The sequence below is a fragment of the Oryctolagus cuniculus genome, chromosome 15 (genome assembly GCF_051225735.1).
Source record: "Oryctolagus cuniculus isolate XC-2025 breed Fujian yellow rabbit chromosome 15, ASM5122573v1, whole genome shotgun sequence".
Lineage (NCBI taxonomy): Eukaryota > Metazoa > Chordata > Mammalia > Lagomorpha > Leporidae > Oryctolagus > Oryctolagus cuniculus.
In genome coordinates, this window is record NC_142881.1 from 25,820,158 (window position 1) to 26,072,500 (window position 252,343).

The 252,343-nt window shown below is 47.2% G+C and overlaps 4 protein-coding genes, 2 long non-coding RNA genes and 1 pseudogene across 12 annotated transcripts; 5 read left to right on the top strand and 2 right to left on the bottom strand.

Annotated features, from left to right (window-relative positions):
* The first annotated feature begins 203 nt into the window (after window positions 1-203).
* On the top strand, window positions 204-49,443 carry COL17A1 (collagen type XVII alpha 1 chain). 3 transcript variants are annotated; one of them, XM_089314353.1, is made up of 57 exons: window positions 204-341; window positions 421-545; window positions 7,228-7,290; window positions 9,033-9,077; window positions 10,092-10,196; window positions 11,181-11,312; window positions 13,387-13,434; window positions 14,292-14,327; window positions 15,305-15,352; window positions 16,955-17,098; window positions 18,244-18,402; window positions 18,952-19,023; window positions 21,120-21,191; window positions 21,958-22,026; window positions 22,984-23,145; window positions 23,497-23,577; window positions 25,260-25,304; window positions 26,150-26,359; window positions 26,821-27,039; window positions 27,672-27,701; window positions 27,973-27,999; window positions 28,704-28,730; window positions 28,828-28,890; window positions 29,548-29,652; window positions 30,400-30,462; window positions 31,039-31,074; window positions 31,474-31,527; window positions 31,748-31,783; window positions 32,147-32,182; window positions 32,749-32,811; window positions 33,841-33,876; window positions 34,134-34,205; window positions 34,837-34,863; window positions 36,399-36,434; window positions 37,695-37,730; window positions 37,944-38,024; window positions 40,007-40,042; window positions 40,416-40,493; window positions 41,196-41,249; window positions 41,350-41,391; window positions 41,525-41,578; window positions 41,730-41,789; window positions 42,114-42,140; window positions 42,547-42,621; window positions 42,926-42,958; window positions 43,458-43,580; window positions 43,986-44,123; window positions 44,605-44,673; window positions 44,978-45,118; window positions 45,548-45,637; window positions 45,736-45,846; window positions 46,360-46,506; window positions 46,756-47,100; window positions 47,573-47,710; window positions 47,960-48,022; window positions 48,159-48,239; window positions 48,524-49,443. In XM_089314353.1, exons 2-57 carry the CDS (start codon window positions 488-490, stop codon window positions 48,574-48,576), a joined length of 4,554 nt encoding a protein of 1,517 aa, XP_089170479.1. In that variant the 5' UTR covers window positions 204-341; window positions 421-487; the 3' UTR covers window positions 48,577-49,443. The 3 variants fall into 3 exon arrangements, with proteins under 3 accessions (XP_089170479.1, XP_008268699.4, XP_069913372.2); XM_070057271.2 differs by lacking the exons at window positions 204-341; window positions 421-545 and adding exons at window positions 831-984; window positions 3,784-3,875; XM_008270477.5 differs by lacking the exons at window positions 204-341; window positions 421-545 and adding an exon at window positions 786-984.
* A 3,335-nt stretch (window positions 49,444-52,778) lies between these two features.
* SLK (STE20 like kinase) lies at window positions 52,779-138,349 on the bottom strand. Of its 2 annotated transcripts, XM_002718721.6 has the most exons (19): window positions 138,164-138,349; window positions 99,162-99,326; window positions 97,490-97,538; window positions 97,004-97,153; window positions 91,297-91,369; window positions 90,967-91,161; window positions 89,700-89,781; window positions 87,468-87,596; window positions 85,452-86,825; window positions 79,844-79,974; window positions 79,513-79,636; window positions 77,376-77,555; window positions 74,866-74,958; window positions 65,455-65,584; window positions 64,710-64,834; window positions 63,635-63,823; window positions 62,667-62,792; window positions 60,218-60,331; window positions 52,779-56,328 (listed from the first exon to the last, which is right to left on the bottom strand). In XM_002718721.6, exons 1-19 carry the CDS (start codon window positions 138,311-138,313, stop codon window positions 56,182-56,184), a joined length of 3,726 nt encoding a protein of 1,241 aa, XP_002718767.2. In that variant the 5' UTR covers window positions 138,314-138,349; the 3' UTR covers window positions 52,779-56,181. The 2 variants fall into 2 exon arrangements, with proteins under 2 accessions (XP_002718767.2, XP_002718768.2); XM_002718722.6 differs by lacking the exon at window positions 74,866-74,958.
* Window positions 119,502-120,717, top strand: LOC108178438 (small ribosomal subunit protein eS12 pseudogene; annotated as a pseudogene).
* On the top strand, window positions 121,725-123,765 carry LOC100348017 (large ribosomal subunit protein eL32). The gene has a single exon (XM_070057274.2). The coding sequence runs from the start codon at window positions 122,789-122,791 to the stop codon at window positions 123,194-123,196; it is 408 nt and encodes a 135-aa protein (XP_069913375.1). The 5' UTR covers window positions 121,725-122,788; the 3' UTR covers window positions 123,197-123,765.
* Window positions 138,350-182,020: 43,671 nt separating the features above from the next.
* LOC127484236 (uncharacterized) lies at window positions 182,021-188,911 on the bottom strand. Its single transcript, XR_007911103.3, has 5 exons — window positions 188,526-188,911; window positions 186,693-186,735; window positions 185,028-185,079; window positions 184,805-184,839; window positions 182,021-183,049 (listed from the first exon to the last, which is right to left on the bottom strand). It is a non-coding gene; the product is annotated as an uncharacterized LOC127484236 (long non-coding RNA).
* A 1,466-nt stretch (window positions 188,912-190,377) lies between these two features.
* On the top strand, window positions 190,378-239,621 carry STN1 (STN1 subunit of CST complex). 4 transcript variants are annotated; one of them, XM_008270474.5, is made up of 10 exons: window positions 190,378-190,515; window positions 191,089-191,279; window positions 199,819-199,914; window positions 208,826-208,894; window positions 218,134-218,301; window positions 218,946-219,069; window positions 221,922-222,093; window positions 227,224-227,343; window positions 231,515-231,587; window positions 238,131-239,621. In XM_008270474.5, the coding sequence occupies exons 2-10, from the start codon at window positions 191,129-191,131 to the stop codon at window positions 238,286-238,288; spliced, it is 1,131 nt and encodes a 376-aa protein (XP_008268696.3). In that variant the 5' UTR covers window positions 190,378-190,515; window positions 191,089-191,128; the 3' UTR covers window positions 238,289-239,621. The 4 variants fall into 4 exon arrangements, with proteins under 4 accessions (XP_008268696.3, XP_069913376.2, XP_008268695.3 ...); XM_008270473.5 differs by having other exon boundaries at window positions 190,506-190,814; XM_070057275.2 differs by lacking the exon at window positions 199,819-199,914 and having other exon boundaries at window positions 190,462-190,515.
* Window positions 239,622-242,559: 2,938 nt separating this feature from the next.
* On the top strand, window positions 242,560-247,519 carry LOC138845310 (uncharacterized). Its single transcript, XR_011382287.2, has 2 exons — window positions 242,560-244,917; window positions 247,171-247,519. It is a non-coding gene; the product is annotated as an uncharacterized LOC138845310 (long non-coding RNA).
* The last annotated feature ends 4,824 nt before the right edge of the window (window positions 247,520-252,343 follow it).

Here is a 252,343-nt window from a genome sequence, read left to right on the forward strand (position 1 = left end):
GACACCTGGTTTGAAGGACAAGAAGGTCCTCGCCCCTCCCTACAGCATCTCTCCATTACCAGGAGGCCAGACGCTGGCAGTCCTCTCATCAACAGGTCACTCCTTGGGGACAGCATCACTGCATCTGCTTACCTCTTTTTTTTAAAAATCAGCCCCTCCCCCACCAGGCGCTCCACAGTTCTCGGCACTGTTTCCTGCAGATGGGCTCGGCCTGGCTAGGGCAAGCATGGGGAAGGAGGACAAAGGCACGTGAAGGGGCTTCATCAAGTTCATGCGAAATGCACATGACGCGACGCGTGGACTTCAAAATAAACTTCGCTTTGACTGCTCTTCTACAAACGGTAAGTACCTTTGTAGACAGAGGAGACTCCGTCTTGAGTATAAACCCTGCCGATTCCATAGCTTTGCTTTGCTCTGGAGCTTCCGCTGCAGGCCCCCCATACGCCCAGATACCCTGAGTCACATAGCCCGGGACCTGAGGACCCCCATGGCTTGGAAGAAGAGGACTAACCGGTGTTGGTGTTGGCAGTTCACGGCCCTAGCAGGTGAGGAGCAGCAATCAAAGGAAATTCCCTGGGGACTGGCCTTTTGTTCTCTTTTGCTCCTGGGTCTGTAAATGGTTAATCTGCCTAAGCTGGTAGGAGAAGCTCTCTGGGCTCCTGTGAAGTTTGATTCCTGGAGGCAGATTTTTTTTTTTTTTTTTTTTTTTTTTGAATACAGCAAGTGTCAGATAATTGGAAGGGTGGAGTAACTCTATAAACCAAGACACGCCTTTGTCAGGACTTGTTGGGAAGCAAAGAGCTGAAAGAAACAAGGGGAAGAGAAAAAGTGAACATTTTTGAAAGATCACTCAGCTTTAACACACCTTGGCTGGATCTGAATAAAAAAGTGGGCGCTGCAAATTGCCCGAAGAAAACATCAGGGGAAGCAAGCGAGAGGGGATTTGTTCACAGGTGTTTGCGATTCCTTCCCGGGCTCAAGCTGGTGAGTAACAGGCGACTGACCTTCCTCCCTGTGCCTGAGCTTTGATTGAAGGTTTACATTTAGAAATTAAATGTTTATGGGAGAAAACAAAGTGAAGTTCTATCTATAGACTTTTTCTATCTTCCATGTTGTAAAATGGCTTGGGTTGCGCTGTGCTGTCTAGAAGATGATGCAGGCTTGTCGTGCATTTCCTCCCTATCTCAGTCTCTCTTGCTGTCTGGCTCTCCGGCTCCCTCGACAGCAGAGGACAGCTCCAAGATGAAGTTCAAGTGCGAGGAAGCGGGGGGCCTCCTCGCAGCAGTCCTGGTGCTGCTGTCAGGTTCAGATTAAACTGGGCAAACATTGCTGTTTATTGTGCGATAAAATCCCTGCTGTCCTGAATCCAGAGGAAAGTACACTCTTTCACATGGTGTGATTAAGTCCAGGAACTTCCTAGGGTCAAGCTGTTGGAGGAAGGCAAGATAAGAAAGTTTTTTCTGTGTGTGAACTCTTAGTGACCAACCTGCTCCCCCTCCAAACCTCTTTGGGGCTGGGGGGGAGGTTGACCCGTCTCGGTGTCCCACTGGACCAGATTAGCTGCTGACAACTAATGGCTCCTCTCCTGGAAGCAGAGACAAAAGCTATGGCACATCACTTCTTTGGAGAGGCGGTAAATCAGCTTGCTACGTCCATAACTCAGAAGGAGGTTTTAAAAAGCGTTCACTTGAAAAGCAAAATAGTTCCCACTCCCCTCTGTGTGTTCTGTCTCTCGGAGCTAAGGCACAGGTCTTGGGCAGAGGCCCAGCCCCTGATGTACGATGCCCTTTGGAGAATCCAGGGGGCTTGCTTTTCAGTCCTGGGCCCTGCACACCCCACGCGAATCTGATCGGAGTTTATGTGGGGACAGTTAAAGGGGACAGTCCTGCTGTGACCTTGCAGACAAGCTTCTTAGGAGGGTGAAACTGATTGGATCTGAGAAAAATTCTACTTCTCAAGAGAGGCCTGTGCTTTCCTGGGTTGGTTCATGTGCCGTCATGAAGGGCAGCAGGACACGACTGTGGAGGAGCCAGTGCCCGTCCTGCTCTCCCTGGCCGTGAACATCGAAGGTGCCACACGTCTCCAGTTGCAAAGCTGCCTCTGGGGTTGCAGAGACAAAAACCTCTGACTTGGCCGGCGCTGCAGCTCAATAGGCTAATCCTACACCTAGCGGCGCCGGCACACCGGGTTCTAGTCCCGGTGGGGGCTCCAGATTCTGTCCCGGTTGCCCCTCTTCCAGGCTAGCTCTCTGCTATGGCCCGGGAGTGCAGTGGAGGATGGCCCAAGTGCTTGGGCCCTGGCACCCGCATGGGAGACCAGGAGAAGTACCTGGCTCCTGCCATCGGATCAGTGCGGTGCGCCGGCCGCAGCGCGCCAACCGTGGTGGCCATTGGAGGGTGAACCAACTGCAAAAGGAAGACCTTTCTGTCTCTCTCTCACTATCCACTCTGCCTGTCAAAAAAAAAAGAAAGAAAAAAAAAGAAAGAAAGAAAAAAACCCTCTGACTTCCTGCCTGTCAAGCAGCTTTGACATTCTCACTGCAGTTTTGTTTTTAGATTTAAAGTGTAAGAATACCCGTGATTTCTCGGCAAACTACAGGACCCTAAATGTGTTCCTAAAATTAAAAAGAGAGAGGGGGAGACACTTAGCTTCTCCTCTTCTTCTTTGTGTCAAGAACAAAATGTCTCCTTGTCTTCAGAGTGGGAGAAAGTTGGTATGACGATTTGCTGTCTCTAACAGAAGTTGGTCCTTGTGTTTGTTAGATCACATCATCATTTGAATAGCATCAGGTGAATGTGACAGAGCAAAGTGGAAAGAGAAAGACCTTCTAGCAGTAGAAACCTGGTTTCAGATTGTGTCTTCTTGCACAAGAAAACACTGGGATGGCTTTTACATCCCAAACAGCGCGCTAGCTATGAAAGCGCAGCCAAGCGGCTCTGTGGCTCCGTGCCTGGGCATGTTCTGAGACTCGAGTGGAAGCTAAAACATTGCTTTCGTAGAGGGAGGGAGTAAAATAGTGGCCGCTAAAGACCAGGGAGGTAAGGGGGCAGGAAGGATGGAGGGAGGCAGGATAGGGGGCATAGAAATAGAGCTGGAGAGCAGGACTCAGACCCGGAGCCTGTCAGCACCACTGCACTGCTGATCATTTATTTCATGTTTTATAAAGAACTCGAAGGCAGGTCATAGGCCCCAAACGCTAGGCAATAATAAACATTGAGGGAGATGGAAACGCTAATGGCTCGGATTTATCAGTCCATAGTACTGACTTGGATGGAATTGCCACACTGTAGTCGGAGCACACACAACAGGCATGGGTCAGTTGATGACACACACACGCACACACACACACACACCCTTTTTTTTTTTTAAAGATCTATGGAGGGAAATCAGGATATGGACTTGAGAACTTGAATAGCCTGCTATCCTTAGTTCTAATGAAGTGGCCCAAATGTGCATAAAGTTTAAAGTGAGTCTGTTTTCCAAGCTCCCGTTAAGTAGCGCTCTGGGAAGATGAGGGTTCAGGTGGGCAGAGCCAGGCGTGGCAGGCTCGGGCACGTAGCTGGGCAGGAAACTCTCCTTAACATGGCTCTTTCAAAAACCATCCACACTTAGAATGTATAAAAGAGAAGAACCGTGAGGCTAGCAGAGGTTCCATGGGATGACCCTAGTCCAGGTTTGTGACTCAACCCATCCTTGTCCCATTCATAACTCACTGTGAGAAAGCTTCCTGTCACCTCTGGTTTAAAGGAGTCTGTCTCACAGCACATCCCTGCCCCTCCGCAGGTCGCCGTGACTGAGGAGTCTTGGGCCGTGGGGCACACAGCCAGTGAGTGGCTTCAGGCTGAGAAAGAGGCATTCTCCCGTACCCACCAGGGGTAGGTTTTCCCGCGGGTTCCCTCCACGGTGGAACTCCCAGCCCCTGCAGGAGGGCATCTGATTTCCTTCCTTCCTTCCCTCCTTCCCTCCCTCCCTCCCTCCCTCCCTCCCTCCCTTCCCCCCTTCCCTCCTTCCCTCCTTCCCTACTTCCCTCCCTTCCCTTCTTCCCTCCCTCCCTTCCCTTCCCTTCCCTTCCCTCCCTTCCCCTTCCTTCCTTCCTTCCTTCCTTCCTTCCTTCCTTCCTTCCTTCCTAGGATTATTTTATTTATTTGAAAGAGTTACAGAGAGGTAGAGACAGACAGAAAGAGAGTCTGCCATCCACTGGTTCACTTCCCAAATGACCACAACAGCTGGAACTGGACCAATCCAAAGCCAGGGACCAGGAGCTTCTTCAAGGTCACCCTCATGAGTGCAGGGGTCCAAGCACTTGGGCCATCCTCTGCTGCTTTCCCGGGCACATTAGCAGGGAGTTGGATCAGAAGTGGAGCATCTGGGACTCGAATCGGTACCCATATGCGATGCTGGCACTATAGGCCGGGGCTTTAACCCGCTGTGCCACAGCGCCACCCCCAAGGACATCTGATTTCTTAACAGGCTGCTTCCTCAACTTGCAGGGGATGTGTGTTGGCTTTTTGTTACAGATCTAGCCTTGAATATTGGGGTTTAGAGGAAAGATGGAGGGCAGAGAACTGCCTGTTGTTTTTCTGGATATAGAAAGAACAAGCACAACGTGCCAGGTTTAGGACGTGGAGACTGAACTCTTAGCAAACAGAGCTATCATTCATCTGCCTTCATTGCGACAAGTGGAAGAATCCTAGCCTGTCCCAGATTTATAGCCACTAGCCCCAACTTTCACTGAAGAATCAAAACAAGCCGTAACTCGTGGGAAGTAAGTGTTCCATGGATTGTTAAAAACGTCCCCTTCGGGATAATATTTTGTATCAATTCAGGTGCAATCCTAGAGAGCTAGTCACCTTTCCCTGAGCACCCAGGTACATTTACTCTCCCCAAATGCCTCCTGGTCCACAGCCAATGACCAATTGGGGAAAATAAAAGGCAGAGAGGAACTGCGGAGGCGCCCACGGCTATTAATGCTCAAACAAAGGCTTTCAAAGAAGGTGTCCCAAGCCCGCCTGGGGTGCATGACATAAGTCGGACAGGTTGTAGCTGGAATGCAGATGCAGTCACAGCCTTGGCCTTGTAAAGAGGCTGGACTCCTCTAGTGTTAAACTGCTAGGGAGCCCCTCCTCCTGGCGCCAGGAAACCTACTCATTCTGTGGCTTCTCAGATCCAGCTAGAATGTTTTCCACGATGCCTCATTCCATGCCTAGAGATGCATTTAAGAAACACGGATGAGCAAGAGACTGGCACAAGACGGTGCCTGTCTTGGTGAATTCCAGCAGACAGTTTTCAGCTGGTCTCATGAGGTCTTGGTTTTCAGCATGGAACCTACTTACAACCACATTATGACCATGTTGCTCCATTGAAAGAGAACTAGAGAAAGTGAAGAATACTATAAACTTATCTTTCACAACTACCTAATGAAGAATGTAACCTGGGATAGATTATGTTCATTATTCCTTCTGATTTTAAAGAAATTAAACCAAAGTGGTATGAGCCCAGGCACTGTATCTGCTGTACTTAATTGCTAAGCCATCCCCAAGGGCACCAAGCAGGAGAGCTCAAACAGCAAAGGACCCCTGGGCAGAAATGGCTTGAATCAGGATTCTAGAATCAAGTTCTAACTGCAACCAAAGGTAAATGAAGAGGAGCAGAAGGTGAGCAGAGGGGAGAGGTCCACAGAGAAAGCCAGAATTCCAGTCCTTCAAGAAGTTGGGCCCAGCCACTATTGCAAAACAGAGCCCAATAGGGCTGGGGATCCTTGCTGTACATTCCTATGTGTTTAAGCCTTGAACCCCATCCCTATCACCATCACCACCACGCCTTGAGGTCAGCCCCACCTCCTATCATCCATGCACAGGGACACAGCAGGTAAGATCTGAATTGGCTGTCCTTTCCAGAATCAGAGTAAGTGAGAAGAGAGAACATAGTTCCACGAGTGTATGTTTTTCTACATATCTGTGGATTTTAAGTTTATTTTCTTGATCAATTTTTTCCTACTTATGTCTACATATAGGCATATGAGAGCCAGTTTTTTATGAAGAGAAACTTCTATCCTTTGAAAGGTGTCAAGTTCCATGAAAGTTTGGCAATCATAATGAATTGTATTCTGATTTAAACCCTTCAAGCACTAGTCTCACATCCAAACTAAACAGCAAAGCATGGTAGTCTCACGTTCCTAGAGTTCCATGTGGGACGCTGAGCAAGAAGGGGATTGATTCATCAGGATGCCTCTGTGGCTAGCCTGGAGGGCCTCCACAGGCATCCTGCTGCTCCTTGTCCTGCAGGGGATGGGAGTTACACTCAGACGAAGGTCAGGGCCTCCGTCTGCTCTGTGAGCCCGTGGGTGCTCACCAGGAAGCAGGCCAGTCGATTAGCTTCTGAAAACTAGGATCCCAGGACAAAGGAATAGAATTCAAAGTGGAACTATGAAATGACTCTGGATTATAACTTACGGCAAGAAATGAGAATGACTCCTGTAAACAAATATGCACGTGGACGAGTTCCCCTACAGATTTCAACTGTAGGAATCAAGTTTTGGTTCACAACTTGAACAACCTACACTTACTAAAGGCCACGGTAAGGGGTGGGCATTTGATGCAGTGGTTAAGACTGCACATCCCATGTCAGAGTGCCTGGGCGCCTGTCCCAGCTCTCCTTCCAACCCAGCATCCTGCTATTGTACATCCTGAGAGGCACTGACGTAAAATAATATTAAAAATTTAAATAAAATAATAAAGACCTTGATTGAGTTCTAGGCTCTTGGCTCTGACCTGGTCCAGCCCTGGCTAGTATGGGCATTAAGGAAGTGAACCAGCAGATGGAATATCTCTCTCCTTTCAAATGCATTAATAAATAGAAAAAAATTTTTATTAGAGAGACAGAGAGAAAGGTCTTCCTTCCATTGGTTCACCCCCCCAAATGGCCACTAAGGCCAGCACTGCGCCGATCCGAAGCCAGGAGCCGGGTGCTTCCTCCTGGTCTCCCATGCGGGTGCAGGGCCCAGGCACCTGGGCCATCCTCCACTGCCTTCCTGGGCCACAGCAGAGAGCTGGACTGGAAGAGGAGCAACTGGGTCTAGAACCTGGCACCCATATGGGATGCTGTCACCACAGGTGAAGGATTAACCAAATGAGCTACAGCGCCAGCCCCATAAATAGAAATTATTAAAAATAGGTAAATAAAAACAAGAAACATGACCATTCCTGGTTTCTGACTTTTCCCACACAGGTGGCTATGGGATGGATGTAACCAAGAAAAACAAACGAGAAGGCACGGAAGTCACTGAAAGACGTAAGAGCACCCACTTTTTTTACATTTTTTTACATTTATAATTATTTCATAGGTAATGAAAGTGTTGGAAACAGAATAACGGAGTCGCTCATGAATCTACAGACAAGTTCCCAAGTGGACCTTATTCCTCCCCAGAAGATGACCCTGTTGACTCATAGTCTAACACACTTGTGATTAAAATGTGTCCTGCTTTCTCCTCGAAGGCAAAAATTGCCATTTCAATGTAGTTTTCCTAACCAGCATTTTTAATGAGTGCATAGTATTTTGTTGAATAAGTTCATCACAGTTTGTTTAATCATTTCTCTTTGTAGGTTGATGGGAAAACAAAAATCTGAACATGTACTATCCCAGTGACTGCAGGCCCAAAGATGAAATGACATTAGTGTCATAGTCAAAATCTACACTAAAAATTTAAAAGACACATTTATTTTGTGAAACTGCCCGAATGATAAATTCAGAGACATTTAAACTGTCCCCCTTGCAACTCTAAATTAAGGAACTTTTTCACTTACTCTGTGACTTTCATATATCTTCAATAAAATGTTCTGGCTCCACAGACTTGGAACTTTAGGTTAGGAAATAATTTATTTTTATGTGTCAAGAAATCCCAAAGGTCTATACAATGAGAGGTTTAGCGAAAGCTCAAGGACTGTTATTCAAATCAAGCTGACACTTCACTCTGAAAAACCATTCCTTTTTATGCATTGAATGCTGTTTCATTTATATTCGTGACCCCCAGGCTCCTGCTTGGACAACAAAACTAATTAGGAAACTGTAGTGTAAAGCAGGACAGGAAAGAGAGCAGTGTGGGGTGGGCGGGTGCCCACAGTGCAGCTCCACGTGGCACAGAATGATCCTGCCCTGGCTCCTTCCACTCTGCTCCCCCCTCGGCAGCCCTGCCCACACACGGGAAGTCTGCTTCAAAGATCAGCCATCCCAGCCGACAAGCCCAGGGGTAAAGGAGTTGGTGACACTTGTGGTCAGAGCACAGAACTGGCCCTGCTGTGGTCTGGGGACTCTGCCTCTCCTCCTTGCGCTGCCGCAGGGGAAGGGGCGACTCGGGAAGGCAGGAGCTCTTGCTTGTAACTGGCATCCTTGAGAACACCTGAAACTTTTATGGCCTCCATAGACTCCTGATCTCTCAAATCCTGAGAAACTCAGTTATGGGAGTGTGGAGGGAGGAGATGCAAAGGAGCTGGTTCTTCAAGTGTGCCTGGTACTGATTTTACCAAGCACCAAATGTGGGTCACCCAGACCCCTTCCTTCCCACGCCTCTCCACGCTCAAGGCTGACCCTAAGGATTTTGGAGTGAATCATGGTGTCCTGAAGCATTTCCAGATTCGTAGAGCAGTGCTCAGTGACATCAGCCAGGCTGCTGGTCCCAGCTGGACTGGGTAGACATCTGCATGGCCTTCCTTCAAAGTCAGACTCAGAGCCCAAACCAGACCTAATTGTCAAAGGTGCTACGTTAATGCCAAGACAACTCATTTTGAAATCAGTGGGTAACTTATTTTGGTTCCAAAGAAATAGAAAGTAGTTTTCCGATTACACTCAGCTTCATTGTTATTGCTCATATTTTCATGCCCTGTGAAGTGGATACCAAACCTGAAAGCACAAATGCACACAAATCTATGTTGAGCCAACTGTAATATGCCATGCCTCTGACAGCTGGGGGATCTTGCCAAAATACAGAGATGTTATTACACCCCACTCGACCTCATCTTTCCTTTGTCTCATTCCAGTTATCACTGAAACAGTGACTACAAGACTTACTTCTTTACCACCAAGTGAGTAGCTCCCTCCGTGGCTGCCTTCTCAGTAGCTCACATGTGAAGACCCCACCCCTGTCATCTTGTCCATGATAGCTCACGCTCCCACTGAACAAACCCAAATTACCTGACATTTTTTGGTACCAGCTGTCTAGATGTTAATTTGTGTGTCACAGAGCCTGCCAGGTTAAAGTGTGTAACTCAGTGGTGTACACTTAGTGTAACAGTGTTAGAGTAGTCACAGAGCTGTTGCTGGCGTCTGAGAACATTCCCATCTCTCTCCAAAAAGAAACCTCATGGCCTTAGCCATCATTCCCAGTCTCTCTGCAGGCTCTGGAAACTACAGCCTTTCTCTCTGGGGCTATAGATTTGCCTATTCTGGACAATGGAATCAGAAATCTTATCCAGCCTGAGAGAGGTAGCAGGAAAGGACTCCATCCAGTGAAGCTTCTGTTTGAGTTCACTTCTTCCCAGGCACTCCTGAGGGTTCGTGCGTTCTGCATTAGGCGTCTGAGCCCCAAAGCTACCCCTGCACCTCCCAGGAAAAGCCTGGCTGGCTGGGAATGTGCAGAACCTGCCCATCAGCTGACAAGGTTGGAGCTGCAATGGGCTGCCGATGAGATGCCAGCACCCCAAGCTGTCCCCTGTCCCTCCGACTTGTTTGGCGTGGCCATGTCTGGGCACTGGAGAGGCATTTGGAAAAAGCAAGCCCGACCCCAGTACTGGATGCAAGGAGCTGTGCCTCACTCAGCTGCCCTTTCTAGCTTGAAAATTTTCCAATGAGCATCTGGCTATGCCCTACCCAGAAGTCTTTCCTTCTAAATCCAGCCGAATACTTACCCTAGATATTTGCATCACAAACAATACACAGCAGGCAGCTCTCAGCAGCACCCCATAGCATAGGCAGAAAAGACACCCCAAGCCAAGTGAGTCCTGGTGACAAATGGGAAAGGCTTCCACAGGGCTGGGAGTGAGGGTACCTTCCGACTGGACTCGGCTCTAAAACTCTCACTTCCTTTTTGCTCCTGGCAGAAGGGGGCACCGGCAATGGCTATGCTAAAACAGGCTCTCTCGGTGGAGGGAGCCGGATGGAGAAGCAAAGCCTGATCCATGGCAGCAGCAGCTACATAAACTCAAGTAAGTGGCTCCTGGTACAAAGGTCCGGGAAGAGCAGATGGGCAGGGAGGCCCCACGGGCTGACACATCCCGGCTCAGTGCACGCCAGGGATGATCGCAGCTGCTTGTCACCCATTCCAGATGCCCAAAGAGCTATCTAAATGACACACAGTGCAGGGAGGGAGCAACTTTTAAATTACCAGCATTTGAAGACTCCTTAGAAAAGGATCAATTTTCATTAAGTTCCGAGTAGGAATAACTTTCATTAATTAAGAAAGCTTTCTGGGTAGGTGGCTTTTTACTCACTGAATCACTCCCTCTAAGACCTCTCTTAGAGACGGGTGTGCCAGTTTGAGGGTTTACGATTTGTATTAACAATGAAAGAAACAGAACGGTCGGGTTACTGGGCTAACAGCATCTGCAACCTCATGGCGCACGATTCCAACACAGGCCCAGCGTTCCCAGTGAAACATCCTGGCAAACTCACAACCTCGCAAAACAAGGCAAAACAAACTCAGAAATGAGAAGCACACACGCCTAATTCCTGAAGCCCCTTAGAAAACTGTGAAGGGAAACTGGCAAGTCAGACCCCAGGCCCCAGAAGGGCCAGGCTGATGACTAGGAACTAGGAAGGCGTCACACTTCTCAGTCGACTCGCCAGTCTGTCGAGGCAGGGGTCCAGGAGCAAACACCGGGGCCTCCAGCCAAGCCCCGCTAGCCCTTTCCATTCACGTTCACATGACCATGAACCTGAAGGGCGTCCCTGTCCCCCGGGGAATGCACGGGAGTGAGAAGCAATAGCCAACCCCCCCCCCACTTCCACTTCCTGGCAGCCCCAGGAATGCCAGGGCAGGCCCTTTCAGCTGCAGCCTCCTCTGCACCCTGGCCCCCAGGAGGGCCCCCTGTCAGTTAGGGGCTGCCTGAGTGTCCTTGGGAAGACCCCTGGGTCCCTGTGCCCTTCTGCCCGGTGCTGGCTCAAGGACTGATGCTTTTCCCTGCTCGCAGGTGGAAGCCTCCGAGGCAGCACCTCCACCTCCAGTTACAGGAGGGCCCACTCGCCTTCCTCCACTCTGCCCAACTCACCAGGCTCCACCTTCGAGAGGAAAAGTCACGGGACCCGCCATGGAGCCTACGAAGGTACCCGTCCCCCACGCGGCCTGAGAGAGCCGTTCTCTTCCCAGCATTTCACGCTGCCCTCCGATGTGGGCGTGGGCATGTTCTTTTCTCTTGCAGGTTCTTGCCTCACACAGAGATAGGAATTCCAGGTAGAGACTAGCGATGTGCAAATAGGAACAGGATTTATTTAACAGTGAGGGTACAAACATACATTCACGCATGAGCGAGGGGCCCTGTAGAGAGAGACACCCATCGTGAGTGGGCCACAGGGTTGCCTGTGAAAGAGAAAATGAGAGCAGTGCATCCAGCATGGTCCATGACAAACAGAAGCCTCACCCCTGTTCTAGGCCTCTTTTAGTGAGGTATGGGTGGTGCCTTAATCAGGCATAAAAATGCAGTGGGATCCTACCAAGCTCCTTGCTCTGGGATGAGACCAGGGCATCCTGGGAAGGTGGCATAGCAAGCCGACAGTTAGGGAGGGACACATTGCAAGACTGTGAGAATTCCAGCTCACCTAAACTTTGACTGGCTCCCTAGTGACACCATTTCACTCTGAAGGGCGACACATTGCCCATCTGGCTTCGCCTGCATCTGCCCCTCACCTTGTCCCCACCCCGCCTTTTTTTTTCACCCTTCTTTACGGACGCATTACTTGAAGATGTTACCATTCATTTACCACTTCATTCATTCAGTCATACATTTCATCACTTTTCCAACTAGACTTTTTTATTTTTTAAGATTTTATTATGTTTATTTTAAAGGCAGAGTTACAGAGAGAAGGAGAGAGAAAGATACAGAGAGAAAGTCTTCTATCCACTGATTCATTCCCCAAATGGCTGCCATTGCCAGGCTGGGGCCAGGCTGAAGCCAGGAGCAAGGAGCTTCTTTCTAGTCTCTCACATGGGTGCAGGAACCCAAGCACCTGTACCATCTTCCATTGCTTTCCCAGGCACACCAGCAGGGAGCTAGATCAGAAGTGGAGCAGCTGGTACTCAAACCACTGCCCACATGGTACAATGGCATCACAAGCCATGCTTAACGTGCCACTCCACAATGACGCCCCCTGCAACTAGTATTTTATTAAATGTCTTCCATGTGTTTAACACTGTGTCGAATGCGTTACATGAATCAGACATAGAACTGGTCTTTAAGGAGCCTGTAATCTAACAGACAAAGATGACAGATTAAAAAAAAATATTGCAGAGTAGGTTATCACTTTCAGCTAAGGAAATCAGGAAAGACTGGGCCTTCACAATGCATAAGAGACTGATACCTAGAGGTAGAGAGTTCCAGTCCAGGCTGGGCAAGCAGCAGCATACAGAGACAGGAAGGAGAACCCAGGGCTGGTACAGGAAGTGGCCTGGTACCCGTGTAGAGAGAGCTGGAGGGAGCCAGATTCAATATGATGCTGGAATAAGAAATTTGGACTCTATTCCAGACACATTGAGAAGGCAGGGATTTTTTTTTCTTTTTTTAGCAAAATAGTCCATCATATTTGAGGTCAGGGTAAGAACTCTGGGAGACACGTGCAGGAGGAACTGGTGAAAGAGAGACTAAACACCAGTACTGAGCTAGGAGGAGAATGCTTTTCCAGGCCTGGGCTGGTAACCTTGGGATAGGAGGGGCTGGCGGTGGAAGACAAATGGTGGGAGGTGGAACTGGCAGGAGTAGCCGTGGCTTAAAAGTCAGAAAGAAACTGAGTCAGCGGCTCCCAGTCAGGTGGGGTTCCTGGTGGTGCTGACAGCTACAGCAGGGACCCCAGGTGGAGGACCCCACATAGACGTTGGTTGTTTTGTCCTGAGATGAAGCTGTTCTCAGTGGCAGGCAGGCAAGCATGCAAGAAGCAAGGAGGGAGGAGAGGGAGGCAAACAGGGCCCCTGCTTTCCCTGGTCAGTACCCTGCGCCTCTGAAGCGATTCTGGACCACAGTGGTGCGTCCAGCTCTGCACCTGAGCCTGGAGCACCAGGAAAGTCCGCTGATGCCCTTCCAGAATCCCAGGGCTGTGGAGACTTGGGCGTGGCAGATACCCCACCCTCTGGGAAGCCCCAGGGGCCGGGCAGCCATCTGTACTCAGTGTTTTATTCCCTCTCTGCAGGGAGCTCCAGTGGCAACTCCTCCCCTGAGTACCCCCGGAAGGAATTCGGTACGTCCTCTCCTGGTTTTCTGCAGAATTGGTGCAAAGAGGCTCTGGGAGAATGCTCCAGTGGCAGGGTGGGAGGAGCGGGGGACTTCGTGGGTTAAATGGAGGCTCCCAAGAGCCTTGACCTCTGCTGACCCATTTTCCGTGTATTCTTTGTCCTCTGATGCATCCAAAGGTACCTTCTCAAAGCACTAATAAATGGCAAAGTATTTGGACAAGGTTCATGCTTGGAGAGATAAACCCCCAGGGCAAAGCTGTATTGTAGGGGTGCTCCCCTCCATCAGACACAGAGACCACTCAGCAAGGAGGAGCAGCAGTTAGAATGCACACGAGCCAAATACCCCAGCACCTTGGTCTAGCGCACTTCAAAGGGGCAGGCTGTAGGCTGAGTGAGACCTTGCTCTGAGCCTTCACTTGGCCCTGTGTCTTTGGTCCCTGTTCTTGGAAGCCCATTCTGCCTATGAACCAGCGACACAATGTCAATTACAGTAGCGATTGCAACTGTGTTTATTTGCTTATGGAGGGAGAACCAGGGTGGTCTCTAAACAAGCATAGAGCAAACTTGGCAGCCTTGGGACTCATTTGATCAGTGTACTCAGCCAGGCCGAGTGGACCACGCGTCGAGCAGGCACTTCAGCTAAGTGAACCCTCAGTGTGCCAGGGCACCACTGAGCATTCTCCGCCCTTTCTCTGCGGGGTCGCTGTTTATTAAAGCATCAGCCATACAGAGAAGCTCCATCCAGATTTAGACATACTATGAAAATAATACCCCCCCAAAATACATCTGCTTCTTTGAAAAAATATTGAACAGACCACCTCAAATACACGCCTAAAATTACTCTTTTTTGTTTGTTTCTCAGCATCTTCTTCAACCAGAGGACGGAGCCAAACACGAGGTGAGTGCTCACGCTGGGTTCAGCTCAACTCCTTCAACAAATGTTCTCTGAGAAACTGCCGCGTGCGCAGGGGGAACAGAATAAATACGGGTGGATGCTGCCCTCAAGGAGCTTAGAATATCCTGGGAAACTTTTGCTCGCTCTGTCGGGATGAGAAGGATAGCTTTGGCCATGATCTCTCAAGCAGGAAGCAGCAGGAGTGAAAACGCATGGTACCGAACCAGCGAAGCTGTCTGGCCTGGGTTCTCCATAGAGACAGCTACCCTGGGGGATTCCTTTCTAGGTTCTGGGTTGACTTGCATTGCCTTTCTGCAAAATCCCATGGGTTTCAAGTTCTTCCAGGGACAAAGGACCCTTTGTAATCTGCTCCCATGGCAGAGAGATGCCACCCTGGGAAAAGCTGCCCTGAAGGGGTCTGTGGGGCTGGGAGGGGCCAGGCTGAGGAAGGCAGACTCCTTCCCAGCTTGGTGATTCTCCACACCAGCCTAGACTTCCTGCAGGCCGTGTGGTCATCAAGAACTGGTGAGTTGGGAACACACCGTGATTTGAGGCTGACAGTTAAAAGAGACCGCTTTTCCATCTGAAGCCAACTAATAAGCTGCCCACTCCCTGCCCTTCCCATTTCTGGAGAGACAAGCACTGTAGGTTTTAGAATTCTAGCACGGCTGAGAAGCCACGGAGGCAGCAGAGAAGTGTGGATCTGGCGTTTAGGAACTGGACCACAGGAAGGGGTGGGTCTGTACTGAGAGTCATGGGCCACCTTGCCCAGCCTGGGACGTGTGCAGCTGGCAGGTGGGGTGCAGAAGAGGGGCCGTCCCTTTTTAAACAGCACCTTTCTTGGTTGTCCTTGGCTTCCTGTTGCCATAACCAGAAATCTCAGGGCGGCCCAAGGACTCCTCTGCCATGCAGAGTTGGGTGTCAGGGACTGGAGTGGCTGCCGCTCCATTCACAGCCTCTCCATCTCTTCCCTTGCACAGAGAGCGAAATTCGAGTTCGACTGCAGAGTGCATCCCCGTCTACCAGATGTAAGTGGTAACTACTTTGCTGAACAGAAAGGATCCAGGAATCCAGGCTAACCGTGTGTGTGTGTGTGTGTGTGTGTATGCACATGCGTGCATACACGTCTGCCCTCAATTACCAAACGTCTGAAAGACTTTCTATGAGTTGAAACCCTCGGCCGGTGCTGTTAGTTCCTGAGCAAGCCATGGCACCTGCTGCTTAGGGGTTCACAGACTCCTGGGAGCCGGCCAGTCAACAGCCCATCCCAGCTCAGTGTGCAGAGGAGCACAGAGGAGAGGCCCCTCGTCGGCCAGAGTGGAGTGCAGCTGCGGGGCACCCCCAGAGGCCTTCCTGGGTTAGGTGTTGCTTAAAGGGAGATGAAGAACAAATCAGAGTTAGGCTCAGAGGATGGAGCCAGCAGGAAACCCCCAAGGCACAGCTCAGTGCAGGGAGTCAGTGGGACAGTTAGGAACAGAGAAGGGCCAGATGTCAGAGTTCACCCCAGCCTCCAGCTATGGGAGTTGTTGGCCTCCTGAAATTCAAGTGGGAAGTTACTTGACCACTTTTTCAAATGAGCCCCACCTTTAGGGCAGGAGCCAAGTACAAGGAGTCAATGAAGGAAAAACTGGGCCAGGGACTCCAGATGCAGAGGCGCAGGGATGAGGAGTGGGTGTCCAGAGAGCTCAGCGCTGGGGGCATGGGATCCAACTTCAGGTCTGACACCCTCCCACCTGAGTCCTTCGAGCCAAGGAGTGCTGAGCCTGGAAAGGATGGTGCTTTCCAGGGGGTGGGGCTGGGAGCTCCCCCAGCACAGACGAGCTGTCTGCACATGTCTGCACGTCTGTCTGCCCTTACATACCAACCTTGCGGGATGTCAGCCTCCTCTCCTGTCTCCCACTTCAGGAGGGGTCAGGGGCTTGCTGTGCTCATTGTCCTAGCTGCAAACAGGACCAGCCAGCCAGACTTGGAAGTAAATGACATGTGAAAGCAGCCTAATGCTTAGGAGTTAGGGCTGCAGACTCCAGCTGATGCTCCTGGGCACACGAGGGTAGGGACCTGACCTCTAAGGCGCCCTGTGCAGGAGGCGCGAGTACTGCTGAACCACTCGTTCCAGGGGGCCTGGCTCTCTAACTGTCCCACACACAGATCTCCCCGCTGGTCCCAGAGGCTGGGCTCTTCCAGCTGCAGCGTCACCCGTGTGGTGTCTTGTGTGTATGTGGGCTAATTAGGAAACCACTCCCGAGGACTCTGACATCCTTTCGAGAAGCTCTGTTCTCCTGGGGATGTTAACATTACAAAGTGCCACATTGTAATTTGCAAAATGCAAATATTTTTAAAAGATTATTTGAAGGGCAGAGTTAGCAGGGAACTGGATCCGTAGTGGAGCAGCCAGGACTCAAACTCTTCCCTGATGTAGGATGCTGACATCACAGTTGGCGGCTTAACCCTCTGTGCCATAATACTGGCCCGGCGAAATGCAAATATTAAAGTGATCATCCCCAATGTTCCGTGTGTGAAGCAGATGCCATTGGCTCTAGTGTTCAGAACGTCTTCAGTGTTCTTCCCACTGCAGCTGGACTCAGGGAGGAATCCTGGGCCTAACCAAAAGGCTGGGGGACTTCCCACAGGGACAGAATTGGATGATGTTAAGCGATTGCTCAAGGGCAGCCGGTCCGCAAGCGCGAGCCCCACTCGGAATTCCTCCAACACACTCCCCATCCCCAAGAAAGGCACCGTGGAGACCAAGATGGTGACAGCCAGCTCCCAGTCAGGTAAGCCCCAGGACCCCACTGGCATGGGGGAGCTGGACAAAGAGGGCGGTTCTCCCCAGCCTGGGAACTCGGAGCACCCTGACAGACCTCCCAGGCTTCACTGGCCACCTCCCAAGCACAAGCACCTGCTCCCTGGGGCAGCATGAGACACGGGCTGTGTCCCACCCCCTCCCGCTGGGCACCCTGCAGCCAGCCGTAAGCCCTGGGGTCTTCACACAGGAGAGTCTTGACAGAGCAACGTGCTCAGGGCATCTTTAGCGTGAGCTTCCTCTGGGCTACACAGCAGGTCCTGGGGAAAGCAACATACAGACCATTGCGGGCACTGCCCTCTGGGGGTGAGGGGTCTGGGGCAGCAGCAAACTGGGAGGCCCCAGTCAAGAAGGATGGGGGTCACTACCCCCTCATCTGTCAAGAGCCTCCGAAGGGTGAGGCAGGGCTGTTTGTGGCAGGGAGGTAAATTAGCAGAGCCTCAGAGGGCTACAAGGGAAGAAGCCTGGTCTGCCATGATATCAAGTGGCTCTCTCAGTCACTCCTGGGGGGAAATCCTGATCTTGCGGCCTTTTCCTAGAAAACCCTTCCTGCCCTGTGTGGCCAGATCCCTCTTGTAGGGTAAACAGAACAGAACAGAACAGGAAAGCCCCTCTCTGCATCTGGCTGGCACCCAGCAGTGTTGAAGGAGGCTGTCGTGGTGCAGCGTGGCCTCTGTGACCCGAGGGCTCCCTCCGGACACACAGCCCGCCATGGCTGCACTTGGGGCTCACCCGCTGCTCCCCCGAGAGCGCTTCCAGGCGTCTCTGAAGGCACAGGAGTCAGCCAAAGGCGAGAGGAGACCACCAGAGGACAGCCCCCCAGGAGGCAGAGAGAGGGCCTTGGAAGGAGAAACGGGTGGGCCTCCAGGCAAACTGGACCTACCTTGAATTTCACCAAGGCCTGCCAAGAACTTCTCACCAGAGGGGCCAGGTCTTCCCCAGCCAGGAGAACTCAGCTGGGAGCAGGACCACCAGCTGCCCCAGGTCGCCCTGGACAGGGATGCAGCTGGGGCTGCAGCCTTCAGTGCTAGAACCGGGAAAGTGCCAGCAAACCCAGCGCCCTCGTGGGGACACCTGGCACCGTCTCTTACTGGGCCTGTGTGCGCCTGTCCCCAGTGTCGGGCGCCTACGACACTACCATCCTGGACACCAACCTCCCCTCCCACATGTGGTCCTCCACGCTGCCTGCGGGGTCCTCCATGGGGACGTATCACAACAACATGACCACGCAGAGCTCTTCCCTCCTCAACACCAACGCCTACTCAGCCGGATCAGGTAGGTAGCAGTGGCATACCCACCTCGCCGCACCTGCGCCGTGCAGCCGAAGGACCCCTTGGGCATTGGCCATCCCCAAGGCTTCCTGTGGGGTCCTTCTGTGCTCAAGCGCTCCTGGAGTTGTGCCAGAACCTCGGTTCAGCTCAGCTGAGAAGCTGCTTCTTCTGGGGTGTTAGAATAGAAACAAATGCATCTGCAGAACTAGTTCCTATCCCTGGAGCAAGTCCCTTCACTGTCTTAGCTTCAGGGTCCTCTCTGTAAAATGAGGTCAGTAACAAGAGAGCCTTTAGCTGGGCCCACTGTCCACTCTGAGTTTGATGGACCCAAGATCACCTGGAGCCCCAGGGATGGACGCCACAGACTAATGTTCAGCTCTCAGCTGCAAGGCAAGAGAACTGGCCATTAAGGTTTTTTTCTGGAAACAAAGAATGTAACAAAATAGAAAACCCTGATCCTGGCATGTCTTCCAGTCTCCCACAGTACCCGAGCCTGTGTCCCTGATCTGGGCTGGGTGTCCCTCTCAAAAGCCCTCCTCTTTCCCCCATGCAGTCTTTGGAGTCCCAAATAACATGGCATCCTGCTCGTCCACCCTGCACCCCGGACTCAGCACCTGCTCCTCAGGTGGGTGTCGCCGCCTTGAGTGGTCGTTTCTAGGCTCTCTGCTTAAAAACTTTAAGAATGCTCTCTCCTGGTGAGGGAAACAGCCCAGTTTGTACAGAAGAAAGCCTGCCTGCCAGGGGTGGCCCTGTGCACTCGGCCCCTCAGAGGCCAAGGCCAAGTGACTGTTTCGATTGTGGAAGGCACAGCACCTGGCCTCGGGACAGGGAAGCAGCAGCGGCTGGGCCTGAGCCCACACTGCCCTGCTGGCTCTCGGCTGGGCCCTTGATTGTCCGCCAGCGTTGAGGAGATGGAAGAAGTGGACTTAGGGTGTTTTCAGGGGGAAAGTTAATTTAGAAGAATCTTATTTCAGATCTTTTTATAAACATAGTAATTCACGGGCATAACTACATTGAGATAACAATGTTCCTGCTTAGCTTCCAATGCAAACATATTACAGAAACATTTATGTACTGTTTCTGCATATGTCATAATTGTACACATGCAAATGAGTTAGCAGCCACATCTTTTTTTTTTAAGATTTATTTATTTTGAAAGTTACACAGACAGTGAAGGAGAGGGAGAGAGAGAGAGAGAGAGAGAGGTCTTGCATCCTCTGGTTCATTCCCCAGATAGTTGCAACAGACAGAGCTGTGCCCATCTGAAGCCAGGAGCACATGGGTGCAGGGCCCAAGGACTCGGGCCATTTGCTACTGCCTTCCCAGGCCATAGCAGAGAGCTGGATCGGAAGTGGAGCAGCTGGGACTTGAACCAATGTCCATATGGGATGCCGGGGCACTGTAAGTGGCAGCTTTACCTGCTATACCACAGCGCTGGCCCAACCTTCCCCCCCCCCCCCCGCAAGAAATCAGTCTTCTTCCTGTAATATTGAGACTAGTATATGATATGGGTCATTTTTTAAAAAGATTTATTTTATTTATTTGAAAGGCAAAGTTACAGAGAGAGAGAGAGCTTCCATTCTCTAGTTCAGTCCCCCAAGTGACCACAATGGCCAGGGCTGAACCAGGCCAAAGCCAGGATCCAAGAACTTCATCCAGGTCTCCCATGTGCGTGGCAGGGATACAAACACTTGGACCATCTTCTGCTACTCTGCAGAAGACATTAGCAGGGAGCTGGATTGGAAGTAGAGAGGAAGTAGAGATGCCCATATGGGATGCCAGTGTCTCAGGCCATGGCTTTGCCTGCTGTGTCACAGTGCCAGCCGATACAGATATTTTCAATTTACTTCACTGGCATAACTGCAAGGACACATTTAGCATGGAAATTTCCAATACCCCCAGCTGCCCAGGATTCCACCAAACACAGAGGACCCCACTCCGGGCCCTGTTTGGCTATGAAGCACATGGGGATACCCAGGGATGTCTCCTGGCGGGCAAAAACCCCAGCTGCCCAGGATTCCACCAAACACAGAGGACCCCAGCTCCGGGCCCTGTTTGGCTATGAAGCACATGGGGATACCCAGGGATGTCTCCTGGCGGGCAGATGCTGCCACCTTTGCTAAGTCCTGGCTGAGTGAGGCCCCAGTGAAAGGTGTCCTGATGTCGAATCCGTGACTTGTGCTCCCAATGTGAGATGGGATGGAGTAGCCAGTGAGGAGTGAACGCCCCCACATTCTTCAGAAACAGTGAACTTGGAAATCATAGAGGGGTGGGGGGAGATCTGTGAGTTTGTGTTTACATCAAAAGGGAGTTAGAAGGGAAGCCAGCCTCTGCAGTCCCAATGTGTCCACATCTCTGACCCACAGTTCCTCCACTGTGTGTCATGGCACCCACGGACCCCCTGGGATGGCTTAGGATTCAGGGAATTCATGACCACCTGGCAGATCCCATGGGAAGCACTGTTGTTAGGTGTATGGGTCCAACTACTTGATAAGTGGAACTATCAGGAATATTTGGCCCAGGGTAAGGAGGTGGGATCATAAGGGGAAAAAAAAAGATTTACTGTGTCACTAAGAGTGTGAGAACCAAGAAAGTCTGGGAATCTCTGTTACCTGTGTGATCATTTATCGTGAATGTGGTGCGGGGACTCCAGGAGGCTGCCCTGGGTGGGGGCCATCCTCTGCGTGCCCCGTGCTCACCTGTCCCCAATCCCTCTCACAGTGTTCGGCATGCAGAACAACCTGGCCCCCAGCTCGTCCACCCTGTCCCACGGCACGGCCACCACCTCCACAGGTCAGTAGCCTGGGGTTGCAGCTCAGGGGCTGGGAAGCACCAGCTACAAGCAGCATGTGCAGTACCTGCAGCGGAAGGAGCAGAATGCCCCCAGTGAAGCTTTCCCACCGACGAAACAGCTCCCTCCGCAGCTAGAGATGCCAACCTTGACCTCTTCCTGGCTCTGCCTTGAGGAAACACACAGCAGGGCTGTCCTGTTAGCAGCATCTGCCCGCCAGGAGACATCCCCTGGGTATCCCCATGTGCTTCATAGCCAAACTGGTCAGGGTGGTGCTCTCGTCTGCTGTGCTGTCCTGGACAGCCCACTGTCACTCAGAATGGATCATCTGGTTGACTTTATGGCGCACACCCCAGGTCATACCTCTCTCTGTGCCAACAAGCGTCAGGGGAGGTGGGTGGGGGTCAGAAGAGATGTGAGCCTCAGCCTTAGTGCTCAACTCCCCTGCCGTTTAGCCAGAGTAGAAAGTCAAACACCCATAACACAACGAGGGGACCCTACAAGACAGTTGAGTGATACATTGTGCACAGCAGGAATTTAGAAGGGAGGGAGGTATGTGAGGGTCTGGTGGGACTCCCAGGAGGAAGTAGCCTTTGGAATATTAGGAGGTTATACACAAGAATGGGCCGTAAACCTTCATTGTTCCCCTGTGGCTGCAGCTGTCTCGTCTGTCTCCCCTGGACATGCTGCCTCTCCCAGGCTCCCCCTAAGCCACATGACCCACCCTCCCATGCTGATCCCACTCACTCAGTGGTTCCTCTCTTGCAGCATATGCTGTGAAGAAAAACCTGCCCCAGAGCCCTGCCGTTGCAAGCACTGCTGTGTCAACCTCAGCAGGTGAGTGCTGCTCCCAGGGGCCAGGGGTCAGGCTGGTGCCTGGAGAGGATTGCTCTGCTGTGCTCTGCAGTGTGTAGGAAGAGAGGCTGCAATCCACAAGTGGCCCGAGGTCCACAGACACAGCTCACTCCAGTAGTCTCTTGGATGTTTCTTGGGGTGAGCAGACATGAGCATCCCCTTGAACTTAACCTTGGCCTTGCTGTCCAAGGCCTGGCCCTTACACGCCAACCACCACCCTTGTCAGAAGGCCCTTAGCTCCTGTTACACGTAACCCATCATGAGGACCAGGCCCCCCTACTTCCTACAGACCCTTCATCAACTTTAGCTATTTCTTCCACTGCTCTGATCGTGGTATGCTTCCTTCCATTTGAGAATTCACTCATCTAGCAATTCTGTAATGAGACCATCCTTTGCATTAGACAGACAATGTTCTAAGTGCTGGAGGACAGCAGTGAACAAGGCAGGACGGACCCCTGCCCTCACCACACTGACAAGGCCAGTGGAGGAGGCAGATGACAAACACAAAGACAAGGTACACAGGATAGTTCCAGAAAATGACACAGAGCTTAGACCCAGCAAATAGTGATGGGATAGACAGGAGTATGTGTGCAGGATTTGCCTCCTTACAAGGTAATGCTTGAGATCTGAAGGATACAAATGAACCCCCAGAGCAGTTAAAGAAGGACTTGCTGGGAAGGGGGAATTTTACCTGCATGATTAAAAACCTGAACTCTCCAGGTAGGGAGGCAGCCCCATAATCAGCAGCCCAGAGCTTCTGACCTTGACCCAACCTCCTGGCAGCCAGGCCCAGCCAGGCAGGGAGAGTGTCCTTGGTCCCAGGATGCTTCATGGTGACCGCTGTCAGTCTGAACCAGGAGAAACACCCTCCAATCTCTCTCTTTCTCCTTCCTCTTCACTCAAACATGTTCCCTTCCTCTTCACCCCCTTCCTCTCCAGCCTGCACCACAAGGGTCCAGAGTGATGAGCAGTTGCACAAGGATTGCAAGTTCCTGATCCTGGAGAAGGACAACGTGCCTGCCAAGAAGGAGATGGAGCTGCTGATCATGACCAAGGACAGCGGCAAGGTCTTCACCGCCTCCCCCGCCAGCGTCGCTGCAAGTACGGCAGAGCCCGGGGCCTGTGGGACTCAGGTTTCAGGAGAAAGGCAAAAAGCATAGGCAGCCAAATGTCCTAGCAAGGTGGTTTGAGACATTTAAATCATGAAACCACGGCGGTCCCATTCTGATGAAAAATGCCAGCCCACTAGGATGTCACAGGGTCTGCCTTGAATGCAGATGAATTGGGGAAAATCAGGGAAGAGCTCCCTGCAGGCCAGGATGGGGGTGGGGTGGGAGTGTGGGGATGGGGTGGAGGTGAGGGTGGCTGGGCTGTCATCTTTTCAGGCTGACCTTGACCTCCCCCAGCCTGTGGGAAGAGAATATTCTGGGTTGTCATGGGTTCTGGGCACAGCTTCCTTTTCAGATGACACCCTGAAAAAAGAAAAGCAGGCTGCCTACGCTGCTGACGCCTCCCTGAAGGCTGAAGCTAACGGTAAGGATGAACCTGACCTTTGTCTGCTTCAGCTTCAGCCCAGCTGCACTTCATTGCTTTGTCTTCTCACTAAGCGGGGTGTGGGTCCTGGCTCAGCAGCACCCGGGAGTGTGTTGGAATGACGGGATCCTGGGCAGGTGAAGCAGCCACTGCTTGGGATGTCTGCGTCCCTGGTCAGAGTGCCTAGGAAAGGGGTCCCAGCTGCTCCACTTCCTATCCAGTTTCCTGCTAATGTGCCTGGGAGGCAGCAGGTAATAACCCAAGCACTTGGGTGTCTGCCGTGCACAGGGGAAACGTAGATTGAGTTCTGGGCTCCTGACTTTAGCCTGACCCGCCCTAGCTGTTGGGCCCCACCCTCCCCACTCCCTCTCTCCCCCTCTCCGTCACTCTTTCAAATAAATAAGTAATGCTTTAAAAAAACATACTAGCCCACACCTGCTGAGTTAAGCTGTATCTTAATGAGCTCCCCAGGTGACATGTATGAGAGTGGAGCAGGGGCTCCCACTGGCAGGTCTTACTAGGCCTCCTAGAATGCTCCAAACTAGCAGAAGAGTGCTTCCCAAAGCATGGTTCCAAAAGCATTAGCTTTTCCCCCAGATGTGTGGATTCTTCCTCGGAAAACCACATATCCTCACAAGGCCCTGTAGAATTTCTCCAAATCGCTGTTTCCGGTGAGGTCAGTAGAAGAAGGAGACTTTTTTTTTTTTTTTTTTTTTTTTGGACAGGCAGAGTGGACAGTGAGAGAGAGAGACAGAGAGAAAGGTCTTCCTTTTGCCGTTGGTTCACCCTCCAATGGCCGCCGCGGCCGGCGCGGTGCGCCCGGCGCACCGCGCTGATCCGATGACAGGAGCTAGGAGCCAGGTACTTATCCTGGTCTCCCATGGGGTACAGGACCCAAGCACCTGGGCCATCCTCCACTGCACTCCCAGGCCACAGCAGAGAGCTGGCCTGGAAGAGGGGCAACCGGGACAGAATCCGGAGCCCCGACCGGGACTAGAACCCGGTGTGCCGGCACTGCTAGGCAGAGGATTAGCCTAGTGAGCCGCGGCGCCGGCCTAAGAAGGAGACATTTTTAAATAAATGAAAATTAAGTCAGTGAGCCTCTGGACAAGGGAGGCAACTGGAACCTGACTTGAAGTCTCCAAAAGTTGGAGCCTGGCAGTGAAGCCAAGACCCTTTTCAGAGTCTGGAGAAGGCTGAGCACCAACAGCCCAGGAGATTCCAAGTTGCCCACAAACACTCCACGTTGAAATAGCGTCAGGGACTCAGGGGAAACCCTCGCCGAGTCCATTCTCGCCCCGCATCCCCAGTTCCGTCCACCCCAGGTCAGGAGTATGTGTTCCAAGTCCCTTCATGCAGAAGTCGGTCATTTCCCACGACACGTTCACCATTTGAATGCAAGTGTTCCCCGGCACGGCCTTCCCCCGTGTCCCGGGCGCTAAGTGTTTACAGCCGTGCAGGGCCACAGCGCTCTGCTTTGTCCCACCCTTGCTGGCAGAGCCGCATCGTCACGTCCCAGAGCTCAGGGAGAAATGTTCCTGATACTTCTGCATGTTGCTGTCCTGCAACACCTTTTCCTAAAGCCCTGCCTGCCCTGCATCCCACACCAGGGACAGTTGTGTGGGCCCCTCCATTTCCAAAGCGCAGGCCCAGACCCACATACTCGCTGTCTCTCTCTCCAGGAGACCTCAAGTCCATGTCCGCCAAGGGCAAGGCCGGCTCCGCAGGTAAGAACTGAGGGCCCTGCAGTGGGAGGCAGTGGGACAGGCAGTGGTCCCCTTGTCTGAAGCCAGAGCACACAGGCTCAGCTCAGGGCTGGTGCTTCTTGGGCCCAGGCGCCCCTACTTGCCTCCCACCTTGGGCTCTCGCTCCAGCATGTCCCAGCAGGGCAGGAGCATCATGGCAGGACTCCCCTGTGTCCCTGTGGGACCTCCCAGCCCTGGCTCCTGGGGACGCGGAGCCCTGCTCGCCTCCTGCCCTTTCCATTCTCTGTGCTCCTTCTTGGGCGGCAGTGGGTCCAGGCCTCCCCGTCATTTTACAGAACCTCAAAGCTTTCTTTGTAAGAAGATTTTCTGAGCTTCCTGGGTGCCCTTCACATGCTATGTGTGATTCTGGGTGCTGTGAGTATTACAGAGGAAGAGCTGGGTGAACCCTGACCTGACCTGAATGCTTTAGGGCTAGGCCTGAGCAGGTGGAAGAGGTGGGGCAGGTCATTGTAACTTCACAATGACAGAACTGCTTCAGCTGCCTGCTGGGGCTGCAGACTGCAGATGCCTTGTTTCATTGACCAGCCCTCTTAGGAAGTAACCTAGCCCCCATTTTATACGCAAGGAAACAGAAGGTTAAGTGACCCCCTCCTGGTCACACAGCTCATGTTCTCATGCTCAGGATTGTTGGACTCCTGCCCTCTCCCACAAGGCCCTGTGTTCCTTCCAGGAGCCAACCTCCCCCTCCCCAGGGCTGCACACACTCACCCAAGCCCACAGGAAGTCACTAACAGCCAGACCATCTGGAGGGAGAAGGGCAGGGGCCACTCACCTGCGTTGTCTCACGGCTCCTGTCTCTTCCACAGAAATCCACGGCTACGACCACGGCGGTGGTGGCGGCGGTGGCCGAGGTGGTGGCGGTGGCGGCGGCGGCGGCGGCGGCGGTGGGGGCCCGTGGGGCGCGGCACCGGCTTGGTGCCCGTGTGGCTCCTGCTGCAGCTGGTGGAAATGGCTGCTGGGCCTGCTGCTCACCTGGCTGCTGCTCCTGGGGCTGCTCTTCGGCCTCATTGCTCTGGGTACGTGAGCAAGGTAGCAGGGCAGCTGGCGAGGTGGCAGGAGCCCACAGGCCTGGCTGCACATTCAGGGGTCAGTGAATGGTCCCCGTTGCCTGAGATCGGCAGGCAGTCGCCTTGAGGCCCCAGGAGGCGTGGGGCAGCTGGGATTCTGCTGCGGCTCCTGATTCCATTCCAGCCCTCTGCCCCTGTGGTCACCTGCAGCAGGCACATGCCTGCCCGTTTTGTTTCTTGGTGGCTTCTCACACCACGGCCCAGGGGAGCGAGGGCAGCTTTATCACCCATCTCAGATGGGAGAGCGACGCCCATTTCTGTAAGACTGGGGGAGGGTGTGGAGGAGCTGATCCTGCTGGTGCCCACGGCAGGTCATCCCCGCATCACTAGTTCAGCAGCACCAGGAAGCTGTACCTGGCCAGGAGCCCGTGGGGGTGTCACTGACACGGCCTCTGCCCTTCCACTCCAAGGTGAGGAGGTGAGGAAGCTGAGAGCCCGCGTGGATGAGCTGGAGAGGATGCGGGGCGGCGTGATGTACCGTGAGGACACCCTGGGGAAGAGCAGCAAGGACCGCCTGCAGGCGGCGCCCGGCGTAGGGGCAGGAGTGGGCAAGGCCGGGCTGGATGGCCACAGCCAGGAGGCGCTTTGGCTGTTCGTGCGGGAGAGGCTGATGACAGAGCAGGAGAACGGTGAGAGCCTCCGGGGCCCAGCCTGCACCGCGTGTCTGCTGTACGTGGGATGATGCGTATGTGTGTCCTGGGCCACCACCACCTGCCCTCAGCCCCTCTTCCCGTGCCCACCTGAGCCAGGGATCAGGACCAGGGCTGGGACCCCATTTTTGTTTTGTTTTACTAATGTGGGAGGCAGAGAGGAAAAAAAGAGAGAATGCGCTCCTATTCACTGGTTCATTCCCCAAATGTCTACAAAAGCTGAGGCAGGGCCAAGCCAAAGCCAGGAGTTGGAAACTCAATCCTGGCCTCCCACATGGGTGGTTCAACTACTTGAGCCATCACTGCTGCCTCCCAGGGTGTGCATTATCAGGGAGCAGGAAGCTGGCATTGGGAGCAGGAAGCAGGTGTGCGATACAGGATGCCTGGGATGAGTGTGTTAGCCACTGTGACAAACACCTGCTCCTGTGTTCCCATTTCACTGCTGGGAAAACTGAGTCCTGAAGCTAATTGCCCAAGAGCCCTCCACTAGCCCGGTTTAGAACCTTTTCCTAGTGCTAACCAGTTTCTTCTGGCCATCCCGTGATCTTCTTGTGTATGTGTGAGGGACATGGAGGATGTGGCACTAACTCGGGATTTACTCTCTCTTGTAGGAAACCTCCGGGGAAACCCTGGCCCTAAAGGTATTGTGGGGATGGAGCCCTTTGGGGCCCTCTTCCTGCACATGGCATTTCCGGGGTGGGCTGACGAGGAGCTGAAGGTTCTGATGCTGTCTTAGAGGAGGCTTGGGAACTGGCTGTCGAGGGAGAACCTCTTAGCTGGTGGAGGGGGCTCAGGGGCAGATCAGGGGAGCCCAGCCATGTGCCCAGGTGACACAGACAGGGACTGGGAGGGGCCCAGGCCACCAGTGGCTCCCACCCCTGTCTCAGAGTTTTCATGTCTTTCTGATTCCAGGTGACACGGGAAGTCAAGGCCCTAAAGGTAATACACAAGTGTGTTCTCACCGTGACCATCAGTGAGGGCTGACAGTTTAAAGTGGTCAACAGTGTCAGAAAGCCCAGCTCTGATCTAACAGTCGGGGGCACAGGTGTGCAGGGAGGAAGAGGTGTCCCATGGCCCAGCCGACTGGGGCTGGCAAACCACAGGGATCACCGGCAGCTCCTGGGCCCCGGAGCCTCTGATTCGGCAGGTGTGGGCGGGCCGGAACCCGTCCATCTTAATCTCCCCAGGCGGCTCTGCAGCCAGGCATACATGGTCCACCCGGAGCACCACCACACAATATGACAGGGGTCCCTCCTTCCTGAAAGACCCCCCACCGAGGGATCTGCTGCCCCTCCTGGCTCCCGCCAGCCTCTCCCACCCAGCCCCTGGGTCCTGCCAGGGCCCAGGACTCATGCCTCGGGAGCCCCTGGACCTGGTTGTCAGGTAGCACACAGCACGCCCGCTTCCGCTGGAACCACAGATCAACCACCAAGATCTTTGCACTGCGTGAGGCCGTTGTGCAGACGCTCCACAGCACGTGGGCACACTGCACTCGGCTTGGCCATCTGCAAGTCCGGTGGAACTGAGTGTCCATGATTTCGGTGGCTAAATGTGGCCATCCTGCACAAATCCTACCCATGGCTCCATTAGGCAACTTGCCACGTCCTCTGGCTGACTTCTCGCTTTGTCCTTTGTTTCTGCAGGAGACCGTGGGCTCCCTGGGACTCCAGGTGTGTAACGCTGGCGACCTCTGACCCCATGGGGATGCTCAGTCCCAGCTGCTGTTTCTTGGGGGACTCAAGGCTGATGTTGTCTCTGTATCTGCAGGCATCCCCGGACCCCTGGGCCTCCGTGGCCCGGAAGGACCAAAGGGGCAAAAAGGCAGCGTGGGTAAGAAACGCTTTTTCCACTCATTTACTCGCTCGTCTGTTCAGTCAACAGCGTTTGTTAGGTGCCAGCTCTGTGCTGGGGCCCCTTGTAGAAGACATGGTGGGGCTGAGATTTGAGTGGCAGGGGAGAGAGTAAGGACAATCAAGGCGTGAAGGATGGCACAGGTGAGGGGGCAGGACATGGATGTACATGACAGAGCCTGGGGGGACCTTGGGGGTGAGGGCTGAGGGCGCTGATCTGACAGAGGGCTCAGAGAAGGCCTCCCTGCAAGGCCACCAATGGAGCAAAGACTGGAAAGGAGCTGGGATCTGGGGGAAACGTTCCCAAGGGAGCAGCCAAGGCCAAGGCCAAGGGCAAGTTCAGGGAGCGGCAAGAAGAGGCTAGGTGCTGGCAAGGCCAAAGCAGACAGCCCAGGGAGGGCTTGAGGCCAGCACGGGGACATCTGCTGTGCTCGCAGAGGTCTAAGGGACATTCGCAGGGTTAGGGCCTATGGGACCTGCTTTCTGACTCCTGGGTGGAGCCAGGGCTCCGGGGGCTGGGGAGAACCATGGAGGCTGGGGAGGAGACTCCAGGCGCGAATGCGGCCACAGGCTGCCTGTGGGGCCCACAGCCATCGCTCAGGATCCTGACTCTGGGGCGGGCCGTTCCCTTCTCCAGGAGATCCTGGCATGGAAGGACCCATGGGCCAGAGAGGGCGAGAAGGCCCCATGGGACCTCGTGGTGAACCAGGGCCACCTGGGTTCGGAGAGAAAGGGGAGAGAGGTAAGAGCCAACCCCTCTACCAGGAGCGTCAGTTGCGCCTGCCCATCCTCTGCTCCAACTTCCCCCTCCCTTCTTTCAGTAGCGTTTCTCGAGCACCTGCCTTGAGCCAGGGTCTGTGCTGGGCCCTACAGAAACAGTGGCCTGGCCTTGGGGCATGGGCCAGGCTGCAGGGCAGGCCTAAGGCTGAGGATCTGTCTTGGATGCTCAGAATCCACAGGGAAAGTAGCCCCGGGAGCCTTGGCCTTCCCAGAGCGGGGAAGTGAGGCACGTGTGGCATCAGGCAGGGGGAAAACAGAGGGAGGACTGGGCGTGGCAGGAGGCAGCATGGGGTACAGGCCTTGGAGCCCCTCGGGGCTGGAAGGAGGCAGGGGAAACCCAGGCCCAGGCGGCACTGGAAGGGCAGAGAAGGTTTAGCAGTTCAGTCTGTAACCTCGGGACTGCTGTATCTGGGAAACTGAGGCACACTCCAGAAATCCTCCAGGCCAGTACTCCAGCAAGGAGCCTCCTACCGGTTTCCCTCTCTTGTAATATCACTGACTGCAACAACAGGTGATTGGGAGAAACCCCTGGGGGCCAGACGTCATGGAGTTCATGCAGCAGGGACTTTGCTGACCTGTGGCCTCCTGCAGGCACCATGTGGCTCTGAGACCACAGCAGGATGGAAGCGTCTCCTCCAAATGGCACGTGGGCAGGGGGGCAGCCAAGCTGGGGCTCCCTCTGAGTACCCACTCTTCCACCTTTCCCCAGGCGCTGCTGGTGAACCAGGTCCTCACGGGCCCCCCGGTGTCCCGGGTTCTGTGGGTCCCAAAGGTAAGCAGGTGCCCAAAACACTTGCAGGGAGGGGCCCCAGAGGCCAGCGCCGCCCGCTGCCCCAGGCCTGTGTGGGGACTCCCCTACCCCAAGGAGCCCGCAGGGCTCAGGACCGGGGCTGTAGTTATGGCCCCAGAGCAGGACGGGAGCGACATTTCTTCTCTCTTGAACTCTCCTTTATGTGGCCCCTCCTGGAGGTCAGATTCTAGAGAAAATCAGGAGCTGGAGAGTTTGCTCCACTGACTGGGGCCCAGATGCACACACAGACAGCCACGTGTGTGGGTGACATGGAATCGGGCCCTTCTCACAGTGTGGTGCCTGTGCTCACGCCTCCTCCCCAGCCCTGGCCCAGGCCAGTGTCTTGCTCTGACCTCCCCACCACCACCCCGGCAGCCATCTCCCTAAGAAAGATAGAACGTTGGGGTCTTTCCTGGACCCCCTGATGCGACAGGCCCCCCCCCCAGCCCCATGCAGGCAGTACACACCTCCAGCGCCCACCCCCTACCCTTCACCCTGGGGTCCCATGTCCCTGGCCTGTACCTGGCCCTCTGCTGATTGTGGTCTCCTCCTCCTCAGGTTCCAGTGGCTCTCCTGGCCCTCAGGGGCCCCCAGGTCAGTAGGAAAAAGGCACCTGGGCGGTGCCCGTGAAGTACCTGTGTGTGTGCACGGCTGTGGTGCGTGGATGCATGCAGACGTGGTAACCGTGTGTGTGCCTGTGTGTGCGTACAGGTGTGGCACCCACGTGTGTGCCTTGTGGTACCTGTGTGGGTGCCTGTGTGAATCTCTGTGTGTATGCAGGTGTGGCACCCATGTATGTGCCTTGTGGTGCTTGTGTGAGTGTGTGTGTGCAGGTGTGGCACCCACTTATGTGCCTTGTGGTCCCTATGTCTGTGTGTGTATAGCCATGGTGCCGGTGTCCACTTATGTGTCTGTGCGGTGCCTGTGAGTGCATGTCTGTCCCTCCCAAAGCCGAGGCTCTTATCCACCTGCATGGCTTCCTCTGCTGAGCAGGTGCCATAGGTCTCCAAGGGCTCCGAGGTGAAGTGGGACTCCCTGGTGTCAAAGGTGAGCTGGGGGAAGGGGCTGTCACCCTGAGGATGCCTCTCGCTCGAGAAGGGGGAGGGGCAGAGGTCTGCTGGACATGACCCCCAGGCTGTGCAGCCCACGGGCAGGAGGCGGGAGGTGGGAGACAGGGGCGGGGGAGCTCAGATGGCTGGAAGCAGCTGCCCTTCCTTGCTCATCTCTCACAGCTCTCTCTACAGCCAGGTGTCTGTTTCCCTTCCAGGTGACAGAGGCTCCATGGGACCTCCAGGCCCCAAAGGTGAGTTGCTGCCACCACTGCTCCGTCATCACTGTGCCCTGCCCACTCCTGGATGCCCGGATGTGGCCCCTGCGCTGGGATCTGAGAATGCCTGTGGTGCTAGCTGCTGGGCCCTCAGCCAGACATGGAGCTGAGAGTTCTCTCTAGCCTAGCCTCTCAGAGAGGGAAACTAAGGCACAAGGCGGGGAGTAAAGTAACCCAGTCACGTGGCCGGGCTAGCGTGGTGCTCAGGCATAGGGGACGCAGCCTGGGCAGGGGTCTGACCTCTGGTCCGGGATGAGAACTACCCTGTGGCCCAGTGCCCCACTGCTGGGGAGACGCTGCCCTGCCCCCAGCTGATGCCCTGTCCCATGTGTTTCGCAGGTGACCAGGGCGAGAAGGGACCACGAGGCCTCACAGGTCAGTCCCACACTGACACACAGCACAGGTTGGCAGTCTCTGGATCCCGGGAGGTGGGGAGAGTGCTGACATTGGGGACGGAGTCTCTGCACACCTTCGGGGCACCTGTGATGTAGAAGAAGCTTGAGACAAGATCAGCTTCAGCCCCGGGTGGAGGTTAAGCAAGCGTCTTGTGTCCAAACAGTAGATGTTTGGGTGCAGAAAGGGGAGCTTGGGGCCTCTGATTCTTTGGCGGAGTCCAGTTGGGAAAGTGAAATTTTTCCCAAAGCAGCAGGAAGTTAGCACCACCTGCACCCTCTCAGCCCTTGGCATGATTAAAGAGATGGATTTCTAATAGCCCTGGGATGCCAGGGGGACCTTTCAGTTTCCAAGGAAACCGGACACACAGATCGCCATGTGTTCCCCCCAGTCCATGCCAGTGGCCCTGACCTTGGAACCCTGGCGGAAGCGGCCTCCCTGGCCTCCTCTGGCTGGCCGGTTGGGCTGGGGGAGGTGTGTGCATACCGCTGCTGTGATGCACACGCGCCCTGCAAGCCTCCGACCCGCTGGTCCTCTGTCCTCTGCAGGCGAGCCCGGTGTGAGAGGTTTGCCTGGGGCCGTGGGCGAGCCCGGGGCTAAAGGAGCCATGGGTAAGTGCCCCAAGGGAGCCTCTCCTGCCCTCTGCCCCCCCACACCTGCTAGAGTCACCCTCTGAGGGCCATTTCTGGGGGTCAGGTTGTCATCCCCCCCAGGCTTAGGGAGCTATAGTCTCAGGGTTTTGAGGAATTTCTCCTCCCTGGGGCCCTGAGAAGGCTTGGCAGTGCCAGGCCCATCTACCCTGGTTCCTGCCCACAAGCTGTCTAGTCCTCTGGGGGAGACAGAATGTATTTCAGTCTCCTGGGGCCCTTGGGCATTCTGTGTTAGGGCCAGTGTCCCAGCCAGGTCCAGCTCTGAACCCTGACTCAGGGGCCAGTCCTCCAGGGCATGAAGCTAGCTAAGAACACTAGGGGCCAGGGCTCTGTATCAGGCCTCACCCATGGAGACGTGGCACTTCCGTGGTCACTGACCCCATGGCTGGTGAGCACTGGCTGTGGAGGGCCCCATGCTGGGCCAGTAAGACACTGAGCCTCCTCCAAGGGGAGATCCAGCTTGCACGGGCGACAGGAGAGGCGGAGTGTACTAGGACAGCGTGGAGGGAGGGGCCTGCCGACCAGAAGGGAGGAGGGAACGGCGTTGCCAATGGCCACAAACCTTAGGGATTTTAGAAAACTCCAGCTGTGCGGAGACCACGACATAAGTGAGGGGGAAGAGTGAGGCGCGGTCCCGGGGAGACACCTCTGGGCACCGGGGTTAGGGTCCCCTGAGAGCAGAGATGAAGACTCGGAGGGCCTGGGCTCTCAGGACCTCGAGGAGGTGCAGCCAACCTCTGCTGAGCTGCTGTGCTCTGGCCACGCGTCCCAGTAGGGAGCCGCCAGCCAGGGGCAGGGGCAGGGGCAGGGAGAGCACTGTGTCCAGAGTTGGTCACTGCCAAGGCTTTCCCCGGGCCTTGAGGGGTTCAGGAGGGGCTGTGTGGGGTCCCACACGGGGGACAGCGTGCTGCAAAGCCTTGGGTAGGAGAGGGCCAGAGCCGCAGGCACAGCTCCAGCAGAGACTGATGGGCCTTTCCTCTCCTTTACCAGGTCCCGCTGGCCCCGACGGACACCAAGGCCCACGAGGTTGGCACCCGGTCCGCTGTCTTCCCTGTCACCTCCTCCATTTGCCTTCTCCTCCCTGTCCTCCAACCCTTGCCCCACTTACGTCCCCACCATGGCAACACTCAAGGGGCGACAGACACTTGGAAGTGGGCGTGGCCCAGCTGTTGTTCCCACCCCTTCCCCAGCCCCGGCAAGCCAGGCAGGAAAAGCCCACGAAGCACCAGCAGGTCAGCTGTGCTAAGGGGCGGCCCTGGTACCCAAGTCATACTCTCTCGCAGGTGAGCAAGGCCTGACAGGGATGCCGGGAACCCGCGGCCCACCAGGACCTTCAGGAGACCCAGGAAAGCCAGGTAACGGGCAAGGAGAGGGAGCCAGGCCCCGCTCGGTGTGTGTGTGCCTGTGTGTGCAGGTGCGGATGGGATGCCTGTTGCACCACGTGTGCCTTGCCTGTTTTCCTCCAGCGGGTCAGCGGGGAGCAGCCCCACCTCTCAGGTGACGCTGCGTGCAGTGATGGCACCTCCAGGTCCCCACCGCTGTGCAGTTAGGGTTCCCGGCCGGAAGCAAGGCGCCCCAGCCGGGAGCAGGGGCTCTCGCAAGTGCAGACTTGAACGGCACCTCAGTGCCTGCTCCTCTGAGCTCTTCCCTTCCTCTCCTCGTCTCCGGGGGCTGGACCCTCACTGACACAGATGGGAGCCTCGAGAGAGGGAGTCGGGGCAGCATTCGGGCCCTGGGCGCGTGAGCACCCTCGGTTCCTGTGGCAGCCCAAACAGGCTCAGAAGCCCCACCTGGTGGAGCCCTAGGTTGCTTCCTTGCAAAGCCCAGGTCTGGGAGGACGCTGGAGCCCAGCTGCCCTGGCTCGGGGCTTGTCCTCTTGACCCATCGACCCCCGCTGCCATGTCCACCTGCTCCTGCAGCTGAGGTGTGGCTGCTCAGGGACACCTGGACCCTTCAACACTTCCCTCTTGTGTCTTCTTCTTTCAGGTGTCACAGGACCCCAGGGACCTCAGGGTGAGTCATCTTGTCACTCCTAGCTGCCAAGCCTCCCACCTGCCCCTGCCACAGTCAATTTGGCCAAAGCTTTTCCTACCCCCACCCTCTGCAAACAGGGGTGCAAGGTTCTTTCACTGTTTTTTTTTTTTTTAAGATTTATTTATTTGAAAGGCGGAGTTACAGAGAGGCAGAGAGAGAGAGAGAGAGAGAGAGATAGGAAGGTCTTCCATCTTCTGGTTCATTCCCCAAATGGCCGCAATGGCTAGAGCTGAGCTGATCCGAAGCCAGGAGCCAGGAGCCAGGAACTTCTTCCAGGTCTCCCATGTGGGTACAGAGGCCCAACCCCTTGGGCCATCTTCTGCTGTTTTCCCAGGCCATAGCAGAAAGCTGGATCAGAAGTAGAACAGCCGGGACTTCAACTGGCACCCATAAAGGATGCTGGTGCTGCAGGTGGTGGCTTTACCCGCTACGCCACAGCGCTGGCCCCTTACTGTGGGTTTTGAGATGCACCTTGGAAAGGAAAACTAAGCACACAACAGTCTAGAAGGTCATTCTGGTAGAGATGAGGTGACACGGTGTGCCCAGTCTGTCTGCCTGTGCCTTGTGGTGCAGGGATCCCCCAAGGAGATCCTGAGCCCAGAGGTGAGTCCCACAGAGGACTCTGGTGCCCCACTTGGTGGGGGTTGAAGGGAATGGCGCTCACCCTCCTGCAGAGGCCCTGTTCTCTGGGGGCAGCCTCAGGGTTGAGGCCTATCCCAGAGTTGGCCCAGTGTGCACCCATCTGGACCTAAGAAATCATCACCCGACTCTAAAGAATATTGGATAGGGGCTGGCGCTGTGGCGCCACAGGTAAAGCCGCCGCCTGCAGTGCCGGCATCCCATATGGGCGCCAGTTTGAATCCCGGCTGCTCCACCTCTGATCCAGCTCCCTGCTGTGGCCTGGGAAGGCAGTAGAAGATGGCCCAAGTCCTTGGGCCCCTGCACCCACGTGGGAGACCTGGAAGAAGCTCCTGGTGCCTGGCTTTGGATCAGCCCTACTATGGCCCTTGCGGCCATCTGGAGAGTGAATCAGTGTATGGAAGTCTGTCTCTCTCTTTGCCTCTGATACTGTAGCTCTGCCTTTCAAATAAATAAATAATTTAAAAAAAAAAGAATATTGGATAAAGATTTTAAAATGAAATCAAGCATCACCCCCCGCTCCAAAAAAAAAAAAGCAGAATGCAAATTGGCATCCTTCAAATGCTCCCAGGTCAAGGTTCTGTAGCTACAGGCAAGAAGAAGGTGCAGCCCTTGGTATAGGGAGCCCAGCCCCTCTCTACAGGCTGCAGGGGCTCATGGCCTTCGGGCTGAGCTCAAGGGCCTCCACCTGCCTCCAGCCCAGCTCTGCCCCACCTCGCAGAGGGAACAAGGCTCCCAGCAGGTGGCTCTGCCAGGGTCTCAGGGCTTCAGTGAGCAAACGTGGCCGTGCTGAGCAACAGAGCGCTGGCTGCCTCCTGTGTCTGCAGTTGCTGGGCTGTCGTCGTCATCCTGACTGTCTTGTTTTTAATCATCAGGCCTCCCAGGTACCCCCGGCCGGCCAGGGACTAAAGGTAAGTGATTTTCCAAATGAGATACTCTTGCCTCTCAGGAGCTGTTGTGGTGGGGGAGAGGGCCTGGAGGGAGGGAGGCCCATCTCTGGCCATAGCCTGGATCAACAGTGGCATCTAGTGGCCCAGCAGCCAGTGGGAAGGGGGGAGCCCAGAGATCTGTGCAGAGTGGCCCAGCCCTGGTCATCAGGCCCCAGCCGCCGCCCCATAGCTCTGAGCCTGGCTGGCTGGGCTCTCACTGGGGCGGTGGGGTGACACCCGTACACACAGGGACACTCTGGTTCTACCTGGCAGACTCCACGCCCAGCCGGTCCAGGGGAGCACAGAGCTCAGGGATGGCGTTTCTCCCTCTGCCCCTGGGACCCCACACGCCCTGCTCTGTCCTGAGCGGTCGCTGGTACCCTCCATGGCACCCTGGCAGTGAAATTGGTGCTCTCCCAAAACGATGCCCAGTGGGGCCCAGGAGTGCTTTGGGGAGAAGCAAACGTCACTCCAGGAGAACGTGAGCCCAGACAGGAATCCCCAGTCTGCAGACCCAGGCCTGGGTGCACAAGCCTCTAGTAGGTTTCCCAGGGGCGCCAGAAACCCACGCCTCCGTTGTGTCCTGGCCCTGGGGGCTGAGGCCCTCCTTGGACAAGGAGACCGTGGGGACGTTTCACCCAGCTTGATTGTGCCGTCTCCTGTTGTGACCCTCCCATCTTGAGTGTGTGAGTTCAGGGCTCTCAAATCTTGGGAAACTAAGAAGAGGGCCTGGAGGGATCCCCAGCCCAGGGGCTCCCCGCCCCCCTTCCCACTCCTGCCCTCATCCGGCTCCCCCAGGCTTGTCTGCAGCAGGCCCGGCCTGGGAGAGGTTTCCACCGCGGGCACGATGCTTGGGAAGGTGTGACTCCCACAGCCCTGTGCGCGTCTGCGTTTCTGTCTGCGTTTCCTCGCTCTGAGGCGCTGGTGGGAAAGAGCTGCTACCCTTTGCGTAGCTCTGCACGGCCCCTCCCCCACTGGCCCTGTCCTCTGACCTTGGGCTGACTCACCCACCTCAGATGACTCCCAGGGTGGGGGACGGGTGAGGCAGCCTCACTCCAGCCCCTCTGAGACTTGCCCATATGCTGCCCCGACACCCTCGGCGTGAAGACAAATGTGCAGCCCCCAGGTCTGGGGCTCGGAGACTGGTGCTTAACGCATCCCATTCTCCCCACCAGCTCAGGATTGATTTCTTGAGCCACTAAGTGATCCTGGGAATAACCGTGCTCCTCCTTGTCCTCCCAGGTGAACCTGGCGCTCCGGGCAGGATCGTGACTTCAGGTAGGTGGTCTGGGGAGGCACCTCCCCTGGAGCAGGGGCACCTGCCTGGGCTCTGGCTGGTGCCCAGGCCCTGTGCTGGGGGTGGGAGGCGGCAGTGGGCTGTCCGGATGAGCAGGGAGGGCGGAGCAAGGCCAGAGAGGAGGACGCGCCAGCCGGGGCCCCACTGCCCCAGCGGAAGGACGGGGCTCAGCGCACCTCGCCTTCCTGTTTCAGGGGGATCATCGACCATCACTGTCCCGGGCCCCCCCGGGCCTCCTGGCGCCATGGGCCCCCCGGGACCTCCAGGTTCTCCAGGTGAGTCCATTTTCTTGTTCTGCCTTAGTGAGCCCCGGGCCTTGGTTGCATTTAAGTCCAGCCCTGTTTTCCCAATTCTTGAAGCCCAGGGCAGGAAGGCAGGAGAAAGCATAAGGAGAGCCAGAGAAAACCAAGCTCTGGCACTCGGACAGCGAGGCAGGTCAGGCGTTCTCTCTCACAGCGCAGGAGGCCACGGCTGCCCTCAGCGTCTCAGGATGGGCACACGACTTCTGAGGTCACACAGGCAGTAAGCAGTGGGGTGAGGATTGGCCCCCATCACAGTCTCCAGGGTCTGTGAGCAGCCAGCTCAGCCCCGAGCTCCTGGCTCCTGTGGGACAGCGGTTTGAGAACAGACCCCAGGGCAGCCAAGGGCCAGGAACGGACAGGGGAGCACCTGCCCGGCCGCTCCAGGATGCGGTGGGCGGTGCTAGGAGCAATTTTGGAGAAAGCCATGAGCAGATAAGAGGATCATTTAAAAGAGCAGGACACGCCTCCACACGTGTTCTGTGGCTGCAACTACATGTTTTTTAAAAATATTTACTTGAGCTGGCGCCGCGGCTCACTAGGCTAATCCTCCGCCTTGCAGCGCCAGCACATCGGATTCTAGTCCCGGTCGGGGTGCTGGATTCTGTCCCGGTTGCCCCTCTTCCAGGCCAGCTCTCTGCTGTGGCCAGGGAGTGCAGTGGAGGATGGCCCAAGTGCTTGGGCCCTGCACCCCATGGGAGACCAGGAGAAGTACCTGGCTCCTGCCATCGGATCAGCGCGGTGTGCTGGCCGCGGTGGCCATTGGAGGGTGAACCAACGGCAAAGGAAGACCTTTCTCTCTGTCTCTCTCTCTCACTGTCCACTCTGCCTGTCAAAAAAAAAAAAAAAATTTACCTGACTTAGGAGACAGATGGGAGGGGTCTTCAAAAAGTTCATGGAAAACATGCATTATGGAAAAAAATCCATGCATAAATTTCAAAAAACTTTTTGTGCCAAAATAAAAAATTTAAAGGTTTTGTTTCTTTGAGAGGTAGAGTTACAGAGAAGGAGAGACAGAGAGAGATCTGACATCCACTGGTTCACTCCCTGATTGACCTCAATGGCTGCAGTTGAGCTGATCTGAAGCCAGGAGCCGGGAGCTTCTTCCAGGTCTCCCACATGGGTGCAGGGGCCCAAGGACTTGGGCCATCCTCTACTGCTTTCCCAGGCCACAGCAGAGAGCTGGATTGGAAGAGCAGCAGCTGGGACTCGAACCAGCGCCCATACGGGATGCTGGTGCCACATCCCATCTGCAGGTGGATGCTTAACCACTGTGCAGCAGCACCTGCCCTGCAACTGTATTTTACAAGCTGTGGAGAAAAAAAGGATGGTGGGCAGGAAGGATATAAAATTCTCCCAAAGCTCAAGAATTAGGAGTGAGCTTTTTCTGTTTTTCCAGAAGGACTGCATTTTTAAATTGTTTAAATTTGTTTAAAAGGTCTGTATACAGGCCGGCGCCGCGGCTCAATAGGCTAATCCTCCGCCTGCGGTGCCGGCACACCAGGTTCTAGTCCCGGTCGGGGCACCAGATTCTGTCCCCGTTGGCCCTCTTCCAGTCCAGCTCTCTGCTAATGCCCGGGAAGGCAGTGGAGGATGGCCCAAGTGCTTGGGCCCTGGCACCCGCATGGGAGACCAGGAGAAGCACCTGGCTCCTGGCCTCAGATCAGCGCAATGCGCCGGCCGCGGTGGCCATTGGAGGGTGAACCAACGGTAAAAGGAAGACCTGTCTCTCACTGTCCACTCTGCCTGTCAAAAAAAAAAAAAAATGAATACAACTTCTCCACTGGCAGGGTGTAGCAGCCTCCCTTTCCGACAAGCCCTGGGGACATGGTGGGGTGCAGAGGTGGCAGGCTGGCATCTTGGGGCCCTGGGGCCTCTCTTGTAGGCACCTGCCCTTTCTCCAGCCTTCTAGCTGTTGCCACAGGTTAACAGCCTTTTCTCCTCTACCACGTTTCCAGGCCCTACAGGTCCTGCTGGTGTCCCTGGACAGCAAGGTGCGTGTCTACCTGAGGGGGTTCAGGGCTGTGGGTGTGGAGAAAGTAGGGGTGTGTGTTTGGGAAAGGAAGGAGGAGATCCTCGGGGGAGCCACCCCCAGCCTGCCGGGCTGGAGCATGGACATTCTCACAAGCCAGAGGCCTCTCGTGATGGGACCCTGACCACCAAGCCATCGTCTGCCATTGACCGACCCAAATACCAAACGACAGCCCCACTGGCCCAGCTCCGGCTCCCCTGGGATGTTTGGTGGCAGACTTGCCAGCGGTCTTCGACGTGGTCCTGTCCGGGTCCTGTCCCACCCACTCTCCACCTGGGAAGGCAGGAAGCAGGAGTGCGGGAGGCGGGGCCGGTCTGACACTGTGTTCCCCACAGGCCCGCGAGGGGCGCCGGGGCTGGCCGGGGAGTCCTTCATGAGCAGTAGCAGCTCCATTTCTGAGCTCCTCTCTACCCGTGAGTGCACCTTCCCCCGGGGTTGTGGGGGGCGGAGTGGGAGAGCTGGGGCCGGCAGCAGCTGCACCAGGGAGACCGCTGATGGGAGGGCGACCAGGCCCCAGGGCACGCACTGAACACTGAGCTGGGACAGCTGTCCCAGAGGCCCTGGGATGCTGGGAGGACCAGGGTGAGGCCGGGCCATGGCGCTGAGTGTCACAGGCAACAGTAGTGCATCCCCCACTTGGCCCCAGGCCCGGGCTGGGCGGCTGGCTCCTGTCTTCTCCCATTCACAAAGTTTCAAGAGCCTGGGGCTGCTGCTGCTGTCATCCTACCTGCACCCCTGGAACACTGGCCACGGAGACAGCCACCTGCCCCGGCTGAGCACCGGCGCCGTGTTAGGGGCTCAGCACTCCGTGGCCTCTCGCCGAGTCCTCACAACAGGGCTATGATGCCGATCTCCTTGGCCCAGGGTGCAGAGCAAACCAAGGCCAAAAAAGCTGAGGTCTTGCCCCAAGTGGCAGGCAGGGGTCTGGACTCGGGCTACCCGGCACTTCACTCACACCCCCAAGTCAGCATCCGGGGCCCTGGACTTGACCCGCCCTCCCTGGGAGCCTTGTCCCTGGGGTGATGGGTGTGGACCAGGGTATCTGCCTCTGGGGGTCCTGGTGGGAGGTAAGGGCCTCACTGCAGGTGTGCTCATTTGTTTCTTCCTCTCTACAGAAGGCCTGGATTTACGAGGTCCCCCAGGCCCACCTGGACCACGTGGGCCACCAGGTGAGCCTCCTGGGCATCTTTGGGGTCAGGAGACGTGAGGCTCCGAGGGAGGGGTCCGGGCTGCTGCTCCCAGGGTGACTCACCCCCCTCTCTTCTGCAGGACCTTCCATCCCTGGCCCACCCGGCCCCCGAGGCCCTCCAGGTGAGAACCCACCTCTCTGCCGGGACGGGAGAGAGCACTGCTGGGGCTGACAGCGGGACCCAGAACGCAGCCCCCTGCAGAAGTGTCCCCAGCCCACCTGCCGGCACTAATCAGGCTTGGGCTTCTCTCCTAGGGGAAGGCGTGCCAGGCCCCCCGGGCCCCCCAGGATCCTTCCTGGCCAACTCAGGTAATGTCTGATCGTCCTGTCGTGTTTGTGTCAACTGTCCACATAGCCATTCGACCCCATGACAGCATGGCCTGGGTGCGTCTGCCACGCCAAGTGCTGTGCTGAGAGCTCATCACCACAACCACATACAAACTCCTTCTGTTCTCCGCAGAAACCATCTTCTCTGGGCCCCCCGGACCCCCTGGCCCTCCTGGCCCCAAGGGAGACCAAGGTGAGGACAGTGTCTCAGGAAGGCCCAGGGCCACTCTGTGACCCCTGCCCACCCGCCTGGTGGCCAGGAGCGTTTGCATGGGGCTGGTTGAGCCGGGTCCCATGTGAGCAGCCTGCAGCTCGGTGTGGGGAGGGGGAGTGTGAACACGGTGGTCACAAACGTGGCCCAGAGCTCCTGCTCCATGTTGGCTGGCAGGGAGGAGGGGTACAGGGAGCCCCAAGCTCTGTGCCTCAGCACCACAGTCCCTGCTCCCCGACCTGGGGATCACAGAAGCCACACCCCCTGATTGGGATGCATCTCTCAGCTCTCTGTCTCCTTCCTTAGGTCCCCCAGGCCCCCGAGGACACTCAGGTAAGGCAGAGCTGGCATCCGACAAAGCCTGAGCTGGGGCTGGGGTGACAGGAGCTGACCTTCCAAGACCCCTGAGCTTATGGGCAGTGCACTTGGTCCCCACAAGCAGGAGCAGATCAGAGACGTGTCTATGAATGGTCAAGTGTGTTGTGTGCATGGGTGTGCACACACGTGGAGGGAGCTCCAAGTACCATGTACCAAGCAGGGCAGCCCCAGCAGTCCTGGACTTCAGAACCCCGGGAGGGAGGCGGTAGGGAGGGCAGGGGTGGGAGACTAGGACTGCAGTCCCTGCAAGGGCTCCTCAGGCGAGCCAGGTCTCAGGGCTCTCAGCTTCCAGGAGGTGCCAAGCCCCCATCCACGGCAGCTCTGGCTCGCTGACTGCACCGTGTGTGTGCTTGGCTTCCAGCGTCCAATTCTCTCGGAGTCGATCTACAGGGACCACCAGGCCCACCTGGCCCACAGGGACCCAAAGGTGACAAAGGTCAGTGAGGGAGCAGCCAGGAAGGTGGGGAGGAGTGGGCACGGCCTGGCCCCAGAGCCCAGCGCCAGGATGGAGCTGTGAGAAGCTGTGAAGACCAAAGTCTTGGGAAAGAATAGGCCAGAGGGAGGAGGGACAAGGATGGGGAGCCGCAGTCTCTCTCCAAAGGGAGCTGGTGGTATTGTTGCTGAAATGAGACTGAGACTTGGGACAGTGGTAGAGTCACACGGTTACAGGTGTGGTTGGGCTTATCCAGGGCAGGCTTCCTGGAGGTGATGCAAACAGGCCTTTTTCTTTTGGATTCCAGGTGATCCTGGCATTCCTGGTGGGCCCTCCAGAGGTAAGACCCAAGGGTGACCCAAGTTCCTCTCTCCCTCTCTCTAGTGAGGCAGAGCCCCCCAGTAAGGATGTGCTTATCCATTCCTGCCTACCTGGGTTCCTTATTGATAGGCGCCTCCCCCACATGCTGGGATCCACGAGCTGCCTCTAAGGTTCCGTGGTCGTGGGGGTGGGGAAATGACCGAGCCATGCAAAGATAACAGCGCCAGGTGGGGAATGGCGGGGACCCCAGCAGGCCCAGGAGCCAGGGCCCCGGGGGAGGCAGGGGCTCTGCGAGGCAGTGAGCAGCTTGAGGGCAAGTGAGGTTTGCCTGGGCCCCACTGCCACTCCTTTCAGCCAGCACCGCTGTAGCCACTGCGTGCGCCTCTTCTTGGGGGCCAGCTCTTGGCTGGCTTCTCCCACTGAGAAGGCCCCTGTCCTCCCTGTGTGGGGCAGCCCCTGGGCCCCTCTTCAACCTGGCCTGTGTGGGGAAACCCACCGGGCGCCTCTTCTTGCCGCAGGGGGATCATCAAGCACCATGTACATGCAGGGCCCACCCGGCCCACCCGGGCCCCCGGGCCCCCCAGGCTCCGTCAGCAGCTCCAGTCGTGAGATTCAGCAGTACCTGGCTGAGTACCTGCAGAGTGAGTGCTGGCCCTCCACGCCTGGGGACACCTTAGGGCAGTGGAGAGCATGTGTGCACACACGCGCGTTTGTTCCTCCCCCACCTGCCCCTCACCCCATCTGGAGGCCCACTCACTCACATACACACTCTGGCACGCGTGTGCTCACACGTACCTCCCCATCCCTGCGCGAGAGTGAGTGGTCAAATGAGTGGCCAGTCGCAGTCTTGTTGGATCACAGCCTTCCCGGCCCACCTGACCCAGCACAGGCTGCTGCCTCAGTTTCTCCACCTGTAACAAGGCACCCAGGGTCCCTGCTGCCTGTGCCGTGGGGCAGGCACCTCATCCAGCTGTTCTGGGCACACCATGAGGAAGACCCGCCCTCTTGGGGCCAGGCTTGACTTTGGTGCATTCCTCTGCTGGCAGGTGACAGCGTCAGGTCTTACCTGTCTGGAGTCCAGGGCCCCCCTGGCCCCCCGGGTCCCCCAGGGCCCGTCACCACCATCACGGGCGAGACCTTCGACTATTCGGAGCTGGCGAGCCTCGTTGTGAGCCACCTGAAGAGTAAGCCATCCGCGGGCCCTGTACTCGGACACCCTCCTCCTGAGGGCCCGCTTCTCTTCCTGCGCTGTGCTCTGCCCTTCTGAATTCGCCTTTTCAATTCTGGACGTGTGAGATCAGGCCTCGGGGACCCGGGGATCCACTTCCAAGGGCCACGCGGAACGCCAGGATTTGGGAGCTTTCCTGCCTGGAACAGGCGTGTTCTCAGTCACAGGCTGCTGACCTGCTCGGGAAGGGGGTGCTGCAGGCTGGAGGGGGAGGGGAGGGGTCAGGCTGAAACATATTCTGGAAAACAGCCTGCATTTCTTACCAAAACAAAGACAGTCTCCGGCCTTTCTGTGCTTTCAAAACAGCCTCGCCATGCCCCATTCCTTCATTTCCCCAAAGAGAAGCCACTAGCGGACCAGGCCTTTCAGATCCTGGCATGGCGAGGGTGTGGCCTTGGAAGGGTAGGAGTGGCTAACCTGGGCCTTCTTGACCATAGCTTCTGGGTACAGCCTCAGCTCGGCCTCGGCCTCCATCTCGTCTGAAGACATCCTGGCGGTGCTGCAGCGTGAGTCACCTGCCGTGGGCTGGGCACCCCTTGACCTCACTTGTCAGGCAAGCCTGGTCCCATCGCCCCTCCCCCAGAGCTCCCCGGCTGCTTGCTGAGCCTGCAAAGGGATGGTAACCCTCCCCCTCCAACACCAGGAAGCTGAGAGGCACCCCTGCCAGGGCCTGGGAGTTCCCCGCCCCCTCCCCCCGACCAGGGTGGGCCTGAGCCCGGCACCCACAAGAGTCACACAGGAAGCAGTCTGGGCAGGGGGACCCACCTGTGGCCAGAGCGGGTCCATGCGAGTGCATCCTCTCCTCTCTAGGGGACGATGTGCGTCAGTACCTCCGTCAGTTCCTGACGGGCCCTCGGGGTCCCCCGGGGCTTCCAGGAGCCAGCGCCGATGGGGCCCTGCTGTCACTGGACTACGCAGAGCTGAGCAACCGCATTCTCAGCTACATGGCCAGTGAGTGTCTGCGGGCAGGGCGGCTGGGAAGGGCCTCTGGCCTCCTCCTGCCAGGCTGCACCCAGCCCAGCAGAGGGAGCAGCCTGCAGAGTCACTCAAACCCATGGCCCAGAGGAGGTCAAGGGAAGCCGACACCAGTGTCTTAGGGCCTGTCCTGCATGGACTTGGTACGTGGTGCAGTGCCCCCTCCACTCCCCTGCCATACCCTCACCCCCGCCAACAGCTGTTGACCTGTGCTCCTCCCGAGTCCCAGGGCCACCCTCCCTCTGGGGTGGCACAGCCCAGCACAGCATCTCCCTCCCACCCCTCTTCCCTTCCCCTGATGGCACTTGTGTCCAGATCACTGGGCTGACTCCCCCTCACAGGGTGTTTCCACCTGCCTTCCCCTGCCGCGTCTGAACCCATCACAACTTTGGCTTTGTTCCCCAGGCTCCGGGATCAGCATTGGGCTTCCTGGGCCCCCTGGCCCCCCAGGCCTGCCAGGAACATCCTATGAGGAGCTCCTCTCCCTGCTCCGAGGTGAGGCGGTGCACAGAAGTCTGTCCACATATGTGGGATGGAAGCAGAACCCTCGGGTCAGGCCACGACTGACCCCTTGCTCTTCCTTCGTGTCCCAGGGTCTGAATTCAGAGGCATCGTTGGACCCCCAGGTCCCCCAGGGCCTCCAGGGCTCCCAGGCAATGTGTGGTCCAGCATCAGCATGGAGGACCTCTCGTCTTACTTGCACAGTGAGGCACCGGGAGGGGGCACAAGGAGGACAGAGGATGTGGCCTAGGTTTGGGGGTGCCTGTGGATTTAGGCGTGGGCATCCACAGACCACCGAGCGCATACAGGGCTGGCCCTGGAGAGGGCCCCAGTTGATGAGGTGCCCTTGGCCTTCTCAGGGCGGGAGCCACTGCTCCCAAACGCGGCCCCTAGAGAACTGAGATGCTGTATGTGATTTGAGTCAGACGGGGTCTCCAAGGCTCCATGGTGAAGGGCTGGGAGGGGGCTAGGATGTGTGTAGGAAGGAGGCTCAGAAGTGGGCGTGGAGGGCCAGTCCAAGCCGCCCTTTCCCAGAGGATGCTGGGAAGTGGCAAGCTCTCGACCTGCTGCTGCTTCATCCTCTGCTCACCCAGAGGCCCAGCCTCGACCTCTCCTTTCCACAAAGGGGTCCCCAGTGGGCCCAGCGCCTGGGCTGGGAATTCTGCTGTCTCTGCTTGATGACCTTTGACCTTCCTCTTTCTCTTCCTCCCACCCAGCTGCCGGCTTTTCCTCCATCCCAGGCCCTCCTGGTCCTCCTGGGCCCCCAGGTCCTCGTGGGCCCCCTGGGGTCTCGGCAGCTCTAGCGACCTATGCAGCTGAAAACAGCGACAACTTCCGGAGTGAGCTGATCAGCTACCTCACAAGTAGGTGCCCTCCTGTGCCCACTTTTCCACCCTGTAAGTGGGGCAGCAGGTGCTTGACGTTGCCTGGAGACCAAATAGATGAGAGTCTCTGTCTTTGGGGTACACCCTGCTTCTTTCCTCACGAGCGTGCTCCTACGCACGTACAGGGACCCTAACATTCTTTCAGCTCATAAGGGTCCTTGAGACCCTGGGAGAGACCCCCTAGCTCCCAAGTCTTTCCACCACAACTTGAACTCCCACTCCATGCAGGTCCTGATGTGCGCAGCTTCATCGTGGGCCCCCCAGGCCCGCCGGGGCCCCAGGGACCCCCTGGAGACAGCCGCCTGCTGCCACTGGACGCCGCCTACAGCAGGAGCAGCAGCTCCTCCGCCCGCCGGAGCTCCTCCTACAGTTCAACGGGAGGCTCCTTGGGCGAAGGGGGAGCCTTTGGTGCAGGAGCCGGGGGCCCCTATGGCACTGACATCGGCCCAGGCGGAGGCCTTGAGGCAGCAGAGGGCGGCGCGTACGGCAGCAATGGAGGATCATTCCGGAACGGCTTTGCTGGAGATCTGGATTACAACGAGCTGGCTGTTCGGGTGTCAGAGAGCTTGCAGCGTAAGTAGGGACGTTCAGGCCTCCGTGCGGGGGGGGGGGGGGGGGGGGCTTGTACGCCCCCACAACTGGGCTGCAGACACCGGCCCTTGTTTCTGTGAAGACAGCGGCTCTGGAATCTGTTGGGTAGGGACTGCAGATGGGAGGCATCGTCCTGGTCCTCAGCCGGCTCAGCTCGGGGGCCCCGTGCTGGGACCTAGGCACTGGGGGAGTCCCAAGCAGTCCAGGAGGGGTCTTGGTGCTTTGCTTTACAGCACCTCACTTGTTCTGGGTCTCCCAAGAGTCATCATGACCCTGGCACTTCTCCGGTGGGTCCAAAGGGAGTTGTTGGCTAAGACACCTTTCCTCCCTGTGGCTTTTCAGTCCAGTTAGGCAGGACGCTGCTACTGCATGCCCAAGTGTGTGGGGCACACAGGGGCAGTCACCAGGGCGGTGCCCGTACTGTAGCTGCATCCCATGCTCTGGTGTTTTCCAGGTCAGGGCCTGCTACAAGGAATGGCCTACACTGTCCAGGGCCCACCAGGCCAGCCCGGGCCCCAGGGGCCCCCTGGAATCAGCAAGGTCTTCTCTGCCTACAGTAACGTGACTGAGGACCTCATGGACTTCTTCCGAAGTAAGGCCATCCCCTTGCTTTCCCAGTACCTTCCTGCTGCGCAGCCTCCCATGAGGCCTGCTCGGCGGACCACGCTTGTGAAAACCTGCCTGTGCTGGAGATGCTGAACATCAGATAAACTCCGAACCGTGTTTCCTCTTGCGAGTGCAAACTCCATCACTATCTGTCGGTGATGCTTTGCACAGTTCACGGGGCCATGCCGGCTGCAGGGCAGGCTCTAGCCTAAGGTCCTTTTTCACTCTCTTGCAGCTTATGGAACCATTCCAGGACCCCCTGGGCAGAAGGGGGAGGTGGGCATCCCAGGACCCAAAGGTAAGTGGTGACAGAGAAGCAGCCCCCGCAGGCCACACCATGACCACCCCTGCCGAGAAGCACCTGTGGTGCCTCAGCCACTCCTCCAGCCCTGGCACTCACGGAGCACTTGGTCATGCCCCCATCTTCCTTCTAGGTGACAGAGGCTCTGCTGGACCAAGAGGTCTTCCTGGGCCACCTGGCCCTCGAGGGCACAAGGGAGAAAAAGGAGACAAAGGTAAGTGCTGGCTGCACAGGGGAGTGCCGGAGCGAGCCGAGAAAGGCAGGTAGATGCCAGTGACCGAAGGCAGCCCCTGCTAAGAATGCCACTTTCACAAGTCACATTGGCAGGGAGAAGGGAAGAATGCCAGTCTAGTGGAGGAAGAGATGTTCAGAAAGTCAGTCTTAAAAAAGGTGTCTTCTTTGAAGCCTTCTTTGCAGCCAGTTACAGTTGCTGTGGTCACCCAAGCTGAGGTCCCCACGGCCACACGCTATTCTAACTTCCTACTCATCTTCTTTCAGGTGACCAAGTCTACATTGGGCGGAGAAAGAGAAGTATCGCCACCAAGCCGTGAGCTAACCTTGGCGGAACAAGCCCCTGGACCGGTTCTTACAATGCTTATGGGCACTTACATCAAATTCTCTCTCAAGCGTGAAAGCTGGAGCCTGCCGATGTCCTACTGACAGCATGGCCTGAACAGTCCACCAGCAACACCTATTTTAGTCTGAACAAGATACAGGCATACATATAGCATTCAAAGACGATCTGAAAGCCTCACGGGCAGACTTTAACAGTAGGTGCAACGTTTTAGAACGAGAGTGACTTCTCTGCTCTCTAGCTCTGTGCTCTTGACTTCTTTAATACTTAGTTCACGCCCCAAGCTAGGAAGGCCAGTTCACACAAGCTTGTTCAGGACTCTTGGAGCTTTGCCTAAAACTGAATCCAGGAAACAAAGACTGGATGGGGTGCCTTCTGCGAGGTGACACTGGGCAGGTGCGTCCCGGTTATTACTGCGAGCTGCGCTGGCAGCTCCTTCCTCCGCCGTTCCCTCTGCATTCTTAAGTCACAGAAAAGTTAGCTAAGATGCGATGCTTGCTACTGACAAAATTAAGAAATTCACTTCCCTTATAGGAGGTGACAGGGTTTCTCAGTTATATTACACATGTGTATCACAGTCCGACTGGCTTAGAGAGTCTGACTGCAGCTATAATATGTATCCACAGGTCCACGCTAGAGTTCAGAGAGAGGCTGTATTGAAGTAGATGTGGGCAATGAGCAAGGAATAGAGGGAGAGGAGGGGAAAGAGGCTCCCTGACACTGGGGAGAGGGGGCTTCCACTTGAGACGTCATCCTCTGTTCTGCACTTAGGACATGGCGTGGAGGACTGGGTGCAGTTGGCTTTTAAGCACTTTTCAATGTCTAAAAACATCTGCATGTGGTCTATGAGATGAAAAGTCATTTCAGTTGTAAAATCTTCAATTAAAGTTTTTTTTTTCTTTTTTAGTATGTTTAAATGTGAGGGGTTAAAAAGGAAAGAATTAACAAACATGTTCTGGGTCAGTTTGGTCTAACATTATTTACATAAATGAAAAAAACAAAGGTGGTTGTATTTTGGGGCACAGATTCTGGCATTTCATTTCATCACGGAGCCCTCTACAGGCAGACCTCTGGTACTGTCAGCTCTCTGGGCCTGTTAGGAAGCATCGGAAGGTCTCCCCTAAGCCCAAGTTACCTGAAATAAACACTATTGCAAATGAGCAACATCACTTACAATTAATGCAGTGATTTACTCTGGGCCAAAAGAATTACTGATAATAGGGCAGGTAATATATGAAATAGCAAATTCCTCCTGAGTTAAAATGTAAAGATACCAAGTACCCCAAAGAAATGCACAGTAAAAACATTAAGTGCAGGGGCCAGCGCTGTGGTGCAGTGGGTAAATCCGCCGCCTGTGGTGCTGGCATCCCATATGGGCACCGGTTCGAGTTCCGGCTGCTCCACTTCCAATCCAGCTCTCTGCAGTGGCCTGGGATAGCAGAAGATGGCCCAAGTCCTTGGGCCCCTGCACCCATGCAGGAGACCCAGATCAGCGCAGCTCCATTGCGGCTATCTGGGAAGTGAACCAGCGGATGGTAGACCTCTCTCTTTTTTTCTCTCTTTCTGCCTCTCCTTCTCTCTGTGTAACTCTTTCAAATAAATAAATAAGTCTTTTAAAAAATGCTAAAACATTAAGTGCAGAAGAGGAAATACTCGGTCAACCCGAGGATGTTACAAGCTGTGACTCTCAACTGCTGGATAATTTAAAATGGGGTTAAATTAAATCTACTTCTCCACCTCTACTCTTCTAAAAGACTGGACTGTTTGTTTTCTTTATGGTCTCCCCTGGGTATCTCACATCTTATCCAAGAGAAAGACACACCATTTAGTTTCATGGTATCAAGCATCCACTCACGCCAGCCATCAGCAAGCACCCAATACTCTGCATCAGTCTCTTTGTCTCCTTTACCATCTTACGATGGCCACCTACAATGAGCCAATCTAGGGATTTAACAACGGGCTCACATGGCCCTCAGAATTTTAACCAACTTATTTTTACCAGCTAGTGAAAACTTACATTGTATATAATGAACGAATGCAAAAAATGTACCTTTTAATAATTAAAATAATTCATTGGTGACAAAGTTTATCAGATTTAACCAAAAGCTGGATTTACTTTTACTTTTTTCACAAGTGCTCTAGGGGGTGGGCGTTTGGCACAGAGGTTCAGTCGCTGCCGCACATGCCCAGGCCCTGTAAGTGGAGTGCCTGGTGAGCTCTGGCTCCCCTGCTTGCAATCCAGCTTCTTGCTCATGTGCACCCGGGGAGGCGGCAGGTGACGGCTCCAATACTTGGGCCCCTACCACCCATGTGGGAGACCAAGGCAGCACCAGGCTTCTGGCTTCGACCTGACCCAGCCCTGGCTGTTGTCTGGCTGGTGTGGGCATTTCAGGTGTGAGCAAGTGAATGGAATCTCTCTCTCTGCCTTTCAAATAAAATGAAAGTAAGTAAATGTTTTTTTTTCTAAAGTAGCTTCAGGGGCTCAAGTATTAGAACTGCTTTTTTTTTTTTTTTTTTTGACAGGCAGAGTAGACAGTGAGAGACAGAAAGAAAGGTCTTCCTTTACCGTTGGTTCACCCTCCAATGGCCGCTGCAGCCAGCGTGCTGCAGCCGGCTGATCAAAGCCAGGAGCCAGGTGCTTCTCCTGGTCTCCCATGGGGTGCAGGGCCTAAGCACTTGGGCCATCCTCCACTACACTCCCGGGCCTTAGCAGAGAGCTGGCCTGGAAGAGGGGCAACCGGGACAGAATCTGGCGCCCCGACCAGGACTAGAACCCGGGTTGCCGGCACTGCAGGCGGAGGATTAGCCTATTGAGCCACAGCGCCGGCCAGAACTGCTCCCTTTTTAAAAGTTTATATTGGGGCTGGTGCTGTGGCATGGTAGGTTTAGCCTCCCTCTGCTGCACTGGCATCCCTCATGGGTGCCTGTTCACGTCCCGGCTGCTCCTCTTCCAATCCAGTTTTCTGCTTACAGCCTGGGAAAGCAGTGGAAGATGATCAGAGGTCCAAGTGCTTGGGCACCTGCAACCATATGGGAGACCTGGAAGAAGCTCCTGGCTTTAGATTAGCCCAGCTCTGGCCATTGAGTTAGAGGCTCTAACTCTGCCTCTCAAATAAATATTTCTTTTAAAAAAGCTTATTTGAAATGCAGGAGAGATCTCTCAACTGCTTGTTCACTCTCCAAATACCCACAATAGCCAGGGCTGGGCTGGGGCCGAAGCCAGAAACCAGGCCCTCAATCTAGAACTCTCATGTGGGAGGCTGAGACCCAACTACTTGAGCCATCACCTGCTGCCTTCCAGGGCTGCGTTAGCAAGAAGCTGGAGTCAGGAGCCAGAGCTCGGAATCAAACCCAGGTACTCCAATGTGGGACTTACTAGCTAGGCCAAACGCCACCCTCATATTCCCTCTTAATGATTCTTACCTTGATGAATCAGACTAGCTTTCCCCTTGTGATTATGACTGTATCTTACTAAGATACTCAAAAGTCTTCAGAGTTCTTTGCCCAAGAGAAATAGGGTAGGACTCCAAATCTGCAGTCTTCCCTGGACAAAACCCAGAACAAGGGCGGGCAGATATGAGGTATGCTCTCAGCTGGATCGCACTGGATCTGAGCCCCTTTTGTTTCATCTTTTTTTTTTTTAAAAAAAAGACAAGAATGAGCTCAATGGTGCACAATACTCCTAGATTAGAAAGTGACATGCTACGCCTCCCTCCAACCACACTGAACACTTGCCAAATGATGCTGTCCAGAGCCTGCTGAATCTTGTGTATCAATGATAAAAAGAGGTTATTTGAGCAGAAGTGACATCATATCATCTGTGTAACTGCTTTCCATGAAGGAAAATCTATCCCAAGGGAGGAAAGAGGAGGGGAAATGTGGATGTATATATACACTGATGGAAGTGTTTTGACCTCTGGAAAAACCTCACCTGCCTCCCACCCCCCACCCCCCACTATCATAGAAAACTACATTTGTGAGATTTGTGAGTGTGGTAGTCACACAGTTGGTTACAACTACAGACAGCTAGGAACACTGGTAAGTTGGGAAGGGTTAGGAGACCTGGATGATGGCAAGTTTGAAAATGCAACTAGGACCCCAAAAAGTAGCAAAGTGTTCTCATACAAGACAATCCGGTTCCAAAGATTCTCAACAACAACAAAAAAATGCTTCCCAAAATATATTAAGAAATAACTTTATTTTTTATTTGCCAATCTCATGATTGAAAAGACATGTTGATCCCAAAGAGACAAGAGGCATGACCTGGAACAAAATTCTTTCTGAAAATTTAGTTTGTGAACTTACAACACTGCAAATCAGAGGATCACAAAAAGCTGCAGCCAACACTTAAAAACTGGTAAAAAACACTCTATCCCAAGCTTAGGAGCAGAAAGGTGAAAGCTTTTCAAAACCATCATCAGCCACAGAACAGCAACAACGGAGGAATTAATTGTTATGCCCTCAACTTGAGAAAAGCATTTACAAATACCATCCCATTTCCTAGAAAAGATCATTTTGCAGAAAAGAACTGATTTATTGAATCAAAAGACTATTAGCACAGAATTCTCTTCTTCCCTTCAGTTCTAGGTTTTCCTTTACTCAACAGCATCTCTAGCTCATGCCTGGACAGAATTTGGCTTCTCAGAAGAATCCTTGTCATTTCAGCACAGTGTGGAACAGGGGAAAGTGTGTACTTACAAGGGGACCAGAAGACTACAAAAAACAATCACTTCTGGAGCTTGCTGATGCTCAAGAAATCAGAGACGAGGGTCTCATTAATGCCTGAGAGCTTTGTGCTTGAGGAAACACTAGAGTAGAGGTAGCTCTGGTTCTGGTTTGTATTTAATAATGATTTGTTAGATCCTGTCATAGGAAGGTTCTAATTGTTTGAACAAAATGAAAGCACTCTGAATTTTTCTTTCCCACCCTCCAGTTTCCTATAAGAAAGGGTAAGAAAAAGCTTAATGTGACTCCACACAGAATAGCAGCTAATTCAGTAATTCATACCCTGTGGGCTGACAGGACGAGTAAAGGCAGTGTGGTGCCCTGGGCTCTAGGAGGAAGACCTGCAGAAGAGCAGAGGCCTTGCGTGTTCACAGCCCTCAGGGAAACGAGGGGAGGCTACTGTCTAGGGTGCACAGACTGAGAATTTCTTTTGCACACGTCACAGCACATTCTCCCCCAGCAACAACCACCCAAATGAGGAATGGATCTGGCTGCACGCGTAGCGGCTTCCTCACCCTCACTTCATGCAGGAAAGATCGTTATTACCTATTGAATACAGGGCTGTGTACGAGGTGGGAGGGCATGGATACAAACAGCACATTCCATAAGAAAACACTTTTTGAAAAGATTTATATAACTTTAAGCATTAAATGAATGATTCACCTCTGCATGTCCTACACCCACATGGTCATATTTGAAAGAGAACTCAAGCACAAACACTGAATCCAAAGGGCGGTTCTAAGGGAGGTGCGAGAGTTGCTGATAAACTTACCCCAAGTGTTTAACTGTTCCTCTCTGAGCCTCTCTCCTTGATTCAACACTCTGAATGTCAAGTCGGAAGGATTAGAATCAAATATTCAGACCAAATTAATAATGTGCCATAAACTATTTAGTACAGGATATTTAAATGATATTGAAAAAATGCTCATTGCCTGAAGTATTCATTTTTTAAAAGCCAATAAACTGAAAATTTCAAAGGAGAAAGTAGTATGAGAACCTTCCTCCCCTCTCCCTCTTCAAATAATCATTAAATACACTGGGCAACATTATACAATCATTTTTATCATAACAATATAAACAATTTCCATCATAATCCTGAATATTACTTTATAAAGATATATATTTTAAAAGGCTTTCAAAACAATTTTCAACCCAGCATTTGAGAATAAAGCATTAAGAGTTTTGTTTACAGCAACACATTCATGTGATAAGTGTATGAATTTACAACATACATAATATATATATGTATATATATATATTTATATAAAAAACAAACTTGGCCAGAAGTTAAGGCTACCTACAAAGTTGTCCAAGTAATTTTACTTGTCAAAACAATTACAAAGTTAAAATCATACATGCATTTTTAAATCATCTAAACCACCAAAATAAGGTTCAGCATCCAAAGTTTTCAAATTAACTGAAAGAAAGTGCTACAGACATATACATTTTCTTAATATCAAATCAGTGTTCCCAGAACATTACATTTAAATTTTTCACCAGCCTCAGAAGTAATATAACTAAAAACTCAAACTTTTACAATTTGGTACCTACTACTCTTAAAAGAGAATAGGCTGCAAATGGCAGGCAGCAAGCACCACTGACAAATGTGCTCTCTCTCCTGCACCCCAGTACAGACTATAATACTGTTTGACCTGACACACTGAAATTCTAAGCCTCAAAAGGAACTAAGAATGAAATTTCATTAATAATTACACATATCAGCAACCACATGATAAAGGTTTCAGGCCTTTCCCACGTAAATCAAAGTAAATAATTTAATCATGGAATAAAATAAAACTTCATTTCAAAATAAGAAAAAGTCATTTCTAATATTTGTCTTAATATTTAAATCCTGTTTGAAAAGTATTGTGAACAAATGTCTCTTTTAAGATTAACTTCATAAAATATATTTATAAATATAACTCAGAACCTACAGGCTTCTGACAGTTTGAAATATAACAAAATTTGCTATGATGGAGACAAGTTTTCTAACCAGTTGATGTATTAAGAAATAAACTGGGACAACCAAATCTATATTACTTTTAATTTTGTGAATTTTACATTTCCAATTTCAAATCTAAAAGCTATTTTTCTGCTTTTCCAAACTTAGTATAACATATATTTCAGGATGAAAATATTTATCAAATAATAGATCATTTAAAAACAATAAAGCTTAATACTAAGGGTGTTTTGTCCCTACTGATCAAAAAGAAAATCCTATTGACTGGAATTTAGTCCTACAGGCACTATCTTTAATAAAACTAGCACCCTCAGTCATTAATTAGCTCATGCCTAAACAGGCAATTATTTTCAACAAATTACTGAAGTAACTTTCCTTCAAAAAGACTCTATTTAAAGAAAAAATATATTTATTTACTGAATCAACAGCATATTCTGAGCAACTTATATAGTTTTATGAGTGCTGATTCACCAAATGAAAATTACTCTAACTCCTTACAGCACAGTTTCAACCACAGAATGTAGGCATCATTGAGAATTCAGATCAAGTAAAAAGATATTTATTAACAATACTTAGTAATGTAACAGGTTTTTAAAAAACAAATTTAAACATTATTTCTCTAACAATTTTGCAGGTAACAGTGTCTGAAGAACACAATTTTTAAGAATAATATACAAAGTCACCTTAGGGAAATACTACATAAGATGCACTTTGCCAACATGGCCCAGCACCTGTCTTAGTTCACTTTCCCTTCATCTTTTCGTGAAACAAAACAAAACAAAACACAAAACAAAACCCTCTAGAAGGTGAGGCAGGTGATTGTCTCCATGGCAGAAGATGAAGAGAATACAAGGACATATTTAAAAAGCCACCCAGACCACAGAAGTCCTCCCACTGTTACGATCCAGTGGAATGCAAGCTAGGAATGGGATAGAATTTAGAAATTCGGCTCTGTGTTGACGGGTTAAGGCATTCAGACTCTCCAGTCATTTTAAAGAACACTTCCTGTTCCTGGAGTTTCCTGGCAAACTCTTCTTCCAATGTCTTAAAAAGGAAGGGAAAAAGAAAGAAAATGTTATGTGCTGGTATTATACTGTACATGGAATTTACTGACGGCAAAGAGAAAACCACATGTCCCAAACACTTCTCTGTGTATCATCCTAAGGAAGCCAACTGCTCAGTAGTGAAGATCAGAAGCTTTGAACGCCCCTGGTTTCAAGTTCTAGCTCAGCCATGTGAACAGATCACTTGGGTGAATTACTTCACTTCTCTGCATTACAGTATCATTTACTATCTCTGCTGTGAAACAAGGAGACTACCTATCTCACTGATTTGCTCTGTCAAGAATCTACACAGTAATGATGGACTGACCACACACTGGGTGCCGCAACAGACAGCACCTACTATTAGCTAAATCTGACTCTCACACAAGCCCCTTACCACCTTCTACTTTCTGTTTTAGTTATCAATATGCATGTTTTTCTTCTATACGCTATGTAAAGGACAGATCTAAACTAAGTTTACCTTTACATCCCCAAGATACACAACATAAATAGTTAAGTACTTGATAAATACCTGAAGTACTGTTGCGATCTCAGTGTTTGTGTTCCCCCCACTCCCAGAAAATTCTCTTACACCTAATCCCAAATATGATAATATTAGGAAGTTGGGTCTTCCAGAGGTGACTAGGTCATAAAAGTGGAACTCTCATTCATGGGATCAGTGTCCTCATAAGAGGCTGAAGGGAGAGCTCTTCACCCTTTGCCACGTGAGGACAACATGAGCAGGTAGCAGTACGTAACCAGGAGAGAGCCCTCACCAGAGCCTGACCATGCTGGCACCCTGATCCAGATATCCCAGCCTCCAGCTCATGGTATTTAGCTGTAGCAGCCTCAATGGATTAAGATAGGCATCACTGACTTTGTGGACAAGTGAGTCAGGGATAAATGCTGTTGTAAAGGTAGAAATGATAGGAAAAGATAGGAGGATACAAAAATGTATCTCAGAAGAGGTGAAACATGAGCTTGATCTGCAGAAAAGATTAAGAATTCAATAGACAAAATGGGGAAGGCATGCCAGACAGAGGGGGCCCAAACAATGGCACAAAGCAGAAAACTGCAGAGCTCATGTGGAGAATAGTGACTACAACCCATGCAGGAACAAGCCTGGGAGTCAAGTGGGTGGTGAGAGATGAAGCTACTAAGGTTGTGTTGTACTACGAAGGCTTCAAAATCAAACTGAGGCATTTAGAAGATTTATCAATACCACTGTGATGATACCACAGACGTTCTTTAAGAACTCTGATGATGCCAGTTAAGTAGGAAGAAAGGAAATAGAGACCAGAGTGCCCATGAAGACACTACTGAACAATATAAGCAAGTAGTAGGATAAGGACAGCAATGAGGGTAAGGAGAAATACGATGAAGACAATAAGAATTAATTGGCATCTAACTGAAGTGTGACAGAAATGAAAAACCATTTGAGTTTCCAGCCTAGATGTCAGTAAGAGGACAGGAATACAGGGAGGACATGATGGCAGGCAGGAGTACAAGGTGAGAGACATGAGTGGAGAGATGTTGAACTAGTTCAATCTTTGCTGAGTTTACAGTCTGAAGTCAACATTCAATAGGTTTGATTTATCATTTACAACGTACCAGAACCATTTGCTTTCAAATAGTTTATATTCTCAGGGAAGAAGACAAACAATAAACAAAATGTTAAAGCAAAAGAAAAAGAGAGGATTCAGAATGTTTGGGTGGGCGTGGAGGAGAGTTTACATGCAGTGATCAAAAGAAGAAGCCACTGATGAAATTATACTTGACTAAAGGCCTGAATGAGAGGAGCAGAACTTCAAGACAGGAAATGGGGGGGTTAAAGCTCAAACTAATAATAATAAAAACAATACACAGTAATAGCAACAGCAGACATTCATTGAACTCTGAATATGACTCAGGTACTGGGAAGAGTGCCACATACATTCTCATTTCTTGCAGCTTTCATAACTATCCCAATTAGGTAGATAATAATGCCATTGTTCTACACATGAGGAAAGCTGGGTCTAGAAATACTAAGGGATAAAATTAATCAGTAATTGTCGGCACTGAGATTTGAACCCACTTCTTTGTAACTTTAGAGCTTGTTCTCTATTTTTTTTTATAATTTTTAAAAAAAATTTTTTGACAGGCAGAGTTAGACAGTGAGAGAGAAAGACAGAGAGAAAGGTCCTCCTTCTGTTGGTTCACCCCCCAAATGGCCACCATGGCCGGCGCGCTGTGCTGATCTGAAGCCAGGAGCCAGGTGCTTCCTCCTGGTCTCCCACACGGGTGCAGGGCCCAAGGACCTGGGCCATCCTCCACTGCCCTCCCAGGCCACAGCAGAGATCTGGACTGGAAGAGGAGCAACCGGGACTAGAACCTGGCGCCCATATGGGATGCTGGCGCTGCAGGCGGAGGATTAACCAAGTGAGCCACGGCGCCGCCCCAGCTTTTTCTCTATTAATTTCTTCTGAGTTTTGAAAGTGTCCTTAAAAATGTAAGAACAGAAGCCACGCTGAGCCACAAAACCAGCACTCGTAAGAACAAAGGCACAGCACTGGGCAACGCCCACATGAGACAGAGGTGAGAGGTGAGGGGCGGGGACGGACAGAGGGGTGCCGTGGAAACCGCTGGGACGGGGTCTAGGAAATGAGGGGAGTTAGGTCAGAACACTTTCGATGAGGTCACGGGATTCAGTTGTAAACAGCTCACTTGTAACCACTGTCAACAAGTTCACTCAGGGACTGGAGGCAGAAGCCATATTGCAAGGAGTTAAAAAGAGAAACTGGACAGAGATTTTTCAATGCTTACTCTTCGGTACTTTTCGAATTCTAAACTGCATAACTGTATTACCTATTTAAAAGCATTAATAAATAAAAATGAAATTAAAAAACAATGCTATCAACTAAGTTGGGTCATTTAAATTCCTCTAGAAACCTTTGGTACACAACAGGGGCCAAATATGAGATGCTTAAAAAGTTCATGGAAAATGAATTTGAAAGATAATGTGATTTTCCACCAACTTTTTGAAGCCTCTGCATACATTACTTCTTTGAATGACTGATTGAGAGGATGCATCCGAGAAAGGCATGATTAATATGCATAACAGACAGGAAGATGAAGAGAAGAGAAAGATTTAAGTCTGAGGGTTGGCAAAGGGATAGCGATCACACAGTTATAGCAAAAGCAGAGTTGAAACGGCTCATCAGTAAGACCAGGACAGCAGGCAGTCAGGTACAAACAAGTGGGAGGAAGGCACAGAAGGAGGAAGACCATTCCTTCACTAGATTTAAATTTACATTTGGAAAGATAAATGAACAAATTAATTAATTAATTAATTTACATAACATACAAGAGCCTCTAGTCTGGCTCTAAGCAACTGGTCCAAACTCAGTGGGCATCATCATCACCGTCTCTCTCTTTTACTCCCTAATGCCCACACACAGGCTCACACATAACCCTGCTCTACAAATGCTCCAATGATAAGCACCCACTTGAGTTTCTGCACACTTCACTTCCACTCATTCTCTGTATAAGTTGCCCCCATTTCACTTCAGTCTGTCGGAGGGCCTGGCAAGCTCTTACTCACCCTACAAGCTTCACTTGGCTTACACAGCCACCTCCTCTCCAAGCTCTCCCCAACTTCCCCAGGCAGAAGGAGGCTCTCTGTGCCCTGCCTGTACATTCTGCTCCTTTTCCCTGTATCCTGTACTGAAATCCTCCACAGCGATGACCCTACCAATTTGTATAGCTTGGCAACTGTGAACCTTTTGGGGACGGCAACTATGTCTTTTCATCTGTCTACACCCTGTCCCTGACACAGTACAGAGTGGGAGAGGAGCCAGTAGCTGGGTCATGGATAACTGCAAACACACCACTTTAAAGTTTTTAAAAATTACCTTTTTCCTAGGTCTCAACTTCTCTCTCCACTCCTTTAATTCTTGGCTGTGTTCTTCATCTAGCTCTTTTAGTTTCTGAGTCTCATGCTCAACCAACAGGTGGCATTTTTCATTCTGAAAATAAAGTCATATTAAAAGAATTTCAGATCAACTAAGCAATTTTTCACAAATATAACTATTTTCCAAAATAATAAATTACTTCTCAAACATCAGCTATTCTCCTTTAACAACCAAGGAATTATTCAAATTCTCCTTTATAAAACAAGGAACTATCAAAAATTATAAAATGAGCAGTTTCCTATTCACATGTTCAGAAGTTCTATTACACGCATATAAAAAGAGCTTCAATGGAAAGAAATTTTTTTCCCTTTTCTAAGGTCTATTTTTTAAGAAAACTTTTATTTAATAAATATAAATTTTGAAAGTACAACTTTTAGATTATAGCGGTTTTTCCCCCAATAACCACCCTCCCAAACCATCCCATCTCCTACTCCCTCTCCCATCCCATTCTTCATTAAGATTCATTTTTAATTATCTTTATATACAGAAGATCAACTTCGTATATACTAAGTAAAGATTTCAATAGTTTACACCCACATAGACACACAAAGTATAAAGTACTGTTTGAAGGCTAGTTTTACCATTAATTCTCCTAGTACAACATATTAAGGACAGAGATCCTACATGGAGAGTAAGCGCACAGTGACTCCTGTTGTTGATTTAACAATTGACACTCTTGTTTATGACATCAGTAATCACCTGAGGCTCATGTCATGAGCTGCCAAGGCTGTGGAAGCCTCTTGAGTTCATAAACTCTGACCTTATTTAGACAAGGCCATAATCAAAGTTTTCTCCTCCCTTCAGAGAAAGGTACCTCAAGAAGGTCCACTTTTAAAACTGACACCTCAGAAGGCAGCTTGCACTAGGAACTATTCTACTTTTGTAAGTTAAACAAATATACAGAGTATCTTATACTACCACTTACACTATTCCGAAATTTTAAACATTTTAGGCTGGCTATACTATGTAGGATGCACACTTTAGGTAAGGCCCCAAAACAGCCCTTTCTAAAGCAACCTTTAAATGTACTAGAAGAAAAATTCCCAAATATCTATCACCTTTTCAAAAACCTAGAAAAATCAACTATGTCTGGCATTGTGGCATAGCAGGTTAAGCCACACCCATATGGGTGCTAATTTGAGTTCTGGCTGCTTACTCCATTTCCTATCCAGCTCCCTGCTAATAAGCCTAGGAAAGAAGCAGAGGATCATGGCCCAAGTGCTTGGGCCCCTGCACCCACGTGGGAGACCTGGATAAAGCTCCCGGCTCCTGGATTCAGCCTGGCCCAGCCCCACCCATTGTGGTCATTTGGGGAGTGAACCAGCAGATGGAAGATCTTTCTCTCTGAACTCTGCCTTTCAAGTAAATAAAATAAAATAAAATCTTTAAAAAAAATCATCTGGCAAAACTACCTTTATCATTTTGAAAGCCTGTACATCTTACAAAATATCCTAAAGATAATACCCAATACAAGAAGACTCTATTTCCTAATTTATAATTTAGCTTCAAGGGACAGCCCTGTACAGCAAGTTAAGTCACCACTTGCAATGCTGATATCTGACATCAGAGTGCTGGTTCAAGTCCCAGTTGTTAGGCTTCCAATCCAGCTCCCTGCTAATGTGCCTGTGAAGGCAGCAGCAGATGGTCCAAGTACCTGGGTCCCTGTCACCCACAAGAGAGAACAGGAGGGAGTTCTTGGCTCCTGGCTTCAACCTGGCCCAGACCTGGCCGTTACAGGTATTTGGAGAGTGAATCAACAGATGGAAAATCTCTCTCTCTCTCTCTGTATATTGCTCTTTCAAATAAATAATATTTTAAACAGTCTGTTTTATTCTTTATGTATACAGCTTTTTAAAAAATATTTATTTGAAAGGCAGAGTTAGAGAGGCAGAGGCAGAGAGAGACAGAGAGAGAGAGGTCCTCCATCTGCTGGTCCACTCCCCAAATGTCTGCAACAGCTGGAGCTGTGCTGATCTGAACCCAGGTGCTTCTTCCAGGTCTCCCACACGGGTACAGAGCCCAAGGACTTGGGCCATCTTCTATTGCTTTCCCAGGCCATAGCAGAGAGTTGGATTGGAAGTAGAGCAGCTGGGACATGAACCAGCAACCATATGGGATGCTGGCACCACAGGCGGAAGCTTTATCCACTATGCCACAGCACTGGCCCCATAAATATTTTTTAAAATAGTACCCAATCAGCTTCATATTTACAGTAATCATGATCATACAAAATTTAAACAAGTTCCTATGATATCAAACTTATGTTTGGGTCTATACACACAGTCTCTACATCCTAGCATTTTCTTGACGTGCCACTTCCCTTGGTCAGCTGCCTTTTCTCCGACCCAACCCCAGTGTGTGCTCCTTGTTCTCAGCTGCTGTATCTCACCTGCAGCTGATGCAGTTCTCTCACGTTGGCTTCACACTGCAGCTGAAGATCTCGCATTTGATTTTCATGTTTTTGATGCTGAGCCATTCTCTCATTTTTCTGCCTCTTTTCTTCTTGGGCTGCAAACTATGAGCAAGAAAAACAAAAGACACAAATTACAGTTAATGAGCAATGTAGTTTCTAAAAATTCCAAGGCTGTGATTAATAAATTTAACAAAACTTAAAAGAACAACGAAGCAAACTACAGGTTATAATAATATGCTGCAACTCAAAGCTCAAGTATCCATCTTGATTTGGCAGGGGGAAAGGAGGGACTTGTAAGTAAACCTTAATTCTGCTATCTGCTTAGTAACCTCAATTAATCTGTGTGTGAGACTTGTGACTGCATACACATCATAGTAAGGCCACATGTTTTGACTTAAAAAGCTGTCTAAGTCATCTCATTCCCAAGGTCTGGTCCTAAGACCAGTGTAGCCCAGGATGTGGTGTGAGGCATGGGGCTCTGCCCTCTTTTGCTACCACTCTGGGAAGACTATGTTGGAATATACCATGCTCCTAGCCCTAGTCCATAGATTTGAAGTGCACATCAACAAACCCATGCTAAATATTTACAACACAACTATTGTGGCACTTCCAAAGGTCATTCAAATTTGGTTTTTTGAAACCAAAAAGAGAAGAGGGGCAGGGGCACCTGGCCTAGCAGGTAGAACTTCCTATCAGACTGCTGGTACTCAGGCTCCACTCCCAATTCCAGCTTCCTGCTAATGCATTCCATGGGAGGCAACAGATGATGGTTTAAGTACTTGGGTTGCTGCTACCCACAAGGAATACCCAAATTGAGTCCTCCCATCCTGGCCATAGAGGGCTTTTGGAAAGTGAACCACAAATGGCTATCTCTGTCTCTACCTTTCAAATAGAACAAATGAATAAATAAATAAAATTTGAAAAAGAGTAATTTCCTTATTTACTTGTTTAATTTTGTCCCGGTCCTGATCTGGTGTGGCTGTTGAGTTAATTCTCAAACTCTTCTTAAACATGGCCATTCGAGTCTTGGCTTCACTGCGTTGAATCTTGGGCAGTCTTGCTCTTTCTTGAGTCTGTCGGTTTTTCAGCTCCTCAATAAGTCGTTGATTGTAACGCTGCATTTGTTCTGTTTCCTGGGAAAGTTTTAAACAGAACCCAGTGGTATAGATATAATTCAATACTCAGTTCCCATATGTATGTTCAAATATATCATTTAGTGGTTGTTTTCTATAATTATTCTCTCCCTTTATTCACAGTAACCAGTAAAATATTATGGAAAAATTAATTTATTTTAAAAAATGAAGCTATTAGGATAAGACTCTTAAAATGAAATTTTGTTTCTAAACACAGGGAGTTAACACTTTTAAGATAATTGAATCACAAAGTCAAAAATAGCTACCTTTAAGAGACAAAATGAAGATTATAATATATAAGAGGTCTTTAAATCTTGTAATTAGTTAACATCCTTGTCATTCATAAAACAGAGCTTGCAATTACAATTCAGATACAATTAATTACTGCAAACTTCATCAAAGAAACTTTAGGACTGGGACAGGCCCTTGGCATAGCAATTAATACACCACTTGGAATGCCTGTACCCCATATCTGAGTGCCTGGGCTTCAGTCTCAGCTCTGCTTCCAATTCCAGCTTCCTGCGAATAAACACCCTGAAAGGGAGCACATAACTTGGGCCCCTGCCAGCTACAGTGGAAACCCAGAGTTCTTGGCTCCTGGCTTTGGCCTGGCCCACCTGCAGCTGTTAACAGGCATTTAGGGAATGAGCCAGCAGATAAAATCTCTCTCTCTCTCTCTGCCTTTCAAATAAACTCTAAAATTCTTATAAAAAGAGAAACTTTAGAATAAAAGAAATAAAAAGTGTATTCTCTAATAAATATAAGCTTCAGACGAGATCAGGTGCGTTCAGGGTGGTATGGCCATAGACTAAATATAAGCTTCAAACTATTAGCTTTGCAAACTTTAAAATGAACAAAAAAGTGAAGAAATTTTCCTTTCATTAACCTTTTCATGTCGCTTAAGTAGCTGATGTCTTTGCATGAAATACTGATCTTTAAGTTGCTGTTTGAGCAGCTGGTGTTTTTCTTGTAAGTGTCGTTCTTCAAGCTCCCAAATTGCAGCTTCTCGAGCTAGGAGAAGAAAGGAATTTTCAAAATGTCACTTTGCTTTCTGACTAATGTACTTTATCCCTGATTTTAGTATTTACATAAAAATGTTCCAAATACACTAACTTATACACAAACATTCTAAGCCATAAAAGCTATTTTACCAATGTAAAGACAGTAAGTTTTAGCAGTTTCCATTCTATTCTAACAGCCTGTGGCCTATGGCCTATAAAAACAGAATATCCTATCACAAATACTAAAATTCAATTTAATCATCTTAAAAAAACATATCTAAACTGATTTGTTATAGGGAACAAGTACTTAAAATTCCTTCCTATCATGTATCTATTAAGTATATCAACAATTGTAAGGCATAATGAGTACACAAATTATTCAGACATTTCTAGCAAAATGTGAACAAGGCAAAGACTTAAGAATAATGTTTATGTTCACGTATACTGTCATAAAGGAATTCTATATCTTGCAGTACTTATTTTTAAGAAATTATTTTCTTATTCACCATGACTTTATCCTTCCTTTCATCAGCCTAGCAAAGTAAAGCATTCAAATCATTTCCAAGGTGCATTTAGGAATGTTTTTGAAATACCATTTTATATATACACACATACTGCAAAATTCTATACCTCTCATGAGTTGTTGTTTGTTATTCAGGCACTCTCTTTCAATATTGGCTAACTCTGCCTTCTGTTGTTGGATGATCTTTTTCAAAGAGCCATCTAATTCTTGTTGTTGCTTCTGAACAAATTCTTGTTCCTATCAAACACAGTTGACCATCAGTTAATAAATTATCTACTGTGCTAAACATCCAGTTTTCTATATGACTATTTATGGTTAACAAGATTTCTAAACTAAGTTTACAAAGTATCTAGATTTTAAAAAACCAAAATTATATTGTACATATACAATATAAATGTATTAATCACCCAATTCAACCCCAGAAGAAAAGTAGTATAAAACATAATATTCTGAACTACTAAGAATGATACATACAAAAGTTGATGTCCTCCTCATAATTAAAAAGCCCTGTTATACTAGCATCTTTGAGAAAATAAATTTATAGGTTCTAAGGCTTACTATTCATTCCACTATGATATAAATAAAAAATAAATGTCAGGTGCCGGCACTGGGTAAAGCCACCACCTGCAGTGCCAGCATCCCATATGGGCACCAGCTCAAGTCCCAGCTGCTCCACTTTCAATACAGCTCTCTGCTAAGGCCTGGGAAAGCAATAGAAGATGGCCAAAGTCCTTGGGCCCCTGCACCCCCATGGGAGATCCAAAGGAAGCTCCTGGTTGCTGGCTTTGGATCAGCCCAGTTCTGACTGTTGCAGCCATTTGGGGAGTGAAATAGCAGATGGAAGAACTCTCTCTCTCTCTCTCCGCCTCTGACTTTCTGTAACTCTGCCTTTCAAATAAATAAAAAAATAAATCTTTTTAAAAAAAGTCTTCTAGGAAGAAAGGCAATAAAAAACTCATAACTAACACAGAATCAGAATTTTAAACTTTCTATTATTTTAAGTAATAAAGAGTTACAAATACCCCAGGCTAAATTAACAGAGAAGACAGTATCTACAGCATGTGCCAAAAAAAGAACAAGAGTTAGAAGACTTAAATAATGCACAGTGACATGCAAACTAAGAACAGGAAAATTAGTTATACATTACAAATATATGAACAAAATTCCTATAATCACAGAATTCTACCAACATATTTGGGATTTACTAATTCAGTCAACAAATATTTGTGGAGTACACAGTATTTGCCAAATTTATGCTTTTTCAAAAAAAATCCTTCAATTACTGTATAAGTGTGGGGAGCAGCCCGGACTGGACTGAGTTACTGGAATTAAGACTTATTCTATGCATCTGCTCTCCCACAATATGGCACTGGGAGAGAAGTAAACAGCTTCTGCACAGCTGCCTCCAGTTCAGCCAATAAACTGTAGGACTTGCTCCTGATTGGAGGAGAGCAGCGTACTCGGCGTGTGGGCAGCCGAGTTGGGATTGGCAGAGGAGGACTATAAAGGAGGAGAGAGACGGCATGCACCAGGAACAGCTAAGGGGAACATCTGAGGGAACACCTGTGCAGCCCCCGAGAAAGCCGGCCGGCGGTGTGCCGCTCCCCTGCGGAAGTGGGGAATGCGGCCAGGGAACTGCCCTTCCACGGAGGTGGAAGGGATAGTAGCCAACCCGGGAAGAACCAGCAGCAAACCCGGGGAGGGCCGAGCAGACAGAAAGAACAGCGCAGGGTCCTGTGTCGTTCCTCCACGAAGAAGGGGAGCGACATAATGGTGCCGTGACTCGGATATGAAGCCTAGGCAGGGTTTAGTGTCGTTCCTCCACGAAGAGGGGGAGCGACAATAAGAAAGGGAAATGTTAAAGTAACTTAATCTTTCTTCTAAGTCACACATTTACAGAAGGAAAGGAATAATATCCAAATTAAAGAAATTTAAATTTGGATCTCTCAGCAAATACAGAAGTTGGTGAGTAGCTCAAGGAATATTCAAATCAATTTAATTGTGGGTTTTAAACTCGGCATTGAAGCAACAGTTCATCTATAATCCCTATTCTTGCACAATCAGGAGAAAATCAAACCCTAAAACCTATTTTGGAACTATTCTTTAGGCCTTGGGCAGAGTCTGAATCACAACCAGCCCGGTCCTCAATGAACAAGCATCCAGCAGTGCTCCACAGGTGTTTGCCTTCCCACAGTGTCTCGGAAGTGATGCAGTTCATGTGACTTGTTAAAGTAACTTGGAGTCAGAAAAGCTGTCTCATTTGCTTCATCATTTGTACGTTAGTAGGAATACAAAGACAGCGTAAGCATAAGGAAAAGATTAATGAATTGTCTCTGTAGAACACCAACCTGACTATAGACACCTATATAACTTTATCACAGCCAAAAAAGTTTTCCATAGGGGCCAGCACTGTGGCATACTGGGTAAAGCTGCCACCTGCAGTGCCAGCATCCCACATGGCACTGGTTCAAGTCCCAGCTACTCCACTTTCGATCCAGCTCCCTGCTAATGTGCCTGGGTAATCAGTAGAGGATGACTCAAGTACTTGGGCTCCTGCATCCACATGGGAGACCTGAAGAAGCTCCTAGCTTCTAGCTTCAGATTGGCCCACCTCCAGCCATTGTGACCATTTGGGGGAGTGAACCAGCAGATGGAAGACCTCTTTATCTCTCCTTATCTCTCTAACTCTGCCTTTCAAATAAATAAATAGTCTTTAAAAAAAGACTTAAAAGTACTTTCAATAAATAAACAACTATCTAGACTAGGACTTTGACTTTTATTTAAAAATATGCAAAATCTCCATGCCTATCTTTTGAATAGTTATAACAAGTCGTTCAGGATTTGCTTTTTTCCTACAGTTAAAATCTGTAATAAAAATTACCTTGTTTCTCTAATTTCAATTATAAAATTTCTATATGCAAACTTGCTTAACAAATTTAATATAACCTGCAGATACATTAAAGGATTTCTTTCATTCAACATTTTTATCACTGATTTGCATAAAGGATTTTTTTTTAAATATCTATGTGGACAGAAACAATGGTCTAACTTAACTAGCATAAATATAAATCTTAGATTCAAAGAAACCAAATGCAAAGTATCGAATGGGATGAATAAACATTCATGTGAAAATGAACGTAAAATATAAGCCAATGCCACTAAAAATTACTAATTTTCTCATCTATGTAATTTTGGGTCACATTACTTTAATATATTAATGTCTTGATTAAACAAAGTAAAAGTTCAGGGGCAGCGCTGTGGTACTTAGCAGATAGAGCTGCCACCTGCAGTGCCAGCATCCCATATGGGTGTAGCTTCAAGTCCTGACTGCTCCACTTCTGATCCAGCTCCCTGCTAAAGAGCCTAGGAAAGCAGCTGAAGACAGCCTGGGTGCTTGGGCCTCTGCACACACATGGGAGACCCAGAGGAAGTTCCTGGCTCCTGGCTTCGGATCAGCCCAACTCCAGCTGTAGTAGCCATTTGTGGAGTGGCGGACAGAAGCTCTCTCTTTCTGTCTCTCCCTCTCTCCAACTCTTTCGAAATACATCAATAAATCTTTAAAAGTTCAGTTCAGAGAAAACCTTTATTAAGCACTTAGCAGATGCTGGGCACGTACCAGTCACAGGATTACTTGGATTAATGAAAGACAGTCCTGCCTTCTAGGAGCTTCCAGCCCACTAGTCCCAAGACTCTCGGTTTGCCAGTCCACTGAAGAGAAAACGATCCCTTCCCTTAGTATAACGCTTTCTAAAGTTCAAAAGCAAACCACAGAAAACTCAAAGCTAGAAATAATGGGCCACAAATCAGGTCTCAGAATGACTGACTGAAAGAACTACAGGAATGTATATTGAAGTAGCTAACATATAATTCCAAGGGTTAGAACTGCTAACAGAAACAGATGGGGGGGGGGCCGGCGCTGTGGTGCAGTAGGTTATCCTCTGCCTGCAGTGCCGGCATCCCGTTTAGGCACAGGTTCTAGTCGCGGCTGCCCCTCTTCCAATCCAACTTTCTGCTATGGCCTAGGAAAGCAGTCGAAGTTGGCCCCTGCACCCGCGTGGGAGACTCAGAAGAAGCTCTTGGCTTCTGGCTTCAGATCGGCGCAGCTCTGGCAGTTGCTACCATCTGGGGAGTAAACCAACGGAGGGAAGACCTTTCTCTCTGTCCCTCCCTCTCACTGTCTGTAACTCCACCTCTCAAATAAATAAAATTTTATAAAAAAAAAAAAAAGAAAAAGAAACAGATGGAACACTATAGCATTCTACTGCTATAGAAGGTGGAAAAAAAAAGCATCAAAAGGTAAAAATTGAGACAGGCAATTATAAATCCAATGTATGGAAGTGCTTCCTAACAATCAGAAATAAAAAACAATCAAGCTCCGGCCGGCGCCGCGGCTCGCTAGGCTAATCCTCCACTTTGTGGCGCCAGCACACCGGGTTCTAGTCCCGGTCAGGGCGCCGGATTCTGTCCCGGTTGCCCCTCTTCCAGGCCAGCTCTCTGCTGTGGCCAGGGAGTGCAGTGGAGGATGGCCCAAGTGCTTGGGCCCTGCACCCCATGGGAGACCAGGAAAAGCACCTGGCTCCTGCCATCGGATCAGCGCAGTGTGCCGGCCGCAGCGCGCCAGCCGCAGCGGCCATTGGAGGGTGAACCAATGGCACAGGAAGACCTTTCTCTCTGTCTCTCTCTCTCACTGTCCACTCTGCCCGTCAAAAAAAAAAAAAAAAAAAATCAAGCTCCTTTATACAGCTATATAATTAAGCAGACTCTAGATGACTATATAGATATTGCACAAAAGATTTTTAAAATTAAATCTAAAAAGCATCTAAACAAGTCCCATACAACTAATGAATTTCATTATCTCAAAAGAAATGAAATTTTAATATTATTGAGCATTCATTAAATATCCTAATTCAAAAGTCAAGTAAAATAGAATGTACAGTTAGAAATTACAAATTCACAGGCCGGCGCCACAGCTCAATAGGCTAATCCTCCGCCTTGCGGCGCCGACACACTGGGTTCCAGTCCCGGTTGGGGCGCCGGATTCTGTCCCAGTTGCCCCTCTTCCAGGCCATCTCTCTGCTGTGGCCAGGGAGTGCAGTGGAGGATGGCCCAAGTACTTGGGCCCTGCACCCCTTGGGAGACCAGGATAAGTACCTGGCTCCTGCCATCAGATCAGTGTGGTGCGCCAGCCGCAGCGCGCCGGCCGCGGTGGCCATTGGAGGGTGAACCAACTGCAAAAGGAAGACCTTTTTCTCTGTCTCTCTCTCTCACTGTCTACTCTGCCTGTCAAAAAAAAAGGGGGGGGGGTGAAATTACAAATTCACAACAGAATTTGTAATTAGAAAGTATTCTTAGCAACTAACAGATCTTCTGAAAAGAAAGCAAAAAATTACATTCACCTTAAAAAAAAGATGGATTAATCACTATAACAAAAAACAAAGGACCCAAAGTACAGAGACCAAAAGTCATTTTTTAAAAATGGATAAGTACATTGTGAAAAGTGTACTCTTTTCTAAAAGTATAGGCTTATATTCTGATAAAAAAATCTCATCACATGAATTACATAACTACAAACATTAAAAACACAATTTTGGAGTCTAGACAACTGTAAGGAAGGGTTATGACAGATTGGGTTATTTGTACAGGACTTGATCACTTTAACTTAAAAGACTGACTCAAAAATGGTAATGATCAGAAAAGTGATCACAATAACTCCTCATGTTAAAAAAAAATCAATGTTTTGCATACTCTTAGAATGATGTGTAGTCAACCATCTCCAATAATTTAGGGAAGACAGGGGCTGGAATCAAGCTGTATTCTATCTATTCCAGTCGCATATATCAAGCAATAAAAATTACAGTTTTAAATGAGCTGGTCATTTCCCTATGTGAACTCTGACAAAGAATACAGCCTGGAATTCCAGCCTTAATTTAAAATTACAATAAGGAGAATAGCGATTAATCATCAACACTTTGAAAAAATGCAAACTAGAATTAAATGGAACTAAAATCACTACTTTTTAGCATGGCTTTTCTGACCATATCCATAATTAAATCATCTACATGAACATTTATGCAATCAAAATGTCACTTCACACCAAGATGAAAATCTAATCACAGCATTCAATTTCTCACATGTGCAAAGTTTATAAAATACCATTAGGAAGATAATTTTACTGTTCTTGAAAAAAGATAGAAAACCTCTAATGAAATCTGCAATGAGGTAGAGAGAAAAAAGAACACTATTAGGAGTGTCCTAGTTCCAGCTCTAGCATTAGTCTCTTACATGACGTTAGGCAGATCACTTAGTCTTTTGTATCTTGATCTCCTCATGTGTAAAATAGCTAACACTCCATCCCTCTATCAGGGTGGCGGCAGTGAGATCCAAAGGTGAAAACTCTTTGAAGACTACTGTTTTATAAAGCTCATATGAGGTTATTACTATTATTGCCACTACTGACATTATCACCTATCGATCTTCTAGATCTTAGCAAATGAAGTCAGGACTGAAAAGGCACATGTGAGTCAAAGAAAATCAAGTCAAACAGGAAAAGGCATCCTCCTGCAGGCACACGGGACTTACATCCTGCATTTGGGCGTTGAAGACTGCACAAGATGACAACTGAAAAGACTGAATCATGACCTGAGCAACACCCTGTGGATCAGAATACAATGCACCTCCCAGATGAGAATATATCTGAATGACTTTTGACAAATGGAAAGAATAATTACACAAATGTTGAGTTTCTTGAAGCATGGAACAAGTCAATTAACACAGGGGGACACTTTGATCTGCAGAAAAGAGCTGAACTAGATCAGCAGTTTCCCATACTCTGTTGTATTGTTTTTTTTTTTTTAAAGACATGTAGTACCTCCTTTAAAAAATTATGTTTATAAAACAGATCACAAAATGATGCTGCTTTAGTTGAAATAGAAGGGCCTACGGTCCCACAGTCCTTGCCTTTTAGAAGGATTCCCAAAAATGCATCTCTAAAATTTAGGAGCTCCTAGAAATACAGTCTGAAAATTACTGGACTAGCTTATTAACTATATTCTCATAGACTATATGGCTAATTACTTACTAATCCTTAGAAAAAGTTTGAAATACCCAGTTTTAGCAACTTCATCAAAAGCAACAGAATATTTTTTAAATTTTTTAATTACTAAATTCCTAATTAAATTTACAGTAAGAAGGACTATGACATTTGGCTTTAGTTGGAAAATACAGGCCAAATATCTCCCAACCCCCACCAAAAAAAGTCACTAATGTATAGGGGTTACCTAATTCATTCAGTATTAATTCTTAATTAGCTGGAGTTTGATATATTATCTCTTGGAATTAAAAAAAAAAAAAAAACCCTATGTTCCTTTATAAGGGAAAACCATACTGCTACTATCTGATTTGAAATCCAAATTAACTAAAAGTATGTGTGTGGCTAGCAAGGCCTTTCTCTTCACCTGATAACAAGAAATAGCCAAAAAAACACTGGATAAAGCAGGTAAGAATTTAGATGAGGTACAGAGTGGGAAACTTAGATATGAGAGGCAGTCTGAGGTGGGTTCAGTACATGAAATCCAGGCCTAAATTTAGATAAGAATCCTGGCTCTGCCATCAAACCAGCAGTGTGGCTCTCGCAGTCACTCCCTTCCTGTGTTCCAATCCCCTAATCCATAAATTGGGGGTAATGTTTGCTGTGAGATTAAATGAGTTCATACATGTGAAGCATTTGGAATAGTGCTTGACACACAGCAAATGCTGTGTCTGCTGTCATCACTTTAAAGTAATAATCTCCACGCCAGGCCAATATAAAATGCTTCACAGGCTCACAGCAAGGAAAGACTACAAAAAATGCAAACTGAATTTATTAAAATAAACTAACTTGATTAAAGTTTTAAAATCCCAAGATTATATTTTCCTTACTTTCATGGTGTTAAAAATATTCTATCCTCTGAAATGATGATGACAAGGAAATGGCAGTTTTAAAATATCCTTGCTTTGGGGGCCAGCGCTGTAGCATAGCAGGAAAAGACACCGCCTGCAAGGCTGGCATCCCATATGGGCAATGGTTCCAGTCCAACTCTCTGCTATGGCCTGGGAAAGCAGCAGCAGATGGCCCAAGTGCTTGGGCCCCTGCACCCACGTGGGAAACCAGGAGGAAGCCCCAGGCTCCTGGCTTCAGATCGGCTCAGCTCTGGCTGTTATGGCCATTTCGGGGATGAACCAGTGGATGGATGACTTCTCTTTCTCTCTGCCTCTGCAACTTTGGCTTTCAAATAATAAATCTTTAAAAAGAAAATATCCCTGCTTTGAAAACAAAAAAATATAATGGCAAAACCCATGCCATGGGTCTCCAGTGGTTTTTGTTGTTTCTATGTTTCTTTCTAGAACCCGGTGTGCCGGTGCCGCAAGGCGGAGGATTAGCCTATTGAGCCGAGGCGTCGGCCAGAGCTTTTTATTTCTCTATCTTTGCCTCCTGTTGACTGCAAACTTCATTAAAAGACTCATCTTTATTAATACTGAAAAATTCTATAAAGTAATGTGAGATAATTCCAGAAATTTCCATTGAAAATACTTACTAATCTAGTTTTATTAAGAATTAACTCATCTTCTGGTAAGGCTTCCTTATCATAATTTAAAATCAAGTTCCTTTATTTAAAATAGCATAGGCCAGTGCTGTGGCTCACTAGGCTAATCCTCCTCCTGCGGCACCGGCACACCAGGTTCTAGTCCCAGTTGCTCCTCTTCCAGTCCAGCTCTCTGCTGTGGCCCAGGAGGGCAGCAGAGGATGGCCCAAGTACTTGGGTCCCTGTACCAGCATGGGAGACCAGGAGGAAGTACCTGGCTCCTGGCTTTGGATCAGCGCAGCGCCGGCCATTGGAGCCATTAGGGGAGTGAACCAACAGAAGGAAGACCTTTCTCTCTGTCTCTCTCTCACTGTCTATAACTCTGTCAAAAAAAAAAAAAAAAAAAGCATAGTCATTTAACAACTGGTTTCTAAATCACAAAGAAAAGCATTTAGTATTTAAAATATGATTTTAAAGTTGCTTAATATTGTAGAGCTTAAAAGCAATAAATGTTTGATCTAAAACTTCACATTATCATTTGTCATCTAACTTTGAACTTCATAAAAATAATAATGACCTCTCAAAGCATGTTATCAATGTTTATATATTCAGCCTCTATATTTCTGTCCTTAAGATCTTCTATCAAACATTGGCTTTGCTACTTAAAAATATAGGTTTACATCATAATAAAAATCAGAGAACAGATTATATATTAATATATTTGTTTATTTTATCAGGAGTCAACTTTTCAAATATTCCACATCATTCATCATTTCACAGTAGCAACTTAAATGTCTCTATCAGCATGAATTTAGGACAGAAGATCCTGGGAATCTTTGGATGGGAAGAAGTCAATGTCATACAATAACCACAGTTAAAAATCTACCCTTTCACTCAGTTTCCTGAGCTGTGAGAAGATGCTGCTTTGTTTCAGCAGCACTGAGCTGCCGCTGTTACCTGAGCATGCTGGCTTTGTGCAAGCTCCTCTCTCCTGCGTTTCATGAGCTCTTTCCTCAGCTCTTTGGGTGCTTTCTCCACTTCATTTATAACCTACAGTGTATAAGCATGCAGGAGGTGGGGAAATGATACTTTCTCCACAGCAAGCACTTACGTGAGCAGATAAGCTACAAGTCAAATAGTAAAGCTGTTAAAGAGAGCCTTCAACATGCATTAGCACAGGTGTTAGTTTGGTGAAAAGGAATGAAAGGATAGAACATGCTTAATTTCAGTGCAGAAAGGGACATTACACCACCTAAAGGTTAATTAGCTGCTTAATTATTCCTATATATCATTTTCTCTCTTAAAGATTCAAAGAAAATCAGTGAAGGATAACTTGCAGCTCTGATGCTGAACCTGAAAGCCCTCTTGAAAGATCATAATACATCTATCTACTGACATAGGAAAGCTAATGACATTTATCAAAGTGCAAAGTTTCATAATTGGCTTGATAACACAAGAGAAATTAAATAAAATCCATTTGATGAAACAAAAATAAATAAAACACAAAAAGGGAAGTAAGCCTTAGAATATACAAAGGAGAGATAAATATATACTAAGTTTTTTCATAAAACACACCATTTTATATGTGGTGTGATAAAAATGAACATTTGGATGATTTTATGCAGGTTTTCAATAACATTCTCCTTTGCTGACAATTTAAGCCAGCTTGTCAATTTTAAAATTAGGAATATAAGCACTTTAAAGTAAGTTCAGTAAACTATGATGTATTAAACAAATTAAGGATATTATAGGGAAAAATATCTTTTAGGGATTCTTTTAATCTTTCCAGTCCTAGATGTGTTATTCCATCTAACAGACCTATAACCCAGTATGAAAAACAACTGTGTGTTTACAAGTAGAAGTGCCCAAAGAAACCAGATTCCAAATCACCACATGCTACGATGGTCCAAGAGGCCGATTTTGATTTAATAGTGCACTTAAAATTCCCCATCAGTAATCCGTCATGAAACCAAATCACCATTAAAAGAAAGAGATTCCCCAAGGGCAAGAAATTTAGCAATAGAAGAAAAATACATAATTATATATATCACGATCTCAAACATGTTCACTGATTAAAATGCTTCTATGCCAAAACAGTAACAATAAAGACTACTACATATTTAGGATTAAATCATATGTTTACCCACAAAAATCTTTTAATTAAATTTGATATAAAAAATAACTCCTCAATAAAAAGTACCCACTGTTTTAAGAACGTTAACATAAAGCCCCAGTAAAGTAATAATAATGGCATATAGAGCAATTCCATACAAAATACAGTAAGTGGCAGCATTAATTTTTATAAATGGTTATCATACCAAATAAAATTACATTTCACTCATCTCAACTTAAAAATATAGAAAATCCTATTGTTAATTAATTCAATTCTATTCTTTGTAAAGAAGCAGATTCTTAAGACTCAGCAATATGATGCTCAGTTTTCTTCATAATTTGAATGTTAAAGTTAGTGAATATGGCTATGTGAGATGTGTAACAAATGGGAAAATGCACTGGCTAGTTTAGAAGAGATTTTTCTGTCCTAATTCAAATGGAATTAATTATAATTATCATCCCTGTGTCTTTTATTATAATGAAAAGTAATATTCTCCTACATTGAAAATGCAGGATAAACCATAAAATTATCTCTCAAAATTCCTTATATGTCAAAGTTCTCAGATTTATTAATTTGAAGACAAGACACACTAATATGTAAACCCTCCTTCTGAATCAATGACAAACTTTCATAGTAACTACTAGTATACATATATTAAAAAAAAACTATAAACCATGGAAACCATTTCAGAAAAAATTAAAAACTCATTCTGATCAAATGACTTTCCAAATATTTTCACTTTTAACTCTGCAAGTAACTCTCAATCTTATGAGCTCATACATATTTCAATTGCAGATTTTCTAATTTTTGTTTGGCAACTATCCAAGAACGTCAATAAAGCTAATCAAGAAAATATTGTTAAAGGCAGGAATTAAAGATGACATATAATTAATAAAATGAATCATTACTGCTACTGGCAAACAAAATGTTTTCTTAAAAAATATTCCTATATAAGCTTTAAATACTGCATTATTAAAAGAGAACAATAGGGCTGGCACTGTGGCACAGTGAGTTAAGCCTCCATCTGCAGCTCTGAAATCTCATATAGATTCAAGTCCTGACTGTACCACTTCCAATCCAGCTCCCTGCTAATGTGCTTAGGAAAGCAGTGGAGGATGGCCTAAACGGTTGGGCCCCTACACCCATGTGGGAAACCTGAAAGAAGCTCCTGGCTCCTGGCTTCTGTCTGACCCAGTCCCGCTGTTGTAGCCATTTGGGGGGTTAACCAGCAGACAGAAAATCTATGTCTCTTCCTCTCTCTGTGTATAACTCTGCCTTTCAAATATATAAAATAAATCTTTAAAAATAAATATAAAAACAAGTTTTAGTAATTAAAAACGGTAGTTAAACTTACCTCCTTCTTTCGGTTCTTTAGTATATTCTGAAATTTGGACAGCTCTTTCTCTTGTTCTCCTTTAATGCGCTTGGCTTCATCTCGCAAGCGATTTGTATGTTCTTGTTCCAGACGTTCAATGGTCTGTTTCTGCTGTTTTTCTAGATTCTCTATTTCCTGATCATACTGTCGCTTTTTACTCTGTAAACCAATACAGCTTAAGATCATCTAATTTTTCTATCACCCGCTTTGACTCACTATAGTGAAGATATTTACTAAGAGCTAATAACTAGCATTTAAAAATAGTGATGTGAGGGCCAGCGCTGCGGCTCACTAGGCTAATCCTCCACCTGCAGCGCTGGGACACCGGGTTCTAGTCCCGGTTGGGGCACCGGATTCTGTTCCAGTTGCCCCTCTTCCAGTCCAGCTCTCTGCTGTGGCCCGGGAGTGCAGTGGAGGGTGGCCCAAGTCCTTGGGCCCTGCACCCGCATGTGAGACCAGGAGAAGCACCTGGCTCCTGGCTTTGGATCAGCGCAGTGCGCCGGCCACAGCGCACCGGCCACTGCGCACCGGCTGCAGTGGCCACTGGGGGTGAACCAACAGAAGAAAGACCTTTCTCTTTGTCTCTCTCACTAACTCTGCCTGTCAAAAAAAAAAAAAAAAAAAAAAAAGGAAAAAAATAGTGATGTGATATAGCCTTTGTAATACTGAACAAGTCAAATGTACCAAAATACATAATTTTTTCCTAAAAAGTAGCTAGCTCCTTTTTTCCAACTTGAAAAACTGTACAAGTAGAATGTCCAAAAATTTTAGACAATCCAGAAGAATATCTAGTTGCTATGAGGTACTACGTAGTAAATTACAAAAAATGTAGACATTTATCAAATTTTTGGTAAATCAAAGCACTTATGTGAAGTCATTTTAATAATGTAACAGTACTCGATTTACTCTTCCTCATTAAAGAATCTTAAAATAAACCTACTATTGTACTGAGACAAATCTTTGGAAATTTAAAACCTATTCTTCCAGCAAGACTTCTGTAATTCTGTATATAGGCATAATTAAATATAAAGGATTTTTCTGAAAGAAATTGAAAGTCAAACATTTTGAAAAATATTTGGGGAACAATTTTTTATAAGGTTCTGGAAAACAGAATGTAAGTATGATAAAAACTATTCATTGATAACTAAATTTCATTATTTTCTGAGCAATTTTGAGTTTGAACTCATGCAAGTAATCAATAATGCCACATTGCACAAAATGTTCCTTACCACTTCAAATTACAAGACAGCAAAAGGAGCATATTCAAAATAAGAGTACTATTAACATTTCAAATTATCTATTTTCTAACCTATATTAGCCTAGATATTCAACATAAGTTAATGAAATTTTCTATAACATTACTAATTCCATTTCCAACTCTGGAAGGACTCAGTGACAACTATTCCTGAACAGCCAGTACTGTTTTCTTCAGCAGCAGTGGACAGGGACACGGACGTTTAACCACAGGAGCCAGAAAGAAAGAATACTTTGAAAAACAAAACAAGGGGCCAGCGCTGTGGCACACTAGGTTAATCCTCCACCTGGAGCACCAGCATCCCAAATGGGCGCCGGTTCTATTCCCGGCTGCTCCTCTTCCAGTCCAGCTCTCTGCTGTGGCCCGGGAAGGCAGTAGAGAATGGCCCAAATTACATTACAAAGCAAGGAAAATCTAGCAATGAGAGAACAAGTTCTAAAACCAGCTACTACATTTTGTTTCTTTCAAAGCACTAAATTTAATTATTAACAAAATGGGACATGGAGCAGGCATTTGGAACAGCCAGTTAAGTCACCACCCTCAATAGCCAGATCTCATACTTTAGTGTATGGGTTTGAGTCCTGGCTCCACTTTCAATTCTAGTTTCCTGCTAATGTGTACCCCAGTGGGTAATGACCTGAGTACCTGGGTACCTGCCACCCATTTGGGAAACAGAATGAGATCCAGGCTCTTAGTTTAGTCTGGCCCAGCCTTGGTACTTGGGTATTTGGGGAGTAAACCAGCAGATGGCAGATCTCTCTCTTTCCCTTTTCACTCCCTCTCTCTCCGTGGTGTGTGTGTGTGTGTGTGTTTCCTCCAAATACTTTGTTTTCAAAATGATACAAAGGTATAAAACTTTACCATCATTTCTTGCTCAAAGCGCCGGAAAATTTGTTCCCGTTGTTGCTGCAATTTGCCATTAAGCTGTTGTTGGGCTCTTTGCTCTTCTTTTTGAAGAAATCTTAATTCCCGAAGTTCCTGACGTCTGCAAAAATTCAAGGGCAATGACAGAGAGGGAGATCATATCTCTAACACTTTTTGAAAGCTTAGAAGAATAGTTTTTGTTAAATGGATAACACAAGAACAATCCAAAATTAGTCAAGAAATTACCCTCGTTTCTCAATTATTCAGACTTTGCAAAAACAGTAAAGAAGTCAGAAACCAGTTTCAATTACGTTGTTTGTCTACTCACCTAAGAAATCTCAATTCTTCAGTTTTGGAATCACTATCTGTAACTATCTTTGACGTTGTTACACTCACTTCTACACCATCAACAATAAATTTGCGTGTTTTCTTCAATGTTTTCTTTTGTCTTCTTGTTTCCTAAGTGAGATTTTATTTTAGTTAGGCTTTATATAAGCAATAGTGAAGGAAGAAAATATTCCCTTTGTTAAACAAAAATTAAAAAGCACACAGACTATATATTAAGTATGCATATAAAGCAGCAAGAGTCACCTATGGAACCACTGTATCATCTTAAATCTCATCTGACTATTTACGGCTTTATATGAAATAAAATTTTTAAGTGGAAGTGGGGTGCATTTGGTACAGCTATCAGGTCACCACTTACAGACAGCAACATCATACACAGGGATGCCTGAATTCAAGTCCCGGCTACACTCCCGCTAATGCACACTCTGGGAGGCACCAGTTCATGGCTCAGGTACTTGAGAGCCCGCCCACCACATGGGAGACCTGGTTTGAGTTCATGGCTCCTGGCTTGAGGCTGATTCAAATCAGGCTGTTGTGAGCATTTGGGGAGCAAATCAGTGACTGAGAGATCTCTGCTGGCCTCTCTCTCTCCCTCTGCAATTATGTATTTAGTTATTTATTTTAATTATTTATTATTTAAAAGGCAGAGTTACAGAGAGAAAGGGAGAGACAGAGAGAGAGAGCTTCCATCTGCTGGTTCACTCCCTAATTGGCTGGAATGGTAGGAGCTAGGCTGATCTGAAGCCAGAAGTCAGGAGCTTCCTCTGGGTCTCCCACAAGGGGACAGTGTTCCAAGTACTTGGGCTATCCTTTGCTGTTTTCCCAGGCACATTAGCAGCAGCTGGGACTTGAACTGGTACCCATATGAGATTCTGGCATCACAGGTGGCAGCCTAACCTGCTAAACCACAACACCGGCCCCTCAAATTATATTTTAGAAAGTTTTAAGTGACACTACGCATTTTGATAATGTACACGTATAACTTTTACAGTACCACTTCATAATTAGGCACAACTGAAACGACTAATTAGTCTAACTTTTAGATGTTAAATAGCTTTTCTTCACGTTTTCACTTTGTAAGTTCTCAGATACATTTACTTTTTTTCTTAGGGTATCTGAGTCAAGAGGTATAAGAATACCTGGGAATCTGATTTTTGAAAAGGCACTTAGGGAATTTTGAAACCCTGCTAGGACCAGGAATCAGAATCTATTCAATCAGTAACAATACTATCAACAGTCCTCCTCCATTTCAGAGGAAAAAATAACACCTCTACTGTACCCGCAAAAGCACCAGATCTGCCTACTAGCTGTTGCTTTAAATTTCTTATCAAAACCAAAATCTTTGGGGCAGCATTGTGGCATAGTGGATAAAGTCACCGCCTGCATGCCAGCATCTCATACAGGTTCTGGTTCAAGTCCAACCTGCTCCACTTCCAATCCAACTCCTTGCTAATGGCCTGATGAAAGCATCGGAAGATGGCCCAAGTGTTTGGGTCCCTGCACTCAAGTGGGAGACACAGATGAAGCTCCAAGCTCCTGGCTTCAGCCTGACACAGACCTGGCCTTTGCTGCTATTTGGGGAGAGAACCAGTGGATGGATGGAAGATAATCTCTCTCTTTCTCTCCCTCCCAACCCATAACGCTTTAAAAAAAAAAAAAAAAAAAAGGTTTTTATTTATTTGAAAGGCAGAAAGAGAGAGAGAGAGAAATACCTTCAATCTGCTGCAACACTCCCCTAAGCCAGAGCTGTGCCAGGCCAAAGTCAGGATCCCAGAGCCCAGTGCTGCTTCCGATTCTCCCAAGTGGTTTCAGGGGCCTAAGCATTTAGGTCATATTCCATTGCTTTCCCAAGCACATTAGCAGGGTGCTGGGTTGGAAGTGGAGCAGTTGTAACTCGAACCAGTGCCAATATGGGAATGCCAGCACCGAAGGTGGCAGCTTAAGCCACTACACCACAATGTCAGCACCATGTAACTCTTTCAACATAAATAGCTAAATATTTAAAAAAATTTTTAAAAGACCAAAATCTTTTATTATTCAACTAGTACCCAAAAGCCTTTAAACTCAAATAAAAATAACAAGAGTACAGCACCCCTACAATTACATTTTGGTAAACAGAGTGTTGAGAACACATAAATACTTGATTTTGATATGGGCGAAAGGGTCACAAAGCAGAAGGGGGCAGGTGTTTGGCTCTGGTTAAGTAGCAGCTTGAGAGGCTCTCATATCCCATATCAGAATGAGTGCCTGAGTTCAAGTTCCAGCTACTCTGCTTCCAACCCAGTTTCCTGCTCAGGTACACCTGGAGAGGCAGCAGGTGATGGCTCAAGTACTTCAGTCTTTGTCATCCATAAGAGAGACCCAGACTAAGTCTAAGCACCTGACTTCAGCCTGTCCTAGCCCTAGCTGCTGAGGGCATTTAGGGAGTGAACCATAAGATGAAAGAGCTCTCTTGGTCTCGGTCTCTCTCTCTGCCTTTTCAAATAAATAAAAATTGTTGCTTTAAAAAAAAAAAAAAAGAAAGAAAGAAAGAAAGCACTTGGAACACAAAAGTAAAATCTGAAAACACTAAACTCAAAATGCAATAGAATTTTTTTAGATTTATTTATTTGAGAGGCAGAGCGGCAGAGGCAGAGGCAAAGGCAGGGTGGGGAGGTAGGGAGAGGTCTTTCATCCTCTGGTTTATTCCCCAAATGGCTTCAATGGCTGGAGCTGGGCCAATCCAAAACCAGGAGCTTCTTCCAGGTCTCCCATGTGAGTGCAGGGGCCCAAGGATATGCCAACTTCTACTGCTTTCCCAGGCCATAGCAGAGAGCTGGATCAGAAGTGGAACAGTGGGGACTCGAACCAGTGCCCATATGGGATGCCGACACTGCAGGCGGTGGCTTTACCAGCTATGCCACAGCACCAGCCTCAAAATGCACAGGAATTTTAAAATCTGACTTCATCTTTCAGTCACGTTTCCACAAGCTCTCACTGTACTATCCTCAGGGATCCTGTATCCTCCTGCTCCTCTCCCTAGTCTGTGTACTATATGGTGTCCTATCCAGATCTACCTCCCCTTCACCTCCAATCTTCACATTTCTTTAGCCCCTACTAAAGTATCCACAATTAATAGCTCCTTAGCTCTCACAGAAGTATTTGTAGAGTTGACTAGTCAGTCAGTGAATGAATTTCAGATTAAGCAAAGTAAACTGAAAAAAGCAAATGCAGACAACGTATGCAATAATTTGGGGTAGACAGGCTGATTATCAGTCACATTATCAGTCACATCGCCCAGAGTCTCTAAGAAATCATTTCTAAAGAGCAGTCCATAGCTCACCTGTATCAGGATTCCAATAGATCTTTGATTATAAACCATGTTTAAGGTGACCCACCCAAAATTTACGAATAGCTCTCTATGGTAACTTCTAAGCACATTAAGATTTCAGAATTGTACTCAAAAGCTCCTAGTGTTCTAGGTTTCAGGTTTTTTTTTTTTTTCCTATAACTCATGACAGTTGCAAAGGCTGTGACTAAGTAAGCACAAGTAGTCATCTTCATAAGCCAATACTAATTCAAGGACTGTTTACACCCTAACACACTTGTTAAGATTTATTTTACTTATTTGAAAGAGTTAGAGAGAGAGGTAGAGACAAAGAGAAAGGTCTTCCATCTGCTGGTTCACTCCCCAAATGGCTGCAATGGCTGGAGCTGAGCTGATCTGAAGTCATGAGCCAGCAGCTTCTTCAGGGTCTGTCTCCCACTTGGGTGCAAGGGCTCAAAGACTTAGGCCATCCTTCACTGCTTTCCCAGTCACATTAGTAGGGAGCTGGATCTGAAGTGGAGCAGCCGGGACTCAAACCAGTGCTCATATGGGATGCCAGCATTGCAGGCCAGGGCTTTAACCCACTGTACCACAGCGCTGCCTCCAACACACTTTTTAACAGAGATTCTTGGGGTGGATGTTGTTATACAGCAGATTAATTCGCTGCTTGAGACACCTATACTCCATATCCAAGAGCCTCTCTGAGTCCTGGTTATTCTGCTTCTGATCTAGCTTTCTGCTAGTGCATACTGGAATGCAGCACATAATGACTCAAGTAGTTGGACCTCTGCCACACATGTAGGAGATCCAGATGAGTTCCAGGCTCCTGGCTTCAGTCTGGCCCAGCCCTAGCTGCCACAAGCATTTTGAGAGTCAACCAACAAGTAGCAAGATTTTTTTCTCTCTCCTCCTCTGTCACTCTGCCTTTCAAGTAGATGAAGAAAAACACTTTTTTAAAAAAGAAAATTTTGGCTGGCGCTGCAGCTCACTAGGCTAATCCTTTGCCTGCGGCGCCAGCACCCCGGGTTCTAGTTCCAGTTGGGGTGCCAGGTACTAGTCCCGGTTGCTCCTCTTCCAGTCCAGCTCTCTGCTGTGGCCCGGGAGGGCAGCGGAGGATGGCCCAAGTGCTTGGGTCCTGCACCTGCATGGGAGACCAGGAGGAAGCACCTGGCTCCTGGCTCTGGATCAGCGTAGTGCCAGCTGTGGCAGCCATTTGGAGGGTGAACCAACAGAAGGAAGACCTTTCTCTCTAACTCTGCTTGTCAAAAAAAAAAAAAAAATTAATGAGATCATTCTATCAATTTCTCAATTCCTTCATAATTATGAATCCTTGCTAAAATAACACCTAGAGGGCCGGTGTTGTAGCATCATGGGTAAAGCTGCCATCTGCAATGCTCACATCCCATATAGGTGCCAGTTCGAGTCCTGGCTGCTCCACTTCCATTCCAGCTCCCTGATAATGCATCTGGGAAAGCACCAGAAGATGGCCAAAGCGCTTAGACCCCTGCACCTACATGAAAGAATCAGAAAAAGCTCCTGGCTCCTTCTTAGCTTCGAACCAGCCCAGCTGAAGCCATTCATTTGGAGAATGAACCAGCAGATGGAAAATCGAACTCTCTCTGTAAACTCTGCCTTTCAAATAAATAAATCTTTTAAAAATTTATACTTAGTTATGCACAATCTAAAAACCATAAATTGCGCTAAGCAACTAGACTGCACTGTTTATCTGTATCAGGTTTACAAAAAATTACAATCCAGAACCTCCTTCCTAGGTTTTTTTATACTTCATCTTAGCCAAAAGGCTGAGAAGCAATCCTAGGTTCTTTTTAATTGACTGCCTTTATAGGCCAAAAGAATTCATAGTGTTAAAATAACACTGATGGGACTGGCATTGTTTAGTGGATAAAACTGCTGCCTGCAACACCAGCATCCCACACGGGTACCAACTAGTGTCCTGGCTGCTCCACTTCGGATCCAACTCCCTGCTAATGGCCTGGAAAAAGCAGTGAACACCGACCAAGTGTTTGAGCCCCTGCAAACCGCATTAAGACCCCAGATGAAGCTCCTAGCTTCAGCCTGGTCCGGCCCGGGCTGGTGCAGTCATTTGGGGAGTTAACCAGCAGATGGAAGATCTGTCTCTCAGTAACTTTCAAACAAATAAATCCTTAAAAAAAAATACAATGATTTAATTCCACTTCATTTTCCTAACATCAGTTTCACAGAAATTCCAAATTATCAAAATGACAAAGAAATCCCCAAACAAGGACCCAAGGACACTTACTTGTAAAGATATTGATCCACTGTCTTTAGTTTTACTTAGGAAGCTAGAGATGGATAAATTCAAGTCAATGCTGCTATTATCAGCAGTGGACCCAGTGCCTGAATCAGTATCATTTTCCTTTTGATTCTCTGATTCTGGTGGCAGCATGCCTTCAGGTTTTGGTAAAGCACCTATTTCTCCTTTAGTTTCTGCTTCTTCAGAGTTGATGTTAATACTGGGTATTGGAACAGACACAGGTTCACTGGGTTGAGAGGCTACAGTAGTAACCTGAGGTTCTGTTTTACTTGGCATTTCACATGGGATTTCTTTTTTTTCTGTGTCTATCTGAGTAGTGGCTATGGGAGCATCCTGAGTTTCACTTTCCAAAGCCTTTTGGTCGGCATCAGTCGCTGCACTTGTGACCTCTATTTCTTCAGCACTACTTGATCCAGTAAGTTCCTCTAATTCATTTGTTCCTGGTTCCTCATTGGTCTCCGATGTGTTTTCTGAACTTTTGCTTAATTGTTCCTCATTTTTGCCTTCTTTAGATTTTTGATCTAGCTCATTAATTTCAACTGTATCTTTAACAGGAATTTCCTCAGCACCTCCAGCCTCAGAGCCCTCCGTGAGCTTATTAATTAATTTCTGACCAACTTCAACCACTTCTTCCAGACCATGACTCTGAGCTTGCTCAGCGCTGTTTTCAGCTGCCTTCTGAGCAACATCTACTGCCTCAGTTGTTCCTACGACATTGCTTATGTCACTGATTACACTGTTTTGAGTGTTGTCATCTTTTGCCAGTTTCTCCTGAGTATCTTCCTTCATAAGCCCAATTTCCTTATCAACTGACTGATCATCCATCTCTTTTTCTCCAGTTTCTTGAGAAACTAAATCCACTGTTTGAATAGTAGTATCTTGAATTTCTTCAGATTTTACAAGTTTACTTTCAAATATCTGTTGCTTGTCCTGATGATCCTTTCCTTCCTCAGGATTGTATTCAGTGTTTGTTCCTAAAGTTATCATTATATTATTCTCTTTTCCTTCAGCGACTGAATTAATATCCACAGTTTCTTGGTCTTCTGCCTCATGTAAATTTTCAAGTTTGGGTCTCTTCTCCTCTCTCCCATTCTCCTTGAGAATCGCTGTTCTATCATGGAGGTCAGTGAGAGCTTCTAAATGAGCATTAACATGTTCATTAACACTCTCCATAGCCTTTTCAGGTTCAGTGGTTGTGGAGTTTTCATTAACAATTTTGCTGCTGAATTTATCTTCAGAAATTTTGTGTTCTGTTTTCTCTGAGACAGATTCCAAAATACAAGCATTTTGTGAAAGTTTATCTTCTTCAGAGCTGGCAATACTAAGGTCAGAGGAGGCACGCTTACTTGCAGGTATTGGCTAAAAAAAAATTTTATACATTTTTAGTGTTAAAGCATGATGTTGCAATGGTGACCAAAACAACATTAACATATATGATTTAATGTCTTCATTCAGGGGGCCAGCATTGTGGTGTAGTAGGTTAGGCCTCCACCTGCAACACTGGCACCCCATATGGGTGCCACTTCAAGACTCGACTGCTCTACTTCCAATCCAGCTCCCTGATGGTGCACTGGGGAAAGCAGCAGAAGATGGCCCAAGTCCTTCAGCCCCTATACCCACATGGGAGAACCAGAAAAAGCTCTAGACTCCTGGCTTCAGGGAGGCCCAGCCCTGGCCATTGCAGCCATTTGGGAGGTAAACCAGTGGATGAAAGATTTCTCTCTTTTTCTAATTATGCTTTTCAAATAAAAAAAAATTTTTTTTAAAATCTTTATTCAGTAAAAGTTGCTTAATTCATAAAAATTAAAGAATTGATTATTCCTCACCTAAAAATATAACAAAAATGTATAGTATGGAGCAACAATGCTATTCATCTTAAGTTCTAAAATTAAGAGTTTTATACTGCCACTCACAAGCTAATTCTTAAATATGGGTACAACCACACTGCAAAACCCAACTCTAAATATGAACTAAGTGAGAATTTTCTTTCTAAGTACTGACCAGAGAATTTTCTGTTTCCTCATCATCATCATCCTCTTTGCCATCTTCAACTTCTTCTGTTACTTCAGCCTTGGCCTCTGCAATCAATTCTCGGATGGGTTTGTTGGAATCAACAGTAACAAATGGATGCTGTTGATTATTATAAAAAGTTTACTCAGTGACAACTGAAACACTGCTTATAAAATAAGTTTCAAACACATAAAACACACATTCTGTGGTGAAAATAAATACACATGAGTAGGAAAAATATAAAAAACTTCAGGGGCCAGCGTTGTGATATACCAGGTGAAGCTGCCACCTGCGACACTGGCACCCCATATGGGCACCAGTTGTGTCCCAGCTGCTCCACTTCCAAACCAGCTCCCTCCTAATGGCCTGGGAAGCCAGCAAAAGATGGCCCAAGAGGTTGGGCCCTTACCATGCACATGGAAGACCCAAAGAAGCTCTTGGTTCCTGGCTTTCACCTGGCCAGGCCCTGGATGTTGCAGCCATTGAGGTGTAAACAAGGGGATGGAAGCACTCACTATCTCTCTCTAACTCTGCCCTTCAAATAAATAAGTAAATCTTAAATAACTTCAGACAACATCACATCTGGAAAGGGGAGGAAGGAGATGGGGCAAAAGCAGGCACTGCCTGCAACTGATATGTGTATTTTTTTTATGAATCTGAAGTAAATTTACCAAAAATGGTAAGACTACTTGTAGACAGACAATAAGCAGACATATTTTCTGTATGTTATAAAATTTTACAATTAGAAATCTACATTAAAATTTGAAGTTTCAAATTAGTACATTATTAGTTCTTAAAAAGTAACTATAAAAATCCTTTCAAAGCCACAATCAAAATATCACAAAAAGCTTTCCACTGTTAAGTGTCTACAAATATTTTTTAAAGCATGGTTTTATATTCTAAGAAGAGATTTTATTCCTCTCCATGTATACAACACTTAAGTGTCTTCACAGACTAGACTTCAAATCTGTCAGTAATGAAATAATAACAGTTATATAAGGCATAGACTTGTTGCACACAGCTATGCAATTTTTCATGTATTTTCCCCCAGATAAAAAGATTAATTGACAACACTATAATGCAGGAGTTACTGAACAACTCAGCCCAACAGTGATAGCCTCAGGATTTGTCATTCTATTTGTCTATCTGTAATATTGTTTGACAAATTCAATATTACCAATAAAATTAAACTGTTTACAAACCAGAATTTATACAAACATCATTTTCTAAAAATAAAAAACATTTACCATAAAAGACTAAAAATTAGTTCATGACCCCTGCTCCTTATTTTCTAGTAACTACAGACATAGAGAAGCAAATAACAAAATGAACACAATTAAACTGATTCAAAAAATCACAAAAGTGGACTGGCGTTGTGATACAGTGGATAAAGCCACCACCTGCAACACAGGTATCCCAAATGGGCACAGGTTCAAGTCCAGGATGCTCCACTTCCATTTCAGCTCCCTGCTAATGTGCCTGTGAAAGCAGCAGAGGATAGCCCAAGAGTTTGGGCCCCTGCACGCACGTAGGAGACCTGAGGAAGATCCTGGCTCCGGTTCAGCTCAGCTCTAGCCGTTATGACCATTTTGGGAGTGAACCAGCAGATAGAAGACCTTTCTCTCTGTCTTTCTCTCTTTCTCTGTAACTCTCTCTCAAATAAAAAATAAATAAAAATCTTAAAAAAAAAAAAAACACACACAAAAGGAATGAATTACAAGCTAAATTCCTGTTAGTAATGGCAACACATTCCTAAAGAAAATGTTAAGTGCTACCATGGTGTTTGACTTCCCATAGGAAAATTCAAACAGAGTCCACTAAATGAATCCAAAAATGTGTTAAGAGGCCGGTGCTGTGGCGCAGTGGGCTAAGCCTCTGCCTGCAGTGCTGAAATCTCACATGGGTGCTGGTTCACATACCGGTGCACCTCTTCCTATCCAGCTCTCTGCTATGGCCTGGGAAAGCAGTGGAAGATGGCCCAAGTGGTTGGGCCCCTGCACCTGCATGGGAGACCCAGAAGAGGCTCCTGGCTCCTGGTTTCGAATCGGCTCAGCTCCGGCCATTGCAGCCATCTGGAGAGTGAACCAGCAGATGGAAGACCTTTCTCTGTCTGTAACTACCTCTCAAATAAATAAATCAAATCTTTAAAAATAAAATAAAATAAAATAAAATGCTGTTAAAATGATTGTATAATTTCTTGCTGTTATACTATTCTTATCTTACCTGTAGAAGCTGAGATGTATTCCACCTAGCATCCACATTCTTTTCCAAGCATTTTTTAAGAAAGTCCTTAAAATCTGAAGACCTTCAAAATAAATTTTAATGACAACATTCTATTCCTTGTTATTAAAATCAAACAAAACTCCTTGATTAAGTTATAATATGTAAGTGTATTGGCATAAAAAACAAGTTAATGAGAATATTAAGATTTTATACAACTTACTCATCTGTAAATACATACTACACATATGTAAGCAGGTACAGTCCCTGAGATAGAACCATTTATTCACAAGTATATCAAAATCATAAAAATTCTATTTTTACTAAATTCCACCACAATATATTAGCCACAAATACACTTCATTACAGTAAAGGAAATATTTTTTCATACAGAACTCAGATTACTCGTATTTTCAAATATATGGGAAAAGTTAGTTATAACCATATGGTCCCCATGTGTTGACAATAATACACCAAACTTCAGTTTTCTAATTTATACAGATTTTGCACCATGTACTAAAATTTAAATACCCCTAGAAAACTGGAAGAATAAAATAAGTGTTGCTTTTTTAAAAAATATATCTTTTTATTTATTTGAGAAGTAGAGCTACAGAGAGAGAGAGGAAGAGACAGAGAGAAAGGTCTTCCATATGCTGGTTCACTCCCCAAATGGCCACAACGGCCAGAGCTGGACCAGGAGCCAGGAGCTTCTTTCAGGTTTCCCACATGGGTTCAGGGCCCCAAGCACTGGGGCCACCTTCCACTGCTTTCCCAGATTAAGGGCAGAGAGCTAGAACAGAAGCCGAGACACAAACTCCAGCGCTCATATGGGATGCTGGTGCCAGAGGAGGAGGCTTAGCCTACTGTGCCACAGCACTGGCTCCCACGCATTGCTTCTTAAAAAGCTTTGTTTAGGGGCCAGCAATGTGGTACAAGCAGGGTTAAGCTGCTGCCACTTGAGATTTCAGTATTCCCTAGTGAAGTGCCAGTGAGGTCCCAGCTGCTATGCCTTCAATCAGCTCCCCTCATGTGCCTGAGAAGACTGAAGATTGCCCAAGTACTTGGGTACCTGCCACTGATTTGGGAGATCCAGATGGAGTTCCTGGCTTTGGCCTGATCCAGCCCTGGCTGCTGTGCCCACTTGGAGAGTAAACCAGCAGGCAGAAAAATTTCTCTCACTCTCTCTCTCCTACCCTCTTCTGTTGCTTTGCCTTTCAAATAAATAAATGCTAAAAATAAATAAATAAAAGGTTTTTTTAGACTAGTTTACCATCTCGATGGCTGTGCCAATGTAGGAGGCTCCGATTTTGCAATTTTTAGCAGCACTCTCATTGGATTTAATTCATGATGAGGTGGTTCTATCTCAGCCATTTCTATTAAAGTGATGCCCAGGGACCAGACATCAGCTTTGTAGTCATAGGGTCTGTCCTTAGATGTTTCACACATGACTACTTCAGGAGCCATCCTATAAAGACAGAGAATTGAAAATTATTTAACTTAATAAGTTACTATAAAACACATAGTATAATGAATTATGTGGACAAAATTAATAAGTAATAATTGCTGACATTACTGTGAATTCATAAAACTGAATACATACCAATATGGTGTGCCAATAAAAGAGTCTCTTCTTTGAATTGTCCTTGTGTTTTTAGCTGATACTCCAAAATCCGCTTGAAATAAGTAATTATAAAAAAGCATTAATGATAGTTAAGCATAGTTCACGGTACTGTAGGAGCATTACAAAAGCATTTTAAGTCTTAAATAAGCACAATAGAAAAAGAAAGGACTGCTCTACTACCGAAATCTTGACCACCCTCTCTACCACCTTCCAAAAAACTGTTAAAGATCTCACCAGCAATTTTTTTAGTATCACCATTTTTATAAATCTGCAGATGACAAATTTTCAGAATTGAAAAAAAAAATAGTGACTTTAAAATAGACCAGTCTATCCACTTCAAAACAAATGCCAAGTAGTGCTACATGTTGCAATTAAGTTAACATTTTTTCTATTGGGTGAAAACAAATTATACCAAAGTTATCTTTATGGTGGCATATGGCTTGCCAATTTCCTATACAATAACAATACAAAGTAAAATATTAAGAACTTTGTCTTCAGATTTAAATTATAAAGAACAGCAACAACATCATAGTTTTATCAGTTGTTAACATCACATTTTTATTTTTTTCTTTCTTTATTTATTTGAAAAGCAGAGAGCGGCCAGCAACATGGCACAGTAGTTAAGCTGCTACCTGCTACACCAGCATCCCATGTGAGCACTGATTAGAGTCCCAGCTGCTTCACTTCCAATCCAGCTCCTTGCTAACAAACTAGGAAAGCAACACAAAACGGAACAAGTATGTGGGTTCCTGTCACCCATGTGGAAGAACCAGATAGAATTCTAGGCTCCTGGCTTCTAGCAGACCCAACCCTGGCCGTTGTGGCCATTCAGAGAGTGAACCAACGGAAGGAAGATCTCATTCTCTCTGTCTCTTCCTCTCTTTATAACTCTGCCTTTCAAACAAATAAATCTTTTTTAAAAAGAAAAGAAAGACAAAGACAGACAAGCAGAGATCTCATATCTGCCAGTTCATTCTACAAATGCTCATAAATTCAGGGCCTGTTAAAGCCAGGAACCCAATCCCAGTTTCCCACATGGGTGGCAGAGACCCAAAGACTTCACCCATCATCTTCTGCTTCCAGAGGTACAGAGTGGCAGGAAGCTGGAACTGTAAACAGAGCCAGAACTCAAACCCAGGCACTCCAATACAGAATGCAAGTGTCCCGAACAACACCAAACACCCACCTCAACCCCTACTTTTATTTATCTGAAAGCGCAACAGACAGAAAAGATAAAAGGAGAAAGATCTTCCATCTCCTGGTTCACTCCCCAAATTCCCACAACTCAAGCTGAACCAGGCAGAAGCCAGGAGCTCCTTCCAGGTCTCCCATGTGGGTGGCAGGGACTCAGGACTTGTTCCATTATCCGCTGCCTCCCAGGCGAATTGGTAGAAAGCTGGATCTGAGGCAGAGGTGGGACTTGATACCAAGCTTTTTTTTTTTTTTTTTTTTTTTTTGACAGGCAGAGTGGATAGTGAGAGAGACAGAGAGAAAGGTCTTCCTTTTGCCGTTGGTTCACCCTTCAATGGCCGCCACAGCTGGTGAGCTGTGGCCGGCGCACCGCGCTGATCTGAAGGCCAGGTGCTTCTCTTGGTCTCCCATGGGGTGCAGGGCCCAAGGACTTGGGCCATCCTCCACTGCATTCCCGGGCCACAGCAGAGAGCTGGCCTGGAAGAGGGGCAACCGGGACAGAATCCGGTGCCCTGACCGGGACTAGAACCCGGTGTGCCGGCGCCACAAGGCGGAAGATAAGCCTTTTGAGCCCCAAGCATTTTGACGTGGATGTGGGCACCCCAACCAGCATCCTACCCTGCTACACTAGAATATCTGCCCCTCTCCCCACACACACACACACACACACACACACACACCTGGTAGGCTCTGAGCTCAGATAACCATTAGAAAAACAAGTCATTATCATGAAGTTAAATAAAAAGAATAAAGTATTTTTTTCTTTTTCTATACAGACTATACTTTTAAGTAATTATTTAAGTACTGTCCTATAAAATTACTAATTCTATAATAAATGAAAACAAATAATTGGAGATTACACCAAAATTATTGAAGATAATGAATGTAAACACAATGACAGAATTCATTTTGTAGCCTCAATCAAAGAAGTTATCTAGGTGTTACACATTATTAAAAAAGCAGAAAGCAGATACTGTATGCCATGCAATGAAACAAAGCAAAGCCACCTATGGTACCAAAGGATCATCTATTTGTATGTGCAAATATAAAACTAACTCATTTCCAATCTAAAGAGCATAGAGAAACAGAGAGCCAGCCAGAGAAAAGGAGTGAGCTCCCAACTGCTGGTTCACTCCATAAACGCCTGCAATGTCTAGGGTGGCAGAGACTCAATTACTTGAGCTATCACCACTGTTTCCCAGGGTGTGTATTAGCAGGAAGCTGGAGTCAAGGCTGCAGCTAGTCATCTAACCCAGGTACTCTGATGTGGAACACCAGCATCTTACAAACAGCATCTTAGCCTCTAGGCTAGACATTCGCCCCATGTATTCTTTTCAAACTGAAGGTTACTTTTTCAGTTCCGCCAAATTATCATATCAGTAAAATATAGGACAAAACTAAACATAGGAGGAAAAACCCCACTGGACATGAATTTTGGAAATAAAGATAAAACTGACTTTGCATGTTTACACGCTATATATTACATTCTAAAGTAAAATATCCATAAGCATTGTCTATATACAAAAATGTAAAACATTTTTTTTTTTTTTTTTTTTTTTTTGACAGGCAGAGTGGACAGTGAGAGAGAGAGACAGAGAGAAAGGTCTTCCTTTGCCGTTGGTTCACCCTCCAATGGCCGCCGCGGCCGGCGCGCTGCGGCCGGCGCACCGCGCTGATCCGATGGCAGGAGCCAGGAGCCAGGTGCTTTTCCTGGTCTCCCATGGGGTGCAGGGCCCAAGCACCTGGGCCATCCTCCACTGCACTCCCTGGCCACAGCAGAGGGCTGGCCTGGAAGAGGGGCAACCGGGACAGAATCCGGCGCCCCGACCGGGACTAGAACCCGGTGTGCCGGCGCCGCTAGGCGGAGGATTAGCCTATTGAGCCGCGGCGCCGGCCCAAAAATGTAAAACATTTTAACCAGTCTTCAAAAAGCTTGACACTTTTTATTTATTTATTTATTTATTTATTTGAAAGTCAGAATTGCACAGAGAGAGGGACAGACAGAGAGAAAGAGACATCTTCCATCCCTCTGGTTCACTTCCTAAATGGCCACAATGGCCAGGGCTGAGAAAGGCTGAAGCCAGGAGGCAGAAGCTTCATCTGGGCCTCCCACATGGGTGCAGGAACCCAAGCACTTGGACCATCTTCCACTACTTTCCCAGACACATCGTCAGGGAGCTGATCTGGAAGTAGAGCTGCTGGACTCAAACCAGTGTTCATATGGCACGCTGGCAGAGCAGGAGGCATCTTAACCTACTGTGCCACAGCACCGGCCCCCAAATGTTTTCATTTTGAAAATGGAAACCCATCCTTTCTTATCTTCCTTTTATAGTGTCTTTAGGGGCCAGTGCTGCGACGTAGCAGGTAAAGTTGCTGCCTACAGTGCCAGCAGCCCAAGTGTGAGCCAGTTCGAGTCCCGGCTGCTGCTCCACTTCCCATCCAGCTCCCTACTATGGCCTGAGAAAGCAGTGGAGGATGGCCCATGTTCTTGGGCTCTTGCACCCATGTGGGAGTCCCAGAATAAACTCCTGGCTCCTGGCTTCAAATAGGGGCAGCTCTACCCATTTCAGCCACCAGGAGAGTGAACCAGCAGATAGAAGACACCCCCCTCACCCGCCTCTGCCTTTCAAATAAATAAATAAATAAATATTTTGTAAAAAAAAAAACTAAAGTATCTTTAGATTAGGTGTCTATAAGTTAATGACTATTAATCTAAGCTGTGCTTTAAAAACTTGGATGGACAGGAAAATGCAAATCAAAACCACAATGAGGGGGGGAAAAAAACAACCACAATGAGGTATCACCTCACCTCTGTCAGAATGGCTAAAAGCCACAGCAAAGAAAAAAACAAATTCAGGCAAGGGAGAGTATGTGGAGAAAGGGGAACTCTTATACAACTGCTGGTGGAAATATAAATTAGTACAGCCACTATAGAAAACAGAGTGGCGATTTCTTTAAAAATCAGAAATAGACTTGTCATATGATCCAGCAATCCCATTATTGTGATTTTATAAGAGATACCTGCACCATCATGTTTACAGAAGTACTGTTCATAATAGTCAAAACAGGGAATCAACCAAGGTGTCCATCATCCAATGAATGGATAAATGTGTGTGTATATATATGTGAATATATACACACACAGACATCCACACATATATATATATATACACACATTATTCAGCTATAAAAAAGAATGAAATTCTATCATTTGCATCAAAATGGATGCAAGTGGAAGGCATCACGTTGCATGAAATAAGTCAGACACAGAAAGCAAATACTGCATGCTCTCCCTTACATATAAGAGCTAAAATTAAAAAAAGAAATCAAGGAAGGAAGGAATAAATGCCAGTATGTATCAGTATTGCTGTGAATATAGTCCTGTCAAACTTTGTTTTATATCTTTGTCAAACCAATAGTTTAGAATGATATACTACTATAGGGGACAGCGCAGTGGGTTGGAGCCCTGGCCTGCAGCACTGGCATCCCATATGGGTGCAAGCTGGAGTCCTGGCTTCTCCACTTCTGATCCAGCTCCCTGCTGGTGCACCTGGGAAGGCAGCGGAGGATGGCCCAAGTCCTTGGGCCCCTGCACCCACGTGGGAGACCCCGAGGAGGCTCTTAGCTCCTGGTTCCAGATCAGCTCAGCTCCAGCCATTGCAGCCATTTGGGGAATGAACAAGCAGATGGAGGACTTTCATCTCTTTCTCTCTCCCTGTCTCTCTCTGACTGTAACTCTCTAACTCTTCTTTCAAATAAAATAAGTAAATAAATCTTTAAAAACAAATAAAAATTATATACTACTATAGTTTTAATGATGCATGATTATTTTAAAATTTACTGTATATGAGTGAAAGACACCTATTTGATTATTATTTTATAGCCCTTATATATATATATATATTCCTGCTAAACCACAGAGAGTTTTTTTGTTTTTTGTTTTTTACTATTTACTTGTTCAACTCTTTATTTAGCAGAACATTAAATCTTTGACTATAATGTAAATTAAAAATGTTACCTCAAAAATTAAGGCAGAAAGAAAGTGAATGGAACAGAAGAAAGAGAAACAGCCAGACAGAGGGAAGGAAGGAGGGAAGGAAGAAGAAAAAGGAGGAAAATAAGACTCATTATAATCTCAGAATTGTATCTATAACTACATTGAATCTGCTCTCTTTGTACTAATATCACATTAGCATGAGAACTGTGTGATTAGGCATTTGCTATGACCCTGAGAAATACAACATATTAATAAATTCCTTCAAAAAATATGAAACAGGTATGCTGAAGAAAGGCTGAATAAAATGATTGCGGGAATGACAAAAGATAAATTACATGAAAAAAAAAGCTATCCCATTTAAAAAATGAAAAAAAATGAAATACTTGGGTGTAATAATTCTCCATGTTTCACACATTTGAGTAGTATTAAAACATTAAACACATTGATACAGGGCAAAATTTCAGAGCATAAATCAAATGTTTTAAATGAATAACTTACCTAATTTAATATCCCCATCTAAAGTAAAAAGTATGTTGCCAGCTTTTAGATCTCTGTGGATGATTTTATTATCGTGTAAGTAGTTCAATGCCTCCAAAGTCTGTTTGCAAACAACTTGTATTTGGGACTCAGTTAATGGTCTCTCAAGTTCTACAAGGAGAAGGTAAACAAATATGCATTTTTATACAGAAAAACATATCAGCAGTCTATTTACCTTTCTGTATGTACCATTACTCAAGGATCACATAGAGTGAATTTATTTAGAAGAACTAAATATCTTCAAAGGCTTCTTTCCTGACATAGAATATTTAATGTTTCATTTTAGAATTTTATTAAAATTATTCAATATAAAAATACAATTAAGTTGAATGTTTAATTTACTGAACTTCACTCAACAATCACATAAGCATATAAATATATGGAATTCTTTTATTTTTATTAAATATAATGTAAGATACAAACATAAAGAAACAAAAAGGTATTTACCAAGCATCACAGCATCTACTGCTCCACCTGCACAAAATTCAATGAGGATCTGCATGCAAATAAAAAAGCATGTGTCTAAAACTATATTGAGTTTCAGTAGTTTTTTCTTCAATTTAGCAAAAAAGATACAATAGCTATCAAATAACACAGATTATGGAAATAATATCGTGTTTAACATTAAAACTTTTATGTCCAAGGAGCTACAAGTCTTAAATGATACACATTTGAGATAGCACAAAGAGAACACATCATGGAAGTATGTGCATTTTTAGTTAATGACCATTTTTAACATTTCTGATTCTTTAAAATTACCAGACACAAAATTTCTATTCAGTACAATATTATATGTCCATTCTGTGATCATTGATTTTATTGCTCTCATTGTTAAACTATCGTGATGTAAGTGATCAAATATATTTTTATTAATAGGAATAAATCCTGAAATACATAGAGACTTATTTTAACAAAAAAGAAAAAAATACACACACACACAAGCTTCGAACCTTTGCCCAATTATCACTCACCTGTCCACCCCAGCAAGATAGAATAACACCATGTACCTTTCCCTCTTAATCTTTATCATGGGTGTAATTGTGTATTTATTCTAATTCTCTAATTAACATCTATAGTATCTTCCACTAAAATATGCCTTATAGTTGTTCAGCTTTTTTTTTTTTTTTTTTGCAATAGCCTTGACTAAAGATCTTAACCATTTATTAAACTGTCTAGGAGTTCATTTTCATTATAATCTTTGGAAATATTCTGCTAGACCCCTGAACTATTTCAGAAGGTATCACCCTATGAATAACGTCACATAATTTTTTAAAGTAACATTTAAACAAGTTGTGTAGCTCCCTGCATTTTTTCCTCTAAGCATTTTATTTGTCACAAGTGATTGTCAACTAGCAATTACTTTCAAATTCATTACATTATTTGAAATGTAATTTGGTAGGTGGATCCTTATCCATTCTATATGTAAGTAAACACTCACAAAGGTAAAGTAATTTATCCAAGCTCCTAACTGGCAATTCTAGAGTGAAAAAATATATGCTTTTGATTTCCAGTCAAGTATTCCTTATACTTCTTAACTCTCTCTCCTAACACTATGCTTCTTCCTTCAACCAGAAAATTTAAAACTCCATTTTAAAGAGCCCTCTGATTAAACTAGGTTGAGACAAAGTAATTAATTATAATGAATATTAACATTTTATTTCTGTATATATTTGTGCCTGTTTCTAAATATGAAGAAAATTTATACATATAGATTTAGCTACTATATCTACCATCATTCACTAAAGTTCAGACTGACCATATATTACAAACAGAATGGAATATTATAAATGATTTCTAGAAAAACAAAGTTTAAATGCTTAGATTTTAATCAAACAATGATATATAATTTCATATTTTAGGAAAATATAGTTAACCAAATTCCTCCATCTGGATCCAATAACAATTATACTAAAAATGATACAACTTGAAACAAATTGGAACATCTGTTGCAGCTAAATGTAATCACATTGTAATAACTTTCTCATCAGCAGAACAACTCTTATTCAAGTAACTTAAGTAACTAAATAGAAAAGGTAACAGATAAAACAGACCTTTCACAACCTCTTTAAGACAATGAACACATTTTGGCTACTCCTAAAGATCAACAGAAAATACTCACCCAAAGATTGTTTTCATAATAGAATGCATCCAGAAGTTTGACTATATTTGGGTGGTCACAAGATGCTAGTATATCAATCTCAACCATATAATCTTCAAGTTCTTCTTCAGACTTGGTGTCAATCACCTTTGCAGCAGCTAAAACATTAGTCTCTTTATTCTGGGCCTAAAACAAAAGAATCACATTTAAAACACAGGCTTTTTTAAAATTTAATTTTTGGGGCCAGCATTATGTCATAGCAGGTAAAGATGCCAACTGTGATGCCAGCATCTCATACAGGTGCTGGTTCATTTCCTACGCTCCATTTCCAATCCAGCTCCCAGCTAATGGCCTGGGAAAAGCAGCAGAAGATGGCCCAAGTGTTTGGATCCCATGCTCATGGGAGACCCAGATGAAGCTCCTGGCTCCTGGCTTCTGCCTGACCCAGCCAAGGCAGTTCTGCCATCTGGGAGGAAGCTGGTGAATAGAAGATTGATTTCTCTCTCTCTCTAATTCTTTCAAATAAATAAATAAATAGTTAAAAGTAAATTTTTTATTTTTTAAATAGATTATTTTTTAGTTTCAGACGTACAACAAAACTGACCAAAGTGTAAGAGTTCCCAATACATCTTATGCCCACACATGCATAGCCTCCCCCACTATCAATGAGGGGTACATCTGTTATAACTGAGGAACCTACATTACATTAACACAACATTATCACAAGACATCCACAATGTACATTAGGACTCACTCTTGGTGCTTATGTTATATGATTTCAACAAATGGATAATGACACGTATCCACGCCTGTAATATTTTACAGCAGTTTCATTGTCCTAAAAATCCAGTGTTTTTACACATTCACCTCTTCCCTCTCCCTACTAACTCCTGGCAACCACTGATCTTTTGCCTGGCTCCATAGTTTTGCCTTTTCCAAAATGTTGGAATCACATAATATGGAGATTTTTCTTCCACTTACTAAAGTACAGTTAAGTTTCCTTCATGTTTTTTCATGGCTTCATAACTCTTTTTAATACTAAATAATATTCTATCATCTAGATATAACAGTTTATCCATTCACCCACTAAAGAACATGCTGGCTGCTTCCAAGTTTTAGCAATTATGAAAAGTTGCTATAAACATGCATCTCAGGCTTCTGGGTGGACACAAATTTTCAACTGATTTAGATAAATACCAAGGAGTAAAACTGCTGAGTTGTATGGGAAAGTACGTTTTGTTTTTGATATAAGACAGTGGCAGGGCCAGCATCATGGTATAGCAAGTTAAGCCCCTGCCTGTGATGCCAGCCTCCCATGTGGGCATGAGTTCAAGAACTGGCTGCTCTACTTCTGATCCAGCTCCCTGCTAGTACACCTGGGAAAGTAGCAGAAGATGGCCCAACTATTTAGGCCCCTGCACTCATGTGGGATACCTGGGAGAAGCTCCTGGCTCCCAACTTCAGCCTGGCCCAGCCCCTACTGTTGCAGCCATCTGGGGAGTGAACCAGTGGATGGAAGCGCTCTCTTGCTTGCTCTCGAACTCGCTCGCTCTCTCCTCCTCTTTCTATAACTCTGCCTTTCAAATAAATAAAAAATAAATCTTTAAAGGAAAAAAAAAACAAAGTGGCAAGTTGTCTTTCAAAGTAGTAGTACATTTTGCATATACACCAGCAACAAATAACAATTTCTGTTGCTTCACATCCTCACTAGCATCTGGTATTATCAGTAACAATTTTCACCTGTTTAACAGGTATGTAGTGGTATCTCATTTCGATCTGCAATTCCCTAATGACATACAACACTGAGCATCCCTGCATATACTTATTATTTGCCATCTGTGCAGCTACCTTAGTGAGGAATCTGTTCAACTATTTCACTTGGTTTTTAATTGGGTTGTTTGTTTTCTAACTGTCAAGTTTTAAGAATTCCTTGTATATTCTGGTTAACACTCCTTTATAACACACATGGTTTGCAAATATTTTTTCCCAGTCGGTACCTTCTCTTCTTATTCTCAACAAACCACTTTTAAAAGACACCTTAAACACAAATAATAACTAATGCATACTATACTCTGTGCAAAATGCCTTACATGCACAGAGGACAGCATTTGAAATCACAGACTGCAGTAGGTTAGATGGCTAGCATTCAAATTCTTTGTCACTTAGTAACTGTGTTAGATTCCTCATCAGTGAAACTTACCTATACCTCCACACAGTTGTGAGAATTAACATTTTTCAAGTGAAAAAATGCATTCAGTATTAAATTATTAAATACATATAAACTCTTAATACATTAAAATATTTAATGTATTAATGTCTGGCATATACAGTAAGAATTCAAAAACATTAGTCATAATTGTTACCATTATTTAATCCTCACATCAAATCCATGATGTATTATTATCCTTACTTGAAAGATATAAATAGAAGTTAAAAGGCTCCCCCAGGACATGTAACTAGTTAAGAGGTAAAATCATAACTCGTTAATCATTACCCTTGAAAGGTATTGCCAAGATTAAACTTTGACATAAGGATTTCCTCCAGGGGCCGGCACTGTGGAGCAATAAGTTAATCCTCCACCTGCGGCGCCAGCATCCCATTTGAGATCAGGTTCTAGTCCCAGCTGCTCTTCTTCCAATCCAGTTCTCTGTTATAGCCTAGGAAAGCAGCAGCAGATGGCCCAAGCACTTGGGGCCCTGCACCCACACAGGAGACCCGGAAGAAGCTCCTGGCTCCTGGCTCCTGGCTTCGGATCGGCTCAGCTCTGGTCACTGTGGCCATTTGGGGAATGAGCCAGCGGATGTCTCTTCCTCTCACTATTTGTAACCCTACCTCTCAAATAAATACGTAAAATCTTAAAAAAAAAAAAAAAAAAAAAAAGATTACCTCCAGCTACTCCAGCTAAAGACACTTGAAAAACAGCAGATACAAAAAGAGCACTCTATTTTTCCCCCTTTTCTTTTTTAGAACAGAAGTCCCATACAAAAGGTACCAGGAGGAAAATAAAACAAACAAGTATTCTTTGATGGAGAGTCACATCTGAAAAAATTCTGTTCAAACAGACTTGTTAAAATAATGCTTATCTTTCTTCAGTCTCTATACATAATAAAACTAGTTTTCCACAACTGCCTCTTTGTTCAACCTAATACAAAAGCAAGCAGGTTTTGCCATCTACTTTAGATCCTCATTTCCTTATGAGCACCCGGTTACCACACAAAACTGTTATCGAGGACAGGCATTTGACACATCAGTTGAGTTGACAGTTAAGACACCTGCATCCTGGAGCTACCATTGTGACACAGAGACTGAGCAACAGTGTTCACCTGCAATGCCAATATCACATACGGGTGTAGGTTTCATTCCCAGCTGCTTCACTTCTGATCCAGCTCCCTACTAATACACCTGGAAAGCAGCTGAAGACACCCCAAATTCTTGGGCACCTGCACCCGTATGTGGGAGACCCAGAAGAAGCTCCTGACTCCAGCCTGGCCCAGCCCTGGTCATTGTGGAAATTTGGGGTGGAACCAGCGGATGGAAGGCCTTTCTGTCTATCCCTCTCTCTGTAATTCTGGCTTTCAAATAAATCTTTTCTAAAAAGATGATGGTATCTGCAGTCTTATGTGGTGCCTGAATTTGAATCCTGCTCCAGATCTAATTCCAGCTTCTTGCTAATGCAGACTCAGAAAGAAGCAGGTGATGGCTCAAACAGTTCGGTCCCTGCCCTCTACATGGGAGACAGGACTGGATTCTTGGGTCCTGGCTTTGATCTAGCTCAGCTCCAGCCACTGTAGGCATTTGGGCAGTGGACTGACAGACAAAAGGGAGTACATGAGCAAGTTCATGTTCTCTCTCTGCCTTTCCAAAACAAGAAAACAAACAAACTTTACTAAGCTTTTCTCCTGCTGTTACATCAGTTTAATTCTCGAGCCCAAACAGAACCCTAAGAGGATGAAGACCGTTTTGCCTCCCTTACACCCTTTACCAGTCTCCTTATGTTTCCATTAGTTTAGTTATTTTTCCTTGCTCTTCGTACTTTGTTTTCCTTTTTATTGCTTTTGCTTTTCAGGCCCTTTTGACTCTCTATACTTTTCCTAACATTTGAATTTTTTTTTTTTTTTTGACAGGCAGAGTTAAACAGTGAGACAGAGCGAGCAACAGAGAAAAAGGTTTTCCTTCCGCTGGTTCACCCCGCAATGGCCGCTCCTGCCGGCGCGCTGCGGCTGGCGCACCGCGGTGATCCGAAGCCAGGAGCCAGGTGCTTCTCCTGGTCTCCCATGGGGTGCAGGGCCCAAGCACTTGGGCCATCCTCCACTGCCTTCCCAGGCCACAACAGAGAGCTGGACTGGAACAGCAACAACCGGGACAGACCCCGGTGCCCCAACAGGGCCTAGAACCTGGGGTGCCGGCACTGCAGGCAGAGGATTAGCCAAGTGAGCTGTGGCGCTGGCAATGAATTTTTTAAATACATATTATCTTTAAAGAAACAGTAAAGTACTAAAAAAAAAAAAAAAAGTACATGGGAGCCTTCTCAGATCTGTTATCTAACCTTTAAGATAATGACATGAATAAACAAGTCAGATACCAACTTCTCTATGGGAAATTTCTTAAGTAAGTAATTGCTAAATTTTAACTTTCTTTGGGAAAAATAAAAGGTAAAAAGAAATACTGGCTGGCACCGTGGCTCAATAGGCTAATCCTCTGCCTTGCAGCGCCAGCACACCGGGTTCTAGTCCCAGTCAGGGAGCCGGATTCTGTCCCGGTTGCCCCTCTTCCAGGCCAGCTCTCTGTTATGGCCCGGGAGTGCAGCGGAGGATGGCCCAAGTGCTTGGGCCCTGCACCCCATGGGAGACCAGGAGAAGCACCTGGCTCCTGCCTTCAGATCAGCGCAATGTGCCGGCCGCAGCGGCCATTGGAGGGTGACCCGACGGCAAAGGAAGACCTTTCTCTCTGTTTCTCTCTCTCACTGTCCACTCTGCCTGTCAAAAAAAAAAAGAAAAAAGAAAAAAAAAAGCAATACTAATATTTAGAGTACAGAGAATATGTTTTAGATAAAAAAAAGATTTTTTTTAGACTTATCTGAAAGGCAGAGTTACAGAGAGAGGGAGAGACAGAGATCTTCCATCCGCTAGTTCACTCCCCAAATGGCTGCAGTGGCCAAGGCTGTACCAGGCCTAAGAAAGGAGCCAGGAGCTGCATATTGTTCTTTCAAGGGGTCTTCCAAGCACGTGAGCCATCTTCCACTGTATTTCCCAAGCCATTAACAGGGAGCTGGATTGGAAGTGGAGCAGCTGAGACTCAAACCAGCACCAATATGGGATGTCAATGTCACGGGTGACAGCTTAACCCACCTATGCCACAATACCTGCTCCAAAAAGATAATTTTATTCTGGTCACCCAAACTCTATAGAAGAGTGCTCTAATTTATCACATTTCATCAAATCTGGATGCCTTCTATCACTCTATTCCACTAAGAATGGAAAAACTCCTAGATGGTTTTTTTTAGATTCCCAAAGAGACATTTTAAACATAAATTGTTATTGTTATCTATTATTCTTGTACATACAAGAAAACTGAATACTTCATATTTAAGTGCAATTCTTCTGAATCATTTTTTGATCCAAAGCTATCTAAATGCTTATGTTTTTCCACACCATATTGTCTTTTTCTTTTTCTTTTTTTTTTTTTTTTTGACAGGCAGAGTGGACAGTGAGAGAGAGAGACAGAGAGAAAGGTCTTCCTTTGCCGTTGGTTCACCCTCCAATGGCCGCTGCGGCCGGCACACTGCAGCTGGCGCACCGCGCTGATCCTATGGCAGGAGCCAGGTACTTCTCCTGGTCTCCCATGGGGTGCAGGGCCCAAGCACTTGGGCCATCCTCTGCTGCACTCCCGGGCCATAGCAGAGGGCTGGCCTGGAAGAGGGGCAACCGGGACAGAACCCGGTGCCCCAACTGGGGCTCGAACCCAGTGCACCGGCGCCACAAGGCAGAGGATTAGCCTATTGAGCCGTGGTGCCAGCACCATATTGTCTTTATAATATTAAAAAGCTTTCAGTGCCGGCACTGTGGCACAGCAAGTTCAAGCCCTGGCATCCCATATGGGTGCCAGTATGAGTTCCAGCTGCTCCACTTCTGATCCAGCTTCCTGATCATGTGCCTGGGCAAGTAGCAGTGGATGGCCCAAGTCCTTGGGCCCCATCACCCATGTGGGAAACCTGGAAGAATCTCCTGGCTCCTGGCTTTGGATCAGCTTGGCTCTGTCTGTTGTGGCTATTCAGGGAATGCACCAGAAGATGGAAGACCTCTCTTTCTATCTCTCTCTCTCTCTCTCTGTAACTCTTTCAAATTAGTAAAATAAATCTTTAAAAAAAATTTAAAAAAAAAAAGAAATATCAAAGGGTTCGAACTATATGTCACAAGGGATACAACTAAGTTCACCATACACAAGCAATGGCAGCTATAACACCACCATTACCCGGCCAACAACTGTAACATAGCCTCAACCAAAAGAAGACATAGCCCAACTTCCCAATTTCAGAGATGTTAAAAGTGTACGGGGTGGGCAGTTAGAGCCAGTGAAACAAGTTTATCTACCTACAAAGGAAATAAGTCAGAGAGATAAGTCCTCCTTCCATCATTTTAATGTAACACTTTGGGAAGAAAGAAACCAAAGGAGGGGACAGCGTGGTAGCACAATGAGTTAATCCTCCGCTTGTGGCGCCAACATCCCATAAGGGCACCAGTTCTAGTCCCGGCTGCTCCTCTTCCAATCCAGCTCTCTGTTGTGGCCTGGGAAAGCAGTTGAGGATGGCCCAAGTCCTTGGAACCCTGCACCCGCATGGGAGACCAGGAGGAAGCTCCTGGCTTCGGATCGGCGTAGCTCTGGCTGTTGTGGCCATTTGGAGAGTGAGCCAACGGAAGGAAGACCTTTCTCTGTCTCTTCCTCTGTCTGTAACTCTACCTCTCAGATGAAAGAAAGAAAGAAGGAAAGAAAGAAAGACAGAAAAGAAGAGAAAAGAAACAAAACGAAAAAAAAGAAACCAAAGGAGAACTGCTCTTGGAGACCATTATGAAATATGAGCCCTAGGAAAAGTCCAATACTGGGGGTGAAGCGAAAAGTCATCATGCTTCTGCATGCTTCTACAGGTGTATGAGAGATTCTAAAACTGTTTTTTTCACCTGTGAACAGAATGACAAGAAAGGAGAAAAATACCACTAAATATTCTCTAAAGTTCCTTATAATAATAAATTCTGTTATTTCACTGTCCTGGATTACTGATTAATCCAATAACAAAATCAGTGGTTTGACATAATAAATAAATATTACTTAAAAAATACAGTGCCTCCTAAATTGCTGCTTCAAAATAACTTGGTAACTCTTCAGAATCTACTTCTAAAGATCTCTTGGGGCCAGTGTTGTGGCATGACATGCTAGGCTGCCGCCTACAATGCCAGCATCCTATAATGGGTGCCTGTTCGAGTCCCAGCTGCTCCACTTCCATTCCAGCTACATGCTGGTGCACCTAGGAAAGCTGATGAGGATGGCCCAAGTGTTTGGGCCTCTGCACCAATGTGGGAGACGCACAAGGAGCTCCTGGCTTCAGCCTGGCCAAGCCCTGGTCATCGCAGCCATTTGGGGAGTGAACCAGTGATGGCAGATTCTCTCTCTCTCTTTCTCCCACCCCCACCATGTCTCTATAACTCCACCTTTGGATAAATAAATCTTAAAAAAAGGAAAATAAAAAGCTCTTAAAAATATCAAAATTGAAGCAAACATTGATAAATGTGTGACATTATTCTTTAAACACATAAAACAGGGCAACAATGTGTTTAAAGTCTCATCTGGGAGCTGGCATAGTGGTGAAGCAGGAAAAATGGCCACCTGTGATGCTCCAGTATCCCATACAAGCACATGAGTCTCAGCTGTTCCACTTCCAACCCAGCTCCCTGCTAACACCTCGGAAAGCACTGGAAGATGGTCTAAGTACCTGGGTCCCTGCCATCAATATGGGAGACCCAGCTGGAACTCCAGGCTCCTGGCTTCAGCCTAGCCCATCCCAGTCATTGCAGCCATTTGGGAAGTGATGAGCAGATGGAAGATCCTTTCTCCTTCTTGCTATCTCTCCTTCCCTTCCTCCCTCTCGCTCTGTCCTCTAACTCTGCCTTTCAAATAAATAAATCTTCTTAAAAACAAGACAAAAAAAAAAAGTTTAATCGGTCTAATATCACAAAACATGGAAATTCTTTACATAAAGAATGAAATAACTAAACAAATGTAAATTAAAACAAAAGTGGAAAAATACTTAGTAATTTGAAAATGTAACTTCTATTAATGTAACTTTTTTTTTTTTTTTTGACAAGGCAGAGTGGACAGTGAGAGAGAGAGACAGAGAGAAAGGTCTTCCTTTGCCGTTGGTTCACCCTCCAATGGCCACTACGGCTGGGGCGCTGCGGCCAGCACACCGCGCTGATCCGAAGCCAGGAGCCAGGTGCTTCTCCTGGTCTCACATGCGGGTGCAGGGCCCAAGGACCTGGGCCATCCTCCACTGCACTCCCTGGCCACAGCAGAGAGCTGGCCTGGAAGAGGAGCGACAGGGACAGAATCCGGTGCCCTGACCAGGACTAGAACCCATGTGCTGGCGCCGCTAGGTGGAGGATTAGCCTATTGAGCCGCGGCGCCGGCCTAATGTAACTTCTATTAATGAAAGGTTTTCACTCATGATGACTAAGTCTCCATGTTTTTATTTTCATGAATCATAAACAGAGCTGGGCCATATAGTAAAAAGGGAAATGTAGGGAAACCTAACTGGCCTGAATTTTTCCTCACTGTTTTCATATTCTAAAATGAAGCAGAGGGGCCTGCGCCGTGGCTCACTTGGTTAATCCTCCGCCTGCGGCACCGGCATCCCATATGGGCGCCAGATTCTAGTGCTGGTTGCTCCTCTTCCAGTCCAGCTCTCTGCTGTGGCCCAGGAAGGCAATGGAGGATGGCCCAAGTGCTTGGGCGCCTGCACCCGCGTGGGAGACCAAGAGGAAGCACCTGGCTCCTGGCTTTGGATCGGTGCAGTGCCGGCCGTTGCGGCCATCTGGGGAGTGAACCAGCGGATGGAAGACCTCTCTCTCTCTCTGCCTCTCCTTCTCTATGTAACTCTTTCAAATAAATAAATAAAATTTATATATATATATAAAAATGTGTGTATATTTATATGTGTGTGTGTGTGTGTGTATATATATAAAACAAAACAAACCACAGTATAGGAATATCTACTACATACAAGGTATTGCTCAGTGCTGAGGAAACACAAACAACTCCCCAGTGAAGTCTATTCTAGGAAAGAAATGCAATACAAAAAATCAAAGTATGGTCAAAAGTTGATCTGGAAGGCTGGCATTGTGACAAATTAGTAAAGCCACCATCTGCAATGCCAGGAACCTATGTCGGAACCAGTTCATGTCCCAGCTGCTCCACTTCCAATCCAGCTTCCTGCTAAGGTCCTGAGAAAAGCAGTAGAAGATAACCCAAGTGTTTGAGCCTCTGCCACCCACGTGGGAGACCTGGAGGAAGTTCCAGACTCCTGGCTTTGGCCTGGCTCAGACCTGGAATTGCTGCCATCTGGAGAATGAACCAGCAGATGGAAGATCTATCTCTCCTTCTCTCTGCAACTCTGAACTTCAAAATAAAATTTCGGAAGTGTTGATCTAGGGGTTGGCACTGTGGCATAGAGGATAAGCCTACGCCTCAGTGCCAGCAGCCCATATGAGTACCAGTTCGAGTCCAGGCTGCTCTTTTTTTTTTTTTTTTAAGATTTATTTATTTATTTGAAGGGGAGGTGGTCTTCTGTACACTGGTTCACTCCCCTAATGGCTGAATGGGTGGAGGTGGGTTGATCCAGAGCCAGGAGCTTCCTCTGGGTCTCCTACACGGGTGCAAGGCCTAAGGACCTGGCCATCTTCTACTGCTTTCCCAGGCCATAGCAGAGAGCTGGATCAGAAGTGGAGCAGCCGGGGCCGGCGCCGCGGCTCACTAGGCTAATCCTCCGCCTAGCGGCGCCGGCACACCGGGTTCTAGTCCCGGTCGGGGCTCCGGATTCTGTCCCGGTTGCCCCTCTTCCAGGCCAGCTCTCTGCTGTGGCCAGGGAGTGCAGTGGAGGATGGCCCAGGTGCTTGGGCCCTGCACCCCATGGGAGACCAGGAAAAGCACCTGGCTCCTGGCTCCTGCCATCGGATCAGCGCGGTGCGCCGGCCGCAGCGCGCTGGCCGCGGCGGCCATTGGAGGGTGAACCAACGGCAAAGGAAGACCTTTCTCTCTGTCTCTCTCTCTCACTGTCCACTCTGCCTGTCAAAAAAAAAAAAAAAAAAAGAAGTGGAGCAGCCGGGACTCCAACGGGTGTCCATATGGGATGCTGGCACTGCAGGCGGCAGCTTTATCCTCTATACCACAATGCTGGCCCTTGTTCCATTTCTGATCCAGTTCCCAGATCATGTGCCTGGGAAAGCAGTGGAGGGTGGCCCAAGTCCTTGAGCCCTTGCACCCACATGGGAGACCAGAAAGAAGATCCTGGCTCCTGGTTTTAGCCTGGCCCAGCCCTGGCCACTGCAGCCATTTGAGGGAGCAAACCAGTGGATGGCAGATCGATCGATATCTCTCTCTCTCTCTCTCCTTCTCTCTCTGTATCTGCCTTTCAAATAAAAAAAAAAAATCTTAAAAAAAAAGTGTTGATCTGGGAAGTGTTATGTTTAGTCCAGCAGTTGAAATGCCTGTATTCCACATCAGAGTACCTAGGTTCCACTTCCAACTGGTTCTTAATTTCAGCATCCTGCCAATGCAGACACTTAGAGACAGCAGTGATGGTTCAAGTAATGTCACCCACATGGGAAGCCTGGATTGAGTCCTCACTTCCAGGTTTCAGCTACAGACTAGCAACAATGTAGCCAGGCTATTGCAGGCATTTGGCTAGTGACTCAATAAATGGATTGTTTGTCTCCCTCTCTCTTACCACGACACATTGTAGTCAAACTCTCCACAGTCAAACATAAAGGAAAGAGTATAAAATGTGCAGGAGAGAAATGCCAGATTACTTTCAGAGGATCTCCAATTAGACTCACAGCAGACTTCTCAATCGAAACTCTACAGGCTGGGGAGAATGGCGAGATACAGTACAAGTCTTAAGAGAAAAAAACTGTCAATCCAGAATACTGTATCCTGCAAAGATCTCATTTATGAATGAAGGTCAAATAAAGACCTTCTGTAACAGAAATTCAAAGAACTTGTCACCACTCATCCAGCCTTACAAAAGATGCTTAAGGATGTGCTACACACAGAAACACAGAAACATGGTAATCACTGTGAAAGAAGATAAAAGCAGAAAATCTCCCAGGAAAGGTACAAAGAAAATCCAAAGTAAACAATAAGAGTATTTATGGAAAAATGGCAGAGCCAACTCACGGCTTATCAATAGTCACCTTGAATGTAAATGGCCTCAACTCTCCAGTTAAAGGTACAGACTGGCTGAATGGATCAAAAAACAAAACCCAGGACGGCGCTGTGGAGTAGCGGGTAAAGCCGCTACCTGCAGTGCCAGCATCCCATGTGGGCACCAGTTCGAGTCTCAGCAGCTCCACTTCTGATCCAGCTCTCTGCTGAGGCCTGGGAAGGCAATGGAGGATGGCCCAAATCCTTGGGTCCCTGCCCCCACATGGGAGGCCCAGAAGAAGTTCCTGGCTCCTGGCTCCTGGTTCCTGGCTCCTGGCTCCTGGCTCCTAGCTCCTGGCTCCTGGCTCCTGGCTCCTGGCTTCATATTGGTGCAGCTCCAGCTGTTGCAGCCAGTTGGGAAGTGAACCAGTGGATGGAAGACTCTCTCTCTTCCTCACCTCTGTTTAACTCTGACTTTCAAATAAAAATAAATCTTAAAAAAAAAAAAAGTCTATTTGCTGCCTATAAGAAACACATCTCACCAACAAAGATACACCCAGACTAAAAGCGAAAGGATAGGAAAAGATATTCCATGCTAACAGAAACCAAAAAAGAGCTGGTGTAGCCATTCTAGTATCAGACAACAAAGACTTTAACACAAAAACTGTTAGGACACAAAGAAGCACACTATGTAATAACAGGAAGATGTGACTGTTATAAACATATATGTAACTAATTACAGGGCATGGCAATTTAAAAGAAATATTAATGGATCTAAAGGGAGACATAGACTCCAATACAATAATAATGGGGGACTTCAATACCCAACTTTCAGCAATGGAAAGATCAACCAGACAGATAGTCAACAAGGTAGCAGCAGATTTAATCAACATTACAGACCAAATGGACCTCACAGATATCTACGGAACTTTTCATCCTACAGATGAAGAGTATATGTTCTTCTCATCAGCACATGGAACTTTCTCTAGTATTTACCACGTATCAGACCATAAAGCAAGTCTCAGCAAATTCAAAAAAATCGAAATCATATCATGCATCGTCTCTGACGACAATGCAATGAAGCTGGAAATCAACAACTCAAGATTTTCTAAAATATATGTAAACACATGGAAACTCAATATGGTCCTGAATGAACAGTGGGTCACAGAAGATATCAAAAGAGAAATCAAAAAATTTCTGGAAACAAATGAAGGTGACAATACAACATAACAAAACTTAGGGGATACAGCAAAAGCAGTGTTAACAGGAAAGTTTATAGCAATTGGTGCCTACATCAAGAAATTGGAAAGACACCAAATAAATGAGCTATCAATGCATCTCAAGGACCTAGAAAAACAGCAGCAAACAAAACCCAAAACTAATAAGAGAAAATAAATAATTAAAATTAGAGAAAGAATAAATAAAATTGAAACAAAAAAAGAAAATAATACTAAAGATCAGCGAAATGAAAAGCTGGTTTTTTTGAAAAAATAAAATTGATACACCATAGGCCCAACTAACCAAAAAAAATTAAAAAAGAGGGAGAAGACCAAATTAACAAAATTAGAGAAGAAAAAGGAAATATAACAGACAACACAGACATAAAAAGAATCATCGGAAATTACTACAAAGAGTTGTATGCCAACAAATTGGGAAACCTAGAAGAAATGGACAGATTCCAGGACACAAACAACCTACCTAAATTGAGCCATGAAGACAAAGAAAACCTAAACAGACCAATAACCAAAATGGAAATTCAATCAATAATAAAGAAACTCCCAGCAAAGAAAAGCCCAGGACCAGATAACTTCACTGCTGAATTTTACCAGACATTTAAAGCAGAAATTACTCCAATTCATTTCAAGTTATTTAAAACTATTGAAATGGAGGGAATCCTTCCAAACTCCTTCTGTGAAACCAGCATCACCGTAATTCCTATACCTGAAAAAGATACCAGAGAAAGAGAACTACAGACCAATTTCCCTGATGAACACAGATGTGAAAATCCTCAATGAAACACTAGCTAATCGAATCCAACAACACATCAGAAAGATCATTCACCCAGACCAAATGGGATTTATCCCCAGGTATGCAGGGATGGTTCAACATTCACAAACTTACAAATGTGATACATCACATTAACAAACTGAAGAACGAAACTGTATGATGTAAAGAAAGCATCTGATAAAATACAACACCCTTTCATGATAAAAACTTTAAGCAAATTGGGTAGAGAAGGAACATTCCTCAACACAATCAAGGCAATTTATGACAAACCCATGGCCAGTGTCCTACTGAATGGGCAAAAGCTGGAAGCATTCCCACTGAGATCCAGAACCAGACAAGGATGTCCACTCTCACCCCTGCTATTCAATATCATCCTGGAAGTTTTAGCCAAAGCCATTAGGCAAGAAAAAGAAACCAAAGGGATACAATTGGGAAGGAGGAAATCAAACTATCCCTATTTACAGATGACTTGATTCTATATAGAGAGGAATCAAAAGACCCCACCAAGAGACTACTGGAACTCATAGAAGAGTTTGGTAAAGTAGTAGGATATAAAATCAACACACAAAAATCAATAGTCTTTGTACACACAGATATCGCCATGGCTGAGAAAGAACTACTAAGATCACACCCATCCACAATAGCTACAAAAAAAAAATCAAATACCTTGGAATAAATTTAACCAAGGATGTCAAAGATATCTACAATGAGAATTACAAAGCATTAAATAAAGAAACAGAAGACACACACAAAAAAAAAAAAAAAAGTGGAAAAATCTTCCATGTTCATGGATTGGAAGAATCAATATCATCAAAATGTCCATACTACTGAAAGCAATTTACAGATTCAATGCGATACCAATCAAAATACCAAGGACATTCTTCTCAGATCTAGAAAAAAATGATTTTTTTAAAGATTTATTCATTTGAAAGAGTTACACAGAGAGAGAAGGAGAAGCCGAGAGAGAGGGAGAGGTCTTCCATCCACTGGTTCGTTCACTCACCGGTTGGCCACAATGGCCAGAACTGCGCCAAGCCGAAGCCTGGAGCCAGGAGCTTCCTCCAGGTCTTCCTACGTGGGTGGAAAGACCCCAGGACTTGGGCCACCTTCTACTGCTTTCTCAGGCCTAGCGGAGAGCTGGATCGGAAGTGGAGCAGCCAGGGCTTGAACCAGCACCCATGTGGGATGCTGGCACTACAGGCAACGGCTTTGCCCTCTACACCACAGCACTGACCCCCAAAAAACATGTTTAAATTCATAAGGAAACACAAGAGAACCCAAATAGCTGAAGCAATTTTATGCAACACAAAGCCGGAGGCATTACAATATCAGATTTCAAGACATACTACAGGGCAGTTGTAATCAAAACAGCCTGGTACTGGTACAAAAAACAGATGGATAGACCAGTGGAACAAAACAGAAACTCCAGAAATCAACCCATGCATCTATAACCATCTTATCTTTGACAAAGGAGCTAAAATCAATCTCTGGAGCAAGGACAGTCTCTTCCACAAATGGTGCTGGGAAAACTGGATCTCCACATGCAGAAGCATAAATCAAGATGCCTTCCTTACACCTTACACAAAAATCCACTCAAAATGGATTAAAGACCTGAACCTATGACACAATACCATCAAATTATTAGAGAATAGTGGGGAAACCCTGCAAGACCTTGGCATAGGCAGAGTTCTTGGAAAAGACCCCAAAGGCACAGGCAAAGACAAATTTACAAATGGGATTACATCAAATTGAGAAGCTTCTGCAAAGTGAAGAGGCAACTGACAGAATGGGAGAAATTATTTGTAAACTATGCAACTGATAAAGGATGAATAACCACAATATATAAAGAGCTCAAGAAACTCAAAAAACAACAAAACAAACAATCCAGTTAAGAATTGGTCACAGGATTGGGGCCAGCATTGTGGCATAGCGGGTAAAGCTGCTGCCTGCCTTGCCAGCATCCCATGAGGGTGCCGGTTTGAGTCCTGGCTGCTCCACTTCCGATCCAGTTCTCTGCAATGACCTGGGAAAGCAGTAGAAGAGGGCCCAAATCCTTGGGCCCCTGCACCCATGTGGGAGACCTGGAAGAAGCTCCTGGCTTTGGATCAGCACAGCTCTGGCCGTTGCAGCCAATTGGGAAGTGAACCAGTGGATGGAAGAACTCTCTCTCTCTCTGCCTCTCCTTCTCTATGTAACTCTTTCAAATAAATAAATAAATCTTTTTAAAAAATGGTCACAGGACTTAAACAGGCATTTTTCAAAAGAGAAAATCCAAATTGCCAAAACAGACCCATGAAAAAGTCCTCAGGATCACTAGCCTTCAGGGAAATGTAAATCAAAACCACAATGAGGTTTCACCTCACCCCAGTTAGCATGGCTTTCACACAGAAATCAACAAACAACAAATGCTGGTTAGGATGTTGGGGAAAAGGTACCCTAATCCACCGTTGGTTGGAATGTAAACTGGTACAGCCACTGTGGAAGACAGCATGGAGATACCTCAGAAATCTGAATACAGACCTACCATATGACCCACCATTCACGCATAGCAATTTACCCAAGTGAAATGAAATCAGCATAGGAAAGAGTTAACCCCCATGTTTACTGCAGCTCAATTCACAATAGCTAAGATTTGGAATCAAGCCAAATGCCCATCAACTGAAGTTTGGATAAAGAAATTATGGGATATATATGCCCTAGAATACTATACAATGGTAAAAAAAAAAAAAAAAATCCTAACGTTTGCAACAAATTGGATGAAATTGGAAAAAATCATACTTAGCGAAATAAGCCAGTCCCAAAAGTACAAATACCATATGTTTTCCCTGATCCATGATAACTAACAGAGCACCTAAAAGGTAAGTGAAATTGATACTTTGAGATGCAATGACTTTGAACAGCCTTTTGTCTCAACTGTTGAGGAACAATTTTATTTTTCATACAATTTGTTGAACTCTTTACTTAGTACAAAGTTCATTATATATGTATTAAAGTTAATTGAAAAATAGATCTTAGTAAAAAATAAGAATGGGAATAGGAGAGGGAGGAACAAGAGGGGTGGCAGTGTGGGTGGGAGGGTAGGTACAGTGGGAAGAATCGCTATATTCCTAAAGTTATATTTATGAATACCATGAAATTTGTATTCCTTAAATTAAAGGTTTCTGGGAAAAAAAAAAAAAACAACTTCTGAGGAACAGAGTACCAGTCCACTGGTGCTGATGTTATGAAGGGTGACGCTGAGGCTAGTTCTGTGAACACTGGAAAAACAAACTAGATACAACTGCTCTGTAGAAAAAAACACCTACTATTGTTTAAGTGGAGGACATCCACTAAGGTGGTGGGTATAGTGACAGGAAGCTCACAGGAAAAAAAAAAAGAAAAGAGTTTGCATTCTTTTTCCTCCTCCTCTGTGCAGCCTCTCCCTAGCACCACCTACCTGTGATACCTAAGTGAGCAGCTAGCAAGGCAGAAATGGGATTTAGTCTTTTTTTTTTTTTTTTTTTTTTTTTTGACAGGCAGAGTGGACAGTGGGAGAGAGAGACAGAGAGAAAGGTCTTCCTTTGCCGTTGGGTCACCCTCCAATGGCTGCCACGGCTGGCGCGCTGTGGCCAGCGCACCGTGCTGATCCAATGGCAGGAGCCAGGTGCTTCTCCTGGTCTCCCATGGGGTGCAGGGCCCAAGGACTTGGGCCATCCTCCATTGCCTTCCCAGGCCACAGCAGAGAGCTGGACTGAAAGAGGGGCAACCAGGACAGAATCTGGCGCCCTGACCGGGACTAGAACCCGGTGTGCCGGTGCCGCAAGGCGGAGGATTAGCCTATTGAGCTGCGGTGCCGGCGGGATTTAGTCTTACAACCAGAATCACAAAGTAAAGAACAGAAAGGTGTGTTTGGAGCTATAAGGCAACAGCTTAATAACTGAAATAATCCCTCAAGTTTGGAGAATTACAGATGAGAAGACTAAGGCACAGAGTAGCACTAACTACTTGGCTAACATATATCCAAAGTTCCAAAGAGCTGTTAAATGAAAAGGGTGACAGTGCTGAGAGAAGTATAGACTTTTAGACTGTTCATGCTGCTCTTACCTTTTTTTTTTTTTTTAAAGATTGACTCAGTTATTCTGAAAGTCAGAGTTACTGGGAGAGGCAGAGACAGAAGAGAGATAAACATCTTCCATCCTGGTTCAATCCCCAGGTAGCTTCAACAGTCAGTGTGGGCCAGGCTAAAGCCAGGAACCAGGAGCTTATTCCACATGGGGGGTCTGAACACTTGGGTCACCCTCCAGTGCTTTTACCATGCCACTAGCAGAGAGACTGATGGGAAGTAGAGCAGCCAGGACACAAACTGGTGCCTATGTGGGATGCAGCTTTACCCACTAAACCATAATGCCAGCAGCCCCTGACCTGTTATTTTATACCTTAAAATTTTAGTTCTTGGGGGAAAAAATTTAGTTCTTTTATTATTTGAAAGGCATAGAGATACAGACAGAGACAGCTCTCCATCCACTAGTTCACTCCCCAATGTCTAACAACAGCCAAGGCTGGGCCAGGCTGAATCCAGATCTCCCAAGTAGATGGCAGAGACCAAAATACCTGAGCTATCACTGCTGCCACCCAGGGTACACATTATTAGGAAGCTGGAACTGGAATCAGAGACTGGACTCTGATACAGTATGTGGGAGTCCCAAGTAGCAGCTTAAGTGCTACACTAAATACCCACCCCCTATTTTAAATTATATGCTAATTCTGGTAATTTCTTCAGAGTCCTGATAAGCTTTTGGCAGAAGCCAAGTGTGAATATTAAAATTATTTGTCATCATTTAGCAAAGATGTAGTCAATCCTCATCAGATGTAAGAGTTACATTCTATAATGTTGCTGCAAACAAACTGGTGAACCTGAACCACCACTCACAGAAATATGTATGTGTGTGTGTGTGTGTGTGTGTGTGTGTGTAGATTATAATCTTAAATACTATATATAATTCATCCCAGTATATTTTATTTTATTTTATAAAAGAGAGAAGGGGCCAGCACTGTGGCATAGCAGGTAAACCCACCCCCTGTGACACCAGCATCCCATGTGGGTGCCGGTTTGAGTCCCAGTTGCTCCACTTCCGATGCAGCTCCCTGCTGAATGGCCTGGATAAAGCAGTGGAAGATGGCCCAAGTGCCTGAGCCCCTGCCACCCACATAGCAGACCCAGGAGAAACTCCCGGCTCCTGGCTTCAGTCTGGCCCGGCCCCAGGCATTGCAGCCATCTGGGGAATGAACCAGTGGACAGAAGATCTCCCTGTGTCTCTCCCTTCCTCTCTCTGTAACTCTTTCAAATAATAAATCCTCTTAAAAAGAGAGAAAGAAATGAAGTTATTTGCCTGAGGCTACCCCTATAACAGATGACAGAGTAGGGGTTCAAATGCTCTCTATCTGGCCCCAGAGTCAAAGGTCTGTGCACTACACTTTACTGTTATCTTTTGTGTACATCCTCTGCTCATCTCTGTACGAGAGCTGAAATAACAAAGCAGAGGATCATTTTTCAACCTGAGCTGGGAATGTGTTTCCAGGGGATGCTATGGTTTAAATGTCCCCTCCAAAACTCACACTGAAATATAATTGCAGGGCCGGCACTATGGTGCAGTGGGTTAACTCCCTGGCCTGAAGCACCAGCATCCCATATGGCTGCCAGTTTGACAGCCAGCCACTCCTCTTCCGATCCAGCTCTCTGCTATGGCCTGGGAAAGCAGTAGACGACAGCCCAAGTTCTTGGGCCCCTGCACCCGCATGGAAGACCCAGAAAGAAGCTCCTGGCTACTGGCTTTGGATCAGCACAGCTCCAGCCGTTGTGGCCAACTGGGGAGTGAACCAGCGGATGGAAGACCTTTCTCTCTCTCTCTCTCTCTGCCTCTCCTCTGTGTAACTCTGACTTTCAAATAAATAAATAAATCTTTAAAGAAAAAGAAATTTAATTGCCATTTTAACAGTATTAAGAAGTAGACCAGGGACGGCACTGTGACGTAGCAGGTAAAGCTGCCGCCTGCAGCACCGGTTTAGAGTCCTGGCTGCTCCACTTCTGATCCAGCTCTCTGCTGTGGCCTGGAAAAACACTGGAAGATGGCCCAAGTCTTTAGGCCCCTGAATCTGTGTGGGAGATCTGGAAGAAGCTCCTGGCTTCTGATCAGCGCAGCTCCAGCCATTGTGGCCAGCTGGGGAGTGAACCAGAGGATGGAAGACCTCTCTCCTTCTCTCTTTGCCTCTGCCTCTCTGTAACTCTTTTAAAATAAGTATGACTTTTTTCTTTTAAAAGGTTATTTATTTGAAAGGCAAAGTTACAGAGAGAAAAACATAAAGCTAGAGAGCAATATCTTCATCTGCTGGTTCACTCCCTAAATGGCCAGAGCTGGGCCAATCTGAAGCCAGGAGCCAGGTCTCCTCCATGGATGCAGGGGCCCAAGCACCTGGGTTAATCTTCTGCTGTTTTCCCAGGTGTGTTAGCAGGGAGATGGCTTGGAAGTGGAGCAGCTGGGACACAAACAGGTACCCCAGGTGGCAGCTATACCCACTGTGCCACAGAGCTGCCCCAAGAAGCAGGACATTTAAGAGGTGATTAGGCCATGAGGGCCCCACCCAGATGGGTGGGATTGGTGCCATTCTAAAAGGACAAGTTCAACTCCCTCTCTTACCCTTTCACCAATGGGATGATGCCGCAAGAACGCCCTCACTAGATGACAGTTCCTTGTAGGGACTTCTCAGCCTCCAAGAGTGAGAAAATACATTTCTGTTCTTAATAAATCACCCAGACTGTGGTATTCTGTTACAACCACACAAACTGGCAAGGAACTCAAATTTTTATAGTTTTGCATAATTACAATATAAGTGCTACAATTGCAGAGTTTGGGGTCACAAGTAAGTTTTCACAAGCAGACAAATTAGCAGACACAGAGTTCATGGACAATGAAGATCAACTGTATGTTCTTGCCATAACTTCTTCAAAATAAATTTAGAAATCATTTTCTGAAAAGAATTCTTGGGGCCAGTATGGCAGTTAAGCTGCCACCTGCAATGCAGGCATCCCATTAGGGTGTCAATTTGTGTACCAGCCACTCCACTTCCAATGCAGCTCCCTGTTAATGGCCTTGGAAAAGCAGTGGAAGATGATCCTAGCATTTGGGTCCCTTAACTCAGGAGGGAGACCTGAATGATGCACTTGGCTCCAGCCTGGCCAGTCCTGGCAATTCTGGTCATCTGGGGAGTGAACCAGCTGACAGAAGGTACCTCTGTTTCTCCCTCTCTCTCTGTAATTCTTTCAAATAAATGAATTTTTAAAAACTTATTATAGAGAAATGCAAGTCAAAACATCAACGAAATACCATCTCATGCCTCTTAGGATAGACTTCTACCCCCCTCAAAAAAAAAAAAAAAAAAAAACAGAAAAGTGCTGGCAAAGATAGAGAGAAATTAGAATCTTTGTGGATGTACATACAATGGAATATCATTCAGCCTCAAAAAGCAAGAAAATTCTGACACATGATACAACATAGATGAACTTTGAATACATTACACTAAGTGAAATAAGACAGGCACAAAATGTTAACTACTGCTCTTTCCCTGCTGCCACCAAGTCACCCCAAGTGCATTCGAGATTCACTTTCACCTGTAACCCACCGGCATAGCAGAGGAAGGTATTGCTGCTGGAGGTGTAACAGACGTTAACACTGCTTTTACAATAACTGCTAAAGACCTCCCTCATCCATGATGGCCTAGCTTGTGGAATTCGTGAAGCTGCCAAAGCCTTAGACAAGCACCAAGCCCATTTTGTGTGCTTGCACCTAACTGTGATGAGTCCTGTGTATCTCAAGCTGGTGGAGGCCCTTTGTGCTGAACACCAAATCAACCTCATTAAGGTTGATGACAACAAGAAACTTGGGGAATGGGTAGGCTTCTGTAAAACCCACTCTATAAAACTCCATGAAGTGGCTGGTTGCAGCTGTGCAGTGGTTAAGGACTATGGCAAAAAAACTCAAGCCAAGGATGTCAACAAAGAGTACTTCAAATGCAAGAAATGAACAAAAAAATTTTTTTTGGCTCACTTTCAAAAAACAAAAAAGGTTAAATGTTAAATACTGTACGATTCAATTTATATGATGTACTTAATAAAAAATCTTTAGGAGTTGGGGCGGGCACTATGGCAAAGCAAGTAAAGCCACTAAGGATGCCAGTTTGTGTCTCAGATGCTTCACTTTTGATTCAGCTCCCTGCTAATGGCCTGGAAAAAGCAGTACAAGAAAGCCCAAGTGTTTGGGCCCTTGCCAACCACATAGGAGATCCAGATGAAGCTCCTGGCTCCAGGCTTCAGCCTGGCCCAGTGCTGGACATTGCAGCCACCTGGGGAGTGAACCAGCAGATAGAAGATCTCTCTGTAAATCTTTCAAAATAAATCAATCTTTTAAAGATTGATTTATTTATTTGAAAGTCAGAGTTATACAGAGAGAAGAGAGGCAGAGAGAGAGAGAGAGATTCTCATCCGCTGGTTCACTCCCCAATTGAGTGACTATAATATCACTAAACTGTACTGTACAATTAAAATATTCAAGAAGGTGGGTTTTATGTATATTTTACCACAATAAAAAAAACACTTGGGGAAAAAAATAAATCTATATAAACTTTCCAGAGTAATTTCACAGTAAATATTAATAACTAACCGTTTGTTTTACCCTAATAATTTTCCTTCTAGAAATTTATCCTAAAGAAGCAATAAATGTCAGAGAAACTTATCATGTGCAACTGATTTATGACAGAAGCATTAGACATCTTTCAGAAAATCATGCTGGACAACTGGCATAGAAAAAGACATTGGAACTCTATTTCACACTTTATAATCAATACTCATTTAATTATATACCTAATGTAGAAGGCAATACAATAAAACTTTAAGAAGGGGCTAGTGTTGTGGCATAGCAGGTAAGGGTGCCGCCTGTCAACTCTGATATCTCATATGGGTACCAGTTTGTGTCCTGGCTGCTCCACTTCCAATACTGCTCCCTGCTAATGACCTGGGAAAAGCAGCAAAACATAGTCCAGTGTTTGGACCCCCACACCCATATGGGAGACCTGGATGAACTCCTGGCATTCCTGGCTTCAGCCTGACCCAACACTAGCAGTTGCAGCCATCTGGGGAGTAACCAGTGCATGAAACATTTCTCTGACTTTCAAAATAAATAATTTATTTTAAAAAATACAGGAGGACATCTTCAGCATCTTGGGTAGGGAAGAATTTTTTAAAACTAAAAGCAAGGGACATGTACTTAGCATGGTGACTGGGACATCACCTGGGATGTCCAAATCCCATATCAGAGTATCTGGCTGAAGTCCTGGATCTTCTGCTTCCTTAGCAGAAAGCTACCACACACCCTCAGAAGCAGCACATTATGGTTAAAGAATCTGGGACCCTGCCACCCACATGGGAAACCCACACTGAGTTCTGGGCTCTTGGATTCCATCTGGTCTACCCCTGGCTGTTGTGGGCAATTTGGAAGTGAACTAGCAGATCCAATGTTGGATGCTCACATCTTAACGACTAAGCCAAACACTCACCCCATTTAGTGTATTTCGTTAAAACTGAGATGCTATAAAGACTGAATACAAAGAGAAATGACATTCATTAACTTTGCTCATACTTTTGAGATAATTATATATTAATGAAAGAAGAATAGAAAGGGAAAGAGAGGGAAGACTGATTCAAATACCTTCACTTTGTTAAAGAAACACTCAAATTGCCGGCGCCGCAGCTCAATAGACTAATCCTCTGCCTAGCGGCGCCGGCACACCGGGTTCTAGTCCCGGTCAGGGCGCTGGATTCTGTCCCGGTTGCCCCTCTTCCAGGCCAGCTCTCTGCTGTGGCCAGGGAGTGCAGTGGAGGATGGTCCAAGTACTTGGGCCCTGCACCCACATGGGAGACCAGGATAAGTACCTGGCTTCTGCCATCGGATCAGCGCGGTGCGCCGGCCACAGCACGCCGGCTGTGGCGGCCATTGGAGGGTGAACCAACGGCAAAGGAAGACCTTTCTCTCTGTCTCTCTCTCTCACTGTCCACTCTGCCGGTCAAAAAAAAACACTCAAATTACTATTTCAGCACTAATTTATAGGATCAAGCATGAGCTAGTAAATTGGTAAATTAGAAAAACTATCGCCTTCTCTTCCTCGGCGCTGCCTCCGGAGGTGGCTGCCCTCTCCTCGGCACCATGGCCACCCTCAGACCCCTGGTGAAGCCCAAGATCGTCAAAAAGAGGACCAAGAAGTTCATCCGCCACCAGTCGGACCACTATGTCAAGATTAAGCGTAACTGGCGGAAACCCAGAGGTATTGACAACAGGGTGCAGAGAAGATTCAAGGGCCAGATCTTGATGCCCAACATTGACTATGGGAGCAACAAGAAGACCAAGCACGTGCTGCCCAGCGGCTTCCGGAAGTTCCTGGTCCACAACGTCAAGGAGCTGGAGGTGCTGCTGATGTGCAACAAATCCTACTGTGCAGAGATTGCTCACAACGTCTCCTCCAAGAACCGCAAAGCCATTGTGGAGAAAGCGGCCCAGCTGGCCATCAGGGTCACCAACCCCAACGCCAGGCTGCGCAGTGAAGAAAATGAGTAGGTGGCTCGGGTGCGCATTTTATTTGTGTTTAAATAAAACCTTGAAAACTGGTTAAAAAAAAGAAAAACTATCCATCTTACAAAATAAGCAAGGAACAACTACTGTCTTGACACTCTGATATGCACAATTAGTGCCATATTCTTATAGATAAAAAAAAGCCAGAAGGCTAATAAGAAACACGGGGATATAAAGCAGCAATCTTGGTTTTGATACTTTCTTCTCATAACCTTGATATGAAATTATCTATTTAGAAACTACTTCTGAAAATTACTATTCTCCCTCTCTCTCTCTCTCTCTCTCTCTCTCTCTGCCTCTCCTCTCTCTGTGTAACTCTGACTTTCAAATAAATAAATAAAAATCTTTTTAAAAGGGGGGGGGAGGGGCAGCACTGTGGTATAGGGGATAAAGCTGCCACCTGCAGTGCAGGCATCCCATATGGGTGCCGGTTTGAGTCCCGGCAGCTCCACTTCCAATCCAGCTCTCTGTTATGGCCTGGGGAAGCAGTGGAACATGACCCAAGACCTTGGGTCCCTGCTCCCACATGGGAGACTGGGAGGAGACTCTTGGCTCCTGGCTTCAGATGGGCACAGCTCTGGCCGCTGTGGCCAGTTGGGGAGTGAACCAGCAGATGGAAGATATCTCTTTCTCTCTCTACCTCTCCTCTCTCTGTGTAACCCTTTCAAATAAATAAATAAAAATCTTTAAAAAAATTACTCTTTAGGGGAAAAATTCAGATTAGTCCCTTCCACTAAAGTTTGTTCCGAAATTCCCATCGACCTCAGTTCTCAGTACACAAAAGTAACAAGTAAAAGTAATTAACAAGGAAAGCCTCAACTTCTACCAAAAAGTTTCAAAGTTTGAAATTCTTCCAGAACTATTATAAAAGAGTGCACTAGTATTTCCAATGTCACATTATTCAAAATTGTTCAGGAAGGATTCACCAACATAAGAAAAGTAAAAGAAATCAAATAATTAAAAGAGAAAAAATCTCAAGAGAACAGAAGGAAAAAGAAAAACAAGAGATAAATGGCTAAATGGATAGACATATAAACAAATATAGCAAAATATGACCAACTATAGGTTGTAGGTAGTTATTAAATGTATATTCACTGTTCAAGCTTTTCAGTCTTCCTACAGAATTGAAAATTTTCATAATGAATGCTGGGGGTGGGGAATACACAAGAGTGTTCAATTGGGTTAAGGAATTTCAGGTTTAACAACAAAAGCTTTCCTTCATTCAAACAGTAATTGCAAAATATAATGGGAGAAATGTTTAAAACAGAAAATGAAGAGGTACAATATCAAAGCAAAAATTTAACAAGGTAATATAGAACCTATATATTTTTTATACAAGGAAAAGTTTTAAAACTTTAAAAGACAACTGTGCTTTACTTGTTTGTTTTTATTTGAGAGGCAGAGAGAGAGGGAATCTCCCTCCGTTGGCTTACTCTCCAAATGCATGAACAGCAGGAGGAATTGGGTCATGTTGAAGCCAAGAGCGAGGAACTACTCCAGGTCTCCCACATGCGTGCAAGGACCCAACTACCTGAGCCATCACAGCTCCCTCCCAGGGTGTGCATTAGCAGGAAGCTGGAATCAGGAGCAGAGCCAAGACTCAAATGCAGGTACTCCAATACAGGATGTATCCTAAGCAGCCTTTGAACTTTTGCACCAAATGTCATCCCTTAGAGACAACAGTGTTTTTGTTTTGAAGATTTATTTGGGGGGGGGGGGAGCAGTGCTGTGGTACAGCAGGTAAAGCCACCATCTGCAGTGCCAGCATCCCATATGGGCACCAGTTTGAGTCCCAGCTGCTCCATTACTGATCCAGCTCTCTGCTATAGCCTAGGAAAGCAGTAGAAAATGGCCCAAACCCTTGGGCCCTTGCACCTGCATGGGAGACCAGGAAGAAGCTCCTGACTCACGGCTTTGGACTGGCCCAGCTCCAGCTGTTGCAGCCAGCTGGGGAGTGAACCAGCGATTGAAGACCTCTCCTTCTCTCTGTGTAACTCTGACTTTCAAATAAAATAAATAAATCTTTTAAAAAAAGATTTGTTTACTTGAAAGGCAAAGTGGCAGAAAGAGAGATAGAGACAAAGATACCTTCCCTCCACTGATTCACTTAACAAAAGGTCCCAGTGGTCAGGGCGGAGCCAGACCAAAGCCAGAACCCGTCTCCCACGTGAGTGGGCAGGGGTGCAAGTACTTGGGTCAACTTCTGCTGCCTCTGCATGTGTATTAGCAGGCAGTTGGATCGGAAGAAGAGCAGACAGGACCTGAAACCGGTGCTCCAAAATAGGATGCTGGCATCACAGGCTGCAGCTTAACTGGCTATGCCACACCTGCCTTGAAAATTGTTTATATTGAGGTTTTGGAGCAAATTAGTGTTTGTTCAATTGCCATAAAATCTGAAGTCCTTCATTTATTTTTAATTCTTGTTTTCTAATAAATTCATTTTCCAGTTCTATAACATCGCTAAGAGTCAGAAAAAATTAAATAAAGAAAAGTAATCTACACAGTGAACATAGGACTCAAATCCTACAAATTGTTAAGGAAAATATAAGTAATCCATTTCTTACTTGGCCAGAGAATTAATGTATGAACCACACAAACATTATACTCAACCACTGATGTTCAACTGGAAGTGATTTTTGTCTTCAGGAGTTATCTAAGGTGGAAGGGTGTTATTGGCATCCAATGAGTGGATGCCAAGGATGCTGCTACACATGCTACAATGCACAAAATAGCTCTCCACAAAAAAAAAAAAAGAATCATAGGATCGGATCCTAAGTGTCCATAGTGCCAAGAATGAGAAATCCTATGCTAAATGAAAAAAGCCACACATGTAAGAATATATACTATGTTTCCCTTTGTAATAGATTTCTAGAAAAGACATAATAATAGAGATAGAATGCAAATCAGAGCAGGATGGTCATCTTGGCTGGGTATGGGAACAGGGGCTGGGTGCAAAATGGGCACAAAAGAAAAAGTATGACTGTGGCGATGGTTGCAATTTATGAAAACTCATAAAATGGAACACACTTAAAATGGGTCAATTTTGTGGCGTATAAATTATATCTCAATAAAGCTATTTTTAAAAGTGGGGCTTACATGGGGATTCCACAAACATCAAAATATCCAATAAACACATAAAAAGGTACTGAACTTCATTTGTCATCAGGAAAATGTAAGTAAATCCACTCAAACTCAACAGAGTGACTAACATAAAACATTAAAGAAAACTAACTGGGGCCGGCACTGTGACACAGAGGCTAGAGCTGCCACCTGAAGTGCTGGCATCCCATATGGGCGCCAGTGCCAGTTCTGGCGACTCCACTTCCCATCCAGCTCTCTGCTATGGCCTGGGAAAGAAGTAGAAGATGGCCCAAGTCCTTGGGCCCCTGCACCCGCGTAGGAAATCCCAAAGAAGCTCCTGGCTCCTGGCTTCAGATCGGTGCAGCTCCAGCCTTTGTGGAAAATTGGGAAGTGAACCAGTGGATGGAATCTCTCTCACTCTCTCCCTGCCTCTCTCTCTCTCCCTGCCTCTCTCTCTCTCCCTGCCTCTCTCTCTCTCCCTGCCTCTCTCTCTCTCCCTGCCTCTCTCTCTCTCCCTCTCTCTCTCCCACCCTGTCTCTCTCTCCCTCTCCCTGTCTCTCTCTCCCTCTCCCTGCCTCTCTCTCTCCCTGCCTCTCTCCCTCTGTCTCCCTGCCTCTCTCCCTCTCTCTCCCTGCCTCTCTCCCTCTCTCTCCCTCTCTCCCTCTCTCTCCCTGCCTCTCTCTCTTTCCCTTCCTCTCTCTCTCTCCCTGCCTCTCTCTCTCTCTCTCCCTGCCTCTCTGTAACTCTGCCTTTCAAATAAATAAATAAATCTTGAAAAACAAAAAGTTAACACCAATAACAACAGCAAGTGCCAATGAGTATATGAAGTAACTGGGAAAATACCCTGCTGTCGTTTGATTGTGTACCTCAAATTTCACGCGCTGAAAACAGTCCCCAAATTCATGTTAATGGTATCTGGAGGTAGAACTTTAGAAAGGAGATTAGGTCATAAGGATTCTGTTCATTGGAAATCTATTCATGGATTAGTGGCATTGTTATAAAAGCAAGCTCTCTCTGGCACACATGCTCTGTCTCACCATGTGATGCCCATGTAATGATACAAAAGGTCCTCATCAAATGTTGAGCAGATGTCAATGACACAGTCTCAGACTTTCCAGCCTCCATAACTGTCAGCCAAATAAATCTCATTCTTGGCGCCATCAAGTGGCACAGCAGGATAAGCCACTGTCTGCAGTGCCAGCATCCCATATGGGCGCTGGTTCAAGCCCTGGCTACTCTACTCCCAATTCAGCTCCCTGCTAATGGCCTAGGAAAGCAGCAAGAGATGGCCCATATCCTTGGGCCTCTGCACCAGCATGGGAGACCTGGAAGAAGCTCCTGGCTTCAGCCTGGCCATTGCAGCCTCTGGGGAGTGAACCAGCAGATGGAAGATCTGTCTCTCCCTATCTCTCTGTAACTCTGCCTTTCAAATAATACATATATTTTTTTTTAAATCTCTATTCTTTATAAATTACCCTGTTAGTATTCAGTTATATCAACAGAAAATGGACTAAATAAAACACTTCCAGAGGCCAGTGTTGTGAAGCAAGGGTTAAGCCAAATCCCATATCTGAGTGCTGGTTTAGGTCTCGGCTCCTCCACTTCCAATCCAGTTTCCCACTAATGCACCAGGGAAAGCTGCTGAAGATGACTCAGGTACTTGGGTCATGCCACCCATGTGGGAGACCAGGATGGAGCTCCTGGCTCCTGACTTCAATCTGGCCCATATCTGGCTATTTTGCAGCCATGTGGAGAGTGAACCAGCAAATGGGAGATCTCCCCAAATGGCCATAACACCTGAGGCCAGGCCAGGCAGAAGCCAGGAGCCAGAAGCTTCAAGCACCTGAGCCACCAGCTACTGCTTCCAATGGTGTGTATTAGATGGAAGCTGTAATCTGAAGCAGACAGGACTTGAACCAAAGCACTCCGATATAAAATGTGGGTGTCCATGGGGCCAGTGCCGTGGCTCACTTGGTTAATCCTCTGCCTGCAGCACCGGCATCCCATATGGGCACCGGGTTCTAGTCCCGGCTGCTCCTCTTCCAGTCCAGCTCTTTGCTGTGGCCCGGGAAGGCAGTGGAGGATGGCCCAAGTGCTTGGGCCCCTGCACCCACATGGGAGACCAGGAGGAAGCACCTGGCTCCTGGCTTCGGATCGGCGTAGCTCTGGCCATAGAGGCCACTTGGGGAGTGAACCAAAAGGAGAAAGACCTTTCTCTCTGTCTCTCCTTCTAACTCTGTCAAATAAATTTAAAAAAAAAAAAAAAAAAGTGGGTGTCCTAAGCAGCATTTTCACCATTGTGCCAAATGTCCACTCCTGAATAAACTTCAAAAACAAGTATTTAGGGGCCGGTGCTGTGGCGCAGCAGGTTAATGCCCTGTCCTGAAGTGCCAGCATCCCATATGGACGCCGGTTCTAGTCCCGGCTGCTCCTCTTCCGATCCAGCTCTCTGCTACGGCCTGGGAAAGCAGTGGAAGATGGCCCAAGTGCTTAGGCACCTGTACCCACGTAGGAGACCTAGAAGAAGCTCCTGGCTCCTGGTTTCAGATCAGCGCAGCTCCGGCTGTTGCGGCTATCTGGGGAGTGAACCAATGAATGGAAGACCTCTCTCTCTCTCTCTCTCTCTCTCTTCTCTCTGTGTAATTAAGACTTTCAAATAAATAAATCTTTTTTTTTTTTTTTTTTGACAGGCAGGAATGGACAGTGAGAGAGAGAGACAGAGAGAAAGGTCTTCCTTTGCCGTTGGTTCACCCTCCAATGGCTGCCACGGCCGGCGTGCTGCAACCAGCGCACCGCGCCCATCCGATGGCAGGAGCCAGGTACTTATCCTGGTCTCCCATGGGGTGCAGGGCCCAAGCACTTGGGCCATCCTCCACTGCACTCCCTGGCCACAGCAGAGAGCTGGCCTGGAAGAGGGGCAACTGGGACAGAATCCGGCGCCCCGACCGGGACTAGAACCCAGTGTGCTGGCGCCGCAAGGCGGAGGATTAGCCTAGTGAGCCGTGGCGCCGGCCTCAAATAAATAAATCTTAAAAAAAAAAAAAAAAGTATTTAAGGGCTGGCACTGTAGCGTACTGGGTTAAGCCACCATCTACGGTGCTGGCATTCCCTATAGGCACCAGTTCAAGTCCTGGCCACTCCACTTCCTTTATTTTTTTTATATGATTGATTTATTTATTTGAAAGTCAGAGTTACACACAGATAGAAATAGTAGAGAGAGATAGAGAGATACAGGTCTTCCATCCACTGGTTCACTCTCCAATTAGCAGCGACGGCCAGAGTTGCGCCAATCTGAAGCCAGGAGCCTGGAGCTTCTTTCGGTCTCCCATCTGAGTGCAGGGGCCCAAGGACTTGGACCATCTTCTACTTCTTTCGCAGGCCATAGCAGAAGAGCTGGATCGGAAGTGAAGCAGCCGGGTCACAAACCGGTGCCCATATAGGATGACAGCACTGCAGGCAGCAGCTTTACCCACTATACCACAGCGCTAGCCCCCACTCCACTTCTGATCCAGATCTTTGTAAATCTGCCTCAGAAAGCAGCAGAAGATGGTCCAAGCATGTGGGCCCCTGTATCCATGTGGGAGACCTGGATGAAGCTCCTGGCTCCTTACTTTTTTCAGGCCCAGCCCTGGCTGTTGCAGCCATTTGGGGAGTGAACCAGCAGATGAAAGATACCATTCTCTCCTTCATTACATGCCCCCCTAATTCTGACTTTCAAATTTAAAAGTCTATGGGCACCGGTTCTAGTCCTGGCTACTACATTTCCAATCCAGCTCTCTGCTATGGCCTGGGAAAGCTGTTTAAGAAGGCCCAACTCCTTGGGCCCCTGCACCCACGTGGGAGACCTGGAAGAAGCTCCTAGCTCCTGGCTTCGGATCAGCGCAGCTCTGGCTGTTGCGGCCAATTGGGGAGTGAACCATCGGATGGAAGACCTCTCTCTGTCTCTGCAACTCTCCTCTCTCTGTGTAACTCTGACTTTCAAATAAAAATAAATCAATCTTTAAAAAAATTTGAAAAATCTTTTAAAAAGGAAAAAATAAGTATTTAATAGGTAGACCTAGTAGGCTTTGGTGTTTGAGTTTTTTAGATAAGAAAACAAGAGGTATTAAAAATGAGCTCCTGATCGCTTCTCAGCCTTTTGGCTAAGATCAAGTGTAAAAATGAGCTCCTGGTTGCCAGCCCCATTCAACTGGCAATTACTGAACAGGAATACAGCAGGAGCAAACTGAGGGCTGACATGAGCTGAATTAGTTCATGTTTTGGATTTAAGATATCTGTGAGATATCCAAGCAGAAATTTCTAGTTTACAGTTGGATGTGTGGATCTCTAGATCAAAAGAGCAGGAGGGAGGCAGGAGATGTCTTAGGTTAGAAACATAAATTAGATCTAGATGGTAACTGAAGCCATGGAAGATGGGTTCTCACAAAAAAGGAGAAGGTAAAGGGCCTACATCCGAGAGCAAAAGTCAGTGAAGGAGTCCGAGCAGTTGACACAGATAATACAAAGTTAGGAGTATGGTAAGGGACAGGCATTTGGCCTAGAGGTTAAGATGCCAACATTCCAGACCAGAATGCCTGGGTTTGATATCAGGTCCACTTTTTTTTTTTTTTTTTTTTTTTTTGACAGGCAGAGTTGAGACAGTGAGAGAGTGTGTGTGAGAGAGAGAGAGAGAGGTCTTCCTTTTCCATTGGTTCATCCCCCAAGTGGCCTCTACGGCCGGTGTGTTGCAGCCGGTGTGCTGCACCGATCCGGAGCCAGGAGCCAGGTGCTTCCCCCTGGTCTCCCATGCAGCTGCAGGGCCCAAGGACCTGGGCCGTCCTCACTGCACTCCCGAGGCCCACTCTTGACTCCAGTTTCTGGCTAAAACAGACTCTGGGAGGCAGCAGTGATGGCTCAAGTAATTAGGTTCCCACCAACCAATTTACTGCAATCCAGGTTCTGGAGCAAATTAGCAGATGGGAGTACTGGCAAGTGTACGCACATACTCTGCTTCATAATTTTAAATAAATAAATAAATAAAACAGTAAGGTAAATTAAAAGCCAAAAGTTTTTTAAAGGAAAGAATGAAGGCCAGTGTTGTGGCAGAGGGTTAAGCCACCACCTGCAACACCAGCATATGATACGGGTGTCAGAGTCCCAATTGCTCCACTTCTGATCTAGCTCCTTGCTTCTCAGAGTGGGAAATCAGTAAAAGTGGTTTAAGTGTTTGGATCCCTGCCACCCATGTAGGAGACCAGGATGGAGGTCCTGGCTCCTGGCTTTGGCCTGTCCTAACTTCAGTGTAGTGGCCATTTGGGGGAGTGCATAAGTGGATGGAGGATCCATCGATCTCTGTCTTTCTCCCTCTAACTCTGCCTTTCAAATAAATGAGTAAGTCTTTCAAAATATATATATAAAAATCAAAAGTCTCAAATGCTTCTAAGAGGCCAAACAAGATAGTAAGTGTCCACTGAATTTAGAGACATTTATTATCTAAAGACTGACAAGAACTATTCATTGGCAAGGGGGAAAAGAGTGGCAGAGGCTGTCAAACAAGAAAATGTTACAGAACTGAAAGCGCTTAATCTTTGAATGGAAAGAACTAAACAAGAGCCCAGAAAAATGAAAGGTGAGGGAAGGACAGAAAGATTTACATCAAAATACAACACAGTGAGAGGGAATAAAAAAAAAACTTTGAGGCCCGCATTTTGGCATAGTGGGTAAAGTTGCTGCCTGCAATGCCAGCATCTCTGTGAGCACTGGTTTGACTCCAGGTTGCTCCACTTCCAATTCAGCTCCCTGTTAATGTGCCTAGGAAAGCAATGAAAGATGGCCCAAGTCCTTGGGCCCCTACACCCACTTGGGAGACCCAAAGAAGTTCCTGGTTCCTGCCTTCGGTCTGGCCCACCCCTAAGCAACAGGTGGAAAAATTCTGTCTCTCCCGCTTTCTCTCTCTGTAACTGTGCCTTTCTAATAAATAAAATAAATCTTAAAAAAAAAAAAATCTTAAAATCAAAGAGAAAATATCAGAAAACAAATGACATCCAACTTTCAAAAGCAACACCTGAAGCCAAAAGACAAGAATGGAATACAGACTTAAAATTCTAAAATAATTGTAAATCTTAAAAATTCTAAAAGGAGGAGCTGGTGCTGTGGTGTGAAAGGTTAAGCCTCCACCTGTCGCAACAGCATACCACATGAGCCCCACTGTAGTCTCCAATCCAGTTTCTGCTAATGGCTTGGGAAAGCAGTGGAAGATGGTCCAAGCGCTTGGGCCCCTGCACCCACATGGGAGACCCGGAAGAAGCTCCTGGTTTCAGATTGGCTGAGCTCCGGCCCTTGAGGCCATTTGGAGAGTGAACCAGCGGATGGACGACCTCTGTCTGTAAATATTTAAAAAACCAAACAAAAAAAATTATAAAAGGAGCCAATGTTGTGGCGGTGGGTTAGATTGTTGAGGGAGACCAGGATGGAGTTCTTGGTCCCCGGCCTTGGCCTAGTCCAGTCCTCGCTGTTGTGGCCACTTTTAGAGTGAGCCACCAGGTGAAAACCTCTTTCTCCTCCTCTCTCCCCACTCCTTCCCTACTACCCTCTCTGTCACTCTGCCTTTCAAATTAATAAATAGAATAAATCTTTAAAAAAAAAAAAAATACATGCATTGGGCCAGCGCCGCGGCTCACTAGGCTAATCCTCCGCCTTGCGGCGCCGGCACACTGGGTTCTAGTCCCGGTCGGGGCGCCGGATTCTGTCCAGGTTGCCCCTCTTCCAGGCCAGCTCTCTGCTGTGGCCAGGGAGTGGCAGTGGAGGATGGCCCAAGTGCTTGGGCCCTGCACCCCATGGGAGACCAGGAGAAGTACCTGGCTCCTGCCATCGGATGGGCGCGGTGCGCTGGTTGCAGCGCGCCGGCCGTGGCGGCCATTGGAGGGTGAACCAACGGCAAAGGAAGACCTTTCTCTCTGTCTCTCTCTCTCACTGTCCACTCTGTCAAAAAAAAAAAAAATTCTTCAAAACATAAAATTCTGATGATATCAAATGTTAGCAAGGATGCAAAGCAAACACTGCCAATGGAAATGTAAATTGGTATAACTAGTTTGGATTCACCTAGTAAAATCAAATTTACACTCCTTTGTACTCAGCAATTCCACTCCTGGATTAACAAAATTCATGCAACATTATGTGTAGTAGCCAAAAACAAGAAGCTGATATATTCATTAATTGTACAATGGTAAGCAACCAGTGATATAATCATTAAATACTCTGCAACAATGAAAATGAACTACCTACAGCTCTAGCTGATAACAAATGTCACAAACATAAAGCTAGTTTTAATAGAAGATATATGTGTATGATCCCATTCATCTAAAGTTCAAGTACTCACAAAACTAAAGTTTATAATATTTAGGGTTAAGGGGCTCACACTATGGTATAGCAGGTATTTCCGCCACCTGCAGCACTAGCATCCCATATGGGCACTGGTAAATCAGCAGATGAAAGATTTCTCTGCCTCTGCCTGTCTCCCTGTCTCTCTCTCTGTCTCTGACTCTGTAACTCTGCGTTTTCTTTTTTTTTTTTTTTCCAAGATTTTATTTATTTATTTGAGAGGCAGAGTTACAGAGAGAGAGGGAAGACAGAAAGGTCTTCCATTCACTGGTTCACTCCCCAAACGGCCGCAACAGCTGGAGCTGGGCTGATCCAAAGCCAGGAGCCAGAAGCTTCAGAATTCTGGCTCTCCGATGTGGGTGCAGGGGCCCAACCACTTGGGCCATCTTCAACTGCTTTCCCAGGCCATAGCAGAGAGCAGAATTGGAAGAGGTGCAACCAGAACTGGAACTGCCTGGCAGCGTAGCCAGAGGCTTAGTCCACTACACCACAGCGCTGGCCCCAATAACTCTGCCTTTCAAATAAATAAATTTTTTTAAATGTAGGGTTAAATACTAGATGATAAACTATACAAAAAAGCAAATGAATGACTAACTTAAGGATAGAATAGTGGTCTACTTTAGGGAGAGCAGAGATAAGATTCAGAAAGGAGGCAAAATTTCTCAATCCTGATGACTGATAATACAAAATTTACTTTAACTGCTAAATGTACATATATGCTCCTATATTTTTCAATACAATGATCATACATTTCACCAATTTTTTTTTTTGGACAGGCAGAGTGGACAGTGAGAGAGAGAGACAGAAAGAAAGGTCTCCCTTTGCCATTGGTTCACCCTCCAATGGCTGCCACGGCTGGCGCATGGCGCTGATCCGAAGCCAGGAGCCAGGTGCTTCTCCTGGTCTCCCATGCAAGTAACAGGGCCCAAGCACTTGGGCCATCCTCCACTGCACTCCCAGGCCACAGCAGAGAGCTGGCCTGGAAGAGGGGCAACCGGGACAGAATCTGGTGCCCCGACCGGGACTAGAACCCAGTGTGCCGGTGCCGCAAGACGGAGGATTAGCCTAGTGAGCCGTGGCATCAGCCACATTTCACCATTTCTTAAAAGGCATACACTCATCAGTTGTCAAAAAAGAACCATCTGGGGCCAGCACCGAGGCTCACTTGGTTAATCCTCTGCCTGCGGCGCCAGCATCCCACATGGGCGCTGGTTCTAGTCCCGGTTGCTCCTCTTCCAGTCCAGTCTCTGCTGTGGTCCGGGAAGGCAGTGGAGGATGGCCCAAGTGCTTGGGCGCCTGCACCCACGTGGGAGACCAGGAAAAGCTCCTGGCTTGGATTGGCGTAGCTCCGGCCGTAGCGGCCATTTGGGGGGTGAACCAACAGAAGGAAGAACTTTCTCTCTGTAGTCCCTCTCTCTAACTCTGTCAAATTAAAAAAAAAAAAAAAAAGAAAGAAAGAAAACCATCTGTTGGGGCGGCGCCATGGCTCATTTGGTTAATCCCTGCCTGTGGCGCCGGCATCACATATGGGCGCCGGTTCTAGTCCCAGTTGCTCCTCTTCCAGTCCAGCTCTCTGCTGTGGCCTGGGAAGGCAGTGGAGGATGGCCCAAGTGTTTGGGCCCCTGCACCCACATGGGAGACCAGGAAGAAGCACCTAGTGCCGGCCGTGGCGGCCATTTGGGGAGTGAACCAACAGAAAGAAGACCTTTCTGTCTGTCTCTGTCTATAACTGTACCTGTCAAATTAAAAAAAAAAAAAAAATCTGCATCCAACACACAACCTGGAGTTCAGCTTCAACTGGTTTAACAGAAAACATCAGCTGTCCAAAAATGCAATTCATTAAATAATTTTATGTCATTCCCTTTTTTCTGTTAAAAACAGAAATCCAAAAATAGAAAATTGTGAGGGATATTCCATAGCTTCATATATATGTTAAATAATACCATATTAAACAGAAAACAAAAGTAAAATAGCAAAGATTTTTCAGGCAAGGAAGTAATTATGTTAGAGATGTATTTATAATGTTGGACTAAGAGGAAGGAATACAACTGTGCTGGAAAAATGAATACCTATTTACAATGTAATCTTTGTGAGTTACCAATTTCCACAAACAAATGATTAGAAGTTTAGAAGTAGTTTTCTACTGCATACTACTACATAAAATGTTAAAGTTTGATAACTTTTCCCCACATAGAAAGAAGTCAGTAACTTTATAATTTCTAGGGAATCTTGAAAAGCAAAAATTTAGAGGCAAAGTTTTTAGGCCCAAATAGGTCAGATAAGTATAAAGTTTAAGTTTTCTTTTAAAAAAATTTTTTACACTCTATTCCTTAGAAGCCTGGAGTAATGAAATGAAAAAAGATGCAAGGAACTCAGATTCTTGAAATATCATCCTAAAACACAGTCAGTAAGCCCACAGAAATTATCCCTGAAACAATTAGTGTTTAACCACATGAAGTTGTTAATTTTCAGAAAACTTTCCATTTTTACCATAGACATTAACTTTGCAGAAACGGTCACTACAGAATAAACCACAGAAGTACTGATAGCTCACACAACCTGCCCCTGCCATGGGAAACTAAGGAAATGGTTTCCTGTTTAGTACCTTTTCCTGTCCCATCCCATATTTTACTTCTATGAATTCCAAATGTTAACAGTAACGTCTACCACTTATTAAGCCCTTTCTGTGTGACTTATATTTATTATCTCCTTTAATCCTAACATACTGAGTGGCAGGCCTTACTGATGAGGACAGTCAGGCATAGAACTTGTCAGTAACCTGCCCAAGGTCACACACTACTATGGAGAGAGGGAGCCGAGAAATGTTGACTCAAGAGCCACTGCCCTTAATACTCAGCTGTTTATATTTGATAAAACAACATATTTGCACCATGAAAACATGAAATCACCTGCTGCTTTCAAACTACAGGATGCCAGATGCCTTGAGGATTTGTTTTGCCTTTCCCAGCTAACTGCATACTCACGGAACGTTAATAGGTTAAGGGGTCTAAACAAACATTTAGGAAAACTTGGAACTTCACAGCCAAGAAAACAAAGGGGCAGAGAAGCTAAGTGACAGCCAACACTAACACACAACTCGACTCCCAGAAGAGATCTTCGCTCTGCACTAAAAGCCCTTCCTACACACATCTCACACAGTAAGCTCTTGCTGAAACCATACCCAGCCGTCCACCCAAACACTGAGGCCCACTTTGCAGACATGAACTTCAATAGCATTCACATGAGAACAATCTTGCACTTCAACAGAGATATGCTATGTGCTAAGGCAATGGTTAAACCCAGATGAACATCATAATGCTTTCGTTACAGAAATACAAACACACTAACTATAATGCGACAATTATGAACAATGTGTCTTGAAAGCACATAGAGAGGAGAGCGCATAAGGAACAAGATGCATTTGTGGCAGAGTAAAGTCAAAGGTAATGCTGCTTACAAAGCAAGGAAAATGCTGCCACTTCTACCAATTGATGTTAAAGTAAAAATATATATATAAATGAAGTCAGAAGATCTGAGTTCAAGTCAAAACTTGACTTGTATGAATAACTTGTTAATCTCAGTGTCCTCAGATGTGAAAGGTGGCTACTACTACTGACCTGTCCACCTCACCAGATTTTTGGAAAAGTCAATTACCTGAAAGTACTTAACAAACGGCAAACTTCCTATAAAAAAAAAACCAAGTTACTTATTTATGTTTTCACTTCTAGGCAACACTGTTGGTCCTTCCCCTAAACTGTGTCTCATAAAAGCCTTACCCTTCAAGATGAAAATATTCCAATGACATCACTCAAATGCTCCTTAGCAGACAGTAAACGGTTCACATGAATGCCTTCAGGTTAAAATGCCAAATCTTTCTATAGAAATAATATGTATACATACAATGCTTTATCCTTAGGCTTTGGTATTGACATCTAGTCAAAGCTTACTATAATTATATTTAGAAACTAGCACCAGATGCAAGTTTTCTCTTCTGGAAATTTTCTAAGAGATTCCATTCCATTTTATGCGATGTTGTCAAGCAACCACTCAAGGACAGACCAAGTAGCTATCACCTGGCTCTGATCCCAGGAGATGGGCTATATACTAGCTATAGCTACAGCCTAATGTATGCCCTGGACCCTAAAAAGAGAAATGCAAACAGGAACCAAACAAAAATCCACTAAAAAAGGTAACGAGTGTCCCACTGTAAGATCATTGGAGGCCCATGGCCAGACCCCTCCTGTAAATTACGGAACTCTCATTTCCTTGGAGTTTGACAGAGAAGCAGGAATAACCCGGTCCCCTCGATAAACTCCATCCAAGCCCCATTCTGTTGAATCCTTAAGCCCCCGGTCTAAGCGACTCCTTGGATGGTCGGCTAAAGAAAGTTCCAGCGCCTGGCCGCGAAGTCAAAAAGGAGGCAGGAAAGGGTCGCCGCAGCGTGAAGCCCCCGTGCCCCTGGGCCAGCGGCTGCTCTATCTCCCAGGCCACTTCCCGTCGTCTCCCTCTTACCTTGTACACTTTCCCGAAGGCTCCGTCGCCCAGCTCGCCTATGATTTCCCAAAACTCCTCGGGGTTCAGGTCCCTCTTCACGTGCTCGTACTGCTTCTTCTTCTTCTCGCTCCCCAACTTGAAGATCTTACGGAAATTGAAGAAGGACATTTTTCCTCCCCCACAGAGTTCCTTGCACTTAAGGACTAGAAACAACAATAAAAGGCAAAGTTTCTCCGCCTCCTTCTCCGCGCGAGCCCGGCGGACGGGCGGCGGCGCGGGGTCTCCGGCTCCCGCGGCTCCGGCCGGGCCGTCCCCGGAGAGGGCGGGGCAGCGCCCGGGGCTCCGGCCCGCGGCGAGGGGGGGCGCCCTGCGCCGAGCCCGGCTCGCCCGCCCGCCCGCCGCGCGATGGGGCGCCTGGCCCCCGGCCGGCCCGCGGGGGCTGCACCTGTGCGGACGCCCGTCCACCCGGTCCCGGCCCGGCCCGACGGCGCCCGGCGGGTCTGCACGCCCGCAGCCGCGGCGGCTTAGGCCCGTGTCACGACGAGTCTCCAGGGGCGGCGGCCACTCGGGGCGAGGGAAGCGGCCGGCAGCCGCTGAGACGAGCGCGCGAGAGGCCAAGCTCCCCGGCCGCGGGCAGCGAGCCTCGGGCCTCCTTCGCAGCCGTCTCTATTCCTGCGGCGCGAGGCCCGCGCGTCCCCTCAGCTCTGGGGCGCCGCCACCTCCGCCTCGCTCCCTCCCCAGCCCACACAGCCGCGGCCTGGAGCGCGCGCCGACGCCGACGCCGACTCCGCAGCGTGCCCGCGCGTTCCCCCGCCGCGCGCCCGCGCAGGGGCGGCCCCTTGAGCCCCGCGCACGCGCGTTGGCCCGCGCAGGCTGGCGGCGCCGAAGTGTTGGTGAGCCGAGTGCGGCGGGCCCTGGTTCCCTGCGGTCCCCCGAGGCGGGCCCGGCGCTGGCCCTGCGAACCCCGAATCCTCGTCAGCCTCTGGCTTTGTTCGTAGTGGCCCCCGCGTTGCGACGCTGGCGGATGTTGCCTCGGTGCTGGATGTGGGAAAAACTGTCAAGAATGAAAGCTCAGGCTTCCTGAGTGGAGCCGGGAAGTGGGCTTTGTTTTTAGCTCTTAAATTGATTCCAGAGGATAGTGAGAGGAGAGTGTGGGTGGCGCTGTGAGCCTTGGCTTGGGAGCCGGAGCCCTGTGGCCTGGAGCAGGTGACGCCCCCTTGCCTCAGTTTCCTCACGGCGCCTGCCTGGAGGTGGCAGCGAGGGCTCAGTGAGGCACCGGCACAAGCTCGTGGTCTCACAGCTGACACGGACCTAGAACAGTTGCTCGAGCCCACTGCTCCAGGGATGTCTGGGGGGGCTCTCCGCCGCCCGCCGGATGGCACGTCCAGCCTGGGACGGTGCTGCCCGGCTGGGGCCGTACCGGCATCGTCTGCAATCGGCCAGAAGGTGACCTGCCCTCCTCGCCTCCGGTCGCACTTTCGGGGCAGTGGCTGCTTGTTCAGCAAGGTGACCGAGTCGCGGGAGACGTCCTGGCGTGGGAGAGGCAGACGGGTCTGGCTGATGCGTGAGTGGAGGTATCCAGCAAGGCAGGGTTGCTGCTGTTTATATAATACCCACCTACCACCCCTCCCCGACCATTTTACCCTCCAGCCCCTACATGTTACAGCAAAACCCCTCTTCCAGGAGGAAGCTTAATATGATTCGGTTTCTCATGATCCTTCTACTTTTTAAGTTTTTATTAAGGTATAATTGATATACAATAGGCTGTACATTTGTGCACACACGTGAAAGCAATATTAATCTGCTTTAATTGGTATCATTTATGAAGAAAATAGAGAAATGCAAAAAAGAAATCAAATACAAGAGTAGTGGAATTCCACCGTCCAGAGGTAGCCATTGGAAAGAGTTCATTAAATTTCCAAACAGGTTTTTTTGGCCATGCTTTTTTTTTTTACATGAATGAGATTACTTTTCAGATTCCAGTACAATTAGTAATTATTCTCTCTTGCATCATGAGATATTTATAATCTTTATTTTAAATAAAACATTAATAAATATCTTTGCATACAAAATCCTTTTATACATGCTTGATTATTTCCTTGAGATAAATCACCAGAAAGAGATTTGGGCCAAAGGGTGTATGTCTGTTTCCTTTTTTGTTCTTTTCAAAATAGAAAAGACTACTATGTTCTCATGTTGAAAGATTGTGTATCAGGACTGGTGCTGTGGCACAACAGGTTAAGCCATCATTTGCAGCACCAGCACCCCATATGGGCACTGCTTTGAGACCCAATTATTCCATTTCTGATCAAGCTTCTTGCTAATGTGCCCAGGAAAGCAGCGGAAAATGACTCAAGTCCTTGGGTCCCAGCACCCACAAGGGAAACCCAGATGACATTCCTGGTTCCTGACTTCAGCCTGGCCCAGCCCTGGTCATTGGGCCATTTGGGGAGTGAACCAGCAGATGGGAGATCTTTCTCCTCGACTTTCAAATAAATGGATAAATCTTAAAAAAAAAAAAAAAAAAAGATTGTGTATCATTGTTGTTAATAATTCAGATACAGGAATTACAAACTCAGAAACTGTAATTTTCCTCTCCTGCCTTGCCCCCACTCAAATTCACCCCCAACCTAACCATTGTTAATAGTCAGGCCTGTACAATGGACATGTTTATGACATTGATGATTTCATGAATGAATACCATTTCCAAACGCATCAAACTGTATGCAAGAAATATAGACAGCTGTCTGTATATCAACCCTGCTTAGAGTTGTCATTAAGTCACTAGCAGTAGCCAGCATTATAGGGCAGTGGTTAAGCTACCACCTGGGATATCAGGACCAGTCTCCTGTATGAGTGCCAGCTCAAATCCAAGTTCCTCCACTTCTGATCTAGCTCCCTGCTACTGTGCCCAGAGAAAGCAGTGGAAGATGATGCAAGTACCTGGACCCCTGCCACCTACCTGGGAGAACAGGATGGAGTTCCTGGCTGCTGGCTCCCAGCTGCAGCCTGGCTCAGCCATAGCTATTGAAGCTGATGTGAGTGAATCAGTGGATGGAAGATCTCTCTCTCTCTCTCTTTCTCTGTAACTCTGCCTTTCAAAATAAATAAATCTTATTTTTAAAAAGTCACTAGCAAGGCACAGTTAAATTGATACCATTAATAAATAGTCTCAGCTTTTTTCATATATTATGGAAACAAATGAATCTCAGAAAAGGTTCCCCTTTTAATAAAATAATAAATTTGGCATCATTCTTAGGCATTTAAAATTAACAGAAAAGTGATCTCTGTTAAACAAAGGAGTGGGAATAAGAGAGGGAGGAGATATATAGGTCGGCACATGCTCACTCAGACTTACCTCCAATGGTGGAACTAGAAATGTGCCAGGGGATTTCAACTCAATCTTACCAAGGAGGCAGGTACCAATGCCAGCGCACTTGGTAAAGTGATAAGTATAAATACACAACCGATCAAAAAGATAGGGTAAGTGTTGAAGAGATTTCACAAATAAGACCAGTGTAAGCAAATAATGAAGGATAGAATTAAAAGGGAGAGAATGATCCTGCGGGGGAAGCAGGACACACAGCAGACTCATAGAATGGCAAACGCCCAAAACAGCACTTGGCCTCAGAATCAACCCTTGGGACATTTGGATCTAGCTAAAAGATCCATAAGAGTCTCACAGGCATGGGAAGCCATGACATGGTGGCAAAAAACAATCTAAATGAAAGATCCTGGTGAACAAGACCCCAGCAGAAGGAATAGGCCATCAAGGAGGGAGTCACCTTTCTCTGAAGGGAGGAAGGAACCTCCACTGTGATACGGCCTTGACTAAACAAATTCAGAGTTGGTGAACTCAAGGGACTTCCACAGCCTAGACAGCTCATAGCAAGAGCCTCGGGTGATGGCTGACATCATAAATAAGAGTGCCAATTGTTAAATCAACAACGGGAGTCACTGAGTACAGGCTCCCCACGTAGGATCTCTGTCCTTAATGTGTTTTACTATGAAACTTAAAAACAACACTACTAGTCGAACAATACCCTATACCTTGTGCGGTTGTGTGAGGGCAGCCTGTTGAAATCCTTGCTTAGTATATACTAAGTTGATCTTCAGTATATGAAGGTAATTGAAAATGAAACTCGATGAAGGGTGGGATGGGAGAGGGAGTGGGAGAGGGGAGGGCCGCAGGAGGGAGGGAGGTTGGGGGGGGGGCCACAACAATACAAAAGTTGCACTTTGTAAATTCACATTTATTAAATAATATATATATAAAGTGGAAAAAATAATAAATTTGGCAAAAAAATTAACCCTATGAGTACAAGGGAAAATTGGGGGGTAATAAAAAATTCTGAAAATGGATTGTGGTGATGGTTGTACAACTGTAAGAACTCACTAAAAATCATTGGATTGTAATTTACAAGGGTGAATTTTATGGAATGTAAATTGTACCTCAATAAATATTTTAAAGCTAAGCTTTTCCATGTATAAAATTTTTTAAAAAATAAAAATGGGAACTGGCATTTGGCATCACCATTTGGATACCACTTGGGATTCCCACATCCCATATCCTGTTGCCTCTGGCTGCCTATTCCAGCTTCCTGCCAGTGCACACCCCCTGGGAAGTGGCAGATGAAGGCTCAAGTACTTGGGACCCTGCCATCCCCATGGGAAACCTGAATTGAGTTCCAGATACCTGGCAAATGCCTGACCAAGCCCCAGCCTTTATGGGATTTGGGGAGTAAACTGGCAGATGGAAAATCTCTCCATGTCTGTTTTTCTGTCTCTGCCTTTTGAATGATTTTTTAAATTTTAATTAAAAATAAAAAGGAACAGAGTGGATAGTGAGAGAGAGAGAGACAGAGAGAAAGGTCTTCCTTTTGCCGTTGGTTCACCCTCCAATGGCTGCCATGGCTGGCGCGCTGCAGTCAACGCACCACGCTGATCCGAAGGCAGGAGCCAGGTGCTTCTCCTGGTCTCCCATGGGGTGCAGGGCCCAAGCACTTGGGCCATCCTCCACTGCACTCCCTGGCCACAGCAGAGAGCTGGCCTGGAAGAGGGGCAACCAGGACAGAATCCGGCGCCCCGACCGGGACTAGAACCCAGTGTGCCAGCGCCGCAAGGTGGAGGATTAGCCTATTGAGCCGCGGCGCCGGCCTGTCTAACCCTTTTAATAGCTGCATAGAATTCCAGTGTCTAGCTGTATCATAGTTCATTTAAGCATTTCTCTAGCAGTAAGCTTCTAGGTAATTTCCAACTTTACATCATTACAAATAACATCACAGTTGAACATGCCTATGTGGCCCTCTTTATGTATTTGCATGATTGTGTTTCCTGAAGATGCTGTTGATGAAGTGGGATTGATGAGTCAAGACTACATTAGGGGCTGCCACCCGAAGTTCTGACTTCCCATATGGGTGCTGGTTTGATTCCCAGCTGCTCCACTTCTGATCCAGCTCTCTGCTATAGCCTGGGAAAGCAGTAGAGGATGGCCCAAGTCCTTGGGCCCCTGCACCCACGTGGGAGACCCAGCAGTAGCTCCTGGCTCTTGGCTTCGGATTGGCACAGCTCCAGCTGTTGCAGCCATTTGAGGAGTGAACCAGCGGATGAAAAATCTCTCTTTCTCTCTCTCCCTCCTTCTCTCTCTCTATAACTCTGACTTTCAAATAAATAAATAAATAATTTTTAAGAGACTATATTAAAAAGTTTTTTTTTTTACCTGTACTGGCCTCTAAAAGGATACCAATTTATTTTCTAGCAGCAATGTATGAGAGCGCCAATTTCACCACTGCTTCAACAGCACCAAGGTATTATCCACCTTTTGAATTTTTACCCAATAAACCGAAAATAACCTCACTTTAATTTAGAATTTAGTGATCTAATGTCTTGTCATGTGTATTGGCCACCTTTATTTCTGATGCTGTGAACTGCCTCAGCACATCGAAGGATACCCGGCTTTCCTCCTGCCCCTCCCATGCCATCCAGCTGAAGGAAGACTGAAACTCTGGGCCACAGAGCCATGGCCAAGGCCGCAAGGGCAAGCACACGAGGGAAATGCAGGCAGGGAAATGCTTGTGGATCAAATGAGATAAATATCTCCCAGTTACTCTGCGAAAGGTTGGTATAAGGCATGATCACTTAAAGAGGAAACAGAGTTTCTGCTCAACCTTGAAAAACTATGGACCTTGGTCAGTGAGCAGACACGGGCAAATACTGCCCACTATGAGACTGGAGCTGCTCCTGTCACTGATGTGGTGCCACTTTACTTTCTGGGGAAAGTAAAGTTCCCAAAGCAATCTGTTGGCATGAAGGGCAAATTCTTCAGCAGCAGGGCTGAACCCTGTGTCCTGATGGCTTAAAGCCACATTGGGGGAGGTTCTTCCAAGCCACAATTTGTTGAACTCTTTATTTAGTGCAGCCAATAAGCCTTTGGATATAATGCAAATTATAAATACATACTCTTAAAAATAAAATATAAAATAAAATACATAAAAATAAAATATAAAAATGCTTTTTAAAAGCAGATTAAATGATGCTTTTTTTTAATTAATGACATGGTCAAATCTAACACACTTTGGAATGATCATGGAATTAATAATAGCTTCTACATTTTCACCTGAAATGTGAAAATAGCCCCAGGCATTATTTAGTGCAGGTAAAATGTCATTTAAACAGATTCCAATTTTCCTGAGGTGGGCATTTGGCCTACACGTTGAAATATTGCTTGGGATTCCCACATCCCATGTTGGAATGCTTCAGTTCAGGTCCCAGTTCCATTCTCAATTCCAGCTTCCTATTATGCACACCCTGGGAGGCAGCAGGTGACAGCTCATTCACAAGGGAGGCCCAGGCTGACTTTGTATTTCTCATCTTCCTTGTGGCCAAGTCTCAACTGTTGTAGGCATTTGAAGAGAAAATCATGGCTGGAAAATATCTCTTCTCTCTGCCTTTCAAATAAATAAAATTAGGTAATTAACTAAAAAGGTTTTCCCAGTAATGGTCATGATATCTGGACGTTTGGTATTTATAAGTCACAGTGGGACTCCCTGATTTTTTTAAACCTTCAGAAAGTAGTTTAGGCCGGCGCCACGGCTCACTAGGCTAATCCTCCGCCTAGCGGCGCCGGCACACCGGGTTCTAGTCCCGGTCGGGGCGCTGGATTCTGTCCCGGTTGCCCCTCTTCCAGGCCAGCTCTCTGCTGTGGCCAGGGAATGCAGTGGAGGATGGCCCAAGTGCTTGGGCCCTGCACCCCATGGGAGACCAGGAAAAGCACCTGCTCCTGGCTCCTGCCATCGGATCAGCGCGGTGCGCTGGCCGCAGCGCGCCGGCCGCGGCGGCCATTGGAGGGTGAACCAACGGCAAAGGAAGACCTTTCTCTCTGTCTCTCTCTCTCACTGTCCACTCTGCCTGTCAAAAAAAAAAAAAAAAAAAGTAGTTTAACCAGTTACCATATATTCATTTAATATGCAATATATTTTTTGTTCTGTTCATGATTAAAATAGTTGAAGACATTCTCTCTAAACAGCTTGTTGAGGAAAGTACTATCTTTGCAATTTCCCTGGTAAATAACTTTGTCTCGTAATAATAAGGGTATCATTAAGAATTAGAAATTTATGAGGCTGGCTGCTCCACTTCCGATCCAGCTCCCTGTTAGTGGCCTGGGAGGGCAGTGGAAGATGACCCAAGTGCTTGGGTCCCTGCACCCATGTGGAGACCTGAAAGAAACTTCTGGCTCCTGGCTTCACATCGGCCCAGCTCTGGCCATTACAGCCATTTGGGGAGTGAACCAGTGGACGGAAGACCTCTCTCTGTCTCCCTCTCTCTGTAACTCTGCCTCTCAAATAAATAAATAAATCTTTTTTAAAAATTAAAAATTTAGTATGTATTGAGTGCTTGCTACATGCCAGGCACTCTACTCAGTGGTTTATACATGTCACCTCCTTTAAAGTTCAAACAAACTTAATGGAGTGGTTTATGATAATACCTATGTGAAAGAGAGAGAAACTGAGGCAGAGTTAAATCACTTGATTAAGACCTTATAGATAATCATGGCAGGTCGTATCTCAAATTCAGATCTTGGTAAATCTAGCTCCCTAGATTTTTTAAAAATTTTTATTTATTTGAGAGGTAGAGTTATAGACACAGGGAGGGACAGAGAGAAAGGTCTTCCATCTGCTGGTTCATTCCCCACATGGCTGCAATGGCCACAATGGCCAGGGTTGAGCTGATCTGAAGCCAGGAGCCAGGAGCTTCTTCCAGGTCTCCCACTTGGGTGCAGGGGCCCAAGGACTTAGGCCATCTTCCACTGTTTTCCCAGGCCAAGCAGAGAGCTGGATCAGAAGTGGAGCAGCTGGGACTTGAACAGGAACCCAAAAGGGATTCCAGCACTGCAGGCGAGGCTTAGCCCACTACGCCACAGCTCCCTGGTATTTAACAACTGTACTAAGACTATCTCCTTAGCTTAACTGAGTTTTCGTAGTAGCTGTCTCACAGGATTATTGCCACTACTATATGAGGGGACTTTAAAATGTTCATAGAAAAATAGAATTAAAACAAATTTATTTTGGCACAAAAAGTATTTTGAAATCCATGCATAGGTTTTTCATAATGCATGTTTTCTGTGAACTTTTTGTAAGACCCTTCACATTTTTCTCCTCTCTTAACTTGAAAAGTACTCCATTCATCATCTCTATTTGGGTAGTGTCCAAGTGTAGACGCATGTGAGTATATGTGTACACGCATGTTTATATGTGATTATGCATGTGAGGGTGTGTGAATAAAGGAGTGCCTATGTGTGTTATTGTGTGGACACGATCATATCTGTGTGAATATATGTATGAATGAGTGTGGGAGTGTTTACATGTAAGCATGTGCATATCTGAGTATGAATCTAAAGGTGTGTGTGCTTTTCTTCCTTTAGACTGAAAGCGCTTTGAGAACCTGGACTGTGTTGTCATCCAGGAACCCCCAGAATCCAGCCCAGCATCTTCCAGTTCACAAATTTTTGTTAAAAGAATGGATGAAAAAAAATCAAAAAAAAAAGAAAAAATAATAAGAATGAAAGCCATCAAACCAAATGAAATTACAATTCCTTTCTCCTTTCCTATTTCTAAATTAGACAGTAAAGTTACTAGTTATTTCTTTAAGTGCTACCGTGTAGATTAGCTGGAAGTAGCAAACTCCTTTGTAGGAATACTCTGGGCTATAAACACATTTTTCTCTCTTTGAGGAGTTATATTTTTAGAAAGGAATTTTTCAGGTACTTTAAGAAAGTAACCTGCAATTATGACAATTATTCTCCTGAAATAGAATTGTGTCATTCAGAAAACTCCAAAGTAGATTTGTAGACATATTTTTCCCATTTTATAAGCACAAAAAAGTAAATAAATCACCTGATTTAAGCTCTTTTCTGTTTCAAAACAGGAATCCAAAATTACCTTCCCTCCTAATTTGTCTCTCTGTGTCACACAGAGTTGTCAAACACACTCTCATCCTCCCCTCATCTCTAGTAACGTCTGCTAAAATGAATCATGAGCATTTGGCCATGCAACCAGTGGGCTAAGCACACTCAACTCCTGGGAGGTTACAAAATAAAAACTGTACAGACACTCTTCCTTGCAAGTGGAACTTCAAGTACTGGAATTATCAATATTGAATTTATTTTATTCAGTCACTGACTAAATAAGAGTGGCAGCATCATCTGATAACCAGCCGTTCGGGTTTGTAAAAGCCTTTATAGGGGATGGGTGTTTGGCCTAACATTTAAGATGCCAACATCCCACATCAGAGTGCCTGGGTTCAAATCCCAGTTCCACTCCTGATTCCAGCCTCCTGCCAATGCATAACCTCAGAAGCAGCAGGTGATGGCTCAGGTAGCTGGGTTCCTGCCACCCATGTGGCAGACCTGGACTGAGTTCCCCACCACCATCCCAGGCATTTGGGGAATGAGCGAGAGGACAGGAACTCTCTATCTGGCTCTACCTGTCTCTCAAATACATTTTTTAAAAATTAAAAAAATAGTAAAAAATTTAAAAATAGTATTCCTTCACTCCCTACTTTTATGTTATTACATTCATTCCATCTTTGTTTCATAAGACAAAATGTTGGGTGTGATACTTTCAATCACTGGCTGAAAAGTTTTTGTCCTATTTTTAACTAGCTCTTGCAATAATTGGGCAAGTCACTTCTCTACATTTTGTGACTTCCACTGTTAAAAGTCACTTTTAACAGAGGTGGCTACAGATGCATGAAACAATTCAGAATGACTTAGAAAATGGAGTAACTACCATTTGGGAAGTGACCCAGAAGATAAAAGATCCTCTGTCTGTTTCTCTCTCTCTCTCTCTCTCTCTCCCTCTCTCTCATATACTCCAAATAAAATGAGAACAAATAAATGTTTTAAAGATTTGATTTTAATATATTGGAAAAAGTTACAGAAAGAGACAGGAAGAGACAGAAAGAGAAATCTGCCATCCGCTGGTTTACTCCCCAAATAGCTGCAACAGCTAGAGTTGGGCCAGGCTGAACCCGGGACCTGGGACTCCATCCAGGTCTCCCACTTGGGTGGCAGGGCCCCAAGTACTTAGGCCATCATACACTGAGCAGGGACCTGGATCAGAAGTGGAGCAGACAGGACTTGAACCATTGTCTACATAGGATGCCGGCATTGCAAGTGGTAGCCTAAGCCACTGCACCATGACTCTGGGCCCAAGAACAATTTTTTTTTTATTTTATTTTAAGGACAAATCTGTCAACATTTGTGGAGAACTTTGGTTCCACTGAAAGCAATTCTGGTGGTAACCCTTAAGAAATTTACCTAAAAAATGGGGGAAAAAAAACACAGAGTAAATCAGTACCTATCTTCCCAAAGAGATTTTCAGGTTTCCATTATAAGAAATATTTTATAAGTACCTACTACTGTATTATATTCTTCTTCCTTTCATCTTCTAATCTTTCATGACCTACCACCTCTTTTTAAAATTTGTTATTTATTTTCTTTTGTTTTGAAAGGTAGAGAGACAGAGGAAAATCCAATGGTTCACTCCCCAAATACCTGCAATTGCCAGGGTTAGGCCATGATAGAGCAGGAACCCAGATCTCAATCCATGTCTCCCAAACAGGTAGCAGGTACCCAAACACTTGAGCTAGTACCTGCTGCCTCTCAGGGGTGTGTATTAGCAAGAAACTGGACTGGAAGTGGAGCCAGAACTTAAACCTGGTGCTCTGATATGGGATGTAGGCTTCCCAAGTAGCATCTTAACCACCACACACTGGCTGCATATCCCAGGTTTTAAATAAGAATATTCAGTTACTGTAGATTCCTGTTTCACAAAGCTTTCACAACAGTTACAAACCATAAATTAAGGCTTATTACATTAAATTATTAGCACAGTCATGAGATACCGCCAGTTTGTCTTGGAAATTGCAATCTCTTCTAGGTCTGTAGCTCATATTTCATGTTGCTACAGGAAGAAATTAATCAATATAGATTCCTATCAAAGACAAATATATTCTTGCATTTTATACCAATGTCAGCTTCTTAAATGGTCATATCTAACAAAACAAAACAAAAAAGAACCAAATGATTTGTGACTGAGGGTTCAGTTGAATAAAATACATAGATTCTAAACATGACTTTTTATATAGCTCTTTAGAATTGTACCTTTCATTTCTTCATTCACTCATTCATTCAACAGACAGGCATAGGGCCGGCACTGTGACACAGTGGGTTAAGCCGAGGCCTGTAGTGCTGGCATCCCATGTGGGAACTGGTTCAAGTCCCAGCAGCTCCGCTCCCGATCTAGCTCCTGTGAATGCACTTGGGAAAGCAGCAGAAGATGGCCCAGGTACTTTGGTCCCTGCACCCATGTGGGGAACCCAGAAGAAGCTCCTGGCTCCTGCCTTTGGCCCAGCCTAGCCCTGGCTGTTGCGGCCATTTGGGGAGTGAACCAGAGGATAGAAGATCTCTGTCTATCTCTCCTTCTTTCTCTGTAGCTCTGCCTTTCAATAATTATATAAATCCTTTTTAAAAAAAAAAAAAGTCATCAATTTTCTGCTATACACCAGGTGGTATTCTAGGGACTGAGGAATCAATCAAAATCAAAACAGGAAAAAAATTCCTTGAATTCTCATGGAACTTATATTCTAGATGATCAAATGGGATTTAGACAAATAATAAAAGAGCTACTATTTTCTTGCCTAGCAATTCTTAACTAGTGGTGATTTCGCCACCACCACCGCCACTCCCAGGGATATTTGACTCTTTCTGGAGATATTTTCTTGGTTATCACGAGGTGAGGGGATGCCACTGGCGTTTGGTGGCTAGAGGCCATAGAGGTTACTAACCCTCCTAGAGTGCACGAGGCAGCTTGAGAGATGACCCAGCTGAGGTTGAGAAACCCAGTGCAGATCTCAGATACTAGGGGTCAAGATGCTGGTCACCCCTGAGGAAGCAGTGACTGGAAGACATAGGGGGCCTTTTAGATGCTGACTGCGTGAGTTAATTACACAAAAATCACTAAACTCTGCACTTAACGCCGTGTACGATTTTTCTGTACATGCAGTTGTGACACAGAACCCCTCCATTGTTTGAAATCCCTCCCATCAAGGGGTGGAAACCTATGCCCCTTCTTCTTGCATTGCTTTATCTATTTAACCAATATAACAGCACAAGTGATATGCCAATCTCCAGACCGCAGCCTTAAGAGATTAAAAGTTTCTACTTCAATTTTGGAACCCATCACCATGCCCTGAGGAAGCCCAAACAATCCAGAATCCTACATGGAGATACCTGTGCCCTCAGTTCTGGTTGAACTCCCAGCTGACAGTCAACATCAGCTAGCCAGCCTTGTCAGTGAGCCATGTGGACTTTGGCCTTGCAGTCCTTCATCAGGTTACCCCAGCTGACACCATGTGAAGAGACAAGCCTTCCCCTCTGAGCATGCCCAAATTGCTAACTCATGAGCTACACAAATGATTGTTTTTAACCTGACCACTAAGTTTTAGGGAAGTTTGGTAAGCAACAATCTATAACTGAAATGATGCTATGACTTTACTATAAAAAGGAGTAGTACAGCCACACAACTTTGGAAAACTGCTGGTTAAGGAAAGTTTCAGAGGTTTCTCTTACTGCAGAATTTTTAAAAATATATATCTCTTATTTTTAATTGACATAATAATTATACATTTTTGATGAGGTACAATGTGATATTTCAATATATGCAAGCAACATGTAATGATCACTTCAGGGTAATTGGCACCTCCATCACCTCAGACAGTCATCATTTCTTTCTGTTGGGAACATTCAAAATCTTCTCTATTAGCTACTTGAAATACATAATTAACTGTCAACCATAGCTATTCTACTGTGCTAAAAACATTGGAAGTTATTCCTCCAAAACCCAACAACTGTAGAACTTTTAATCAACTAATGTGTTTCATGTTTCTGCACAAGAGGAACCATTGTTTCTCAAACATTTTTAACACTACAGACTGTATTGTAAAGTGTCATGTTGTAAAATTGGTGTTCAATGGACCAGACTTTAGGAAAGCCAGATTAACCATTCAATAATCAGCAATGGAAATTCTAACCCTTAAAACAGCATTGTTAAAACCAGGATAATTTTAATCTAAAAATTCATATGAATGCAGTCAATTCTCGTTATGAAATAAAATATCCTGGAGCCGGTTCTGCTGCATAGCAGGTAAAATCACCGCCTGCAGTGCCGGCATCCTGTATGGGAACCGGTTCAAGTCTGGTTGCTCCTCTTCCAATCCAGCTCTCTGCTGATGGCCTGGGAAAACAGTAAAAGATGGCTCAAGTTCTTGGGCCCCTGCACCCACATGGGCTATCCAGAAGAAGCCCTGGCTTCAGATTAGCTCAGCTCTGGCCATTGTGGTCATTTGGGGAGTGAACCAATGAATGGAAGACCTCCCCCCTTCTATCCATTTCTGTCTCCCAAATAAATAAATAAATAAATCATTTTTAAAAATTCATTAGCCAAATCAAGGATACTTTACTTATTTCTTTATTAAAGATTTGTTTCCTTATTTGAAAGGCAGAGCTACAGAGAGAAAGTTTATTCTTTATTGCCATCATCCGAAATCAAATGGAGATTTGATTTGGTTTCCCTAACAAAGACCAATTAATTCTTAGATCCTGCAACACACATTCAGTTCCCACCATCTCAGCTCAAATACATCCCATCGACATGAGGGGACTTCGGAACAGAAATTGTGCAGCCAACAAGCAGCATCATGAGGGTTAATGTGCTGACCAGTGTCCCAGCACTCTGTCATCACTTTTCTCCAGCCTTTAAATCCTCCACTAGAACCTGACCTCTGGGATGGAGTGCCCTGTTCAGTCTTCTTCAGTCTTCTTCATTCTATTTTTTTAAGATTTTATTTATTTATTTGAGAGGTAGAATTACAGACAGTGAGAGGAAGAGACAGAGAGAAAGGTCTTCCTTCCGTTGGTTCACTCCCCAGTAGCCGCCAAGGCTGGAGCTGCACCAATCCAAAGTCAGGAGCAGGAGCTTCTTCTGGGTCTCCCACGTGGGTGCAATGGCCAAAGCACTTGGGTCATCTTCTACTGCTTTCCCAGGCCATAGCAGAGAGCTGGATTGGAAGAGGAGCAGCCAGGACTAGAACCAGCGCCCATATGGGATGCTGGCACCGCTTGCAGAGGATTAACCTACTGCGCCATGGCGCCAGCCCCCATTCTATTTTTTTTAATATTTATTTTATTTATTTGAAAGAGTTACACAGAGAGTTAGAGCTGGAGAGAGAGAGAGGACTTCCATCTGCTGGTCTACTTCTGAAATGACCGCAATGGCTAATCCAAAGCCAGGAGCCAGGAGCTTCTTTTTGGGTCCCCTACACAGGTGCAGGGGCCCAAGGACATGGGCCATCTTCTACTTCTTTCCCAGGCCACAGCAGAGAACTGGATCGGAGGAGAAGCAGCCGGAGTCAAACTGGCACCCATATGGGATGCCGGCGCTGCAGGCCGGGGTTTTGACCTGCTGTGCCACAGCACTGGCCCCTTCATTCCACTTTAATCTTGCATCAGCAGTGCCTTAATTTCTATCTGGGGCTCTTTGCCAAGTCTTACCCACCATGACCTGTATTCCTGATTGCTAGAAAAGTTCTTTTCTGATGAAGCATTTGTATTCAACTGTGCTGACTCCAACCACCTCGTTCCCAAACCAACTGAGTTAGGAACTGTGGTTTCTAGATCCCTCTTCAGCCTGCGGAACACCTCTTGTTCAGCTTTTGTGTACCACAAAACAAACAAACAAACAAAAAACAACCAAGGGGGTCATGGAAGATGGAAATCCAGCCCATGCTTTATTAACCAGACTGAGTGCTTGAGAGTCTGTGCTGGCCTGCAGCCTTTCTCCGGTTTCAACAAAGATAACTTATAAAGTTCTAGTTGTCCTGGCTCGTGGCGAAGAGCTTGGTGCAGTCATTTAAATATGCAGGATGTTGTCTTTCCTGTCTTTTTTGTTGCTTGGGCTCTGTCCTGTTGAAGTGACACCTCGACAGTAGGGACTCCATTTTTTAGTGCTCGAGACTCCAACTTGAGAAAGCACCCCCCTCACCATGAGACTCTGGTCTGAAACTATGATCTAAAACACTCAGACAATAGCAGTCCACTGCATCGCACTTGGCAAAGCATAGAAACCCCCTAGCATGATCACGCAAGCTTAAAAACAGATAGGTTGCACCTGGGTTAATGATAAGATTGTAATTTGTCTATGTCCTACATATGATTTAGGCCAATACCTGGATTCATGTCAAGATTACAACTGAAATTGTTAGGATTGTAACTGGTATTATTAAGATTATAATTGATATTACTTTCACACAGGCTTTAGGTTAGCTTGATGCCAGTAACCGTGTATTCCCCCCTGATCCTAGCAACTATGTATTCCTCTCCCGATTTTGTGGGTGTTTTTTTTTTTTTTTTTTTTTTTTGTCTTTATAAACCCTGTTGCTTTGGGCCTTGGGGTTGAGAGTTCTTTAGGGCATGAGCCCGCTCTCCACTGCCGGCAATAAAAGACCATCAGATTTAATCCATGTGTGGCACTCCTCTGTTTGCACTCCCTCAGGTACAACATTGTTCCATGGCCTTTCAGCTGTGTCCTTTAAATACAGGCAGCTTCTGAAGATCCCTCTCCACCCTCAAGTTCTTAGCTCCCTGCTTATGTACAAAGTGCTCTGTATGTCCCCTTGAAAGGCTGCATCCACTCCACACACTGCAACTTGAGTATCTGTTCTCTCTGACTCACCTAGACTTTATTGCCTTTTGCAAAAATCTCACTTAGATATGTCCAAACACTAAATTCAGGTTTGTTTGTTTTTAAAGATTGATTTATTTACTTGAGAGGCAGAGATACAGAGAGGCAGAGGGAAAGACAGAGAGAAGGATCTTCCATCTGCTAGTTCACTCCCCAAAAGGCAGCAACAGCCAGATCTGGGGCAGTCTGAAGCCAGGAACCAGGAGCTTCTTCCATATGTTCCATGTGGGTACAGGAGCCCAAGCACTTAGGACATCCTCTGAGGCTTTCCCAGGCTCATTAGCAGAGAGCTAGATTTTGGGAAGTGGAGCAGCCAGGACTCAAACCAGTGCCCATACGGGATGCCAGCTTTATCTGCTATGCTACAGCACTGGCCCCACTAAATTCAGTTTTAAAGTTAAATCTATTTATCTCTTTTTAAAAAATCTATTGATCTCTATTGTAACCTTTAAAATAGTTGAAATGTATGATTGCTTTTTTTTTTTTTTTTTTTTTTACAGATAGAGTTAGATAGTGAGAGAGAGAGACAGAGAGAAAGGTCTTCCTTCCGTTGGTTCACCCTCCAAATGGCCGCTACAGCCATCGTGCTGCGCCAATCCGAAGCCAGGAGCCAGGTGCTTCCTCCTGGTCTCCCATGCAGGTGCAGGGCCCAACCAGTGCCTTCCTGGGCCACAGCAGAGAGCCGGACTGGAAGAGGAGCAACCGGGACTAGAACCCAGTGCCCATATGGGATGCCGGCGCTGCAAGGCAGAGGATTAACCAAGTGAGCCACGGCGCTGGCTCCCTGTATGATTGCTTCTTAAAGACATTTTTTTTCTGAGAAAACCTAAAATAATTCTAACTTTTTGTGCATATCTTATCCTTATCTTTTCTTTCTATTGAACTTTTAATGAAAATGTATTTGGTTTTGATTAGTAATTCTGAATGGCAGTCATCTGTTGAATATACAGATAATCTCTTGTTAAGATGATGGAAAATGTTGTTATGATTCTGGGGAAGAAGGTACCATTTATTGATAAAAATGAGAGGAAGTTTTAGAAATTCCATGAGTAGGAGTACAACTTCTCACAAGCCCCCAAAGATTCTGGCCTACCTCTCTCTTCTAAGACAAATTCTGGTCTACTGTCACTTAAAAGGAAATATAGACCTTGACATCAAAAACACATTTTAATAATATGCTATAATCAACTAGTTTTTGAAATCAATTATTATAACATGACATTTTATTGAGAGAAATTAAATATGATCCAAATAAATGGAATGATATGGATATACCACGTTCATAGATTAGAAGACTTGACATTGTTAAGATGTCAATTCTCATCTAACTGATGTCTAGATTCAATGCATACACAACCAAAATCCCTTCAGGCATTTTTCTGGAAGTTGACAAGTTAATACTAAATTCTATGTTTTCTCTTTTGTTTTACTTTTTATTTACTTGAGAGGCAGAGACAAAGCAGGAACAAGAGAGAGTTCCCAGCCACTGGCTCACTCTCCACATGCCTAGAAAGGCTCCCCATTGGGGCCCACGCTGAAAAGCAGGAAATCAATTCAGGTCTCCCAGCTGGAAGCAAGAATCCAGTCACTTGAGCCATCCCTCCTGCCTCCCAGGGTCTCCCAGGAAGCTAGAGTCTGAAATGGAGCTGGGCATTTGTAAAGAAAGGCCACCACAAAACACACCAAACAGCAGAATAAGGGAAAAGATTTATTGTTGGGTGGAGAAAACCCGACAGGCTGCCTCCCCGTGCACAGAGAGGATAACAGCCTGTACTAGGAGAACAGGTCTTGCATAGCTTTGCAGACTTAAGGAAGTGGAAGCAGCAAATCCCGTGATTGGGCCATTTGGTCACCTGACTTCTAATAAGCCAGGCTGGGCTTAGGAAGATGATACCATTTTACTAACAGCATTGAACTGAAGCGCTCTGATACAGGATGCAGACAACTCAATGAAGGAAAGGTAATATTTTCAACAAGTGATTCTATAACAATCAGACACATAAAAAGAAAAGAGAGGGGGTCTGGCGCTGAGGCGCAATGGGTTAACGACCTGGCCTGAAGCGCCGGCATCCTATATGGGCACTGGTTCGACACCCGGCTGTTCCACTTCCCATCCAGCTCTCTGCTATGGCCTGGGAAAGCAGTAGAAGATAGCCCAAGTCCTTGGGCCCCTGAGCCCGCGTGGGAGACCAGGAAGAAGCTCCTGGCTCCATGTCAGCGCAGCTCCGGCCGTTGCAGCCAACTGGGGAGTGAACCAGCGGCTAGAAGACCTCTCTCTCTCTCTCTCTCTCTCTCTCTCTCTCTCTCTGCCTCTTCTCTCTCTGTGTAGCTCTGACTTTCAAATAAATAAATCTTAGAAAAGAAAAGAGGGGCTGGTGCTGTGGTGTAGCGGGTAAAGCTGGTGCCTGCAGTGCTGGCATTCTGTATGGGCACTGTTTTGAGTCCTATCTGTTCCACTTCCAATCCAGCTCTCTGCTATGGACTGGGAAAGCAGTGGAAGATGGCCCAAGCCCTTGGTCCCCTGCACTTCCATGGAAGACCTGGAAGAAACTCCTGGCTCCTGGCTTCAGATTGGCACAGGAGCTGTTGTGGCCATCTGGGGAGTGAACCAGGGGGGAAGACCCCACCCCCTCACTTTCTCTCTCTGTCTCTCTCTCTCTCTCTGCCTCTGCCTCTCTGTAACTTTGTCTTTCAAATAAATAAATAAATCTTCTAAAAAAAAAAAAAAAAGAAGAAGAAGAAACCTCAACCTCTACCTTATGCCACAATCAACAACGAACTCAAATGAAAAATAGACCTAAGAGCTAAAATTATAAAATGTCGTAAATAAGTGGGGAGAAAAACTTAGATCTCGGCTTTGAGAAAGATTTCTGAAATACAACACAAAAAGCACAAGCTCCAAAAATGAAGTCAATGAATTGGACTTTATAAAAATTAAAAACTTTTCCTGCTTATAAAATGCTATTAAGAAAGGTGGGCCACAGATTAAGAAATAATATTTGCAAAACAAATAACAAAGAATTTGAATCTCATAGTTTGGAGTTTCTAGAACAAGAGGTCTAGAGGGGGAAGTCAGAGCTGAAAATCACACAGTGACAAAGGGACCAGACCTGGGACTGGAACCCAGTGACCCAGCTGCCCTGAGGGTGTTCCTTCCAAGTCAACAAATCTAATTAAAAAAAAAAAAAAAAAAAAAAACTGACAACCTATCTGAACACACCTTTTACCAAAGAAAATACACAAAGGGCATATAAGCATATTAAAATCTTCTCTGGGTACTCTGTGGCAAAACAGGTTAGGCTGCTACCTACAATGTTGGCATCCCACATGGGTGCTAGTTTGAGATCCAGCTGCACCACTTCCAATCCAGCTCCCTGCTAAAGTACCTGGGAAAGCAGCAGAGGATGGCCCAAGTATTTGGGCCGCTGGACCCATGTGGGAGACCCAGATAAAGCTCCTGGCTCCAGGCCTTGGCCTGGCCCAGCTCTGGCTGTTGCAGCCCCGTAGAGCGAGAACCAGCTGATAGAAGATCTCTCTTTCTCTATCCATAACTCTACCTTTCAAATAAATAAATAAATCTTTAATTAATTAATTAATTTAATATGCTCAACTACATTAGCAAATGCAAATTGAAACCACAATGAGATTCCAGTCCACATCCAACAGAAGGGCCAAAATTGAGAAGAGTCTCCCAATCAAGTGTCAGCAAGAATGTAAAGAAACTGCAAAAACTCTCATACTCTCCTGTGAGAATGAAAAGTGGTACAACTTCTTTGAAAATCAGGTTAGCAGTTCTCTAACACAGTTACCATATGATCCAGTCATTTCACTCCTAAGTATTTACCAAAGAGAAAAGGAGATACATTTCCTTATCAAAGTTTGCCTTTGAATGTTCACAGCAGCTTTGAGTAATAGTAAAAATTAGAAAGAATTCAAATACCCACCAGCAAATGGATGGATAAACACATCACAGCACATCCATACAAAGGCATATTAACTACTTAACAGTAAGGAAGAGTGAGTTAAAGATATATGCAGTGATAGGGATGAATCTCAAAATAATCATGCTGAGTGAAAGAAGCCAGACCAAAAAAGAGTACGTTCCACTTATACAGTAAATGGAGACTAAAATACAAAGTAAACTATCATAACAGAAATTTGCCTGGAGGTAGAGAGAAAGGAGAGACTGTGGCACATCCAGTAAATCGATGCCAGCAATGCCAGCATCTCATATGGATGCTGATTCGTGTCATGGCTGCCCCACTTTTGATTTGCTCCCTGTTAATGGCCTGGAAAAAGCAACACAGGATGGCCCAAGTGTGTGAGTTTCCTGCCACCCAAGTGGGAGACCCGGATGGAGCTCTTGTCTCCTGGTTTTAGCCTGGCTTAGCCCTGGCTGTTGCAGCCATCTGGGGAGTGAACCAGAGAATGGAAGAGCTCTCTCTCTCTCTCTCGCTCTCTCTCTCTCGCTCTCTCTCTCCCTCTCTGTAACTCTGACTTTAATAAATAAATAAATCTTTGAAAAAAAAGAAAAGAAGGGAGAGATTGCACAGAGCAATATGGAAATTTTACTGAGGGGTATTAATAAATATCTTCATTGTTTTGATTACAGTGATGGATTCACAGATATCAGACTTGTTAAATTTTACATTTTAAAAATGTGCATCTTATTGTGTCAATTATACCTCAAGGAAACTCAAAATTACATTTTAATGATGTTGCCTAATTAGTTAATTATTATAATCAATTATTATGGCCTTATATCTTATTCAAAGGAATCCATAGTTTGCCTTAATAATAATAATAATAACAATAATAATAAACAACCCAGAGTTGCTTTACCATGCTGCAGCTAACATAACTCTGTACTCAAGGAAGCCAACAAAATGCTAAGAAATGCTCCTTCGCTGATCACTTTGTTCACTGAAACTTTGCTTTCTCAGGAAAGAAATGGACATGGACAGCGACCTGTGTGGGCTTTAGCTCCTTCCCAGTAGCAGCATGACCATCTTCTCAATTGTCTGAAATGGACAAGTATTACAGACATCATTTTTCTCAATGTCGGGTGAAACACTCAGTCCCCAGGTTCCAGTTCCAGACCAACAGCACTCCCCAAGCCCCTCCCAAACACGAAAGTGAGCCACACTGGGGGAGACCTTCCCCATCACCTCGAAGCCACTTAGATGGTTTTTCTATGTGGGATTAGCCTTGATCATTACAGAGACGTGTAGAACTTTGTAGAACACGTTGCTTCTGATCGGTAGCCACTAGATTTCGCAGAATGCAGCTTCCACGGGAACCCTGGGAGTCCTCTGCTCCGTAGACCTTTCCTGCCTCACTCGGGAAACCACCCAAATTCCGCTCTTCAGCTCTGCTTTAGACGTTTGCTGGTTCACATAACAACAGGATTAGGAAATTATTAGGGGATAAAGACCACTTTGAAGGCGAGTATTAATGCCACCAGCACCAGACCCAATCCTGCCAAATCAACAGACAGCTTTCCCTTGCCAGTCCCTCAAGCCGCGTGACTGAGTTTCCCCAAGGGCGGTTGTGTTCCTTTATGTTTTGATAGGACCCAGATAAACTCATTTACAATGTGCTACACTCCTGTAAACCAGGCCAGCCAAGTTATTTTCAAATTACTCATCTCTTTATTGAGTTGGCAAAACAAGCTAGTTCAATTACTATTACATGCAAAGTTGCTGTAAGGTTATATACCTTTTCAGTTTCAACAAATCTTTTTAATAAAGAATGGGAGTTTTTTTTTTAAAGAGACTTCTAAAATTTATTTATTTGGGGTCAGCCTCGTGGCTATTTATTTGAAAGGCAGAGTAACAGAGAGAATGTAAGAGAGACAGAAGAGAGGGAGATCTTCCTTTCACTGTTTTACTTCCCCAGATGGATGCAACAGCCAGGTATAAGCCAGTCTGGAGCCACCCAAACTCCACTTGGGTCTCCCTCCTGTGTGGCAGGGGCCAAATTACTTGGGCTATCTTCTGCTGCCTTCCCAGGTGTATTAGCTGGAAGCTGGATCACAGGTGGAGTAGCCAGGACTCAAACAGGCCACTCCACTATCCTAGTATCCCAAGCAGTGTCTTAACTTGCTGTACCACAATGCTGGTACCAGAATGGGATTTTCTGTCTAGTGAAAGTATTACTTATTCTTGTTGTACACAGAAAGAAAAAATCAACATATCCTTAATTCCTAAAAGCATGTAGAAAATTAACCAGAGGATTTAAAACCCCTTTATTATGAATTTTAAACAACAAATAGGCTTAAAGAACAGTATTTTACACTGACAGCACCACATACAGGTGCTGTTCCAGTTACTTTTCTCTTCTTTTTTTTTTTTTTTTTTAAGATTTATTTATTTATTTGAGAGGCAGAGTTACAGACGGAGAGAGTGAGAGACATCTGCTGACTCACTCCCCAGAGGGCAGCAACAGCCAGAGCTGGGCGATCCAAAGCCAGGAACCAGGAGCTCCTTCCAGGTCTCCCACACAGTACAGGGGCCCAAGCACTTCAGCCATCTTCTGCTGCTTTCCCAGACCATTAGCAGGGAGCTAGATGGGAAGTGGAGTAGTCAGGACTCGAACCTGCACCCATATGGGATGCCAGAGCTGCAGGTGGAGGCCTAACCTACTACACCACAGTGCGGAGCCCAACACTTCATTTTTCACAATCTGTTTAATAACATAAGAAGTTAAGCACTCAGCAAGACAGCAATTAAATGATTTTGGTTGATATTTGTTTATTTGAACGGCAGAGAGCCAGAGTTATTCTATCTGCTGGTTCACTCCACATTTGCTCACAACAGCCAGGGCTGGGCTGGAGCCAAAGCCAGAAACCAGGAACTCAATCCAGGTCTCTCGTGTGGTGGCAGAAAACCGATTACTTGAGCCATCATCACTGCCTTCCATTGTCTATATTAGCAAGAGCTGGAGGCAGAAGCAGGAGCACGGTGTTGAATCCAGGCACAGCCCTGAAAAAGCTTTGTAAATTCATTCTCCTAGAGGATTAAAATTCACACAAAGATACCTGTAAGTTTGAAGGATGCAAAGTAATATTTTCCACTTAATGCTGAAAATTAAAAGTTTTGGCATGTCCACAGTCAATAAGGTTGCAAAGAAGTAGTTTTCTCTTGCATGGATCTTGGGAACTTTTTGAATTTAAATTGGTGATGGATTTTTTGGAAAGTGATTTAGACAATTTTTTTTAAATTTTAAATTCTCACAACATCTGGTCTAGGAATTCCACTTCTACGAACTTATCCTATATAAATGGGCAAAGAATATTCAAGAATGTTTCTTTTTTTTAAGATTTATTTATTTATTTGAAAGTCAGAGTTACACAGAGAGAGGAGAGGCAGAGAGAGAGAGGTCTTCCATCTGATGGTTCACTCCCCAATGGCCGCAATGGCCGGAGCTGCACTGATCTGAAGCCAGGAGCCAGGAGCTTCTTCCAGGTCTCCCACGTGGGTGCAGGGACCCAAAGACTTGGGCCATCCTCCACTGCTTTCCCAGGCCATAGCAGAGAGCTGGATCGGAAGAAGAGCAGCCGGGTCTAGAACCGGCACCCATATGGGATGCCAGTGCTTCAGGCCAAGGCGTTAACCCACTGGGCCACAGCGCCGGCCCAAGAATGTTTCTTACAATAATATGTGTAAAAGAGAAAAACCAAACACTTTCTCTATATTGATGTAGGAAAGTCTGGTTAAGATTTTTGGTATATCCATTTAGTAGAATAGTACAGAACCACTCTAAAGGTATTTATCTGCATGTATTGTATGAAAAGGCATAGAGAACATATTTAAATGAAACAAAGTTGCAGAACAGTTTCCATATTACACCCATTTATTCCAAAAAATATGTGTGTGTTTATGGGCATAGATTTGTAGCACATTTGTTGAGGATGAACTAGTGATAGTTTAAAGCGACTCCTGGAATTGGCACTGTGGCACATCGGTTAAGCTGCCATCTGTAGTGCCAGCATCCCATGTGGGTGCCAGTTCGAGTCCCAAGCGCTCTGCTTCCCATCTAGCTCTCTGCTAGTGTGCCTGGGAAGGGAGTGGAAGACGGCTCAAGTGCTTGGGCCCCTGCACTCACGTGGAAGACCTGGAAGAGGCTTCTGGCTCCTGCCTTTGGACCAGCCCAGCTACAGTGGTTATGGCCATCTGGGGAGTGAACCAACAGATGAAAGATCTCTCTGTCTCTCTCTATAACTCTGCCTTTCAAATAAATAAAATAAATCTTTAAAAAAAAAAAAGGATTTTCCCATTCCTTTAGGGAAATGGGACTAGTGAAAGAGTTTAATCTTTTACTTCGTATTCTATTATTTAACTGTTTAAAATGAGATGTAAACAAATAAAAGGATTTTGAAGGGAGAGGAGATAGGGGTGTGTGCTGTAAGTTTATTTATTGACAACTACTCTTGGATTCAACATCCGGGAAAGGGAGGGGAGGGAAAAGGAAGGAAGAAGGGAGGTAAAGGAAGGGTGGGGAAGGGAAGGGAGAGAAAAGGATTAGGTAAGGAACAGGACAGACCAAAAACAATCTCAACAAAGGGCTCACTAAACCATTTAAGGTCTTCAAGGCTGGACTGGACCTTCTGAGCTGTCCTGAATCAGGGCGGGAGGACCAGGACTCGACAGATCATGACATGAACCAGTCAACGGGTGAAGCTGTCTCAGGAAGGCAATGTGGTTCTGGGACAATTCTGAAAAGTCCTGCAGAGGGAACTAAGTGGTACATTTTGGTACTTGTTCTGTAATGAAACCAGTTTTCTGCAGGCTTAATGACAGTTTAAATTTGTCAGTAGAATGCCATGTGATTAACCCTTTGCAAGGTGACTGACACAGCTACCAACAGCGTTGGATGTGGCCCTTGCTCCTTGGTGCTAGTTTCCCATATGAAAATATCTACCTGCGGTGGGCACTTGCTATAGCTGCTAGGATACCACCTGGGAAGCTCACACCTCCATATTGGGATTCCAATTTCAAGCTTGCTGTTAACAAATACCCTGGAAGGCAGCAAATAATGGCCCAAGTAGTTGGGTCCCTGCCACCTATGTGGGAGAACCAAATGGAATTCCCATTTCTTGGCTTTGGCCTGGGCCAGCCCCGGTGGCTGTGAGCATTTGAGGAATAAACCAGCAGATGAAAGATCTGTGTCTGTCTGTCTATCTTTCTATTTCTCTTTCTCTCAAACAAATTAAATATTAAAAAAAATGAAGGTATTGGTAAAAGTATGTAGTCCACAAGAGTATATGCTAGGGCTGGTATTGTGGTACAGTGCGTTAAGCCATTGCATGTGGTGCCAGCATCCCATATGGGTACCAGTTCAAGTCTCTGCCGTTGCACTTCTGATCCAGCTCCCTGATAATGTGCCTGGATAAGCAGTGGAAATGGACCAAGTGTCTGCCACCTACGTGGGAGACTCAGATGGAGTTTAAGGCTCCCATCTTTGGCCTGGTCCAGCCCCAGCAGTTATGGCCATGTGGGGAATGAACTAGTAGATAGATGGAAGATCTCTCTCTCTCTCTCTCTCTCTCTCCCTCTCTCCCTCTCTCCCTCTTTCCCTCTCCCCCTCTCTCCCTCTCTCCTTCTCTCCCACTCTTCCCCCTCTCTCCCTGTCTCTGTTTCTCTCTCTGTCTCTATTCATCTCTCTCTTTCTGTGTGTGTGTCTCTATTTATGTGTGTGTGTCTCTCTCTAGTTCTGCCATTCAAATAAAATATATACTTTTTTAAAAAGACTATATACTTCTGTATATTTTCATGCTAGGTACTGTGTTGTGTATTTTGCATGGATTAGCTCATTTAATATCCTCCACAGTCCTATGAGATAGATACTATTACTACTGTTATCTTTTTTGTTGAAGAGGAAGGTGAGACTTAGAGACCTCAGTTACTCACTTAATGTTGTGTATGTATGTGTATATGTATATATGCACATATCTGTATACACATATATATTATACTGCTTTGTATCTCCTCTATTTCACCCTTTTCCTTATGTGATAGCTTTTAAATGGATCAAACCAAAATTGAAAAGCAACAATGACTTTACAGAATTTGGATTCCTGGTTCCTGGCCATGTTTGCTGCTTGAGCCTGTCAGGTGATTGCAGATTAGAACAAAATAATGATGTATGCCCTTCATTGCAAAGTACTAGCTTTGACATTTTAATCTTTTATAAGAGCCTCAAGACTTGATTTTGGCAAAGTTGGTTGGTACAGAGTCTAACATCTGAATTTTTTTTAGTGTTATGACACAGTTCCTAAAAGCTCAGCAGTATGAGTGCAAAGTTGGAACAAATCCACCTCCAGGGAGCCGGAGCAGGAATGACAAGCACCAAGGACCACAGGGACGCCTACAGTGTCTTTGGATGTAAGGTATTCGTGGTTCAGTGCAAGATGTTGAGTTGCATTGATCACTTAGTTCTCAACAAACAAGTACATCCTTCCAGTGACTCAGGCCTTACACTTTCATATTTAATCTCTAAATCGCACATATTCAGAGGCAAAAATTGGCAGGGGTTTGTAAGTAGGAGGGGAGTGGCAGCTTGAAATATTTAGGAAGAGAAATTCAGCCAGGTTCATTTTACATGAAATTAGATTAATAGCACGAAAAGATGTGAAAACAGCAAAAGTAATAGGAGAAGTAATGTAAGTGTTCAAAATAAAATCGTGTTCTCTGCAATTACTTTGTAAATTTAGCGCTTTTTGGTTCTTATTTATGACTCATCTCCTGGCTGGCAGGAGTAGAAGATTCTACATGTCTTACTAGAAAGATTTTTTAAAATAAAGTCTTTTGGGGGCTGGTGTGGCACAGTGAGTTAAGCTACTATTTGCAATACTGGCATCCCATATGGAAATGTCAGTTCAGGTCCCGGCTACTCAGCTTCCAACCAGCTTCTGGCGAGTGCACCCAGGAGGCAACACGTGATGACCCAAGTACTTGGGCCCTGCCATCCACGTGGGAGACCCAGATGGAAATTCTGGCTCCTGACTTTGCTCAGCCAGCCCTGGCCGTGGTCACCATTTGGAGTGTGAACCAGTAGATGGATCTATCACCTATCTCTCTGTCTCCAACTCCTACATCACTCTGCCTTTCCAAATAAAGAAAGAAATCCTGGGGCTGGTGCTGTGGCATAGTGGGTAAAACTGCCGCCTACATTGCCAGCATCCCATATGGGCACCAGGTCGAGTCCCAGCTGCTCCACTTTTGATCTAGTTCCCTGCTATGGCCTGGGAAGGCAGTAGAAGATGGCCCAAATCCTTGGGCCCCTACACCCGTGTGGGAGACCCAGAAGAAGCTCCTGGCTCCTGGCTTCGGGTCAGCACAGCTCCAGCCATTGCAACCATCTGGGGAGTGAACCAGCAGATGATGGAAGACCTCTCTCCCTCCCTCTCTCTTTCTCTCTCTCTCTCTCTCTGCCTCTCTGTAACTCTTTATTTTTTTCCTTTTTTTTTTTTTTTTTTTTTTTTGAATGTCAGAGTTACACAAAGACAGAAAGAGAGGCAGAAAGAGAGAGAGGTCTTCCATCTGATGGTTCACTCCCCAGTTGGCTGCAATGGCTGGAGTTGCACCAATCCAAAGTCAGGAGTCAGGAGCTTCTTCCAGGTCTCCCACGTGGGTGCAGGGGCCCAAGCACTTGGGACATCTTCCACTGCTTTCCCAGGCCATAGCAGAGAGCTGGATCAGAGGTGGAACAGCTGGGACTCAAACCGGTGCCTATAAGGGATGCTGGCACTACAGAAAAGGCGGCTTTACCTACTATACCACAGCACCAGCCCCAACTCTGGCTTTCAAATAAATAAATAAATCTTTTTTAAAAATCTTAAAAATAAATAAATAAATTCCTTTTGAAAAAAAAAAAGGTGCATTTTATTTGTTTGAAAGGCAGAGTTACAGAGAGAGAGAGGTCTTGTATCTGCTGGTTCACTCCCCCAAATGGCCACAAAGTTCAGGTCTGCGCCAAGCTGAACCCAGAAACCAGGAGCTTCATTCAGGTCCTCAACGTGGGTGCAGGGGTCCAAGCACTTGGGTCATGCTCTGCTGCTTTCACAGGCACATTAACAAGGAGCTGGATCAGAAGTGGAGCGTCTGGGACTGGAACCAGTGCCCGTAGGGGATGCTGGCACTGAAGTGGTGCTCCTGACTCTCATTTCCAGCCAGCAATATTACAAGAAAGATAAACTTACCAGAGCACCTTACTAATGAAGAGGAAGGATTAGTGTTGCTTTTTATTAGATATCATCATGTTTTCAGCTTGTGAAGAACTGCTCAGTGAAACTGAGCTTCCCTACCTGCTGGTGATCACAGAGCCCTTCTGTGGGGATTTTCCTGTGGACAGGAGAAACCCGGGGCTCCCACCGTGTGCCCAAGCAAGTGAAGATTAAATGTTATTAACCAAACCAATAGCAAATTCGTAAACAAGTTATTTTTCACATGTCAATTACAGCAGATTGGAAAAGGCTGCCTAGAACACCGAGTAGAAGTGCATTCCAAGGCGGACGTCCGAGCTCGGGAGAGTTCTGAGAGCATCCAGGGCCACGTGGTCATGAGGGGGTGGCGGCACGCAGGCTTCAGCGTTGCCGTCCCTGCCTGAGATACCAGGAAATTCCACTCTGTGTGAAGCATCTGTTTAATAACAGCACTTTCTCTTCACAATCGTCCAGCACACATTTACTATGTGTAAATTACATCTCAGAAAATGTTCTAGGTCCTGGGGACACAACAGTGAGCAAACCCAGGCATACGTACATTGTAGCCGACATCCGAATTTACCGAGATCTTCCCATTTGAGATCTCATTTAATCCTCACAATGGCCTAGCAAAATAAGCAAAACAGGTGGTGATATCCACATATTACAGATGAAGAGACGGATGCATAAAAAGGTTGAATATATTTCTATAGCCTAAGTATATCTATCAAAAACACAGAGCAAAACAAACCATAGAGTAGACAAAATATTTACTGGTGAAATTTTAAAAGCATTCTCATTACAACCAAGAATTAGATGCACCACTTCCATTCAATACTATGCAGGAGGAATATAAATATTGAAAAGGAAGAAAGGGGCTGGCACCGCGGCTCAATAGGCTAATCCTCCGCCTTGCGGCGCCAGCACATCGGGTTCTAGTCCCGGTTGGGACGCCGGATTCTGTCCCGGTTGCTCCTCTTCCAGGCCAGCACTCTGCTATGGACTGGGAGTGCAATGGAGGATGGCCCAAGTACTTGGGCCCTGCACCCCATGGGAGACCAGGAGAAGCACCTGGCTTCGGATCAGCGCGAAGTGCCGGCTGCAGCGCGCCGGCCTCGGCAGCCATTGGAGGGTGAACCAACAGCAAAAAGGAAGACCTTTCTCTCTGTCTCTCTCTCTCTCTCTCATTGTCCACTCTGCCTGTCAAAAAAAAAAAAGAAAAGGAAGAAAGGAACAGTCAAAGTTGTTCTTTTATAAAAAAAATTTTTTTTATTTGAAAGGCAGATACAGAGAGGCAGAGGCAGAGGCAGAGAGAGAGTCTTCCATCCACTGGTTCACTTCCCAAATGGCCACAATGGCCAGAGCTGCACTGATCTGAAGCCAAGAGCCAGGAGCTTCTTCTAGGTGTCCCAGATGGGTGCAGGGGCACAAGGACTTGGGCCATCTTCTACTTCTTTCCCAGGCCATAGCAAGAGCTGCATTGGAAGTGGAGCAGCTGGGACTCAAAATGGCACCCATATGGGATGCCAGCACTGCAGGTGGTGGCTTTACCTGCTACGCCACAGCATTGACCCTAAAAAGCTTTTTCTTCTTTTTTTAAATTAATGTCTTATTAAACTAAACCTTATCTTAGTCATTTCTACCCTTTTTAAAAAAAAAAAAGATTTATTTATTTATTTGAAAATCAGTTACACAGAGAGAGAATGAGAGGCAGGGAGAGAGAGGTCTTCCATCTGCTGGTTCACTCCCCAGTTGGCCTCAACAGCTGGAGCTGCACTGATCCGAAGTCAGGAGCCAGGAGCTTCTTCCAGGTCTCCTACACGAGTGCAGGGGCCCAAAGACTTGGGTCATCCTCTATTGCTTTCTGGGCTATAGCAGAGAGCTGGATTGGAAGTGGAGCAGCCGGACTAGAACCAGTAGCCATATGGGATGCTGACACTGCAGGCAGCGGCTTTACCCACTACGCCACAGCACTGCCCCAAAAAAGTTTTTTCAAGAGTGTAGGTTATCTATAAATTCCAAAGTTTCAGCCAGTGCCGCGGCTCACTAGGCTAATCCTCCGCCTTGCGGCGCCGGCACACCGGGTTCTAGTCCCAGTCGGGGCACTGGATTCTGTCCCGGTTGCCCCTCTTCCAGGCCAGCTCTCTGCTGTGGCCAGGGAGTGCAGTGGAGGATGGCATAAGTCCTTGGGCCCTGCACCCCATGGGAGACCAGGATAAATACCTGGCTCCTGCCATTGGATCAGTGTGGTGCGCCGGCCGCGGCCGCCATTGGAGGGTGAACCAACGGCAAAAGGAAGACCTTTCTCTCTGTCTCTCTCTCTCACTGTCCATTCTGCTTGTCAAAAAAAAAAAAAAAAAAAAAAAATTCCAAAGTTTCTATAGACCCAGTTAATTTGAAGATACAACAAGATGTCTGAGTACAAAATTAACACATAAAAGTCAATAGGACAGGTAGTATAGCACAGGAGTTTGGCCTGCATCCTATGTCAAAGTGCCAGTTCTAGTTCTGGCTACATCACTTCAGATCCAGCTTCCTGTTTGTGAAGGTAGGAGGCAACAGATGATGGCCCAAGTATTTGGGTTCCTGTCATCCACATGGGAGACACAGATAGAGTTCCTGGCTTCTGACTTCAGCCTGACCCAGCCTCGGCTGTTGCAAGCATTAGGGAGTAAACCAGTAGATAAAAGATCTTTGCTTTACTTCTCTCTTTGTTACTTTGCCCTTCAAATAAATAAATCTCCTTTAGGGGAAAAAGCTATATTATTTAAAAACAGATGGAATTCCAAGTATAAAATGTAATCCTGCAAAACAGTAGAATAACAAACCCTGAACACCACCATGTGCAAAGGATATGAACAAACACTCACAGAAGAACCCAAATGACAAATATCCTTTTAAAAAGATGCATCAGTCACAATCAGCAAAACACAAATTTAAAAATAATTTCAAAGGACAGGCTTTAGGTGCAGTAGTTACATTGCTTGAGACTCCCTCATGCCATATTGGAGAACCTAGTTTGAGAAATGTTTCTGCTATCAATCCAACTTCCTGTTAATGTGCACCCTGGGAAGCAGTGGTGATGGCTCTAGTACTTAGATCCTTGCTACCCATGTGGGAAACCCAGAGTGAGCTCCTGGCTTCTTGATTTGGCCTGGCTCAGCCCCAGCTGTTGCAGACATTTGTGAGTGAACCAGTAGATGGAACATATCTTTCTGTGTGTGTGTGTATGTCTGTCACTCTGCCTTTTGAATACATAAATAAATAAATCTTTTTAAAAATCAAATTGACAGTTAAATGTTAAACAAATGTTTTCAGGGGCTGGTATTATGGCATAGGGAGATAAGTTGCTGCCTGCCCATATAAGCACAGGTTCAAGTCTCAGCTGCTTCACTTCCAATGCAGTTCCCTGTTAATGTGCCTGGGAAAGCAACAGAAGATGGCCCAAGTGCTTGGGCCCCTGCCACCCACATGGGAGAGCCAGATGGAGCTCAAGGCTCCTGGCTTTCATCTGGCCAATCCTGGCTATTATGACCATTTGGGGAGTGAACTAGAGAATGGAAGATCTCTGTCTGTCTGTCTCTCTCTCTCTCTCTCTCCCCTCTCTGTGTCACTCTGCCTTTCAAGTAAATAAATAAACCTTTTTTTAAAAAAAAGTTTCAAAAATGGAATGCATATTGAATTCTTGTTATATTATTGCCCTTAAAGAAGGCACATTCCCGGACCAGTGCTGTGGTGCAGTGGGTTAACGCCCTGGCCTGAAGCGCTGGCATCCATTATTGGCGCCAGTTTGAGACCCTGCTGCTCCACTTACAATCCAGCTTTCTGCTGTGGCCTGGGAAAGCAGTGGAGGATGGCCCAAGTCCTTGGGCTCATACACCCACGTGGGAGACCAGGAGGAAGCTCCTGGCTCCTGGCTTCGAATCGGGGCAGTTCCAGCTGTTGCTGCCATCTGGGAAGTCAATCAGCAGATGGAAAATCTCTCTCTCTCTCTCTCTCTGCCTCTCCTCTCTCTGTGTAACTCTGACTTGCAAATAAATAAATAAAACTTAAAAAAAAAAAAAAAACAAAGATTAGTTGGTCATAAAAACAAGGCACATTCCAATTAAATTCCATTCCATTTAAAAGATAAAGAAAGAGAGACATAAATAAATTATTACAACAATGGAACAAAGTGCTCCTGAGCCTTACAACCCAGTAGAAGAATCACTGGAAGCTTCTTCATCATGGCCCTGGTTCCCAGAGAATTTTATAATGTTCACTAATAGTGCATGAGGTCAAGCTCATCTTCAATTATGTGGAGAGTTATTTCAGGAAATGCCTGAAGGAAAACTTTGTCACGAACTCGACCTGAGTCATCCTCAGCTTGCACAGGCTTGCTAGGGAGGTGCTGCTAAAACAATATTGCCTTCATTGACCTCATGCTTTCAAATGAGAAGTCCCTTGCTCTTCTACACCACAGCAAAAACAGAGAGAGAAGAATTGTTCAGTTTGTGAGTAGGACAGTCTTGTGCCATTTTGGTGGAGCACCTGGGCTGGTAATTCTCAATGTATGGCACACTTGCAGAGGTCAGAGACTAAAAAAGACCTAGCATATTTTCTAGAAGGTTCTTCATGATCTAGTAAGTATATGTCACTTCTGATAATTTATCTCCTTAAGGTCTCCATGCAGATTTTAGAAATCCCCATTATATATGAGAGTGCAGCTGTTTCTTCAATGAGTTTCACTGCCAGTTAGTAACTAGCAAAACAGATGTAATCTCTGAGCTCATAAGTTTATATTCTTGGGGGAGCTGACATTAATCAAACAAGTCCACCAATAAATATCTGATATACAAATAAGTCATGAAGAAAAATAAAGGGTATTGTGGAAGCAAATGGAGGCTACTAGGGATTTCACTTTGGAATGGAAGGATTAGGGAATGCTAGTCTGGGCTGCTGGAAGATTGAACTAGGGACGTGACAGAGGTAGCAGAGATATTTGTGATATCTTTGGCTGCTTACATTGATAAGATTTGCTGATTCATAAGTATGTGAATGAGGAGAGATAAAATTACAGGATGTCTCCCACCCGTAATCTTCAATAGGAGTATTTCTCTTGTATTGCTATCAAGTTTTCACTCATCTGTTTAAAAAATACAATACTTATCTATGTATTGCATTCCTTGCATATCCTTAGACAGATATAAACTTGCATGGCCAAAAAATCACTGGGATAATGGCCACCTTTAGTTCTGTTGTGCTCAGTGTCACTGCCCTTTTTTTCCCTGTAGGCAGGATATTGCTTAATTGAGATATTACAAGGGTCTTCAAAAACTTCATAGCTTTGCCCAGGTCTATCCCTGGCTGTCATAGATATCTGGAGACTAAACCAGCAGCTGGAAGAGATCTCTCTGTCTTGTCTCTCTGCCTTTCAAATAAAATGAAAATGGGGCCGGCGCCACAGCTCACTAGGCTAATCCTCCGCCTTGTGGCGCCGGTACACCAGGTTCTAGTCCTGGTCGGGGCGCCGGATTCTGTCCCGGTTGCCCCTCTTCCAGGCCAGCTCTCTGCTGTGGCCAGGGAGTGCAGTGGAGGATGGCCCAAGTGCTTGGGCCCTGCACCCCATGGGAGACCAGGGTAACCACCTGGCTCCTGGCTTCGGATCAGCGCAGCACGCCAGCCGTGGCGGCCATTGGAGGGTGAACCAATGGCAAAGGAAGACCTTTCTCTCTGTCTCTCTCTCTCACTGTCCACTCTGCCTGTCAAAAATAAAATTAAAAAAAAAAGAAATAAACAGAAGAAAACAAATAAAATGAAAATGAGGGGCTGACATTGTGGTGTAGCAGGTAAAGCTATCGCCTGCAATGTTGACATCCCATATGAGCACTGGTTTATGTCCTGGATGCTCCACTTCCAATCCAACTCCCTGCTAATGGCCTAGGAAAAGCAACAGAAGATGGCCCAAGTGCTTGGAAGACCTAGAAGAAGCTCTCGGCTCCTGCCTTCAGCCTGGCCCAGCCCTTGCCATTGAGGCCATTTGCGAGTGAACCAGTGGGTAGAAGATCTTTCTTTCTTCCTCTCTCTGTAACTCACTTTCAAATAAATAGAATAAATCTTTTTTAAAAAAATTAAAATACATTTTAAAAGTTAACTTTATTTTAGTGCAAAAGAATTTTGAAATCCATGCATTTTTTTCCTAAGATGAATTGTCTATGTGCTTTTTGAAGACCTCTTGTACTAGGTCCTATGTCCCCTACTAATAAGTGACTAACTCGCCAACGCTGTGGCTCACTAGGCTAATCCTCCGCCTTGCAGCGCCGGCACACTGGGTTCTAGTCCCGGTCGGGGCGCCGGATTCTGTCCCGGTTGCCCTCTTCCAGGCCAGCTCTCTGCTGTGGCCAGGGAGTGCAGCGGAGGATGGCCCAAGTCCTTGGGCCCTGCACCCCATGGGAGACCAGGAGAAACACCTGGCTCCTGGCTTCGGATCAGCGCAATGCACCAGCCGTGGTGGCCATTGGAGGGTGAACCAATGGCAAAGGAAGACCTTTCTCTGTCTCTCTCTCTCTCACTGTCCACTCTGCCTGTCAAAAAATTTTAAAAAAAGTGACTAACTCTCCAGTTCGTTTATACTCTTAAAAAAAAAGTAGCTTGGGCCAGCGCCATGGCTCACTAGGCTAATCCTCCGCCTTGCGGCGGCGGCACACGGGGTTCTAGTCCCGGTCGGGGCACCGGATTCTGTCCCTGTTGCCCCTCTTCCAGGCCAGCTCTCTGCTGTGGCCAGGGAGTGCAGCGGAGGATGGCCCAAGTGCTTGGGCCCTGCACCCGCATGGAAGACCAGGGTAAGTACCTGGCTCCTGCTATCGGATCAGCGCGGTGCACTGGCCACAGCGCGCCGGCCGTGGCGGCCATTGGAGGGTGAACCAACGGCAAAGGAAGACCTTTCTCTCTGTCTCTCTCTCTCTCACTGTCCACTCTGCCTGTCAAAAAATTTTTAAAAAGTAGCTTAAAATTTAAATTTTATTTATTACATCACAGTTATACATAGATTAAGATGGTGCAAACTTCACAAGGACAAAATGTCACCGCATATGCTTTTGTCCTTGTGAAATTCGCACCATCTTAATGGTGCAATGAAAAGTAAAACCCTTCCCACTCCAACTGCTGTCAGTTGTCCATCTGCTCTACGCAAAGCCAACCACCATTATACATTTCTTAAATGCCCTTCAAGCAGTGTTGTTTGAATATGTGAACAAATATTTTGTAAACAAATGGAGTGCTACTACACACATTGTCCTATATCTTGCATTCTTCATAGTATATCTAGATGATCTTTTCATATCACTTTTGAAAATATTTTAAGGTTTTATTTATTTATTTAAAGGACAGAGCAATAGAGACAGAGAGAGAGAGAGAGAGAGAGAGAGAGAGAGAGAGATTCATCCTCTCATTTCCTCTCCAAATGGCTGAATGGCTGTAACAGACAGTGCCAGGCCAGGCCGAAGCCAGGAGCCCATAACTCCATCCAGGTCTCTCACATGAGTGGCAGGAGCCCAAGTTTTTGGGCCATCACCTGCTGCCTTCCAAGGAGCATTAATAGGAAGTTAGATGGGAAGTGGAATAGCTGGGATGCAAACTGGCACTGCAATATGGGATCCGACATCCCAGAATGGTTTAACCTGCTGCGTCAAATTGCCAATCTCATATCATCTTTTTAATGATGGTATACAATCTAATCTAATTAATGTGATTTATTTATTCTGTCCTTTATTGCTGGATATTTCTAATTGTAAGCCATTACAAACAATGTTATAAATAATTTTTGCATATTTTATTTCACACATTTGAAATTTCTCTACAGAAAAAATTCCTTCACGTGGAATGCAGAACCAAAAGACATGTGCATTTGTAATTTTGATAGCTGTTGCTATAATTTAAAGTATACTCCAATTTGCACTTTCACTTGCAATGTGTTAAGAGTTCCTGCTATACCACATTCTCACTCACACATTATATCATCAAACTCTTTGATCTTTGCCAATCTGAGAAGTGCAAGTATTACTGCCTTGCATTTCTCTTATTGCAAGACTGAACATTTTCCTATAATATAATCACCCTAACTTTCTACCTTCTCTGTGAACTTTGCACACCAGCCACTTCATGTGAAACTTTTTGAAATTAAAGTTTGTAAAAAGCATTCTTTGGTCACCAATGAGTAAATACAGATTGTCAAATCTGATTGCACTGTCTTTTGAATATGGAAAAAACCACAACCAGTTTTGATGAAGTCATTGACTAATTTTGTAAATGTCAAGTTACAAAATATTATTCTTTACTAAGAATAATTCCTTCAACTTGGAGTTTTCCCTTTTTTCTAAATGAACATGCTATTTATCCAAACAACAATATGAATAAATTTTAAATGCATATTATTGAATGAAAAAAGTCAGAGTAATAAGCCTATATTCTGGAAGAATCTGTATTCTGGAAAAGGCAAAACTTCTGGAGACAAAAAACAGATCAGCGAGTTACTGCCAGGACCTTGGGGAGAAGGAAGTGTTCACAAGGTGAAGCCCAGGGGATTTTTTCAAGCTGTGAAATTATTCTGTGTGCTACTACAGTGGTGGATACACAACACTATTTGTCAAAACCCATAGAACTGTGTAGAACAGAGAACCTTGAAGTAGGTAACATTTTAAACAATCAACAAGGGAGGTTCCCAAGACTGAGTACAGACAGTGACAAAAGGATGTAACTATACTATATTTACATAGCATAACTCTGTAAGGTGCTAACCTAACTACCTTCAGAAACAACTGGACACGAAGACTGATGACAAAAGAAACTGTACTTACACCACACTCTAGTTGATAAGAGTATTTGTCAAGGATTATGTTAAAAATTAAAGGTTTATTTTATTTATTTATTTGAAAGGCAGAGTGACAGAGAGTGAGGTAGAGATCTTCCAACCACGGAGTCACTCCCTAAATGGCCAAAACAGTCAGGGGCGGGCCAGGCTGAAGCCAAGAGCCAACAACTCCATCCTGATCTCCCACATGGCGGCAGGTTGGGCCTTCCAGGCGTATCAGTGGGGAGCAGGGGCTAGAACTAGCACTCTGATTTGGGACGCCAGTATCACCAGCACTGGCTCCACTGCGGCACCACAGCCCCAGACCCCAGGTTAACGATTTTGAAGCTGCTGTACAGCTGCTGGGGTTGAACAAATTAGCGGATGCTTGGTGGATGGTAGAAGTCACAGAGAAGGGGAGGGGACTCAAATGAGGTATTTGGAGCATATTACAGAGACTGATGGATAGGTACAGAAACAATCATAAGGGGACTGGCACTGTAGTGTAGCTGGTAAAGTAATGCTGGCATGCCATATGGGCACTAGTTAGAGTCCTTGCTGCTCCTCTTCCGATCCAGCTCTCTGCTATGGCCTGAGGAAGCAGTAAAAGATGGCCCAAGTCCTTGGGCCCCTACACCCACATGGGAGACCTGGAAGACACTCTGGGCTCCTGGCTTCGGATCGGCACAGCTCCGGCCATTGCAGCAATCTGGAGTGTAAACCAGAGGATGGAAGACTTCTCTCTCTTTCTCTCTGCCTCTGCCTCTCTGTAACTCTGCCTTTCATATAAATACATTTTTTAAAAAAAGAATTAATCATAGGTGTGTGTGTGTGTGTATATATATATATATATATATATATGTTGATATACAGGCAGATATTTCTCAGCCTGTCCACTGGGGGGGCCTGATGGCAAGAACATCCCAGTAGCAGCAAGCACAGCTAGAACGCATCTCTTGGTTTCTTTCTTTTTTAAATATTTATTTATGTATTTATTTGAGAGGCAGAGGCAGAGAGAGAGAGAGAGAGAGGTCTTCTATCCGCTGGTTCACTCCCCAATTGGCCGCAACGGCCAGAGCTGTGCCAATCCGAAACCAGGAGCCAGGAGCTTCTTTTGGGTCTCCCACACAGGTGCAGGGGCCCAAGGACTTGGGCCATCTTCCACTGCTTTCCCAGGCCATAGCAGAGAGCTGGATCGGCAGTGGAGCAGCTGGGACTCAAACTGGCACCCATATGGGATTCCAATACTGCAGGCGGCGGCTTTACCCACTATGCCACAGCGCTGGCCCCTCAATATTGTTTCATGGGTTATGACAGACAACCAGACTGCTGCAAAACATTACTAATATGAAAAACTGCTGCAGGGTTTGTGGGAACTCTGCATTACTACCTTTGCAACTTGTCTATAAATCTAACACTATTTTAAATTAAAAGTTTGAGCATAAAATGATTGTTAGAGGAATGCAGAGATAGCTGTGATAAAGCAAGTATAATAAAATATTAGTGCAGATAAAACTAGATATATATATATATATGGAAAAGAATGAAATTAGATCCATACCTCTCACCGTATACAAAAATCAACTCAACATAGATCAAAGACCTAAATTTAAGACCTGAGACTATGAAATTGCTGGAAATTCCTAACTCCGGCTTCTGATTGGCCGAGCTCCAGCACTGTGGCCATTTGAGGAGTGAACCAGTTGATGGAAGACCTTTCTCTCTGTCTCTCCCTCTTTCTGTCTGTAATTCTACCACTCAAATAAATAAAATCTTTTTAAAATTAAATTATCTTTTGGGGCCAGTGCTGTGGTGTAGTGGGTAAAACTGCCACCTGCAGTGCCAGCATCCCTTATGGGCACCAGTTCGAGAGCCGACTGCTCTACTTCTGATCCTGCTCTCTGCTATGGCCTGGGAAAGTAGTAGAAGATGGCCCAAGTCCTTGGGCCTCTGCACCTGCGTAGGAGACCCAGAAGAAGCTTCTGGCTCCTGGCTTCAGACCAGTGCAGCTGCAGCCATTGCGGCCATTTGGGGAGTGACCAGTGGATAGAAGACCTTTCTCTTTGCCTCTCCCTCTTTCTGTCTGTAATTCTACCACTTAAACAAATAAAATATTTAAAAAATTAAGTTATCTCAAAAATTAAAAAAAGAAAGGAAGGCTCAAGGACAGAGAGAGAGTGGGAGAGAGAGAAGTGGAGGGAGGAACAGAATATCCTTATGTTCTCAGAACTGTATCTACAAACCATATTAAATCTGTTAAAAACTAAAATTAAAATTAAAAATAATTTAAAAGTCAAAAAAATAAAATATTACAGGTAGCTGCCATTGTGGTGCAGCAGGTTAAAGCTGTCACTTGCAATGACTATATCCCTCATGGGAGTGCTGGTACGTGTCCTGGCTACCCTGCTTCTGATCCAGCTCCCTGAAGATGCACCCAGGGAAGGCAGTGGATGATAGCCAGGTATTTAGTCCCTTGCCACTCATGTGGGAGACCACGAGGCAGTTCCTGGCTCTTGCCTTTGGCCTGGCCCAGCCCTGACTGTTGAAGCCATCTGGGGACATAAACCAGCAGTTAGAAGTTCTCCCTCTGACCAGGAAGAAGCACCTGGCTCCTGGCTTCGGATCGGCATAGCTCCGGCCTTTGCGGCCATTTGGGGGGTGAACCAACGGAAGGAAGACCTTTCTCTCTGTCTCTCCCTCTCACTGTCTGTAACTCTACCTGTCAAATTAAAAAAAAAAAGAGCCGGCGCCGTGGCTCAATAGGCTAATCCTCCACCTTGCGGCGCCGGCACACCGGGTTCTAGTCCCGGTTGGGGCGCCGGATTCTGTCCCGGTTGCCCCTCTTCCAGGCCAGCTCTCTGCTATGGCCAGGGAGTGCAGTGGAGGATGGCCCAGGTGCTTGGGTCCTGCACCCCATGGGAGACCAGGAAAAGCACCTGGCTCCTGGCTCCTGCCAGGATCAGCGCGGTGCGCCGGCTGCAGCGGCGGCCATTGGAGGGTGAACCAGCGGCAAAGGAAGACCTTTCTCTCTGTCTCTCTCTCTCACTGTCCACTCTGCCTGTCAAAAAAAAAAAAAAAAAAAAAAAAAAAAAAAAAATTAAAAAAAAAAAAATTCTCCCTCTCTGTTTCTCCCTCTCTCTCTAATGCTCTTAAAAATGAACAAATATTAAGAAAAAATAAAATATTAACAATAAGATCTAGGTGCTAGGCATGCAAGCAGTTATTGTAAAATTCTCCTACCTTTGGGATGTCTGGAAATACGCATTATAAAATCTGGAGGAAAACTAAGGTTAAAAATACACGTGTGGGGATTGTTCCTCTCTCAGAAACCTCCCTGCATGCCACTCTGGCTGGAGGTCTTTGACTCTAATAAACCTTTTTAAATCTCTCTGCTTGTCCACTTGGAAATTCTTCTTCCATGTGAGACAAAGAACCGAGGTAATAAAAATTTATCCCTCACCATTTTCCCATAACATTTTGGTGCCATGACTCAGGTTGCAGCTCCAACGTGACACATATATTGCTAAAGTTCAATTCCAGCCAGCATCGGATCATCTCACCGGACCAGGAGACCTTTTATTTAAGGAATACAAACTTCATGCATTTTATAGATACAACTTTGGGAAATGGTGATTCTTCCCACCATACCAGCCCTCCCACCCCTCTTCCTCCTCCCTCTCCTATTCACATTCTTATTTTTTATTAGAATCTATTTTCGATTAACTTTATACACATATGATTAACTCTGTATTAAGAGTTCAATAAATTGTATGTCTTTATAAAAATACAGATTATGTGACTTCTAAAAATAAAAAAAAATACATGTATCATGATGAGTTAGGTGTGCAAACCCCACTGTCAGCTAGGGCCTCTCCGCTTTGTCCATCTTTGGCTCAAAAATACAAATCTTGTGAATTTTTTTTTACATTGTAAACGTTACTATTTACTTACAGGTGTGATTATGAACAGGAAGTTGGCCAAAAAAACAGAAAAATTTCTCTGTTGCATTTCTATTCTGGCCATTGTAATGATGCACTTTTTGCTCATGATTATCAATGAAAATGATCTTGTTATGTGGGAGGGTATTTAAAATTAAACCCTCTGGGTAGGCAGTCACTAGATATGCCACTGTGAGTCAACCGAGCACGCCTTGCTGAGGCTGAACTGGAAAGGGGTCACAGAGGCAGTTTTGCTGGCCTCTCCTTGAGGCATTGAGAGCCCAGTGGGCAGCAGGGATGGCAGCAGTAGGGGTGGGGAATCTGGCAGCCTGGGCAGTACCTTCACAGCCTTGTGTCAGTCAGTAAGGAGCCTACTGACAGCTTCACCAAGGCATCCGCAGGACACGCAGGCCTTGGGCCTGTGGGGCTTGGCACTGGAGCCTCGGTAGCAGACACAGCCCCCAGGAGCTGGAACAAAGCAGGGGGATGGTCACAGTGACACCACCTGGTATCTGGGGAAAAAGCCAAAGAAGCACAATTTTCTATCAGGGCTCCAGTTGCATCTCCATTCTGGCTTGTCAGGCAATGCAGCTTAGAGCGTCTACATTTTCTATGCAAATTGTTGGAGAACAATTTTAAAAGGCTGTTACCATTTTGCTGCCTTTTATAAATCATTCTTATTTTGGACAACTCCTCCCCACTTTCCTGATTTGTATCGTGATGAGTTAGGTATACAAACCCCACTGTCAACTGGGGCCTCCCTGTCCGCTCCATCTTTGGCTCAATTGGTCCAATCTTTGAAGATCTCCAGGAGGACCTGGATTCTCTGGGCCCTTGGGACTTACATTAGCATCTGTCTGGTCTACAGCACTGGAGCACGCCTGTGAACCGCCGCCCCCAGCGGCCTATGGAGAGAGGTGCCTTGCCCCTGCAGACTGAGCGGAGTGATGGAGGAGTTTCATGGCAAAGCTAGCGACTTCAAGCACTACACCTGCTGGCTAGAAAGGCTCCGGTGGCAGGGCTGCTCTGTGTCGTGGACCTGCTTCAAAGCCCAGGTCAAAGCTGGAAACCTCCCCAGTTACCAGAAAGAGGGCCGACGCAGTACTCCTGAGCATGGAAAATGCTGCCCAATCCGCCCAGGCACTCTGCTTTTTTCTCCTGGCGGCATGAGATGAACAACTTGTCCTTTGTTTTGGAGAGGAGGTCCCGGTCAGGCCCAGCCAGCACCCTGATGTAGGCATTTCACTGATGTGGTGGAGCCCCCACCCCCTGGAGCACAGGTGCCTCCTCAAGGCCTCCGGTGTGCTTGCACTTCTTGCTCACCTAGGATCATTCACGTGATTTCCTTGATAGCGCCGGCCACTTTGCTGGGATGTTTTCTCCAACTTCCTTCCAAGAGCCATCCCAGCAGTGTAACAGAGCTGTTCCCTGAGCTCCTTGCCACGGTGCACTTACATCACAGGAGAATGCTCTCTTAGTGAATCCTTCCCTGTGCAACTTTCGGTTTTTCCCTGTTGATTATGCAAACTCAGAATCCATACAAACTCTTCCAGTTTCTGCCAAGCTGTGTTGCCTGGGTCCCGCAGCTCCCCCTGAGAAATCGTCTCTCTCTTCCCTTAGGAGGCCCAGAACTTATGTCGTGATTTAACTCGTTACTGATTTGGGCAGGGCAGAGGAGGGAGTTTAGATCCTGTGGGGCAATGAGGTGTTTTCTTGGAAGGCCAAAATCTCCGTGTTGACTTCAAAAGCAGGGAAGGTTAATCTTTAACCAACCGGAAGTGCGCGGGCCCTTCTCTAGGCCCAAGGGATTCAGCGGAAATCAAGATTTGTCCGGCGCCGTGGCTCAATAGGCTAATCCTCCACCTTGCGGCGCCGGCACACCGGGTTCTAGTCCCGGTCGGGGCGCCGGATTCTGTCCCGGTTGCCCCTCTTCCAGGCCAGCCCTCTGCTATGGCCAGGGAGTGCAGTGGAGGATGGCCCAGGTGCTTGGGCCCTGCACCCCATGGGAGACCAGGAAAAAGCACCTGGATCCTGGCTCCTGCCATCGGATCAGCGCGGTGCGCCGGCTGCAGCGGCGGCCATTGGAGGGTGAACCAACGGCAAAGGAAGACCTTTCTCTCTCTGTCTCTCTCTCTGTCCACTCTGCCTATCAGAAAAAAAAAAAAAGATTTGTAAGAATTTTGAGTCCTATGTCCTCAACCCAAATCTCAAAATCCTGTTCCTGCCCAGTTAGGACTGTGACTTGACATAAAAACAGAGTAGAAGTTACTCACGTAAGGCCACTGCTAAGAAATAAAAGATCAAATCAGAAAACTAGAAACATCCAACAAATCAGGTTGTCGAGCAGCAGCAACAAAGTCTCCTGAGAAGCTAAAGTCAAGTGCTGAGTCTCCCAGCAAAAGGACTGAAGTGGTGACTCTGGGCTGGGGCCGGGGGCTGCCGGGAGCGGCTTTCTTCACAGGCTGCATGAGGGATTCTGATGCAAGCGACGCCAGATCACACTCTAAGTGACAATGAAGCTTTTCTTCTGTCCACTTTATTTTAACCCATCAATTAATCACAGATTGGGTTTTCAAATTTCTTAGCAAGTTTGGTTGCCAGATAAAATACAGAACACATAGTTAAATTTGTACTTCAGATAAAAAATACATAACAAATACATAAAAAATACATAACTAAAGTATAAGGATACCTCATGGGAACAGGATCATCATAATCACCATCATAATAAATATACTATTTTTTTCAATATATTATAATAAAATATGATACTAGGAATAACTTTTAAATCATATGATCAAATTAAGCAGGTATAAATATTATGAACAATATTATAACAAGATGTAATATAAATTTTTAGAAATAATAGTCATTAATTATCTGAAATTTAAATTTAAACATCCTGCATTTTTATTTGCTAGCTCTTCTAATGAAGGGAATTTTCAAATTTACACAAAATGAGAAAGAATAAATTAAGCCCACATGTAACTATCCTGCTGCTAGACAATTATCAACATTTTGCTCCAAAAGTTTTTCTATTGAAGTTTTGTGTCTATCATCTCCTAGGCTGTGGCAGATTCAGAAAACAAAACAAAACAAAACAAAACATGTTCTTCAATAGTTTATCACCAAGTTGGGGAAACAATGTACACATTCACAGGATGACTAGTGAAGAGTAAGTGCTGTCAGCCCCCAGGAGTTAGGGGAAGGGAGCAGCCGGCAGCTGCAGCCCTAGTCGTCCTGAATGAGCGGAGCCTGGAGTTGACATTGTGTTAGGCCTGGTAAGATCTGCATCAGGGAAGAAGGGGTGGAGGAGCAGGCTTTCAGGCGGGGTAACCAGCACTGCCAGATTGGATTCACTCTGGTGCTACTAAAAAGACTCCGCATTGGAAAGCACTCACCGTGCCGCCCCTCCCGCCGTGATCATCGGGAGCCAGAGCAGCTGTCACCCATCAGGCTGAAGCCCATCACACATCAAGCACTGCTGCAAATCCCATCATCAGCACCGATTAGCTCTTGAACGTGTCAGCATAATAGCTGCTCCATCTTCTCTGGGTGACTCGTTAATTAACCTCTGGAATGTGCTGTCTTTGACATCATTGGGGAGTTAAATTTTTTCCTTGATTGAAAGTAGCCCTGGGGAGAATTATAACTTGATAAGAGAAGCAAGATTCTATTCAATTGGCCAGCTTTATTCTAACGCTTATAAAATGCCACGGTTACTTGGGCCTGTGGGCACATGTCAAGTAATGAAGAAAAAGACAGAACAGCACTATATTTCTTCTCCTGAATTCCATTAACATTTTAAATGATCTATTTTTCTATTCAAGTGACAAGAACACCAAATATGAGGTCTTACAAAGTTAGTAAGTTCACTTTTTAAAAAAAATTATTTTTTAATCTTTATTTGAAAAGCAGAGTGAGAAAGAGAGAAAGATCTTTCATCCGTTGATTCACTACCAAATGCCCACAACAGCGGGTTCTGGCCAGGCAGGAGACAGGAACCAAGAATTCCCTCCTGGTCCCCTGTGAACGTGGCAGGGACCTAACTGCTGGGACCATTATCCACCGCTTTCCCAGGCACATAGGCAGGTAGCTCAATTGAAAGTAGAGTAGCTGGGATTCAAACTGGCTCCGTATCCAGGATGCAGGCACCCCAAGCATCAGTTTAATCTACTGTGCTACAGTGCTTGCCTCAACAAGTTCATTTTTTAATTCCTCTCAACTTTACATGTCACTTCAAATACTAAGTTTGCAAACTTGAAAAAGTATTAAATCAAAATGTAATATAGGTATAGATTCTGAAGCAACAAATAACCAGGACTCCTAAAAGCCCTCTTCTGGCTCCCTTCCAGTCGCCATTCCCACAAAGAATAGCCACTATCCTCTCAGAGTATAGAACAGTTTCGTCTGGTTTTGTACTTTATATAAATACAAGTAGAACCATATATTAGGGCTGGCACTGTGGCGCAGTGGGTTAATGCCCTGGCCTGAAGCGCTGGCATCCCATATGGAAGCCAGTTCGAGACCCAGCTGCTATACTTCAGAACCAGTTCTCTGCTATGGCCTGGGAAAGCAGTAGAGAATGGTCCAAGTCCTTGGGCCCCTGCACCAGCATGGGAGACCCGGAAGAAGCTCCTGGCTCCTGGCTTCGGATTGGCGCAGCTCTGACCACTGCGGCCAATTGGGGAGTAAACCAGCGGATGGAAGACCTCTCTCTCTCTCTCTCTCTCTCTGCCTCTCCTCTCTCTGTGTAACTCTGATTTCAAATAACTAAATAAATCTTTTAAAAAATAACCATGTACTATGTATTCTATTCTCTGGCTTCTTTCACTCAACCCTACATTTATGAGATTTAAGGGATGCTAATTTAAAAACAACTTTTGTTATTAACGAATATGGACTCAATAATAAAAAATGGGAGAGGCAGGCATTTGGCGTGGTGGTTAAGATGATGCGTGGGAGTACCTGAGTTTGAGTCTTGGCTCTGCTTCTGATTCCAGCTTCCTGCTTAAGACACACCCTGGGGACAGCAGCTGATGGGTCAGGTAGTTGGATCCCTGCCACCCAGACTGAGTTCCCAGCTTCTGGTTTCAACCTGGCCCAGCCCCGTTTGTGGCAGCTATCTGAGGAGTGAACCACAGAATGGAAGCTCTCCCATCTCTCTCAAATAAATTAAACATTTTTAAAAAAATAATTGGATAATACATTATCATTTCAAATTACTTTTTAAATTACACTTACACATTTTATCTGATCAAGGTTATGGACTTTTACAAAGGTCCTGCTTAAAACGAAAAGCTATTATTTCTTTTGAGCGTTTTATAAGTCCTTTTGTCCTGGCCTATTATTATGATTATGAATCCAATTTCTCCTAAACATAAAACTTACCCAGATCCAAAGGCCTTACAAGCTCTGCAGCATCTCTAGGACAAGAGAAATGTGAGAATTAGACCCAGGTGTCTTCCAGCTGGTGCACACCCTGGTGGCTGGCTGCCAGCTTGGCCCCTGTAAGGACGCCTGTCATGTCAGAGCCGCAGTCCTGGGCTTTCTCAGAAGAGCGGGTGTACGCCTTAGCCTCGAGGAGAACAAAGGTTTGCCTCTTTCCACTCACCTCTTTAGGAGCACGACTCCACAAACCAGGCTCAGCATTGCCCTAAGGTGCACTTAAAAAAAAAGAAAAACCTTTAGGAAAACTTTTCAATCCTTTTTTTTTCAATTTTAAAAATTTCAATAAAACACACATAAAATGTTCCATTTTAACCAATTTTAAGTGCACAATTCCGTGGTGTTAAGTATATTCACGCTTTGGGCAGCCATGACTACCTCCCGTCTCTAGAACTCTTCAATCTTGCAAAATGGAAACTCTGTACTCCTTAAACAATACATTCCTCCCTCTACCTAGCCCCCGGCAACCATCATTTGATTTTCTTCAAGATACAGGAGTTTAACGTTCTGTGAGAATTCTTTCTCATGCTCTCATTCCAGGCTTCTGGGACACATTTTCCCAACGACAAGGTCATTCCCTGCTCTCCGAAATGAATGTCTATCAGTTCCTGTTCTCTTCATCTTTGCAAAGGTCATCCTAACCTTTGTGTCAAGTTCAGTCAGCTCGATCTTCTGGGCACGAAGGAGGAGTTACTGGCATTAACTGTAAGGCCATGGAGGTCATCCCCCCTCAGCCACGGCCATGGTCATTTGCCACTCCACGAAGTGCTCTAGGTGAGTTGTGCTCCCGGTTCTCGCCACACCTTCTGCTCACAGAGCAAACACTTTCAATCTCCAGGAGACAGAACAGATGGAGAATGACTGTTTTTTCCAATCCATTTCTGAACTGTCCTAGCGTTCAGTCCTTTGCCCTTTATTTTAGAGCCACCTTATTCCTCCTGATACAATACGAAGCTGCTGGTAACTAAAAGCCTGACTATCAGGGACTTCCCGTCATGGCTGAATGAGGAGCTCAGCAATTTATCTCCCCCAAACGTAACCCTAAATCTGGACAAAGTCGACTAACACAACCACTTGAGCACCCTGAGGATAGATCAGAGATACACATGAAAAGCAGCTATGCTTGAACAACGACTGCGCTTCACGCATGAACAATGGGAGTCCCTGGCACTCTGGCCCAGGGCTGCTCCCATTCCTCTTGCCGCCTGCTGCTTGTTTGATGCTGATGTTCTATTGAGTCAGGGCAGGTTGTACCAGCAGCAACTCAGTCCCCTTCAAAGGGGCTCACTCCTTTGGGACTGCCTATGCCTCCATGGAGGAAGGAAGAGCAGCGGAAGTAATAATGACATGGGGTTTCATAATTATTGCTTTATACAATCCCGTGCCTTTGAAAGAAGTTAAGACAAGAAACGGGGAATAAAATTACTCTTAATTCTTTTTTGAAACCCCATGTCGGCCAGCAACGCGGCTCACTAGGCTAATCCTCCGCCTAGCGGCGCCGGCACACCGGGTTCTAGTCCCGGTCGGGGCGCCGGATTCTGTCCCGGTTGCCCCTCTTCCAGGCCAGCTCTCTGCTGTGGCCAGGGAGTGCAGTGGAGGATGGCCCAAGTGCTTGGGCCCTGCACCCGCATGGGAGACCAGGAAAAGCACCTGGCTCCTGGCTTCAGATCAGCGTGATGCGCTGGCCGCAGCGGCCATTGGAGGGTGAACCAACAGCAAAAAGGAAGACCTTTCTCTCTGTCTCTCTCTCTCACTGTCCACTCTGCCTGTCAAAAAAAAAAAAAAAAAAAAAAAACAACAACAACAACAAAAAACCCATGTCATTACTCACCCAGAGCTTCTTTTCCTTCTGCATACCCAGCATACAGTACTTTCTTGTGTGCATCCAACATGTAAAGAACAGTTGATTTTTGTAATTAATTAGTAAATGAATAACATCCCAAGCAGAGTGAGAGTAGTAAAAGAGAATATTGCATATTCTAGAAACTATAAATTGTTCCAAAAACCTCCAGTTGTATTTCCCAAATTGAATTCCATAATATGTTAATAGTCTGGTGCTCAAATATTATGCATCCCATTCCTTTCTTAAGATATTCTCAGGACACAGGGCTGGTGTTGTGGTGTAGGAGGGAAAGCTGCCCCCTGCTATGTTGGCATCCATTTGGGCATAGGTTCAAGTCCTGGTTGCTCCACTTCTTATCCAGCTCCCTGCTAAATGGCCTGGGGAAAGCAGCAGAATATAGCCCCAGTGCTTGGGCCCCTGCCACGCATGTGGAAGACCCAGAAGAAGCTCCTGGGTGCTGGCTTCAGCCTGGCCCAGCCTTGGACCATTGAGGTCATTTGGAGAGTGAACCAGCAGATGGAAGATCTCTCTCTCTCTCTCTCTCTGTAACTCTGCCTTTCAAATAAATAAATAAATATTTTATAAAAAAAGGATATTCTCAGTACACATTACTGTGTTTAAATCCATATAATGGGCTTCAATCCAAACTTCTTTGGCCAGACTTTCATCAACATCTTGAGGAAGTGGCCCTCAGAAGAGTGATGAGATACTGGCCTGGAGTCTAGGCAAGATTTGAGGGAGTTGGGGGAGATGAGCCTGGAGAAGTAGATTGTGGCCAGGCCAGAGGGAGCTGGTTTGAAATGCAAGGACTTTGAATTTTACTTTACTAATTACAGAAAACTATTGAAATATGTTAGACAAAAGAGTAACATTGTCTAATTCACGTTAAAGTTTTTATTTATTTATCTATTCCAGATGTAGAGACAGAGAGGTATCTCATCTGCTAGTTCACTCCCCAGATGCCCATAAAAATGCCCATAACCTGGGCAGAAGTTAGGAGTCAGGAACACAATCCAGGTCTCTCCCATAGATGGCCAGGAAGCATCTATTTGGGCCATCACCTACTGCCTCCTGGGGTCTGCCCTAGCAGGAAGCTGGAACTGGGCACTGACAGAGCACTCTAACCCCAGTACTCTGACCTAGACATATTAACCTCCAGGCCAAACACCAGCCCCTAATTTGCATTTCACAAGGGTCATCCTGACAGCAGTGTAGACAGTAAGTTGGAGGGAGGACAGGCTGGAAGCAGAGGAACTGGTTAGAAGGCAGTGTCAGTGATCCAGGCAACTGGAGTGGCTCAGGAACAGGGAGAAGGGACTAAATTAAGAAAACATATTTAGGAAGCAAACTGCCAGGTATTCACTACTGAGTGTGTCTCGGGGTGAGAGAGAGGGAGGTGCCCTTGAAACCCTCGACTTCTCTGACTTGGACAACTGACAGTGGTAATGACTTCCATAGCGACGTTCCAGTAGTGACCTTTATGAGATACCCGTTCAATTTCCTCGCTTTCCAGGGAAACTTGCTAAAATCTTAACTTTCTGGAAAAGATCGTCTACTCTGTCCGAAAGGCCTGAGAGACCAAGTTGCTTCACATGGAGAAGCCGTAGCAAGTGTCGCTAGCATTAAGTGCTGAGTTTTGAGATATCTGCTGGGTGCGCGGTGGAATCCCAAGCTGAAGAGCCTGGCCGTGGGGCTGCAGGCTTCAGAAGGGCCTAGCCTCGCACCCAGGCAGGAGCCTGGCGGGGAAGGAGGCTGAGAGGAAGAGGAGCCTCCAAACTCCCCTAAATGCTTCTGCAGTCTGAAGTTCTGTTCACACCTCACCTCGGGTTTCAGCTGTAAATGACGCCTTCAGGTTTGAGTTTCAGATCAAAAGAATCCCCGTAGACTCCTGGGAGTCCTCCCTTTTCTATGAAAGATGACATCAGAGGCTTGTGCCCTGCTGACATCACCTGGGAGACGGCCCCTCCTCCACCTTGGCTGCAGGAAGCTGGAGTCCCGGGGCTCTGCTCTCCAGCCCGGTACCCCTGGAAGCCCTGAGAGTCTTTCCTGAAGACAGCTCAGGCTCTGAGCACGCCCAGTGGGGACTTTCTTCTTGGGTTCCACCCTGGAGCAGATGTAGGCAGTCAGGAAAATGTCACCCAACCTGTCTCTCCCCCACCTGACAGGTGTGCCAGAAACACCTGTCCTGCTGGGCTGTGTCCTTGAAGAGAGCCTGCCTCTGGTCAGAGAGAGGTCTTCTGACAAACTCTTACCCTCCACGGGCCCAATACAGTGCAATTGGGACTGTCCATTACCTAGGACTCTGGTTTTTTAGCTTCTTAGGTTGTTCAGGGAGGTAATTAAATGCCCTGGTTCTAATGACACATAGTTTCCATTCTAGTTACTTAAAGTTCCTTCTCTGATAAATAGTTTAGCAATGAGCTCTGGTGACCACTGGCCTCCTCAGGGTGACCAGACTCCTGCCACTGTTTGAGACCACTTCTAAAGTTGTCAGGGTCTTGGGGATGGCACTGTGACTTAGCTGGTAAAGCCGCCACCTACAGTGCTAGCATCTTCCACTGCTTTCTCAGGCTATAGCAGCGAGCTGGATCGGAAGTGGAACAGCCAGGAGCCCATATGAGATCCGGCACTGCAGGTGGTGGCTTTACCCGCTATGCCACAGCGCCGGCCCCTGCAGATGCTCTTTTCTTCAGGTCTCTCTCACACAAACATAGGCTAATTTCCAGCTTCCTAGCAAACAATTGCATGTGAATTAGGAAGAATTCTTCTTTTAAAAAATATTTTTTTATTTGAAAGGCATTGTTACAGAAGCAGAGGCAGAGAGGGCGATGTCTCCCATCTACTGGTTCACTTCCCAAATGACCACAACGGCCAGAGCTGGGCGATCCAAAGCCAGGAGCCTGAAGCTTCTTCCAGATCTTCCACGTGGGTGCTGGGGCCCAAGGACTTGGGCCATCTTCTACTGCTTTCCCAGGCCGTGGCAGAGAGCTAGATCGGAAATGGAGCAGCTGGGACTTGAACCTGTGGCACCCATATAGGATGCCGGCACTGCAGGCGGCTGCTTTAGCCGGCCCCAGGAAGAACTCTTGCCATCCCCAATAATGTCACCATGTACGCGCGGGTGTGGAGCAAAGTTTATCTTTTCTCGGCTTAAATTCGGACTGCTAGGGGCCAGGCACCATGAGGGCGGCCATGCCTTGCTTTTCGAAGTTCTTCATGGGTGCAGCAGTCCAGACGGCGGACCGAGTAAGGAATGAGACAAACTGTATTAGGATGATCTCGCACAGGCTTGTTTGGGGCAGAGCATGACCTCAGCTTCATTGGAGGGCTCAAATTTAGATACCGATACTATCTCCACTGTGTCAGCGGATCCTCTGACAACAGTAAGCAAACAGTTAACCTACAGCACAACGCAATCCTGCTTTGGGCGCTGCGTTTTGTTGTTCTTTTAATATGTGAGGAAGTAAAACAAACAGATCTTGTCCCACCCTCTGGGAGATCCGGGTTCAGAATCCCGCCACTAGCGCGGGGGCGGGGTAAAAGGGACAATGGCAGGGAGGAGCTGGGCCTGCCGGAATTTCGGGGGTGGCTTTGGGGCCACGGAGATTTCGGACCCGAGAGTGGGCTCAGGCCAGGCCGGGGGCGGGGCCTCAGGCGGCCCGAGTCAATCCTCCACCGCGCAGCCCCGCCACCGCCACCGGGAGCAGAGCGCGAGGCGGGGCCGCGGCGCAGTGGGCGGGGCCGCGGCGCAGTGGGCGGGCCGTCGCAAGGTCCCGGCTGCAGGAAGGAAGTTGGCGGGCCGGGAGAGCAGGTTGGTCCCGCGGAGAGGGCGGTGTGGGGCCGGAACCCTAGGTTCGACCTCGGCCATCTGCTCGCGCGCCGGAAGGGCGGGGCCCCGGCGTCCCAGGCTGCTGCGGGCGGCGGCGCGGAGGCGTTAGGAAGTGCTACCGCGGGCCCGCTTTTTGTTTCCTTTTTTTTTTTCTCCCCTCATCTCCAAAAGCGGATGGTGCAAGGGCAGGGAGACGACCTGATCCACCTACTGTTCCCCAAGACAGTGGCTAGGCGGGTTTCCATTCCTCCCTGGACCCCTCCCATTAAAGTGGGTTCAGGGTACGTTTGTATGGACGATTCTCCCCTATGAGGAATCATGGGGTTTAGCCGGTTTGAAGTGGGAGAGCCCTGAAGGAGCTCGGGGGTCCACCCACGAGGAACGCCTTTTCCATAACCCTTGGCATGCAGCCTGACAGATCTGGGAACCCAGAGTTGAGCCCACCCCCATCCTTTTCCCTACCCCCCACCCCCGAGTCGGGATGCTGGCCTGTGAACAGCTTCCGGCCCTGTTAGTTTCGCCCACGTTAGACGCCTTGCTTTCTGTGTCGCCTAGGTCCTAGGCCCACGGCCGTAGAGCCTTTTGGGGAAGCTGGATGCCTCAGCCCAGCCCGATGCAGTCTGAATCCAGCCCGTGTGAAGAGGAGACCCCTGCCCTCCTGTGGGGTTTGGATCCTGTGTTTCTGGCCTTTGCAAAGCTCTACGTCAGGGATATCCTGGCTATGAAGGAGTCCCGCCAAGTGCCAGGTATGTGGCTGGTCAGCCTGAGGAATGTCTTGGGCTGCAGACGCAAGACCTCTTTCTGCCCCAACGCTGCGGGCAGCTGGAGTTGAGGGCCTTACAGGAGAGCCTTCCCTGACACAGGCTTTGGATATAATCTAGCCTGGACCCTCGAATGAGATCATCTCTCTGCCATTAAAAAAAAAAAGAATAGATGCTTGGGGTGTTTGTACGGAGGAATATTTTCCTATGTATTCAGGGTCTTTCGGATTTAAAACTGCTCAGTTTTTCTCTGGGCCTGTGCCAGGCGTTGATTGTAGGCCTGGCCCCTTTCCTCACTGTGGCCCTGACCTGACCTGGCATGTGACTCACCTTCTGTAAAGCTTAGGTTTCTTTGCAAAGATGGGGATTAACCCTGCCCGATTTTCTAGCTGGGTTGTTTTTGTTCTGAGTTAGAATCAGAACAAGGTAAGGTCACTGCAGGGAAGGATACCATGTCTTGTGTCTTGTTTACTTTTGTAATTGCAGTCCATTTTTTTTGTTTGTTTTTTTGTTTTGACAGGCAGAGTGGACAGAGAAAGAGACAGAGAGAGAAAGGTCTTCCTTTTGCCATTAGTTCACCCTCCAATGGCCACCGTGGCCGGCACACCGCGGCCGGCACACCACGCTGATCCGAAGGCAGGAGCCAGGTGCTTCTCCTGGTCTCCCGTGGGGTGCAGGGCCCAAGCACTTGGGCCATCCTCCACTGCACTCCCTGGCCAGAGCAGAGAGCTGGCCTGGAAGAGGGGCAACAGGGACAGAATCCGGCGCCCCGACCGGGACTAGAACCCGGTGTGCCAGCACCACAAGGCGGAGGATTAGCCTATTGAGCCGTGGCGCTGGCCAATTGCAGTCCATTGTAATTCTAGTGCCTGATATAGAGTGGGCCTTTAGGATTGGCCTTTAGACCAGCTGTTAAGACACCATTTCTTGTATCCCAACACTTGGGTTTCTTTCTTTCCCTCCCTTCTTCCCTTTCTTCCTTCCTTCCTTCCTTGAAAGTCCGAGTTACACAGAGAGAGGAGAGGCAGAAAGAGAGAGAGGTCTTCCATTTGCTGGTTCACTCCCCAGTTGGCTGGAGCTGTGCCTATCTGAAGCCAGGCACCAGGAGCTTCTTCTGGGTGTCCCATGCTGGTGCCATCTTCTGTCGCTTTCCCAGACCATAGCAGAGAACGAGATAGGAAGAGGAGCAGCCGGGACCAAACCAGCGTTCGTATGGGATGCCGGACTGCAGGCGGTGACTTTACTCGCTACGCCACAGTGCTGGCCCCAACACTTGGGTTCTTTACAGAGCTTCAGCTTCAGACTCCAGCTTCTTGCTGTGCAGACTCTGGGAGTCACCAGTGATGGCTCAAGTAATTGGGGTCCCTGCCACCCATGCAGGAGTTGTGGATTAAGTTCCCAGCCCTCTGCTTCACCCTGTGAGGGCATATAGGGAAGGAACCAGTGGATGAAAGCACCCCCTTTCTTCTCAAAAGAAAAGTAATAGAAGATGGGGCTGGCGCTGTGGTGTAGTGGGAAAGGCGCCGCCTGCAGTGCCAGCATCCCATATGGGCGCTGGTTCAAGTCCCAGCTGCTCCACTTCTGATCCAGCTCTCTGCAATGGCCTGGGAAAGCAGTGGAAGATGTCCCAAGTGCTTGGGCCCCTGCACCCACATGGGAGACCTGGAAGAAGCTCCTGGCTCCTGGCTTTGGATTGGCACAGCTCGGGCCATTGTGGCCAACTGAGGAGTGAACCAGCAAATGGAAGACCTCTCTCTCTCTCTCTCTCTCTCTCTCTCTGCTTCTCCTTCTCTCTCTGTGTAACTCTGACTTTCAAGTAAAATAAAATCTTCAAAAAAAAAAAAAAAGTAACTGAAGCCATGAAACATAAATGTAAAGTTTAAAACAAAAACCAGAAGCCAAAAAACTTGTGTTACAGTGGTGGTTACTAAAGACAGGCTCCTAATGCCTGAAACTGTAACATAGTTTGGGGGGTACATTTGAATAATGGGCGTAGTTGTGAGTCTTCAGGGTTGGCTGTGCTGTCTGAGAAGTTTGTTAAACTCTGCCTTATTGAGTGAAGCTTTGCAGGCCAGGGCTCTCTGGAGAGCAGCCGTGAGTCAGAAGCCGCCGAGAACCTCCAGCGTGCACAGTTTTCATGAGATGAGCCTTTGTGTTTCCAGTTGTGTGTACAGATGGACTTGGCTGACCTTACACTAAAGCCTTCTGTAGAGATTTTCACCATACCTTTATTTCCTAATTATTGTTGAAAATGGTCTGGGTTTTTTGTTGTTGTTGTTGTTGTTTTTGCCCTTGGAAAGCAGCCAACATCATCATTTCTGTTTTCCAGAACAATCTGGTATTCATCACAGCTCATCTCAGGAAGACATTAATTCACACCAAATGCCAGCCTTGGTTAAAAAGCTGTGGGTGTGCAAGCAAACATTAGGGACATGACAGGGGCTTAATGCTTCCTGAGGGCAAAGGGCTTTATGATGTATTAAAAACAAACCAGTGGAAGCTGGCGCTGGTGATCTTTGCTTCGTCGCGGGTAAGAATGTTTCAGATGTGTCTTTAAAAAATGCAACCTCATGATTAGATCAGACATCAGCCATAATTTTATAGCATGAACTTCTTGACTGTGTGAGGGATCTGAGGAGTGGAAATGCTACTAGTCTGGGTTTATAGTTTGTTGTTGTTGGGTTTGGTGTAGCATAAAGAGAAAACTGTTGACCACATAACATTTAAAATTGTTTAAACAGCAAAGAATATGTTATTCAAAATAACAAAAGGTAAAAAAAAAAAATTAACCAAAAACTGACAAAACTTGAAACAGATGTGTCTTGATGACTTTAGCTGCCCTTTGTCTTTGGTCCTTGGAGTGTCCAGGCGGCCCCTTGAACCGAACCTGAGTTTATGCTAATGAGGTGCCTTTTGCTGGGCCCCTGGATAGTTTCAGAATGAGCCGGGTCCTTTCAGCCCATTCCCTTGGTAGGACAGCAGATTGAGCAGGTTCAGTTTGTCATGCCCACATTAGGAAACCCCTATAGAACTCTGGATGCCGAGGCCTGGAGGAGCTCCCCTGGTTGGTCATCAGACACTGGTGATACATCTGGAATACGCAGAAGCTTTGTATTTGGACCCTCCGTACCTTGCCCTGTGCTGCCCATTTAGGTGGTCCTGATTCATACCTTTTATTATGAAACCATAAATGTGTAGCACCTTCCTGATTTCTGTGAGTGGGTCTAGAATATTATCAAACCTGAAGGTGTTGTAGGGGCCCCCACTTGGTCAGAAGTGCAAGGGGCTTGAGGTCTGGTGACTGAAGTGGGGGCAGTTTTGTGGGAGACCATGCTCTTAACCTGTGAGGTTTGACCTAACTGCATAGTTAGTGACAGAATTCAGCTCCCCTAACTCTTTGAATTTGGGATTAAACTAATAAAAATATTGTAGAGTTTGATAGAAATAGTGGTGGTTTTTTTGTTTTATTTTTTGACAGAGTTAGACAGTAAGAGAGACTGAGAGAAAAGTCTTCCTTCCGTTGAATCACTCCCCAAATGGCCGCTACAGCTGGCACGCTGTGCTGATCCGAAGCCAGGAGCTGGGTGCTTCCTCTTAGTCTCCCATGGGGGTGCAGGCCGCAAAGACTTGGGCCATCTTCCACTGCCTTCCCAGGCCACAGCAGAGAGCTGGACTGGAAGAGGGTCAACCAGGACAGAACCGGCATCCCAACCGGGACTAGAACCCGTGGTGCCGGTGCCGCAGGTGGAGGATTAGCCTAGTGAGCTGTGGTGCCGGCCAGTGGTTTTTTAAAAAAGATTTATTTATTTGTTTGAAAGTCACAGAGAGAGAGGACGAGACTGAGAGAAAGAGAGAAATCTTCTATCTGCTGGTTCACTGGTAGCAGTGACCAGGACTGGGCCAGACAGAAGCCAGAAGTCAGGAGCTTCTTCTGGGTCTCCCATGTGGGTGGCAGTAGCCCAGGCACTTGCTGTTTTTCCTAGGCCATAAGCAGGGAGCTGGATTGGAAGTAGAGGAGCCAAGACTGTAACCTGCATCCATATGTGTGGGGAGCAACTCGGACTAGACTAAGTTACTGGAATTAAGACTTATTCTATGCATCTGCTCTCCCACAATATGGCGCTGGGAGAGGAGAAAACAGCTTCTACACAGCTGCCTCCAGTTCAGCCAATAAACTGTAGGACTTGCTCCTGATTGGAGAGCAGCGTGCTCGGCGTGTGGGCAGCCGAGTTAGGATTGACGGAGGAGGACTATAAAGGAGGAGAGAGACGGCATGCACCAGGAACATCTAAGAGGAACATCTAAGGGGAACACCTGTGCAGCCCCCGAGAGAGCCGGCCGGCGGTGTGCCGCTCCCCCGCGGAAGTGGGGAATGTGGCAGGGGGAACTGCCCTTCCACGGAGGTGGAAGGGTCGGTAGCCAACCCGGGAAGAACCAGCAGCAAACCCGGGGAGGGCCGAGCAGACGAAAGAACAGCGCAGGGTTCAGTGTCGTTCCTCCACGAAGAGGGGGAGCGACACATATGGTATGCAGTCATTGCACGCAGCAGCTTTACCCGCTATGCCACAACACCGGCCCACAAATAGTGGTGGTGTTTAGATTTAGTTTTCTGTTTTGTTTTCATTTTAAAAAATCAGTTTATAAGAATAACATCCCCATAACATACAGAAACAGCCTTATGGTTTTAAATATCTCTGTCATATCAAACATTAATGGTGAGTTAAATAAAGCTGAGTCTGTGATTTAAATCAACATCCAGTACTTACACTGATGGTAGCTGGCGCAGTGGAACAGAGTGATGACCAGTTGGCCCTCCATGTGCATGAGTTCTGCATCTGCAGATTCAGCCAACTCTGGATCAAGAATATTTTGTGAAAAAAATCAAGTCTGTGCTGACCATGTACAGAATCTTTCCCTTGTCATTGTTCTTTTACCAGCTAAGTAGCATTTATATTGTGTTATATATTATAAGTGATCTAGAGATGGTTTAAAGTAAATGGGAGAATTGTGTATATTATAGGCAAACACTATGCCATTTTAAATAAGGGACTTGAACATAAATGGGTTTTGGTGTGGGCAGGAGATCCTGGAAACAATCCTCTTGAATTACTGAGTGAGGACTATATGCACAAGAATTATATATTTTTTTTTTTTGAAAAATACTATCTTAAGCATTTTAATGCTAGCAAACTTCAGGAGAAGCAATTATTGCAAAGGTTAAATAACAGTTCAATTAAAAAGGGATCAGTCCAAAGTACTTTCAGAGCCAGGAGCTTCTTCCGGGTCTCCCATGTAGGTGCAAGGACCCAAGCACTTGGGCCTCCTTCCACTGTTTTCCCAGGTGCATTAGCAGGGAGCTTGATCGGAAGTGGAGTAGCTGGGACTCAGCCAGCACCCATGTTGATGCTGACCCTGCTGGCAGAGGCTTGACCTTCTACACCACAGCACGGGCCCTCCGGAGTACTTTTAAAAAGAGGAAATAGGCAAATGCCTTGCTGTGGTTGTGGATGTTTGGGGTCAGCTGCTTGAAATCTGAATTGAAACTGCCTGAGGCTGTTGATCCTTAATCCTCCTCTTCCTGGGGACCTGGTAATCCAGGCTGCCCACTAGCGCTTTTGGGTGCTGAGGGCTGCCTGTGGAGAAACAAGAGCCCAAGGGCCCCTTGGAAAGACCAGAGCATGAACTTGATGTCAGCCAGTATTGGCCTGTTGTGATCATTTTCTTATCTTATCAAACTTTCACAGTGACAGAGCTGCCATCCAACTGTCTTTTGCACTCTTCTGTTACAGAGTCTTGGACTGATAGGATAATGTGTTCTGTTTGCTTATTTTTCCGTGTCTTTAGCCATTTTCTTGTAGGGGTGTGCATTTGATACACAGAGTTCGTGTTCCCATGTACACGGAGAAGTTTCTTCCATATTTCTAAGCAGTATATTTCCTCCTCCGCCAGTTTGCTCTGAGGTTTTTATTCAAACCATCTGTTATTTTCTTCTGCAGTTCTCCATTGTTCTGTGCTGCCTTTAAGGTTTTTTTTTTTTTTCGTCACTTGGGCTTAAAAGGATTTTGTTGCATATTGAAGTAACCATGTCTGTCCTTGAAGACAGGCCGTTGTCCGCATGATGAAAGCTTGAGGGGCTTGCTTTTTTTTTTCGAGTAAGTATTTTTATTAGGTTTTTCAGATACATTTTAAAAATTTGGATTTCCAATGAGTTTGTAACATCGGAGGACAGGTGACTTGGAGATGTGGTTGTCTTGTGCCATCACTCCAGTCTTCTCACTGCCTTTTCCTGACCTCAACCCAGCTAGAACACCTTTTGTCCAGCTCTGTTCCCCATCTTAAGGGTCTTAACATTCCATGGGTTTTCTGTGGAGCCACTTTGTCCCCCATCCCCTGTCAATCCATGTGTGCCTGGATGAGAGTAGCTCTCCTTTAGGGGTGACACTGATCCAAACCCTTTCCCTCATGAGGCACTGGTGTGTTCAGCTTGGGGCCCTCACGGTGACTCTGGAGATGGTCTCCAAACTACCAAGTCTCCTTCAGATGCATGCCTCTCCCAAGGGAGAGGGTCCAGCAGGTGGCTGCTTTACCTGCTAACCCTTTCCATGAACTGTTTATGCACCCTCATAGAATTTTTTTGTTTTTTGTTTTTTTGTTTGTTTGTTTGTTGTTTTTTGATAGGCAGAGTGGACAGTGAGAGAGACAGGGAGAAAGGTCTTCCTTTTTTTGGTTGGTTCACCCCCCAATGGCCGCTGCAGCAGTGTGCTGAGGCCGCTCCAAAGGCAGGAGCCAGGTGCTTCTCCTGGTCACCCATGGGGTGCAGGGCCCAAGCACTTGGGCCATCCTCCACTGCACTCCTGGGCCGCAGCAGAGAGCTGGCCTGGAAGAGGAGCGACCAGGACAGGATCCGGCGCCCCGACTGGGACTAGAACCCGGTGTGCCGGCACCACAGGCGGAGGATTAGCCTATTGAGCCGTGGTGCCGGCCCTCCCTCATAGAATTTTAAAAAGAGAAGTTTTCTTTTTTATTTTTTTAAAAGATTTATTTATTTGAAAGGCAGTGTTACGGAGAGGCAGAGGCAGAGAGAAAGAGGTCTTCTATCTGCTGGTTCACTCCCCAGTTGGCGGCAACAGCCGGAGCTGGGTCTATCTGAAGCCAGGGAGCCAGGAGCTTCTTCCGGGTCTCCCAAGGGTGCAGGGTCCCAAGCACTTGGACCATCTTCTACTGCTTTCCCAGGCCATAGCAGAGAGCTGGATCAGAAATGGAGCAGTCAGTTCTCGAACCAGCGCCCATATGGGATGCTGGCACTGCAGGCATTAGCTTTAACTGCTAAGCTACAGTGCCAGCCCCAAAGAGTTGTTGAGTTGTTAATCTGTTGGCCATGGCTGGCACTGTGGCGCAGCAGGTTAAAGCCCTGACCTAAAGTGCTGGCATCCCATATGGGTGCCAGTTCTAGTCCCAGCTGCTCCTCTTCCAATCCAGCTCTCTGCTATGGCCTGGGATAGCAGTAGAAGATGGCCCAAGTACTTGGGCCCCTGCATCCACGTGGGAGACCCAGAAGAAGCTCCTGGCTCCTGGCTTCAGATTGGCACAACTCCATCCATTGCGGCCATCTGGGGGGTGAACCATCGGATGGAAGACCTCTCTCTCTGTCACTACCTCTCTCTATAACTCTGTCTTTCAAATAAATAAAAAAGTGAGTCTTTATAGAAAAAAATCTCTTGGCCTCAGGGTATTTTGTAATCTAAGTATGACCTACTTTTTTTTTTTTTTTAAAGTGCTCTTACTACTTCATAGAAATTATGACTGCTTGGAAAAGCACTAGTTTAGAAGCAAAAGAAGTCTTTCTGTAGTTTCCTCTATTTCCTTTTCCGGTTGCTCAAAACACAGTGCTGTTTTTGGTCCCATCACTTGATGACAGTTTTCACACCCCTGTGAGCCTTCTATATGGAGGTACACTTCATTTTCACAGGTGGAAATCAGCTTCACCAACTCTAGAAGGCAGTCAATATTGGTTTTCTTTCCTGCATTAGAACAAGTTTATTTCTTTATTTAAAAGATTTATTTATTTATGTCTTTGAAAGGCAGAAAGAGAGAGAGGAAGAGACAAAGAGATCTCCTAGCTGCTATGAGTGAACTCTCCGGCTGGCCGCAACAGCCAGGACTGACTCAGGCTGAAGCCAGGAGCTGGGAACTCCATTGGGGTCTCCCACATGGGTAGTAGGGGCCCAAGTGCCTGGACCATCTTTTACGCCTTCCAGATGCATTATGAGGGAGCTGGATCAGAAGCGGGGGAGCCGGGACTCAAACTGTGGGATGCCAGTTGGCTTCCTAGAAGCTATAGCCAAGCTTTCTAATTATGACCCTTGACAAAAAGACATCTGGATTTTGTGGGGCCGGAATCTAAGCAAAAAGGACACCACTGATTATTGACCTCCACGTCCCCCCGGACAGTTAACATTTAATGAAGCAGAAAATGTGACTGTACATTCAATGAATGACTTTATCATTTTGTTTTTAATTTTAGGTATATTTTTTTACAATGGGCATCCAATAAAACAAGTAGATATCTTGGGAACTGTCATTGGAGTGAGAGAAAAAGATACTTTCTACAGTTATGGAGGTAAGAAGAGTTGTGTCTGAACGTGAGTTTATGTTGAAGGCCTCCACTTAGCTGAAGGTTGGATTGTAAGCAGCCTCAGGCTTTTGGAGCAGTTGGGATCTGCACAAAGCTCATGCACTTTGCTCCCCGGGGAGCCATGCCTAATCCCAGACAGGCCTGGGTGTAGAGTGGGGCCCCAGGTGGGAATGATACTGATGAGTTCCTTAAAGGGATAGATGTGGGGAGTAGGAGGTGGAAGAGAGAAAATCCAGCAGTCTAGGGTCACCAGCTAGCAGGGCAGGCACCTGATACCTGAGGGCATAGCTAAGAATAACACAGGGTAGTGATATGTTTGTAGTGATACCTTTCAAAAGAAACCAGATTAATGTTGAAGTAGACTCTTTTTTTTTTTTTTTTTTTGACAGGCAGAGTGGACAGTGAGAGAGAGAGACAGAGAGAGAAAGGTCTTCCTTTGCCGCTGGTTCACCCTCCAATGGCCGCCGCTGCAGCCGGCGCACCGCGCTGATCCTGGCAGGAGCCAGGAGCCAGGTGCTTTTCCTGGTCTCCCATGGGGTGCAGGGCCCAAGCACCTGGGCCATCCTCCACTGCACTCCCTGGCCATAGCAGAGAGCTGGCCTGGAAGAGGGGCAACCGGGACAGAATCCGGCGCCCCAACCGGGACTAGAACCCGGTGTGCCGGCGCCGCAAGGTGGAGGATTAGCCTATTGAGCCACGGCGCCGGCTTGAAGTAGACTCTTTAAGAAGACAGGAACCTATGAAAAATGGCTTTAAAGATTGAGGAGTTAGCCAGCGCCACAGCTCACTAGGCTAATCCTCCGCCTTGTGGCGCCGGCACACCGGGTTCTAGTCCTGGTTGGGGTGCCGGATTCTGTCCCGGTTGCCCCTCTTCCAGGCCAGCCCTCTGCTGTGGCCAGGGAGTGCAGTGGAGGATGGCCCAAGTGCTTGGGCCCTGCACCCCATGGGAGACCAGGAAAAGCACCTGGCTCCTGGCTCCTGCCATCGGATCAGCGTGTTGTGCCGGCCGCAGCGCGCCGGCCGCGGTGGCCATTGGAGGGTGAACCAACGGCAAAAAGGAAGACCTTTCTCTCTCTCTGTCTCTCTCTCTCTCACTGTCCACTCTGCCTGTCAAAAAAAAAAAAAAAAAAAAAAAAAAGAAACCAAATGAAGAGTTTTTGTGTTTTTCCTACCAGGGAATTGCCAAAGCGTGATTTTACTTACTTTTTTTGAAGAATTATTTTATTTTATTTGAAAGACAAAGTTACAGAGAGAGGTAGAGCCAGCGAGAGGTCTTCATTCTGCTAGTTTACTCCCCAAATGACTGCAACGTCCAGAGCTGAGCTGATCCAAAGCCAGGAGCCAGGAGCCAGGAGCTTCTTCGGGGTCTCCCACCTGGGTGCAGGGGCCCAAGTACTTGAGCTATCTTCTACTGCTTTCCCAGGCCATAGCAGAGAGCTGGATTGGAAGAGGAGCAGCCAGGACTTGAACCAGTACCCATATGGAATTCCAGTGCTGCAGGCTGGGTCTTTAAACTGCTGTGCTACTGTGCCACAGCACTGGCCCCGCCAAAGCATGATTTTAGTGTAACGGGTCTTGATTTTCTTCATGGAGTTTGATATAAGCATGTTTTTTTTTTTTTTTTTAACTCTTTTTTTTTTTTTTTTTCTTTTTTTTTTGTGACAGGCAGAGTGGACAGTGAGATAGAGAGACAGAGAGAAAGGTCTTCCTTTTGCCGTTGGTTCACCCTCCAATGGCCGCCGCGGCTGGCGCGCTGCGGCCGGCGCACCGCGCTGATCCGATGGCAGGAGCCAGGAGCCAGGTGCTTTTCCTGGTCTCCCATGGGGTGCAGGGCCCAAGCACCTGGGCCATCCTCCACTGCACTCCCTGGCCACAGCAGAGGGCTGGCCTGGAAGAGGGGCAACCGGGACAGAATCCGGCGCCCCGACCGGGACTAGAACCCGGTGTGCCGGCGCTGCTAGGCGGAGGATTAGCCTAGTGAGCCGCGGCGCCGGCCCTGATATAAGCATGTTAATACACGACCTTGTGCAACTCCAAGACTTTCTGAGGTTAAGAGGCTGAGCTAGATATTTTTGGCTATATTTGACATTGTCACTTCTTGTGGTTTGCCTTGGATTTATACTCTGTTCTACTTGATGAAAGATAGAAGGCAGTTGAACTTTGTGACCAAGAACTTTGTGACCAAGAACAATTTGTTGACAGTCTGTGCAGGATTTTTAGCTTACAGATACAAGAATTGTATTTTCTCAACATGTATTCATTTTCCTGAAGGTGATTGTCTTCTGGTTAGAGATAAGCTCTCTCATGCCTTCTGCTTTTCCCAGCATAGTTTTTAGAAGAATTTTTCTTTTCTTTTTTTAATGTTTATGTATTTTCATCTACTTGAAAAGCAGAACAACAGAGAGAGATATCTCCCACCTACTGGTTCACTCCCCAGTGCCTGCACTGGGCCAGGCCAAAGCTAGGAGTTGGAACCCCACCTGGGTTCCCTATATGGGTAACAGGGGCTAAAGCACTTGAATCCTCACTGGCTGCCTCCCAGGATGCATTTGCAGAAGGCTCGGTCGGAAGCACAGTAGCCTGGAATCAAACCGGCATTCTAGTGTGGGATGCAGGCATCTCAAATAGTGGCTTAGCCACTGCGCTACAATGCGTGCCTCTTAAAACTTCAAAATAAATGATCTTGTCATGCCTCTCAGACTGAATCTCTTCTCTGCTGTATTTCATCAAAGCCATGGTCCTATTTTTCTCTAGACAATTCAGCAAACATTTACTAAGTTTCTACAGTATACCCAGCTGTGGACAAGTACACTGTCTGTAGGACACTAAGTTACTTCCTCTGCAAGTACCAGTGATGAAATAATAGTGTCTTGCAGCATTCAGAGCACTTTTACACCATCATTGCACGTTATTCTCCCCTAATCTTTTGAAATGGCAAAAACAGATTCTCTTTCCGCCTTGTAGATGAGAAAACTGTTCCTGTAACTTGCACAAGTTTCCACTGATGAAGGATTGTGGGTCCTTTTTCCTATTCACTGGCTGCAGTGTGCTCTGTAGATTCACGTAACTCAGTTTTTTTTTTTTTTAAAGATTATTTATTTATTTGAAAGGCAGAGAGAGAGAGAGATCGATCGATCTTCCCTCTGTTGGTTCCCTACCTAAGGACCTGCAACAAACGGAGCTGGACCAGGCCAAAGTCAGGAGACCGAACTCAAGTCGAGTCTTCCACGTGGGCAGTAGGGGCGCAGTCACTCAAGCCATTATCCACTCTTTCCAAAATGTGTTAGCAGGAATTCTGGGTCCGAAGGATAGCAGCCAGAACTTGAATTGCTACTCCGATATGGGATGTGGACATCCCAAGAGGCTTAACCCACTGCATCACAATACCTGCCCCTTGTATAGCTGAATTGGATTTTTCGTGTACCTTCCTTTTCCTCATCTCCTTCCTTAGCCAGTCCTTTAGCCCAATCCCTGAGTCAGTTACATCTGGTTTTTAGTTCACAGTTTTTCAGATCAAATAAATGAGGCTATTTGAGGACTTTAGTCCTGACCCTGGACCCAGACCAGATACTAGCCCTATGACCTGAGGGGGTTTCCCTGATTCCCTTCTCCCATTCTAAAAAGATTGAGGCCAGGGGGCAGCACTGTGGCATAGTAGGTTAAGCCTTCGCCTGCAGTGCCAGCATCCCATATGGACACTGATTCGAGTCCTAGCTGTTCCACTTCTGATCCAGCTCTCTGTTAATGTGCCTGGGAAAGCAGCAGAGGATGGCCCAAGTGCTTGGGCCTCTACACCCACGTGGGAGACCTAGATGAGGCTCCAGGCTCTTGGCTTTGGCCGGGGCTTTGCCAGCCCATTGTAGCCATTTAGGTAGTGAACCAATGGATGGAACATAGAGATGCCTCTCTCTCTCTCCCTCTCCCTCCCTCACTCTCTCTCTCTCTCTCTCTCCCCCTCCCTCCCTCCCTCCCTTTCCCCTTCCCTCCCTCCTCCTTTCTCAGTCTCTCTCTCTCTCTCTCTCTCTCTATATATATATATATATATATATCCTCTCTTCTCTCTGCCTTTCAAATAAATAAATAAATCTTAAAAAAAAAAAAAAAAGATTGAGGCCATATGTTTGACTCTTCCCCAAGAAGAATTTCCTGCCGAGTGGCTGTCATGAAGGCATGGGAACTGAAAAACATGTGAATGTTGAAGTAACTGAGAGGAGAAATGCTTTTGCCACTTTAATTCCTGTGTGACCTGTTCTCACAGAGAGCTACCTCCCTCCCTGCTGTCCTTAGGCCCAGTGTGGCTCCTGGGCCACCTGCCAGGCAGCCACTCCCGGCTCTCCTCGGTCCTGCTCCCCCTTGTTCACTTCAGGCCTGTGCTGGGGGTGCTTCCTGCCCATACTGACTTGTCTCACGGCTGAAAGAGAAGGCAGGCAGCTCAGGGAGGACGTTCCTCTTCCAGGGCATTCCAGCAGCTGGACTGCAAGTCTGTGAGGGGAGGGAAGCCAGGGTTGCCTTGCCTGGAGTGCACAGAGCACCTGGCAGCAACTTGAGTTCAGGCCTAGGATCATGGGAGGCTGATGTTCAGGGGCTAAGTGTGTTGACTAAAGCTTGTCAGCTGGTCAGAGCAGTGGAATACCTAGAGATGTCATACTTCTTTTTTAAGAATTTTTTATTTTATTTATTTGAAAGGCAGAGTTGCAGAGAGAGAGAGAGACAGAGAGAGCTTCCATCTGCTGGTTCATTCCCCAGATGACTACAATGAGTAGAGCTGGGCCCTTCCATGTCCAGAACCTTCTTCCAGGCCTCCCACTTGGGTACAGGGGCCCAAGCACTTGAGCCATCTTCCACTGTTTTCCCAGGCACATTAGCAGGGAACTGGATCAGAAATGGAGCACCCAGGACACCATCCGGTGCCCATATAGGATGCTGGCATCACAGGCAGCAGCTTTACCCACTATGCCATAACTATAGCTGCAGATTCCATATTTATAAACATGTAGGTCATTTCCACTTTTCAATATTATAAGTAATATGGGACCAGCATTGTGGTGTAGTGGGTAAAGCCGCTGCCTGCTCTGTTGGCGTCCCATATAGGCATCAGTTTATGTCTTGGCTGCTCTACTTCTGATCCAGTTCCCTGCTAATGACCTGGGAAAAGCAGTGGAAGATGGCCCAAGTATCTGGGCCCCTGCTACCCACGTGAGAGACATGGACAAAGCTCTTGGCTCTTGGTTTTAGCCTGGCCCAATGCTAGTCATTGCGGCCATATGGGTAGTGAACCAGTGGATGGAAGATCTCTCTTGCTCTCTGTCTCTGCTGGCATCATAGGCAGCAGTTTTACCCACTATGCCACAACTGTAGCTGTAGATATATGCAGCTTGTATAAGGCTGTTCATTGCAGTAATCTTTTTAATATTTTAAAAAATTCTTATTTTATTTGAAAGGCAGAGTTACAGAGAGAGAAGAGGTAGAGGAGGAGATCTTCCATCCACTGGTTCAGCCCTCAGATGGCTGTAACAGCTGGGGCTGTGACAGACTGAAGCTAGGAGCCAGAAGCTTTTTCCGGGTCTCCCAAGTGGGTGCGGGGGCTCAAGTGCTTGGACTTTCTTCCGTTGCTTTCCTGAGTGCATTAGCAGGGAGCTGGATCAGAAGTGGAGCAACTAGGACTCCCACAGGTGCCCATGTGGGATGCCAGCACTGCAGGCCGTGACTTAACCTGCTGTACCACAGCGCCGGCCCTGTACTTGCTCAATTTTGCTTTCAGATAAATTACTGGATATAATTGCTGAGTCAACAGATATTTACCTCTGAAAATTTGATGCACATTTCTAAACTTGCCCTTTAGAAATTTGGTATTACTTTATAGCCCCACTGATAGCATATGATAATGTCAGTATTTTTTTTAATACGAAAGGTAGGCTTCTTTTTTTTAATATTTATTTTTGTTTATTTGAAAAGCAGAGAGAGATTGAGGTTGAGATCTTCCATCTGCTGGTTCATTCCCCAAATGAATCCAGGAGCTCCGAATTCCATCTATGGCCAGGATATAATCTGGTTAGAAGGCCCTAAGCCTTAAGCCATCATCTGTTGCTTTCCAGATTGCATTAGCAAGAAGCTGGATTGGAATTGGAGGAGCTAGGACTTGAACTTGCACTCTGATAAGGATGTGGGCATCTCCAGTGGCAGCCCAACCTGCTGTACCACTACACCTGCCCTAGTATTTTTAATATTTGTCAATCTCTAATAGTTGATAAGTTTTTATATTTGCTTCTTTTATTCATTGGAACTAGTGAATGGAACATATTGGGAAATATATTTATTGGCCATTTTTGTATCTCACATAAATTACATATTCTTTTTCTTTGCCACTTTTCCTTTTTGTGTTCTTAGTCTTTTTCCTATTAATTTATATAAGCTTTTTATATATTAAGGTGCTAACCCTTATTATATGTATCTGGTATCAGTTTTCTGATAGTGAAACATAATGGACTTCTTTTTTTAAAATTAATTTATTTATTTGAAAGGCAAAGTTACAGAGATGCAGAGGCAGAGAAAAAGGTGTTTTCTATCCACTCCCCAAATGGCTGCTACGGCTGGCACTGGGCAGATCTGAAGTCAGGAGCCAGGAAATTCTTCCAGGTCTCCCACATGGGTGCAGGGGTCCAAGCCCTTGGGCTGTGTTCCACTGCTTTCCCAGGCACATTAACAGGGAGCTGGATCAGAAGTGGAGCAGCTGGGACTTGAACCTATGCCCTTATGGGATGCCTACATTATAGATTGTGGCTTTACCCACTGTGCCACAGCACTGGCCCCTGGATTGTTTTTTTTCCCTAAATGATAGTTCTGATTTTTAGGTTCTGCTTAAAGAAATCTTTCCCTACCACCTGTTAGCCCAAGGTTAAAGTATTCACCCATATCTGTTCTTATCATCTTGAATTTACCTATTTTAAATAAAATGAAACCCATCTAGAATTTATTTTAATATAAAAAGTGTTCTTGGGTTCATTGTTTCAATACAGATTTACCTTATATTTATTCTGTATTTTGTGTGCTATTACAGCAGTCTAGTTGATGTGTTCTGTTCTGTTTTGTTTTAATGATGAGGCCTTTGACCCTCTGCTTATCAATCTCTGTTCTGAGTTTGTCAGAAATTAGGTGAAGGAAGGGCAGGCATTTATCTCAGTAGCTAAAGTACCTGGGTTTGATTCCTGGTTGGCTCCTTTCTCCAACTTCCTGCCAATACAAGGCCCTAAGGAGATAGTAATAATGCTCAACTGATCGGATCCCTGCCACCCATGTGGGAGACTTGTATTGTGTTTCTGGCTCCTGGCTCTAGCCATGGCCCAGCCTTGAGTCTTGTGGGCATTAGGGGGTGAACCACTGGATGAGAGTTCTCTGTTTCTCTCCCCTAACCCACTTGTGTGTGTGGATACGTATATGTGTGTGAGTGAGATTCTCTATGCCTTTTAAATAAATAATTTTTTTAAAGATTTATTTATTTGAGAGAAGAGAAAGATTTATTTATTTGAGAGAGATCTTGCATTCACTGGTCCACTCCCCAAATGGCCGCAATGGCCAGAGGAGGGCCAATCTGAAGCCAGGAGCTTCTTCTGGGTCTCCCACGTGGGTGCAGGGGCCCAAACAGTTGGACCATCTTCCACTGCTTTCCCAGGCCATAAGCAGAGAGCTGGATTGGAAGTGGAGCAGCTGGGACTCAAACCAGTGTCTATATGGGATGTTGGCACCGTGGCAGAGGCTTAGCCGGCCCCTCACATAAATACATTTTTAAAAAGCTTTTAAGAGGCTGGTGCTGTGGCATAGCAGGGTAAGCCATTGCCTGTAGTGCCGGCATCCTGTATGGACACTGGTTCAATTCCCAGCTGCTCTACTTCCAATCTTGCTCCCTGCTAATGTACCTGGGAAAACAGTGGAAGATGGTCCAAGTGCTTGGGCTCCTGCACCCACCTGTGAGGCTCAGATGAAACTCTTGGCTCTTGACTTTGGCCTACCCCAGCCCTGGTCATTGCGGCCATTTGGGGAGTGAACCAGTGGATGGAAGATCTCTCTCCTCTTTCTTTCTGTCTCTCCCTTCCTTGCTGTAACAGACTTTCAAATAAATAAATAAATCCTTTATAGAAAAAAAAAACTTTTAAAATAATTTAGGCAAAGAGAATGCCTACCATCCCATAGTATGCATCCCAGATAAATCTACAGGTACAGGTCCACCAGTACAAGTCCAAGTGTCATGGGAATTACTTGATTTTTTTTTTTTTTTTTTTTTGCCACTAGTATTAAAACAAGCCAGACCAGTATTTTTTCTATGGCCAGGATATAATTATTTTCTATTATGAAAAGAAATCTGTGTCCTTATATGTTATGCTTGGCTTTCCTTACATCCCCTGCAGTGCTAAGGGCTGGGCAGGAGCCCTTCCACAAAGAGAAGCCCAAGCCAAAGGACTTGGAATGCTTTGTAAGAGAAATGCTGACAGAAGGCAGTGCCCTAAAGCGCTTGTGCCTCCAACCTCAGACTGTGAGATTCTGTTTCAGGGTGGGGAGAAAGGCTGATTTTGTATGTGAGCATTCATTGAGATTTTCATGTTTACCTTCTGGAAGACACCATCTTCAGCAGACAGCTGTACACGAGAGTCATTAGTCCTTGAGGCAGGCTAAGTGGGTGGTGAATGCACCCCTCTGGGGCTATGCAGTCACACTGGCCTGTGTAAGCAAGCAGTTCATGCTGGTGTGTGCTGAGACTGTTCTAAAGGTGGAAGGGCGTTTGCTAATGGGATTTCCCTTCCAAGCTATGGAAAAATTCATCTTTCGGTGTGGCTGATGCAGTGAAGACAAGTTTACAATCCATGCTCAAACCTGCGTTCTCCCCTCCATACTTCTCTTGCAGTGGACGACAGCACTGGTGTTATCAACTGCATGTGCTGGAAAAAGTCGAGTAACACCGAGTCCTCATCAGGTAATCGTGTTTGTCATGTTCTTCACTTCCCAGCCAAGCAGTGGGTTTTCCTTAAGAATGCTCATCCGATTGGCTGGAGGGCTCAATTTTCCTGTTTATCCACTGGTAAATTACATTGGTGGCTTTCCTGACAGCTGATGCTGCGGGGGAGCCAGTGCTTTTCCTTCTGCCATCTCTTTAGTGTGTGTTTCCTTCTAGGCCCACGGGAGTGGGGGAGGGTTCCTGGGGGTTCCTGCAGTTCTTTTTTACCATGACAGTGATTACCGAAGTCACAATGGTTTAGCCTAATTACCAGTCAGCTCTGAATCCTTGACCAAAGGAGATTTTTGTTTTTTATTTTATTTTTATTTTTTTTTCAAAGGAGATTTTTGAAGACTGCTCCTCCCACATGGCTGTCAGTGACTTCTAGGCCACTATAATCTAGCTTTTCTAAATTCTATAATATGTTCAAGCAAATATCAGCAAACCTGAGAATGAAAAGAAGGTAGGGTAGGATTCCCTTGGAAACTGAAAAAGAAACTTAAAGTTGTATATCCAGCATGTTGACTATAACTGTAACGACATTTGGTGTTACTTGAATGTATCTTAGTTATCTTTGGGTGCTTTTTAAAATTAAATTCATTTAGAATTTGGCCATTAGTTTCATGTCACCAGTATTTCCCGTTCCTAATTTTGGAACATCTAAATCGTTGGCTCTGAGTTGCTTAGGAAGCTTTGTAGATAAATTCCAGGGAGACAACAGGTTTTTAAGTGGGTATCTCCCAGGCAAGAGTAAACCTACAAAGACAATCAGTGATCTTGGTGTTCATACCTGTCTGGGGTGTGTGTTTGTGCTGTGCTGCTACACAAGTACATGAGACTGGATAACTGATAAGGAACAGAAATTTATTTCTCCTCTACTTCTGGATTCCGGGAAGTCCCAGATCCGGGCACTGGCAGGTTTGGTGTCTGGTGAGGACTGCTCTCCACTTTCAGGATGGTGCCTTGAATGCTGCATGTCCATGCTGTTCCTCACCTGGTGGAAGAGATGAGGCCCATTCCTCAAGCTATTTTATAGTGGTGGTAACCCATTCAGAAGGGCACAGCCTTCATGACCTAACCACCTCCCATTGGGCCCTATCTCTTAACACCACTGCATTGGGGACTAAGTTTCCAACATGCAAGTGGTGTTGTTGTTTTGGGGGGCAGGAGGGAGGTAGAGTTACAGAGAGAGAGAGAGAGAGAGAGAGAGAGAGATCTGCCATTTGCTGGTTCACTCCCAAAATGTCTGCAACAACAAGCCAGGACTATGCCAGACCCAAGCCAGGAGCCAGTATCTTCATCCAGGTCTCCCACATGGGTGGCGGGGGCCGAAGCACTTGGGCCATCTTCTACTGCTTTTCTGGGGCCATTAGGAGGGAGCTGGATTGGAAGTGGAGCAACGAGGACACAAACTACTGTGCATATGGGATGCTGATGTTTCAGGCAGTGGCTTTACTTGCTATGCCACAACACTGGCCCCCAACATGCCAGCTGTACACCAGACAAAAACATTCCCATTGGGGCCGGCGTTATGGTACAGTAGGTTAAGCAGTACTGACCTCTGATATAGACGCTGGTTCAAATTCCTGCTGCTTCACTTCCAATCCAGCTCCCTGCCAATGTGTGCGGGAAAGCAGTGGAAGATGGCCCAAGTGCTTGGACCCCTGTACCCACATGGGAGACCCAGGTGGAGTTCCAGGCTCCTGGCTCTGGCCTGCCTCAGCCCTAGCCATTCCAACTATTTGGGGAGTGAGCCAGCTGATGGAAGATCTCTCCCTGTCTTTTCCTCTCTCTCTCCCTCTAATTCTGCCTTTCAAATAAATAAATCAATCTTAGGAGCCAATTGCTGTGGTGTAGCAGTTAAGCCACTGCCTATAGCACCGGCATCACATTTGAATGCAAGTTCAAGTCCCAGGTGCTCCATTTCCAATCCAGCTCCCTGGCCTGGGAAAGCAGTGAAAGATGGCCTAAGTGCTTGGGCCCCTGAACCCGCATGGGAGACCTAGAAGAAGCTCCTGGCTTTGGTCTAGCCCAGCACTGGCTGTTGCAGCCATTTGGGGAGTGAACTAGCAGATGGAAGATCTCTTTATCTCTCTGCTTCTCCCTCTTTCTCTTCTTTCTCTGTAACTCTGCCTTTCAAATAAATCTTATAAATAAGTGAATAAAAATAAGTATTTATAAAAAATTCACCGTGGCCGGCGCTGCAGCTCACTAGGCTAATCCTCCGCCTTGCGGCGCTTGCACACTGGGTTCTAGTCCCGGTCAGGGTGCTGGATTCTGTCCCGGTTGCCCCTCTTCCAGGCCAGCTCTCTGCTGTGGCCAGGGAGTGCAGTGGAGGATGGCCCAAGTGCTTGGGCCCTGCACCCCATGGGAGACCAGGATAAGTACCTGGCTCCTGCCATCGGATCAGCGCGGTGCATCGGCCACAGCGCGCTGGCCGCGGCGGCCATTGGAGGGTGAACCAACGGCAAAAGGAAGACCTTTCTCTCTGTCTTTCTCTCTCTCACTGTCCACTCTGCCTGTCAAAAAAAAAAAAAAAAATTTCACAGAGTCTCAGTATTAAAATCAGTTGCAGATTTCTGGTAGTGAGCATGGTCTTCAATCTGAAGGTCTAGTACAAGTGTGCATGCTTATTTTAGGTGGGTTTGGCCCATGGGCTGTAGTTGGCAGATCCTCATGTTAGACATTGTTTTAGTATTCCAAAACTAAGTCTTTTAAGAAATGACATAATCAGAAATATTATATAATTCCATACTTAGTAATTCTTTTAAGTTCAGCAGAATGGTTCTTAATACTGACAGTGTGCTTTTAAAAATATCAGTAAGTAGATTAATAGAAGAACGGTCCCAGTGGGTAGCCTGAATTTGAAAGTGCCTTGCGAATATACAGAGAGAGTCCATGTACAAGGAGAAAGCCTAAAAATGACTCCCTCCATGTTATGTATGAATAGATGTTTTTAAATTGTTCCCAACTCACTCATTCACTCCTTTTAACTTAATTGCCCTCAATTTAAAACCTTTCCATTGGAAAGTGACCAATAAAGACCAATATTTTTTTTCAACAAAATCTGGACTGGATTAAAATCATGTTCTAGTCAAAGTAAAAGGATATGATATTAACACCTAGATGTGTCACATTGAATATACCTTTAGGACTTAGCTTATGAGCAAAGTTTGAAAGCTTGGCTCCTTTTTTTTTTTAAGGTTTGTTTGTTTGTTTGTTTATTGGAAACACAGAGTTACAGAGAGGCAGAGGCAGAGGCAGAGAGAGGTCTTCCATTCTCTGGTTCACTTCCCAGATGGCTGCAATGGCCAGAGCTGCACATCGATCCGAAGCCAGGAGCCAGGAACCTCCTCTGGGTCTCCCACACAGGTGCAGGGTCTCAGGGACTTGGGCCATCTTCCACTGCCGTCCCAGGCCATAACAGAGAGCTGGATCTGAAGTGAAGCAACCGGCCGGCGCCGCAGCTCACTAGGCTAATCCTCTGCCTGTGGTGCTGGCACACCGGGTTCTAGTCCCGATCGAGGCGTCGGATTCTGTCCCGGTCGCTCCTCTTCCTGTCCAGCTCTCTGCTGTGGCCCGGGAAGTCAGTGGAGGATGGCCCAAGTCCTTTAGGATAAGCACCTGGCTCCTGGCTTCGGATCAGCGCGCTGCGCCAGCCGGCGTGCAGCGGCCATTGGGGGGTGAACCAACGGAAAAGGAAGACCTTTCTCTCTCTCTCTCTCTCTCTCTCTCTCACTGTCCACTCTGCCTGTCAAAAAAAAAAAAAAAGAAGTGAAGCAACCAGTACTTGAACCAGCGCCCATATGGGATGCCGACACTGCAGGTGGCAGTTTTACCAGCTACGCCACAGTACCAGTCCTGAAAGCTTGGCTGTCAGTGTTAGAATTTTAATGGGGATTGGCCGGCGCCGTGGCTCACTAGGCTAATCCTCCGCCTAGCGGCGCCGGCACACCGGGTTCTAGTCCCGGTCAGGGCGCCGGATTCTGTCCCGGTTACCCCTCTTCCAGGCCAGCCCTCTGCTGTGGCCAGGGAGTGCAGTGGAGGATGGCCCAGGTGCTTGGGCCCTGTACCCCATGGGAGACCAGGAAAAGCACCTGGCTCCTGGCTCCTGCCATCGGATCAGCGCGGTACGCCAGCCGCAGCGCGCCGGCTGCGGCGGCCATTGGAGGGTGAACCAACGGCAAAAGGAAGACCTTTCTCTCTGTCTTTCTCTCTCTCACTGTCCACTCTGCCTGTCAAAAAAATAAATAAATAAATAAAAAAGAATTTTAATGGGGATTAGCTGTCATGATGGAATAGATGACTTTAAATGAAGTTCTGCCTGGCTCCAACCTTTTCATTCCATTCATTAAAGCACACAGCTTGAACTTTTCTCAGCAACGTGGCTCACCCTTTAGATGAAAGCTGGGCGTCTTTTCCTCTTCTGACCATCGTCTGATCACTTCCAAAGTGCTATATGGAGCATTTCTTAGCACCTACAGTGTCTGCATAATGGCAGTGAAATTTACAGATGCCTTTAAAACTCAGCCTAAGTAGAAGAAACCTAGGGATAGGGACATAGATGTAAAAAGTTATACTTGGGGATTTTCTGAAGGAAATACCAGTAAACTGAGCAGCAGTGATACTGATTATGTCTAGTTTCCTAGGTATTTGTTACAAGTGAACTTATGCTCCCTGTATGCCAGACTCTTTGGTATGGTAGATGTACTAATAGAAACTTAATGCCTCTGCCGAATACAAAGCCATGGTTGTTAAAATTGTAGTACATTAAAGAGCCAATGGGGCAGTGTTTGGTGCAGTGGTTTAGATGCCACTTTTTTTTTTTTTTTAAAGATTTGTTCATTTGAGAGGCAGAGTTACAGAAGGGTTGGGGGAGAGACAGAGAGAGAGAGATATCTTACATGTGCTGGTTTACTTCCCAAATGGCTGCCAAAGCTGGCTGGATCCAAAGCTAGGAGCAGGGGCTGTCGTGGCATAGCGGGAAAGCCACCGTCTGCAGTGCCGGCATCCCATATGGGTGCTAGTTCTAGTCCAGGCTGCTCCACTCCCTGTCCAGCTCCCTACAATGGGCCGGCAAAGCAGTGGAGGGTGGCCTGTGTCCTTGGGCCCCTGCACCTATGTGGGAGACCTGGAATAAGCTCCTGGCTTCAGATAGGTGCAACTCCGCCTGTTGTGGCCATCTGAGGAGTGAACCAGAGGATGGAAGACCTCTCTCTCTCTCTCTCTCTCTCTCTCTCTCTCTCTGCCTCTGCCTCTCTATAACTGCCTTTCAAATAAATAAATAAATCTTAAAAAAAAAAAAAAAGCTGGGAGCTAAGAGCTTCTTTAGGGTCTCCCATGTGGATGCAGGGTCCAAGCACTTTGGTGCTCTTCCACTGCCCTCTCAGGTGGATTAGCAGGGAGCTGGATCAGAAGTGGGACAGTTGGGACTCAAACCGGCACCCATATGGGATGCTGGTGTCACAAGCGGAGGCTAATCTATGCCATAGTGCTGGCCCCTAAGTGCCACTTGAGAGGCCCACATGCCATATCAGAGTACCTGGGGTCCAGTCCCAGCTCTGCTTCTCATTCTACCTTCAGCTGATGTGTACTCTGGCATGTAGCAAGTGATGGCTTAAGCACCTGGGTCCCAGCCACTTACATAGGAGACCTAGATTGAATCCTGGGCTCCTGGCTTTGGGCTGGCCAAACCCAAGGATAGTGAACCAGCAAATAGAAGATCTCTGTCTCTGTCTCTGTTTTCTCTCTGTCTACTTTTCAAATAAACAAAAATTAAGAATGTTTTTAAAAAGCTAAAAATGTGATCTATGATCCAAAATAGTTTCACTCCCCCCCCTTTTTTAAGATTTATTTTACTTATTTGAATGTCAGAGTTAGAGAGAGGGAGAGACAGAGATCTTCTACTTGCTGTTCACTCCAAATGGCCACAATGTCTGGGACTGGGTCAGGCCAAAGCCAGGAGCCAGGAGCTTCTTCTGTGTCTCCCATGTGGATGCAAGGGCCCAAGGACCTGGGCCGTCTTTTGCAACTTTCCCAGGTGCATTAGCAAGGAGCTGGATTGGAAATGGAGGATCCAGGACCCAAACTGGCTGGGATGCCAGCGTTGTAGTGGCAGTTTAACCTGTTATGCCACAATGCCAGGCGCAAATCACTCCATTATAGAAACTCTCTCATAGGACAAACCAGTAAAGATACAACTGTAGGGAATAGGGCAGGGCTTAGCAGATGCTGTCATTTCAGGTGGATAACAATATTTTAAAAACAGTTAACTGTGATTCCTGTATTGCAGTTTACATAAAATAACCCAGAGGAGATAGAGTTGTATGTTTATCTTATAAACATGTTCCATGGGGCTGGTGCCGTGGCTCACTTGGCTAATCCTCCGCCTGTGACGCCTGCATCCCACATGGGCGCCAGGTTCTAGTCCCGGTCACTCCTTTTCCAGTCTAGCTCTCTGCTGTGGCCCAGGAGGGCAGTGGAGGATGGCCCAGGTGCTTGGGCCCCTGCACCTGCATGGGAGACCAGGAAGAAGCACCTGGCTCCGGGCTTTGGATCGGCACAGCGCCAGTGTGGCGGTCATTTGGGGAGTGAAGCAACAGAAAGAAGACCTTTCTTTCTGTCTTTCTCTCTCACTGTCTGTAACTCTACCTGTCAAATAAATAAATAAATAAATAAGTTCCACTCTCATCAGTCCCTAGATGCTAAGGCCCTAACAGCTATCATCAATGACAAGGAGATGGACTCAGAAACCAATTTTTTCCAACCTCTTATGCAGTACAAGGAAATCAGACATGAAAAAGAAAGCAGTGGAATGGGGAGAGTGTATGTAATATGCATAATGGATAAAGCTGCCCTGCCTGAATTTTAAGGAAACATGGAATGAAAGAGATGAAGGTTTTATTCATAAAGAAATACAAAGAGCAGATCACCTTATCAAAAACACATAACATCTCCTGCAATTTAAAAGCAAAATGTGTGGAATCATGTATTTGTTAAGGAATCAAAAATCCCATTGACTGAAGTCAGTGTAAAAGATGGGAGAATGCCTTATGTATCCCTGATGGCATCAGGTGAAAACATAGTGGTTTGATTAATTTTTTTCTGGCAGACGTTCTGACATTATGTAATGGACCATACATAAACCCTTTTGTACTTTTTTATCCAGTAATACCCAGTGAAAGGCCCCAAAGAAAACAATAAATTTGTCCAGAGGGCTTAATCATTCATTATCACAAGGAGCCTGTATTCGTTGAGTATTTTCTGTGAATCTGGCATTGTGCTAAAATCGTGGAAGGGTTACATTGGCGCATGCACAATGCTATTACCACCATTTCTTAACTAAGAAAACAGGTTTAGGAGTGGAGAGGACACCAAGGTGCAGTGAGGCAGTTCAGCCGTCCGTCCAGGCTCTCCCAACCGGAGAAGATAAATTGAGATTCATGCTGTACTTGTGACTCCAGTCACCAGATGCTGACCTCCAAACTGTACTGCCCCCAGGTAGTGCTGGTGGTAAAGAACCAAAATGCAACGTGATGAAAAAGGGGAGGAAAATATTTAGTGAGACTGCCAACCAAACGGTGGCATATTAGCAGGACAGAATGCCGTGTCAAAATGCTGAGTTGTGTAGATTCTGTGAACAATTATGTGTATTTGGAAATATGCTAGGCAGAAAAACTAAACACAAAATCTGTTGTATGCACCAGCCATGACTGTGACTGTGGGAGATGTAAATTTCCTGATGGGACAGACAACAGAGAGTAGAAGGTAAGGCAGAAGGCTCTGGAGTTGGAGACTGCCTGGGCTAAAACCCCAGCTTTGTTGCTGACTGGCTGTTCACTTTGGGCCAGTTGCTTGACATCTCTGACTCTGTTTTCTCATCTCTAAAATGCAGCTAATAATAAATAGTGATGACTGTGAGGATTCTTTTTTTTTTTTTTTTTTTTTTTTTTGACAGGCAGAGTTAGACAGAGAGACAGAGAGAAAGGTCTTCCTTCCATTGGTTCACCCCCTAAATGGCTGCTACGGCCAGCGCGCTGCGCCGATCTGAAGCCAGGAGCCAGGTGCTCTTCCTGGTCTCCCATGCAGGTGCAGGTCCCAAGCACTTGGGCCATCCTCCACTGCACTCCTGGGCCACAGCAGAGAGCTGGACTGGAAGAGGAGCAACCGGGACAGAATCTGGTGCCCCAACCGGGACTAGAACCCAGGGTGCCGGCGCCGCAGGCGGAGGATTAGCCTAGTGAGCCACGGCGCTGGCCCGACTGTGAGGATTCTACAGTCCTCAGAGTAGCACCTGTTGTACCCAAACATTTATATCTATTTAAAAAAATTTTATTTGTTTATTTCATTTTATTTGAAAGGTAGAGAGAAAAAGACAAAGAGAGCTTCCATTCACTGGTTCACTCCCCAAATGTGTGCAACAGCCAGAGCTGGGCCAGTCCAGAGCCAGGAGCCAGGAACTCATTCCTGGTCTCTCATGTGTATGGCAGGGATCCAAGTACTTGAGCCATCTTCTGCTGTCTGCCTGGGTACACATTAACAGGCAGCTGGATTGGAAGCAGAGTAGCCACAACTTTAACCAGGCACTCTCATATGTGATGGGGGCATCCCAAGCAGCAGCTTAACTGCTGTGCCATACATCTGTCCCCGGGCTGTTATTTAATATGATTTGGAAATGAAATTGAGTGATAGCAGTTATTTAGAATGCAATGTACATTGGATTCTTTCACCATGAATTGTTTAAGTTTACAGTTTTAAGTAGTATGAGAGTTGTGTGTGTGTGTGTGTGTGAGAAAGAGAGATTAGCCTAGGTCCTCACCAGCCATGATAGGTGAGAGATTAGGATGTTGGGCATGTAGGTAGGACTAGCCTGCCTGCCAGGAAACTTTTAAGGGTTGTTTAGAGCTGCTGCCACCACACCTGAGTGAACTCAGGACTTGGGGAGCCCTTTGCCTGCACTGGTGACTCAGGAGTAGGAAAGAGTTCTTGGAGCACATTGGGACTTGCCCACTTGGCCTCAGTCCAGACGGTTCTCTTCACCCTACTTCTGAGTAATTACAGCTTATACCTTTCACTCAGTAGAGGATTTCAGGAGGTTACATGGATTTCCTGTTGTTGAACAATGAATCAAAAAGGAATAAGTGTATCATGTGGGTCTTCACCCTAAGACTGTCTCATCAATGTGGAGTGATTTCTGTCTTTCCTCTTGTCCTTGACAGCTACAGCTGCTCCAAGTTCAGCAAGAGAGCTGAGCTTAACCTCCCAGTTTAAGAAGCTGCAAGAGACTATTGAGCAAAAAACCAAGATAGAAATTGGGGACATTGTCCGAATCAGAGGCTATGTTCGCACGTACCGGGAAGAGCGAGAAATTCATGCCACTACTTATTGTAAGCATGGTATATTTCTGCCTGATTGGTTGTTGGGTGTGTGTCCAGAAAACTCTTATTTAGCTGAAAGTCAAACTTATAAAAAGTTCAAATATGAAGATGATAGAATAAATTATGTGGCGTATTGTTATTTTCTTCAGAAAAGTAGCATTTCTTCATTTTATTTTAAAGAGAGGTCGTTTTAAATACATTGGGGAAGAAAGTGAATTATTTACTAATTAGAGTGGGCGAGTTGATTTGGACAACATAGTAGTTTCCAGAATGCTTTGAAGTTCCTCCAATCTTGGTCAGTTAGAGCAGAGGTTTCATATTCTTGAGAGTGATGTGAATTTCTTGAACACCATCGAGTCCATGAACGTTAAATGAAGTCGGCTAATCAGAAGCCCCATTTTCCCTGTATACTGTGCTGGCTTGTTTTCAGCTGGGAACCTCAAGAAGGAGTGAATATATTCTGGCCCCTGCCACACCTATGATGCTGTGGGTGCTGCCTTCCCTCTCGTGGGGTGGTGGTACTGCCAAGTGCATCCATGAGAAGGGAAACCCACCACCATGTACCTCAGTTACTGTTGTCCTAGGGGCAACCTGGACATGGGAAGGAACCTCAGAGTAACTTCAATGGCCTCTTTTTCCCTGTGGCTTGTTAGATAAGGTAGATGACCCAGTGTGGAACATTCAGATCTCAAGGATGCAGGAGCTGCCTGGTATGTACAGGAGAGTCTATGACCAGCCTTTCCGCAGCCCAGCCCTGGAGAAAGAAGAGGCACTGAGGTAAGTCACCCCTCCTGGAAAGGTGACCACAGCAGGACAGCCAAGCGTGGCAGCCCAGGTGTTGGGGTCGGCCTGGCTTCAAATCCTGAATCATCCATGGGGCTCTGGGCAAGTCCTCTGAGGCTCCAGGTCGTCAGTTTGCTCACCTGTAAAGTGAACATAACAGGATGCATGAAGAAAACCTGGGTGTAATTGGAGTCAGGGAAGGCATAGGTGGGGAATAGAAAAAAATATTTGAGGAAATAATGACTGAAATTTTTCCAAGCTTGATGAAAACTATAAAATCACAGATACAAGAAGCTCAACAGGCCCCAAGGCAAGAAACCTGAAGAAACTGCTCCAGAACACAACACAAACAGGTTGCCCTATGCCACACCATCACCGAAAGCCTGTTTGTTTGTTTTTTTTTTTTTTTAAGATTTATTTATTTATTTGAAAGTCAGAGTTACACAGAGAGAGAAAGAGAGGCAGAGAGAGAGAGAAAAAAAAACCTTCCATCCACTGGTTCATTCCCTAATTGGCCACAACGGCCGGAGCTGCACCAATCTGAAGCCAGGAGCCAGGAGCTTCTTCCAAGTCTCCCACGCAGGTTCAGGGGCCCAAGGACTTGGGCCATCTTCTGCTGCTATCCCAGGCCATAGCAGAGAACTGGATCGGAAGTGGAGCAGCCAGGACTCGAACCAGTGACCATATGGGATGCCGGCACTGCAGGCAGCGGCTTTACCCACTACTACAGCGCCACCCCCTGAAAGCCTTTTTAAAAATGCAACAGCTACTTATTCTCAACCAGGGATCATTTTAGTCCTTTCTGTGGGGGAAAAAACAACCCAAAAAGAGTAAGAATGTATGCAAGGCTAAGAGTGGGGACTGGAAGGACAGGATGGGGAAGGAGAGTGATGGGGATGTTTTTGTTTTGTCTCTTGTCATTTTTCTTTTGAGAGACAAAGAAAGAGAGCTATCTGTTGGTTTACTCCCCAAATGCCTGTAAAGGCCAAGGCTGGTGAGGCCAGAGCCATGAGCCAGAAACTCAGTTCAGGTCTCCCATGTGGGTGACAGGGATCCAATCACCTGCTGCTTGCCAGGATCTGCCTCAGCAGGAAGCTGGAGGCAGGAGCCAGAGCCAGGAATCAGTCTCAGGAATCCCAGTGTGGGAGGCAGACATCTTAACTGCTAGGCTGAACATCTGCCCACCCCCTTTAATATTTTTACCGCATGAATTTATTATTTATTAAAAATTGCTTTTTAAACTTGTCTACTGTAATATTTTATAGACTTGTGTAAAAAAGAAAGTGAAATCCTTCGTTTTCCTGACTCCTAACTTGGCTCTGTTGCCCAGCAGTTGTCCACAGGCCAGTGTGCTTCTCTGCAGGGACCGAGGGTGAATATTCATCCAGACATTTGGTGGACTGTCATCTCTGCCTTTACAAAAATGGGACCATGTGTGTCTTTTTTTTTTTTTTAAGATTTGTTTATTCAAGAGGTAAAGTTATAGACAGAGAGAAGGCGAGAGAGAGGGCGACAGAGAGAAAGGTTTTCCATCTGCCAGTTCACACCCCAAATGGCCACTAAGGCCAGAGCTGGGCAGATCCAAAGCCAGAAGATGGAACTTTTTTTTTTTTTAAAGAGTCTCTCTCTCTCTCTCTCCTCTCTCTCTCTCTCTCTCTCTCTTTATTTGACAGGCAGAGTAACAGAGAGGCAGAGAGAGAGAGAGAGGTCTTCCATCTGCTGGTTCACTCCCCAAGTGGTTGCAATGGCCAGAGCTGGGCCAATTTGAAGCCAGGAGCCAGGAGCTTCTTCCAGGTCTCCCATGTGGTGCAGGGGCTCAAGGACTTGGACCATCTTGCTTTCCCAGGCCATAGCAGAGAGTTGGATTGGAAGAGAAGCAGCTGGGACTTAAACTGGCTCCCATATGGGATGCCAGCCTTGCGAGTGGTGGCATTCCCTGCTACACCACAGATCCAGCCCCGACAGGACCTTCTTCTGAAGCTCCCACGCGGGTGCAGGTGCCCAAGCACTTGGGCCATCTTTTACTGCTTTCCCAAGCCAAAAGCAGAAAGCTGGATTAAAAGTGGAACAGCCAGGACTCAAACCGGCACCTACATGCGATGCCAGCACTGGGGGCTGTGGCTTTAACCCACTGCACCACAGTGCCAGCCCCAAAGACCATGTCTTACATGCTGTCTGCAGCTTTTCTTCTTCATCAGTCTTATCTCTGTTGGTTCCTGTTTTCTGCCTTACATTTTTAAACAACTGTGTGACATTCACCGACTCACCCTTTATGTCAAAAACAAGCATCAACATATGAGGGGTCTTCAAAAAGTTCATAGAAAATGCATAGTATGAAAAAACTGCATGGTTTCTAAAAAATGTTTGGACCAAAAGAAATATTTCTTTTTTTAAACTTGTATTTTATTTTTAAAATTTTTATTTATTTGAGAGAGAGAGAGAGAGAAGAGTATTCCCATCTGTTGGTTTACTCCCCAGGTGTCCACAATGGCTGGACTATGCCCAGCCAGAGTCAGATGCTGGGAACTCCAACCACATCTCCCCTGCAGGAGGCGGAAACCCAACTACTTGAGCCTCCCGGGATCTGCATTAGCAGGAAGCTAGAATCGAGGAGCTAGAGCCAGGAATTGAACCCAGGCACTCAGAAGTGGGATTCAGGTGTCTTAACTGCTAGGCCAAACACCCATCCCCTAAACTTACCTTTTAATTTCATTTTCCATGAACTTTTTGAAGTACTTGCAGACTGTTCCATTTTCTAACTATCTTATGCACACCAGAAAAGAGCACAGGTGATGGTTTTCTTAAGGGTTTTTTTTTTTTTTTCTTTTCAATCCTTCCTCCATCAGCGATCCAGGCACCCTGGACCTTGCCCATCTCACATGTTTGCTGAGTGAAAAAGTCAAAGAATTCCTTGAGGAGAACAGAGTGCCAAGCTTTTACCAGCAGGAGTTGGAAACGGTGGAGTCTTTGCTGGCCCTTGCCAATCAGCCCGTGATTCACAGCGCCTGCCCTGACCAAGTGAGTGCAGCATGCCCACGTGAGGATCCAGGTCCTCTGCCCCAGTCTGCAGCTTAAGGGCGTGGGTGAATGTGACTGTGGCATGAAGACTCACAGGGTGGACCCGGGGAACAGAGGCTGTGGCTCTAGCACATGCCCTTTCTACTCTGGGAAGCTCACTGAGCATTCAGAACTTGAGTTGAGGCTGGACCTGCCCTGTCCTCCTCCTTTAATCTCATTATGTTGATCTTTGAGTAGCAAGAAACAGTAATAGTTTAAGGATACTAGCACCTAGTTGATAGCACTCACTGAACTGGGCAGTAACCATCAGCAGAAGCCGGATGAGGGGAAGTAGTGAAAGGAGGTAATTATCTGTCCAAGATTATTTATTGATTAGCAAGATGATTCTTGAACTTGAGCCAAAGTTTTTAATGGGTTGCTGTCTTCTAGGTTAATTTGCTGTGTTTTAGAAGTTTAAATGAACACTGAGTGGTATCCAGTCTGGTTTATAAGTGAAAGTTTTAAGAAATACCTAAGTTGTTTTTTATTCATCTTGAAAAAAACTGTCCCTGTTGGTTCTCCCCAGTGTCACGCGAACTTGTTTGGTTGTTTGGCATTTATTTATTTGCTTGGAATTAAGAGTTGAGACTTTGGTTTTAGGCTTTCTCTATGTTAAAGTTCTTAGGTTTAGGTTTGTTGTTGTCACATAAGTCATAGTTGTTTTTTTTTTTTTTAAGATTTATTTATTTTATTTGAAAGGCAGAGTTACAGAAGGGCAGAGAGAAAGAGAGGCCTTCTATCCACTGGTTCACTCCACAAATGGCCAGAATGACTGGAGCTGCACCGGTCCGAAGCCAGGAGCCAGGAGCTTCTTCCAGGTCTCTCACAGGGGTGCAGGAGCCTAAGCACTTGGGCCATATTCCACTGCTTTCCCAGGCCACAGCAGAGAGCTGGATTGGAAGTGGAGCAACCAGGTCTTGAAACAGCGCCCATATGAGATGCCAACACTGCATGCAGTGGCTTTACCCACTATGCCACAGCACTGGCCCAGTCGTAGTTATTTTTTAAATTTATGTTCCTTATCCCACCAGGGGGCCATCTCGGCTGACATGCCACCTTCTTGCCTCCCTGCCTCTGCTCTGATCGCCACTCGGGCGATCACCCTGTGCTGTCAGTGATATCGCTGGTGTTTATTTGTTGAGCTGCCTGTTCCTTTTACGTGAGAGCAGGGGCCTGTCTGTGTTGTTCTTTGCTGTCTACCCAGGGCCTAGGACTGTGCTGGCTTAAAGCAGGTTCTCAATAATTACTTGATTGAACACATGAATGGGTTTAGAAAATTCAGATGGTCCCAGCAGTTATACATGGTAGCCACCCCCACACCCATTATCCTCTGGGGGTTCTATTCCAAGACTCCCAGTGGATGCCTGAAACTGGATAGCAGTGAACCTTGTATATGATAGATGGCTGCTGATGGAGTGGGCGGGCAGGTAGTGTGTACATCATGGATGTGGTAGACAAAGGATGATGCATGTCTTGGGAAGGACGAAATAGGACGGCATGAGATTTCATCACCTACCCAGAATAGCACACAATTTAAAATGTATGAATTATTTATTTCTGGAATTTTCCATTTAATATTTTCAGGCCATGGGTAACTGAAACCACAAAAAGCAAAACTGCCAATAAATTGTGGGGGGCAGGGGACTGTTGGAGTCAAGTTTCCTTCCCCGGCCCCTCCCACCCCCACCCAGAGACAGGAAGGGACCATTATTAAATGTCTTGAATATCCTCTGGACAGAGCCTGTGAGTACAGAAACTGTTAGTCATTGTATCCCTTTCCTCCTTGCACAACAATCGGAGTGCACTGTGGAGTGCTGTGAGAGACTTAGGTGTTCACGGAACGTGTGTGTCACAGGTGCTCCCCCAGCACACACACGACTCGCCACTCAGAGCAGGCTCTGGGACAGGTCCCGTGATGTGCCTAAGCAGCCTCTCCATTCCCACACTGCTTCCATGGCTCACGTCTTTGCCAGACATTTGCTGAGACTCCCTCACTGTGGAACCTCCAGGTGGAGCAGATACCAGCTCCCAATCCTGACCTGGGCATGGCCGCTACCTCTCAGTTTTGTCCCCACACCTAATTAGCCCTCCTTGGCAACAGGCTTCCATGCCTGGTGACCAGCATTTCACACGGGGATACAGGGATAGGGTTTCAGAAAACACCCAGGTGCAGAGGGTCACGACTGGGTCCTTTGTTTTTCCCTGAGGTTGCCTCCGAGCCGTTGCGACTCCCCAGCTGTCTGCTGACAGCAAAGTTGACCTCCCGTTTAATCATTTAACGGAGGCTCGAAACCACCTGACCCCCTCCTGGGGCTTGGGAACTCTGTCAGCATGTTTGGAAGGCAACGCGAAGACCGCGTTTTCACGGGAGCCAGCTCTCCAGGACAGCTGTGGTGAGGGAGGGACTCAGGGCTCTGAGGCTGGGATGCCTCTCCATTCCCAGTGCAGGGTGGGGACGCCTTGGCATGACATGTGTTAAATGCTCAGAGCAGAAACTTGTGTCTGCCCACAGCCTGTTAGGTTTCAGAAGAATGGTTCTGGCACTGTACTTGTTTTGTCTTTGGAAGTGATTTTTCCCATCAATTATGAATTAGGCCCTCACATTGCTTTGCTGGGGAGGCCCATGTCATTTAATTGAATTCCACTTAATAGAGTCCCGGGAAACCAAAGATGCTTTAGAATGATGGTGACATCCTAGATCCTGTGGCACCTTGCATTGTCTTACAGGTGAACGCTTCGTCAAGTCATTATGATGCTGGTAGAGCTTAGAGGCCAGAGAACGGGTTGGAATGTTCTGTCCCTTTCTTTCTTTTTCCATAGCGGCCCTTCTTAGTGAATCCAGAAGCATGAGAAGCAGACCTCGCACAGCCACTGTTTCACTGACAGCTGGATGAATGCTGAGTTTCTCCAGGAGTGGAGACTATATATATTTCAGGGCTCCACCCAGTTCCTGGCCTGAGCCTAGCAGAGGCTTGGTGAGGCTCAGCCCATGGAGCCAGTCACTGTTTTTGTCTGTGGGCAATTTCGGTTTCCTGAATCGGATGAGCCTGTCATTACTGTTTCAGAAAAGACAGGAAAGATCCAGATCTCCAGCCAGGAAGAGCTGCTGGCTGGAGGGGGCCATGGCGGTTGGCCCTTGAGACTGGTCTCGTAAGCAGGCTGGGAGCCGCGGCCCAGGGTCAGCAGAGGCCACTGTTTTTGCAGAGGAAGCCTCAGCGGTTGTTTACATTGACAGAGAGCCCCGCGTGCGTGGAACCCCACCCGCTCACTGCTGACAGAGAGCCCCGCGTGCGTGGAACCCCACCCGCTCACTACTGACAGAGAGCCCCGCGTGCGTGGAACCCCACCCGCTCACTGCTGAAGCTGAGCCTTTCGTCTCCCAGGCCAGGCCTCCCCTCTTCCTGCTGCTGGGTCTTCCCCAGAAACTGGTTTTTTTTGTGTGTGTGTAATCCGGGGTAATTATTTTTAATGACAGGAATAATCATGTAACAATCATTTCTAGTTCATTTCCCATTTGTGTCTGTCTCACTAAGAAATGCAATCAACTCGTCCTCTAGGATCCTTGTGTTCGTTTGGCCAGAGAAAACAAACCTCCCTAGAATGATGGAGATGAAGGTGCTGCACGGGTCTGGGGAGGAGTCTTGTCAGCCTGGGCGCACCTGCCCTATAGGGAGGAGCCGTCCTGTAGGAAGTTAACCGCAGCTTTGCCATAAGCTCCGAGACTGGGGATGTGTGGGGAGGGTCGTGGGTGAGAGGTTTGGTCACACCCAGATGGCTCTTCTGGCTGTAGGATCCCCCCAGGTTTCTCAGCCTTCTCCCTCCTGAGAGTGGGTGCTGCCACCCCCTAAAACCCTCTTTTAGGCCTTCCTGACCTCCCGGTAACCAGGGCCTCCAGTTTGTTCTGTTAAGGGAAAACGTAAACTTCATTCAATTAAGAGTGTTAGACTGTCGTCACCTTTAGCCCAGGAGAGCACATCGTGAAACGGCAGCAGGATCTATTAGTCTAATAAAATGCCTTGGCAGGATTGGGAGGAGAGACTTCTACAAAGAGAAGTTTTCATTAGGGGTAGAATTGTCAATCCGGGATACTGTGTGGGTGTTCTCTGCTTCCTTGTCCCCTGGAGGAAATGTTAGCGGTGAGTCTGAGCCCCCACTTGGTTTCTCAGCACCTGTGGGGTCGCCCAGGTACCGCGGTATGCACCTTTCATCACAGGTAGGATTTTGCCTGCAAATACTTTTTGGAAGCTTTGCTGCATTTCACTGGAGCTCTGCTCTTTTTAATATCTGAACTTGTATATTTTTCTGTACATTAAAAATGGATCTGTGCCTTGAAGGACAACTGCTGTTCTTTGGGACTCCAACAGAAAAGGATAATGCATGTAGCCTCTCTAATGGGGTATGTAGTTCACAAAGATTTTATTGGTCACCTGCCGTGTCCCAGGGAGGAGATGGCCAGGACTATAGCAGGACGTAGCTGATAGCCTTGTGGCAGCACGTGCCTCCCCAGGCACTCCAGTCAGTAGAGAAGGGCAGAGTGTGGGACGTGGGGAGCAGAACACCAGTGACGGCCTCAGAGCTCGCTTTCCTCTAGGACAGCTCTGCACCTTCAGCCCTGGCTCCCACCTGCACCACTGTCGGCCTCCCTTGCACTCTGATTAAAGCCAGGAGACTGCTTAGTGCTTACTGCATGCAGGAATGCCCGGGTTGCTTCAGCAGGAAGCAAGTCCTCGGGAAGAGACTGTGTAGCCACAACTTTAATGAAGAAAGGCGCTAACATATGTACCATGTTTGGGTTACATATGACAAAGACTGACCAGCAGTGAGAATAGCTTTTTGATTTTCTATTCCTTATCATCGTATTAAACAAACACAAACTCACAACTGAGGTATGAAACTGCACAAGCACCATCCTGACAGCGCAGGCTCCCCAGCCCTCGACAAACACCTGCCTGGGTGCGTCCCAGGCTGTCTGGACTCACAGATTGAAAGCTTGCTGGGCACAGTCACAAACCGGTTGGTCTAGGGAGTTACTCTTCGGTGCTGTGAGGTGGGATTGATTTCTCCTTTTTTCCCTTTCTCCTCTTCATGCAGGTGGATTGTAAGGACACCACTTCCAAGGCAATTCACAGCATATTTAAGAATGCCATACAGCTTCTGCAGGAGAAAGGCCTTGTTTTCCAGAGAAGTGGAGGTTTTGATGACCTGTACTATGTGAGTGACCTGCAGTTTGTTTCCCTTACTAGCTTCAAGTACAAGAATTACAAGTGTGTTTCTTTTCTTTTTTTTCTTTTAAAGATTTAACTTATTTGAAAGGCAGGGTGACAGGAAAAGAACGATAAAGCATTCTGGGGCGGTGCTGTGACATAGCGGGTAAGCAGTGCTGGGATCCCACATGGGTGCTGTGACGTAGCGGGTAAGCCCACTGCTGGCAGTGCTGGGACCCCACATGGGCGCCGGTTCAAGTCCCTGCTGCTCCACTTCTGATCCCGCTCTCTGCTATGGCCTGGGAAAGCAGTAGAAGATGGCCCGAGTTCTTGGGCCCTGTACCTGTATGGGAGTTCTGAAAGAAGCTCGTGGCTCCTGGCTCCTGATTGGTGCAGCTACCATTTAAGGAGTGAACCAGCGGATTGAAGGCTTTTCTCTCTCTCTCTGTCTGCCTCTCCTCTCTGTAACTCTTTCAAATAAATAAATATTAAAAAAAAATGCATTCTTCCATCTGCTGGTTCACTCCCCACATGGCCGCAATAGCCAAGTGTGGGCCAGGTTGAAGCCAGGAGCCAGAAACTCCATCCTGGTCTCCCACATAGGTGACAGGAACCCAATACTTGGCCTGTCTTCTGCTGTTTTCCCAGACACATTAGCAAGAGCTGGTTTAGGAGTGGAGCAGCCGGAATGTAAATATACCAAGTGGTAGTTTAACCCACTGTGCCACGCCAGCCCCACAAGTATATTTGTTGCTTAAAAATACCTACTTACTGCTTTCAAAATCTTTTTTTTTTTTTTTTGACAGGCAGAGTGGACAGTGAGAGAGAGAGAGACAGAGAGAAAGGTCTTTCTTTTGCTGTTGGTTCACCCTCCAATGGCCGCCGCGGCCGGCGCGCTGCGGCCGGCGCACCGCACTGATCCAATGGCAGGAGCCAGATACTTACTCTGGTCTCCCGTAGGGTGCAGGGCCCAAGTACTTGGGCCATCCTCCACTGCACTTCCCTGGCCACAGCAGAGAGCTGGCCTGGAAGAGGGGCAACCGGGACAGAATCCGGCGCCCCGACCGGGACTAGAACCCAGTGTGCCGGTGCCGCAAGGCGGAGGATTAGCCTAGTGAGCTGCGGCGCCGGCCTCAAAATCATTTTTAAGGGAGGTGCGTAAACTCAGAAGTGAAGGCTGGTTTTTATTTTCCCCTGGGGTGCCTTTTACTGACACTCATCTGTGCTTCACAAATGCACATAGGTGCACATGTGTGCCTGTGGCAAGACATGTAATCGTCGTCTACATCAAGGCTCGGCACTCTTTGGGTCCCAGGACTGATGGTTGTGGGGCCTGACCTGTGCAGTGGAGGACGTAGAGCAGTAGCTGAGACATTGCCACGTGTCCCTGAGGCAGTTAAGAACCACTGCTGGAAATAACATGAGCTCCTTCTTTTGGTTCCAGGAGAGCTCACCCCAGGTAGTTTTCTACTCCCAGGCTCCCTCACTCTTCTGAATGCCTTCCTCCATCCTGTGGGGGACTCGCCATCAATGTATTAGCCATTCCTTTGTGATGGACACTTAAGACGCTTCTAGCCTCTGCTGTCACCAAGGTGGCCACACCTGCACGTGCTCTCTGTGAGTGTGCATCAGTGTTGGTGTACCATGGACTGTTCGAGGAAGAGGCGCAGGAGCACAGGGCCTGTGTGTTTAAGCTTTCAGTGAGCACCGTCTGAACGTCCTCAGGCCATGCAGGTGACACTGCACCCAGTGCTTACTGGCCTCGTTCTGTGCACACACCTTTAATATTGAAGGAGCCACGCTGAAGATGGGCCTGGGCCAGCGCCACGGCTCACTAGGCTAATCCTCCGCCTTGCGGCACCGGCACACCAGGTTCTAGTCCCGGTCGGGGCACCGGATTCTGTCCCGGTTGCCCCTCTTCCAGGCCAGCTCTCTGCTGTGGCCTGGGAGTGCAGTAGAGGATGGCCCAAGTGCTTGGGCCCTGCACCCCATGGGAGACCAGGAAAAGCACCTGGCTCCTGCCTTCAGATCAGCGCGGTACGCCGGCCGCGGCGGCCATTGGAGGGTGAACCAATGGCAAAAGGAAGACCTTTCTCTCTGTCTCTCTCACTGTCCACTCTGCCTGTAAAAAAAAAAAAAAAAGATGGGCCTGCTCAGGACCACTGAGCTAGTCGCCCACATGTGGCTTGTGTGGCTTTAGTTCCCTGTGATCCTCTTAGAGACGGGAAGCCACGCAAGGCCCCTGGGGCAGCTTTCCCTAACAGGCATTTTCTGGTACTGGTTGACCCTAGAGAGTCCTCGTTTGAGAGGTTTTTAGAGTTGAGCTGTGTCTCAATGACTTCTGGAAGAAGGTGAGTGTGGCGCACCCTGTCCCGGGAGGGGGAGAGGCTGGGGTTGGCTGCCTCACGCTTGTGTGAGCCCCCTGGGACACGCCTTTCTGCAGGGCCACAGGCAGCAGCCAGGGAGAGGTGTGGCAGGGCTGGGCACTTCCTCCTATGAATCACCGTGAGTTGGAATGGGGTGATGAGGCAGGCCTAGATCTCCTGCCCTCTCTGGCTTCGCTCCTGCCACCAGTGCCTGCCTCCGGGAAGGGCCTGTCGTGCTGTGTCAATACTTGTGCTTCCACAGGGCTTGCCAGCTCTCAGAGGCTCTCCCACACTGCTTGTTGAATCTTCACCCTAAGCTTGTGAGTTGAGAGAAGGCAGTGTTGCCACTGTCCCTGCTGTGTAAGTCAGGAGGCAGGCCTTCTGGGCTCTGAAGTAGAATCATAACGCTTGGCTTGAAGCTGGTTTTCATGTTTTGTTCCTCCCTTTCTCTTTCTCTCTCTCACTCACTCACCCCTATTCCTGATACCCTCTGGTCTATTCCTTTTTTTGTTGTTGTTATTAGATTGACTTGAATTTGATGGTGAAGCCCAAAGGATTGCTGCTTCCCTCTTTTCTGAACTTCTTGAGAAGGAAACATGGTTACACCTGCCTTTGAGGGCAGAGTATGGTGGTGGATAAGCTGGATTCACTCCCTTGCTAGCTTTTCCTGACAGTTTTTTGTTGTTGTTTGTTTGTTTTCCCATATGGGTAGAAGGAAGAAAACGAAATATTAGACAGGGATGGGCACTGAGCAGTTAAGGTGTGTGTTCCATATCAGAGTACCTGGATTTGAGTCCCAGCTCCAGCTCCTGATTCTAGCTTCATTGCTCATGTGCACCCTGGGAGGCAACAGCGATGGCTCAAGTAGTTGGGTTTCTTTTTTTTTTTTTTTTTTTTTTTTTTTAATTTTTGACAGGCAGAGTGGACAGTGAGAGAGAGAGACAGAGGGAGAAAGGTCTTCCTTTGCCGTTGGTTCACCCTCCAATGGCCGCCGCTGCAGCCAGCGCACCGTGCTGATCCGATGGCAGGAGCCAGGATCCAGGTGCTTTTCCTGGTCTCCCATGGGGTGCAGGGCCCAAGCACCTGGGCCATCCTCCACTGCACTCCCTGGCCATAGCAGAGAGCTGGCCTGGAAGAGGGGCAACCGGGACAGAATCCGGCGCCCCAACCGGGACTAGAACCCGGTGTGCCAGCGCCGCAAGATGGAGGATTAGCCTATTGAGCCACGGCGCCGGCCCATCAAGTAGTTGGGTTTCTGCCGTCCACTTGGGAGACCTGGATTGGACTCATGACTCCCAGCCCTGGCTGCTTCAGGGATTTGAGCAGCAAACCAGTGGATGAGAATGCACAACCACTTGCATGCTCTGTGTGCATGTGTGTGTGTGAGAGAGATTCTGAAATAAATCAAAAGTTTAACTCTGTGAGACAGGGCCAAGAAAAGGGAACTTGGAATAATAGACTGGAGGTTTGGATCACTATGTCTTCTTTAAAAACATAAAAGCAAGCCAGAGCACTTGTAAGGGTGTGTCATGAGTGTTTAAAAGGAAAGAAGCTCCTTCCAAGTGCAGAATTCCAGGTGTTCTTTCTGTCTTGGCCCTAGTGAGCCAGCTCTGGGCCAGCCACAGAGCTGTGAGCTGCGCAGGACAGAACTGGTTTGACAATAGGCCAACTATGGAAAGCCACATGGTTCACGTCAGGAAGATAATTGTTATAAAACCTTTAGAAACTACTCTAAATGCCGATGTGGGAGTCTGGAAGCCACAACTGTGGTGTTATCTTAGAACTCTTCTCTGCACTATTTTTCCTACTTAGGTAACCAGAGAAGACAAGGACCTGCATAGAAAGATCCACCAGATCATCCAGGAAGACTGCCAGAAACCACACTGTAAGTGGCGCCATGCAGAGAGGGCCCTTGGTGCACTGGAAGGGAATCCGCACTCCCCAGGGGCAGGGGAGGAAGAGTCTAGAGGCCTGGGGCTTGTCCCCTTAGTGCTGTGGCAAGGTGGTGGTCAAGGCCTGTGCCCTCTCTCAGCTTTGGTTGTCTCCTCTCTGGGGTGAACGTTAGACTAGCACAGTTCTGATCTTGGGCTGCGCATGAGGGTCAGCCTCAGAGCTCTTTTAAACACTTAGTGCCCAGGTTTCTCCCCTGGGGATTCTGATTCTGTAGGGATCGAGGTGGGGGCTGGAAGGCAGCCTTCTTTGGTGATCTTGCTACTGTGAGGAAAGCCACTGCACTGGACCGGCTCATGCCTTTCTCCTTCTCATGTCTTCTCTGAGTTGTGTGATTTTGTGTTCCATGCTTGTCTGTGTCTGTGTCCACAAATGTGACATTTCCCTGTTCTGGCATCAAGAAATGTTAGGAGTAGCCTGGTGTTAGAAGTAGTCCTAGACGCACAGTTTGTGAAAGGTCTAATTCAGTCATCTTGGAAACTGCGAATTTACAAAAGCTGTTTGAAAATAGTTGGTTTAGTGAAGTTAGGTCAGCCCCTAGTGGTTAGACACACAAACTGCAGCCACTCTCACAACACAAACACTGGTTAGGAGCAGAGAACATCACTCCTATCTTTAAATCCGCCAGTCCTAAAGGTGACTTTTCAAAGTCCACCTTTTGCAAACATACACTAACAATGAGTGTTGACACAGTCCACAACTGATGGGAGAAAGGAAGTGGAAAGGTTTGTTAATGACCCCAGCTCCTACTCCGCCTTCCGGTCCTTTCAGCCCATCCATCCCTTGGGCATGGTCCTGCCCCAGGCTGTCAGTGGGTGGGGCTGGGCCAGGTCTCCAGCCCTGGTGTTTGTAACCTGATGAAATCAGATCCCAGATCGTGTGACAAGATGCCTTAAAACAAACTCAGGGCATGCTGTAAGTTAATGCAGTGAATTACTGTTGTTCCTTTCACTCAGAAAAATAAAAGCAAATTGAAGGGAAATCCCAGCTACCCAGACACACAGGAGCTTCGGAGAGCGGTGCGGCGGTGGTACTCTTTGGCCCACAAGGAATGGGAGATGCTCCCCTCCCCAGCCCTCCCAGATGCTTACTTTGATCCACTCTAGGACAAAACGGATGAAAGCCCAGGGCCTGGGGTGGAAGTGAAAGGAACTCATCTCTTAGGAGAACCTGGCCCAGAGCTGTTAAGGTGGCAGGTGTAGTGTCCACCCGACCAGCCACTGTTGGCAGTGACGGTGCAGAGCAGGCGGGCCTGGCCCTGCGGCGCAGTCTGTACGCAGGATCCTGAGAGCTGCCAGTCCGTCACCCGGCACTCGGCAGCTGCTGGAGCTGAGTTGTAAAGCCCAAGTCCTGTGGGTGCTGATAAAAGGAACATGCTGTAACCACTCTCCATAATGCTGCACCCTATGGCAGTAACAAATCATGCTGAGTAGCAGTGTACACGTCCCTTAAAAAGCCCCAGTGCAGAAATGCACACGGAAAAGGCAGGCTCCCAGCGCTGAGCCGCAGGCCGTTTCCCTTCCTAAAGGCAGTGGTGGTTGCTAGTTTCTTCCATATCCTTCTGGAAATGCCATATGCACTTAAAACGTAATTTGTATAGGAAGTAAACACTGGTGTGCAGTACACGTTGTCCCTCAGCTGGTACTTCAGAGCTGACCACAGCTTCTAGAGCACTGGCTCCAGAACCCAGAAAATTAGCTCCGTCTTGCTGAGGGCCACACAGTATTCCAGTTCACCATTTCCTGAACCGTCCCTGCTGGGCCTTTAGTCCATTTCTAACCTTTCACGCAAAGAAACATTGAGCTTTTCCTTCTCAAGATGCTGGGTCAGTGGACTTGACATCTGCAGTCAGTGTCCGACTTCTCAGCAGGGCTAAAGCTGCGGTTGGAAGGTGAAGCACAGATCAGGCTCAGGCCGGTCTTGGGGAGCTGCGCTCTTATCTGAATCCCAGCTCTGCCACTCTGTGGCTGTGTGACCTTGGGCAAGTCTGTGCCTCAGGCTCTTTGTATGCAAAATGGGGATAACAGCGGTGCCTGCTTGATGGGTTATGAGAAGTCAGTGGATTGGTGTTTATAAAGCTATGAGATGAATGAGACAAATGAGAAGGGCTGGAAAGGGTTAAATAAGATGAAGTTGTGTTTCCTAAAGGCCCAGCTATTGGCCTTGACTCCCTAGCCCACAGGCCCGGAAGTCTCCTTCTCCCTCTGCTTGTTTTGATATTGATCTGGAAGGAAGCAGTTGCAGATAGAATCTGTGTGTGCATTTTGCTCTATAATTGTTGAGCTGAAGTTAAAACAGTCTGGATTTTGGCTTTAAGTACGGTTATAACAAAAATTTCCAAAAAAGGCTTCCACATTGAAGAAGTCTTTGTTAAAAAATTTTATTTACTTATTTGAAAAGCAGTTTCACACACACACACACACACACACACACACACGCATACACGGGCCAGTGGGGGCAGTATTTCATCTGCTGGTTCATTCCCCAAAGTCCATAATTGCAAAGGCTGAGCCAGGCCAAAACCAGGAACCTGGAGCTCCACCCAGGTCTCCCACATGGGTGGCAGGAACCCAAGCACTTGGGCCACCCTTTGCTGTGTTCCCAGGCATATTAGCAGGGAGCTGGATCAGAAGCAGAGCAGCCAGGACTGGAATTGGTGCCCATATGGGATGCTGGCATCAGAGGCAGTGGTTTAACCAACTACGCCACAATGCCGGCCCCCAAAGATGTGTTTTTACCCCCAACTTGTTGTTCTGAAAATGTTCCAACCCATAGAAAAATTGAAAGGCTAGTATAGTAAACAGTCATATACCCTTTGCCTGGATTTATGATAAGAAGTTTAGGTTGTATTTTCTAAGCCTAGGGGCTTTCTCCTGTCATTTTAAAACAAAGGAAACTGGCATTTGATGAGTTCTAAAATGGCAGGATTTTACTAGATGTTTACTTTATACGATTGGCTTCTCAGAAAGGCGGGTGTTTGGCCTAATGGTTAAGATGCCTGTTAAGATACCTGAATCCTTTAACAGAGTACCTGGGTTTGGTACCCACCTCTAACTCCTGACTTCAGTTCCTGCTAATATGGACTGCAGGAGTTAAGCAGTTCAGTTCCTGCCACCCACATGGGAGACCCGAATTGAATTCCTAGCTCCCAGCTTCAGACCAGCCAGGGCATTTAGAGAGTGAGCCATTGGATGGAAGCTCTTTTGTCTCCCTGTCTCTCAAATAAATTTAAAAGCAAGCAAGCAAACAAACAAAAAACCCAACTTTTAAAACAGCCCATTTGTATCCAGCTCAGATTTATTGTATGCCGTGGGGAGTACAACTGCATTTTGGGGAAACTGAATACCATATAACACTACTCACATTGGAGTAATTTGGAGTAATTTTTTTAACCTATTACAGTATTTTTTAAAAGGACCGTAAAGTGATTTCCTAGCCTTTAAAAAATGTTTAGTTGACACATGGTAATTGCATGTAGTATGGGGTGTGGTGTGGCATTTCAATATGTGTATGCAATGTGGAAGGCTCACATCAGGGTAATTAGTATGTCACCTCAGACATCTGTCATTTCTTTCTTTCTTCTTTTTTTTTTTTTTTTTTTTTTGACAGGCAGAGTGGACAGTGAGAAAGGTCTTCCTTTGCCGTTGGTTCACCCTCCAATGGCTGCCACAGCCGGCGCGCTGCGGCCGGCGCACCGCGCTGATCCGATGGCAGGAGCCAGGTGCTTCTCCTGGTCTCCCATGGGGTGCAGGGCCCAAGCACCTGGGCCATCCTCCACTGCACTCCCGGGCCACAGGAGAGAGCTGGCCTGGAAGAGGGGCAACCGCGACAGAATCCGGCGCCCCAACCGGGACGAGAACCCGGTGTGCCGGCGCCGCAGGCGGAGGAGTAGCCTAACATCTGTCATTTCTTTGTGTTGGGAACATTAAAAAATGCTCCCTATTAGCTATTTTGAAATATTCAATTAATATTGTCAACTAGATTTCATGGCCTTTTAGAGTCAGATTATATCTGAAGTTTGCCTTAATATGATTTGAGTTTTAGAATACCAGCTATTTTGAGCTTCTCTTGGAAGTTGGGTAGCAATGAGGCTTATGCAGAAGTGCTTGGAAACGTGTAAGGCACAGTTATCATTGCCCTTAGCGGGGATTCCTCGGATCACTACGTCTGCGGGCCCCAGGCTCATCCAGGAGGAATCAAGTGAGCCTGTTGCACCAGCCACTGGGGAATGGCTCACCCACTTCTACTGCTTCTCCTGTTGTCTAATAATTTCTCATCCAAAGAAGAGCCCAAGTTCATGTTTCCCGCATGACTGGAATGTCAGTTTTGAACGGCTTCAGCAGACAACCCTGAGACAGCAGAACAGCCTTTCCCATAAGCCCCAGGGACTCAGCTCCCCACATTCCTGTGAGTCCAAGCATCTGAGTCTTACAAAATCTGAGGTTAAAAGGCAGGCGGCCCTGAAATGCTGGTGGTCCCTGTGCTGTGTGCGGCAGATGTGACCCTCCATCGTTAGCCCTGTAGCTTTGCTTTCTGTGAGTCTTTTTCTCAGAATGGGCTGATGCTCTGTAGAGCAGGCCACGCTGCATGCCTGGGCTCGGGTTATGGATGTGATGATAGAATCAGAGTAGTTCCCAAGGTCAGACGCACCTGCCATGGCTCTCCTTCCATCCACTTCCCTCATTGTGAAGGACGTTGTAGAGCCAGGACTCAAATTCAGATCTGGCGTGGGCTCCAGTGTCAGCCATCCATCCACTGTGCTCTCCCTGCTTCTCCTTGCCCAGTGCTTTGCACATAATAGATGTTGAGAAATTTCTCTCCACTGATGGTGAAGAAACAGCCTGGGAATGAGAGTAGGAATCCCAGCCGGGAGGAGTGGTGAGTTGACACCACCACTAGAGGTCGCAGTTTAGCACATCTTTTCCAGCCCTGGGCTGTTTCCTGAAACAGAGTTGAGAAGGTCCCAGTTCCCCAGCCACCGTGCCCGCCCCATTATGGGAAAAAAACTGAGGTTTGAGGACTCTGTGGCTTACCCAAGGCTAAAAAGGTGCACTGAAGCTCACACCAAACCTTCGTGGAGCCTTTCACGGTTTATCATCTGAAAACAGCATTCAGTGACTGTGTGCCCGGTGCTGGGATTTGATGGTGAGAGCCCACGCAGGGCCCTGCTGGGGAATGTGACAGAATGGGAACCTGCTCTTGCTTATGAGGCTTGAGTTTGGCTCAGAGTTAGAAATACTTTTGCATCAGGCCGGCGCCGCGGCTCACTAGGCTAATCCTCCGCCTAGCGGCGCCGGCACACCGGGTTCTAGTCCCGGTCGGGGCGCCGGATTCTGTCCCGGTTGCCCCTCTTCCAGGCCAGCCCTCTGCTGTGGCCAGGGAGTGCAGTGGAGGATGGCCCAAGTGCTTGGGCCCTGCACCCCATGGGAGACCAGGAAAAGCACCTGGCTCCTGGCTCCTGCCATCGGATCAGCGCGCTGCGCCGGCCGCAGCGCGCCGGCCGCGGCGGCCATTGGAGGGTGAACCAACGGCAAAGGAAGACCTTTCTCTCTGTCTCTCTCTCTCACTGTCCACTCTGCCTGTCAAAATAAAAAAAAAAAAAAAAGAAATACTTTTGCATCATGATCTAATAAATTACACAACTCTAGTGCATAATATTCTTACGTACATATAATATGAAGTAAAGCGTCGCAAAGTAATGCTTATCCTAATGAAATTGGAGTACATTCTATAATGTCCTAAGCTCATTTTTTTGGGCCTGTTTGGTAAGAAAAAGAATACTAATTACTGCCCATGAAGATTGATTTCATGATCCCCCATGATTTAATTGTGAACACCACTGCTCTAAATCATTGATTCCAAGTGTAAAGAGATCGGTGACCCTGAACTTTCATCATTATAAGAATGTGCCCAGAGATCTTAGTTTTGGGCAGAGGATAAAAGGTTACCAGGGCACAACTGTCAGGCACGGTTTGTTGGGAGCCTGGCAGGGAGGCGTGAGAGCCGTCCAGGGCCATAAGGCCCTCTCAGAAGGGTAGCCTTGCCAGATCTGGACTTCCGGGGAAGAATGCAGAGCCTGCCTGGGAAGCCAGAGGGGAAAGTCTGTCAAGCACTGGGACCCCATTAGACTGTGCAAAAAAGTCATCAGTGGGACTCACTGAAGGTTGAAGGGGAGAGTCTTGGAGCAGTGGTCTTTGTGGCTGTGGTGATGTAAGGGGCCTGAGAACAGGTAATTTTGTTTTCGTGAACCTCTGGGCCAATGCATTGCAGACTTCCGTGCACAGTAGAATCATCTGAGCATGTTGTGGAAATGCGGGTGCCAGGTCAGGAAGTGGGGAGAGGTGAGGACAGGGGAGGGCCTGACAGAGTCCGCAGGGAGAGGTGAGGACAGGGGAGGGCCTGACAGAGTCCGCAGGGAGAGGTGAGGACGGGGAGGGCCTGACAGAGTCCGCGCTGAGCCTCTGCGTTTTCCTTGCAGTCGTGGAGAAGGGCTGCCACTTGCGGCACATCCTGGCCTGTGCTCGCCTGAGGCTCCGCCCAGACCTGAGTGAGGCTGTGCTGCAGCAGGTGCTGGAGCTGCTGGAGGACCAGAGTGACGTGGTCAGCACGCTGGAGCACTACTACGTGGCGTTCTGAGCAGAGGCGCAGGCGGCTCACAGGCCCACCGGCCAGCAGGAGGAAGATGTGGACAGCACCCAGGAGCTTGATAAACTCGGTAAAGATGTGGCCGCTCGGGGAGTGAGATGCGGCATAGCTGCCACTGGCCGCTGTCTGCCTGCTGTCTCCTTGGGGTACAGTGCCTTTGCTCCCAGCCTCGACATACGAGAAGGCCCCATCGACCTCCTGGCTGGACTGGGCCCCGTTCCCAGAGCAGAACCCAGAGGAGACCGTGCTGGTGGCTTCCTCGGGGTGTTTGTGGTCTGAGACTCTGCTGTGGTCAAGGGACGTCATGGGGCAGAGGCCTACGTGCTGTGAGAACTGAAGAGCAGGCGGCCAGATCCACCATCTCAAACTTTCAGAGGTCCGTTCCCGTGGGCCTCTGGTGGTGGCTCAGAGCCCACCTCTGGGAGCAGCTGTCCCGGGAGGAGTGCCTGTGGCTCAGGCCCAGCCGTGGGCCCTGCAGTGATGCGTTCCTGACGATGGCCGAGGGTGGCAGCCAGCAGCCTGGCGGGCAGGAGGTGTCATTTTCAAGGCTGCTGCTGCTGAGTGTGCAGGGCATGCTGACACTGTAAAGACACAGGCGGGACCTGCCCGGACAGGCGGCAGAGTCCTGCCTCTGCTGGGAAGAGTCGGGCGAGCGGAAAACAGCAGAGCGCTGCAGGAGACCTGTTCCAACAGCGGCGTGCTAAATCCGCCAGCAAAAGCATCGTGTGCAGAAGGGTTCGGAGTTAATCACAATCATTTCACATCTGCCTTCGTCTGCTGCTGTGGCTCATGACGTAAGAGACTGTTGGTGGTTCAGCTGGAGCTCCAGCAGCCTGGAGGGCTGCTCTGTCCGGAGTGGAAACGGGACGTCGTTACCCTCAGAAGCCAGCCGCAGCCCGCAGATGGCCGGCTGGGAGCGCATCCTGGCACGGTGCTTCCTGTCGCGGGCCTTGCTGATGGGACCCAGACCTCTGGCGATTTCTCACAACGCCTGTGCAGACAGCTTCCCCGTGGTCAGAGGGTGCCTGGGGGAGAGAGTCTGCCTGCAATGACAACCCAGCAGTCCTTCTGCCTTGCATATTGAATCCATCTTTGACTAGTGGTGCTGCCCAGGAAGGAGTCTGGAATCAAAACGTTGGCAGTGCAAGTCCTCGCACCGGGGGTCTGTCTCGAGGAGGTGACCTCACTCGTGGGAAAGGACGCCCCGCCCCTTGTGTGTGATCTTGAGTCCTGAAGCAGGCACGGTACTGATTGTAGGGAGAAGTTGTTTGTGACCCATGTATGTGATGGAATACGACACAGCCTTAAAGTGACGGAAAACGCAGCTCTGAGTGCCAGGCGCGCTGTTCCCAGTGCGTTTAGCGGGAAGCACATCAAGTTCTCGATCTGTACATGGGTGCAGGGCATTTGCGTGTGCATGTGCGTGTGCGTGCGTGTGCGTGCATGTTGGGGAGCATGCCGGAGCGTGTTTGTTGCTACAGCTGTCACGTATGTGCATACATGCGGTTGACTTTGGCCCCCGCCTGGAAGTGCTTGTTTCACTTGGCTCTGCTGCCACTTCAGTCTCCTTTGCTCGGGGCTCAGCCCCAGACCTCTTTTCTGTCTGGTTTGCCCCCATAGGAGGCTCACACAGCCATGTGGGTGCTCCCATGTATATGCCGGGAACTCCCAGTTTGTACCTGGATTGGGCCTCTCCCCTGGCCATCAGAGCCTTCTGTCCAGCTTCCTCCTCACGTTTCCACTGAGTGTCTGAGAAACGTCACAGGCTTCCTGTGCCCAAAGCCAGGCTTCCCTGTCCCGCCAGTCCACACCTGCTCTTTCTGGTTCCTCTCTGATTCAGGGAGAGGCAGCTCCATTCTCCAGTTCTCAGACCAAAGCTGCTGACTTCAGTCTCTCCCAGCCCACGTCCAGGCTGTGCAAATCCTCTCGACCTGACTCAGAATGTTTCTAGACTGACCACGTTGCACGCTGCTACTGTCTCCCTGGATCATCACGGTCACCTCCTCGGGTCCCTCTTGCTTCCACTCTCACCCTTCAGTCTGTTCTCAGCACAGCAGCTGCAGTGACTGCCCAGGCTCCGGCTCTCGCAGCTTTTGGTCTCATGCCAGGTGGGAGCCCGAGGCATCCCGGTGCTCTGTGAGGCTCTGCCTGGCTTCTGGTTCTGCTGTGCCCGCTCCCAGCCCAGTCAGCCTCAGCACATTCCCACCTCAGGGCCTTTGCAATCCTTGTGTCCTTAGCCTAGAATGTTCCCCACCCAGAGAGCTGTGCTGTGCCTCCTTGCTCTGTGTGGAGCCTCCGTCCAGCACCACCTCCCTGAGGTCTGCTGGCACCGTGCTTGCTGATTCTATTGAACTCTTCCCCTCCCCAGCACTGCCTTCCCTGCCCAATTTTCCCCATGGCCCCTGGGCCTGCCCCCCACACTCTCTCTGTGGGTTCCTGTGCTGCCCTGCCCTGTTTGTCATTGTCTCCCCAGCAAAAAGCATGCTCCACGAGGGCAGAGCACCCCCTCTAGTGCTTCCTTCTGTGTCCCAGCACCCAGAGCCAGGCCCGGCACAGTTTCCCAGCAGCGCCACGCCTGTGTGTGGCCGGCTGCTTTCCAGCTGCGGGTGTCTGCCTCTTTCCTGGGGCTCTCTCTGGCATCCTGGGGATGGGGGGCTGTTCCAGCTGGAAGTGCTCAGAATTAGTGCCCCCTAGGAGCAGCCTGGACCAGTGGCACCGGGGCTATGACCACGCCAGCTCCCACACCCTGCAGGTGGGAGGTCGCTGAGGCCCTTGGGCTCCCCTGGTTCCCGGAGTCTGCTGGGTTAAGCGCCACTCACCAGTAGCAGCTGACTGTACGGCCACCAGCCTTCTCCCTCATCCTCCCCGAGTGCTTTTTATCCTTCAGCTGCTGCTGCACTCCCTAAATGCCCAAACAGCCGGGGCTGGGCTGGGCCAGAGCCAGGAGCCAGGAACTCAGTCTGGGCCTCTCGTGTGAGTGGCAGGAACCCAGGCCCTTGGGCCATCTCTTACCCAGGTGCATTAGTGGGAAGTTGGGTTGGAAGCGGCGGTGGGGCTGGATCTCAGGTCCTCTGAATGATGCTGGACTGCAGGTGTCCCGAGCTGCAGCTTCACTCACTGTGCCTCGTCGCCTGTCCTGGCAGGTGCTCTTTAAACTGCACCTGAGCTTTGGTGTTTGTGTGAGTAGCTAGTGTCAGTTCTACAAACATCCTGCAGCCGCTTCTCACTCACCCCATGCTCACAGTCTGAATCCTGACTTAACCAAGCAGGCCTCTTGCTCACACAACGGCATGAGAACTCACAGGGGCTGACCACAGGCCACTGTGTCGTGCTGAAGACCAGCCCCAGGGCTCCCCTGCAAAGGCACCTCTGGCTGTCCCGGTGTGCACGTTGCTGGAGGTGTAGACCCACGTGCAGTGTCTATGGAGCCTCTACCCGGGCGAGGATTGGCTGGAAGATGCACGCGTGTTGCGGCACGGTAAGCCGCAGCCTGCTCGTCCCTGTGAGACACTCCTCTCTGATTATCTTCCCTCTGATGCCGTGCCAGGGCACTGGCCGGGAGAAAGCCAAGTGGGAGAAGTCTGTTCAAAGACGAGGAACCCAGACTTGGTGCCAAGGGTTGAGACCAAGCAAACTGGTAATTTTCCGTTGGCAAGAGCATCTGTGCTTTCCCATGAGAGCGGTTCCTTCTCCGCAAGCGGCCTCCCGAGCAGTCGTCCCGAAGGAGCTCGTCGCTTCTCCGCTCTCCGCGAAGCACGGGCCGACTCAGACCATGACGAGGTCGGGGCAGCGGGCACTGGGAAGCAGTGGTGGTGTTTGTGCAGCCGTGAATATGCTCAGAACCACTGAGCTGGTTGGACTCCCTCCCACGGTGGCGGGATTCCCCCGGCTGTGAGCTAGAGGGCAGCACCGACGCCGTGCTGTGTATATATAGCTCCAGAAGCCGGCGTCGCTTCAAGGCTGTCACAAAGGAGCCTCATGCAGGCCCAAGAAGAGAGGAATAAGCAGCTCCTGGTGGGTGACAAGGTCTAGAGGGCCATCGGACCAGGAAAGTTGCTGTGGCCACTGTGGAAAATATGACACAGACATCTTTCAGGGGTCACGTACATACAGCACCATTTTTAAAAGGTGTAATACCAAAAGATACAAAGGAAGGAAATGCATCTACCTCCCTCAGGTACTGTGCATTTACTAAAGAGCACATGCATTTGTTAGAAAAACAACCATATTTTTAAAAATCAGCATTTCGTATGTGCCTTGGGTTTTTTTTTTTCTTAAACTTTTTTTTCTTAACTTTTTTTTTTTTTAATGTGTGAAGGAGAGAGACAGAGCTCCTGTCTGCTAGTTCACTCCCCAAGTGCCTGAAATGGTTGAGGCTGGGCTGGGGCCAGAGACAGGAGCTGGAGAATCATTCCAAGTCTCCCATGTGGGTGACAGGGACCCAAATACTTAAGCCGTCACCTGCTGCCTCCTGGGGTCTGGAGTGGGGAGTCAGAGCTAGAGGGCCTTGAACCCAGGAATTCTAGTCACTACAAGGCAGCTCACCCCATGGGAGCCTTTAGACAGACAAGTTCTACCAGGGACAGGGCCAAGGGTGGCCAGTCACATGTTCTAGCAGTAGTACAGAGCCTGGCCACCAGCATACCGTTTGTTGCACATCTGGAGTGAACATCCTGAAGGACTCAAGATTTCATGTGCTCGGCCACATGCCTGCCTTCGTATTATATAGTAATACATGAAGGCCTTGATCTTTTTTTCCCTTTATTTTTTGACAGAGTCAGACAGAGAGACAGTTATATACAGTGAGAGAGAGACAGAGAGAAAGGTCTTCCTTCCGTTGGTTCACTCTAGGGGAGTGGCTGCTATGGCTGGAGCTGCGCCGATCTGAAGCCAGGAGCCAGGTCCTTCCTCCTGGTCTCCCATGCGGGTGTAGGAGCCCATGCACTTGGGCATCCTCCACTGCCTTCCTGGGCCACAGCAGAGAGCTGGACTGGAAGAGGAGCAACCAGGACTAGTACCCGGCGCCTCAACCGGGACAAGAACCCGGGACGCCAGCGCCGCAGGAGGAGGATTAGCCTAGTGAGCCACGGCGCCAGCCAACACAAGAAGCTGATGTTATTGTCATCACTGACCGATGCCACTTTTGATCAATGTCTTGAGTAGAAATTGCTCCCTCAGGGAGGAGAGGTTAACTTTCTACTGGGGGCAGTCAGGGAGCCGAGGGGCAGAGGCCAGGTGAGGGCCCTCCTTCCACGTCTTAAGCTCTGCTTTGCAGCGAAGCCGTGCTGAGGCTCCCTAAGCTCCGGTGTGTGGCACAAGCTACCTGTGACAAAGTGCTGGATGTGCCGCTGCCCTGGGATTCATGAACAGTTTATTCTAATGTAAATGGAAGGATACTGGATGGAGTTAGAGTGTGGGTTTTGTTCTTCCTGTTTAGTTTCTTCCCCAGCAGAAAGCCAGTGTTTTCTCTGGGTGGTTAGGTCTGGGCGCTCCATGTGGAAGCCGCTGGTGCAGGTGACCTGGTTCCTCTGTTGTTCTGGGGCCCGGGGAGAGGGAGTGGAGACTAGCGGTCTCTGGGGCGCTGCACGGTGCACCCTGCTCTCTGACAGGCCTCTGGCAAGTGGCAGGATTTCTCCAGGTTTAGAGCCTCGGCCTAGGATTCCTGTGCCTCAACTTGGGCCTTGTGGAGGGACATCCAGGTTGGAAGTCTGGGGCTGGCAGCAGAGGCCATTGTCAGGAGATGAGCGAATAGCCTTGTCCCTGTCTACCAGCTCCCCTGTGGCTTCCTGGGTTTTCATGCCTCCCCAGGGAAAAGAGAACCTGCCCCAAGTTCAGCCCAGAGCATGGCGGCTCCCAGTCCAAGTGGTTTGAGGGAAAAACAGGAGTATGACAAGTCTTGTCAAGTGCAGTTAGGGGAGTAAGATTCATACCACACCAAAGGGAGAATCAGTTCAAGGTGCACCTTAGGTCATAGTCATGCTCCCACCTTGCCTTCCAGGCTATTCTGAGAGGGAGAACAAGGGGTGACGCTGCAGTGCAGCTCTGGGAGATTGCTTGTGATCCCCACCCCAACTGGAGTGGGGTAGGTGCTGCCCACGCAGACTTCCCACCTGGGCCACTGCAGGAACAGAGCTGGAATCACTGCCCCCAGGATGGAGGACAGAAAAGCGAAAGAGCTTATTGTGTTTCCCAGTGGGCACCACCTTATCTTGAGCTGAGAATATCCCCGGTTGTCTGCACTGTCAGCAGGGGAGGCAACCTGTGACTAGGGTGCTGCCCCGTCAGGCTCTGTGGGAGCGAGCATCAGACTCCAATTTGGGAGATTCCAGAACACTGGAGTGTGAGTCCTCCAGCATGAAGGAGCTTGAAGGCCTTACTCACTGCAGCAGCCGGCCCGGCCCAGCCCTGCCCAGCCCAGCTCAGCCCAGCGCCTGGGGCCGCGTCAGCAGGCCCTGCCTGTGCCTGTGGTTTCCACCCTGTCCCAACTTGCCTTGCCCTGGAAATGACAGCTGCCTTGGGAATGCTGGACTCAGCGCTGCCCCAGGGGTGGGCCAGCAGCACACGAAGACACCCGCTTGGACAGGGAGTGATGGCAGTTGGTCCTTTCATTGTTAACCCAGGTAAGCAGGGGACGTGGGAGCTGTGCCTGCCCATGACCTGCAGACGAGTACAGAGCTGCAGACTTCACTCAGTGTCCCTGCCTGTTCCCTGTGAGGTCGTCCCCATCCCTGACTCAGCGATCAGCATGAAGTGGGTGCTTAATCAGTGTTTCCATAGGTGGGCATTGGACTTACTGAGTGCCAGCTGTGTGCAACACACTGCCAGGTAGAGTGGGAGATGTAGGACAAAGTTTCCTGGCCTCTGGGGACTTTGGGTGAAGTGGGTCCTGAGACAAAGGCCTGGGATTCATAGCCCAGGATACAAAAGTGTTTTATCAGAACCTCAGGGTTTTCCAACCTTAGAAAGTTGGCTAGCATCTGTTGTTGTTTTTTTTTTTTTTTTTTTTTTTAAGGGTTGTGTGTGTGAGAGAGAGAGAGACAGAGAGAGGCTACAGAAAAAACTGACAGTGGAGATCTGTTCAGATAGGGGATTGGGGACCAGGAGTCAGTGAGTCATTTTGCAATGTTTTCTGCTTTTTAAATGTGTAAATTGGAATAACTTTGGACAAATCAGTAAGCAGAAAGGTTGAGGGGGGGGGTTCCCTGCAGAGCTCTCGGGGCCTGGCTTTCCTTGCCGACGCAAAGGCCTGGTGGTCTGGGAACACTCGCCTTGGAAACTGTGGGATGGGAGGCCCGGCGTGGAAGGATGTTAGGCTGAGGGCTGGCGTCAGGTTTCTGATTGGGCTGCAGAGTGTGGGATCTTGAGGCAAGTTCAGGGGCAGGTGGGCCTGAGGTGCTGTCTCCTGCGGGAGTGCAGGGGAGGATGGGCTAAGCAGGGCCCAGGGCGGCGGGGAGGCAGATTTCAGAGACATGGGTGAAACAGGACTCAGAGTGGGGGTCATCGATTGGAGAAGGGGCTTGGAAAAGGGCAGATTGCAAGGCGGACCACAGTAAGTGCCACAGGGCCTCAGACTAGTTGAAGACAAAGGGGACGCAGGAGGGCTGGTGGGGGGGGGTCTGCACTGGCTGGAAGAGCCCGTCACCTGAAAGGCGCACCGAGCACCACGTGGGAAGTGGGCGCTCCCGGCCGCTGGCTGCGCTCTGTGACTCACTGCAGAAGGCAGCAGGGGAGAACCGGGATTTCAGAGAAACCCTATTGTGACAGAAGATGAGGAGAAACAAAGCGGCGGTGACTGGGAAATCGTTGGAATCATAGTCGTTTAGGGAATGCACTTTCCTTTACAGCTCCATTAGTCACTGCTACCGCCCTTTCTGGGTTTCAGAGCCGCCAGCAGGTGCTGCTCCTGCAGGGTTACCTGGAGCAGCAAGCCCCAAACAGCATCAACAGGAGAGGCTGTCCTGGCAACCCGGCCCTGAGCGCCAGCCAAGGGCGTGGCAGGGGCCCTTCCCCTGCGGTTGGAGGCAGGGAAGAAATGAAGCAGCCTGGGGCTTCACTCTTCATTTCCTTTGACGTTTGCGTTAGCAATTTGGGCTCTTTCACAAGGGACAGAGCAGGCCGGACCCTTGAAGGCAGGAAGTGAGTTTCGGCTGCCTCCGCAGCAGCCTTGACAACGTTTGGCCACCCTGGCTGCTCGACTCAAAGTCAAGAATATTTTCCCTTGGAGACTCGGGGGCCAGCCACCCACAGAGTAACACTGTGGCCTCAGACTTAATCCATGATGCAAAAAAGACAGTCAAAGTAAAACCCTCCTTGGATTAATTATTTAATAACAGCTAATGATTACTGCAGAGTGAAGCCCCAATCACTCAGCAAACTGAAGTCCTCACTAAACCCAAATAGGCAGCTACCGCTATCATTCCCATTTACTGGCCAGAGCTGAAGCTTAGAGACTTAGCTTGCCCAAGGGCATGCTGCTTTGTAACCAGTGAGTTTAACCACTAGGCTTCACTGATTGCAGAGCGAAAGAAGTCCATTCTCTGGTGTTTCCATCCTGCAAACCCAACACAGAGGGTGTTCCAATTTGGGTTGGTGTATAAACTTTATTTTCCCACAACTGAGGTTGCCCTGAGAACTCAGCTTCTGGTGACGCTGTGATGGAGGACCCTGGGCTAAGAGGGGGGGGGGGGGGGACAGCACATCACACCCACAGCCAAGAGGAAGCAGGTATTTAAGGAGGAAAGAGAAGACTCGAGTTGGGGCAGCAACTTCCTCCCTAAACATCGTTATGGTCCCCAAAGGGAGGCCAAGAGGGGTTTGGGTGGCCTGATCCGGTGTGGGTCTTCACAGGTGTCACTGTTGTTACTGTTACGTAGGTTTGGTGCGGAAATATTTCAAACATCCAGAAAACAGTGGACATCCAGGTGCCACTGGGATGAGCAGCTGTTACCCTACTGATGAGAGCATTTGGCGCAGTGGTGAAGAAGCCACTTGGATGCCTCCATCCTAGTCAGAGTGACTGAGTCCAGGCTCCACTCCCAACTCCAGCTTCCTGCTGATGTGCGCTGTGGGAAGCAGCAGGTGACGGCTCACGCACTTGGGTCCCTGCCACTCATGTCAGAGACCCAGATGAAGTTCCTGACTCCTGGCTGCAGCCTGGCCCAGTGGATGGGCGATCTCTGTATACCTTTGAAATTAAAAATATATATATAAGATAATAATAAACAGAGCCTGAGTTTCTCTCTCTCTTTAGAGGAAATGATGTTAGAAATACAGGTAAGGGCATCCTCCCTGCCTGTGCCCCCAGGAGTAACAACTGTCATTCCCATGCAGATTTTTTTATTTGAAAGAGTTGCACAGAGAAAGGAGAGGCAGAGAGAGAGAGAGAGAGAGGTCTTCCATCTGATGGTTCACTCCCCAGTTGGCTGCAACGGGCAGAGCTGCGCTGATCCGAAGCCAGAGCCTGGAACTTCTTCCAGGTCTCCCATGACAGGTGCAAGGGCCCAAAGACTTGGGCCATCTTGTACTGCTTTCCCAGGCCATAGCAGAGAGCTGGATCAGAAGTGGAGCAGCCAGGTCCCAAACTGGAGCGCATATGGGATGCCGGCACTTCAGGCCAGGGCGTTAACCAGCTGCACCTCAGCGCCAGCCCCATTGTTTTTGCAGCATAATTTACAAGTAGTCAGTGGTATACACCTTAGTTGTGCAACTTGGTAAATTATTACTTATGCTGTACCTAGGTGATGGATTTCTACATGCCCAAAACGAGACATAGAACATGCCCAGCACCTCAGAAGTCTCCCTTGCTTCACTTTTCACAATAAGCAGACAGAGCAGCCAACACATACACATTTAAAAATCTAGCAATTTACGCCAGCGCCGCGACTCACTAGGCTAATCCTCCACCTAGTGGTGCTGGCACACCAGGTTCTAGTCCCGGTTGGGGTGCCGGATTCTGTCCCGGTTGCCTCTCTTCCAGGCCAGCTCTCTGCTGTGGCCAGGGAGTGCCATGGAGGATGGCCCAAGTGCTTGGGCCCTGCATCCCATGGGAGACCAGGAGAAGCACCTGGCTCCTGCCTTCGGATAGGCGCGGTGCGCAGGCCGCAGTGCGCCGGCCATGGCGGCCATTGGAGGGTGAACCAACGGCAAAGGAAGACCTTTCTCTCTGTCTTTCTCTCTCACTATCCACTCTGCCTGTCAAAAAAAAAAAAAAAAAAAAACTAGCAATTAATGCAAGAATCCAAATTTCTGACTTCTCTTGAAATTTTGGAAAAATCTGACCATAGCAAGCTCACATTGTCTCATGGGGTCAGAGAAACAGCTGCCTGCTGCAGACGAGGCCCGAGCTCCCGGTTGCCTGCTACCCCCTGTGCCTTCTTTAGTCATCTGTGATTCTGCAGGCACTGAGAGGGCCACGTATGTGTGGCCTATAAAAAGGGTGGGAAGCGTTGTCTTAGCTTTCTTAGGGAAGTGTCCTCCTGCTGGATAATGTAGGAAGCTGCTGCCGATGCCATAAAAGGAAAGGGAACCAGGTGCCCTGAGGCTTGGCGACTCAGAGTGTGGTCGGTGGACCAGCAGCCTCCGCAGGCGCCAGGACTTGTCAGAGATGAAGAATCTGGGGCTGGCGCTTGGTCCAGAGGTTAAGTTGCAGCTGGGGACATGGACATCCCATTTCAGAGTGACCAGTCTGTGTCCCGGCTCCTCTGCTTCCAGTCCAGCTTCCTGCTGATGCAGACCCTGGGAGACAGCAGTGGTGGCTCAAGTCCCTGGATCCCGGCCACCCACATGGGAGACCTGGATTGAGTTCCAGTCTCCTGGCTTTGGCCTGGCCTAGACCTGGCTATTGTGGCTATTTGGGGAGTGAACCAGCAGATGAAAGATCTCTCTCTCTCTCTCTCTCTCTGCCTTTCTACTTTTCAAGTAAAATAAGACTAAAGAAATAAAAATATTTTGTGGCATCATTTAAAAAAATGCAAAAGGTCATTTCCCACCCCTGAGAGATGTACTAGGTCTGCCATAACAAATGACCATGCCCTGGGTGGCTTAGATAGCAGAAATGTATTTTCTCACGCTTCTGGGGGCCGAAAGCCCCCAAGGTGTCAGCAGCATTGATTTCTTCCGACGCCTTGCTCCTTGACTTGGCAGCTGGCCAGCGTCTGTGTCTTCTTCACATGGTCTTCCTGCTGTGTGCACGTGTATCTCAGTCTCCTAACTTATAAGGACGCCAGCCCTGATGGGTTAGGGCTGCCCTCTGATGACTCACTGAACCTTTCTTACCATCTCGAACACACTGCCTCCTGGTGCAGTCGCATTCTGAAGTGCTGGAGCTAGCCTTGCAACATGGGAATCTTGGCCCATGACACCCACAGAATCCCCACGGGACCTGTGAGCCCACTAAGGGTGGAAAAGCACTGCCTGTGGTCTCCCCCTCTAGGATCTGACTGGAAGCAGGGGAGAGGAGAAGGAGAAGGAGAAGGCTGCAGTGCTGTTTGTTTGTTTGATTTATTTATTTATTTATTTATTTTGACAGGCAGAGTGGACAGTGAGAGAGAGAGACAGAAAGAAAGGTCTTCCTTTTGCTGCTGGTTCACCCTCCAATGGCCGCCATGGCTGGCGCGCTGCGGCTGGCGCACTGCGCTGATCCGATGGCAGGAGCCAGGCACTTATCCTGGTCTCCCATGGGGTGCAGGGCCCAAGTACTTGGGCCATCCTCCACTGCACTCCCTGGCCACAGCAGAGAGCTGGCCTGGAAGAGAGGCAACTGGGACAGAATCCAGCGTCCCGACCGGGACTAGAACCCGGTGTGCCGGCACCGCAAGGTGGAGGATTAGCCTAGTGAGCCACGGCGCCGGCCTGCAGTGCTGTTTGTAAGATGAACTTTGTGTCCATTCCATGGATCTGGTAGGGTGGGAAGACTATGAAACTTGGGGCCTCTTCTCTCTTGGAGAGGAGTATTCAATGAAAAGCCAGGAACCCTCTGCACTTTGGGGAATGAGAGTGGGTGAGATGAACAGATAAGGACGGAAGAACTGAGCTGGTAGGAGACTGGCCATGGAGTTAGGAAGAACCTCTGGGCGTGTTGGTGCAGTGGTTAAGATGCTGCGTGGGACGCCCGTATCCTGTATTGGAATGTCAGGGTTTGAGTGTCGGCTCTGCTTCCAGTCCCTGCTCCCTGCTAGTGCGCACATTCCGGGGCAGCAGGTCATGACTTGGGTATTTGCATTCATGCCACCCACATGGGAGACTCAGATTGAAGTTTAGGCTTCAGCTAAAATTCTGGCCTCACCTTGGCCCGGTCCTGGCTGCTGTGGATATCTGGGAAATGAACCAGTGAGTGGAAAACCCGTCTTCTCTCTGTCTCCCTCTCTCAAATAAGATAAAAACAAATATGTGTTACAAAGAAGAGCTTATGTTTTGAAAGAGGTTGGAATGCTGGAAATGCGGCTGCTGATAGCAGAGAGAGCGTTTTCACCTGGTCACCACCGAAGGCCTCCTCTGTCAAGGTGAAGAACCGGTCTCTGGGATTTCCTCGAATGGGGATAGGAAGGTACCCACTGCATTCCTCTCCACTCTGCACAAGCTCATGTACCACCATAGCCTGATGCTATGGTGACAGTTGCCATAGATACTCTTATGCATAGTTAAAGCTAATCCCTACTAGACTGTCCATCATGTTATTTAGAACAGAGGTTTCCAAGTTCTCCCCCATAAAACTATAAAATGCTTTCACAATTTCACAAATATTTGATTCAAATATTAGTTTGATATTTTAAAATTTTTAGGCTGGCACCGTAGCTCACTTGGCTAATCCACCGCCTGCAGCGCCGGCACCCTGTGTTCTAGTCCTGGTTTGGGCGCCGGTTCTGTCCTGGTTGCTCCTCTTCCAGTCCAGCTCTCTGCTGTGGCCCGGGAGGGCAGTGGAGGATGGCCCAGGTGCTTGTACTGCTGCACCCGCATGGGAGACCAGGAGAAGCACCTGGTTCCTGGAGGCTTCAGATCGGTGCAGCGCTGGCCATAGTGGCTATTAGGGGAGTGAACCAACAGAAAGAAGACCTGTCTCTCACTGTCTATAACTCTCTCTCACACACTGTCTAACTCTGCCTGGCAAAAAAAAATTTTTTTTTAATTTAAAAATTTTATTTAAGAGAGGCAATGACTTGGGGTGGCCTGGGGACTGAGCCAGGAGCTGGCAACTCAATCCAGGTGTCCCGCATGGAGGAGCCCAATTTCCAGAGCCACCACTGCTGCCTCCCTGGATTGATGGGGAGCTGGAGTTGAGAGACCCAGGAATCCCTCCCAGATACTATGATGTGTGCTGTGGGTATCTTAACCACTAGGCTAAATCCTGCTCCCTTAATTATTTTTTAAATGAGAAAGAATTGTATGATTCTTAAATCTACAGAATAGTATATGTAGTAAAAAAAATGTCTGTCCAAATCCTGGTAGAAAAGGTTAGCCCTGCCTGTACAGATAATAATTATGAACGCAGGGCAGAAACAAAAATAAGCCACCAGAGTAAGGAAGAGACTTGATTCTCTCAAGAAGGGCACCACTCTTTTGGGTGAGATTCCTAGAGCAGTCATTCTCGATCTTCCGTGTGTGTTAGTCTCTGAAGAGTTTGTTCATGCAAATTGCTGGGCTCTACTCCTACACCTTCTGATTCAATGGGTGAGAGCAGGGTGGGACCTGACAATGTGCTTTTACAACAAGTTCCCAGGACTGCTGGTGCTGCTGGTCAGAGGGCCACACTGAGAACCACAGTACTCTCGCACGGGACAGTGTTGCTGACCAACTAGAGCCAGAGCAGAAAGCCCTAGACTTCCTGGCTTGATGATTCCAGGAAGGAATCTGCAACTGTCATGTCTGGAAGTTGAGGGAAAGGAGAGAGACACAAAGCTGGAAGCCCCCAGATATGTGTATAAATTCCCCCCAAATGCTTGACTGACCCCTGAACCGTCTGTGCGCAAGTGAGACTCCAAGGAGACCCGGGGAGAACAGAGACCGACAGCTGAAAGGGGAGCTCAGACTCCAGGGGTTGCCCGTCACAGA

Coding starts and splice junctions, on each gene's coding strand:
- STN1 (XM_008270474.5), top strand. CDS start 191,129: ATGCCTCAGCCCAGCCCGATGCAGTCTGAATCCAGCCCGTGTGAAGAG. Junction 199,915..208,825: donor TACTTTCTACAGTTATGGAG/GTAAGAAGAGTT, acceptor CTTCTCTTGCAG/TGGACGACAGCACTGGTGTT. Junction 222,094..227,223: donor ACAGCGCCTGCCCTGACCAA/GTGAGTGCAGCA, acceptor CTCTTCATGCAG/GTGGATTGTAAGGACACCAC.
- SLK (XM_002718721.6), bottom strand. CDS start 138,313: ATGTCCTTCTTCAATTTCCGTAAGATCTTCAAGTTGGGGAGCGAGAAG. Junction 91,162..91,296: donor TTTATTGGCACACCATATTG/GTATGTATTCAG, acceptor CTGTCTTTATAG/GATGGCTCCTGAAGTAGTCA. Junction 56,329..60,217: donor AGTTGAGACCTAGGAAAAAG/GTAATTTTTAAA, acceptor TTCCTTTTTAAG/ACATTGGAAGAAGAGTTTGC.
- COL17A1 (XM_089314353.1), top strand. CDS start 488: ATGGCTTGGAAGAAGAGGACTAACCGGTGTTGGTGTTGGCAGTTCACG. Junction 10,197..11,180: donor CAGCAGCTACATAAACTCAA/GTAAGTGGCTCC, acceptor CCCTGCTCGCAG/GTGGAAGCCTCCGAGGCAGC. Junction 28,731..28,827: donor TGGGCTCCCTGGGACTCCAG/GTGTGTAACGCT, acceptor CTGTATCTGCAG/GCATCCCCGGACCCCTGGGC.
- LOC100348017 (XM_070057274.2), top strand. CDS start 122,789: ATGGCCACCCTCAGACCCCTGGTGAAGCCCAAGATCGTCAAAAAGAGG.